The sequence below is a fragment of the Periophthalmus magnuspinnatus genome, chromosome 12 (genome assembly GCF_009829125.3).
Source record: "Periophthalmus magnuspinnatus isolate fPerMag1 chromosome 12, fPerMag1.2.pri, whole genome shotgun sequence".
Classification (NCBI taxonomy): Eukaryota; Metazoa; Chordata; class Actinopteri; order Gobiiformes; family Gobiidae; genus Periophthalmus; species Periophthalmus magnuspinnatus.
In genome coordinates, this window is record NC_047137.1 from 3,165,871 (window position 1) to 3,448,846 (window position 282,976).

Sequence of the window (282,976 nt, forward strand, 5' to 3'; positions counted from 1 at the left end):
AATGTAACTGGGGCAAGAAAAGTCATGTTATGGATAGAATTATTTAAACTTTTCACAATCTCAATAATCTCAATCATCACCAGAAAGGTTACCCACTGCGCACAGGAGTAGGCGGAGTGGAACAAGAGGGTTTTTGGAAAAAGGGAGTATTTCCAGTTGAAGTTGTATCACATTTTACAGAGTATAAAACTCAAAATATAAATCCAGTTATTTAGTAAATTATCTTTTCAGCTATTTTTCATTCCCTGGTTCTCCGTGTTAAGACGTGGCATTAATATGAGACAATAATATAAAATAACAGTAAAAATTTTAAAAAGCAATCTCCGCAGTGTTCTACCTAATATTATTAAGTACTGACAACTGTTCTCGCAACTGTAGGCCAATGGGAGTCAACAAAGACTGATCTTACTCCACTCACCACATGGCTGCTTAACAGAATAAGGCTCTCTCTAAGTCACAAGCCAAACATATTACATAAAAAAAGACCTCTTTTCTTTGCACATGACCAAAGTGTCAGGCAAAGTTATATTGTAATCTGCACATACCATACAGAAATGTTACAGGCCACATCTCTGGATCATCTTATACAACCAATCACAAGACAATCAAGTTTCCCCAAGTGGATGCATCATTACATCCATTACCACCCAGACCTTACTCTGGTACAACACCACAAATTGTCTTGCTTACATATACAAACAATTTGTATTTAAACTCATATGCAATGTGACCATATTTTTCAATGGAGCTCAGGATTGTGTCGTCACACCTCACAAAATAGTCCAATGTTAAACAAGTTGTGATTTTAAGATGCTAGATACTAAACTTAGTTTTCATTCAAAAGTCCTGTGATAGATGTATTTACCGGTAGCGAGCCAGCAATTTACTGGATTATTCCACTGCTGTTCTGTGTACATTGCTACTGTTTCACAATGGACATTATGGCACATCTTGCCACACACAGTTTGACTTTGGTGATCTATCCAGAATTCTATATTTGTTTTTAAAAGAAACATTTTCACAGGTTATGTACTATGATTCAATACTTCACAATCAGCTCTTGCAGACAGATTATAACAAAATATGGATTATCAAAGGGAGAGAACCCTCCTTTTTCACTAAAACTATTAAGGTGAAATATGGGTTGCAAAGTGGTTCAGGTACACTATACATGTTAGCAGATTAGTCCATAAGCATTTAGGTAAGGTGATAAAAATCAGAGTAGCTATGCACATACTATGGCAGATAATGTGTGAGTATATTAGTAGCAAAAGGGCTTACTGAAGCAGAAACATGCTGGACAGTAAAATCACCACAGATGTGAACAGCTGAGAGATGCACAGAAGACTACCTTTGTTTTGTATCTGCGGTTCTGCACGCTTTTGGAGAAACTGCTCAGAGTAGGCCATGTACATTTCAACACAGCGCCGTGCTTTCATCTGTTCTATTAGCAAGGGGTACCCAATTTCCTCAATGCTGACAGTGTCCTTGTCCTCGTCGTCTACCTCAGATTTGACCTGGTCTTTGAGAAGGTCCGTTCGGTTCATGCATTTGTCCATGAATTTATCATAGGACTCAGCTCGTGGGGGTGGCTTGTATTCGTAATCGCGGCCATAGTCTTTTTGATCCGTAGACTGGGTACCGTAGCGACGGTACATGTAGTTGTTGTAGTAGTTTTCTTCTTCATGACTTCGGAAGTTAAAATGCGGTCGTGGAAAACGCCCTAATCCATAACCAACAGCCATACCAGCCATAGCACCCACCCCAGCTGCCAACATTGCCTTTTTAGCAAAACCCTTAGACTCTACTTTAGGCATAAAGCCTTGGTTCATGGCTGAACGAGCAAAAGGAGATCCACCATTCCCATAACCGCCATAGCTTCCTACACCATAACGAGGACTGAGGATCTTATTATTGGGATTCCAGTTTGGGTAGCCTCCCATTCCACCACCAGGATAACCCCCAGGATATGAGCCCGGTGCACCCCAGCCCTGCCCTGTATTACCTCCTCGTACCGGATAGCCACCTCCCCACCCAGTGTTAGGATAACCCCCAGCAGCTGGATATCCACCTGCTGCCGGATAGCCACCTGGGTACTGGTTTGGATAGCCTCCTCTGCCTGGCTGGTTGGGGTATCCTCCCCCCGCTGGATACCCCCCAGCAGCAGGGTACCCCCCACCTGCAGGGTTTTGGTTTGGGTAATTGCCTCTTCCGGGTTGGTTGGGGTATCCTCCCGCAGCTGGATAGCCTCCCGCAGCTGGATAACCCCCTGCAGGGTTCTGGTTAGGGTAATTCCCTCTTCCAGGTTGGTTAGGGTATCCTCCGGCAGCTGGATATCCGCCAGCAGGATTCCCTCCTGGGTTTTGTCTGGGATATCCCCCAGGATTGGTGTTTCCAGCACCTGGTTGGGGATAACTTCCACCAGCAGGATATGGGTTAGGGTTTCGATTAGGGGGCTGTGGTTGCCTAGGATAGTTTCCTGGTTGAGAGTTGGAGGGCTTTGTGGACCCCAATCTGTTTGATGATGATGATGGTTTCTTGCCTCCTCCAAATCCACCTCCCTTTTTAGCCAAAGTCCCATCAAAGTATAGGAGTCCCATAGTAAGAAGAGAGATGAGGACAGTCCCACTTAGCCAGCCCATCATGGCCCTAAAAGATAAAATCATCTCAGTATAATGGCTCGATTAAAATCACAGAACAAGTTATGAAAATTAACAAACACATAATAGGCAGGCCTATCACACCTCTAATACAACAATCAACAAGGCAATTAGTCAGGCTATATTTGTAGGCCTATATGTGACGCTAACAACAATGATAGAAATGACTGACTTATTTTGCTATTATAGTTTGTTTCTATAGTTTGCTACATTAAGACAGCATTTTGTGGAGGCAGGTAGCTAGCCTATTTATTTTATTCTAAAGAGCTCAGCCTAGGGATAGCGGACATGATGCTGTTACGGGCCCGTCGGCTGGGTTGATGTTCCCATCACAAAATTACTCCATAAACAATCGACGTTAGTAGCTCAAAAACCTAGCGTGGACCGACCTTTATAATCAGGTGCCTCGACGGTAATAAGACGGCAGCTTTGTCGTGTCTTCTTTAATGTTATTATGGCTCTCCCAAGGTGTGACGTCGTGGTTTCGAGGATACGCTTGTTCAAATGCACTGGACACCGATGACGAAAGAAAAGGAGGCGGAGCAGCGAGTTCTGCGTTAAGCTAACGCCCATCCACAAAAACAATTGACGCTTTCTAATGGCAATAAATACGGACGTCTATTTAATACGTGCAGATATTAACATGCAATTTAAGCGGAATGTCACAGGTTAATATGACCGCTGTAACCCTTAGATGAAAAATTAATTATATCATGCTGATGAGCCACATGATGGCGCCACCGCACTTTTCTTGCAGATCATCGCCAAGCTAAATAATACATGCAATAATAATAATAATACGGAATTTTTATTTCGATTACTCGGATAATTATTACGTTTAACCTTGATTGTGTGCAATTAGTTCATTAAAAGATCGTGGCCATGGGGTCTGCAGATAGATTGTGGAGATGAACCTCAGCGGTGTAGCGCTTCGTGCCTATGTGGCAGGGATAACGCTAGAAGAATATTCGCCATGGTAACTTATAGTACCAGACATATTTTGATTACTTTTTGAAAATGTAGAGCTCAAGTTTCTATAAACTAACTGTGTTGATTTTACTTTTTTGTATTTAATGTTAGTTAATGTCCGTTATTATTATTATTATTATTATTATTATTATTATTATTATTGTTGTTGTTGTTGTTGTTGTTGTTGTTGTTGTTGTTGTTGTTGTTGTTGTTGTTGTTGTTGTTGTTGTTGGCCGCAACAATTTCCACGGCGAGAGTAGTATCCATTTTCTCTATCTTTATTGGTATCACATTAGTTTCTAATTGGCTGTGGCCGGTTACGTCATTTTGACGTCTATCGTAAACGTTGAGATACCCGTATGTACTCGCAGCTTTTCGACGGCAACATGTCGAAAAGGAGGGAGCCAAGCGGAGGAACTGCGTTTGTGAAAGGCACGGTCGAAACATAAAGCATTGTTAAACGAGGCGGTGTTGTTTTCACGTGCTTCAGATAAGGGTTGCATCAAAGTTACAGCTTATTTAGAGGGCAAGTGAAATCCGGATGGGTGGATAACGACGCTCTTTGCCACGGAGAGGTAGCCCTGTAGAAGCGGTGGAGTGACGGGTAGCAAGCTAATACAGGTTGGGGTTGCTGTTTGTTAGGGGATGTTATCCGTACTGTCCTATGGCAGACTTGTTGCGAGGGCTGTCCTTGGAGGACTCTCTCAAACCGATGGTCGGGACTACAAGCTAATCAGTGCCAGCTATGGCTTTGGTAAAGACTTTCGTAAGGGAATCCTGAAAAAGGGCATGTGCTATGGGGATGATGCGTGTTTCGTAGCACGACACAAGAGTGCCGACGTTTTGGGTAAGATTATTTCCTTTTTTAAAAAAATAATAATAATAATAAATAAACATTTCAAAAGCTACATATGTGCTTGAGTGACCTTCACACGTGTATCGACCCTCGGATGAAAACATGACACCCCACCCTCTAGGCTAAATGACAACTGGCATCACCCTTTTGATCTTATGACAACACTGCGTTAATCTCACAGGTCACCAATACGCAGCAGGCGAAATGATAAAATATATGATATTCTACTGAATGCATTTATGTAATATATCCAACATATGACGGGCAATCCTATAGGATACACCGAATGACCTTTCACCTAGATAGGCTCCTGTCGAGGATCTACTTTGACAGCGCTAGATAATATACATTTTAAATGAGGATTTGTATTTGGAGTCATTTTGAAGAGGCCATACTTGAATATATGGCGCTTTATACCCTTAGATTGATCAGGACAATGTCTTGCAAAGGTCAGAATGGTTGAGCATGGAGGCAGCCATATTGCTAACAGGCTGCTAACTTATTTAGCTTTATGGGCTTTGTCCTCACCAGCTGAGAGCATGGGAAAAAGAAGAGAGGAAAAAAACACCACCACCACGTGACTTTGTTGGTCGTTTTAACTGTGATGTACTCTGGTCATTGGTCAGTTGTGCTGATGTACTGAATCTTTGGGGTTATTATTTATTTATTACTAGAAAATAAATCTGGTTTTGTTAATGTTAATCATTGTTTTTTAACGGACACAGTTCTGAAACATCCTAATGGAAAATAATTTACATGAACTGCAAAAGGCAAAATCCGTATATTTTTAATCTATTGTAAAAGTGTTCTGTATGTCCTCACTTTTAATAATCTTTTTTAGGAGTAGCAGATGGTGTGGGAGGTTGGCGAGACTATGGTGTTGACCCATCTCAGTTCTCTGCTACCCTCATGAGAACCTGTGAGCGTTTGGTGAAGGAGGGACGCTTCACTCCGAGTAATCCAGTGGGCATTCTGACCTCAGGCTATTATGAACTCTTGCAGAACAAAGTGCCCCTACTTGGTACGAATGAAGCATACAAACCACAAACAATAGACTATATGGTGAGCTTGTAGTCATAATCCAGTTTTACCCTGAGTATTGGACAATCACCCATGTGTAATACACACACTTGGTTTGAGTGTTTTTCATACAATTTATTGTTTCAGTCATCAAAGTCTGGTTGTACAGATGAAAATACACCAGATGTGCCATAGAATTTGGACAATTGGAGTACCACTACCTAAATTTTTTTAGATAATGGTGAGAATATGGTAAAGTCCCCACTTCATGCATGAGAACAAGAAATGAAAATTGCATCTTTGTTATTGAAATTCCATTTCTGTGGTATACTTAGGGCGATCACTGCCAGCTCAGTCCTTTATTGTCTTAGACTGCATCATCAGATGTCTAATACTTGCTACAGCAGAAGCATAGTCAGACTGGATTGTACTAGACTGGAATGGATAACACTATCATAATGTCTTGAGGGTTCATGCCTCTGGGTGCTGAGTCCTGTATTGACAGTAAATTAACTTCTGCGGTAGAACTCCATCGCCATGCCTCTTCTCTTCAACTCTTGGACTACTACAATTTACTCTACAACAATCTTCTCCATTATTTCTAATTTAATGCTTATGAGGTAACTGCTTAAACATAAGCAGGTGGCTGTTCTTTCAGCTGCAACCTGAAATACAGACCTTGTGTGGCTTTGCATTTTTTTCCCTTGCACATGCTGAACATTTATATGTACACTTCAAGTTACAGAAGGTCAAGAACCTTACAGCAGTTGAAGTGAGATTTTAAAAGCTTGGAATTTGTAAACATGGGGAAAGAAAGAGTCAAATTTTTCAGACACTGCCCCTGATTGCCCCCTACTCGGCAAAGGCTACATGCATCTCTCGCAGTCTTGTTGTAATGTTTATCAAATGAGCTGCTTATATTTTGGGAAGCTTTTATTTGTGAAGGTACTTGCACACTTAAACGCTAGACAGTAATTTGGAAACTGGATCAACCATGGGACCATTTTGGTCAGTAACAATTATTTCAAATAATTTGTCTTCAGAACAGTTGAAGCATACTTACTGTTAGTTTATTCCAGGGGTTCACAAACTAAAATGTGTGTTTTGTTCTGTTTGCAGCTTTACTCGAAATAGTTAATGTGTTGTCTTTTGCAGGAAGCAGCACAGCTTGTATTGTGGTTCTGGATCGGCGGAGTCACCGGTTACACACTTGCAATCTTGGGGACTCAGGCTTCTTAGTTGTGCGAGGTGGAGAAGTGGTACATCGTTCTGATGAGCAGCAACATTATTTCAACACACCCTTCCAGCTGTCCATTGCTCCTCCAGGGGCTGAAGGAGTGGTGCTGAGTGACAGGTTAGTTTTTACATGACCCTTTCAGGAGTGACAAGAATTGCAGTGCCTGGTAACCCTGGTATCCTCTGCATTTTAATTAATGCATTTGTAGGTTGCACAGACAAAGGGTTGTTGCTTTTAAGTTCATTACATTTGCCCACATGTACTAAGAGCCAATATCTAATTTCCAGCTCAGTTCACCTACTTGTTAGATTTGAGGGGAGTCAAGAAATAAAATCTAAATGTTGTTGTGGCTTACTATATTTTTGTTGCAATATGTCCTTAATGTTTAAGAAATATTCAGAACGTTGTTGGTCGTTAGCTTTTAGGATAATTTTGTTTTTACTTACTACATCAATAAACTATGGTTAACACTTCTACACGTGGTAATGGTTTCCAACTAGGCTCCGTTATTGCACATGTGTGGTCAAGCGGATGTCCGTCGCCAAAACAGCCCTGATTTTTCATAGTTGGCGATTTGAGGTGGGTAATGGTAACTCCCACAAAAAATGCATGGGAGCCAAGTCATGGAATGGTGCCAGCTTTTATAAACTGAACGCCTGCATACTAGACACTGAAGGGTCTATTGTATAACCCACTGTGAAGGCCAGCTGTATAGTAAGAAGCTACATCATAATTACTGAAAACGTTTTAATCAAGCGGCTTACATAAAAGGGCAGCTTTTTTCTGAGGGTTATTAGAGTAGGATCAGAAATGGGCACTGTGATGACGTGCTGTTTCCGAGCACTGGAGGTTGGGTGCAACCTGACTCTTACTCCTGTGACTGATCGTGTTGTGTTCTGTTTTCTTTTTAGTCCTGAAGCAGCAGATAGCTCATCCTTTGACGTGCAGCTTGGTGACATAATCCTGACTGCCACAGATGGCCTCTTTGACAACATGCCAGACTACATGATTCTCCAAGAGCTTAAAAAACTGAAGGTGTTTTTTTTATTACTGTAATGGCATCAAATTGTTTTTTTGTTTTTGTTTTTTTACGAGTTTGATTAAGTGAATTATACTTTATTACTCTAGTGCAGTACTAGTGCTGCCTGGGGATAATTTTTTATTAGATAAAATTTGATAAATAATGGTAAGATTATATTCACCTTTGTACATTTTTTAAAAGGTTGTTGTATTTGTATTTTAGACAACCAACTATGAAAGTGTCCTGGAGACAGCACAGAGTATTGCCAAGCAAGCTCACGATCTTGCCTATGATCCCAACTACATGTCTCCCTTCGCACAGTTTGCCTGTGATAATGGTCTGAATGTTAGAGGTTTGTACAGCATCATTTATTTTTGAAATTTTCTCCTTTCAAATATATTTTGAAAATTGATTCAGTAAATTGACCAATAATGTCTTATCTCTTTTCATCCCGTACAGGAGGGAAACCGGATGACATCACAGTGCTGCTGTCTATTGTGGCTGAATATACAGACTAAAAGTTTTTCTTTGTTTTCCCATCTGCCTGAGTCTTCCAGTTCTTCCAAAGAGCACTGCATCCAATGGGCTGCCAAGGTCCACCTTCACAATATACACTCCTTGCTCTGGAAGCTCACAGTCACCAATATTTTTTCTTCCATTATTTTATTTTAAGGTGAATGGACTTCTAGGGGTGTTTCATGTTGATCATGATGCAGAATGGTAGGTGGCATGATACTGAGCTTTTGTGAGAACAATCAGCCAGTTGTTTTGGTTTTGAGACAAATGTGTCTAATTCACGTTTATGCACATGTCATTAGGGATAATTTTATGGGGTAAAACGATGGTTCCCCAAGGTGAGGTTGGGACCCCTTGGGAGGTCACAAGGCATTAGCTGCAGATTGTGAGATGACTTAATTGATGATTAAATTTAAAATTGTGCCACTTTATGTGACCTATTTTTTTAAACTGATAACTAAATACGTGTAAAATTGGACCAAATGACACAAACCACTACAGTAAATGCAATTAAACAATTTTTTTATGTTTTACAAATTGAAATGATCAGACAACAATTACATTTTGCAGTGGGAATCCCGGGCCAGTTGCATAGTTGTTTTGGAGGTCCCAGCCTGAAATGTTTGGAAACCCCTTGGGATAAAATATGGATATGAAGAGGCAAAAGTTGGGTCTTCATGTTTTTGGTGGGAAATGTGTGAATTGACAGAATAAGATTAGGATTTTACTCTTAAGAGTAGATCTTTTGAAACTGTAAGCCTTTATGTGAAGCTAATTCAGGTTTTGTCATTCAGCTGATGCATATGTCAGTGCACACATCCTGATAGGTTGTAAATATTTTGTTTGCTTACTAAGCAAATGTTACTATTTTGATAGGTGGACACAAGCGTTCATTCATGCAACATTTCCTTTGTAGTTTAGTGATCAATTCCAATCTTTCATTCACTGAAATGAAAACCTTATAAGATGTCTTGCTTGCATTGTGTGTGCGCGTGTGTGTGTGTGTGCGCATGTGTGTGCGTAAGATGTAAGGATTTTTCATTTGAATGTCTCATATTTAATGTTTATCCTTTCAGAGCTGTGGCTGGCATCTGTGAAAGCTTAGAATTGCAATGATAGGTCAGGCATAAATTTTACAGAAAAAGGATGTATTTTTGTAAAAAATATTGTTACCTTAAAAAAGCTTGATGTGTTAAATGGCATTATGGATGGATTACCTTAATCTGCGTTGTGTTGCGTGAGTATGCCGTTATATATATTTTTTCCATCCCTTTACATGGCGTGCTGCTTATTTTTGTACTTTATATCTGTTAAGGACTTGATTCAGATGGACATGGTCACATGATTGTAACAAGTGCTTGTAAATTTGGGTGCTGGATCCTGTCACGTTTGTTAACAATACTGTTCTTGGCATTTGAAAGCTAACTTAAAGTATTTACACTTGAGTGGAGCACCAAAGACATGGTTTTGCATATATCTGTAATTGTTTCAAACGGCATTACTGTAAATTTATGGCCATAATTCTGTTGAGATTTAGGACTGTACATATAGGAAAACAAATGTGATCAGAATACTACACTGCTCAAGCTGATTGTTTATGCAGTGTACAGGTTTATAACCAAAGAAGGAAAGCCATATTCACATTTTCTATTAGGGCATTGCTAGGTTTGCCCTGCTGTATAGATGACTCGGTGTTTTGTCATTTATACTGTCACAGTTTTGTTTGGTTTTTTCATTCATAAATCATTGACAACCTGTTAAGAGTTGAATTGCAAAATTATATGATGATTCTTTTTTTAACTAACCGCATAATGAGTTTGAAGCTTATGGCCAACACAATTTAAATTTACTGGACGTTCTCTATGGTACTATTCAGTTGTGTCCCTTTTGTTTTACATTACAAACTTGTGTTGTCCATTTCCCTGGCATCCTTTGTGGCACTGGTTAAATTTCTAACGAAGTGTAGTGAGAATAATATAACCAATATGCATAAAAAATTAAAGGGTATAATTGCTTGAACTTACTAAGAAGGTGCAATGAGCACAGTTTCAGCCTTAATAGCTAAACCTGTAATCTTTACTGTCATTGCAGTCTCTTTTTCTGTTGCTGATGTTGCCCAATGTTCACGTAAACACAGCCTGTTCATCTTGGATTTTAAAAATGGTGCTTCTATTGTCTGCTTGGTATGATTGTTCTCTCAGCTAACAATGTCTATGTGAGAAAGATACACATGTTTAGAGTGTAACAATGCAGGTCTAATTTATGTAAATGGTTTATAAAAATGTACAATATTTAAATAAAGAGTCTAGTATTTATAATAATTTTCATTTTTGTGGGGGCGGCTCCCTATTTATTCTACAAATCTGTTATGTTATATCTTAAAGATGGAGATTAATTGTTTTTATAGAATAAACCTTAACATGAGAGGAAAACATGAGCAAATATATTTTATATATTGTTGTAACATTTCGACAATGAAGTCATAATTTCATGAGAATCAAGTTGAAATCGAAAAGTCGTAATTTTACTGTTCAAATGACTGTTGAAAGATGTGCTCGCTGTGGCCTAATCTCTATGGCCATTGCGCTGTTCTATTAGTTTAACCTCCTAGGACCTGGTGTCCACATATGTGGACAACACATTTTGGGTTGTCTAGGTCACAATGCAAATTTTTAGAAGAAGAAAAAAAGCAACAATGCAAAATGTTCAATTTAGAGTTTAGAATGTTCAAAGTTTATTTATTTATTTTATTTTGTAAAGGCTCATGTCTTCCTGCTCCTGTCAGCAGCACTTCACATGAGACACATTGATCCAAGAGGCACAATTGTTGTTTCTCATTCTGTTTTTACATTCAGGACAAATGTTGCTGTGTTCAGGCACTTAGTAAATAGTTTTTGCAAATCATTATTCAAATGTTTTATCAAAATGATTAAAATGTCCACATATGAGGACATTTTACATCACTTTTCTGAGAAACTACATAATGTGCAAAGATATTTTTTTGTTTTTACAGTCATCAGGTCCCAGTCAGCCTAAATAACAAAGAGAAGTTCATAAAGCATGTCATGCAAGAGCTCGAGTCTTAGGAGGATAATACACAGCTGAAAATGATTTTAGTCCCTGATCCCGAATTCTTTATGAGGAATCGACCACAGAATGTGTTCCCCAGTACAGGGTCTAGAGCACTGCATACACCCCATGGATGTTCCAGGCAGACTGAGCCAGACATGAGCTGCCAATGCCTGGTTGCACATGGCTCCACAAACAAGTGTAAATAAGTGTCAAGGGAACAGATTTGGTGAAAATTGAGCAACGACTCCTACACCTGTATTTGGCTGAGAATCAGAGCACAGCCGGTGTCCTGCTCAGGAGCACTCAGCTCAGGCGCATGGAGGTCGCTCCTGGGGAAATGAGTCAACAGTTGTTAATGTTTAAAAGGCCAGCTATATGAAGTTGTATGTCCATCGTACATAGGTTTTTATTTAATTTAACTCAAATAAGGGCCATTCTTTCGCATTCTGTTGGTGGCTGCAAATTGTTCTTTTTCAATTTAACATGTCAGCCCCTAAATCTGGATAAAATAACTCCTTTATTTTGACTATGACTTTATTCTCGTAAAATTATAAAATTGCGGCTTTAATGTCAAAATGTCATGACTTCATTTTTGTAGCGTCTACATACACATGTGCACAAAATTGTTCGTAACCTTCGGTTAATGAAAGAAAAACTCACATTAGTCACAGAAATAACTTGAATCTAAATAAAAATTCTATGAAATTTAACCAATGAAAGTCAGACATTGCCCTTCAACAGAATTATATATATATATATATATATATATATATATATATATATATATATATATATATATAATCATGAAACAGGGCTGAACAGGCTGGAACATCAGTGTCAGATCGCACTATCCGTCGTTGTTTGAGCCAAAGTGGACTTAATGGAAGATGACCAAGGAGGACAACACTGTTGAAAACAAATCATAAAAAAGCCAGATTGGAATTTGCCAAATTGCATGTTGACAAGCCACAAAGCTTCTGGGAGAATGTCCTATGGACAGATGAGACAAAAATGGAACTTTTTGCCAAGGCACATCAGCTCTATGTTCACAGATGGAAAATGAAGCATATCAAGAAAAGAAAACTCCCTACTGTGAAACATGGAGGAGGCTCTGTTATGTTCTGGGGCTGCTTTGCTGCATCTGGCACAGAGTGTCTTGAATCTGTGCAGGATACAATGAAATCTATCTGGCTGGCCAGTGTCAGAAAGCTTGGTCTCAGTCACAGGTCATGGGTCTTGCAACAGGACAATGACCCAAAACACACAGCTAAAAACACCCAAGAATGGGAGGATAAGAGGAAAATATTGCACTATTCTAAAGTGGCCTTCTATGAGCCCTGACCTAAATCCTATTGAGCATCTTTGGAAGGAGCTGAAACATGCTGTCTGGAAAAGGCACCCTTCAAACCTGAGGCAACTGGAGCAGTTTGTTCATGAGGAGTGGGCCAAAATACCTGCTGAGAGGTGCAGAAGTCTCATTGACAGTTACAGGATGCAGTTGCAGTGATTGCCTCAAACGGTTGTGCAACAAAATATTAAGTTAAGGGTACCATCATTTTTGCCCAGGCCTGTTTCATGAGTTTATTTTTTATTTTTTTATAATTCTGTTGAAGCATGGTTGAAAAGCAATGTCTGACTTTCATTGGTTAAATTTCATAGATCTTTTATTTATTATTACTTTTGTCAGATTCAAGTTATTTCTGTGACCATTGTGAGTTTTTCTTTCATTAACCGGCAGGTACCAACAATTTTGTCCCTGTGTGTAATTTATTTTTTTTAAAGTGATGCTTTATTCGAATAAAGTCATAGCCACAAGAAAACATAATTTCACAAAAAATAAGGGTCACATTAACAAATTAATTATGCGGATGCTACAAGAATAAAATAAACGTTTCGACATTAAAGTGGTAATTTTACGTAAATAAAGTGGTAGTCAAAGTTAATTTTAATCAAGTTTTAGGGGCTATCACATAGGTCAAATGTAAAACAAAGGATGCAATTAAAGTCTTAGTAAATCCAAGTAAGTTAGTAAGTTCTGCTGAAGCAAAGTAGCAATGTGCTGTGCGGAGAAGAGTGGTCCGAGCCTGTCTCCGGGTTCTGTAGTAGAGCTTGATGAAGGCCTGAACAGAAGGACATGACCTTTCCCAACTGAAACAAGGGCAGCTGAAACACATAAGCATACTGAAATGGCAAAAAACAGTGGCAGAACATTTCAGAGTGTTGTGAGAGTACTTGACCCACAGTAGCTACTGGGAGCAGGAGGAAGGGCTCCTCAAGGCCATACAACACAACACTGTCTCCATCTGCTGATTGATTCTCTAAGTTTAGCCATTGGAATGAGGATGACGGCCTCTAGAAGAGAAAAAACTCCCGCCAGAAGATAGAGGTGAACTACGAACCTCAATCAGACACGATATCAGTGGGGAGTCCATGCAGTTGAAAAACACGATGTATCAGGGGCTCAGCTGTCTCTTTAGCAGAACGAAGTTTAGCCCGCGGAATGAAATGGGCGATTTTACTAAACTGATCAACAACAGACAGGATAGTGGTATGTCCATGGGAAGCAGGTAAGCCAGTCGAGTGATATATGAGACCCAGGCTGGTGAGGAACAGGAAGAGGAAGAAGATAGCCAGCAGGTGCTTGGTGAGTGGGTTTAGACTGGTACCAGATTCGACAGACATTGACAAAATCTCTAGTGTCTTCATCCAGGGTATCCCACTAGAATCTTTGTCACTCATGTAGTCTAAAAAGACTGAAAAGTTGTGAGATAAATCAAAAATGGCATAGTATCAGAACTATGGCCATTGGGTATCTTTAGTTAAGCATTTTGCATTTCCAAAATACATTCTCCTTTGATTTACCAGTCTTTGTAGATGATGAATTCCTTTTCAAATGGAAAGAAGTCTGTATTGGAAAAGCTCACCAAGTAGACCTTGTTTGAATCCAGCGGTGGTGATCCAGGACAGAAACCAATGTCCATCCATGTTCTTCTTTCAATGATTCATGCATCAGGACAGAAACCAAAAGGAAGACAAAATTCCATCTTCACTGTGTTCTGGACAACCACTTGTGGATCCCACTCTTCTGACGCCATTATTGTTGTGAAAAAATTACAATTCTAGATGAAAAGTAATCCATTTGCAAAGCTCGGTGAGTTTTGAAATACAGAAAAAAAGTTTTATTGTTTGTTACAGCAGATACAGGCAGGACAGGGCCCATACCTGCCCTGGCCACAGACTGGTAGCCTCCCGGCCTCTCCCCCAGTTCCCCTCTCAGTCCGAGTCCCAGTCTAAACAACCTCTGAGCATCTGAGCTCAGAGCTGAGCATCTGAGCTGATTTTATGCCAGAATGACAAAGCTACATACATTTCAAAGTAGAGTGAGTTTTGTTTCACACCCATGAGATAATGAACATGGACAGGTATTACTACAACGAGTTTCCTGTGGGATGGAGACAGAGCCTTCACACATGTTTAATGTGTAGTCTGGGTCTGACAGACTGATGTGATCTCACTCATGTGATCAAATGCATTTAAAGACACAACATAAATATACTTACATTTCCATCACAAGGGTCAAGATTTATCTTTAGCTGCAGGGCCAGGTTCTCATCAATAAGACTGATGTGACAGCCGAAGTCAGTAAGAGTGGTGACTGGGAGTACCACTCTCAAGCAATAGATGAAACTTGAAACTGAGGCCGTTTACAAGGGGAATATATAGAGGATAGACTTAGTATTCCCCTTTCTACTGATGAGCCCACCCTGGAGCAAAATTACTAGGCTTTCCACAGTAGAGACATAGATTACGCTGTTGGTGGTGTTCTCGTTCTTCAGGAGAGAGGCTGGTTCTGCCCACCAGCATGAGCTCTGAACCCCCATCATGAGGAGCTAGATGTGGCTGACCAGACCTAATGGGGAATGTGGACGAGGGATAAGTCGTTGTTCAGGAAGTTTTTGCCTTTTCTATTGAAGCCAAGCTTGGATATAGTGATCAAGTTTAGTTGCCAGCTTGATCAGGTTATCAAGGTCGGAGGAAAGATCATAAGAAACCAGCTCATCCTTAATGTAGTCATTCAGACCCAAGAGATAGGCATCAGTCTTTCAGAGCGGCGCAAATCTGGCATTGACATGGTGCGTCTTGAGCGTCCAGGCATGGGACGCTCAAGACGCTCGTCCAAAAGTTGAAAAAGCTGAACTTTTTGGCGTTCGACGCGCAGTGTCAACCAATCAGAGAGTACGCTCCAGTGACAAAGTGACATCATTAGTCGGAGACCGGTGAGCCACAAACACGAAGAATGTTGTGTTGTGATTGCCGTTTGCCAGCGCCCACTACTTTTTAATGTGATGTTGGCAGATTATAGAGACTGGGACAGAAAGGACCTTGTCTGGAGGATGATTAGTGAGGAGCTCGGTGTGTCTGGTAAGTTATCACAACTTTGGAGCTGCAAAATATTTGCCCGCCCTTAGGCTAGCATAATGAAGTTGCCATTGGCGCTTGTTTGTAGCTGATGAGTTTATGTATTTATTCAGTGGATATATGCAAGAAGCAATGGAAGAGTCTGAGGGACACTTATATGAAGGGGAGGAGAAAGGAGAAAGAAAAGAGGAGTGGGTCAGCAGCAGGGTCAGCGAAAAAATGGCGGTTCTCTGGTGTCCTGTCATTCCTCCACCCCTTCATTTTCCCTTGTGAGACAAGCGGGAACATGCCAAGGGTCAAGGAGATGCAGGCCACATGGGACTGTCGTGAAGAGCCTTAAGAAGCAGCAGCAGGAGCAGGAGGAGCAGGGCTATCAGATGCAGGAAGTATGTTGTTGACTACAGTCAAAGACATTGAAAAAATATGTACATACAACCTGTTTCGTTCACTATGCTATGTTGTAATAATAAGAGTAGGAACTGAGTAATGATAATTCAGTGTACAATAAAATATACAAAGCAAAACTACAATTGCTGTGGAATATTTTGTTATTAATATCATGACAGAACCAGTTGAGAATCACCAGCAAGAGGACTCCCACCTAGATCTGCTGCTTCTTCAGAGCAGGCTCAAATTTAGTATTCACAAATTATTATATGAAAAAGCTACAGTTTTTAAAATAAATGTAGAACCTTTGAAGCCTACTGTGTAGATTGAGGTGGTCCCTTCTACAGGGGAGGAAACAGACCCTCCTTTCTCCTCTCCTTCACATGTTCCCTCACTTAACCCGCCCCTTCTCCAGACAAGGTCCTTCTATAATAAATAAATATGTAAATAGTTAAAATATCTTTTTGTGGTTAATATCTGTTATAAATTTAGATTTTTTTATTTTGTATATTTTGTAAAAATAAAATATATAAATTTGATTATAAAACGTTTATACATCATGCACCATTTGTCTACTACTGTGTAGTTTGTAAGGGGTAATAACAGTAATTTATCAATTTCCCTGTGTAACCTGGAATTAGGGTCAATCTTGAATGGACATATTGTGATGAACGTGAAGCCACAGCTTTCCGGCTCAGCTCCTTCTTCACCACAACAGACCGATACAGCGACTGCATCACTGCAGACGCTGCACCGATCCGCCTGTCAATCTCACGCTCCATCCTTGCCTCACTCGTGAACAAGACCCCGAGATACTTGAACTCCTCCACTTGAGGCAGAGACTCACCACCCTCCCGGAGAGGGCAAACCACCTTTTTCTGGTCGAGAACCATGGCCTCAGATTTGGAGGAGCTGATTCTCATCCCAGCTACTTCACACTCAGCTGCAAACTGCCCCAGTGCCTGCTGCAGGTCCTGGCTCGAAGAAGCCATCAGGACAACATCATCTGGAAACAGCAGAGATGAGATCCTATGGTTCCCAAACCAGGCCCCCTCCGGCCCCTGGCTGCGCCTAGAAATTCTGTCCATACATATAATGAACAGAACCGGTGACAAAGGGCAGCCCTGGCGGAGTCCAACATGCACCGGGAACAGGTCTGACTTACTGCTGGCAATGCGAACACAGCTCCTGCTCCGGTCATACAGGGACCGGACAGCCCTTAGCAAAGAGCCCCGGACCCCATACTCCCAGAGCACCCCCCAAAGGACACCACAAGGGACACAGTCGAATGCCTTCTCCAGATCCACAAATCACATGTGGACTGGTAGGGCAAACTCCCATGAACCCTCAAGGACCCGATGGAGAGTATAGAGCTGGTCCCGGTTCCGCGACCAGGACGAAAACCACACTTCTCCTCCTGAATCTGAGGTTCGACTATCGGTTGGATTCTCCTCTCCAGTACCCTGGAATAGACCTTACCGAGAAGGCTGAGGAGTGTGATTCCCCTGTAATTGGAACACACCCTCCGGTCCCCCTTCTTATACAGAGGGACCACCACCCCGGTCTGCCATTCCACAGGTACTGTCCCTGACCGCCACGCGATGTTGCAGAGACGTGTCAGCCAAGACAGCCCAACAACATCCAGAGACTTGAGGTACTCAGGATGGATCTCGTCCACCCCCGGAGCCTTGCCACCGAGGAGCTTGCCAACCACCTCAGTGACTTCAGCCAGGGTGATGGACGAGTCCGCCTCCGGGTCCCCAGTTTCTGCTTCCTCCTCGGAAGACGTGACAGTGGGATTGAGGAGATCCTCAAAGTATTCCTTCCAACGCCCGACAACATCCCCAGTCGAGGTCAGCAGCTCTCCACCCGCACTGTAAACAGTGTTGGTGAAGCACTGCTTCCCCCTCCTGAGGTGTCAGACGGTTTGCCAGAATTTCTTTGAGGCCGTCCGATAGTCCTCCTCCATGGCCTTCCCGAACTCCTCCCAACCCCGAGTTTTTGCCTCTGTGACTGCCTGAGCTGTGGCACGCTTGGCCCAGCTCCTCCGGTGGGATCCCAAGGCATTCCCAGGCCAGCCGAGAGACATAGTCCCTCCAGTGTGTCCTGGGTCTTCCCTGGGGCCTCCTCCCGGTGGGACATGCCCAGAACACCTCCCTAGGGAGGCGTCCAGGAGGCATCCTGAACAGATGCCCGAGCCACCTCAGCTGGCTCCTCTCAACGTGTAGGAGCAGCGCCTCTACTCCGAGCCCCTCCCGTGTGACTGAGCTCGAAATGGGTTTCCTCCGTAGCAAGAATAGATAACTCAAAATGATTAACACATTTCTAAGCTACTTTTAATTGCTAATACCTGAATACAAAATGAGTTATTATGATTGCATTCAGAATTACGAGGGTCATTCAATAAATAAGGTGAATTTTTCGGTATAAAGACTTTTAATACAGTTAGAAGCTTACTTTTTTTTTTTTTTTTTTTTTTTTTTTTTTAATTTTTTTTAAAATGGATTTAATTTCTTTTGCAGATTAAAAAAAAAAAAAAACTTTGAGAGTTTTGGCGATTAACAAAGATGGCCAACCAAGAAGCATGCTCCAGGATTGAATAGCGGTCAGTCATCAAGTTTTTGATTGCTGAAGGGTGCAAACCCATTGAATTTCATAGGAGAATGTCAACTGTGTATGGTGCCACATGTTTCAGCCAAAAAAATGTCTGTTTAAAGAAGGACGGAGCAGTGTTGAGGATGAAGGCAGGCCTGGGAGGCCTACAGCAGTGAGGTCTCCTGAGGTGATCGAAGCATACACGTTTTCCTTAACTGTATGTAAAACATCACCAGTCACAGTAAGTATGTCCAAACATGGCGAAAAGGCGAGTGGAGATTAGGTCATATTTCTGTCTGCCAAAACACAGAGTAAGTTACTAAGCATCACGGTTTGCCAAATATAATATTTTAGACTTTGAAGAATTAATATATATAAATTTAATGTCGTAGGGATCCTGAAAAGGAAGGAGGGGCAGGCTGTTAAAAAATGTTAACCATACTTGTGTCAGGTAAGTTTATAAATTTAGGAAACAATACCAGAGGGAAACAATGAATATACGCTTGATAGGTACAATATCTGAACTCCTTAGATGCTACTGGAAAGTCAGTGTGACCGGGCGGTTCTGAGATAAAACATCAAATACTCCAACTGAATGAACAGCAGCACAGGTCACAACAAATATCACCACTGCGTCTGCGCCAACAAATGCACCACTCACGTTTTAGCCACGAGCGTTTAACATCTGTGCCAAGCACAGTGTATTTTCTTAACAGCAACAGAAGAGTTAAAGTGTCTCCAGTGCGGGACTTTTACAGTGTCACAGTCAAAGCACAACTTAATATGCACATTCAGTCACAGTCTGCAGCGTCCGTGCATAAAGTTGAAACCAAACACATAATATGAACCAAACTCCGCCAAAATATTCCTCTTCTGTCCTAGTAAAAGTGTAATTCCCAAGTAAATGTGGTGTAGCATATCCATGTGGAGCATGGGTGTGTAAAGATGCAGCCAAATGAGTACGTGAAAAGCGCCATAATCATCCTGCTTCACTCAGGAAACCACAGCGTGAAATCTTAGTTATCAAAACAAAAAGCAGGTACTCTGCAGTGCTGTCTTTGTTATTAATTGCCATAAGAAGAGAAAACAAAAGTGAAACTTTAGCACTTGTATGTCCACATGAGCCTCAGCTGTGCGGCTCTCCTTCTTTTGCACATTAGTTTTGAGTTATAACTGAACAGACATCACATAGTCTACGTATTTTTAATAAAGAAATTATAGTCATAACATGACTAGCTTGAATAATATTTTTGTAGCGCTTCTATTTAATCTTTAAATTGTTCTTTTTAACAATAGTTACTTTTATATGTTATTGTGAATGCTAAACAAGCATCTATTGTTCAACTTCAAAACTTTCAAATTTTAATTATGGAAGGGCTCCATAATCTCCTTTATTAATGGGACACATTTGTATTCTGTTAAAGTGTTTAAAATATTTACCACTTTGATATTTGATTTTTTTGTCTAAATCTGTCTGACTGACAGAGTTTATTTGCAGATACAGAAATGTGAATGAAGGTAGACAGAGCAGACAGTTGGGAGTGGTGCCATGTGCTGTAGTCTTGGAGCAGGCTGTGGGTTGCAGGGTCAGAGGCTGGGGTGCTCATATCGGTCGTGGAGAGCTGGGTTGGAGATGGAGGTGCAGAGTGGTTCCAGGGAGCAGGATCACGGTGGATACACGAACAAATAACCTGGAGCATGACATGAAGAAAAAACGGAAGATGACAAGACGATCTGGCCCTGAGTGTCGGATCCTCAGTCCTTTTGTACTAACAGGTGGAGGCTTGATTGCTTGATCAGAAGCAAGTGTGTGGAGCCGGTGCCAGAGTCTCCACCCAGCTCCAGGCTCAAACACAGAAAGGAGGGGGAAAAACAGCACATTACACACAAAAAATCCCAAATCCTGACAAAATCTAAAGAAAAAAAATAACTAAATAGAAAGTCTTACATGGAGTTGTTAGAACGCACATAGTTTATTTGTAAATAAACTAAACTGTTTACTGAATACTTTTTCATTGTTCAAATGGCAAATATTCGCTAGTATGCTAATAATAGCCTCATCATAATGCCATAGTTATTGAATTTATAATTATGTGTCGTTAAAACAACCTCGAAGGATAGTTTGAATTTCCATCGATTTATTGTCCCCCCCCCCCCCAGACTAAACTTTTCCAAAGTTTTGCCCCTGCAAACACCTTGTGGAGTTCTCTAGCAAATGCATCAAAAGAAGCTCAGGCAGCTGTCTGGTGACCCCACTTAGCAGTTCCCCACAACTGAGCCCTTTTGGTAAGATTATTGATGGCAAATGCCAATTTGGCGCTCTCTGTGGCAAATATGTGAGGTTGTAGGGCAAAGAGAATGGATTCCATCCTTTGGAGTCTCCCCCATAGCTTTTAGGTGTACCTACTTGAGGCTCTGACACAGATCCAGGAGCAATCACCTCAACAGAAGGTTATGGTGGAGGATTAGTTGGAGCAGGAGTGATAGCAGTGACTAGCTGGGTAACAGTGAGTGTTAGTTGCTAGATCTGAGCTGTCAAATTAGCTATATTTTCTTCACTAGCTGTAGTAGACTGACGAGCTGCAATAGCAGCAGATGCTAGATTAGCCTAGTGTTGCTGCATGCTAGCTTCAAGTCTGGCAGGATGCTCCATCAAACTCTCAGGATTCAGAATTGCAGAAATGCAAATGACAGAGCAGTTCAAATACAGAGCTTGAGTGTCCTTCTTGACTGAGCAAGGCAAGGCAAATTTATTTGTATAGCACAATTCGTACACAAAGTAATTCAAAGTGCTTTACAGAATAAGAAAACATTAAATCACACAAATCAAAACATAAATAATCATCATAAAACCATTAAAACCGAAGTGTGCAGAAAAAAAAAAAAAAAAAAAAAAAAATATATATATATATATATATATATATATATATATATATATATATATATATATATATATATATATATATATATATATATATGATGCAGAATCAAAAATAAATGCAGATTGCAAAAGACTGCCACTTGGATAAGTTAAAAGCTTACATATGAGAGCATTTGGGCTCTTTTTCATTGCCGTCCTATTTAATATACAATACAATCAGAAAAAACAAACAAGTATAAAAGTCTATATAAAACATTAAAAACAAGTGTAGGTGTGTGTAACTTTGTTACCAGATTATTAAATTGCAACTGTGTCACCAAAGAGTGTATTCCATTTTTTTTTCATTAAGTTAATTACTGTTAGTACTACTACTATTGACTATTTAATGTTTGCGAATGTAAATTGTAATGTCTTTTTATACTTATTGCCTTTTCTGATTTGTAGTGTTTTTGTATGTTTTTTTTCTGTGTCTGTAGCACTCTGAGATTTCTTTGAAATGTAAAGTGCAATACAAATAAAATGTATTATTATTATTATTATTATTATTATTAATAATAATAATAATTATTATTATTATTATTATTATTATTAGTATTATTATTATTAGTATTATTATTATTATTATTTCGGTTGCGGTACGACGGTGTTTCCGTGTTTGTCAAACTCCAATCGCCTTCTGGTCATGTCTTCTGCATCAGGGGGTGACAGGGATGGAGCTAATAGAAAACCTGGTAGATGTGATACTTCCCTGGAGAAGGAAGGTAGCAGAGACATAAAGATGGTGAATTCTGTGTCAGAATACAAGGTTGTCTTCAAATTAAAAGATCAAACAGGTGAAGGCTTTAAGGGTATGAATCCAGTGAAAAAATGTGCGTGACAATGTAAAAGTTGAGATAGTTCCGAATAGTGCTCTTTTGCTTTTTTTTTTTTTGCACTAGGGTAGGCAGCTAGCAAAAGCCCCATAAAGAGTGTTAATTGGCAGCCCCCGTCTCCCAGGACCTGTTTGCCATATGTGACCCTGCCAGGGGCATGATGCCCACGACAACATAGCTCCCAGGATCATTCGGGTGAAACTCCTCCACCACATTAAGGTGGCGGTTCAGGGAGGGGCCTTTGTGATTGTGCTAACCTAAAAACTGTTGGCCATGTATTGATTTCATGCAGCATTTACAGTAGAGAGAGGAAGCAGTTCTATAATCTGATCTCGGGAATTCTCACTTTCACAATTAAGTCTATGCTATCGTCCAACAAAAATGGAGTGGAAACAGTTTTACTACACTATCTCCGCTAATCTGGCCGCTATGTGAGATGTTATGTTCTTTAATGACGGTAGGGGGCAGCATTGCGCATCGTAGTGTATAGCCTGCCGGAATTTATTAGAAGAAGCTACAGTCGTACCAAACATCCTGGCTGACAGCGTCCTGTGTCAGCTGACAGCTTAAAGACAGGAAAATAGCTTCGGTATGATGTTTTGTTTTTTTAGTTTATAAAGACGCTATATTGTCTCTTATCTTAAATCGTAACGCGTTTTAAAACCCCCAGGTCACTTAAAATAATGTGATTCGGGATTAAAATGAAGCTATCTTCTACCGAGTTTTACTTTGTTTTAGCTCTACAACGCAAATCCTCCTAGCAACCGTGCTAACTGTGGTGATAATAGCTAATGATTGCTTCTTCAAAAGGAGCAACTTAGCGAGTTATCCCAATTTACTGGGGTAAGGTATATGAGCAGCCACACTAGACTCAGGGCTTCCTAAAAGGTAAATGTTGTTTAAATGGCCACAACTGAGCAAGGAAATGGACTGGATATCCGGGGAAGTAAAGAGCTTAAAGACAGAGGTAAAAGTAGTAAATATGGATCGGAACCAGAGGTGAATGGCAATGCCATCTTCGTGGAGAAACATGTGGACCGCTACGGCTTCACCGGGGGTGCCCAGCAGTATTCAGCCGAAACGTAAGTACACAGCACATAGATCTAGAATACGATCTTATCGTACTTATGACTAAACGCTCCAAGGCAACTTCCTTCTTTATTACACAAATAGATAAATTAACAGAAGTGGTAGTCGTGGAAACATAGGTTTATGACAAAGAAGTTTAGCTTTTATTACACGTTTTTGCAACTTTATGTCCACATTTATTGCTAGATGTGTGATCATGAAAGACGTTTTTGCCTATTCGCATATGCATAGTGTTCTTTAAGTGTTGACTTTTATGTTGAATTAAATCTGTGTAGCAGCAGAGTGAAGTGTGTTTTGTGTAGGAGGTTGTAAACTATTATTGGGAAATAGAATAAGTTCTCTTCTGCTCCACTTCCTGTTTTCCTTGAGTTTTACTGCTGATGGTGTTTCACGAAGTGTTTTACGATTATCTAGGATGATTACTTTCCAGGAGGGAAAAGAATGTCACCTCCAAGTTATAAGGGTGTAAATATTTGGAGTATGTTTTTTCAAAGAACACGTCATTCAGAATAGAAATACCATGTGACTTAAAGTGAAGTGGCTTAAATACATTTTAAGTCATTTATCTAAGTAAGTGTTTCTCTGTAGTGTTGAAGAGATTCCCATTGAAGTGCTCAGACAGCGTGAGGCAAAATGGCTTGAAATGCTCAACAATTGGGACAAGTGGATGGCCAAAAAGCACAAGAAGGTAGGTAATCATTGTAGGTAATCTCTTGCCTATAATATCATGCTTTTAATATAAATAATGTTGCACTTAAGATAAAGGAACGATGTCAAAAGGGAATTCCTCCATCACTTCGTGGTCGAGCTTGGCTTTACCTCACTGGGGGGAAAGTCAAAAGGGAACAAAACAAAGGCAAATTTCAGGTTAGTTTAAGATGGCTTGTGTGTAATATTGAGAACAACTCTTAATCTATCGAGAGCTCACAGACATGATCTTGCAGGAACTAGATGATCAGCCTGGCGATCCTAAATGGGTTGACATCATTGAGAGAGATCTCCATCGACAGTTTCCTTTCCATGAGATGTTTTCAGCTCGAGGTGGTCATGGGTATGATTCCTGTTCTAACAAAATGCTCTCCATTTCCTTTGTCCTTTTCCCATTTCTGTTGTACATGTTTGTAGGCAGCAGGACTTGTTTCGTGTGTTGAAGGCCTACACGCTGCATCGTCCTGAGGAAGGATACTGTCAGGCTCAGGCCCCTATTGCAGCTGTTCTTCTGATGCATATGCCAGCAGAGGTCATTTTAGTGGCTTTTTCAGCAATTTTTTGTTTTAGTTGCATCTCAACCATTTTTGTTTTCTTCTGTTTGTTTGTTTATCTATTTAGGATGCATTTTGGGTCCTTTTTCAAATTTGTGAGAAATACCTTCCTGGTTACTACAGCAAAGGCCTGGTAAGATTTCTATTTAAATGTTGCCATTAATTATATGCTTGTATGCACAGTGCGGAACCTTCTGGAGGTGGACATCACCTGCGCAATTTCATGTAAATAGAAAGTTCAAACCATACATCATAATGTGGAATATTAGAGCCGAAAGAACAACATTTACACAGAAACAAGCAGGAGAATGTCGAGTAAGAGTCAGGTTTGTAGAGATACAAGCTCAGACTAAGGACATCTGTTTGTGAGTGCAATAAAACAACCAAAACCAAATAAACAGTTGTTTGTTTTTTGGCTAAAAAGTTGCATATTATATGCTCTTCTAAAAATGGTTTTAATGTGCATTTCTATACTCATTTTACACATTCAGGGTTGAATTGGGTCCCTGATGAATACCACACTGCAATTGTAGATTTTATTTTTCTCAAATGCTTTTGCAATGAATTGTGATTTCTATCAAAAATGTATTTACTTTGTGGTGTTAGACATGCTCTGAGAAACACTTTAGCACTTGAACATGGTTGCCAGAATTCTCTAGCCACTGTGTTAGCAAAAGTGTTATTACATCAGGTGGTGATAATAAATCTTCTGACAGCTGCTTTGCTTTGACTTTTCAAGGAGGCCATCCAGCTGGATGGAGAAATCCTCCATGCTCTGCTGAAGAAGGTGTGTCCTTTAGCTTACCGCCACCTGGAGAATCAGAAACTGGGGCCTATTCTGTACATGACAGAGTGGTTCATGTGTGCCTTCTCCAGGACGCTGCCCTGGGCCTCTGTGCTCAGGGTCTGGGACATGTTTCTCTGTGAAGGTGAAGTTATTAGCAGTAACAAGTTAACAGCACAGGTTCTCAATACACTTTGAAGTGGAACTCTTCTATTTCCACAACAAATATTTGAAATCAAACAGCTGTTTTGTTTTCAGGAGTGAAAATCCTGTTCCGTGTTGGCTTGGTTCTTTTAAAGTGCACTTTGGGATCTCAAGAAAAACTGAAAAGCTGTCCGGGTCTGTATGAAACTATGGAGCTGCTCAAAGCGATGCCACCACAGTACATGCAAGAAGCTTTCCTTGTGCACGAGGTAAAGATGGACTTTACTTTTCTTGTTCTCACATGATGGAGAAGGGTGAAACATTAACTTAATCATCTGAATGGCTCTAAATGGCTTGTAAAACTTTATGAGGTCTGTAGTTCACTGATTCCACTCTTGTTCTGTAGATTTTAGAGCTGTCAGTGTCAGAGAAGGACATTGAGAAGGAGCACCGATCTCAACTGCGCCTGTGGAAGGAGTCTCATGGAGAGCTGCACTGTAAATCTCCTCCCAGAATGCATGGGGCCAGAGCGGTCATGGCTGCAGAGCCTCCCAGCAGACAGGACCTGAAGGAGAGGCCCACCATCATTGTGGAGTCTCCACTCGCCACTGTTCCTGTTGAGGAGAAAATGGGAGACAACCGTGCAAAAAGAAGATCCAAAAAGGATAAAGAAAAAGTAGAAGAAAAAAACAGATTAGGTAATGAGGAGGGCATTGACCCTCACATTTCTCAAAAAGAGCCCTCACCTCTGCTCAGTGCCCACACAGAGCAGGGCTCCAACGACAGTCTCAGCAGCGCAGAGCATGATACCTACCTGTAGCAGCAGAGCGTTATTTACACAATAAAGGCCACTTCTCAGTAACGTATATGAAGGCACTGTTCTTTGAAGTGGAACTACACTAACCAATGGACTATAGAAACATGACTATGCAGCACTGAGGACTGGGGTGTTACTTTCATATTGCTCTGTTTTTCATCTCTGTAATTATTATTTTTTTATATGGAGCATTTTATGAAAGTCAGAACAATCAAATAGATAATTTTTGAAAACAAATGTTAAAACTTGTTTTTCAGGGAGAAATTCCTCATAAGCTTTGTTTCAAATATGCTTTATTGAGACAGCACACAAGCACAAAGAATACAATTTTTGTTCATATGAAGTCTTACGTTATAAGGGAATTTACTTTGCCTTACACTAATTACTACATTGTCAATGCTGAGATTGATCCAGTTTTCTTGAAATCATTTGACAAATACTGTTCCCTATAGTATGAAAGGTGTGATGAAGTCTTTTATAGCAGTTGGGCACAAGAGGGCGCCATGGTATTATTTGCGCTCCACACTCCTCAATGTACTTTTGCGCTAATGGATTTCAGCGCCACCTCAGTTTCTTATATGATCGTGAGTAATGTTTTTTTATGAAGGACACTACCAATTGCTTGTATGCTGCTTTGCTGTCTGATTAAAGATCAGATATTTTCTTTGTTTTTTAATAAGCAATTTTAAGTTAAGATAGATATTATTATATTGCCAAAGTACCAATGCCTGTATTATTGACAGGACTTACTCATAAATCATTACTCCCCAAAGACAACATATGCAGTGTAGCCTCACACAGAATATAAGCAGCCATAAATACTGAAGGATTTGAAGTATATATTTGTTTTCTTTAGTGAGTGCTTAAACAATCGACTTGTCTTGATCTTTCTTGTAGTCTTTTTTTTTTTGTAATGAGGCATGCTTTAGGAGATGATACATTTTTTTTATGGGTTTATATTTTCCATATAGGAAGCACTTTTACTTTCATGTATCCTGCGAAGAGTTTCATATTTAAATTTGCATACATATTCCATTGTCATTTAATATTCCACTATTGTAAATCTGTTTGGACTCGAGATGGTAAAGCTCAAAGTGCCCAATTGTTGAATTATTCTATGTTTTAGAAAGACAATCACCAGCTCTTTTGTATTAAATTGTGTAAACAATAAATTTTAATCCAATCACACCATGGACTATTTTATTTTCACCAGACACATTCTGTTTGTGGAGAAGCCCCACAGACTGAAGGAGCAGCTCTGAATACAGCCTGTGTTATGGCCTCCCACTCTCAGAAGCAGCATACTTCCTCTGACACCTGTTCCTCCTGCTCTTTCAGCTCTGGGCTACATTTGCATCTCAAATGGGACAAATTCCCACAGCATCATTCACAGAGCCTCGCCTAGTCCTGCCTGCTTGCTTTTGGTTGCACTGCTATTAGAATGGCTTATGTGTTCAATCAGGGCTCTGTATTTTTAAACAAAAGGTATACAATTAAATGCAAAAATAATGTTATGTTTTTGGATTTTTGATCTGGTTGCCCTAAGAGCCAACTTCTTCATAAACCATTTTGACTTCCAATCAGATCGTGACATATATCCAAACAAGCAAAAATAACCTAATAACCTGATCTGCATGTTTTGTATATACACACAAAGACAGCCTTTCATTTTCAACTATTACTGACTCTTGCCCACTCATTACATGCATATTTTAAGTCAACTGGGAAATGGTTAAAGCTTCCTATTGTCAGGGTGTTGTAAAGACAATATAAACCCTTTCCAGTGGAGATGTCTTACATTATTGTCTCATTTGTAGCCTAGTATTTGGAGTCCTTCTCTGTCTGAAAACAATGCTGTCTCGCCCCCACACTGACCCCACCCTCCATGCCCGTCAAACCACACCCATCCCGCACACAGCCGTTCTGGCATGTCCAGAACCCCCCACCTGTCTGTCTCCCCATAAAAAGGGTGAAAAGGCTGACTTTAAGGATAATCTGTGGTAGAGAAGGAGGATAAGATCAGACCCAGACGTGCCCATGAACAAACTTCTTGACAGTTTAAAGCCATATGTACAACATAGATTAAGAGATAATATGCAAAATAATTTCAAGAAAAGGCAATGATTTTCTGGGCTATGTTGATGTGGGCAAAAAAATAAATGGTACAATTGGGGAATTTTTATACCCCAAAATAATGGGTGATTTTGCAAACTGGTCTCAATTGCACAAATTAGGCTTTTCCTGATAAGACAGATTCAACTGAAAGGGGTGCCATTAGATGTATTTTTGCTCCACTATGTGGAGTGCCTCAGTGCAACCAGTAATGTCAATCATAATGTTTAATTTCTTATTGTATATAATTTTAGTATGCAGTGAGCCTAAAATTATTCCATCATGTATGAAACTTTACTTGGCTCTACAGAGAATGGAGTGCCCTCTGTATAAAAAGAGCGTGCTAAATCCTCCACACCTCTTCTTATATCCCCCTCTCATATTTTGTGTATGTGAACTAACTTTGATCATTCAGTGTGGCCCATACAGAACAGTGGATGAGCTCATTCGACCATATGTGTCAGGACTCTAGAAGATTAGAGTCTATAAACCCCTTTTAAGCTTTTTTGGTACTAGCCAGAATGGTCTGCACCTTTATCCTCTGCCTTACACCCCTTACGACAAGCCTATTCAACTTGCGGCCCACGGACCAAATCAGACCCTCTAAACTATTTGATACAGCCCACAGCCCATCTCCCAAATGATAAACAATATTTTTCCCTCCTTTACTGATTTAGTTCTGGTTTAATTCTGATTTGGACCTCATTGGTAATAGTTTAATTCTCGTTCAGTTCTGGTCTGGCTATTTGACAGAGCAATGTTAATAAAGTTTTGCATTTTATTTTTCACAAAAATAAACATAGTTGTTCTTGCTATATTATTATCATTATTGAAACAGATAGCAAGATATTTTGTGCAAACCCAAAGTGTGTTGAAATTGATAGTGCACTGTGCACAGGGCCAAGAAAATGAAGTTACATAGCCCTGTCTTACACCCTCAACCGAAAGCATGGGAGTGAAGGGCCCCAGGTTAAGGGCATTTTTACTTCATACAGTCACGTGCATAAGCAATAATGAATACTGCTGCTGGGTACACCCTTCCTCTCTCATGAATGGACCTGGGCGTTCTCTTTTTGGGCCAGTCTTGTTTGATGAAACCTGGTATCTGTGTGTGCTGAAGCGTCTGATGGAGGCTGCATATGTGGAACAGGAAGTAGTGCTGGAGTGGACCATACAGGGGTCACACATGCTGAGTGAGTGCACAGTGGACAGGAAGTGTGTGGCTTTCTTCATCTCCACAACAGTAGCCGTATGAAGCACTGATGACATCATTGACCCGTTACACATGGACAACAGGCAATAGTTTGGGTTCACAGGCCCGGATATCCCTTATTATGGCCCAGTGATGGCAGTCTACAGGCAGTGTAATATCTGATTTACCCATATTACTGTTAAGGACATGATTGTGTTGGTTTGCCTGCTACAAGTTTTCTACTATTTTTACTTTTTTCTTCAATAAATATACTGGTGTTTGCTTGGGTATTTTGTTACTGCAGGTCTGCCTTTGCTTAATAAATACTTAGTTCATGCTCTCTTTCTGTCCTCTGTAAATATATTTATGTTTCAGTATTTTTGTTCTTGCCAAAATGTGTTATAATACATTTAAAACATTTTCCCTGAAATCTGATATCTATATGTTTGGTGTGCAGCTGTTCAGTTCTCTTAAGTTGTATTTTGTTCTCTTGAGTTGTATTCTGTTTGAAGTTGAAAGGTATTGCTGGTTATACGATATACTGGCACCAGATTTTAGAGACCTGACCTCCAAACCTTGTAATTGCCACACCAGTGACCCCTTAATTTCCTGCTTTCAGCATGCTAATGAAATATTGCCAGCTAAGACTAGTACTATAGATGATAAAATTCACTATTAGCAGCATTTTCAAGTAATATATTGTTTTGGTGCCACTTCCCTGTTGTTGTGAGTTCTAACTTTTCATGGTTTTGTTTAGAGTAGATATATTACGCTTTTGGAGGTATTTTGTATTAAACTATAACATGCATATAGACTACTATGCATGTGTTTGATCGGGAGTCTGAATTTCTTTTGAATAATAATAAGTGCAGAGCAGTAGGTGGTGATGGGGGTAGGTCAATACTCTATAACTCAAACATGCATGAATTAATTGAAATACAATTTTGAGTAAGTTAATGATGACAGAACACCACTGGGGTTAAATGTCCCCTTATATTTTGACAAGTTGTGAAAAGCTATGGCTGAGTTTACTAAGATTTGAGAGAAACTGCAAAAAATGAATAAAATGACAGTGAAATATTTTACATTTGTTTGATTTTTAATTAATCAACATAATATTTTGGCAGCTCCTACTAAGTTCCCTGTTTATCTCTTCAGTGGGATGTTTGTTGCATTTGTGTCTTATCTGTATTGATCTGAAGTCACTTCCTGCCATTGTTATGTCCCATTCTTGCTGTCTCCCATCTTCCAGTTCATCCAGGCCTCTCTCCCCCTCTCCCCCCTCTGAGGAAGCAGTGGAGGATACACAGGAGGGGCAGACATGCTGACGGTGGCATAAGGGGAGCGTGCAGGGGTCCTGATAATAAACCGGTTTGTAGGTCACTGGGAGGACCTGATACTGAAGCACGAGCCCCAGTCTGATAACACAAACACAAGCATCAGCTATTTGCTATTGTAGACATAGGAGAACATTATACATTTCATTTTCATTTCATTTATTTATTTAATAGGACAATGTACAATTACATTAAGCGTAAGGGCAGAGATGCTTGTACCAGATTCTAGCTTAATAGCTAATTTCCATCTGTTGTCCTCAGGGGGAGGGGTCACCATTAAAATTTACATATACACACATACATGCACACACACATACCCAATACAATTTAAAATGCACACCTGTACAACATTAAAATTTACATATCCACAATACGATTTAAAATGCAAACCTGTCCATGTAGCAACTTAATCCAAGTAACATCCAAACCCATATAATCTTATTCACACTCACACTCACCCTTCTGTGTCTGGTATACAATCAGACTGTAGAGTACTAACTGGAAATGGGTATGGGAAATGTATTTACAATTTGGAGTGCAAACACAGTCAGAAAACACCAGAGAAATTATGGGTTTACCACATCACCAGAAATGTTTAAAACTTGTGAAAAAATGTCTTTTACTGTTTTGTTTGTTGGTGTGTTTGTTGTTGTTTTTTTTTTTTTTTTTTTTTTTTTTTGACTGGTCATTTGGCTCCCTTTGAAGAATATAAATATTAAAGATTGAAATATAGATAAATTGTGATACAAAATTTGGTGATACAGTATCAATAATGTGGGCTGCTATTGAGATATTGTCATGTGCTAATGATTTTGTGACATTGGTTGTTGTTGCTTGTTCAGAAAATATGTTCCCACTGACCCATTTCATGTCAAGAAGAAATGGATAAACAAGCAAGTGGACAGCTGATCTAAAAAAACAAAAACAAAAACATAGACTACAGTTCTGTTCATTATATTTATGGACAGAATTTCTAGGCACAGCCAGGGGCCGGAGGGGGCCTGGTTTGGGAACCACAGGATTTCATCTCTGCTGTTTGCAGATGATGTTGTCCTGATGGCTTCTTCGAGCAGGCACTGGGGCGGTTTGCAGCCGAGTGTGAAGCGGCTGGGATGAGAATCAGCTCCTCCAAATCCGAGGCCATGGTTCTCTACCGGAAAAAGGTGGTTTGCTCTCTCCGGGTGGGTGGTGAGTCTCTGCCCCAAGTGGAGGAGTTCAAGTATCTCGGGGTCTTGTTCACGAGTGAGGGAAGGATGGAGCGGGAGATTGACAGGCGGATCGGTGCAGCGTCTGCAGTGATGTGGTTGCTGTATCGGTCCGTTGTGGTAAAGAAGGAGCTGAGCCGGAAGGCGAAGCTCTCGATTTACTGGTCAATCTACGTTCCTACCCTCACCTATGGTCATGAGCTCTGGGTAATGACCGAAAGGACAAGATCGCGGATACAAGCGGCTGAAATGGGCTTCCTCCGCAGAGTGGCTGGGCGCACCCTTAGGGATAGGGTGAGGAGCTCGGTCACACGGGAGGAGCTCGGAGTAGAGCCGCTGCTCCTACACGTTGAGAGGAACCAGTTGAGGTGGCTCGAGCATCTGCTCAGGATGCCTCCTGGACGCCTCCCTAGGGAGGTGTTCTGGGCATGTCCCACCGGGAGGAGGCCCCGGGGAAGACCCAGGACACGCTGGAGGGACTATGTCTCTCGGCTGGCCTGGGAACGCCTTGGGGTCCCACCGGAGGAGCTGGAGGACGTGTCCGGGGTGAGGGAAGTCTGGGAGTCCCTGCTTAGACTGCTGCCCCCGCGACCCGGCCCCGGATAAGCGGAAGAAAATGGATGGATGGATAGACTACAGTTACAATAGACTAATTCTACAGTAAAAACAAGATATCTTGGACCCAAGTGAGGACCCAAATGACCCATGGTATCCCGTGATGATGACTCTGCAAGCTACATGCTGACCAGGAATACCTCCTTATATAAAAATAGAATGAAATGTAGCTGAATATATGGAGACCTTGTATTTTGTATGTTCAAGATTCTGAGTTGTAAGTAATCTAAAAGTTATTTTTCGGTTTCTTATTTTTGAGTGTGTGTGTGTGTTTTTATGTAAAATAAAACCTTTATGCTTAAATAAAATTTGAGAGGGGCTGCAGAGAATACCACTTTCCTTGCTGTTAACTTGTGTGTTAGTAAATGGAATAGACATGGCTGACTTGTAGCCTGTTATTAGCCTAATGACTAAAGTATACGGGCACATAAGGTTACAAAAGTGTATTGTGTTGCCACCAGTGTAGTCATGGTTTGTTACATATGTGTGAGGAACTTTGAGGTGTGTATGTGTGCATTTATAGCCTTTTAATACTTGTGTTTCAAGGACTCTGTGAAGTCTGAGAGGCGTGAGGATCTATCAAACACTATAGTCCAAGAATGAAGGTCATAAATGGTGTTGAATTCCCCCTGTGTAGTATAGGAATACTGTCTGTCTGCAGCAGTGTTCTGGTTTCACATGCCTCTCTGAATAATATCACTGATGAGATGAGCTTTGGTTCAGTGCAGCAGGAAAAGGGAAACCACCTATCTTTAGGCCTAATCTTTGTTCTACACCAGAAGGTCCAAAAGACAGGTCTATTTAGATTATCATAATGCAAATACAGAGGACTGATGTATTATACTGACTATTTTCAAACGTGATTTGTTACTTTAAAAAAAAAAAAATTATTGCCGCTTTCAATTAAGGAGTATTGTACATCTTGGGTATTCCCAAATCATGTCCACTAGCCCAATTTGTTTTTTGCTTGAGCAATTAGACTACATATGCTAATCGTTATATTAGAACAGATGGACAACCACAATCTATCCTCTGACATTACATGTATAGGTCTACTTGTTGCATGATTAACCTTTGTTGGCTATAATCAAATAATTGGCTTGCACAAAACAGATATACGTCTAGGCATATGTGATCACAAAGGGATTCAAACTTGTTGGGACAAAAAAGCTCTAGATGACATTGCATATGTCCAAACAACTCAAAGATAGACATGGATTAGGCCTATTTTATCTCAAATGTTGGTTGAACTTAAAAGCTACAGTTTGCTTTAGGTTCTAGATAATCACTTTTTTATAATTCCAGCTTCTTCAAATGTAAGGCTTTCACTGATTTGGTAAAGCTCAAGATGAATAATGAATAATTACTGTATCTTATATTGCATTGTGTTATTCTTGTTGCATTTATAAACAGAAACCTAATAGCTACACAGCTATCTGTGGTGCCTGTTGCATGTGATGGTCCAGATACACCTCTAGTTCTTATCTAACTACCAACAGGATGTGACCAATGACACAGCTCCATGTCTGTGTAAACATTATTCTGCAGCCTTGATTTGGAAAAGGATTAATTGTCTCTATGTATGCAAATTAATTTTATGTTCTCTATTTGTGTTTTTTTTCTCTTTTTTCCTTCTCTGTGTTTTTGCAGTGGTGTCAGATAAATGTTCCCACTGAACCATTTCACGTCAGGAAGAAATATGTAAACAGGACAGCTGACCTAAAAATACAAAAAACTCTCCAATGTAATGTTGGCTGGCCTTTAGTGGTAGGAGGTGAGACAGAAGAAAGCAGCATGGGTGTGGTCCACAACCTTTAGTTCTTTTTCAGTTAATTACCAAAGTGCAAGTGCCTTGTGCAATGGAAGTTTGAGGAGAAATGTCTCCTCCAGCAGCAGAACATGGTGAGTTGGTTTCAGGCGCCTTTCCTTTTATATTGTCCCACTAACTAACTGGATGTATATATATATATATATATATATATATATATATATATATATATATATATATATATATATATATATATATATATACATATACACCCCCACACACACACACACACTCGCACACCCCCACACACATGGGTACACATACACACACAAACCCTAAAAACAAACACCAGATATACTTAAAACCCATAAACCCTTTAAAATGCCCGAGATGCCTCCCCTACATGTTTCCTGCCTCAGGGAACTCATTTCACCAGAAACCCCTTTGACACCTGGACACAAGGACACGGGAGGTAAGTTAAACATTCTTAAAGCACTCTTCACTAAAAACACTACAAATTACTCAACACACAAACACTTAAAAACATTATTAACAGGCATTATACTAATATTGCACGTATCCAATTTAATAAATTATTAGTTGTTAGCTTCTTTTCCCTCCAGGACATGCAGCTTCAATTAAAGTGCCACTGTGCCTCCAGATCTAAAACTGGGTAAAAGAACAGACAAGTTAAATAAACATTTTAAAATTGTTTTATTGTTTTAAATTTTTTTAAAGTGCAAATAATATTCAAAGTGCTGTGTGCTATTAAAATGTTAGTACAGTTTGAAGTGCATATAGTGAAGGGTGTAAAATACACAAATTTTACAGTAAAAAGAAGGCCTCTTGCACCCAAGCAACCAATAGTATGCTGTGACGATGACTCTGCAAGCTGCATGCTGCCCAGGAATACCTCCTGATATAAAAATAGAATGAAATGTAGTTGAATGTTAGTTAGCATTATGGTGCAATCACACCGGGGCATCAGGGGCGTTTTCATGCAAAGTCAATGGTGGAGGCAGGTCTTGTATGACTTTTTGCGGACTGTTTTCGAACAATATTGCAGTTTACAATGAACAAAATGTAAAATAATGATCTATGTATGTTATAATTTAATCAGAATCAGAATCAGAATCAGAAGACTTTTATTGCCATAGTCTGTGAACACAGTTCACAAACTAGGAACTTGATACGGTGAAAAAGTGCAACATAAACACACTGAATAAATACAAATACAAATAAGGGCATGCACAAAGTTAAAAAGATATGCTTAAAAAAATCAAATGAAATACTTAAAGGGAGAAAATATGTACAATAGCAGCATCAGAACAACAGTGCAAAGTGGCTTATTAAAGTGACCGGTGTTATAAAGTGTCCAGTATAGTGCAGATATTATAAAGTGTTCATGAGACAAACAGCAGAGGGGAAGAAACTGTTCTTATGGCAAGAGGTTCTGGTCCCAATGGACCGTAGCCTCCTGCCAGAGGGAAGTGGCTCAAATAGTCCATGTCCAGGGTAAGAGGTGTCAGCTGCTATACGGCCTGCTCGCCCCCGAGTCCTGGAGACGTACAGGTCCTGTATAGATGGAAGGCTGCAGCCAATCACCTTCTCAGCAGAGCACACAATGCGCTGCAGTCTCTGTTTGTCCCTGGCAGTGGCCCCAGCGAACCACACAGTGATGGAGGAGGTGAGGATGGACTCAATGATGGAAGTGTAAAACTGCACCATCATCTGGACTGGCAGCTTGCGTTTCCTCAGCTGCCGCAGGTGGAACATCCTCTGCTGGGCTTTCTTGATGAGGGAGCTGATGGTCGGCTCCCACTTGAGGTCCTGGGTGATGCAGGTGCCCAGGAAGCGGAAAGAGTCCACAGTGGTGATGGGGGAGTCCGTCAGGGTGAGGGGAAGCAGGGGGGCTGTGACTTTCCTGAAGTCCACGATCATCTCCACTGTCTTCTGGGCGTTGAGCTCCAGGTTGTTGCTGCTGCACCAGGACACCAGCCGGTCCACCTCCCTCCTGTAGGCAGACTCGTCGCTGTCCGAGATGAGTCCAATGAGGGTGGTGTCATCCGCAAACTTAACCAGTTTGACGGAGTCGTGGCTGGAGGTGCAGCAGTTGGTGTACAGGGAGAAGAGCAGGGGAGAAAGTACACAGCCCTGTGGAGATCCTGTGCTGATAGTCCGAGTGTCCGAGACATTCTTCCCCAGCCGCACGCGCTGTCTCCTGTCTGTCAGGAAGTCAGTGATCCACCTGCAGGTGGAGTCAGGCACGTTGAGCTGAGCGAGCTTGTCCTGGAGCAGAGCAGGGAGGATGGTGTTGAATGCAGAGCTGAAGTCCACAAACAGGATCCTGGCGTAGGTTCCCGGGGAGTCCAGATGCTGGAGGATGAAGTGAAGGGCCAGGTTAATGGCGTCGTCCACAGACCGATTGGCTCTGTAGGCAAACTGCAGAGGGTCCAGGAGGGGGGAGGTGAGGGACTTGAGGTGGTGCAGGACCAGGCGCTCAAATGACTTCATGACTACAGACGTCAGCGCCACAGGTCTGTAGTCATTAAGTCCAGTGATCCTGGGCTTCTTGGGGACGGGGACAATACTAATAATAATTATTATTAGTAATTAATTATTAATAATTAATAATACTAAATACATGAAAGATGACATAATCTCTTTTAAATACAATTTTATCTAAAAAATACAATCTTATTCTTATAATTTTCTCAATTGCAAGGCCTAAAATTTACCTAAAGTAATGTTTTGGAAACAGCCAAGACAAAACTAGTCTGCAAAGTGAGTATAACACAAGAGCAGCCATCCAGAACTGCCAATGACAATAACCCTGACATGTCCATTTTGGCGGCTGCTGCACTGAGTGTGCTGTTGTCTGGGTTGAGTAGATTTTGGTTTCTGTAGAGTTTCTTAGAAGATGATGGGTAGCATCTACATTCCCCAGGCAGAGACTAAATGTTTACGCCTATACAATGAGTTCTTATACACATACTATAGTGGGAGGCCACCATGATTTAGACTTAACACCTCTTGATTGGTGCACAGGCCAGCCAGGCCTCTTGCCACATAGCGCAGTCTTATCAGGCTGTGACAAGCATCCCTGTTGTCTCTTGGTCCGATTGCTGAAGCATATTTTGCTGTCTTAACCAGGGTGATGAGTCATGAGTCAGCACATGCCTATAAATAAGTCATTGCCCTACTTAGTTATTTGATTAGATATATAGATAGATGTAGAATATCTTGTACATGTCCTGAACATATATCTGCGTCACACAGCTGTAATCTAGTCCTCTTATTCATATGAGCACTGGTACAATAATGAACTATAAGCAATACAATAATAAACTATGACAATGGTTATGCAGAATAGCTAAGCATAGTTATTTAACCTAACAATTCCCTCCTTTGACACCTTTTTAGGTGTCAACCAAAGCTGTAATGAAGCACAATGATTAGCTATGTAATAAGAAAACTCTTACCTCACCCATTGAAGACCATAGCACCAAAACATTTTATCCACCACTACTGCCCTTTACATTTCACTAAACCCTACATCTGTCCAGCTGGGCTTGGAACCCATGAAGGGCTTGTCTTCCTCCTCTGATTTAGAATCAGAATAGTCGTCCTGTCCCTCCGCCTGAACAAACACAAGACTCTTACCATAACCTAACTCCCCTTTCTTGTCAGAGTCCTCTAGCGCTGCTCTCAAACATGTAATAGGACCAGGGACTCCATACCAGCAGGACATCCTACAGCTCTTTCTATCAGGTTCTCCATGAGTCTGCATAAACAAGGAACATGGATGTATCTGTGCCAGAATTTTCAACAATTTTATGCATCTACACTGTAAGTGGCACATGCCCAAGAAGGGAACCATGGAACCATATATGACAGTATGAGTGACTGATATGCTTACACACATACTTCTTGTCTATGCTCCATGCCTGCACTCGGTCATAACTACGTAAGGTTACCGAACACATACCAAATGACATGGTACATGTCTGCCCCAGAAAGCACACAAGTTCAAGACTCACTGTCAGGGAATGTTTTATCCTATGTGGGGAGCTCTTTGCTCTGCTGGTGAGCCACTTACTACCTTTTCTGGGTTGGTTTACCTGCTTTGTGGTGTTAGTGGTGTGGATTCCATCTGGGTGAAAAGTAGTGTTGTGATTAGAATTTGGTTCTGAAAGGAGAAAGCACTATGCATATATCATAAATCAAAGGGTGCATGAAAATATGATTAGCAAAATCAACCAGTGACTCTTAGGGAGTTCATAAGTCCTTTTTGAGAGCCCATTAGCCATGACTGGCCCTAACTAGTCCTGTGCTATGTCCAGTCAAAAAGTCGTCAAATCGGTTCTGAGTATTCTATCTCTGTGGTTTTGGCGGAAATTGGGGTCAGATTGGTTTGTTCAGAACCAGTCGCCAACTATGTTCTAGTCTTGCTTAAGGTACGAGATGGTGGACTTACAGGCTTCCTCCACGTAGTGGACATGCCTGGACAGAGCTTTAAAAAGAGAGGTTAGTTTATGTAAATATTCATCTCAATCTCAATCTACATAATATCGAGGGCTGGTAGACATCTCGCATCTCGTAGTGGACCAGGCATTGGCCTCCCAGATAACAGTTCATGTGAGGTCATATGAGTTTGTCCATTCTGTGTGTTTCTTATCTGACGTCAATGCAAGAGGCAATGCTCAACCCACGTTAGTATCTGTGGATTAACTTTCTTTACAGCCATTTGACAACATTTGCTATTGGCTCATTTCTTGTTGGAATAGCTTCTACCCATTTGGTGAATCTATCTACGATCACTAACATGTACTTTAACTCTCCAAACCTCAAATTCTGTCCCATGTCTATTGTAATGTCTTTGACATGTATCTGGGACTTGACATTTTCCAAGTGGCAGTTTGCATGTTGGTTTGGGATTGTGTGCTTGATGCGGGTCAGCCAAGTGTGGGATGCATCATAGGTTGGGGATCTTCTTCCATGTTGTCTTTTTGCGTCCATGTGCTGGGCCATGAGCTTGTTTCAATAACGGCTCTGCAATGCCATTGTCTGGTTCTGGATGGGGCCTATACTGGGGGTCCAACCTGGGATTGTGATTGTTTGATGACTGTCGCAGCCAACGTCACAGGAGTCCATTGTCCATAGCTGAGTAGACACTCGTGCCAAGGCCTTTGGGGTGTCAGGATGATTTGTTTAATCAGGCAAATGTAATGAGCTGCTGTTTCTTGTTGATGACATGCTGGTTGGAGTGACCCTTGCTGTGGTGGGCCTTGCCATTGCTGTTGTATCTGGGATTGTTGGTTTTCATATGGACAGTCATTTACCCAGTGGTCATTCCCTCCACAGCCAACGCAGGAATTGTTTCTTGTTCTACAGTTTCTAAATGATTGTCCATTGCCTCCATGTCTTTCACTGTCACGTCCTTCTCTTCTCTATCCTTGATATCCTACATTTGCTTGTGGTGTTGATCGGACAGTGATTTGAGGTGGGGGTTGGATTGGAATAGATGGAGTCTGCTGCTGTTTCACTGGTGGGATCATCTACACACGTGGACAAAAATGTTAGTACCCGTCAGTTAATAAAAGAAAAACTCACAATGGTCACAGAAATAACTTGAATCTCTTTCTCTTTCTCTTTCTATTATCACTCTTTAAATACACACTTTAGCGTGTGGCATTTATTTGCCACATTAGTGTGTTTGGTGCACACTGCCTGTGGTAGGCTAAAGTGGCATGTTATTCACCCATGTTTGTTACGCTTAATATTGAAGGTGTTTTGTAAAAAATAAATAAATAAATTAAAAAAATTCGAAAGTGGCATGTGGTTCGCTCGCGTTTGGTACGTGTTTGGTACACAGTGTCTGTGGCAGGCTAAAGTGGCATGTACACACATGGACAAAATTGTTGATACCCTTCAGTTAATGAGAGAAAAACTCACAATGGTCACAGAAATAACTTGAATCTGACAAAAGTAATAATAAATAAAAATTCTATGAAATTTAACGAATGGAAGTCAGACATTGCTTTTCAACCATGCTTCAACAGAATTATTTTAAAAAATAAAGTCATGAAACAGGCCTGGACAAAAATGATGGTACTCTTAACTTAATATTTTGTTGCACAACCTTTTGAGGCAATCACTGCGATCAAACGATTCCTGTAACTGTCAATGAGATTTCTGCACCTCTCAGCAGGTATTTTGGCCCACTCCTCATGAGCAAACTGCTCCAGTTGTCTCAGGTTTGAAGGGTGCCTTTTTCAGACGGCATGTTTCAGCTCCTTCCAAAGATCCTCAATAGGATTTAGGTCAGGGCTCATAGAAGGCCACTTTAAAATAGTCCAATGTTTTCCTCTTAGCCATTCTTGGGTGTTTTTAGCTGTGTGTTTTGGGTCATTGTCCTGTTGCAAGGCCCATGACCTGCGACTGAGACCAATCTTTCTGACACTGGCCAGCACATTTCTCTCTAGAATCTCTTGATAGTCTTGATTTCATTGTACCTGCACAGATTCAAGACGCCCTGTGCCAGATGCAGCAAAGCAGCCCCAGAACATAACAGAGCCTCCTCCATGTTTCACAGTAGGGACAATGTTCTTTTCTTGATATGCTTCATTTTTCCGTCTGTGAACATAGAGCCAACATAGAGCCTTGGCAAAAAGTTTCACTTTTGTCTCATCTGTCCATAGGACATTCTCCCAGGAGCTTTGTGGCTTGTCAATATGTAGTTTAGCAAATTCCTGGCTTTTTTATGATTTTTTTTTCACCAATGGTGTCCTCCTTGGTCATCTCCCATCAAGTCCACTTTGGCTCAAACAACGATGGATGGTGTGATCTGACACTGACGTTCCTTGAGCTTGAAGTTCACCTTTAATCTCTTGAGAATTTTTTCTGGACTCTTTTGTTACCATTCGTATTATCCGTCTCTTTGATTTGTCATCAATTTTCCTCCTGCGGCTGGAGGAATCAGAGAAGATGTTTGCGGCGTTCCTGTTAAGCAAATTTTGTTCTTTCTATTGTCCATGGTGAATTATTGGTCGTACTTGTCCTTTTTCAGATGTCTGAATTTTTTTTCTAGAGCCTGAATTTCTTGAATTTGTTTCTTGATAGCCATTGTGAGTTGGTCAATCGTTTCTGTTTCTTTTTACTGTTTTCCTCTAGAGCAGGAAAAGTTCTCAAGTCCAGTAGTCCACTCTTGATTTTCAGTGTTGGTGACTTTCTCAATGGCTGACCACTGGGTGGTGTTGTGGCTGCGGTGAGTAAAGGATTGATGACCACATGCATGATAGAGGTGAAGTCTGAAGTCCAGTGGTTCTTGGGTGGGATAAGGTGGTGTAGGCGCTGGGGTGAGAGAAACGTTTGTGGAGTTTGGCGGATTTTGTTCTGGAGATGGCAGTGGGAAGGTCGTCTGTGTGGTTACAGTAAATATTCCACTGGGCTTCTTCACAGACAATAGCATGTCCTTAATCCAGGTAACAATGGTACTTACTGTAAGAGCTTCCTCTTCAGCTTTCTTCACTCCCTCTTGAGAACCTTGGTTTGCATTTAGTCTCCCATTTTCAAATACACTTTAGCGTGTGGCATTTATTTGCCACATTAGTGTGTTTGGTGCACACTGCCTGTGGTAGGCTAAAGTGGCATGTTATTCACCCATGTTTGTTACGCTTAATATTGAAGGTGTTTTGTAAAAAATAAATAAATAAATCAAAAAAATTCGAAAGTGGCATGTGGTTCGCTCGCGTTTGGTACGTGTTTGGTACACAGTGTCTGTGGCAGGCTAAAGTGGCATGTACACACATGGACAAAATTGTTGATACCCTTCAGTTAATGAGAGAAAAACTCACAATGGTCACAGAAATAACTTGAATCTGACAAAAGTAATAATAAATAAAACTTCTATGAATTTTAACCAATGAAAGCCAGACATTGCTTTTCAACTATGCTTTAACACAATTATTTAAAAAAATAAACTCATGAAACAGGCCTGGACAAAAATGATGGTATCCCTAGAAAAGACTAAAAATAATGTGACCAAAGGGACATGTTAATCCAAGGTGTGGCCACTAATTAGCATCACAGGTGTCTACAATCTTGTAATGAGTCAGTGGGCCTATATATAGGGCTACAGGTCGTCACTGTGCTGTTTGGTGACATGGTGTGTACCACACTCAACATGGACCAGAGGAAGCAAAGGAAAGAGTTGTTTTAGGAGACTGGAAAGAAAATTATAGACAAGCATGTTAAAGGTAAAGGCTATATGACCATCTCCAAGTTCCTGTGACTACAGTTGCAACTATTATTCAGAAATGTAAGGTCCATGGGACTGTAGCCAACCTCCCTGGACGTGGCCACAGATGATAACAAATCAAAGAGACGGATTATACGAATGGTATCAAAAGAGCCCAGAAAAACGTACAAAGAGATTAAAGGTGAACTTCAAGCTCAAGGAACATCAGTGTCAGATCGCACCATCCGTTGTTGTTTGAGCCAAAGTGGAAATAATGGGAGATGACAAAGAAGGACACCATTGTTGAAAACAAATCATTAAAAAGCCAGATTGGAATTTGCCAAATTACATGTTGACAAGCCACAAAGCTTCTGGGAAAATGTCCTATGGACAGATGAGACAAAAGGCAAGGCACATCAGCTCTGTGTTCACAGATGGAAAAATGAAGCATATCAAGAAAAGAACATTGTCCCTACTGTGAAACATGGAGGAGGCTCTGTTATGTTCTGGAGCTGCTTTGCTGCATCTGACACAGGGTCTTGAATCTGTGCAGGGTACAATGAAATCTCAAGACTATCAAGGGATTCTAGAGAGAAATGTGCTGGTACAGCTGTAGTCAAGTCCTCATATTCACATGAGCACTGGTACAATAATGAACTATAGCAATACAATAATAAACTATGGCAGTGGTTATGCAGAACAGTTACGCATAGTTATTTAACCTAACACTACCCATCACATTGGTTTCGTCAGGAGGGGCAACAGTGGCTCAGTGGTTAGAATGTTGGTCCCCCAACCCGAAGGTCAGAGGATCGAGTCCTTGTTGTGTCCTTAGGCAAGACACTTCACCCACATTGCCTAGTATGAAAGTGTTGTGTGCGCGAATGATAGGTGTTGGTCAGAGGGGCCAGGGCAGCTATGGCTACAGTAGTAGCTTACCATCACCAAGTGTGGAAATGAATGAATAATGACTATAGTGTAGCGCTTTGAAAAGCGCATTTCAAGTGTAAGCCATTATTATTATTATAAACATCTTGTTTGTAATTTCTTGATAAAATTTGGTTAAGCTTTGTGGTAAAATACAAACAGACATTCTAGAATTTTTCATGTCAAGATTACAAGATTACAGCTTAGAGAAATTCAAACAGGTTCTTTACAAGTAACAAAACTTGAGTATTTAATGTGCAAACTATCTCTTATCTTACTCTGATAATATCCCAGTTAGGAACCTCATCACTTTCAAATAGTATTGTTTACTGTTATTTTTTACCAATTACCTTGGTCAGATAAATGTAACTGAAACTGAAACACTGCATTAGCGTTTAGAGTACAAAGGCCCCAGGCACTAAAATTCTCCTATAGGTGGCTTTGTGTCTTCCACGCAGGTGTCAATCACCTGAGTATGGCCTTTGAAGGGTGCAGGGCAGGCGATAATGACACCCAAATGTCCTGGGGTTTCCTGCAGAGATTCACGTGTGAGTCCTGACACTGGCACATCATTATCACGGCCCGTTAGATCTGTGGCGACTTTTGAGCAGAGTAAAGTGAATGCTGATGATAGTTCATTTGCCCTGAGCTGTATTTGTCATCCTCTCTGTCCCCCAAACATTTTAAAGTTAAATTATGTAGTATGTTTTTGGGTGGAGGTCCGCCACTTGCTTGTCTCAGAAGAAATGCTTTATATTAACATGAACAAATAAATAGATTTTTTTATTTTATTTATTTATTTTATTTTTTTTGAGTGAAGAAGACATGTCAGTCACAAATGGATCATTGAGGAGGAAGCAGCTGTTCCGTGCAAGACAGTCCCATGTATGTGGTCTGTGGCACTTCACACAAGTGTTAGCAGCACACACCTCCACCCGAGCTGACTCCTCTGACAGGGGCCGAGCTCCCCTGGGTCATAAACAAGTATGAGAGAGAGAGATCAAAAATGGAGGCAGACTCTGTCATTGATACAAGACACCTCTGAAACCACGACAAAGTCCAGGCTCCCACAGTATCACTCACATCGAGCAGAAAAGTACTCAGAATAGGTGCTCAAGAAAAAGTTATCAAAAAGGTAAAAAGTAAAATCACCATTACACATTTTGCCAGTGAACTTAAAAATCTAGTTTTTCACAGTGTCTGAAATATCCAGGTATGTAGTATGTATTTTTTTTTCAAAATCTGACCAAGTCATAAAAATTTCTTTTCCTTTTCAAATTGAAAAAGTGATTCCCAGAAAATAAAAAAAAATATGAGGGAACTTGATGACATTAGGAAACCTGATGCCAAAGGCTAAGAACCACAATAGACTTCATACAGTCAGTCATTTTTATTTTTTACTCATCTATTTGTGTTGGCTTTCAGCTTGTTGCACATTGTCAGCAACTTTAAACATAGAGTCTGGCGTAAGACTGGGGCACTTGGACACATTGGTGGTGTTTCACAGTGGAGGGTCTTTCACTGTGCAGAGAACAAATGTTCCTGATCCTGAGCAGTTGAATATAGAACAATTTATGGGTGTTAAACTGTTTCACACAAAACAAACTAATAGTAAACCAAAAACTCACCACATTTTACCAAAGACATTAGATGTACTGTATATATTTGAAGTGTATTTTAGTGCCTCATGTTATTGCTGTTCTGTAAATAAAATATGGTCTTTTGAGATCTAAAACATTTGATTATGTTTTCATACATTGCTACAGTGCTTTTGCAGGCTTGGGCCACCCTGTCCACTATTCCCCTGTCTTCTGTGTGGTATTGGTATGTGGTTTACAAGGCCACACAGACTACAACAACACTCCATCACACACAGGTGGCAGAAAAAAAGGGAAAAACAAACTCAATCTTTGCGAATACAACTTGTCAAAACAAGGAGTTAAAGAACTTTGTTCACTTGGAAGGTCGTCACTCACGCCTAAAATGTAAACAATTTAGCTGAAATACACAATTTTCCATCTCAACTTGAAGAGACTAATGAGGGGATTTTGGAAAAGTGAGTGGGCGGATGTTGTCCATTCTCCTGGCGTGATGTTTTATTTAGCAATATATTCATGTCCCTGTCAGCGGACACAGGGAAAGACAGGCCAGAGTGGTGCCAGCATGCAGATAGGAAGCTCGCACTGATTCACTGTGTTTTTTTCCTGTTTGGCCAATTGTTTGGCCAATTGTCACCCACAAGGTGGGTGGTGAAACATCATAGTCAATGGAAAGTACTTACGTGTGTTCAAATTTAAAGTAATAAGATATATCATATGCCTACTTTATAAACACAAACTATTGACAGATTGAGTCAGAATTGTATTACAGAATTGTCCATTTAAATAAGCAGCTTCAACAAGTACAGTGTGGAAAATGTATGACTGTACAGAAGTAAAAGTAATGCAAAAATGTACGTCTTGACATTAGAAAGCAAAGTGCATTTTGTCCCTTTGTTGAATGGAACCATGGGATATGAACAGTCACATATAGTTACACTCAATAATTGGATTCCCACATAACTATAGATTACATCAAAATAATTGGTTAACAGGCTGCTGCTGAGGGTAAATGACATTTGCTGGTGAAGAGGGGACAAGGGGAGTGAATTAGCCAGATAATGAGGGGGGAAGCGGAGATGGGCTGAGTTAAACAGAAAAGACTGGACGGAAGGACTGTTGAGTGATATACTAGTTGTGTCTAAAGCCCCATGTGCGGCGCCATTGCCCCATTACCACTCTGTTGTTGCCCCTCTCCTTCTGCCCCACTGCTGCTGCCCTGGTGAGCGATGGGGCCAGCCTGTGAGTGAGCTGTCCCACCTGGGCTGACAGATGCACCCATGGCACATATACTTGGGTTTAGAGCTTCATAAAGTGGTGCACATGCTTTCAGTGAAATGCAATGCAATGTGAAACAACAGCTATAAGGGCCTCCCTATATATTGTGTTACATGGTCTGGAATATAGGATTTGTGAAAACTTTCATTCTAAAAGTAAAAAAGAAATTATTGTTATTGAGTGTATGACTGTCTCATGGTGTTTACTGTGGCATAAGTGTAAATAACATTTATAAAGAGTAATGGCTGACTTATAATGACTGATGTACCATATTCCAGAAGTGTATTTGCTTTAGATACATAATTAATCACAAGATCCACTTTATTGCATGCAGTATCGTCAGAGTATATTTTCAATGAAATGGCTTTGGTCCATGCTGTGTTTGTGTCAGTGCTGAGCACTTAAGTCTGACATGTTTCAACATGTGTAGGTATGGGAGTCCAGAGAGCAGCTCCATCCACTGCTGAATTACAATGAACCACTGTCAATTGATATTATAATTGACCACTTAGTGAAGAGTGTCATGCCCAGGCCTGACTCAGAGCCCACTGTCTTAACAAGTCCAAACCATACATTCCGCAACTAATGATAAAACAGAGAATTAGTTTACACTTTGAGAAAACTTAAAATTATTGCTATCATTTTTGGTAATATATACTTAACATTTTAGTGTTGGTCATTTTTGGAGAACATTCATTGTAGACATATGAGCTTATGATACAATAGCATTTATATTATATTTGTTTAAAGTTTATTTGTAAACCCAAGACAAAGCCCTGATCCCAAGCATTAATTCATATTTTCACATTTTCTTGCCGCCATGCACTTCCATTTGGGTATTTAGAATATATTTGTTTACAAACTTTAGAACACATTTAAATAAGAACAGTAGTCTATATTTGTCATTTAAACCATATAAAGTCTGATTAAAGTCTTCCTACTGCCAACAAACCTCAATGAGGTTGGATAAATGGAAGGTTAAGGGGCTGTGTTGCAGTAGAGGCATGTTCCTGTCAGTGGGTGGGCCCAGGGAGGGGGCTATCAGGAGGCAAGGGGGTGTGAAGGGGAGGGCACAGCTCAGGGGGTATTTAAAGCTTCGGTGCATTTCTGATGCAGCAACAGTCCTCTCTCAGTCATCTCTCATTAACTTTGGATCTGTCTGCTGTAAACAAGTCTTAAAATGGATTTGGAAGCTACTGCTGACCCTTACATGTATTATGATTATGATGAGGAAGAGAATGCCACCATGTGTGACTACTCTGAATGGACCCCTTCCTACTCGGTTATTCCTGTGCTGTACATGCTCATCTTCATCCTGGGCCTCTCTGGGAATGGAATAGTCATCTTCACCGTGTGGCGGGCCCAGGGCAAACGGCGAGCTGCTGATGTCTATATTGGAAACCTAGCACTGGCCGACCTCACCTTTGTGGTCACCCTGCCACTATGGGCCGTCTACACCGCCATGGGCTACCACTGGCCATTTGGAGTGGCCCTGTGTAAGATCAGCAGCTACGTGGTGCTCCTAAACATGTATGCCAGTGTGTTTTGCCTCACCTGCATGAGCTTTGATCGCTACCTCGCCATCGTGCACTCACTATCCAGCACTCAGCTCCACACCCGTGGTCATGTGCGCTCCTCTCTCAAAGCTATCTGGCTCCTCTCTGGGCTCCTCGCTGCTCCCACCCTGGTGTTCCGCACTACCAAATTCGACCACACCAGTAACAGGACGTCCTGTGGCATGGACTTTAGCCTGGTGGTCTCATCTAAGGAGCAGGAAAACCTGTGGGTGGCTGGACTCAGCATCTCATCATCTGCCCTGGGTTTTCTGCTGCCATTCTTGGCTATGATGGTCTGCTACTGCTTCATAGGATGCACTGTTACACGCCACTTCAACACTCTCCGCAAGGAGGACCAGCGGAAACGTCGCCTTCTGAAGATCATCACAACTTTAGTGGTAGTTTTTGCTGCTTGCTGGATGCCCTTCCATGTCTTGAAGAGCGCAGATGCCCTGTCCTACCTGGATTTGGCCCCTGGTACGTGCTCCTTCCTGAGGTTCCTCCTCCTGGCTCACCCCTATGCCACCTGCTTGGCCTATGTCAACAGCTGCCTGAACCCATTTCTCTATGCTTTCTTCGACCTGCGGTTCAGATCCCAGTGCCTCTGCCTACTCAACCTAAAGAAGTCCTTACATGCTAGTCCAGCTGGCTCTCTGTCCTCTCAGAAGACCGAAGCCCAGTCTCTGGCAACTAAGGTGTGACCAATACTTAGCCACAGAGAGACACTACAGACATATGCAAAACAATGCAGAACTTACCCCTGAAGTCGTCTGGAACCAGTTTCAGGGTAACAAGCACCCAGACAGGCTTGTGGTTTCAGAATACAACCACAGATGCCTCTCTGTTATGTAGCAGGGATGGGTTTGGAACAGAAGGGACCAAGCACAAAGCAAACTTGAAAAGTGGACTAAGAACTGCTCATATATTGTGTTTGCCTTAACCTACAAACTTCATTTGTGCAAACCAAGTCACTGTGAGGAGAAGCTGTGCAATCATAGGTCTGATTTTCAGTAGTAAGCACTTGAGGTGTTAGATCTCTCGTCTGCTCTCTGGTTCTTGTGGCCACAGCCGGCAGCCTTTGACTTTGTGTTTGTGTGTGAGCATAGAAAGGGTGTGCCAGTTGACGAGAGGTGTTGGGGTCTGATAAAAAGTGTTGTAAGCAGGCAGACAGACAGATGGCAGGTGACAAATGGCTAGAGGCTGCTACTGTTCAAGACTCCAATTAAGAATGTGACTATTTTGACAGTTTGTGTGAGTGTGAAGGAATGAATGAGTCAGAGCAAGCAATGAATTGTTCTCAAGCATTTTGTGAATACACGACTATGTTTATGATCTTGTAATAAAACTGTGATTTAAAGAAGTGTTTTCTCCCTGTCTATTCTCTTATGTCTTGTTGGAATGTATTTTCTCCTGTGCAGTGAATGTCCCCTTTCCTGTCAGAGCATTGCTGAGAGGAGTCCGTCAGCCTCCCATTGTGTTGTGCAGAGCTGAAATCAAAGCACATGTCTGCAGGAAATGCACGCTGGACCTCTGTTTCCCTCAGTCAACAATGTTTATTTCGGCTTTCACAAAAAAGCACCCGTATTTGAAATGAAGAAAATCACAATAGACTAAAAGTAAAATAACCTTGTTGCAGGTTCTTGTATATTTGTATTTAGAATAGAAAAAAAAAATATTTCTCTGTAGGCTATTTCTAGTATATTTGTACAGTGAAAGCCCAGTATATTTTATTGACCACCTAAAACTTTCCTTGAACTTAGTTCAAACAAAGTTAACACACTGAACTTGTAATTAGCTGTTTATTAATTTTCCTTTCAGCCGGCTGATAACCTTCAGCAGATTGTGTTTTCAGACAATGCCCCCATCTTGAATCATGTGATTAACTAACTTCACTGTAATGAGCTTTTTAAAGCCCCCCAACAGCAGGAGACAGAGGGATTAGACTAATCCTAGACAATGATTTCTACTTGAAGCTGACTATGAGTGTTTGCGTGGAAGACCTGTGATAATGGCTGTTAGTTATTTGTAACTTATTAAGACTAAGCCTAACAGCTTATTTGCAGAAACAAGAAATAGGCCTTTTGAAAATCTTTCACAACAGGATATTTGAAAATGTCCCAGACACTGTAAAAAAGAAAACCAACAGCTGCAGCCACAGTCATTTGTGCTCCTTCATCGCTGTCTCAGCTCTTTAATCTCTGCTGACAATAGACACAAGGACATGCACTCAGGCCTTTGGTCAAAATAAATACAGAGAATAGATGGATTCTAAAAGCTTTTTAGATGAGAGGTACAAACTCAAAACTGTTCAAAATAGCCTGTTTCTAACCTTCATGCTACATTATTTGGCAAAAACTATACCTTGATACAGGAAAACATTCATTGTTTGTTTTGTTTTTTTGTTTTTTTCTTTTCTTCACAAGCAGCGTACAATTTAAGATTCCCAGAGTGGCTATTTTTTACAAGATGTCACAGTATAGTATATCCTCCACCTGTCAAACTGAAAGTAAATCCGGGCAGATTATTTTAGCGAGATTTTTATGGTTTATAAAGGCATTTTTATTTGTGTTTCAGTTGTCATGGATAGTTATGCTTTGAAGCAGTGTGTTTGTTGTTCAGAAGAGTTTCACTAACATGTTTCATTTTTTCATATTCACATAATGACTGTATATTACTCATATAGAAGCATTTTTGGGAGGCCTGGTTGAAAACGACAACAAGGAAAGTAACCATTTTTTAATTTTTTTTTTTACCTTCTTCACCTGTGTGTAACCCAACAAACCAATAACAAAGTTTAAAATTAAAACCGCAAGCAGTGATGAAGGGCCCTCGCAACCCTTGCAACCGTGGAAGGGCATGCTTCAGTGAGAGGGCTGCCTATCATCCCTGGCTTGAGATGTCATTCAATATTTTCATTTAGCTCATTTTCATTCAGCCATGCAATTTAAGCAATGTATATACAGCTAAATCAACACATGGGTGAATAGGAGCACAAAGAATACCATGTCTTTTTATTACATGCCCCTTTTAACAAACAGAAAATAACCAACTCGCTCATCACTCATAACAGAAGGTCACTACTCAAACAAAAGCAGTTACCCTTAATACCTATCCTTCTATATAACACATAATGTTTTCATCAATGGTCCTCTATATTTCTCAAATCCTGTGTTCAGCAAAATTTTTTCAACTGAACAATCGAGCTACAGGATTTTATGTCCTTGTGTAGACCATTCCATAACCTAACGCCAGCCACTGAAAAACGTCTTTGCCTAAGTGAGGTGCAGGAAAATGGCACACGGAAATCTTCCTTTCTTCTGCAGTCATTAGATTACAGATGTTTTCTGGTACCAATCTTTTTAGCAACCTTCCACATAGTTATGCTTATTTTAAAATCAAGGATTTAAAACTTTTAATAAAGAGAGCTTATTTGTGCTTTCTCTATTGCCTTCATGATTGATAATTCAAATCTCTTTCTTTTGAAGCAGATGCAAAACATTTGTTTGACTAATGCTGGTCACATGAAGGTTGTGCATGTGCATATTTCATTAGTCTACCACAAACTAAATGTATTTGTTTCCCATTATGACTTTGCAGAGGGCGCCAGGGAGTCATTTAAAAAAAATTTGAGGTTTAATCCACATCATTATGTCCAGATCAGCAAAATACATAATTGCTACCCTGGGCAGCAATTATGGCCCTTTTGTTAAGAACTCATTATGACCACACCCTCAGGCTTAAGTAAATGATTTTTAACAACTTTCGATCCCAAATATGTTCTGATGATGCTGCTTCAGTTTAGAGTCTGTCGGATAACAGTGTGGTCTGCTGGAACAGCAGCATCACAGAGAGGGAGAGGAAGAAGCTGGACAAGGTAATCAAGAAGTCCAGCTCCGTCCTGGGCTGTCCTCTGGACTCAGTGCAGGAGGTGGGGGACAGGAGGGTCCTGGCTAAGGTCATTTCTATGCTGGGCCATGAATCTCACCCCCTGCAGGACGCTCTGTCTGTCCTGGAGAGCAGCTTCAGTGACAGACTGATTCACCCTCGCTGTGTGAAGGAGGTTTCAGGTCTTTCCTTCCTGCTGCTGTCAGACTGTACAATGAACACTGTTAACACTGAACATGTGTCATTCATCCACACCTATGTGCAATACTCAAGCCACTTTACGAAGGTGTTACATTAGAGTCTATTTTTTTTTAATTATTTTAAGCTATTTATCTATTATCTTGTTTTATTGCATGTACCATTTTCCTTCTGTTCTTTAACTGTGCGGTGCAATACTGGAATTTCCCCACTGTGGGACTAATAAAGGCAGATCTTATCTTATCTTATAAAAATCCTAGGACAAGTTTGTTAAAGTACAATGTCTTGATTTTGGACATCTGCATTTTTGGTTTTTTTTGGGGTTTTTTCAGTCTACAGTCTGGTTAGTCTACGATAAGCAAACATTTTCCATCCCATTTTAACTTGGAGAGCCATCATCAAAACACACTAACGCTACAGTGGGCCCATCCGGATTTTTATGCGTTATGAACACACCATAAGACTTACACAAATTCTGTTAACAACTTTTGACCTCAGATATGTCCTGATGGACAAGTTTGTTAAAGTACAAAAGGTGCTGCTTAGTTTTATGTGTCCATGAAAAAATATGAAATATTGTCTACAATGACATTTTTGTGGGCCGAGTTCCCAGTGTAAATCGATTTTCAAGGTAGCGCTACTAAGCCGTCTTTCAACATTTTTCTTGGGGTGTTCACTCAAAATTAGACCTCACTAAACTTGATACCGCTTTGTTGTCTATACATTATTGTTTACTGCTTGATTTTTTGCATTTTTTCTCAAAATTGTACAAATACAATAGGGCTATTGCACGATGCGAATGCCCTTCTTGTACATTTGTGCTCCGGCCTTAAAAAGTGACAAAAGGGAGGTTCACATGATTTTCAAGTGAGGATAGCTGCAGTTTCGAGGTCTCCTTGCCAGTTTTATGAAGAAAAAAAAAATCATTATTCTCAGTTTAACTGTTTGTTACTTTATTTATTAGGTTGTTGCTAAACTTGCATGGACACTGGAAATGTCTCTTATAGCTTCTTTATTATGCCTGGAAAAACTAGAAGTTCACAAGAAGGGCAAGAAGATAGCAAGGCTGAACTGGAGCTGGATGCTGATGAAGAAGAGCCGGAGTCTAACACAGAATCAGAGAAAGACGATGCTGCTAACCTCACAAGAGATAACATATATTGGTTCAGCATGTAACTCAAAACCTTGAGATGATGTTTTGCTAAAAATTTGCTGAAATCCATAAGTCTGTTAACGAGGTATCTGAAAAGTTAGACAAGCTAAGGAGTGGAATGGACACGGTAGAGCAACCAACCTGGAGGATACAACAGCAGACACTGCACCTAGACTCAACTCGTTGGAGGTAACGCTTAGGAAGGCAATGAAAAAACTCAAGAATAGTGAAAATCAGATCCAATGGCAAAATGTTAGAATTCTCGGACTGAAAGAGGTGCCGAAGGCAAGGACCCACTTCTTCTCCTTGAAAACTGGATTCTAGAAGTTATGAACATGGACATGCAAAAGGGCATTGGCTCAGAATAGAATGGGCCTACCGCTTGGGACCTCCACCACTGCGACCCAGTGGAAGGTACACCCCTTATCTGGTTCTGGGGAGGCTGCATGACTACATGGAGTGACAGAGGAGTTTACGCACAGCCAGGATCAAGGAAAAACTAACGCTAGATAGTCAAGTGGTGTCTTTTTATCAGGACTATTAGTCTACATGACAAGTTATCTTGTGTTTATGTGATTAAGTGGAGTTAATATGATTAACTCTCTGCTTCTCTCCAGCGAACCACATCTCACCTCAACCATACCTCCAATTACCCAGAAGCCCTATTTATATAAGCTTATCCTGGCAACACTGTCTGTCTCCGCTCTCTCGACCCCTCCCTCCGATCTCATGTCTCTTGTTCAACTTTCAGCCCAAAGACCTTTGATTAACATTTGATTATAAATCAAATGTCTTCAATTGGCTGGGCTATTTTACTTATCAATAAATATCTTTATTGTATATCATGGTTGCGGCATGGTCCTTGGTAGTAAAAAGCTGGATGGGACAACCTGCCTTTTTTTTTCTTCTCCCTCCAAGCTGTGCTGATGTATAGCTGTAATGTCAAGATTTTGTGGTTGCGTATGTTTAGTAATAGGTCTAACCCTGGGATTGTTTTTGTTTCTTCAGTTTAAAATGTTCCACCCCAGTGCACACTATTACAATTATGACACAGAAAATGTTATAGCTTTTACAATGTTTGAGTATAAGTTTCATAATTGGAATATAAAGGGCTCTAACAATGTGGTTAAAAGGAAAGCTGTTCTGAATACTCTTAAAAACAACACAATTGCATACCTGCAAGAAACACATCTGAATGATGCTAAACACTAAAACTATCCAAGACAATGTGTTGGTGTCGTAATGCCAGTGTTGGGTGGACCAAAGAAGTGCAGAACTCGAGGCAGATTTGCAATGTTTATTTACAGATAGTGAATAATAATACAAGAGATCAATAATCCAACACGGTGCACGGGCGCGTCGAGGAGCGGGGGCAGGGGCCGGAAACTGCCAGAACCGGGACGGAGACAGGACCGGGAGTAGAGCCAGAGGAAGCCGAGCCAGAATGGACCAGGAAGCGGGAGCCAGGACAGGAGACGTGAAGCAGCCGGAACCCAGGACGAGACAAGGAGGTGAAGGTAAGGAGTAGACTGTAGACCAGAGACCCGGAGCTGGGAAGGTCAGGAGAACCGGAACCTGGGAGGCAGCAAACTCCAATTAGCGTCGAAAAGGTAAGCAACAAGAGTACAAAAACAGCGCTAGAATAGTCACGTTTGACACGCAGACGATCTGGCACCGAGTGTCTTCTCCCAGCTCCTCTTATCCACAGCAGGTGGTGATTATTGCCCTGATGGGAAGCAGGTGCGCGCGGGAGGAGCCAGGAGCTCCGCCCAGCTCCAGGTTCAGGCAGGTGAGGGAGGGGGAAGAGCACACAGGGAGGCAACACAGGAGCGGAGTTATATGTGCCTCATGACAGTTGGATAGATTTTCTCTTCATCTTACTCTACAAATAAAAGGAGAGTAATTATATTATTGCATAAATTATTACCATTTGCAGTCAAAGATAGCTGCTACAAGAATAAAATGGTAGGATGGTATTGATGAAGGGAGAGCTATATGGAGAATTGATATTATTAGCAAACATTTACACTCCTAATGTCCACGATGACAATTTTTCTGCCTCTATAATTAGTAAAATTACTGAAATGGACTGTTACAATATAATAATTGGAAGTGATTCTAATTGTACTCTTTCAGCCACCCCAGATATGCATCCTTTAACTTATTCGACAATTGGAGATATTTAAATCTAGATATTTAAATTTAATACTAAAAGCTATACATTTTATTTTCCACCTCACTTGTCACTATCACATATTGACTATAAATTCATTTTGAAATGTGGTTCATTTGATAGAAAGCTCTGACATTGATCCATTATTCTTTCAGATCATGCTCCTGTTATTTTGGTAATGTACCCTCTAAGGCCGTCAGAACGTTCATTTTCTTGGAAAATCAGACCATTATTTTACAATGATGATTTTATCAAATTCCTGAAAACTGAGATTTTATTAAATTTTTTTATAATAGTTCTGATTCAGATCCAAGAGTAGTGTGGGCTTTGAAAGCCTTCCACACGCATACAGGAACAACAAAGGTGAAAATTAGATTAAACAATTAGAGTTATTTGTTCCCTCAATCAGATAAAGTGTTAAAAGAGCTAAATATGTCCAGATTATTGCTGCCAAATGTATTAACAAAGGCCAAATCAGATACCTTGCTTGCCAACCAAAGACTTAGACAACCTAAATTCTTGGCACTCTTGACGAGAAATTTGCCTCAAAGAGCCTTCTGAGAAAACTGACAGGGGGACCAAAGATTCAGAACTCAGGTGAAAAGTTTAAGAGTTTATTTACAGAGAATATAATGCAAATGAAGGTAGATGGATCAGACAGTTATTTGCTGTAGCCTTTGAGCGGGTCGTGGGCAGCAGGGTCAGAGATGAGGTAGCCCGTACTGGTCGAGGTGAACTGGATCAGAAGGTGGGAGGTTTGCAGCGGTCGTGGAGAGCTGTGTTGGGGGCAGAGGAGCTGAGCACGTCCAGGGACCGGGATCTGGTGAGGAACAAAAAACATCTGAGTGCAGAGTAAAAAATCAAAACATGAGACTGAGCCAAGCAGAGCTGTACCACTGTGGTACACAATCTGGCACTGAGTGTCAGGTCCACGGTCCCTTTGTCCTCTCCAGGTGCAGCTTGATTATGGAATGAGTTGCAGGTGTGCCTGGGAGGAGCCAAAATCTGAGCTCCAGCTCCAGGCTCTGACACAGAAGGGAGGGGGAGAACAGCACAAGAAAGACAGGACAGACTGAGATCTTGACACCTTCATAAAGACCAAATTTGTCAAACAAATAATACAAATATTAATGGTAGTTTCAAACATTTTTTATAAAATGCTATATAGCTCAGAGATGGACATTAACAAACTCTCCAGTGGTTATTTTTTAGACAGTTTGATAATGCCACAGTTAACAGATGAACAAGCAAAATTACTGGACGGCCGGTCACTTCAGGCTTGACTATATGCTAGATGTGTTCAAAAGATTTGGCTTTCAACAACACTTTATTCAATGGATATAATGTTTATATAATAACATGGTAGCTTCAGTCTTAACAAACTCTCTTATATCAACTCAATTCCAACTTAGTAGAGGTACAGCTCAAGGAAGCCCCCTCTTTCCGCTATTGGCTGTAGAGCCGCTCGCAATAGCTGTGCAACAAGCTGTTAACATAAAGGAATTATAATATGAACACAAAATTCTTCCTTTACGGGGATGATATCCTTCTGACAATAACTAACCATCAGATTCACTACCTGCATTAATAAAAAGTGGTGAAGAGTTTGGCCAGATTTCTGGATACAAGGTTAACTAATTAATACAAAATGTGAGATCATGCCGTTAGAGGTGTCAAATGGAGCCTAATTTTGTTGGGCACCTGGTGGGCTCACATATTTGGGAGTCAAGATAACATTTACAAATAACCAACTATATGGTTCTTATAATGAAACACAGGAGGAAGAGATGCTGAGTTGGAAGAAATGTCCTTTATTGCCAACTCATTTGTTATATATGCTATTGTTACTTTTGAAGAGAAATAACATTAAGGATATAAAAAAGGCTCTTTCTGACTTGGTTTGGGCAGGTCAAAAGGCTGTAATGACCAAATGTTAACAATCATCCAACTTTACAATTGTGGAAATCATTAATATCTGATAGGCCTACTATAACTCTTTACTGCCAACTTTGGCAAAGTCTTGAGTTACCTGGGGATTTAGATAGATAGATAGATAGATAGATAGATAGATAGATAGATAGATAGATAGATAGATAGATAGATAGATAGATAGATAGATAGATAGATAGATAGATAGATAGATAGATAGATAGATAGATAGATAGATAATACTTTATTGTCAGATCAGAGATCTGAAATTTGTCTTGCACATAAAAACAGTGGCTCCGTTGCTACACATTAACATCACACATGCGACACAGACACTAAACAAACATTAATTCAAGTCACTTTCTAGCACTTTGATAGCTATGGATTAAGCTCCTTGTTTATTTTAAGGATTGACTGATAAACAAAAGAATGCTTCAGCCTAACCTTATTAAATCGTGGAACACTGAACCATCGCCCAGATGGAAGCATTGCATATTCACAGTTCAAAACATGGTTAGAGTCAGAAATGATGTTTCTTGCCAGTCATTATTGTGATAGGCAGCCTCATACTGACCTTCTAATGGCTGACCCACATCTAGGATAAGTGACTGAACATGAGAAAGACTGTGGAAGTCTGTAGTGACAATTGCTGCGTAGATTTTGGCACTGGTTCCTTTCTTTTCTGTCTTCAAGGATGTGCTTTGTTGTTTGATTTTTCAAGTTGGTGTGTGTGTACCTTACACTTTGCTGGATTGTTATATTATTAAAATATTCAATACAAAATTTTTATTTCCCATTTTTGCCTTTAAAAATACCACGTTTGTGCCATTATTTCAGTTTTTTTTATTGTATATAATATTAAATTCAAATTATAAATCAAATGTCAATCAAATGTTGTCTTACAATTTCAATAGTAGTTTCCCTTTTTGCCCTACTGCTTGCCATCTTAATACAAAAAGCAATTTCTGAATTCTGTAGCTAGACCGATAAATACCTATGCTTTGGTCAGTATATTAGGCCTATATTTACACTTTTTAGTGTTTAGGCCAATATTTTGTTTGGGCAATGCACAACTACACTGCTCACTATAAGTAACAAGGCAGTGTAACACATATATTACACTAACTGTATTTAGTGTAATTTCAATTATGTTTTGGAAGTGGCCTTAAAACATTAGAGGAGCAAATTGGCCATGTGCCACCCTGAATTAATAAAAAAAATAAATAAAATACCATGAAAAAACCCATATCGGTGAGTCTCAACTACTTTTTCTAGGTGTTTTACTGTTTAAGTCCAGCTACTTTTTAGGTCAGCTTACTCAACAGTGGAGATCAGAGGAGAAAGCAGGTATCAATGAGTGCTGACCGCCATTGTCATATAAATGGGTGACTGATGACACAACCGCTGTCATGTCTAGGCACATACATCCCATCCCTATAAACCAGGTCAGGAAGAAATTAGACAGAGGAAGTGTGCATGTATTTCTGTTTGGTGTTAACAATGGAGACTGAGTCAGAGAGTTAACCGACCGGACCTGGTCCTAATTGCTCTGTGGCAGCAGTAGGATGAGAAATTGACCTTTACTGTGTCTTGAAGGACCCTCAGTTTCCTGCAGCTCACTCTCCTCACACGTCCTGCAGGGTCCTGAGAGGACAGAGCCAGTGGGCCAAGCAGGAAAGACAGTGGCGAGTAAGGTAGTGGTTTCTGACTGAATATCCTGTCTTCAAGATTAATTTCTTAATTTAAGATCCTCCCAAAGAGATGTGTTCAATTTGGAAGATTTAGTTTTATCAGCAGCCAATGGTCATGTGAAATAAATAAGTAAAATTAGATGCTGCCTGTATTCAAAAATAGCAGATGTTTCAAAAGGTTTCACACAAGGCAGACATCATTATTGAGGACACGTAGTTTCCGAAAGCCAAAAGAGCGGAAGTGTCCAAGGTTTGGGCTACTCCGGATCTGGACTTGTTCGGGGTGCATCGTCCTTTTAGCACTACACAAAGTGTCTGTTCATTGCCTCTTCTATCAGGTCCATTGTAGGGACTAAACAGATGCCCTGTCATCCAGAGGGGCCCGGGCCAGTTCAGAGGCTCAGCTGCACTCATTTTAAGCAGCACAGGTAAATATTACATCCCTTGCATGCAAACGCACACACACAAAACAAATGTCCGCAGAAAACAATGAGCTAATAATCTCAGCTAATGGAGTTCAACAGTGACCGCCCACCCCCGGTTCCGGAACAAAATTTTTCATTAATTTTTTCGACCATTGACTTTCCAAATAATAATAATAATAATAATAATAATAATAATAATAATAAATAATAATAATAAAAAAGTTAGTTGGTCAGTGGAGGCTAACGAGCTACGAGGTAACTAATACCGCTCCAAAATCGACATTAAAAGGCCTACAGGTCTACATCTGGATATCTGAATAGGCATTTTACCATACTTTCTCCTTGCAGTGTGTATACATATAAACTGCTCATTTGCAATATTCAACTTGACAGAGATAAAGTTGTTTTGTTTTTTTCGTAACTAAAAATAGAAATCCTGAAATAAAGTCCGTTGGGTCAACATTTCATCTATGTAACGCATAGACTGTTTTAAGAAGATTCATATATACAGTCTATGATTCAACGACAGTCACTCAGTCATACTAAACTTTGTTGATTATAATGCTATAATTGTTTAACATACCAAAGTAGTATATATTTGAAGAGCCAATCAATGTCGTCCTCAAATTAAAATAGCCGATTTCGCAAGTCAACAGCGACGCTTAGTGACATGCCGGAACCATTTACCGCGGAACTATATACATGCGGTCTTTGCACTCGGGAGATTATTCATAGGTAGGACTGCGTTAGCAATGACGCTACTCTGCAGGCAAACACAACAACAATCTCCAGTTCTTTTTTATTTTCTGCTCAAGTTTGTAGATTTATGATTTCCCGCAAACAAAAGCGAGTATGGAAATACATAGAGGAGGGTAGCGTGCTGAAGCTGAAGTCGTACCTCAAGAAGCACCGCCACGTGGACCTAAATTTCTCCCAGGGCCGTAGGCAGAGGAGCCCGCTGCACCTGGCCTGCTGCCTGGGAGATGACGCTGTGCTGCGGCTGCTTCTCAAACACGGCGCTGGAGTTTTGCTCAAGGACCATAAAGGAGATACAGCATTACACATCGCTGCCAACAGAACACTGAAGCACGGGAAAACTGGTGAAAACAAATCAAATTTAATCTAAGTTAACTTTAATAGCCGAAACAGGATTCACGTTATTGTCCCAGAGAGAAAATTGTCTTGAAAACGCATTCACAAGCTTGTTTTTTTTATTTCAAACAAGACGGTCTTATATTCCTCTCACATTATTATTGTTTCCAGCCTATGACGATCTGGTCGTGCCTCTGCAGAAGAACTACCCCGAAGCCATGTATGTTCCCAATAGAGCAGGAGTCACTCCAGAGGATATTCTTAACTGGATGAAGCACTCAGAGGTGTGTGTTTAATGTTTGTGATGCATATTTGATTATTGGGATTAGGAGGCTAAATAACAAAATTTAAGACATACATTACTCAAATTCAAATAGCAAATTTACTTAATTCACACAAATCGGGCTACTCGTGTAATGTAATATTAATCATATTTGTGTAATAATTTTAAGCCAAATGCTGGGACCAGCCACCAATCGCAAAGGGATCCAGAGAGAGAATGGATGGAGAAGCTGTTTGATGAGTGTGAAGATGAATTCTTTGAAACCTTTGGTGTATATGATGGTGAATTATAATTTATTTAAAATTTCATTGAAATTATGAGTTCATAACCTTATGGCTATTTCTGAACAGCTGATGACTTTCTTCCTGTTGATGACGAAGATGAAGACTTTGGAGATTGGGCAGAACGTATCAGAAGAGAATATTTTGATAAAAAGCATGCTGAAGCTCAGAGACTTGCAGGACCATGTTCAAGATCAAAAAGAAGGAAAACTAAAGAGGAGAGACAGCAGGAAGAGAGAAGCCACAAAGAACACCTCAAGAGACTGCAGAGGGAGCATGAGGAGTACTTGTCCCAGGCCACTCGAAAACAGGATGAAGTGCGACAAGGCAAGAAACGACGCTATGAAGAACGCTGTGCAGCAACCTTTCAGGCCTCTTCCTCCACAGCTGACACTAGGCTGTGCTATAGTGACATCCCCTGGCCAGCCCCACAAGGCACTGTTCAAGAGATGGTTGATGTTATGCTACATGGTGTTGACAAGAAAGATACAGCAGCCTTCCGTAAAATTCTTAGGAAGCAACAGACCCTTTGGCATCCAGACAAGTTTGCTCAGAGATGTGGTACTAGACTGGCGGAGAAGGATAGGCAGCGCATCCTAGACACTGTCACGGCTTTGTCCCAGGAGCTCAACAGCCTGGCACAAAGTCTTAAAGCATAATAAAAGAGTTCCAGATGAGAAACAATTAAAATGTTTGGAACAAAGAAGTTGGCTGTCACAGTAAAATATACAAGCATAGACTCTAATTTGTTCACATTTTATGTAGAAAGGTTAAGGAACCCCCTGCACACTGTCTCACTCTTGATTCAATTTAATTCTTACAATGTTGCAGTCGCTTTCAAAACGACCTTTTAGACCAAGTGCTTCTCGTCCTATGCTGTTGTTCAGTCAGGTGTGGAGTCTACACAGAAACGTGCACTTTTTATGTATTAATATTTTTTATATGTGTAAATGACAAAAAACAAACAAACCATGCATCTAATGATATTCTTTGAGTGTATTTACATAAATTAGCATACATTGTGACCTTTTGAGTGAAGGTATTTATTTTTGTGTTTTTTGTTGTTGTTTTTAACTCAATGATTAAACAGTCTCAATATTGATGCTGATTTGTGGTTTATTTGGTTGGTAAAATATGAATAGGAAATCTGCATAAAACTACCTAAATTATTACAAGACAAAGGGAAACAGACCATTGGTCTGTTTTCGCTGATGAAATCGAAAATTCTCTGGTTGCCAGGTTGGGCGTATTTCTCGTACATCTCTAATAGCGTCTTATTACATCTAACGGTATTACTACTGTAATGAACGTATTTTACCATGTTATTCTTGCACGCATCATTTTATGAATGTTCTTACTTTAGAAGCTAAGTATGTGTAAAGGTCTTCAAATATTATTAATCTATCTTAGATTATTATTAATAATAATGGCTTCTTCTGTAATTAGAGCAGGAATGAAATAATTGTAGACCAGACAGAAATATATGGTGAAATTGGAGCCGTTGGCCCTATATTAACAAAATGAGGTGAATTAACAAACATAAGTGATTTTTTTTTTTTAATCTCTTCTCTCTGATGGTGATGAACACGAGGAATCCCAATACTTAGGACTAGAAATTCACGGATCTGGCAACCCTTAGACGCAATCTGTGTCAATTGCCGGGTGACGTTTGAGGGCTACAGGCCGTAGCCTAATTCCACCTCAGTAATATTTAACGTGGTGTAGGCTGCCTTTTAGCAGTTTGTTGAGATAGCGGATTGATGATTTATTTTTCCTCGTCCATGTTAGTTCTTCTCTAGCCGCATTTTGCCTTGTAATCACAGGTGTCTAGCTCCTGCAGGATGACGCCTATCACCGCTCGATGCAGGAGGTGCTACTATAGGGAGGTTCGTCTCTTTTGTTTTCATGTGGCTGAGCTATGAGAAAAAGGGTTTCCAGGGAATAATACGACGTGGCACCTACAGACAGAATGGAGATAGCTCCTCATAGGAAAATACTTAATCCTCAAGGGAATGCAATTGGTTTACATGAGTATAAAGATACCCCTCGCGACGTTAAATGTGATGTCCTGTTTTGACTGGTAGTGACGGCTGCTTGAGAGGTTGAGGTGGCTGCAGACTGAAACGAGGCAGTATTGGAGAACCGTCCGCTGATAAACATGGTGTTTCGGAGCGAGGAGATGTGCTTGGCGCAGTTGTTCCTGCAGTCTGGCTCTGAGTATGACTGCATCAGTGCGCTCGGAGAACTAGGATTGGTTGAGTTCAGAGATGTAAGTAACTAGTTATTACACAGTTCTCCTTAATGACGACAAAAAAACAAGCGAACTAACAAAAACAATAAAAATCAATAGTCTACATATTTTTTGCACATTACTTGCGCCTCTATTGATTTGGCTATAGGCCTAGTTGGTTTTGTTTCTTTGTGTTTATTTTTCCAATGTACAGGTTACATTATTTTGTCAAAAATGTTATTTTATTTTTTAAAACATTGTCGCAGCACTAGCTTTGATGGCACATGACACTGTCATAATGCGCAGCACCTAATTTACAGCATCGATTTATCAGACGACCTGTTTTTTTTATTTTTTTCTCATCTGCTGGGCTTTCAGCTGAACCCAAGTGTCAGCTCGTTCCAGCGACGCTTTGTCAGCGAAATCAAGAGATGTGAAGAGATGGAGAGGATTCTGGGTAAGATATAGCTCATGAATATGCTACTACAGCCTACGTTCATATTTATATATATTTATTTTACACATCTGACTGTAATAACTGTGATAACTCTGAACAAGGCTTTCTTCTGCGGGAGATCCAAAAGGCCAACATAGCAGTACCACGAGAAGATGACTGTCTAATAGCTCCACCTCCAAGACAAGTTCTGGAGATAATGGTAAGTTATTCTATCTCAAGAACTAGACTAAATTAACACACTTCAAATTAAATTGAATCATTTATTATTGCACACATTATCTAAAAGTGTGAGTAAGTATGCACCAAAACATACAAAGACATACACATGCACCTCCCCCTATGCAAGTGCAACATGTAATCATCATGTACACAATGATGTGTATTCAGCTAAAAGATTGAAAATAGAGTGCTTTATGTGTGATGCTTTCAGGAACAGCTTCAGAGGCTGGAGATGGAGCTAAGTGAAGTGGCCAGGAACAAAGAGAAGCTGCAGAGGAACCTGTTGGAGCTGACTGAATACACACACATGCTGAAGATCACACGTACCTTCATTCACAGCCGCTCCAGAGTAAGCCTAAATCTGAGCAGTAGAGTCTATGATAGCTGCCTAAAACAATCTGCTAAAGTAAAAGTTGTAAAACCTAGAAAAAATACTACACTCTTAGATTCTTGTGAAACTAATCTTCCAATATAATATTAGAGAATATTGAAACAAATGCCATATATGATTAATGGATATTTAATTTATCTGCTTTAGTAGATTATCACACAGAAAACAGTTTTCATGTCAGCTTTAATGCTTCCCTTTCTGAAGTAAGATGTTGTTTTCTTGTCACTGAGGATGAGGCAGGGTTTAACTATTGACACTTCCAGGGTCGATGCTGACATTACAAGCTGCTTCTGACAAGGGATGAGGGATATGGCAATCATGTCTAGATCACAATTTTTTATTTATTTTTTATTTTTTCATGGATCCTTTAACTGTATATTGCTTCAAGTTATAATAAAAAGCTGTGCTTCTTCTGAGAGTGGGGTATGTCTCCCCTGTCACTCATTCACAGCAAGTCAGAGTCTGACCAATTGGAGAAGTATATTTAAGCTGCATTATATAGAAATGCACCGAATCACGATATGACAATCTTATCAAAGAGCAGTTTAATTTTATAATGTCATTTTGACCAGTGGCCCAGTGGTTAGAGAACCTTGTTCACCAACCCAAAGGTCAGTCGAACTCAACCAGTGCATACTGCCATTGTGTCCTAGGGCAAGACGCCTTGCCTGTGTTTGAATATGGTGAGTTGTTGATGGGATACAGTTGTAGCTTACCACCTCTGAGCCAAAATTCTCATAGAATTATCACATATGCTGAAATTTGTGAAATAAAGTCTCTGTGTATGTTTTTTTTGTAGAGCCTTTTATGGAGTAAGTTCAAATAAGCTGTCATGAATGAAACATATTCCTTTTTATAATTAGCATGAGGCTCTTGGTCCCCAGTATGAAGAGTTCCCCACTATGGAGACAGACTCTGTGACAGGCTGCACTGGCATGCAGAGGCTAGGAGCCAAACTGGGGTGAGCTGTTTCATGTATTATTAGTATCTATTAGGACTATTATTATACTAATGACATGTGGAATGTTTGAAGGTTTGTTTCAGGTCTCATCCAACGAGTGAAGGTGGAGGCATTTGAGAGAATGCTCTGGAGAGTCTGCAAGGGTTATACTATCCTGAGCTATGCAGAAGTGGATGAAACTCTTACTGATCTTGACACAGTGAGCTGATTGGAGTACATTTCTTTAAACATCAACACAATATTTAGAGACTGAATAAATGACAAAAGTCCTGAACTTTTAAGAGACTTTAAATATCTTGCTTTTAAATGTTTTGGAGTAGCCTGATTAGCTTCGTAAACGGAGAGTCAGACTGGAGAATTTGCTTACCTGTTTTACATGTTACGACTACTCAGGTTCTATCAGTAGCTCAGCACCCATCAGTAGCATAAACTGTGAATGTTTTTTTACAGGGAGAAATAAGTGAAAGTGTCGTGTTCCTGATCTCTTTCTGGGGTGATCAGATTGGACAGAAAGTGCAAAAGATATGTGATTGGTAAGTAAACACACTAGGCAAGGCAAAGCAAGTTTATTTGTATAGCGCAATTCGTACACAAGGTAATTCAAAGTGCTTTACAGAATAAGAAAGACATTAAAATCACACAAATCAAAACATAAATAATCACAAATAATCATCATAAAATTAGCATTAAAAGAGAAGAGTGCAGAATAAAAACCTTTCAGTCATATGCACAGCTAAACAGAACCGTTTTGAGCCTGGATTTAAACATTGTCAATGTAGAGGCCTGTCTCACATCTTCAGGAAGACTGTTCCAGGTTTTAGCTGCATAAGACTTAAACGCTGATTCCCCATGTTTAGTCCTGACTCTGGGCACCAGCAGGAGGCCAGTCCCTGAAGTCCTCAGTGTGCGAGATGTTTCATATGGCACTAACATGTCGGATATGTATTTTGGACCTAGGCCATGGAGAGACTTATACACAAGCAGAGCTGCTTTAAAGTCTATTCTTTGAGCAACAGGAAGCCAGTGCAGAGACCTGAGTACAGGACTTATGTGCTCGTACTTCCTGGATCTAGTCAGGACCCGAGCAGCAGCGTTCTGGGTGTATTGCAGCTGTGTTAAGGCTCGTTTGGAGAGGCCAGTGAGCAGGCCGTTACAGTAGTCTAACCTACTGGAGACAAATGCATGGATAAGTCTCTCTAAGTCTGGCTTTGACAGTAAACCTTTGATTTTTGCAATGTTTTTAGGTGGTAAAAAGCTGCCGATGTTATTGATTTGATGTGGCTGTTAAAGTTCAAGTCTGAGTCCATTATTACCCCTAGATTTCTAGCCTAACACACTAACACATCATTGTGATTGAACTTTGAGTTAACAGAAAATAACTCTTTATCGCAGTTACCATTGCCATCTTTATCCACACCCGGAGAATGACGAGGAGAGGGCTGATGTGTTGGACAGCTTGAGGACACGAATGCAAGACCTTAATAATGTGTGTTAAGATGACATTGATTATTGCCCATACATGCCATGAGATGATTTGCTGACTTGTTTTGTTACAGGTTTTATACCGCACAGAGGACTATTTGAGACAGGTATTGCAGAAAGCCTCAGAGTCAGCCTTCTCCTGGGTTGTACAGGTCAAAAAGATGAAGGCAATTTACCACATCCTGAACCTCTGCAGCTTTGATGTCACCAACAAGTGTCTCATTGCTGAGGTTTGGTGTCCTGTTAGTGATCTCACCAACCTTCGGGTGGCACTAGAGGAAGGCTCGGTGAGTGTCCATAAAATGTGAATACTTTACATAAAGATGTTCTACATGATTTTCATTATGCACTTAGAGAAAAGGTGACGCTACAGTACCATCCTTTGTGAATCGCATTCCATGCACAGACACTCCCCCTACTCTTGTAAGAACAAACAAATTCACCTCCGCATTTCAAAGCATAGTGGAGGCTTATGGGGTTGGAAACTATCGCGAGGTAAGCCCAGGTAAGAAGTCTTGCTTTGTAAACTAATTTAGCCTACTGTTAATTCATTACTGTATTATTGAATTCAGTGTTTCGTTTGCAGCTCCATACACAATCATCACCTTCCCTTTTCTGTTTGCTGTGATGTTTGGTGACCTTGGGCATGGTGCTGTAATGAGTTTATTTGCTTTATGGATGGTGATCACAGAAAAATCTCACAAGAAAAAACATTCCAGTAATGAGGTTTGCTTCTCTTACTGCTTCTGCATTAAGCACAGTATAACATTTCTGAATATTCAATACCTGGAGATAATGGTGCCTCTGGCCTTTTCAGATATGGATGACATTTTTTAATGGTCGTTACATCATCCTAATGATGGGGCTTTTTTCAGTATATACTGGGATCATCTATAATGACTGCTTCTCTAAATCGCTCAACATTTTTGGGTCTTGTTGGAGTGTCAAGGCTATGTTCACAAATCAGCACTGGACGTGAGTAGTTAAAAGACACATTTTGCTTTGGTAGAGAATATAATTAAAGGTGCACCAGTTTTCTGGTGGAGGATCCACAACGTGCATGAGGTCTATAGAGACAATATCTGTGGAGGGCATACCCACTATCAGAAAGAAAGCATACTATTTCTAAAGCATATCTTTCATCGTAATGAGTAACGTTTGGGGGTAGAAAGATATTCTTCTTACCCTTATTTATGAAATGAAAACATCTGTCACGTCTGATATCCTCATATATGAATTTGATTTGCATATTTTGTCTGTCACAGGAACAAAACACTCCAAGCTAATGCCTTGCTTATGTTAGATCCAAATGTCAGTGGCGTTTTCACTGGACCGTATCCTTTGGGCATTGATCCTGTAAGTAGCAAAGTAAATACAACCTGAACCACCTGCATATCATTTGAAGTCACACTGTCTGCCTTATCCAACAGATATGGAATTTGGCTGTGAACCGTCTCTCCTTCTTAAACTCTTATAAAATGAAGATGTCTGTGATCATTGGGGTGATACACATGACATTTGGTGTAGTATTAAGTGTTTTCAACCACTTGTGAGTAAAGGAACAGTCACTTCAAACATTTCATTGCTCCTTATACATTAATGCACACGCATATTTTCTTTGTCTTCAGGCACTTTCGCGAGAAGTTTAATGTCTATCTACTCTTCCTCCCTGAGCTGCTCTTTTTGCTCTGTCTTTTTGGCTACCTGGTCTTCATGATTGTGTATAAGTGGATAGCATTTGGTGCACGTGATTCGAGTCAGGCCCCCAGCATTCTTATTCACTTTATTAATATGTTTGTCATGCAAGGAAAAGACATTACACCTCTGTACCGTGGGCAGGTGTGCGATAGGAAGAGCATCATTTTTAGGATCAATAGTTATTTCTTTTATCTATACATTGTTCTGTCTTTTCATAGACTGGATTACAAATCTTTCTCATAACTGTAGCCATGTTGTCCATCCCTGTATTACTTTTGGGAAAACCTATTTACTTGTATTGGCTGTATCGAGGAAGCAAAGGTCTGCGCCGACGAAGAGTAAGACCATATACCGTTTATTGCAGTTTTATTCAGGGAAAAATTGTGTATTTAATTAGAAATCTTAAGATAAAGTCTGTAACATCTAAAATGAACTGTTTTGTTTAAGGGATATGAGAGGGTAAGACGTGTGAGTGAAGATGACTCTTCTGCACCTACCTATGATGAAGAGGATGAAGAGGAAGGAACAGAGGAAATATTCAGCAGAGAACCCCTTCCAAAACAGGTCAGAAATCAAAGATCAATTAAATGCATTGTGATGTTGTTTACAGGACTGATCAAAAATATGAATTTGTTGCTGATATTGTAAAATTAGGACATACAGTGAGGCAAATAATTATATGAACACCCTGTGATTTTGCAAGTTCTCCCACTTAGAAATCATGGAGGGGTCTGAACTTTTCATCTTAGGTGCATGTCCCTGTGAGAGACATAAGCTAAAAAAATATTTGAACACCTGTCTATCAGCTAGAATTCTGACCCTCAAAGACCTGTTAGTCCACCTTTAAAAAGTCCACCTCCACTCCACTTATCATCCTAAATTAGAAGCACCTGTTTGAGGTCATTAGCTGCATAAAGACACCTGTCCACCCCACACAATCAGTAAGACTCCAACTACTAACATGGCCAAGACCAAAGAACTGTCAAAATGCACAAGAGACAAAATTGTAGACCTCCACAAAGCTGGAAACGGGGGCTACGGGGCACTTGCCAAGCAGCTTGGTGAAAAAAGATCCACAGTTGGAGCAATTATTAGAAAATGGAAGAAGCTAAACATGACTGTCAATCTCCCTCGGACTAGGGCTCCATGCAAGATCTCACCTTGTGGGGTCTCAATGATCCTAAGAAAGGTGAGGAATAAACCCTACTGTGAAGCATGGGGGTGGAAACATCATGCTTTGGGGGTGTTTTTCTGCACATGGGACAGGACGACTGCACTGGATTAAGGAGAGGATGACCGGGCCATGTATTGCGAGATTTTGGTCGTGGCTGGGTCTTCCAACATGACAATGACCCGAAGCACACAGCCAGGATAACCAAAGAGTGGCTCCGTAAGAAGCATATCAAGGTTCTAGAGTGGCCTAGCCAGTCTCCAGACTTAAACCCAATAGAAAATTTTTGGAGGGAGCTCAAACTCTGTGTTTCTCAGCGACAACCCTAGAAACCTGATTGATCTAGAGGAGATCTGTGTGGAGGAGTGGGCTAAAATCCCTCCTGCAGTGTGTGCAAACCAGGTGAAAAACTACAGGAAACGTTTGACCTCTGTAACTGCAAACAAAGGCTACTGTACCAAATATTAACATTGATTTTCTCAGGTGTTCAAATACTTATTTGCAGCAGTAACATACAAATAAATTATTTAAAAATCATGCAATGTGATTTCCATTTTTTTTTTTAGATTGTGTCTCTCACAGTGGACATGCACCTAAGATGAAAAATTTTAGGCCCCTCCATGATTTCTAAGTGGGAAAACTTGCAAAATCACAGGGTGTTCAAATACTTATTTGCCTCACTGTAGGTGCAGTTTATATAATAATAATAATAATAATAATATATATATATATATATATATATATATATATATATATATATATTTTTTTTTTTTTTTTTTTTTTTTTTTTTTTTTTTTCAAAAGTAAAACATTATTTGTGAATTTAACTTAAATTTGTGGGCTTTGTCATAGATTTCTTGATACTGGCAAATATTTCAAATATATTTGGAATAATCTATGAATTTATAAAACTGAATGTGTTTGAAGAAATGTGTTTATAGTGTATCAAATCATAAGGTTTTTCTCTGATATCTTTGTAAATTGGGTATTAATGTTTTTTTTTATATAATTCAGTGAAACCTGAAACATGACATAATAAACTATATTATCATTGTATGCTTTTGATAGTTTGACCTGGCCAACAGCCTCCTTCACCAGTCCATTCACACTATTGAATACTGCCTGGGTTGCATCTCCAACACGGCATCGTACCTGCGACTCTGGGCTCTTAGTTTAGCTCATGCGCGTAAGTTGCATACATAAGTGACAAAATAATAGTGGATCTTCTCCTACAACATACACGTGTGTGTTTTAGAGCTGTCTGAGGTGCTCTGGGAGATGGTGATGCGTCTGGGCTTTAGCATCACCACTCGAGTGGGTGTGGTGCTCCTTGTCCCTGTCTTTGGCGTCTTCGCTATGCTCACAGTCGCCATCCTGCTCATTATGGAAGGCCTGTCTGCTTTTCTACATGCACTACGTCTTCACTGGTTAGTCTGCATTATTCTTCTCTTCCTTTTTCCTATAAAATGAAAAGAATGCTGATGTTTGTCTTTCATATTATAATTTTTTTTTCTGTGTGTACACTAAAATGTAAATGCACTGGTTGTGGTTGTGTATCTTTTATAAATGACATTTGTGACTTGATTTATTGCTCACTTGTTTCATTTCCCAATCAGTACATTTAAAACATTTATCTCATAACTTTTCCCCGTTCAGTGTTTTGAAACTACTATTATTTTTTTCTTTCAGGGTGGAGTTCCAAAACAAATTTTATCATGGGGCAGGTGTCAAGTTTGTACCCTTCGACTTCTCTTTGCTGCCCTCTGTGTTTGAGCAGGATGGTTTGCTCTAAAATGTGAAATTGAGACAGGATGCTGACTTTAACAGTAAAATGCTGCAAGATGGATTTATTGACACTGTGATTATGCCAACTATTCAAGACAATGAGTTCAAAATTTCTCTTGTAGCAATCTTCACTGTATTATCGGCTGTGCTGACTGCCTTACTGCTGTACCCAGCAAACCTCTTGAAATGTTCTTAATTGGTTTCCTTAAGAATTTTGTAACTTGTAATCACAAAGTATTTAACTTGCATTGTGCTGTGAGAAGAGGTTTATGCTCATTATGTACAATTTACATCAAAACAATATTATCACTTTATTATATTGTGCCATAGAGATTCCTTTGTGGTAATTGTTGCATTTGAGTCTCTGCAGTTTTGTAAGAAACAAATCTTCGAAATAACATTAAATTATTTTTAGACTCACATGGTAATAAAGCACTTTGCAGAAATGATTGTACATTTTTCACATAACTGTGATGATGCCAAATGAAAAAGAATTTTGAGCTCTTACTAGCTTGCTTATTTAAGGAATTTACATAACCTCTCCTGTTGATGACACTGCGTTTTGCATTGATTTGTTATTTAATCATGGTATTTATTTAAATTATATGTATAGGAATATCATATTTGACCAATTTTGATGTTGAATAAAAGTTTCAGCTGCAAGCATTTATTTTGTGTGTACTGTAACTCATACCTTATAGTGCATACTGACCCATAAACATACTCGATAGTGTCATTGCCCCCTAGTGTCTTCACTGTGTCCAGCCTAAATCTTAGGTCTCAGACTGCATCAAAAATATGTGAAGGCCCAGGGTGACAGCAATTGGGACCATTTTCAGATTAGCCTACTAAATGTTGACGTTTTTCGGTAATCGCTTTTATTTCGGTATGCTAATCACATTCTTGCATATTTAAAGCTCTGTTCATTAAAATGCAATGTGTCCTGCGTTAAACAAAATTTGCTTACAGCTCCTTTTAATTTGTGTAGTTCATGCGGATAAAAATGTGAAGACGTGCTACAATCCAGTGGAAAGGACGTCACCGTAGTTCCCTGTCCCTGCATGATCCTCGGGCTTCGATAAACACGCAGCTATGCGCACAGTGGAGGTGATGTGTTATGTCATGCTTCTAGCTTGTCATTTTATGAACTGTCAGTTTTCAGGGACCGGGACAGTGCTTTAGCTCTATAGCAGCAGAAGCTAGCACTATCATCACCAGAGAGAGTGCATTACAGCTGGCTCTGGCTAACGGCACAGCTGTTGTCCGCAACTCGGACAAACTGCGCCCACTCCGGGGCTTTATCCCGTTTGAGGAGCAGCCAAGGTCTACGAGGAGAAATGAACGAGTTGGTTAAAAGTTTGCCTTCTCCTACTCTGCCGGGCATCCACATGCCGTGCGCGGACACATACAAAGGCTGGCTGTTCAAATGGACCAACTACCTGAAGGGCTACCAGCGGCGATGGTTTGTCCTCAGCAACGGCCTGCTGTCCTACTACAGGTAACCACGGCGACCGGGGACAGCGCGGGGGCCACACACCAGGAGCTCAAACTGTAGGGGGGATGCTCTACAATTAGGCATTGATATGAAATCTGTCACTTAGGTCCACTGGCAAGACAGTTTTAACCAAATGAAAACAAATGACCTTACATTTATGTAGATTTAAAAAGCCCATGTATGGATCAAAATTATTGTTTGCCCTTGATTTGGAATAAGCTTTTTTGTCCCCCGCAGAACTCAGGCCGAAATGGCACACACCTGTCGTGGGACAATTCCCTTGGCAACCGCTCACATTGAAGTGGGAGATACCTGCCACTTTGTTTTGACGAGTGGAGGCAGGAACTACCACCTTAAAGCCACCTCGGAAGGGGAGTGTCAGCGTTGGGTGTCTGCCCTGCAGCAGGCCAAAGCTAATGCAACCCTGATGATGCAGCACTCAGGTAATGCAGTGTAGCCAATCTGGTTGCTATTGAGGTATACAAGGTTGTTTTTGGCTGTAACCCCAATGCAGACTGATGAAGTTCAGGCCCACTTACGGGATGCACCACTGAGTTATTTTTATACTTAAAAAAAATCGAATCTAAATGTCTTAAAAGTAAATGACCGGAAGGGGGCAGTCTTGTCCAGAAAGTAGCCAAAATGAAACGAGTGATGATGCAACGTGTAGCAGAATACGTTAATCTGACTTGATCTACTTTTATGTCATATTAAATGTTATCACTGTGTCTCTATGCTGTAGGCCTATATCTGTCGTTTTTCTTTTAATAATATTATTATACTCTCCTCTCAAAATACTGCAAAAGATCCTTGTGGTGCCATTTTACTTGCATTGTCCATCCATGCACAAAGAGCCTTAGTTTCAGTACTACATAGGGAGAGAGACACATCCTCCCTTCCCACTGCACTAGGCCTTCCCCCCACTCTGTCTCCTGGTCCCTCTCAGTGACGATAGTGAGGAGTGAATGAAATGACCTTCGTGTAGACTCCTCCTCTGAGTCGGGCAGAAGGAGGGGTAAACAAAGACAGAGCAGGAGGGTGCGTGGATAACCATTGAAAACATTTTTCCACGTTCAACTTGGGAGAACAGGGAGAAAGAAGGGCAGTCTTTGTCATCATGGGGGTCACCTTGTGAGTATGCATTTGGCTGATGTTTTGAGGACTGGCTGGATAATCTCGTCATATAGCTTCTAATCCACTTATTGTGTGTGTATTGTGATTTCCCTCAAATTTGGCAGTGGAATTCATTCTGGGTTGGGAGTATTTTGTTCTGCTCTCATAACATTTCAAAGTAAAATTGTGTACTTAGCTCTGTTACATTAATCCCATTAATTAGGTAGGAGCCAGTAAAATGTTGTGCACTGACCAGTGGGCTAGTCTCACTCTCACCACTGATTTTAAGTGAATGAACCCCGACATAGGCAACTGCAGGTGATGGAGGTTTGGAAGCATGCTCTGCACAGATAATTTCATTTGACTATTGCAGCTCAAATAGAGTGTGCACTTAATGCAGCTCTTAATTGCAAGCCCCTCTTGGCCTCTTAAATGCTGTGAGCCCAGGGACTTGTAACTCTGACTGTACTAGGACAAATCAATGGGCACTATATGAATACCGAAATTGGATATCTACAGTTTGGTAACGTACATTTAATGAGTTTTGTATGTACAATATGTATACTGGGTCTGGTAGTTGTCACTTGTGGGTTTTTATATGATTCAGTGATGAGTCACCATTTTGTTTTGGACTGCCTTGTGTGAATATATCTCATTAGTGCCCCCAAAAGCTACCAGAAAAGTCCGCTAAACACCCAATTAAGTTCCTAGTGTTTTGCTGAAATGAATGGACATAAAATGCATTAAAAAGAAACTGCATAATGCACTGACTTGATATACTGTATCAAAGATACTGTATCAAGGATACAGTATATCATGTCAGTGCTTTATGTAAATTCTAGTTATCTGTGTAAATGGGTCATGGAGTTATTACTAAAGCTCCAAGGAGTTTTTAGTCTCTAATCTAATTCCTCGGGGACAGTGTTAATCTATTTTGCCCTAATAGTAGTTTCACCACCCATTTTTATAATCATGAAATACTATAGACACAGGCTTTCAGTATTTAAAGTAATTGTTAGTGATTAGCACAATACATTTTAGATACATTAATTTAAAATGTTTATTAATGAAGATGCATACATATGCATATGTCAGAATTAGTCCATTGGCTACTTTACATTTAAAGCCGGAATCATCTAAATTTGACTGTTTGTTGCCACACACTTGCTGGGTAGAGAATACTGTAATTAGTTCTTTGAACCTCAAAGCATAGACCATAAAGGCTATTATTATCATTTTGATTGGCCTTGCACCATTGAAACAAACAAACAAACATTTGAACTTTCATACCATAATTTTACATGATTAGTAACTTTTGTCTGACACAGTAACACAAAGTCTACTATATTAATAGTATTTATGTATAATTTAAGTTGTTGTGGTAAATTTGGTGTTCTTTTAAGTCTAATGGACTGAGAGCAAGAAGGAGGGAGAGGGTAGTGTGTCATGTTTTTTTCCTTCAGCTTCTAAAAATAGCCTTGCCTCCTGATTGCACAGCCACACGTTACCAAGGCAACAGTGTTCATTCACAGCTTTCCCACCTTGTAAAAGTATGGGCTCTGGGATATCAGACTCTGAAGTGTGATTTTCTACTTCTGTTAGACTATTTATTAGCTTAATTATATAAAAATACTGCAACAATAATTTCCCCAAATTTATAACATTTTCTTCCCATTTAAAGATGATTCAGGAGATGAAGGTCCCGGGCCACAGGAGGACCGCCCTATAAACCAGGGGGTGCTAAAGACATTGGCCACCAAACTGGATGACCTGAGCACCTGTAATGAGCTCATAGGGAAGCACGGTGCCGCCCTGCAACGCTCTCTCAGTGAACTTGAGGACCTGCGTGGGACAGCCGATAGCACGGACAGAGTCAAAACTGTTAATGAGCGGGCGACTCTCTTCCGCATAACCTCCAATGCTATGATTAATGTAAGTTTTACGATGTCTCCTCTATAGCCGTTTATGCATTGTCATCCTGAAGGGTAAAATATAGATTGTTTGCATAGGTGTATAAAGCAAGTGTTTCCTTCTCAGGCCTGTCAGGATTTTGTGGATGTAGCTGAATCGCACAATCGGAGGTGGCAAAAGGCTTTGCAGTATGAGAGGGAACAGCGCCACCATCTGGAGGAAACCATCGAGCAACTGGCCAAGCAGCACAACAGCTTAGAGAGAGCGTGGAGGGAGAACCCAGCTTCATACTCAGGTGAGACTCGACTTTTTTCTACACTTAAGGGCAACAGTTTTATTTAGGTTTATGTACATTTAGCAACTGTAAACATAATATCTGAATCTCATTAACTGACGTTATCAATATTATCAAATTACCTTAGGCTTTCATTCAAAATATTTTGTATGTTCTGAATTCGTATTTCCTTCCTGCAAGATTAATTCTCCTTTTGCTTTGCTGGTTTGCAATTGACAACAATGATGTCTTATCTTGAAAGGTGTGGAGAGGTCTCAGCACGGGGATGACAGTGATGAGAATGAGGAGGCAGAGTTTTTTGATGCCATGGAGGACTCCCCTGCATTCATAACTGTGGCTGCAACTGGCAGCATACAGCACAAGTAAGACAGTCCTTTCAATGAAAATATTGTAAAACTATACACATGCCAAATTTGCACTGTCCTTTTTCAGACGCTCAGGGAGCAACCAAAGTATGAGTGGAGGAATGCCCAATGACTGGATGCACAATGAAAATGTAAGCAGTAAATGTTGCATTACTTGTTTAATTATTGCTAATAAAACAAAACATAAATACACTGCCTGGCCAAAAAAAAAGTTGCCACTTGGATTTAACTAAGCAAATAGGTTGGGGTTACTGCAGTTGGTCAGGTTTAGGTTCAGCAACACTATGTGCTCAAAAAATGAGATCAGCTGACTACCTCCGAACATGACCAAATTATATTAAAATAGGTAAGGGTAAACCTTGTTCAAAGTTTTTCTGCTGTGTTTATTTAACTGAAATTTAATAAATGCATTATTAATTGTATTAATTCATTTGGAAAACAATTTGTACAATGAGCCTTGCATATTCATGCTTTGCTACATGTTATAGGCCAGATCTCTAATGTAATATATATACTATATATATCCTGGCCCGGCCCATCATTCAAATTTTAGAACCTATTGTGGCCCGTGTGTCAAAAAGTTTGCCCACCCCTGTTCCAAGATGACAATGCCAGGATTCATCGGGCTCAAATTGTGAAAGAGTGGTTCAGGGAGCATGAGACATCATTTTCACACATGGATTGTCCACCACAGAGTCCAGACCTTAACCCCATTGAGAATCTTTGGGATGTGCTGGAGAAGGCTTTGTGCAGCGGTCAGACTCTACCATCATCAATGCAAGATCTTGGTGAAATATTAATGCAACACTGGATGGAAATAAATCTTGTGACATTGCAGAAGCAAAATCGAAACAATGCCACAGCAAATGCGTGCCATAATCAAAGCTAAAGGTGGTCCAACGTAATATTAGAGTGTGTGACCTTTTTTGGTTGGAGACTTTTTTGACCAGGCTGTGTATGTGCTGTGTATATTTGTTTTTTTATTTACATCTGTTTGCCCTAGGATACCTCAGTCACCAATCATAGAAGAACAAGACGCTGTCATATCCCAGACAAACCAAATTACTCTCTGAACCTATGGTCCATTATGAAAAACTGCATTGGCAAAGACTTATCAAGGATACCCATGCCTGTAACTACAGCAGTAATACTACATATACATGGACTTGCTATCTCATTTGAATCATATGGTCATACCTACTTCTGATTTTAGGTAAATTTTAATGAACCACTGTCGATGCTGCAGCGACTAACAGAAGATTTGGAGTACAGTGAGCTGCTGGACCGGGCTGCGCGCTGTGACTCTTCTCTGGAGCAGATGTGTCTGGTTGCTGCCTTCTCAGTGTCGTCCTACTCCACCACAGTGCACCGGACAGCCAAGCCTTTCAACCCTCTGCTCGGCGAGACCTATGAGCTTGATCGTCTGGAAGAGTTTGGTTATCGCTCCATCTGCGAGCAGGTGGAGACTGAAATTTATTGCTATTATCAAACATACATTTTGTATCATATTATTGTGGTGTGATCAGATGTAGCAAAAATCTGCATTTTTACCATATTGAAGGCACTATTGAGACTATGCAGTGTATATGCAGGGAATAACTCAAAGGGCATCAGGTGTCTAAGGCAGGGAGTAAAAATGTTCAGCCACTTAGTTTCAAGTAATATTATTGCAGTTGTGTTTTGATTGACTAAACCAAGTCAACATTAGACTAAACTCGGGTCATAAACAAAAAAGAACAAGTGGATGCAATCGTAAATAAAAAAGGGTATAATACATGTGTGCACTGTGAGTGTGACCTAGCTTTTTATTAGCTATTGGCTTAATAACAATTTCTAGAGTGCTTACATCTCTGATGTCTGTGTGTTCATAGGTCAGTCATCACCCACCAGCTGCTGCTCTCCATGTGTCGTCTCAGCGAGGATGGTCCCTATGGCAACATATCACCATCGACAGCAAGTTTCGTGGAAAGTACATTTCTGTCATGCCTTTAGGTAGGCTCATGCACTGTATGAGGTATTGTATACAAATTAGGGAATTTCCTACCCATCAAAGCTGCTGTACCTTGTCAGGACTGTTCATGTTAATATGCATGTAAACCTTCAAGACTGAGAGGCCATGGGCAAATTTCCATTTGTTGTTTTGTATTTGCACTCATACACAAAAACAAAATGTCTTCATCAAGAAACAACAATGTGAGTGTGTCTCTAAAGAAGTACTGCCCCTCTATAGCATTTGTGTACTTGGAAGACTAACTAGGCCAATAACACATTGTGTTGGGTCCCTCTGTAACATACTGCACTGAAAATTACAGTCTACATTATTGTCTTTATCCCAAAGGAAATATTCACCTACATTTCCATGCAAGTGGCAATCACTATGTGTGGAGTAAAGTGACCTCAACAGTGCACAACATTATTGTAGGGAAGCTTTGGATTGATCAGGTAAGTACTGTGATATAATTGCAAAAGGTTTAGGACATCTTGCTGTTTTTTAATTTTTTTTTCTGTTACATTTATCAGTCTGGAGACATTGAAATAGTCAACACAACAAGTAAGGATACCTGCCGCCTTAAATTCTCTCCCTACAGCTATTTCTCCAGAGAAGTCCCCCGCAAAGTAAGTCTGTTGACTTGTTGGTCAAATTTAATAATTTAAATCAAAACTGCTACCACTAAGGCTTACACATGACAATAGTATTTCCAGTCTTTTGTATTACTGTACACAAAGGTGCATTTTTATACTTCGTTGTAAAACATACAGTAGTTGACCTTTAATGTATAATAATTCTCAGGTTACAGGTGTGGTTGAGGACAGAGAAGGCACAGGCCATTATATCCTGACTGGAACCTGGGATGACAAAATGGAATGTTCCAAAGTAGTGGATAGCAGTGAAGGATGTGGAGGATCAGAGGGCAAGCAGAAGACAGTTTATCAAACTCTTCAGCCCAAACTCTTGTGGAAGAAATATCCTCTCCCGTATGTTTCATTTCTCTAGCCCTATGCCTTGATAGAAATCTGTTTAACTTTTAACAACATATTTTTTCTTGTATGTGTATTTAGGAATAATGCAGAAAACATGTACTATTTCTCTTCCCTGGCTCTGACCCTGAATGAACCTGAGGAGGATGTGGCACCTACAGATAGTCGCCTGCGCCCGGACCAGCGACTCATGGAGGCAGGTCTGTGGGACGAAGCAAACACCCAGAAGCAGCGTCTAGAAGAACGGCAGCGACTGGAGAGGAAAAAACGAGAAGCACAAGCCAACCAGGCCTTGGATGATGGTAAAAATATGGACTTAAACATATCTCTCGACTGGAGGATATACAGTTGAAATCAGAAGTTTGCATACGCTATATAAAAAGACAAATATGCAATTTTTTCTCACTGTCTGACATGAAATCAGACTTTTCCTGTTTTAGGTCAATTAGGATTAGCATTTTTTATCTATTTGCCAAATGCCAGAATAAATGAGAGATGGATTTTTTAGACAAATTTTCATTACTTTCTGACTTTTTTATGTGCAATTTTGCATGCTTTTTTTACAGTATATGACACAGCATTGTGTCCTGATTGGCTAAGAGATGTGCCGTGTCTCCTGTACAGTACAAAATGCATTCAATGCTTGACAAATTTACATAAATGTTTGATGCTAGTAGTGTGACTCTGAAGTGCTGTATGTTTGCAAGTTTTCTCCCCGACAAAACCCACAATGTCAATGAAGCATTCTGCACCAACAAAGTCACCTGCGCCAGCAAACAAAAGGCTGAGGAAAATGATAAGATTAAAAAATAAAATACATTATTAAAATTGCAGAAAATTATCGCATATTCTATCCTTTTCTTATCTTTACCGACAGGCCAAGATGTGGAGGGTTACCACCCACTTTGGTTTGAGAAGAGAACGGATGAAACAACCGGGGAAATCACCTACACCTATAGAGGAGGTTACTGGGAAGCAAAAGAGAGACAGGATTGGAGCCAGTGCCCAGAAATCTTTTAGAGGATGTGCTACTCCATACGTAATTTCTAGACCTGTAAATAGACCTCTCTCAGCTCTTTCAGGAAGCCCAGGAGGAACATCTCAGATAAACCTCTTTTACAGCAGTTTTTGAGGAATGCATGGCTTTTAATGGTTATTTTGCAATGTAGCAGATTCATAGAACTATCAGGACATCAACAGGACAAAAAAAACATTTTTGAGAAACCTATACAACATTTTCGTAATTAACTTCCCTAAATTGTGCAGTCGAGATTTCTAGGAAACAAGGTACATGTCAAATAAGTTGAATAGGGTGTTGAGATTTCTAGGAAACAAGGTACATGTCAAATAAGTTGAATAGGGTGTTTTCCAATAGATTTCTGGTTGACTTTGGACACCCACACAATCCATTAATTTTGCAAAATGATCTGATTGAGATCGACACTGCCTTTCATTTTGTGACACGTCATTAAATGCAACACTAAAACTAAGAGAAACATTATGTCTACCTAATTTCTAAAACAAGTCTTATTGGTGCTAAACTAGCCTGATCGTGCAAATACAATATTTGAATCAAACCCCACTTTTTAAACAGAAGGTTTACAGGTTTTACTTATAGTTTTGGGCATTTAAATATTTTATTCACAATTCAGATATGTCTGAATTGGCATAATAGCACAGCAACTTTTCTGCACATGGTAGTTAGAGTACTCATGAATTCATATTAATGATGCAATGTGAAAAAAATAAGCATTCATCATTCAATAAAGTTGGAAATGTTATGTAATTAAAATAGTAGCTGTAAATTAGTTGAGAGTAGCCAAAGAATACTTAAGATAAGTTCAGTGATACTATTAGGTCATGATGTACAAATAGGGATTCTTAGAGGGAAATTCATGTCCTGTATATTGCAGAATTATTTACAAAATCACAAAAATATTGTTTTATATATCTTGAGTAATGATCTTCAGGTTATTTATGTGTAAAGAATAATCCTAAATGCAGCTGCATACTGTTAAGGGGAAGTGTATTTAATATCAAATCAATCCAAAGTTTACTTATGCAAAGTTATAGTAGAGCACATACTGCAGGCTTTGTTCCTTAAAGTTTCCATGAGAACATACAGGTCGTTGCATGAACTGTAGTGACTAGCCTCTTCACCTATATAATACTCTATAGGCACATACTGAAATCATATGAATTCACCTTTTGTGCCCTATGCCCACAGAAATGTGACAGTATAACTCAAATAAAGTTGTGAATGTGCTTGGACTGTTCTGTGATAATTATTAAAACCAGCATCTGCATACACTTGCCAGACAGTGGAAAATATAAGATTACTTGTACTTAATGGTACTTTGGCTGTGAATGAAAACAGTTTATGGATACTTGTTTACATTTGTTCCCAAATGACAACATAGGTTAAATAACCTCACCCAAGATTTTCTCAGTTTATAGTGTAAGAATTCTGATTTCCTTATTAATTCTGATTCCCTTATAGTATAATTTTGGCTACATGAGACCTTTTCCAAGTAAATGGTTAAATATTATTTCGCATATGCAGAATAAGAGAAAGCTGTTCTGTAATATAGTTTATTTATAGCTATTAGTTGTTGTTGTTGTTGTTGCTGTTGCTGCTGCTGCTGCTGCTGCTGCTGCTGCTGCTGCTGCTGCTACAGGAGTGCAGAAGGGTGCATTGCACTGGTAGGCTTGTTGAAGGCCCATCTCAGCATCACAAATCCTTTCCCACTGCTTGTGTGGGTAAAAGGGGCTTCTGGAACCGAGTTTATTCCCTCGTCCAGATAAAAAGAGTGTTATCCCTTTAAATGTACCGTGGTCCAATGACACTGGAGCGCGTACGCACAGATTGGCGCAGACGCGCTCTCAGTAAAAATGCAGACATGATGGTCATCAAGGCGCTAGTCATCATATATGGAGGTAACAAACACTTGTATAAGAAATTATGTTTATTTAAAGTGTAGTCCGTTTTCCGAAAGAAGTAGGCCTATGTATCTTTACGTCTTAAGGCAGCGCGTAGGGCTGTACCGCCGTTGCCATGGCCGGCAGACTGAACCATGGGCTGTTGCCCGTCTGGTGTTAAGTGACAGTTCCCTCAATGACAGAGGTCAGTTAACTTTTTCCATTCTATGCCCTCTTATTTTGTGAATGGTGTAGTTTAACGCGTGTAATAACAGGTAACTGCTTTTGAGTGGTGCTTGAGTTTAAGCCGTATGCAAAGCGATCTGTGTATTCTGTGGCATGTAGGACTAACATGGTCTCTTGGCAAAGTAATAATGCCATCTCAAGTGAATGTGGGTTAGGTTATATTTAAAACTACATCACATGAAACCGATAACTCGTGTGCCTCTACGGAACGTGATATTTATGCGGTTGGATTACAGTTCCAGACACGTATAGCTGATGTTTACCACAGCACTGTGTTTTGGTGCAGCAGAACGATGCGTCAGAGCCAGCCCCTGAGTTCATGACATAAAATCAACCAATCAACTCAAGGCTCGCTGCCGCCGGGGCGGGCCCAGCTCACAAGCCTCTAGTTCTGTACAGTGCCTGTCTTCCTGGTCAGCGTTGTCATTTTTTTCCAACGGTGTTACACAACCTGATCCTCATGCAAAATAGAAACACGTGCTCTTAGGCGGTGGCGCTAAACAAACTTACTTTCCAGTGTGTATAGTTCTGTGTGTATAGTTCTTAAAAGCAGACTGTGGACTGACTACACGCGGTATGATTATTTTCTGTGGATTTATGTTTGCCTTTCAGAGAAAACAATGAAGCGAACATGAGAAGGACTGATGGCTTCTCCAAAAGTGAGCACTCTCTTGAAGCCCAAAGCAGGCGCAGACCTCTGACTGAGATGCTCCATTTGTTGTCCGCTGTCATTGTGTGGCTGGTGACCGGGAGCACTATCTCCAGCCTCAACAAATGGATCTTTGCTGTGTACAACTTCAGGTACCCCCTGCTCCTCTCAGCGCTGCACATGCTAACAGCCATAGTGGTGGACTATGTACTGATCAAACTGAGAATAATCCACCACAGAAGAGCAGGGGAACAGGAACTGACTACAAACGCCAAATGCAAGGTATTCCTCTTGAGTTTAACTTTCTGTGCTAGCATCGCCTTTGGAAACATGGGTCTGACGTACGTCCAGCTCTCCTTTGCACAAATGATTTACACTACCACTCCTCTGTTCACCCTGGCTATATCCACCTTTATACTGGGGAAACAGCACCATATCATCAAGTACACTGCTATGATGCCCATCTGCCTGGGAGCTTCATTCAGCATTATGGGAGAGGTCCAGTTTGACCAGACTGGATGCATTTTTGTGTTTGCAGCGACCATGTTACGAGGTGTCAAGTCAATTCAGCAGAGTAAGTCCTAGCATTTTTTCTATTATTTAATATTTTTTGTCAAACATAATTTAACATTTGCGTAGGGACAAAGACGTAAAGTAAGGATAGATTTAACATCTGTGTATTACAGTATAAGGATTTAATCCTAATGATTTATTTGCTCCATCTTAAGTTTTTCCCAAGTAACTGGTGACTCATCACAGACAGACATGACACAAGCCTTAACTTTGCACAGTTTTCTGCTAGTCCTGAGGAACAGTCAGTGTGCATATAGTATATTTCAGTTTATATAAGAGGGCTACTTCAACTTTCAGACACATACAAAGAAGTACATTAGCTATATGAACTACTTAAAAACAACTGCTTACTTACTAATTTATATTTATATTTTTGCCACAGTTGATTGTTCTTGGGAAACACACACCTTAAATTGAAATCTTATGCTTGGATTAGTTTCAGCCTATTGAATTGTATACATTCATACATATTTGCCTATACAAATGCTCAAACAAAAATAGACTTAACTTCGTTGATAACTGAACCAAATGAATGAAATTTAGGTTCCTGTTACGTAACAGAAAGGAACATATCGTCTTTTTTCTCAGACAACTGTATAACTGAATGTTTTGTACAGGGGCTGGGGCAGGGTGGAGCTACATTAGTACTGCATGTTCAATCTAACTTTTTTGTATGAAGAGTCTTCAGGTGTTTGCTTAACAGGATTTTTACTGGCCACACTGTATTTGATCTTTTAGCTGGTAGTATTTTAATTTCAGGGTGTCAAGACTTCTGCCTCTTTTGTATAAACATTATTACTTCTTATTATTACTAAAATTCCTACGTAAAGTCATTATTTGAATCGTCTGATGCCACCTATGGGATTTGACTCAAAGCCCTAATTTACAATGACCATATAACTGTGAAGTAAGAGTAATTAAATAATGTAATTATATGTAGTTTATTTATTTATTGATTGATTGTATAACTATGTCATCTTTGTGTCAGGCATCTTGCTTCAAGAGGAGAAGATCAACTCCATGTTCTTGCTCTATCTTATGGCCATACCCAGCTTTTGCATTCTGGCAGTGGCTGCTCTGGCTCTGGAGAACTGGGCGCTGCTAGAGTCACCTTTGCACTATGACAAACACTTGTGGATGTTCATCCTCCTGAGCTGCATGGGCTCAGTGCTGTACAATCTGGCCAGTAACTGTGTCATCACTCTCACCTCTGCTGTCACTCTGCACGTTCTGGGGAACCTCAATGTGGTGGGGAACCTACTGCTGTCCCAGCTGCTGTTTGGCTGTGAGCTGTCTGCCCTGAGCTGTGTGGGCGCAGTGCTCACCCTGTCAGGCATGCTCATCTATCAGAACTCTGAATTTATCATAAGATACCTGGATGCTCGCGGTGCCAAAGAGAAAGCATCTGGACCCATTCTCTTCAACCCTCTCCACACTGAGGACAACACCAGTATTACAGAGTCCATGTATAACCAGCAGAGGATAGAGGGTAAACTGCAAGAGAAAGTAGACTGATGCTAAAAATAAAGAGAATAAATATGAACTATGAAGAAACAACTGCAAACAGTCCTGAGATAATATCCTTACTTGTGTTCAGTTCTTATATTCTAAAATTTTTGTTCTGCATTCATATGATTTTGGATTCAACAGTCATCATTTTAATACTTTGAGAAAAAAAAACTCAAGAGATTATAATTGCTTTTACAATTTGATGTCAATTGTAAAAGTGACATTGGCGAAAAAATATGGTGTTACAGTTAGTGTTAATGTGTTAAATATTTGACTCTTATTTGTGTGAAAGGTTTGCACAATCCAAGCAGCATGTGAATGCAGCTTTATCTGTCATTTCAGACTATCAGATTCAAATTATGTTTATAAAGAAACGGTTGCCTTGATTAGTTTCAAAATAATCTCTCCTTACTCATGATCAATACATTGTTAATACAATGCTATTTGCATACATTGGTACACTAAAACTGTCTGAAACCTTAAAGGTTATTCATCTTGACACTACCCCACTGTGAAAGTTTTCTGAGGGCTCTGATTTTTTTTACATGGATTATTAAAGCAGCAGATAGAGAGTGGGCACAGATAGCATTGAACTCATCATCATGGGCACAATATGAATCCGAGACTAATGAATATATCCTTTGTGTGTCAAAACACTGTTACCTGATGGAGAGAGGCTCTTCTCTAATCACCTCTTGGCAGCTTTTACTTTTAGTGTGAAGGGCAAATCTTGTTTCATATAGTTTCTGTTGTCATTTTATCCCTGTACCAGAACTTGAGGTAAGAAAGTGAAATTTGTTCAACTAAAGCACACATGACAGTATTCTGTGATCTGTAAATGGTCCTGAGCTAATAATCTAAGTTAGATTCCCCAAATTAGGCCTACATTCTGTTCAGCCAGTCTCCCATCAGGTCACTATGGAATAACTCCAATTACTTTTTACAGCTGCAACTGTGCCATCTTAATTTGATTCATGAATCTCTAAGGAGTAACACCCCCCTATGGAGGTGCTGCTACAGAAAAACATTTGCTATTTTAAGATATTGTTTTCGTCTCCTTTTTTAGTTAACTTGAGACTTCTGACATTTAAAATACATTTGTTTTACTTTACATCAAACCACTGTTTATTTTTGTACTAGACGTATGGACATTAAAACCCATCCAAGTGACCTACTTTCTCTCATGACATTTCTAAATTTAGAAAAGAAACACTAGTGTTGGTTTGTCAGTATTTCTGAATTGCATTGCTTTTCTTTACACTAATATTTATTTTGTATTATTTAGTTTTGACTGTGTGGCTTGCTACTGCTGTAGATGACGGGTATGAAAGGTTTTGCACATGATGTATGTTTTTTAATAGCACACATCTATTTCAGTGAGGTCAGGGTGGTGCAGACACTGACCCGAGTGTCCTCAATGTCCCTTATGTGTGAATGGTATGCCAAATATTTACCTAGAGAGCATCTTGGTCACAACACAAAGCCATACAGCACAGTTTTAAACATTTTTACTTGTTCAACAGTGCCAATCATATTTACAATTTAAGACATGTTTCATAAAGCTTGATGGCTAAATGTGAGGGCTTTGAATGTTTTTTGTTTTTTTAATTATTATTATTTTATTTTAATTTCCTGTGTAAGATCATGTTTATGTCATGAGAAAATAATACCTCATTTGTTTTGCCTTTTATTGAAAGACAGAGTTAGAAAAAGCAGCTTTGACCAACCAAAACAAAGAATTTGTTCTCAGTCAAAGCTGCTTGTTCTTTTCAGTTTGTAAATGCCAAGTTGGTTTGGAGTGACCGGTATAGCAGCTGTTGCACTAAAAATGTACAACAACAATGCCTCCAGAGCTGGTATTCCTTGTACTTGCTGGTTTGTTTTATTTGTTGTTTGATGTAATTAATTATTTTAAAATATTTATGTATTTTGAAGCTGAAGGGGGTCTAAACTGAGGCATTTGCCTCATGCCTTACTGTATGTGAACTTCCTGTATGAAGAAAGAGTTATGCTTTTTTCTGTTAAATTGTGGTTACAAGTTTGGATCAAAAAGTGTCGCTATGAATTGTAAGACTGACAGAAAAACTTAGGTTGGGTCAATTCAAAATATATATACAATTTAACAACACTACTGTCTCGTGAACATTTTTTGTATGCACAATTTACTGAAACTGTTCAGATTCAAAACTCTAGACCAATATATTGTGATCCATCATTTAAACTAGCGAACTAAAATGTCACTGGTCTAAGTTGATCTAACTTAAAAATGCGAACAATAAAATAAACAGAAGAGAACAAAATATGTAATTTGTTTCATTATCTTCTGTGAAAGGCTTTATAGCATTTACCAGTTGCTCACCACATGGCGGAGTCACACTTTCTATCTCTCTACTTTACAGCTGCTGTAACAGACCAAACTTAATCTAAGTTTGAATGTTTTTCTCATTTGCAGCTTCACCCTGATTATTTAAAATGATTGTGACACAGGTTTGTGATCTGCTTTTCATTCTGTGAATTCCTTAATTGTATAAACATACATATCCAGATCGGCTTTTGCCTCAATAAGGCAGTGCTTCTCACATTCTGCCCTTTTAACCCTTTCATGTCATTTCACATGACTCTACTGCCACAATCAGTAACACAGGGTGGACATGCAACAAATCATCAACACATCATACATTGGGGTGCAGATGCCTTGAAAAAGCTAAAACCCAGGATTTAGAGAATAGAGGATAGATGCACCCGTTTGTCCCTCCTCCAAGAATCTCCAGTTTTGGTTGGTTGTTGTAACCAACTTTGCCTCTGTGCAAACATGTGTCCTGTGCAGTATATACAGGAGATCCCTCTGCATTGAAGACCCAAGCAGGAGCAGAAGAACGAGACTGTTGACTATTTTCCAGAGCAGGTAAGTGACATGTCACATTTGTGTCATTAGGAAGTATCAGTGATCAATTTGAAATCTCTTAATTCTGGATTGTACTTATATTGTACTTGCTTCAGCACATTCTTCTATTAACTAAATAGTTACACATTGTTACGAAATGCAGTGCATATTGGCTTACTGAGTTCTGTGACATGACTATATTTGTCCATGCTGTGACCCCTCTGTGTTGCTGTGAAACAAAAGTATTTGCCTGTAATACAAACACATGTCTTTACAAGGATGAATGCCATAGTGATATTTTATTGTCAAAGTAGAATACAGTAAAATATAGCTTAGCGCTATCTAATACTCAATAATAAAATGATACAAACTGTTGTCTTATTAAAGTTCTTGAGTACAAATGCTGCGTACCTATTACATAACACTTTAGTTACATTTTCGGATTAATTATTGCAGTGTGTTGTCATGGAGAAATGTTAAATCTATTATTTTTCACCATCAACATGTTAATATTCCATAGATATGGCCACTGGAAACCCAAGTGATTCATCAGGTTCACTGACCAAAGAGGAACTTGCAGCAATCGAAGATGAAGATGTACTAAACAAAATGGTCAGCATAAAAAACATTCTCTCTAAACATTAAACATCTGCCTCTAACGCTTGAATTGGTCAGCTAAGAGCCACAGTATCTTCCTTTCATAGTTTAAATCAGTTACATTCATTGTACACTACAAAATGTCTACTGAAATTCCCACTCCTGTTCCCACTAATGTTTCAAATTCATTGTATATTTTCAGCTTGACAATGCAAAAAACTTTGAAGACCGGAGTATCATACGTGCTGCATTAAGGGATCTGCTAAGGAGAAAAATAGGTAAAAATTTGTTGATCCATACCATAAGTATATTTTTTTCCCCTTTGAGTTCCAGTGGTCTTTTTCCCCAGATAAACGTAAGGAGGAGAGAGGAGAGCGACAGGCTGACTTAAAACAACAGAATAAAGCTGCTGCAAGTGGAGGAGGAAGACCCACCTTTAACCAGCAAAGGTCTACAAGTAAGTCTGATTTGTTTTAATATTTAACTGTATGGCATATAAATGATGGCATTTGTTTTTGTTTTTTTACAGAGCAAGAAATAGCCCTCACTCTCTCCAACAAGACAACAAGGTGAGGGCAGCAAACAGAATGTGTACAAGTGTGTGTGTGTGGGGGTGTGTGTGTGTGTGTGTGTGTGTCAACAGAAGCATATTTACCTCTAACCTTTATTGTAAGCTACTTTATTGTGCTGTGACTGGTCCATGTCACCTATATGTTGACTTTGATGGATGGATATGAAAAATGTTAATATCTGAGGACAATGGCAAAAACAACTCTATATGTTTTTTCTATATTCTAGTCCCTCTGCAGACTTACCCCAGAAATCTCCCACCGCAGCTGCACCCAATGCCAAAAACGTTAAACAAATGCTTCTAGACTGGTGCCGGGCCAAAACAGAACCTTATGAGGTAATTGTTTCCTTACTCTCCTCTTGTGATTTACTACTGCGCTGCTAAACAAAACTATGTCCCCTACATTCTTGCCTTTACCACTCCAGCCCAGGCACTTGTACTGACTTTTTCCTACAGGGTGTGGACATCCAGAATTTCTCCTCCAGTTGGAAAGATGGGATTGCTTTCTGTGCACTGGTGCACCGTTTTTTCCCTGATGCGTTCGAGTATTCCATCCTCAACCCAAACAAACCCAGGGACAACTTCCAACTCGCCTTCAGCACTGCAGAGTGAGCTCACTGCCCTTATAAGTACAAGGAGATGTGAAGTTATCTGCAACCATGCTTTGACATTGTTTCTCACTGTATTTTCCTGCCTTCTCTCATACAGGAGGTTGGCTGGCTGCCCCTCTCTGTTGGACCCCGATGATCTGGTGAGGATGCATGAGCCGGATTGGAAGTGTGTGTATACGTACATACAGGAGTTCTACCGCTGCCTGGTGGAGAAGGGCCTGGTCAAAACCAAGAAAAGGCCATAAATCAACATTCACTTCATCCTTAGACCAAATATATTGAGCAATAAGATCAACCTCTGTTGCATTTCTGGTACATTTGACACGATAGACAATTCTTAAACTATCACTATTCTTGCTACAGCAAACCAGTTGCACAGTTACATTTAGGCTATCCTCCTGGCACAAAAATGATCCACATAATATGAGCCTGTGTTGCCCAAGCAGGGACACAAGGTTCAAACAAACTTCTCTCTTGAAGCCAGCCATCATAAAACTGTCTAATGATCATATATAGGTAAATGTAAAGATTATATAATAATATATGAAATATAGCTACAGTTTTACTGCTTTTTGCAAATAAATATGTACCAAACAACATGTGTAGGCCTAAATATACAAAACAATACTAGGTTACATAAAAGGTTGTGGTGATTTCATATTTCATAAATATACTCATTGTGTAGCATTGGTGTATGAGTGTGTTTGAGCAGAGACTTCTGGTGACAGCTGGCGAGCTAGGATCACTGCATTCCTCTGAGATTACACATCTGCATTAGAGCTGCAGGAAATCTGGCCATGTTAGTAGTGCCGTTATGTATGAGCAATTAAGTGCAGGATGGGTAGCAATATTTATGTAGCTGATGAATGCTATTTTCTGTCCAAGCTACATGTGGTTAAAGAATGGGAGTAAATAGCATGTTCTGCACATGCTCTTTTTAGCCTTTAGTTAAACAGAGAAACTTATCAGCCAATATACCGATTAGTGCTACACAGTCTATTACTTATGTCTATATTTTTGATCACATTATATTAACTTTGTTTTTGTTATTCATATTGTGATGCTGTTGTTTTGTTGTGCCCCTCTCTCCCCATCAGCTGGTGTGTTAGGCCTACATATAGCCTATCTCCCACTTACTCATCAGATTGATAACCAGCCAAATTCACATTTAATTATTGACTCTTTGATCAATGTTCCCATCTGTGACGCACTGGTGCCACTATAATGCGTCACTGACAGGCACAGTCACTTGTGCCACTCGCAGGTGCGCGTGTGTTTATCAGAGAGGAGACACGTTTGGAGGGGGCGGAGCGAACTGGTGGCAGGAGCCGGTGTAGAACTGCTGCAGGCGGGATGCTGCAGCTCGGGAACGGGCATAAGTCTATGACAATCGGGATAATGCCAAACCCTATGCAAACAACGGCATAATGCTAAACTCTGAACACACTCAAATACGACTAGCCCTGACCGCGTGTGGCAGCACGCACCGTGACGGAGACGCCCGCCTTGTCCTGAGCCACTCTTCCCTCTCCGTGTGGGGCCGTGGATTCTAGACCGACCAGGACACACCAAGAGATCCTCGTCTCGTGGGCGCTTGAATAAATCACTCTGAGGTTCACCTCTGAAGGAGAAAGACAGTCCGAGGTAAGGCAGGTGTTCAGAGATAGAAGCCTAAAATAAGCGTGCGCCTGCATCTGTGTGTATGTATGGTTAACCTGACAAAATTCCAGGTAATTACAAATGGCACGACAGTTAAAGGTCAATCAGCAAAACGAGAACTGAATATAACTATAATCATTATCAGTGCTTGTGGGTCCTATTTGACCTCTGTTAATCCAAGCGGATGTGGTCACATGACTCCTTTTACAGAGGTTTAATTTATTAAAGATGAATTATTTAAAGTGGTTTCGACTTTCCCTGTGACTTGAAATAAGCTGACAAAAATAAGATAAACTAATATCTTTGACTATGGAGGAAGTACTTTACATGTTAACAGGTGTTTTCGAAATTATTAGACTTTTTGCAAATAACCTGACTGATGGCTTGACTTCAGCACTGACCTTTATGGCTTAGCATGTAGTTCAGCATTAATACATTTTTTGTTATTGTTTCAGGGGATTCCAAACTTTTCAGGCTAGCACCCCCAAAATACCACACAACCAACCCAGGTCAGGTTTGATTATATTTCTGTACTTAACTGTGATATTTTACTATATTTCACACAAAATCACAGTGTTTTCAGTTAAAATAGCTTTTAAAATGTACAATTATATCTTTCAATTGTCTTGCATCTTGGGAAACACTGATCTACAGTAATTTGACCTTAGATATTAATGTTCTGTTTCCTACTCTGTCGTAAGCTGTTGTTTCTTATTTAGATATTCAATTAAGTCATATCTTTGCTTTGCAGTTTATGGAACAATTTCCATAGAAGCCAGTCTACGCAGACCCTTTCAAGTCCCCTGTGAACGCTGGACCTATCAAACGTGCAGACTTACCCTCACAGATCAAACCCCCAGAGCCCACAGCTGTGCTTCAAACCTGCAAATCAAATGGAGTCCCGGCACACAGAACGATCCACTGCCTCTTCAGAAGTGTCTAGCATTAGCAGACCAAGGCCCACTGCTCTTGGGAATAAAAAAGTAACACGGATCTCTGAGCCTTTGGTGGACATTGATTTGATCCCAGTGTGTATTCCAGGTCCTCAAAGCATCAATGTCCCCTCATGTTCTCCGAATGAATTTACTTTTCCTCTGCAAAGTCCTCATAGCCCTCAGTCATACTCGAGCCACTCTCGCCTGAGCCCCAGTTTGCCCATGCCCCCCGCTCAGGTAAACTCCAAACTCAACACCAGCCCCACTCAGAGCCAAGTACCACCAGAGACGTCAGGTAAAGCCAGTGATTTCAGGTATGTCACAAACGTTTTGTCATTTCCACTGTATGTCATGTAGTCAATGTTATTCAGTCATCAGTGAGTTGCACTGAGCTGATTAATTTTTTTCTATATGCAGAAATACAGCTGAGAGCTTTTTCCTTTGGGATTACAGCAGATTATGTCTTCTTTCACCTGTGCTGTAAACACTACAGTATGATGCAACTCCTCTTTCTTTTCAAAGGGTGTACATCGTCACATGGAACGTGGGATCTGCAGTGGCCCCAGATGATATCACATCTCTATTTGGATCAAATCTTTCAGATGGAAGCATTGACATGTTTGTCATTGGGTAAGTAGTTGTACTGCTCTTTCAAGTACCAGAGAGACAGCTGGAGTGCCTACTCAGTCATCTGCGTTCTTTTTGATTTGATTAACATTTATCCATCATTATTCAGATGATAACCAATTTGTACTGAGTGAAAACATTGCTTTATTTCCTGTCATGTTCCAGACTTCAGGAAGTCAACTCCATGATCAACAAGAGGCTGAAGGATGTTCTTTTCTCAGACCCCTGGAGTGAGCTGTGCATGGACACGCTGAGTCGATTTGGATATGTATTGGTGAGTTCATTCCCATTATTATGTAATTGTACACCCTGTTCATTAACGCATCACAAGGTCCATGCAGCTTCTTATGTATGTTTTAACATTAGATGGAATAGTGAGCTATAGGAGACAGGAGTTCTGTGTCTAAATAGGCTTGAAATAGATTCACACAATTATGTTTGTGGCCTCATTGGAGCTGCTTTTCTCCTTTGCAAAAGCAGAAGGTGAATACTTATACTCTCCTCTGGCAAACATGGAGATTGAAAGCTCAGGAGTGGGGGCCACATTACTTTTAGTTTTAGTGCATGTGCAATATTTGTAGCTGTTGGCCGTGAAAAATGTTAGACCAAGATCAAGGTTAAAGTTGAGGTACTGTATGCTTTATTGTCACCGCACAGAAATTCATCCTCTGCATTTGACCCATCCTTCAGTGCTGCTGAAGGGGCAAAGGGATCAATCTCCAGATCTTGAGCTAGGCTTCATCTGGACTATCTTAGCTGGAAGATTTTGTGTATGTCCTCTTCTTTCCTTTATTACCAGGTGGCATCCCAGAGAATGCAAGGTGTACTTCTGCTGGTCTTCTCTAAATTCTGCCATCTGCCCTTCCTGCGGGGCATACAGACCCAGAGCACACGGACAGGACTGGGAGGATACTGGGTACGTGTAGTGCATGCAGGAGCCTGCTCTGGGACGGTGCATGGGCCTGTGATGATAGGTGTGTGTGATTGTGTGTGTGTGTGTGTGTGTGTGTGTGTGGGGGGGGGTGTGTGTGTGTGTGTGTGTGTGTGTGCCGCTGGTGCAGTCTCCTTCTCTTTGAGGTCAGTGCAGCAGCAGGAAGCCTGTCTTTTTGATTCATCCACCACACACCTCCTCACCTCTCTGCAAAGCAGTCACTATTACTACCGTTGAATACCTCTGATGCAAAACCACAGCCCTGTTTATGTGGCTAAAACTTTACGTACAAAAGATGACAACATTTTATTAAAAGTATTACTATTAAACCTGCTACTGATTCTATGAAAAGCATGTATCCCATGCAAAAACAACTTCTTATTACAGTATGCACACTACTGTATAGGCCTCCTCTACATACACATCACTTAAGTAATAGTAAAGTAAATTGTAATTCATATTGCTCTATGAATGTCTATATGTATTTTGACATTTGAGCTGCTCTTATACTCAGGGAAACAAAGGAGGTGTGAGCGCGAGGATGACAGTGTTTGGCCACACAGTGTGCTTCCTAAACTGTCACCTGCCAGCGCACATGAGGAACTTGGAGCAAAGGATGGAAGACTTTGAAAGCATCCTCCAGCAGCAACAGTTTGAAGGAGGATCTGCCACTGGTGTCCTAGACCATGAGTATGAACTGTACTAATTTGTAACTGTATACAAGCTCTGTAATACGTTAAAGTTATCTATGTCATTGTATGTGCTTTGGTAATATCTATACCTGCTAATAACACATTGTCTCTGTTCGCAGTGTAATATTTTGGTTTGGAGATTTGAATTTCAGAATTGAGGATTATGACATCCATGTTGTAAAATGTGCAATCGACAGCAATAAACTGCCTCTTCTGTGGGAAAGAGACCAGGTAAGGCCCTTTGCTGTTGTGTCCTATTTTTGCCAAAAGGGGGAGCTATAATACAGTATTTAAGTCATTTGTATAATTGTATAAATGTTTTTGCTTGCTATCTGCTTCACAGTTGAACATGGCTAAAAACACAGAATCTATATTAGATGGCTTCATGGAGGGTCTGCTCAAATTTCCACCCACATATAAGTTTGATGTGGGGACCAATACATATGATACCAGGTTAGCTTGAGGGCTATAAACGATCTTTGATTGTTGATTGTTCAGAGCAGTCTATCTCAAACTTCCATAAATTTGCCAGTGCAAAGAAGAGGAAACCTGCCTGGACTGACCGTATCCTGTGGCGTCTTCGTCGTACTGGCTCTCCTGTTCCTACCCATAATGCAGCACTGCAACGAGGTCTAACATCTTGGTTTGGGGGCACAACCAAAGTGACACAGCACACTTACATCAGTCACATGGGTTACACAGTCAGTGACCACAAGCCAGTTTCTTCCCTGTTTTCATTGCAGGTAAGATCGAAAGCTAGCAACCATTCCACTGCTGTGTTACATTTGTGCAACATCCACTTAAATCTGTGTCCTCATCATAGTTTCCATTCAAAGTGGATAAACCTCTGGTGGAGCTACAAGTAAGCAAAGAGTGGAACAAAGTATCTGATGCTACAGTGAAAGTGAATGTAGCTTCGAGTTATCAGCGGAGCTCCTGGGACTGGGTGGCAATTTACAAGGCAAGATTTGATTATACTTGTGCCAGTGTTCTTTTGTTCTTTTTTATTCAATATACAGATACATCTGCTGCACTCATGAGTCTCATAAACTTTTATCTTGCGACTGTTTCTTTTCCCAGGTTGGGTTCAGACATTACAAAGACTACCATGTCTATGTGTGGGCTAAGGGAGAGCATGGCTCACAGGTCAAAATCATTTAAATCAACAAATTTACAGAAATATTAAAATGGGGCTGTAAATGAATATATCTATCTATAGGTGACATTTCCAGAAGAAGAATTACCAAAGGATGATTGTGAATACATCCTAGGTTACTATAGCAATACTATGAACAGTATTGTTGGGTTGTCAGTGCCCATTCAGGTACAAAACATATATTTAAGAAACAACTGGAGTCCAATAATGATATTCATCAACATTCAACCTTTCTGTCCTCCTCAACAGATAAAAATGCCTATCCACAGCCCAACCCTGCATAAATCTGACAGTTCAGACATCAGCTCAGAGGATGACAGTACTCTTGTATTGCTAGCTCCAAACTCCCGGAGTCCTAGTCCAAAAACAGGAAAACACCACCAACGTCTTCGACGTAGCCGCAGTCCAGCGGTCCCTGCTCTTACCTCTAACCCTCTCCCTACATTGCAAGGTCTGAGTCTCAGCCCATTGTCAAAGGACAGCCAGACACCCAGTCGCTCATCTTGTTCTGCAACTAAGAAGGAACGGTTGGTTTCTCCAGATGTGATCCCATCACCCGCAGTCAGCCCCCTGAGTCCTCGCAGCCCTGTGTCGCCAGGCAGTCGAGTTTCTGCTCCAGAAGCCTTGGTTGCAGCCATCTTAGGGGATAACAGACACACAGGTTTTAAACCAAACACATAGAAGTGATGCACAGCTTAGTGGGTTATATAATTATAACTTTTCAGTAGGCCCATATAGATTCTACCCTGGTCTCTTTGTGCCACTCTGCTAATAGAAGCAACATATTACTGATGAGTAGATTAAAACATTCCTGTAATTTCTCTATAGGCCTACATATTGTGAAAAACATGTTCTGGGCCAGCAAAGTGCTTTTATAGACTCTCAAGCTGTATCACACCATACATATTGAATGTGAAGCCAAAGTAAAAGGCCCAATAGACAGCTAAGGATTCATATGAACTGTGTTTGATCAGATGAGGACTCTGAACCCTCAGCATTGTGAACTCCATGGTTCCCAATTTAAAAAAAAAAGGAAATAAATTGTTGTCTTGGTTTCTTTGAAATACAATGTGGGATTGTACATGTATTTACAGTCTAAAACAAACACATGAATATTATTTATCAGAATCAGAATCCTTTTATTGCCATCGTTTGTGAACACAGTTCACAAACTAGGAACTTATTTTGGTGATAAAGTGCAACATAAAACATAAAACACACTGAATAAATACAAATACAAATAAGGGTATGCACGAAGTAAAAAAAAAAAGATATGCTTAAAAATCTAATAAAATACTTAAAGGTAGAAAATATATACAACAGCAGCATCAGAACAACAGTGCAAACATGACTTATAATAATTATTACTACTATTACTTATAATAATGCTATTAGACTATTAGGTCTATTTCAAACACAGAAAAGGCACACACTTTTATATTGGTTTTGGTTCTGCTTTTTGTCCCCACCTGTCATTGTTTTCTGTCATCTGGCAGTTTTGTGGCATTGGACATGACACCTGGTCTTGCTGAAGGTCCCTATGAATTGACCGTGTATGCATACTTTAGTGAGATACATATTTGCACACTTTGTTTAGCTCTAGAATACAAAACTGTCTGATTTTGTCCAAAAAAAAAACTCTGCTCTAGAATTAAGGTTTTATATTTAAACTTCAAAACATTGATATGATCCTGAATTACTCTACTGAAAGTCTCATCGTGGGTATATAATTATAGTGTATAACAGTGACTACAGTAGACTCATTTAAGGGTCCATTTTACGCCATTTTCTGATCTATGTCACAAAGTGCTTATTTAGGCTCTGTTCCTCTCTCAAACTGAAAATGCTCTGTTCCACCTTGTGGTCACATTTGGTTATACAGAAAGTGCTCCAATGTCTTTTTAAACTCCTTAGACCTTCACTAGAATCATTTGGATAGTTTTAGCACTACAATTGCCAATCTCTATTGAACAAAAGTTAAAAAGTAGCTGTTAACGTCACATCACAAGTTGGAACACATAATTTTGAGCTTTGGACATGTAAACAGTAATAAAGGGTTACACAAACGTGAATGAAACAAAGCACAACCCTCGGGTATGCTTATAACATGGCATTATAACGTGGCTAAACGCTTACAAGAGTCAACTTTGCGTAATACATTTAATACATTTATGGTAAACTCATGGAAGTACAATAAGATCTTATAATAGATCCACAGGTCTCACCCATGGACTGACTGCCACCATGACATGCTATGTTCAGAGAATCACTGATGAAAGTTGTTTTAAGAAATACCATGATGACGCCAAATGTAACAAACTCACAAAACAAATTAGACAAAAGGTATTATCGCGTTTATTGTTTAATGTTTCCTTTATTTTTGATGAACATCAACAATAACAGTCTGGATCAAAATATATTGCGTACCAGTTATAGCCTACTATCTGTGATCCGACATTTTATGTCCCATGCGCAGTAGAAGGCACCATTAGTTTGTCTGTCTTAAGAGCAGCTGCTGTCCACTGATCTCGGCAGATAACCAAAGCCACGTGGTCATTTTAATGCTGGTTAATATTATTATTTGAAGAACGGTGCTACACAACTGTATTTAAGGCAGTTTCCGTTGTGTGAGCGGCTAGCGTGTTAGCAGCTAAGAAACCTCTGTGACTATAAATGAAACGGCCAGCTAAACGGCTTCCACAACAGCTTTATGCGTGATGATGACTGGCTTTCTCTTCACGTCTGAATCTGTTTGGAGAAGGACACCCTGGTAAGTGTCATAAATTAAAGTTTGTGGTGTTTTGTTTAGCCCTCCCTGTGTTAGCTTCAGGTCGAAGGTCACGTTAATCAGATATCTGCCTATTCTGTCACATAAGAATATTGTCTATTGTTTAACAACCTATTTTAGAAAGTTAGCGCTTATTAAACCGTTTCGTTTTCAAATAAAGAGTCAACGCTTTTATTGAGGTACAAATCCACGTGGGTGAAGCAAACCACCACAGGCTAGCATTAAGTTAGCATTAAGATATCACTGTAAATGGTACAAGTTTATTTCTTAACCTTTTTATGGTAAAATGTGCCAAAATGTCTGGGCCTGTGAGCCTGGCCTATATTATCAGAAAGTAATAATGCTAGCTTCCACCTATAACATCATCAGTCATTTCTATGCACTGTTTTTTGCTTTTAACGTGCCTATTTGTGGCTAGGCTACACCAAATGCGCGTTTGTATTTTGCATGATATATTGGTTTGAAAAGCCTCGCATTGAGGATTTACCAGCTATTTAAGATGGCAGTTACTACTCTCCACTGAGACAACAGGGCAGCCTCAATACAACACATAATAGGCTTACCTTTACTCCTAATAATAGTTACAGCAGGGGCTCAACTGAGGGAGGAAAGCAGCTGATGGTATTAGCGCAATTTTGTCAGTTAACAAAAATCTTCAAGTTGTGAATCAAGCTTCATTGGACACTTGTTTGAATATCAGGGCCACCTCTAGCTTTCAGGGGCCCCTAAGCAGAATTTGTCTCAGGGGCCCTTGGCAGTGGATGTACCTGGTTCAGCTATTGGGATTCACATTTAACAAGTATCCAATGAAACTTGTGAACATGGTATGTATATGGCCAACAGACTGAAAAATCAGTAGACAAACATACAAGGGGATCTGGGGGCCTGGGGGCCCTCCCCCAAAAGACTTTCCAAATTATATAAATTTTTTCCTGGTTTCTGGTTGATTTTCTGGTGGACTCACTAACTTTTAATCTAACAGTCATTCAAATTTACCTCTGCTGCCTCAGGGCACTCCGAGTGCACTTCGAGGGAATGGGCGCTCACAACCAATATAGCTGCCAACATCTATTCCTAAAAATAAATGCATGGGCTCTTGGAGGCCCTCTGGTGGCCTTGGGGTCTTAAGCAGCTGCTTGGTCTGCTTGGTGGCTGGGCCGGTCCTGTCTGTGAAGCGTTTCTTCAACGGGTCTTGGTGATTTGTCAAAACCAGTAAACATTCCCATTCCCATTGATTTTATCTTCTTAAAATCAAAAGAAAATGGCTTTTGATATACATTTTCTGAACAAGACTTTTAACCAGTGCCTTTTATCTCAAAAATGCGTTAAATTTCTTCATTCTGTCTGAACTCCACTGCAAACTGCATGCTTTTTGTAACGTGGCATAAAATAAGCATATCTATAAAGAGAAATGCACAAATCTTAATTCAAATTTGATTAATTGCACAGACTTAAACATATTTACTTTTAGACTTTTGTAAACACTTGAGATGCATTCACGTTATTGTTAATATACTTAGGGATCTTAGAAAAATCATGGAACAATAATTCACGGCTTGGTTCCAACCAGTATCGTTGTGTCCTTGGACAGGACACTTGACTTAACCCACAGTGAATGTCCTGTAGCACTTGTAGAATCTAATCAAGGCAACTTGCATCAAATTGTAACTTTTTTTTTTTTTTTCAGACAAGATATGTGACCAAATTAGTGATGCTGTGTTAGATGCACATCTTATGGAAGATCCAGATGCCAAAGTAGCCTGTGGTAAGTGAGCCAATTATGGTAATGCACACAAATAAATTAAGGTAAAGTAAATCCTAATGGCTTTCTCTCTTGTCCTTTGTAAGGATTGATCACCTACAGGGTTTATAATTGTGTCTTTCAGAGACTGTGGCTAAGACCGGGATGATCCTGCTGGCAGGGGAGATCACCTCACGGGCCAGTGTTGATTATCAGAAAGTTGTGCGTGAGACCATCAAACATATTGGCTATGATGATTCCTCGAAAGGTACTGTAAATGGAATGGGACACCAATGTTTATCAATAAAGTGAGTCTGATAGATAATATAATATAATATAATATAATATATAATCTATTATGTTCAATGAAAAGTTAAATATATGGAGAGTCCTGTGCTAGCAGAAAGTTAATGTAGCTATGTCTAGTTTGTGATGAAATCTATAAATTGCCATAATAATACTTAAAAAAAAAATAAAAATAAAAAATGTATTTCTGAATGAAAGGTGTATAAAACTGGGGAATGTGTTTATCATTTATTTTGGGGTTAAAGTAATTACACATATTTTGACATAAATATGTTGTGACCTCAGGGTTTGATTATAAAACCTGTAATGTGCTGGTGGCACTGGAACAGCAGTCGCCTGACATTGCTCAGGGAGTTCATCTTGATCGCAGAGAAGAAGATGTTGGTGCTGGTGACCAGGTGAGAGAGGTGTGATTAACATTGAGTTCAAGAATGGTTTAACCAATTTTGACTTTTTTTGTGTAGGGCTTAATGTTTGGGTATGCCACAGATGAGACAGATGAGTGTATGCCACTAACTATTATCTTGGCTCATAAGCTCAATGCCAAAATGGCAGAGCTACGCAGAGATCAGACTCTTCCATGGCTCAGACCTGACTCCAAAACTCAGGTAAGGGGGAGGGGTTCAAAATTTCCAATGTGGGTTAAACAAAATTGAAACAAAGCATTGTTGCTGTGGAAGAAACGCCTTCAAATTTAATTATTTTGGTTTCAAACATTGGTAGTGTATACAAATGTTTGTATGTCTTCTTTGCCTCAGGTAACTGTTCAGTACCGACAAGATCGAGGAGCTATGGTGCCGTTACGGGTCCATACCATTGTGATTTCAGTGCAGCACGATGAGGCTGTGAGTTTGGAGGAGATGCGTCATTCTCTGAAGGAGCAGGTGGTAAAAGCTGTGGTCCCCAGCGGTTACCTGGACGACGAAACAGTTTATCACCTACAGCCCAGTGGACGTTTTGTCATTGGAGGACCTCAGGTAAAATGAGTGCCTATTCAAAGAGTACAATGTCACTCAGGTGCATTTAACAGGACTGAGAACAGTGCACATTTTTACAGGGTGATGCTGGACTGACTGGTCGTAAGATCATTGTTGATACATATGGAGGTTGGGGGGCCCATGGTGGTGGAGCTTTTTCTGGAAAGGACTATACAAAAGTGGACCGTTCTGCTGCCTATGCTGCTCGTTGGGTGGCTAAGTCCCTGGTTAAAGCTGGGCTCTGCAGGCGTGTCTTGGTCCAGGTCAGAAATACTACAAACTTCAATACTCCACACATAAAGTAGACATACATAGTTTTGCAACAGTGCTGCACAGACACTTTTATTATAAGGAAAGCTATTTTTTTTTTAAATTAAACTGAAAATCAAAAATGTTATGCTATTGAGGTTTGGTCTAACCTGACCACCAGTCTGTCCACTTGTCTGTTTCAATATGCAGTTGATGAAAAACTTTGGACACACCTGCTTTGAACTGTGAAAATCTCCACCAGAAACTTGCCAGATGTGTGTTTTTAGGTGTCCTATGCCATTGGAGTTGCCCATCCTTTGTCTGTGTCCATCTTTAACTATGGGACTTCTCAGAGGAGTGAACGCGAGCTCCTGGACATTGTGACGAACAACTTTGACCTGCGCCCTGGAGTTATTGTTAGGTGTGTTAGGGCATTTTGGATTGTTTTTTATGATGCACTGAGATGTCCATTGAGTATTATTTGGAAACTGTTATCTGTATTTCTATAGGGACCTTGACCTAAAGAAGCCAATCTACCAGGAGACTGCAGCATATGGCCACTTTGGACGGGACCTCTTTCCATGGGAGGTGCCCAAGAAGCTCAAATTCTAACTTGTCATTTAAGGGTGCATTATTCTCTTCTTCCTCTCCTTTTACGTTTACTCTTTTTTTTCCAAGCACAGACCAATCACAAGAGTCTCTAAATACAGGTAGTCATAGGTATAATTATTTACATCTTGTATGTTGTATCATGTAATATTGAAATTTAGCATTTAAAGATCAAGAACATGTTAAAAGCCTTTCATGTAATGAGCAATGTATTATGTCATATTTATAAATTATTAGCGACACTGTAACTTGCATTTGGCACAATATTTATATTGGTGATTTTCAGTTTACCACAACAAATGCAGCTCCTTCTGTAAGCAAAATGTTTGTGGCACAACTATTCAACCTGACCGTAACATTTGATAGTGTGTTCAATAAGATAATAAAACTTGACCATTCTGAGCTGTCTCTTCAGACCGTATCGTTCTGACGTTATACAGAGAAGTCAGAAGCTGCTAATAATATGGTTTTGTTGAGCTGCACTTTATGGGAGCTGGATTTTTATTTATTTATTTTAAATTGAAGTTTATTAACCCTGTGAATGTTTGATGTCAATGTCGTACTGACCACTTGAAGTTATGTATTTGACAATCCTTGGTGTGAATGTGTAGCTACAGAGAAACTTATCCATCTCTCGGTTTAAAGCTATCATCTGTAATTGGAATGGCCGACGTGGCCCTGTTGCATTTTCACATAACACCACTAGATTCTATCTACGTTACTGCAGTCTGATAGTGTGTCAGTTGTGGCCTGACAGAAGACCAAAGGGCATGTGAGGGGAGGGGGGGGGGCAGGTTTCAGACATCTACTGGTAACAAAAATCAAGTAACTATGGATGGGAGCTTTAAGGCTGTCATTTCTCCAGTGTTTGACTTGATTTGAGTTCATATAGTACTGTATAGAATAAACCCGCTAAACAAACTAGCAGCACCTACAAGATGATGTTCCGGTGCAATGGGGATAGGGTTACCTATGAGAGAGTGTAAAAAATGCCCACTCCTATTTCTTCATATGTAGCTTTTAACGTTATAGTGGTTGGTTTACAATTGGGTGATACTGCACTCTTTTTACAAATCTACATGTGTATTGAACCTAGGAATGTGTTGACCTTTTAAAAAGACCGTACATGATGCTGTAAATGTGGAATTTGCTCCAAAATATTGTTTTGCAGTTTGCTTATTTTCTTTGAACTATTTTGTCCTCCACAAACTTCTGAATCAATCAATTGTTCATTCAGTGAGTGTTTTGTGTTCTATGTTCAAATTGTCCTTGAAGTGGTCTTTCATGTTGTTGCTAGATGGCACTGTACTTGTTTTTATGCTACTATTGGTAAAACATGGGCCAATGCTTGCACCTCTGTCTCCCCGTTGTGGCTTCTGGTGTGTACTACAGAGAAGCTCCAGAACCACCTTGGTGTTGCGCAGTGCATTTTACATGGAACTATCAAGAGTTTGAATGAAGGTCAACTTTTTCAAATCTAGGTTTTTAAACAGTTGCCTGTCACACACCCACATAGGATCATTAACGTGCTGGTGTTGTACAGAGAAACCAGCTAGTTTACGCGAGCCTGTGTGGGGGTAGCTGCTGATTTTATTAGTTGAAGTTGACCCTCAAATGTTCAGAAGTGCCTTTTCTGTTTCTAAATGTTCTTGTCCACAAAGTATTTTTGCTCATGTAGTGGCTAAATTACCTTTGGAATAATCCTGTAAAGTGACTTTTCTGAAAACCTCTTGAATAAACTGCACTCTTGCATGTACTTAATAATATGCTGAATGTTGTAATAACTTAATATGTTGTCTTGTAGGTCTATAAAAATGCACCTCATTTGATTATCAAAGTCATTGAAGCAAGTTAGTTTAAATGTTTATTAAAGTTGTGTATTTTCACATTGATACAGCTAATTGTCTTCAAACATGTATCGTATAGATGCTGTGGCTTTCCAAAATTTCACTAGTGATAGTTTTGTCATTTAAGTGCATTTAACACATGAAACAATATAAGGATCAGACGAGAGACATTTGTTTGATTCCAAAGCGATAACATAATTGACAGAGTGATGAAAGGTCATACATCAGTTAAGATACCAAACATTGTAGTATCAATGTACATTTTTTAAATGGTGTTCACAGACTTCCAAGCAAACTTCTGGCAGTAGAACAAGGTCTGTAAGTAGTAGATTTACATTTAGAGCATACCTTTAACTTGGACAATATTGCAATTATGTCCATTATTGAGGTAATTTACTTACTCCACATCTGAGAGCATTGCTGAAGTCTCTGCACCTGTATTCCTCCATGATGCAGGGGTCTAATAGAAGAGAAATCGAAAATTACATCTAGCTAAATCTGTAGTATGATGCAAATGCAGAAGCTGACACACAATAACATTATATATATATATATATATATATATATATATATATATATATATATATATATATATATATATATATATATATATATATATATATATATATATATATATATATATATATCGAGAAGTATGGACAAACCCAGTAATGTTTCTTCTTGGCCTTTGCACAGGTGGAGCAGCTCACAAATGGAGCGTGGAGTGGCGTAGCTCAGGATAGCATCTATAATGGTTTTACTAAACTTGCCAACCACGTCCTGGCACTGTCGCTGATATAACGGGGGAAGGATGTGACAAATGTCCTCCAGCAGGTGGATCACAGCAGCCTAAAATGGTTCTAAGATGCAGTAAAACCAAACTATGTGCCCACCAAATATATATATATATATTTTTTTTTTGTGAGAACTTGCCTCCGTCCTTTGCTTTGGCAATAAATCTTCCAATGTCTTCATAAGAAAAAGGCAAAAAGAGCAGAGGTTCTTCTGTGGAACCAATAGCAAATGCCTGTTAATATGAGTCCCCTTGTCTAATATATTGATATCTTGCTGTTCTTACATTTTGACTTGCTGTTGCAGCCTTCAGTGCTTCATTGACAAAGTAGTTGAGCATTTTCAGTTGTTTGTCACAGGATTGGCAAAGACCCAGTAGTTTACACATCTCAGCTGGCTTCTAAAAGTAAACGTTTCCAATAATTTACTTTACATTTAATTTTTTACAGTCAGTATCATGTCTGCACTCACGGTTGCTCCAATGAAGCTAATAGCCGCAGAAAGCATCCTCTCCACTTCCTCTTTGCAGAGCTTCACAGTGATCTTAGGTCCGGGCAGGTGCTCACACAAACCATCCACACTATCCACAATCTTTTTCTGAGTGTAAAATAGTGCAAACAAGCAAGCTTTCTTTGGATTAACGATGAAAATATTTAAGTGTAAAATAGGGGTAAAGAGTGGGGAACATTCTGAATATTGCTAGAGCCTCTGCTCCTGGTTATAAGATGCATTGACACTTTCCAACCAGGACTAGAACAGGACCAAACTATATTCTGGGCCATAACCATAACCAAACTGTATGTTCTGTTGCAACACACGCTGTGGCCTTGAAATCTATAAGCCTACATTTAGCTTTTTTTTTTTGTAAAAGTGGTAATGAGTAGCCTGAGATTTAGTTAGTAGTAACATCTAAACCATCGACATGACATATTTTAGTATTTTCAAAAACTGTATTTTCATTTCACCTTTTCTAATTCAGAGAAATGGGAAGTGGATTTGAAACTATAAAAAGAAGTTCCTGTATTAACTGAAGCTCTCCGCATTTAAAACAAAAAGTGGCTTTTCAACCAAAAGAATGTTCAGATATAAGTGTTATTATTTGACAAATACACCCTAGTATTCTTGAGCCTAGACCTTGGTTTCAATAATGTTATCAGCAAGCCTCAGGAATGTGTTATGGTCCTCAATGCTCACCTGAAGCTCCGTACTGGAAAGCATGTCAGCCAAGAGTTCAAATATGTTTGTGCAGTCCTTACACACATTTCCATTCTACAAGGACATAAAACACTTTATATTACAGGAAACCAGATGACATCACTACAGTCTGTAGACCTGCTGTGTTCAGTTCAGAGGGAGACAGTGTGTATAAAGTATACATTTAACCTGCTGATTTTGTATAATGGCAGGTTATATAGGGTGTATGGACTTTGTCATTAATACAATGCAAATAATTAGGACTGTGGATTTTCCTACTGTGAAAATCCCGGGTTAGTATCCTGACTAAACCCATATTAGAATTTTAAAACTCCACACGTCTGATAAACGTTTATCTGTTTTTATTGTCACATTGTCAATGAAGGATATATAAAGGTTTGAACTGTGACTTCATGATTTTGAAGAACTTCAGAGTTATGGCCCTAAGGTTGTTCCCTTTTCTGAAATTAATCAAAACCTTATGGCATTCTCTACATGTTATTTAGTTTAGTTTGGGTATTATTTTATAAAAAACAAAACTTGAAAAAAAAGAAAAACAGAATAAAAAATGAGAGATTAATGTTGTTTTAAGTGACACTTTTCACCATTACAAATATCCCCACCAGGTTCAAAAAACAGTGTATTGGGTATTTGTATTGCAAATTCTTACTTACCTCAGTTGAACCATTGTCCAGTTGTAAACCATTAACAGCCACAATTGGATCTGTGGAAAATAATGTCATTCCAAATTTAATAATTACTAATGGACCCGTATACAAACATTATGACATTCATATTATCTGTCATTATTATCTGTCATCTGTGCTGTGTCTTACCAAAGGTCTGGAAGCTGGTTAGGAGGAGCAGAGCCAGTGGAAGGCAGGCCATGTTGATCTTTTTCGGGCATCAACGTAAAAATGAAGTTGACTGATGCAAAATGTTGAGTGCGCTCCTGAGAGGGTTTATATATGACCGGGTCCACTGCAAAAGCCCCCACCGACACACAGGCCAGTCTGATAACACCCCCTCCGTGTCAGCTAATAGTGTTAACCAGTTCCTCATAAAATGTAGCCCTCATTTGAATAAAGCACATAAGCAAAAGAACTGTGCTTTTGATAAATGCATACAAAATAAAGCTTTTCAACTGTGTTCAAATGATCAAACTCACGTCAAGGAAACTATTTCAAGTCAAGATAAAAGGAGAGTGGTATTAACTGTATTTTTTGTGTGTATGAGATTGACAGGTATGATTTTTTTCATGACTGATGCCGATATATAGGGCTGTATTTCTACCCAAATTTTATTATTTGAAATAGCAATAGCATTTAAGTGTTCAAATGAAACTAAACATCTCTCCTAGTCAGGTGGTGAACTGAAACAACACATCAGTCTATGTGCAGATTCAAGGCCGATAGCCGACACACTAAAAAGAGCAAATATCAGCCCAATATATTGACTTATCTCTAGTGTGTCCACCTGCACAGGAACTGCAGATGGAAAGAAGCAGTAGCTAAATCTGGTACAGGTCATCTTTCCTTTTGTTAATTAAGTCATTAATTCATTAGTTAGTTAATTAGTTAGTTTGTTAATTTTATTGGTATCCCATAAGAGAAAAGATCTTTGGAACAGGGGAAGCTGCTCAAAACATTGCCACATACAAGCACAAGATTAAAACACCAGACAATACAGCAATCACATAGTGAAACATAGAAAAAGCCCCTAAACACACTGTCATCTCCTCTTCTGATTGTTCTCCAGTTCATCATTTCACAGATACAGGAACAAAAACAAATCCCTGTGTTGTGGATAAAGACTCCTTCTTTAGCCACTGATGAATGTTGAAGCAAAGACAAAGAGTTTATTTCTTGCACGAAATAGGTCTAATTGAGCAACCAACAGCATCTCCCCCAAAGTCAGACCCTGAATGATACAAATCACAAAATTTATATAGTTTGAAATGACCAGAGGACATACATTTCAAAGTAAGAATGTGACACTCAGACACACTCAGAATGTGGTCAGACAAGCTCCTGGTGGCATTCGTGAGCAGGTTCACCTCAGGATGTAACATGTGGAGTTAAAACAATACAAGGTGTGATACACTTCAAAGGAGAGCAAACTTAAAGCCAGAAAATTAGAGTTCAGTGAGCTCTAATTTTGAGTGAAGACCCTGAAAAAAAATACTGAAAGACGGCTCAGTAATACCACCTCAATTTTTTTTTACATTGCACCAATGGGAGAATGGCCCAGAAAAATGTCATTGTAGACAAATAAAACTTAGCATCAAAAATAGGCCACGTCAGGACATGAAAAAATGATATCATGGCGCTGCCCTAAACCATACAGGGAGTCGGCCAAAAAAGAATTACATAATTACATAATTTCCAGGGTGTGGTCATGAGGAGCCCTTAACGAGGTGGCCATTTTGAAAGTAAAAAATTCCATGAAACTTTGCAGATGTTCTCAGATTCAAACTGCCTGATGTGTTGTTTGTGCATTTTAATGACCTGGATACAATGATATGCAACTTAAACTTCTATATTTAAAAATAGCGCCCCCTGCACAGTTGTAATGGAGCAGAAAATTTTTGTTTATTGTAGACTAATGAAATTTGGTACGCACACCCCAGGTGACCCTGAGCAAAAAAGTCTATTGAGACCACACCCTAACACTGATGTGAAGTTATTATACAGATGTCCAATATCGAGCACTTGTATTTTAACAAACTTGTCCAAGGGGTTTGATCCAATAAACTCCAAATTGAGGCAGCATCATCAGGGCTTATCTGAGGTCAAAAGTTCTTAAAAGAATTTACATAAACCTCAGGGTATGATCATAGTGAGCCCTTAACAAAGCAGGTGTTTACTTCTACAGTTAGTAAATACAGGTTTTATATCTGTGTTTTATATATATGTGTTCAGTGCATACTGCTTCATGTTTTCACTTCTGCTTTTCAAAACTTTATTACATTTCTTTATGGCATAACTTTGAAGGTTAGTAGATAAACACAATTTTTATTACCTCAACATATGTAAGGCATATAGTGTAGTACAAAGATTTGTATGTAAATCTGAATCTATTCAAAGAACTCTGTTGCTAATAAAAGGTAATAAAAAAAATTCTATTAGCTTGAAAAAAAAAGTCCCTAACATTGATTTTCGAAGATACAGCGCCATCTGCTGTTACTTAACTTGCCAACAGAAGAAAAACACATTTTGTTTTGAATGGATTCCTATATATACTATTAACCCTACGGAGTACTGAGAATTTTATCCTTCTCTCACCATTTCTATCAAGATTACCACTACTACTATTCAAACAATCAGAGAAGTCTCTTGAACCGATACTATTAGAAACATTTGTTTGCTTTTTCTAGTTACAAGAGAAATATTTAAAAGTCTCTTAGACTCTTTTAAAACATTCGTCCATATAAAAAAACAACAACAAAAAACTTCAAATTAAACTGCAAATCCATATACAACCCCAATTCCAATGAAGTTGGGACACTGTAAAACACAAAAAATACAGAATACAATGATTTGCAAATCCTTTTCAACTTATATTGAACTGAATAAACTACAGAGACGTGATATTTAATGTTCAAACTGATAAATCTTATTGTTTTTATGCAAATATTCACTCATTTTCAATTTGATGCCTGTAACACATTTCAATAAAGCTGGGACAGGGCCAACAAAAGAATGGAAAAGTTGAAGCGTTCTTAAAATACACCTGTTTGGAACATTCCACAGGTGAACATGTAGCGCATGTGACTCAGAAAGGGGTGAATTGCCATTTTGGATTTGGATGTTGAGTTGGACTAAATCGGAAGAATTAGGCATCAGCTCACTGGGAGGTGGGAGAGCAGTATAATAATACAAGAGGACACAGATTTACTTTTTAGTGGCTGGTGCCGTATATTGAAAGTGAAAGGACATACAAACAAAAATCCAATATTTACAAATCTGCAGAATAAATAGAATGTCAAGCTTGAAAAAGATTTTGTCTCAATATTTGATGTTTGAGTTAAGACAAATTAAGTGCACTTCTGGAGTTAGATCTTGGTTCACAACAACACAGTGCAACATACAAGTTTAAGTAATGTCTCCCCAAAACAGGAGGTACACAACGGAAAAGATAATAAGCGGAAATGGTTTGCCACTGATGTGGGCTTAAATGTCCATAGGATAATCCATGTCCATGGCCGTGTCCCAATTCGCCAAACTGGCCTTAGAATCACCATTTGAAGTGTGCGTCGAAGGGCAATTACGCAATTTCCGGCGCGACAAGGGCTGTCCCTTTTTTTTTTTTTTTTTTTATTTATTTATTTATTTATTTATTATAAAATTAAATTAAAAGTTAACAAAGTAGAGTACAGAACAGAATAAGAACACAGAATGCCAGGGGGGTATACAAAAAGAAAAGAAAGTTAGTTGGATCCACTGTGACATTTAACAAAAATGTTTAAAGACATGCAGCTTTCAAGTGTTAATATAGCTTTTTTGTTTAAGCTTTTGGAAATAGTGGATATGTAAGATTCTAATTGATTAATTAAAACAGGAAAAAACAAGGATACATAAGAAAATTTACATTTATGAAAATAAAATTTGCCAAATATAATAATTAAATTAATTGCTACTTTTTTATTTGAGTCTAAGTTTTTATCATGTACACCAAAAATGATATGTTCAAATTTTAGTAAAAATTTAGAGTCAATATGATCTTTTATAAATTTTAAGCAGTCTTTCCAAAAGGACTTTGTAATAGTGCATTCCCAAAAAAGATGACATAGTCTTTCAGGGTGTTCTTTACAAAAAGTGCAATTGGGGTCAATTGTTTTGATATATCTGAGCATAAATTGATTTGTCGGATAAATTCTATGCATTAGTTTAAAGGAGACATCTCTCATCTTATTATTTATCATAAATCTTTGGTTCAGAGTCCATCCTTTTTTCCAAATAGCATCAGGGACAAATTTTCTCCAATAAAAATAGCAGAGGGCACAGAGACAACATCTTGTTGTAGTAGGGTACGTATTTTTCGATTATTTTTACAAACAGTAGAAAAACAAATTTGTCCTACGGTGGTTTTAGTTACATTCAGTGAGCACATATTTTTATCAATGTTAGTATTTTTAAATAACTCACATATTTCTACACAATGGCATATTCCCGAGGAGTTACAGCAAGGTTGTATTTCAAATTTAACTCATTGTACCTCAGCAAGTGTCCATGTCCGTCAAATAACTGACCCACCAGTAGGATGTCTTGGTTAAACCAGTGAGGATAAAATGATGATTTGTTTTTGTATAGAATGTATTTATTATTCCAAATAAAAAAATATGAGAGAAATTATGTTTGTATGCAAGTGCCCATGCTAAGAGAGTCTGCTTGTGAAATGCTGAGAGTTTTATTGGAATTTTGTCTACATTATAATTGCAAAGAAGTAGAAAATTAAGGCCACCCAAGTTTGAAAAGATGTAGTGAGGAAATATATTCCTGATGGAGGTTGGGCTTTTCAGATATGATTTAATCCAATTAAGTTTAAAAGTATTATTTAGGGTTGTGAAGTCAAGGAAGTTCAGCCCTCCATTTTCATAGGAGTTCATTAAGACTGATTTTCTTAAGTAATGTATGCGATTTTTCCAAATAAAATGATATAGAATTTGGTCAATTGATTTAAGTGTCTGATTGTCCACATACAGAGAGAGTGCGGGATAAGTGAGTCGAGAAAGTCCCTCTGCCTTAGAGAGTAATACTCTGCCTTTTAAACTTAAGTCTCTTTGGAGCCATAAATTAAACTTTTAGTCTTATCAATTAATGGATTGAAGTTTAATAAAGTTCTGTCCATTTCATTTTTAGAAATAGTGCAACATACTTGGGTATTACTGTCTTTAACTGGAATTTCACAAATAAATCCTAAAGTAGTTTTTGACTGGAAGGAGTTCACATTTTTTAACGTTAAGGTGAAGTCCTGAAGCTTTAGAGAATGTTTGTATTAGGCTTAGTGCACAAGAAATTTGGTTACTGTTTTTCCAAGAAAAGAGTGGTGTCATCAGCTAACTGACTTATTAGAATGTCTTTGCCAAATACAGAAATACCTTTTAATTGACTCATGGATATGTAATCGGCGAGGGTTTGAGTGGCTAAAAGCAATAGGTATGGCGAAATCGGACAACCCTGCCATATTCCTCTGTTAATATAGAAACGCGGAGAAGTACCAGGTTTTAATTTAACTGAGCAATTAGCATTGTTGTATAATAATTTAATTGCATTGCAGAAGACAGGACCAAACCCAAATTTATGAAGGCAACTGAAGATAAAATTGTGATTAATTGAATCAAAAGCTTTGTAGAAATCTAAGAAGAGAATAAAACTCTCATCAGATATAAGATGTGAATAATCTAAAATATCAAGTACAAGCCGAATGTTATTTGAAATGTGTCTGTTTTGCATGAACCCAGATTGTGTTTCTCCAATGATAGATTCCAACACAGATTTTAATCGTTGTGCAAAAACTGAAGCAAAAATTTTGTAATCATGATTTAGTAGACAAATAGGCCACCAGTTATCAATATTAAGAATGTCTTTTTTAGGTTTTGGTATCAGGGTGATCACTCCTTGGTTTAATGTTGGAGGAAGTGTGCCTTGGCCAAGGCTTTCTGAAAATACTTTTATTAGAAAGGGAGCGATTTGGTCACTAAATAATTTATAAAACTCTCCTGTTAGTCCATCTGGGCCAGGCGATTTATTATTTTTTAGTTTACTAATAGAAATGAATATCTCATGAGCGGAAACAGGAATTTATATTATTTAAGAATGGCTCAGGAATTTCAGATGAATCATTTGGAGCATAGAGTTTGCTGTAAAAAGAACTAACAAATTTGGCAATTTTGGGGGGTTCAGAAGTTACTTGGCCATCGATGTTTAATTGATGTAGTGTATTTGATTTGGCACGATGCTTTTCCAATTGAAAGAAATAAGATGAGTTACTTTCACCCTCTTCTAACCACTTTAAACGAGATCTTACAAAGGCACCCTCAGCTCGTTTTTTATAAAGATCATCTAGTTTATTTTGCAAAGAGGCAAAGCTAATTTTGTCTTCTTCTGAGAGATCTTTTGGATTTATTGTGGATAAGGTCATAAAGTCCTGGATAATTTTATCCTCTTCTGCTCTCCTATATTTCTTTAACTCTGAACTGTGTTTTCTGAGGTATTTTGTCATTTCATATTTGAAAAGTTCCCAGTTTTTATTATAACAATTTTCAGAGTTAGCTTTATCAAAATAGTAAGAGATAGTTTCAGAAATCTTTTGTTGTACCGTCTCCAGTCTAAGTAAAGAATTATTTAGCATCCAGTAGGCTTTCTTGTTTTGGGATTTACTTTGAGGTAATTTGATGTTAATGTGGATAGCTTTATGATCAGTGAGTGGAGTAGGGAGAATATCAATGTTAACATCATCTGTATCTAGACAATCAGACACCAGCCAGTAGTCAATTCGTGACTGCCTGGAACCATTATTGTTACTCCATGTAAACAGTAAATCTGTTTGGAATTTTTCTCTCCAAAAGTCTTTTAGACTGAAACGTTGCATAAATGTAAGTAATTGATTATCAGTACTATTGGTCTGTGGTGGCCATCTATCTAATTGATTATTCAGTACCAAATTAAAATCTCCTCCTATAATTATTATTGCATTAGGGTACTGGTTTAGTAAGTCAATTAAATAATTTTCTATGGTGGATAGGAGTTCGGAATTTTTATGTTTTAAGTTGTAACCATAAATGTTAATAATAATGAAAGTCTTATTATAATAGTCCAACACCATGACTACAAAATGTCCCTCATTGTCACATTTGTGTGAGAGGATATCACCTTCACCATTTGTGCTTTACCGTGAGAGTGCCAGCCGAATGTTGACTTCCATGTGAAGGGAAAACATTATCACCCCACTGAGTCCTCCAAAAGTTAGTGTCATCACATGTAGAGTGGGAGTCTTGGAAAAAGAAAAAGTCTGTATTTAAGTTTTTAGCAAACAGAAATAACGCTTTACGTTTTATGGCATTTTTTAACCCCCTGGCATTCAAGGAACCTAAAGATAAAGACATAAAAACAAGAGTTCCAATCCAGCGCCATTATTAACAAATAGAGTGGAAGAAAAAATATATATATAAAAAATGTGAAGAAAATTAACACTACCTCATATTGCAAGTAATGAAAGATGCTAAGATAAAAAGTGCATCACAACCTTTTAGCTGCTAGTGAAATTTGGTAAAAGCTCAATCCGATAATATAGAACAAAATGTTTGCGTCTAGGACCACAAAAACCAAAAAAATTAAGAATATTGTAACAAGTGGTCAGTATTCTTCAAGTTGTAAACAGTTGAAAACAAATGTGAGCTTATACCGGGTGTAGATCAGACCCTCACAAAATCAAGTTCCTGGGAGGCCGACTTCTTTGCCGTTGATGTACGCGCGGGGACCAACGTAGTAAGCGAGCTTTCCCTCTCGTCGGACCGCCTGGACCACTGGCACTGGCACTGCTCTCCTTTCGCGATCCACTGGGCAAAGATCCTCCGTGAAGTAAAGATGGCGCTCTTTTAGGAAAGAATTATTTTTTGCAGCTTTCCATACAGCATCTCGGAAGGTTCTGGACAAGAATTGCAGGATGATCCCTCTTGGTCGGCTCTCGTTCTCCTTCAGTTTCCCTAAGCGGTGCACAGTGTCAATCATATCGGGGAGCTTTTGTTTACCTTCAGGGAGAACACTCTGGCAGATTCGAATGGTTTCTTTTTTTAACATCTTCTTTGTTCACAGTCTCTGGTACCCCGTAAAGTTTCTGATTCCAGCGTCTAGAGTAGCGTTCAGATTCAACAAGTCGTTCCTTTAGCTGGAGGATAGTGCTATTTTCAATCACATCAACTCTTTGTTTAACGTCTTTAATCTGATCATAGGCGAAGTCTACTGATTTCTTAAGACCCTCAATCTTCATTGTGTTCGCACTGATCAGTTTTTCTAAGTCGTCAAAACGGGTGTTAATCAGATTTGACAGAACTCCAATAACATCTTGGTCACAGCCACATTCTTTCTTCCCTTCTCCTCCAGGCATCGCAAACAGAGCTTTTTTGTGTGCTGGTTCTTTAGAAGGGGTTCCTTCGACTGAGAGAGGCAGGGAAGGGAATTCTTCTTCTCCCGTCATCATATCTTTGTCGTCGGGTATTTTGATGTAGTCGTGTTCCGAGCTGGCTGTAGTCTTGCTGTTGCTAGCCTTAGCCATGGACGTGGAAGTAGCTAGATTTTTATTCTCTTTGGAGGATCTTTTCCTGTCCCGAGAAAACATTGGGACTCCAGAAAGTGTTCCAGCAGTTTATCAGTAGCGAAAAGACTTGAAGTAGCGTTTAAAAGCAGTTTTCCATAGCAAAATACGAGTTTTGGCGCAGCCGATTGAAAAAAGAGCTACCGCTCAAGCCGCCATCTTGACCAGCCTCTCGGGCTGTCCCATTTCAACGCACCCTACTGAATGCGCCCGACAAACCTGGCCTTCACTTTGCACCGTTTCCATGGAGATCAGTAACTAAAGCGTGCATCCGCGCACACTCCATGCAGTTCTATATCCCATCATGCACCACGACTACGCAAGAAACAGAAGAAAATGGAGTCCACTGCACAATACACGTTCAAATGTTCGTACTGGTTTACCTCATCTACAACAGAGCGACATGAAACTGTTAAATCTGAATAAAGATCTGTACAGTGTGTTTGAGGATTAAAAAGGAGGGGAGTTATATGGAATAAAGGAATGTGCAGTGGCATTGCTAGACAATAAGAAAACATTATTATCATTAGAAATTATTACTGCAATAAAAATAATATAAGAATGTTTCTAATGTAAGCGTCAAAGTCCAAGAGAAGCATAAAGTCAGAAGAGTTTAATGATCCACACAGGTAATGTGAACAATGAAGCAACGGACTCTCGGGAAAGGAGAGAAGAGAGTCCTGAGACGTGCACAAAATCTTCATGAGTTCCGGTACATTCCATAGGTCTGCGCCCATCTGGTGAGCACGTGTCATTTACCTTCGTGTTAGTAAATCAAGATCCTAGTTTGATGTAGTGCTGCGCTGCTAGAAAATACCTCACAAAAATAAGATGGAAAGAACTGGCACGGCGCCCTCTACGAGAAATTGAATAATATTGAGAGTGGTAGTCTGGAAGGGCCAATTCAGCATATGACTGGAGATAAAGATTTATGAAGATAATAAATTATATCCCATAAAATCAAAATTAAAATGGATAGCATGTGACAGTGAATTTAAGCCAAATATGACCAAAATTATAATTACTGGACAACAAAAGGGCAAAGCAATATCAACTTGGCAAAAACGAGTTCTTCAGGTATCACAAAAGAGAAATACAGGGGAACCTCTCCATGGAAGAGACTGGTATAATTCTAATAATTAAAGCCAATAAAGATAGTACTTTTTAGAATAACATCAGTATTATATAAAACTCTAATACTGATGATAAAAAAACAAAAAACAAAACACATCTCTCAGGTGATGTCATTACCAGTGGGGGAAAAAAAATAAAATAAATAAATAAAAATAAAATTATATATATATATATATATATATATATATATATATATATATATATATATATATATATATATATATATATATATATATATATATATATATATATATATATATATATATATATATATAAAACCAGGATCTTCTGTGCCTTGAAAAAATATGTGGACATCAACAATACAGGACATGTATCTAATGAAAAAATAACATACAGAGTGGCATTGCAAGAACCACAAATGACGAAAAAAATTGAAAATATATATATTAATTAGCTTTTTTTTTTATGCTTGTAAAATTGACAAAATTCTATAAAAAACTAAGTGACAAAAATCATTGGGATACTTTACCAAATTAACAAGCAAGTCATATTTTTTAAAGGCTTACAGTAATAAAGAGAATATGGTGGCAAACTAATGATGAACAGCAGGAAAAGCTGTGAGCTAATAGTTCTGAAGAATTTTATATTAGTCATATCAGTGGAAACATTATCAAGTATTGGAATAAGTGTTAACATATAATGACTATAGCGTAGCGCTTTGAGAGGCTTTGAAAAAGCGCATTATAAGTGTAAGCCATTATTATTATTATTATATACAGTACATTTATGTGAGATAGCTCAGAACACCTGGATCTATGGTTACGCAGCTAAATGTCTCAATTCTCATATGTGTAAATCAGTAACAGAATGTATAGATAAGAGATGTCTATACTTCCTTTTGAATGTGGAAAACACCCTTAGAATGAAGGTGCTATGACGTGTGTTGACAATTGTGTTGACAATTTGCAATTTGTCCATTGTCTTCACACTGGGAGAGTGACAACGTTGGAGATAATAGAGGGAGAGGCTTTTCTACACTCTGTATTTTTTTTTTTTTATCAGAGTTGTCTTGTGAAATGGTTTTGATGTCTTGTGCACAACTCCTCATGCTAAAAGCAAAATATAAAATCTGTCAGCTGGACAAAAGGTTGTAGGAGTGAAAACATTCCCTTGCTTATCTAAGCCACTTCTATTTTGGTCAGATCACTGGTGGACGTTGCCTTGTATCTATCTGAAAGGAGGAGCTGACTACACTGAAACTAAAAACACCTATTGTTTGCAGTTTCTGTGTGTATGCTAGATCTATTCAGCTACATTAAGTGTGCACTGTGACTGAGTCATACTTAGCGTAATCATTCCATTGTACCAACACTGTTGCCAGAGCTCCTCTGGACCCCAGTCCACCATACATAGCCAGAGAAAATAAATGGTTTGAGAGGGGAGCTAAAGAAGCAATTTTTGTTAGGAAAGACAATCCTTCCTTGAACAGAAATGGGGGCCATAGACATCAGCCCCCATCTATAACTCCATCCTCAGACCCAAATCAAAATAAAGGAAACAGGATGCTAATATGTGTGAAAGCACCCATTAGGGGCCTGAACGTTTATGCTAAGTAGAACTCAGGTACAGTGCACACTTAGTGTAGCTCAACAGCCCTAGCCTACAAAAAGAAAACATAAACAAAAGGTGTTTTTAGTTTCAGTGTAGTCAGCTCCTCCCTGCAGATAGATATAAGGCAGTATCCACCACCAGTAATCTGACCAGAATTGAAGAAACTGTTTGGATGAGCAGCAAAATATCTTCATCCCAAGTCTGTTTTGTGTGTTTGTTCTAAGTGTGACCTTAATGATCCTGTTTGCTCAGATAAGAGACATTCATCAGACATTCAACAGGATCAGTTTGAGAATGTTTGTGGCCATGTAACATATGTGAAACAGGTCTGTTTCCTTAATTACCATTGTAGTGACAAAAAAGTGACAAATTTAAGACTAAATTTAAGACTAAACATAACTCATATTGTTTACGCTGTGCCAGTTTAACAAAACTAATGTCTATTACAGACATGCAGTTCACCAGGTTGGGCTAAACAAATGATCAAAACATAACAAATATTAATAGAGCAAAAATTATATAACAAATATGCAAAATAGCAAAAACTAAAATTGGTAAACTAATTTGACATAAACAAAAATAAAGTAATCTCAGAATAAACCGAAAATAGGCAAATAGTTTCTACAACCATTCTTGTTGACAGACACATCACAGTGTTGATTAACTCTGGTTCAAAACAAAAAACAAACAAAAAACCTCTGGGTCTAATAAAACAGCCATAATACCACCGGATTCTTGTGTAACCCCTAATTGTTGTATAAATGTGTTGGGATTCAACTTTAAGCCAGAGAATAAAACATATTGCGCAAAAGCAACTCAAATGCACGAGGATCCAAATTTGCATAAAATTATGCTTGCAGAGGTCGCAGTAAAACCACTGCGCAAACAGCGTGCAATGACTAGTCCCTTTGTTCTTTTTCTACTCAACACACCGCAGATTTTTGCTATCTTCTGATGATGCCAAAAGGGTCATCTTTATTTTTCTTTAGATCTAAAATATTGAATAGCTATACTTTCCTAAACCTCTAATTACTTTTCTATTATTTCTATTTGAGAGTTATCCTCAGAGTGGAGTAAATCCCTTCTTAAATGCACACAAACAGCCTTCCACAAGTAGATTTTGTTAACAATAGCGAGTTATATTACCCAGCTGGGTAAAATTGAATCGCCTCACTTGTTAAGCTTTCTACACTGGTGTTTGATAGATATAAGGCAGAGTCCACCGGCTATCCGACCAGAACTGAAGTGAAGAAGTGAATCATTATTTGTCATTATCTGTTCAGGAAGTTCATTGGAGGCGAATAGTCTTTTTAACCTGGTATGTTGTTCAGGAAAGAACCGGCAATGTGTTTTCCAGGAATCACCTGGGAACTCCCATGGGTGGAGTGGTACATGCTGTGGCATTTTTAGCTCAAGCTGAAATAATAATAACACATTCATTCCACCCTACAATGTAATTGCTGATCTTGAGACATACCACTGCATCCTCGCTGGACATCATGTGACTCATCCTCCCGTTGAGAAGCCATCTTCCAGCCTGAACATTGACTTCGGTGACTCTCCATTGTCACCAGAGTGGAACAAGAGAGTGGAAGAATACTCAATTTAATACTTAAATTGTAATTTTGAATGCACAACAACCATCAAACATTACATTCCACTCCATGCCAGTACACCTTTCAAACAACGTGCCCAACCCATCCATCCTCAGGATATCGAAGCAGTTAATTGTCATCTTCGGGAGCTTGTGGAAGCTAGCGTCATAAGGGAATCATCATTACCCTTCTCATCTCCTATTGTGGTGGTTCGGAAGAAGAATGGTGAAGTCAGATTGTGTATTGATTACTGCAAATTAAACCTCCAGACCACAAAGGATGCGTATGCCTTACCCAACATTGAAGAATCATTTTCAGCCCTATTTGGGCCCAAATGATTCTCAGTTCTTGATCTGAAATCTGGTTACTACTAAGACCGCCTTCGTTACCCCCCTCGGATTTTAGGAGATTAACAGGATGCCCCAAGGTGTCACCAATGCACCAAGCACAATCCAGTACTTGATGGAACGGTGCATGAGTGACCTTCATCTGAAGGAGGGGCTTGTATTCTTGGATGACCTCATAATCTTCTCTGACTCCTTAGAGGAGCATGAACACAGACTACTGAGAGTCCTAGACCGACTGCATCAATATGGGCTAAAGCTGTCGCCTGAGAAGTGTCTATTCTTCCAAACCTCCATGAGACATCATGTCAGAACAAGGCGTAGAAACAGACTCAGAAAAAACTGAAACAATAAAAACCTGGCCTATCCCCACAACACAGAAACAACTGCGTTCTTTTCTGGGCTTTGCAGGATATTACCGCCACTTCATCAAAGCCTACACCATCATAGCCAAGCCACTCAATAACCTAAGTCGAGGATATGCTCCAGCTCGAAAGATAAAGAAACCGGGACCCCACAAGACACCTATCTACAATCCAAATCAGCCACTTGGAGAGTGCTGGTGTCCCAGTTGTCAGCCTGCCTTCAAGACACTGATAAAGAAACTTACCACCGCTTCAGTCCTTGGGTTTGCAGACTCCTCTCGTCCGTGCATCCTCCACACCAATACGAGCATGACTGGTCTAGGAGCTGCACTCTACCAGGAACAAGAAGAGAAGCTGAGGGTACGCCAGCCATGGGTTATGGGTTATCCATAAACGTTTTGGCCCTTAAATGGAGTGTGACCGAGAAATTCCAGGACTATATGTACAGAGCAAAGTTCACCATGGTCACTGACAGCAAAGCTCTCACCTACATCCTGACCTCTGCAAAATTGGATGCCACAGGACATCATTGTTTGGCTGCCTTATCTACCTACACCTTCAAACTCCTGTACCGGACTGGCATGCAGAACTTCCACGCTGACGCTCTCTCACGATGCCCTCGTCTGTGCTCCAGTAGAAAAGCCCCGCATGACAATGAACTTATCCACCAGTTCATCTCCCAGCATACAGTGGCCTCTGATGCCAACTCGGTGGAAATCGTGAACGCCATCTGACAATGTCACCTGGTCCGAGCCTTACTGCCTGAGGACCAAGGGCAGATTGGTCTCTACCTGACAGTTATAGCTCTGAAGATGTCAACCAGCTGCCGCTCATCCCTACTCTCGACGTCAAAGAGAAACATCACTCGGATCCCTGCATTCGAGAACTCATCCACCAACTTGAGACCGGGGAGAAGATCCTGCCAATTGCAAGAGCTCCCAGAACGTCCTCTCATGCTCAGAGAGTGGTCAAAGTTGGAGCTTGTAAATGGGATACTGTACTGGATGAAGCAAGATAATGAGCACCTCTCATATAAACTTGTTGTCCCGGAAGATCTGCGTCCATTGGTCCTGAGAAGTCTTCATGACGACATGGGCCACATGGGGATCGATCATATCCTCGACCTCGTCTGCACTTCTTCTGGTCTAGCCCAACTCAACATCCAAATCCAAAATATCACTTCATCCCTTTCTGCGCTACATGTGTGCTACATACTGGCACACTACATGAATGCGCCCTCCATTATACGAGTTTCATTTTAGCTGGTTGTAAAGGCAAGTGTGAGAACTTTTTCCAGTATGTTCCTTGTGAAATGACACTCTTTCCTGCCCCAGTGTCTATTTGCATCTCAGTAATTCCATCTTCAATACAGAAGTTTTGTATTGAAGATCTCACTACTCACAGCCGTGATGTTGAACTCCTCTGGTTCTGAATCCTCTGTCTCAGTCATGTATTTTGTGTCTTTACCTGTATTTTGTGTCTTTACCTTGACATTTCTTGTAGAATGTTGGATGTGAATGGCTTTTCTGTGCTTCTGTACAACATGCCTTTTTCAGATGTCCTATTTTTACAGTTATGGCATTTGGTCTATTTGAAATGACACATGACACTCAGAGCACACATCAGGGTCCCAGTTGGCGTAGAGATAAGCAAAGTGCTGTGCTTAGTAGGAGTTTTGTAAAGAAGGCGCCTAAGCAATGAGTAATGCGTAAGCAAGGTTATAAACAGTGTTGGGAATAACGGAGTTACATTATAACGCCGTTACTAACTGCGTTACTTTTTCAGTAACGGAGTAATCTAACTAATTACTTTTCCCAGCGTCCCAACGCCGTTACCGTTACTGACTATAAAATGTGGCGCGTTACTTTTAATTCAGTTCACTCTTCTCTTCATCAGAGTCTCAGCCGAGGAGCTGCTGTTGTGTTTCTTTGGTGGAAGAGGAGGCTGGGGTGAGATAAAAGGCTCGTTTGAGATGAGGCGGGCGCAGATACGACGCCGTTGATCGGTGCGCGGTGCATGCCGGTTAGTTTTGTGTCCAAGATGCCGCCAACTTGCGCTGACATAACCTGTGCGCCGGTAACGGGAAGTTTTTGAGCAAGGCGAGCGCAGCAGCTCTCCACCGACTGCGGCCGCCTGCATGGACTACAAACGCTGAATACATGATGGGAAATGATGTCCTGTTCACACGTGCATCGATAGCTGATTGGATGGATAGATAGATAAATAAAGGAATAGATACGTGTTAGAGGGATTGTGTGAATCTTTTAATGAATGTTAAAGAGTTGGATAAAGTTCAGTTTATGTTGAAATGAGAGTGATTAATATTTGAATACTGGGCAGAGAATTACAGTGTGTGGCCAGAAAAGCTTAAAGGTTTTGTCTTATTTTACATGGTTTACATTTGAATGCCTTAGTTTTGCAATACATTGCAATGATTTTTTCAGTGTTATAATGAAGAAAATATTTGAAGTACAGTTGTCTGAAATTGCGTGACATGTTGATTTATTTGCACTTCAAATAACATTTTTTTTATATTTTTTAGTTTTGATACATTCTATAATTTACTTGTAAACAAATACAATATAGTGGCAATATGTTAAAGTGAAATAAATGTTAAAGGTTCACATCTGTTGTGTTTTTATTGTTTTAACATAATAAGTAACGGCATAGTTACTTTGCCTAGTAACTAGTTACTTCTCCCAAAAAGTAACTGAGTTACTAACTCAGTTACTTTTTGGGAGAAGTAACTTGTAACTATAACTAATTACATTTTTGAAGTAAGATGCCCAACACTGGTTATAAATGACGCCTTAATCAAGCCCTAGTAGTCACATCTGGCAATGACAATTCTTTAGAGAATGTTACTTTTTCAACTGACGGCAAGTGTAGATATCTAAGTTTATTCCCATAAATTTTTGTTAATTCCAATCAAAATGCTCCAACTTTGATAATTGAAAATTCTGCAACTCTACCAATGACACTCAAAGTATACAGCAATTGCCTTCAGGAAATAAGATTGGTTACTATGCACATGATAATATTGTAAATATAAACAAATTAGAAATTTAAGGAATGCATTTAAAATCAATCATTACTAATGGAAATTCCTTTTTGTAATTTCCCCGTGAATGTTCTTCCTTGTTTTATTCAGAGAAAAGGTTCCACCTAACTGACTCATCAATCATGGTTCGTTTCCTGCAATAAGATTAATTATATGTATTGTAATGTAACACAAAATACATTTATATAAGTCTCATCAAAAGAAGGTGCAATTTCTTAATTGCCAAACTCAAACTGACCAACTCCCTGGTGAAATCCTTTTTCTTACCTAACTTCCAGCTTGACTAACAATGTTTCATAAAATGCTGTTTATTTCTGCTTTTTCAAACTTCCTTCAAAAAGACCACTTACAACTGAAGTAAAAGTTGCCAAAACGGGAGCAAGAGTTCATTTCAGTCAAAGCCACATTTGAAATGAAGTGAAACCTTAAGGAAATGCTTTCCTGAACTATAGGTCTAACAATTGGCCATAACAGATGAATACCTTTAAGGTGCACTTTATGTAACTTTTCTAGCGGTGGAGGGCAGGTACTTGTTGTTCCTGTGTGTACATTTAGTGTACATCTTTATGTAAAACACAGTTACAGAAAGTGCTTTTCAGTGCTCAGTGTTATATTTATTGTTCATCTTTTCTTGAACTGTTGAACCTTATCTTATATGTAGTACATGATTCACGTCTTTGACTGTAAAGTTTCTCCTTTTCCTTATTGCATTTTATCGTAACTCCACATTAATTTCCATTTATACATAAACCTTGTGCAAATTTTCCATTTTACAAAGTGCAACTTTTTACATTTGTTTGCAGACAATAAAAGTATAGTATTAATAATATAAATCAAGGAAAAGCAAGGAATAATTATTGTGGAAAAAAACAAAACTAAAACACAAGACAGAAATGATCTGATGATGAAAACTTTAGGCCAATACAATAACCAATTAAAGATAATAGGATAATAGTATGTATAAATAAAAGTATTTATAAATAAGTATTGAGCTAATGAGTAGAAGAAGGAAGAAGGAAGTGTCCTTTACTGACAGAAGCACCATATAATCTAGGGTCAGGGCGGGAGCCTCAGCTCTGACTGTATTTAAACTCAGGGCCCACAGCATCCAGAAACCACTCCTCACTGCTGCGGCAGCTACCAACACAGGTATGTCTACCACATTCTCTCTCTATGTGCTCCATTATTTTATATGTGCTCCATTATTTTATATATACTCCATTTATCTTTTACAGAGATGCTCTTCTCTGTTCTATTTGCGTTGTGCCTATGCATTGTCCCTGTTCACCCCAAGCCCACTGGTAAATAATTACATTTCTCCAAGATTTGTAATTTAAATTATTTACATCTATTTTAACAAGTTGCTGTCTGTTTGCTATAGAATTCCTTGGCAGTCCTTTACTTAAGCAATGTTTTGAAGATGCAAAGAAACTTGTGGATGAGGCGTACAAATACTCAAGAGAAGAGTGAGTATGTCATTATTGATGGACTGATGTGCAATTTCACTTGAAAATTATCGTGGGGCTGAAATACACGGTATCATTTAACAAGTCAAAATATACAATTTGATTTGAATAAAATGTTACTTATTTTTATTCTGTATTATGGTACAGTCATCACTGAAGAGGATATGTCGGGCCTATATTTGCACTTTTTTTTATCAAATTGGCTATAAACCTTAAATCTCCAGTACAGGCTAATATTTTGTTTTGGCCAACCTTTTGTTTAAAAAGCACACCCAAAGCTTTATCTGAAAACTTAGGTGCAAACAGATAACTGCACTGTTCTCTTGAAGGTTTGTGATAAAAGGGACTGTAGGTGAGTTTGTCATAAATTATAATTACGTAATTTGGCAAAAAATAATCACAATTGCCCCTAGATATCAGCCTTAGACTATATCGGCCCAAAAATATCAACAGAGCTTATCGGCCATCATTTGCTCTGGATTCTAAACAATTATATTCATTATTTTTTGAGTAATGCAAGTATACCTCATAGGACCTGTCAGTGTATAGGGTGTCATCAAATTTAAATTCTGTTTTATCTCCTTGAACAGAAAGTTGTAGCCAACGGCTGAAAATGTGAAGTTACATAAAACCTGATTGTAAATGTACATATATTGTGATATTTATATATCACATTATTTAGACATATTTATTACATACTATATATTCTTCATTTCTTACACTACAACATCGGTAAAAGGCTTGTCATAATTTTACTTTGTTACTTATTATCTACTATATCCTTGTACTATCTTTATGACTTACTGTCATGTTGAAGGAGTCTGAGCAGAGTGCGGCGGGAAGTGGTTCAGCCCCATGATGCACTGCGTCTCCTCAAACAACCCCGTGGAGACACACGCTCAGCTGTACGATCTGCAGACTACCTGGACCAGACCCTCCGTCTTCTGCAGGAGAGGACACATCATGTTCACAAGCGCTCATTAAATGCAACAGGTCAGACACTCAAAAACATCATACAAGCTTTTGCCTGTTCTGGTCCAATTATGGCCTAATAATGTGACTACTGAGGAGTTCAGTGCTTAGTGAGGATTCTGTATTATTTTAGATCTGCTTACTAAGGAGGAGCTGACAAGTTTGGCTAAAATAGCTGGTTGTGCAGCAAGGATCCAGCTTCCCAACTGCCGAACCACACCAAATATCAACAAATACCGTACCACCACCAGCGTCTGCAACAACTTGTGAGTACACCTAAAAATGTGTACTAGTCAACAGTTTCTGCTGTTAAATAGCATACATGTGGGGGACAGAGATACAATGCTTGTGAAATAGTCTAGGCTCAAAGTGCCATGCACCACAGGATATGTGTTGACACCCTTTTGATGTCTCAAGTCACATTACTTAATGCTGTGTGTTTGTTCGCAGGAAAAACCCCCGTCTCGGTGCCTCTAACACTCCTTTCACTCGCTGGCTTCCCGCTGAGTACGATGACGGCATCTCTCAACCCAAAGGATGGAACAATCGGACAATTAACAACTTCCTGCTCCCACTGGTGTGACATATTAGCCCAATATCTCATTGTCATCTATGACAGTACACGTGCTTAAAGGTGTCTTTTGCAGGTCAGACAGGTGTCCAACAACATTTTGGCTACAACAGATGCAGGAGTTGTCAATGACACAGAGTATACTCATCTGGTCACCTTGTTTGGCCAATGGAACGATCATGACTTGACTTTCACCCCATTCTCTCCAAGCATTCGCTCTTTTAGCAATGGAGTCAACTGTGATGAGAGCTGTGAGCGCACTGAGCCCTGCATCCCTATTCCGGTTAGTGCTTTAAATGTACAACAGTGCAATAGTACTAAAATTAAAATTTTAATCCATCCAAATTTTGTAAACTATATTCCTGAAATTGTTGAAGAGTTGAAGGTCCTTACCTGAAGTGCATTTTTTCTCTAGATACCCCCGGGTGACCCTCGCCTGCCCACTGGAAAGGACAGCTGTATCCCAGCCTTCAGATCTGCTCCTGCATGTGGAACAGGGTTCTCAGCTTATAACTTTGGTGGGGAGTCCAACAAGAGAGAGCAGATTAACGCACTCACTGCCTTCCTGGATTTGGGCCAGGTGTACGGCTCTGAGGAGAAGCTGGCTCTCTTCCTACGAGACACAGAGAATGAAGGAGGCCTGATGCGCGTTAACACTGAATTCAGAGACAACGGTCGAGAGCTGCTGCCTTTCACCAACCTGGAGATGAACATGTGTGCCACACGCAAAAGAGTCACCAATGACACCAATGCCACTGAGGTGCCCTGCTTCATCGCTGGTCAGTTTGGTCTTACTCTGTTGTACTGTACTGGACTCAACATCTACTTACTGGTTATATTCTAACTTTGATTTATGAATGGGGTAATTAAATATTACTAACACTGTATATTGAGACTTGAATGTTATTATAACAAACATTGTTATGGCTGGCCACAAATTACTTACTCTAATTACATGAGGATTACAGTTCCTTTATGTTATTTGTAGGTGATGGGCGTGTGGACGAGAACATTGCTCTGACTTCTCTCCACACACTATTCGTGAGGGAGCACAACCGTGTGGCTCGAGCCCTGAAGAGAATAAACCCACAGTGGGACAGTGAGAGACTTTACCAGGAGTCCCGCAAGATCCTAGGAGCTTATACACAAGTAACAGCTTCAATTACTCAATAGTTCTCTCCTTTTGAGAATACACTGAAGTTTGTGTCCATTTTTATTGTATGTGAATAGCCTAGAAATTACAGAGATATTAACCATAAACGAGGTCAACAAATCTGTACCCTTTTGTAACAAATCTGTAAAGAGCAAATTCTATCATTGAAAAGCATAAAATTCTGAACTGTCCTCCAACTCAAGTTAAACTATGGCGTATGATGTACGTTTTTACTGTTATTATTTTTCTAAGTTCAATCTGTTTTTTTTCCTAGATATTTGTGTTCAGGGACTACCTTCCGCACATTGTCGGTCCAGACACTATGCAGAGGCTCCTTGGTCAGTACCCAGGCTACAATGCCAGAGTTGACCCCAGCATTTCCAACGTTTTTGCCACAGCTGCTTATCGCTTCGCACACTTAGCCATCCAACACACGTTAGCACGCCTGGATGCCAACTACAGAGAGCACCCTCAGTTTCCCAGTGTGCCCCTGTTCAAGGCTTTCTTCACCCCATGGAGGATCATCTTTGAGGGTAAGTAAAAAAGAATGCTTTGTTTGTTTTGCCTTTTTTCTGACTGTTTGTGTGGTCCAGGTGGTATTGACCCTCTGATCCGTGGTTTAATCAACCGTCCTGCCAAACTGAATACTCAGGATCACATGCTGGTGGACGCTTTGAGGGAGAGACTGTTTCAGTTTGTTCAGCATCTGGCTCTGGACCTGGGCTCTCTGAACATGCAACGAGGACGCGATCATGGCCTGCCAGGTATGTCTTAAAAGTTTAAACCTATGACTTCCAATTTTGCTAACAGAAACAGAAGTATAATATTTTTGATCTTAGGATACAATGCCTGGCGCCGGTTCTGTGGTCTCTCTGCTCCCAGAAACCAGGCTGAGTTGGCTCAAGTGATGAAGAACCCGGAGCTTGCGCGTAAGCTGCTGAGTCACTATGGCACACCTGAAAACATTGACGTGTGGCTGGGAGGAGTTGCTGAACCATTTGTCACTGGAGGCCGTGTGGGTCCTCTGTTTGCATGCCTTATTGCAAATCAGTTTAAGAATATTCGACAAGGAGACAGGTCTGTATCACTTTGTAATTTAGTACAAATGTAGGCTACATATTGCAAAATAAACAACAACAGTGCTTATTTCCATGTCTGTTTCAGGTTATGGTATGAAAACCCTGGGGTGTTCACAGTGAGACAGAGGACTGCTCTTTCCAGGATGACATTCTCACGAGTCATCTGTGAAAACACTGGGATCACATCCGTCCCAAAGGATGCATTTAGTATCCTGTCCCGCTCCAACAGACTGGTACAATGCTCCAGTCTGCCCTCTCTGGACCTGACAGCTTGGAGGAAGAGCTTCTCAGGTGAGACACCAAACACTCATTATGTGTCTCATTTTAACCCAGTGTGTTTAAATGCATTGTGTGTAATTACTAATAATCTATTTAACATTTTGTCTCTCTCTATATGGCGTGTGTTGGTGCAGTGTTGGGTGGTAACTATTTTGCTAAGGTCAGTTGAAAAGAGGTTTCAATATCACTTACCTAACAAATACAAGCCAGAGTCAACTAAATTCGATTTCTGAAGCCAAACTATGTCTTCTCTCAAACCCCTGATGAAGATAAAAAAACAAAACAAAAACAAAACATACATTTTCATTGTATTTATAACACCTTTTATAGTAATGTTTTTGATGTGTCCTACAACAGACACATTAACAATACTTTTTTCATAGAGGCTAAGTTAAACCTTTACAATTTTCATTTTGCAGAATGCAGTGTCAGAGGACCTCCCGGACCCCCAAACCCTCGAGGAATTTGTGGACAATGAGGTAGAGTCACAATTACTTTCAAAACATTTTTCAGAACTATTTAATGTTTAAAGATTTAATGATAAAATATATTAATTGAATGCGTCCAGGTCCTCCAGGCTTGAGTGGACCTCAATGGTTCTGCAGAGCCTCAAGTAATTTGTGGGACGATTAAACCTTTACAATTTTCATTTTGCAGAATGCAGTGTCAGAGGACCTCCCGGACCCTCAAACCCTCGAGGAATTTGTGGACAATGAGGTAGAGTCACAATTACTTTCAAAACATTTTTCAGAACTATTTAATGTTTAAAGATTTAATGATAAAATATATTAATTGAATGCGTCCAGGTCCTCCAGGCTTGAGTGGACCTCAATGGTTCTGCAGAGCCTCAAGTAATTTGTGGGACGATTAAACCTTTACAATTTTCATTTTGCAGAATGCAGTGTCAGAGGACCTCCCGGACCCTCAAACCCTCGAGGAATTTGTGGACAATGAGGTAGAGTCACAATTACTTTCAAAACATTTTTCAGAACTATTTAATGTTTAAAGATTTAATGATAAAATATATTAATTGAATGCGTCCAGGTCCCCCAGGCTTGAGTGGACCTCAATGGTTCTGCAGAGCCTCAAGTAATTTGTGGGATGATATCTTCTGTCCAAGTACATACTACTGCAGCTAGAGGCTGGGGATAATGTCAGGCTAGACTTCAGCACAAGCAATGTAGGCCTGAGCACCAAAAGCTTCTTCTCTGGGCACCTGCTATTCACCACATGATAAAGAAGTCACTGAGCCCATCTCTGCTGCACAGCCCTGTCTGCAAGTCTGCAAAAAATATTCACTTCAAATATAAAAGTAGATTGAAGACATAATAAAATGACACCTCATATGTAAAATGGTTTGGGTCTGTTACATCACCTGGCTTTTGCATCCAAACAAGAATGGTGATGAATCTGGTATTGTTTTTTGCACTATAAGTGAATGTGATTTGAGACTGTTTCTACTGCTTTCTCTGAATTGCTTGTTTACTGAAACTTTCATGCTGTATTTTCTTTCATTAAATATACTAATATACCCCAAATGGAAGTAATGTCTTGATGTGGGACAAATAGTAGTACTTTTAGTAAATATTATGAAAACTTTAGGATGAAAATATAGAGGTTTTTATATTGGGTTGATGAACACTTAAATGTGTGATATGTGTTCTGAGTGAATAAATACAGCAAATACATATGGACCACGAGTGTCTTGTCCAAGGAAAAAATAAAAAATAAAAAATAAAAAGCCAGCAGAAAGGTAAGCCACTGTTGGTTCAATTAAATTACATCACATAACTGTAGTCTCTGACAAACGTTGCTGGCTTTATGGTGATTCTATATCTAGTTTAATTATGATATGTGACAAGAACAACAATTTAATATATATGTAATCTAATATTCATACTGATAACTGCAATTACCATAAAGAAAAACAGATGATGATGTACAGCTGCCCCCCTGTAGATGGCGCCTTCACTACAAAAATATACAAAAATGTTTGAATGTGGAAGTTCACAATGGAACTGATTCTCTGCCAAATAACCCTGGCTTTAGCTTTAGGGCTGTCTAGATGAAAATAATTGTTATTCACCCACAGTATAAATGTGATAAACTTAACAGATAAACTAACAGGAAACATAGGCAAGTGTGAATGTGGATTATACTTTTGTGTGGATTATACTTTTGTAATTAGATCATTGTGGACAAAGCAGGAATGTTTATGAAATGTATGCATGGGAAATCTGGGCCAAAGTTCCTTGGAGACAAAAGACAAATAGCAAGTCTCTGGATCAGCATTTATTTACTCTGGCTTCACTGTAATCTCCCCATCTTTCCTGGGACAGTGGTATAAGAGTGAAAGTGTGAGTCTATTGGTGCTTCTGCTGCTTCTCCTCCCCTTCATTCACACACTACGTACAGCCCGTGTATGTGCAAAATGCCACGTAGTCCACTAGACTGCCTCTCTCTGTGTGTGGTGGGAGCCCCAGCTTTGTGCTTCAGGAGGAGGAATAACAGTATTTATGAAAACAGAGGAAATATTTGGTTTGTCTGCAAAATGTGTTTAGAGTTAGGCTTAACTACCAGCAGGAACTATCATTAATAAAACTGGATAAAGGGGTTAGTTTAACAGATATTACTAGTGATCAGTTTAACAATAATAATAATAATAATTTAAATTTATTTTAATCACCTTTAATTGTCTAGATTTAGTGGTTGCCCTATTCAAATGATATCAATAAATTTGTATTGTCAATTGATTTATTACCATTTGTCTGTCTACCCCAGGGCACCTATGGCTACAATTGTAGATTACTGCCACCAGGTGTGGAGTGCATGAATGATGCACTGTAAAGCACTTTGGGTGTCTTGAAAGGCACTATATAAATCCAATTAATAATAATAATAATAATAATAATAATAATAATAATAATAATAATTATTATTATTATTATTATTATTATTATTATTATTATTATTATTATTATTATTATTATTATTATTATTATTATTATTATTATTATTATGCAATCTTCCTGCCTGTTATCTCAATCAGTTATTAAAGTCCTATATAATGTAATCTCAAACATAGCTGATTAATTTGTGTTGGTGGATATATAAAGTGTGATAACCAGATTCAACAAATAGATTATATTTTTTATTATAAAATAAAAAGGATATAGCAATACTGGCTCCTGATCCCCATCTGAGTGTGACATTGCATTATAGAATCATATTTTTGGCTATAGGTCCATGATTATTTTGGCACAGGGTAAATATCCTGCAATCTCTAAGTGTTAATGGATGACATTTTTGTAGTTTAAAACCTAGCCCTTTTAATTCTCTTGGCCCAAATGGTTTTGATCCCAGTGTGTGGTCCTGGCAGTAGTGACCTCATCCTGTACAGGGAAAGGCAGAGTAATTATATGCAAATGCAGCAGATGATTTACAGTGTGAAACCTGATCTGTTTCCTTAGGATGCCACTGAAATGAGGACAGAATATCAATCACTTTAATGTTTATAAAATATATTATTGTCTGTTCTGCTCTGGCTGTACTCTCGTACTCGTCTGAAGTTTAGTGGCAAACCAGATGTTGAGCCAGTGATGCTACTGAACTGGTTTTATGGTCAATTTTGTCTCATATCCAAGCCTCTGTTGCAGCTACTATGTTTAACTATAGACTCATTCAAGTACTCTTCACCAAGTACCCAGAAATCCAGCAACGTGGACAAAATAAGTTGGCTAATTCCTTGCAGATGTATCCTTGCCTTTTGTGAGGGAACTGTGTATTGTCCTCGGTGAAAGGACTGTATGAATTATGAGTAAAAACCAGCAGTGACCCGGTACAGCTGGTTCTGACTGTCCGTCTGAGAGAAGAAAACACGTGCACATAGTTTGGCAATGGGAGGAACTGTCGGTATGCAGGACCACAAGAACCTTCATTTGTCATCCTCAGAGTCCCATCTCTGCCCTCTGTTCTTTATACTGAAATCAATAGCAAATTCAGGGTTAGGGTTAGGGTTCATGAAGGAAACTAAACACAGACTGCAGGTAGGTTTGCTGATCAAGAATCCATGGTAACCCCTTTATCAATCAGCAATCAAACTTTAATACTAACAAACTTCCAAGCCCTCAATGTCCTATTAGTAGTATTGAGACGGCAAACTCTAAAATTAAAGATAATAAAAAATTAAAAGTTCTGGTGCATAAGAATAAAAATTGGAACAATGAAAAGATAAATAAAATAAGTTTTTTTGTGGCAGGTCATAGTTTTTTGTGAAATTAAAGTTAAAAAGATATATTTTTAAAAGTCAGTTTAAGATTGTTTGAGATGGATTCCAAGCCCACCATGTCTCCTCAGTGGTCGGTGATGACCCCCTAGAACTAAAAAAGTCCATCGACTACTAAAACCTGTATTATAACCACTTTCAGTCTAATTTCTTTAACAGCACCCTGACATTGTTTTTCTGCTACTGTGGTACACTTGGATACATTCACAAGGGTCATAAATGACTTGTTATTCATAAATCACAAAGTGAATTCTTGAGAGCATTTAAGGTGAAGGGTTTGATAAGAGCAGCTGTTATTAGAATTATACTCACAACAATAAGGAACAGATTATTTGGGGGAAAAAAGAAAAAAAAAATTAACCTGTGTTGAGACTTTGTAAGTGTGTCTGGAACTGTACCATTTTTTTCTGACTTCTGCCTGGTTACTGTACACAAACTGCTGATGCAAAGCAGCTGTGACCTGATAATACAACTGCATGTACCTCATTATCAATACATATTTTCTGAATGAGAAACTTTGATATAAATGTTATGACTGTACAAACTGCAAGAACCCCCTGTGGTTGAACAGCCGTCATTATGTGGTCAGTGAGTGTATGCTATAGAAAGAATTACTTTTAAGAGAAAACTGAAAGGCTTGGATGGACTTTCCCAAGTAGTGCCATAGACAAACTCTTTTAAAACTTGACATCCACTTGCAAACAGCTGTCAACAGACACACAATAGAGACCTAAGACCACAGATCGACTAGAATAGACAAATTATGACCTGCATAACGTCCTCCACGTTTTCAGTCAAGCTTCAGTACTGAGGTGGAGCTTGTAATGTTTAGATTTTCCAAATCATTTTTTTTCTCTGGCAAAGGGTGTAACTTGGTTGGGAGTTCATCTAGCAGGCAGCAGTAAACCATTCATCATAACACACTGGGGATCAGTTTAAAAAAAACAAACAAAAAAACAGAAAAAGAAGAAGAAATGATAAGAGGTTTTGTAAGGGCTTCATCGGGCTTTCATAACACTTCAGTGCTACTTCTGTATTTCAACAACACAAAATACATTGGAATTCTTCTTGTTTTTATCAACCCCCAGTTTGAAAAGTAGGCCTAATCCAACAGCAGAGCATCACGTAACAGCAGTTATGAGACGCACTCCTCCACGGATACACTCCTCCTCCTCCTCCTCTCTCTCCCATATTTTTCATCTTCATCACTTCAGTGAGGCTGTGAGCTGGGGCACTGACTTTATTCACTTCGGTGATTGGACTTCATTTACCCGGAATGTGGTACATTTAGTACAAACTAGCTACGTGTATTACTAGCTAATATCAGTTGTAATACATTTTCGTTGTCAACTTTTTCTGTCAACATTCGCGATGGGATTACGCATCTTTGGAGCGCCACTTTGGGCATATGCGTGCGTCTGTTTGTTTGTTTCACTTCTGCACGCAGTTCAGTCCCAATCAGATGCATCTGGTGCGCAAACGAGCTCGCAGAGAGCACCTCTGAGACAGACACTGCAGTGGTCCCACAATGGCAAACTTTTTAGCATTTTGAGCCAGGGATCCGAGTACCACCCGGCGAGGAGGCGAGGCGCAGCACGGGGCCCAGTGGATTCACAAACTGTCACCATCATCCGGGACGAAGCGAGCGAACAGCATCATCGACAGCAGCAGCAGCGCTCCAGGCCAGCCTCCAGGCTGCCGGTCAATCTCGAGAGGCTCCTCATGGAAAATACGCACCAAGCCGAGCGCGCACACGCGCGCAGGAATAGCTCGGCCAATGAAACGGATTACAAGCCCACCGTGGCTCCCCGGGCACCTCGAAGGGACGACATGATGGTCGGTGATGACCCCTATGATCCATACAAGTCAATCGACTACGAAAACCCTCATTATAACCACTATGATGTTTATGACCGGCCCGGAAGGAGACAGAGACCAGGGTATGGCACCCGGTACCACCAATATGGTAAGAGCTCGTTGTTTTGTTATGACAGTTCTGAGTTAGTTTTCCAAGACCTATATGCGTACAGTAAAATAACTCAAATGTGTGATTAAGAGATTAAGATTAAGAGGGGTAGATTCAACCACAATTTGTGTAACTTTATTTAAGTACACCCTTCTTCACATTCACATTGAAACTTGATTGATTGAAGTTGATTGATTGAATGACGTTTTAACAAAATTCTCACACACAGATAATTTACACTTCATATGTGTGTACTAACACTGAATACTATGCTTTTGTAGGTCTCCCGGACCTGGTTCCTGACCCATACTACATGCAATCTTCTATCTATGTTCAGAGAGTGCCCATGTACAGCTTGCGGTGTGCGGCTGAAGAAAACTGTCTGTCCAGGTAAACTTTTTATGTACAAAAAACAAATGTCTTGGAGACAGGTCTGTTTAAGGGACAGTGTTCTGAGTCATGACCACCAGTGAGTCTGTGTGTGTGCCAGCTGCTCACAGGAACAGGTCAGTTATAGGTGAAATTAACCCAATCCTTCCATGATGAAGGGGGTTGCAGTGGAGGATCTGTGTAAGGTTTAATCATCTTTTGCCCAAGCAGTGAAAGCCTTACTGGTAAACACATTATTGAGAGCTTACCCAAACAAGCAGAGCCTAAAATGTTTTTTCCACCCAGCATTTAAAAGCAGACAGCCTCAGTCAGACAGATTTAGGCAAGGGGAAGCACATAGGAAAAACAATATTGCAAGCCATTCAATCCAATGCTTTTATGTGGTTGTGTTGTTGACCACAGCTCAGCATACAGGTCCAGTGTTCGGGATTATGACACACGGATGCTGCTGAGATTCCCACAGAGGGTCAAGAACCAGGGCACGGCTGACTTTCTCCCCAGCCGACCACGCTACTCCTGGGAGTGGCACAGCTGTCACCAGTGAGTACCAACAAGTCACCCTTTTTCAACCAAAAAACTATATGCTCTTTTTTTTTTTTTTTTTATTACACAGCCTCTTTAATAACTTAGTTGTGATATGTTTAGTTTTCATTACAGATAATGAAAGATGCCATGTAGTTAAACCAAGAAAATATAAACAACTCACCCTCTAACTGCTAAATAAAGTTAATAGGTTTTATATATTGACAAGATTGGATTTTTAGGACTATACTATAGACCATTTATTTTTATTCAATATATTTTTAATAGTGTCGGATACTCTTTTATTTGCAAATTCAAACCATACATTGAATTGTGCTCTAAAAATATATGTGGCTGGTTGTGGTGAGAATCTATTGACTTCAGAATAACCAGCACTTACTTCATAAGATACTATTATCTTTGCAGTTTGTCCTTTCCTGCCTCCGGTTTGGCTCCCTCTGTTAAGTCACATAAGTTTTTATCATCATTGTGACTTACAAAGGTTGATTTAGGAGGCATTTCTACATAAACACAGAACAAGCACAAGCATTTCTATAAATCAATAGAAAGGGATGAAACTGAATTTACATAAGCTTTGCTTTGGAGTAATTGACAGAGACCAAGTATTACGTGTACATATGATGTATGTTTAGAGCTCTGCGACAGAGGAAACATGGCTGCTATTTGTCCTACCCTGAGCAGAGGAAAAGAAAAAGAAAAAGCCCTGTTTTCTGAAGTAACTGAATTTGTGGCGCCTTATCTCAGCCCAAAGTTATGTTGTGAAAGAAGTGGGCACTTGGCCCCTCATGAGCACATCTGGAAAAGGCTCCAGGAGACTTAGATGTAGATAAGACAGATTCTGAAGTGTTGTGAAAGTAAACTTCTCTGAAACCTCAAATAGATTGTGAATCATAAAATAAATGTTGTACTTTAAATAAATGATACAGGGGAGGACCTCATAAATCACAACTGATTTTAATAATTTCGACTATAAAATGATGCTATAATTACTCTCTCCTTTTTCCAAGATTCTTCTGTTTGATATATATTGTAAAACATCTAAGGATTGTCCTGGTACTGGATCAGTTTAACTGTAATGATTAACTGCTTATTCTCAAATCAAACAATTTGGACTGACCTAGACTGATTCTTACCATTGTCTGTGTATATTGACAGACATTACCACAGCATGGATGAGTTCAGTCACTATGAGCTACTGGATGCCAGCACTCACCATTCAGTGGCAGAGGGTCACAAGGTCAGCTTCTGTCTGGAGGACACTTCCTGTGACTATGGTTACTACCGCCGCTACGCGTGCACCGCCCACAAGCAGGTCTGTCCTTAGCTGCACAAAACATAAACACAACGTGTCATATTCATAATTTTTGTCTGTTATCCTACAACAGTCAATGATTATTTGTCAGTGAATGACCTGTGCCTGCATGTCCAAATTAAGAATTAAGAAAATTAAGAACTCAACAAATATTATTCTCTTAAAATTATTTTAGATAAAATGATAATAACGGTTGTATTGTCTTTAAATTAATTGTACTTGCAGGGTCTGAGCCCAGGATGCTATGACACTTACAATGCGGATATTGACTGCCAGTGGATTGACATCACAGATGTGAAACCTGGAAACTATATCCTCAAGGTTTGTAGCCAGATGACAAAAAGCCAATGCTGACTATTGCTTTGGAATATTCTTTGACGATTACTAGGAACTTTTTAATACTGTCAGATTTGTTCTGGTAAGTCTTATTTTCTTTAACAGGTCAGTGTGAACCCCCAGTATTTAGTCCCAGAAATTGACTACAGCAATAACATTATACGCTGTGATGTCCGCTACACTGGTAATCATGCCTCTGTGTCAGGATGTCACATGTCACCGTACGTATCCATGTCACCAGCTACTTTTCAGGTGAACATACTTGGTTTATTACTCACCTTCTTTCACTGTACCTCTTCCAGGTATTAGAAGATGGCCCTGGTCCTGGAGAAGAAAAGTCAAGAGGAAAACAAATTGTATTTAGGATGTTTGCAACTGGAGAAAATAAATAAATTATAACAGACTATGGCTATAGTTGTTGGAAATTTGTACTATGTAAAATCTATTACCTTGTATACTCAGCTTCATGTACACTATCAACATACACTCATGTAAAACAACTGTAAATTGTGATAGGCCTTTATTTACACATATTAAAATATAACTAGTTTGACTTGAATAAAACCTACTTGAACTTGTAACCTTTTGGTTTCTTCTCTGCAGCAGCATGAATTTTGGCATGGTAAAAGTAAAGTTATCTTTGTGTTACATGTGTGAGAGATATGCAAATCTTAAACACACCCGTCCTCCCCGCCACTGGAGGCGCTACAGAGCGGCTCACCGCTCGCTTCAAAATTCCCTGAATTTTGACTTGAGCCACAGACCAAACAGCGGAGTACACGCCTTTTTACTAGTAAAACGTAAAATCAAATAATATTCTGTTATTTCTTCACATTTATTTTTTTTACCAACATGCACCCAGTTTCGGTGTTTATCCCGTCATTTCGATCAGAAAACAACACTATCGAAAGAGGATACACGGTAAGATGTCATTGAGTGAAAACAAACCTATTTTCACTGACTCCAGTCGCCTCACTTTTTATCCTGCCCTAATCCTAGGCCATTAATGTGTTTTGTCTTGCACAGTAACATGTGCCTTTATTCTGCGTCGTTGATATGTTTTATGAATTTTTTTCACTTTAAGGTCAGCTCAAGATCAAAATAATATTGTGACACAATGCATCTTTTTTTATTTTAAAACGGCTACCACTCATATGTGCAGTGTATTGTAATTATAGGTCAACTTGCTTCATCAAAAGTCTTAATATTTTACGTGAATGCTATTAATCGTTGTTTTGTTGTTTTTTGTTGTTTTTTTTTACTTTTAATTGATATCTTATCATTATCCTTAGATTATCTAAGGATAATGACAATAGATAATAAATATAATAATAGATATCCAATAGATTATCTCCTCTCATCACTGAGCTTTTAATCAGTATCTAGCGACATCTTAAGACATTTCTGTATTTTAAGTTTATTATTTTATTGTCTACAGAGCTGCAGTGCTGCCATTTAACAACAGATTTCCTCATTTGCATAGCATGACCTCTAACATGATGTAAAGGAATGATGAGTTGAGTGAAACAGAATAGATAAGGGAAGTTAAGGCCTGTGTAAAGAAACTGCACTCTTGTCAAGTAGCTGACAAAGTGACAGCTCAGCATATTGTAATAAGGTTATGAGTTAATGACATTGTCTATGTTGCAGGTCTTTAAAATAGAAGTGATAATAAATGGAAGACAGCACACCATTGAGAAACGCTACAGTGAATTCCACACGTTGCATAAGTTGGTGAGTGTTGTAGTGTTTCAGCCTTTTAACGTTGACCTTTGAGAGAGAAACATTTCATTCTACAACACCATTTGTAGATTTGCTTGTGTGTTTAATTAATAATATGAAAATATGTTCTCACCTATAGTTGAAGAAAAGCATAAAACCACCAGATATCCCTTCTAAACATGTCAGAAACTGGGTTCCCAAAGTCCTGGAGCAGAGGAGGCAAGGTTTGGAGCACTACTTACAGGTATATTTCCCACCTTTTCTGCTGTATTACTGTATCTGTAGTATATGTCAAGATGTGGGTGCTGTATACCTTTTAATAGAGGTTTGATGTTGTTTACACTGAAGTAAAGACCACACTGAACCCTCTGGGTCTTGCCCTTTTGCTCATACAGCCACATAGTAATTTGCATTGTTTTCTGTTTTCTACAGACCATAATTATAAAAAATGAGATTCTTCCAAAGATATTCTTGGATTTCCTGAACATACGCCATTTTCCCTCTGTGCCAAAAACGGAAAGCTATGGGTAAATTGAAACCATCAATTCAAAGAAATTAAAATTAAAAAAAAAAAAAAGTGTTATCTTTATACTTTCTTTTAGGTCGTTTGATACAGAATCTGAGGGATCGAGGTAAATGTTTGTGTTTGGGCAGATAGTCATCACATTGTGAAGATTAAAATCTATACACGTGGACAAAATTGTCGGTACGTGTCAGTTAATGAAAGAAAAACTCACAATGGTGGCAGAAATAACTTGAATCTGACAAAAGTAATAATAAATAAAAATTCTATGAAATTTGACCAATTAAAGTCAAACATTGCTTTTCAACCATGCTTCAACAGAATTATTTAAAAAAAATGATGGTACCCTTAACTTAATATTTTATTGCACAACATTTTGAGGCAATCACTGCAATCAAACGATTCCTGCAACAGTCAATGAGATTTCTGCACCTCTCAGCAGGTATTTTGGCCCACTCCTCATGAGCAAACTGCTCCAGTTGTCTCAGGTTTGAAGGGTGCCTTTTTCAGACGGCATGTTTCAGCTCCTTCCAAAGATGCTCAATAGGATTTAGGTCAGGGCTCATAGAAGTCCAATGTTTTCCTCTTATCCATTCTTGGGTGTTTTTAGCTGTGTGTCATTGGGGGTCATTGTCCTGTTGCAAGACCCATGACCTGCGACTGAGACCAAGCTTTCTGACACTGGCTGGCACATTTCTCTCTAGAATCCCTTGATAGTCTTGATTTCATTGTACCCTGCACAGATTCATGAAACCCTGTACCAGATGCAGCAAAGCAGCCCCAGAACATAACAGAGCCTCCTCCATGTTTCACAGTAGGGCCAGTGTTCTTTTCTTGATATGCTTCATTTTTTCCTCTGTGAACATCAAGCAGCTTGGAGATGGTCTTATAGCTTTTACGTTTAACATGCTTGTCTATAATTTTCTTTCTAATCTCCTGAGACAACTCTTTCCTTTGCTTCCTCTGGTCCATGTTGAGTGTGGTACACACCATGTCACCAAACTGCACAGTGATGACCTGTAGCCCTATATATAGGCCCACTGACTGATTACAAGATTGTAAACACCTGTGCTAATTAATGGACACACCTTGGATTAACATGTCCCTTTGGTCACATTATTTCCAGTCTTTTCTAGGGGTACCATCATTTTTGTCCAGGCCTGTTTCATGAGTCAATTTTTTTAAATAATTCTGTTGAAGCGTGGTTGAAAAGCAATGTCTAATTTTCATTGGTTAAATTTCATAGAATTTGTATTTATTATTACTTCTGTCAGATTCAAGTTATTTCTGTGACCATTGTGAGTTTTTCTTTCATTAACCGAAGGATACCAACAATTTTGTGCACGTGTGTATATATACTCACATCATGGGGACAAAAATCTGACCCCCTAGGACATAAAACCATTATTAGATTGAGAACATGATTTCAAATTCAGATATGGGTTAAAACAGGTTAAGGATAGGCAAATAGTATGGCCTTTGAACCATGAAGATTAGGATCAGTCTCCAGGAAATGAATGCAACTCAAAGTAATGTCCCCAGAAAGCATGGAAACCCAACGTTTGTGTTTTATTTTGCTCTCTTTTTAAACTGGTCTTTTTTGTTCACAGTAAACTCTCACACCAGCCAGTCATGTTGTTTGTGAGAGACCCCTACCTTCTTCCTCCTACCCATGGTTTGTCTAAACCGTTTTAATGGCTATACACCAATGCTTTTTTTGCTACTTTATTGTCCACATAATAATGCAATATTTAATTTTTCCAGATATATATTCCAACGTTGTGATTGAAGGTGTGATACATGGGATTTTCTACCCAGATCTTCTGCCAAGGTAGAATAATCACAGGCACTGAAATATGACACTGTTACAGGATGTATGCTCAAAAATAACCAGAAAGATACTGACATGTCATGTGGATGTAAGTTTTTTCTTGACTTGAATTATATGATTAATTATTTAACCTCAAGGGTCATATATGGATATGACTATGCTTCTTAAAAAAAAAAAAAAAAAATTGACGATGGTCATAAATCAAATTTGTTGCTTATGTTCTTGTTCTTTGAGGGAAGATAGATTTTTGCCTAAGTCTTTAAAGAAATGTTTATGAACTTGACAAACATTGCTTAATTGAGGCTGGAGGAGCCAGACGTTGTTTGTCTACGAGGTAGGCAGAGAAGCCGGACCCTGTCCTGTAAACAGGAGTTGTGGACCTTTGAAACACCAGCACTGTGCAGCCACGCATTATGGACAAAACCAGAAATGGGGTTACATATTTAAATAATGTGACATTACAAGTACAAAAGTTATTGACATATGTTACTTAGAGGATTGAGCTGTTATAATTTCAGTGATGGAGTTTTCTTTAGAGGATCTTTAGACACCTGGATCTTTGTTAAAAAGTGTGATAGATCAGTACTAATGTAGTAAACAAATATCTGGTGACATGAAGACTTGACAAACTATAGTGTTTAACTTCTGCAAAACAAAATGTATGTAATTTATTAATTTAATGTTTTTTCTTTTCCTATAAAGTCGCTATTGAAATCATAATATGGTAAAATTGAGTTCTGCTGCATTTCTTTGCTAGCAAAGTGTGGCATTATTGCACACATATATTTGTCTTGTAGCCATAGTTTTTCACTTTGAATGTAAGGCTAGTAACACTATACAAAACAGAATTGTGCTGCTTCTCATTTCACAACCACTGTGAACTTGAGATGAGTGAAGGGGAACATTGACAATTCTTAAAGTTAAAAATGACCATTTATACTGTGCAATAAGTACAAGAATAAGTACAAATGTATCATTTTTTTTACTGTTGAGGGGGGGTGGGGGGTGGGCATCTGTTCTTATATGGGATTGTAAGTGTGTGTGTGCATATGGTTAGGCAAGTAACAAAACAAAGAGAAAAATAATTTACTGAGGTTCCAATTTTTCCTTTTCATTTCCCCATCTTTTTTTTGGTTAAATACTCCTATTTTTTCCTTCCCTCTCCTTCAGTTATCCTTTTATTTCTTGTTAATTGTTTTTTTGCTAATAACAGTCAGACCTTTATCATTAAATTGTTTGAATTGTAGCCGATTATGATCTTAACCTTTGTTACTGAATCTTACAGATCAGAGTTCTGAGTAAAAATGTCTTTTTTTGAAAACATTGTTGTTCTCTTGTTCTTGAGGCTGTAAAAGTGCCATAATGTCTACTCATATTATGTACTGGCAAAATAATGGAAAATGGGTGACATATAATGTGCTGTCATTAAATTGATATATTCAAAGCTTCCTGTGTCATGTATTGAATTAACTCATTTATTCATATTTATTTTGTTTGTACCATAGATAAAAATGCATAAAACATTTACATCAGAATGTATGGCAAATAATTATACAAAGAACAGGCTAATTTCTTTAAAGCATGTGGGTAAACACATCACTAATTAAACCTTCAGCATCTGTCGTAATATAAACACTAAATGGCCCAATCTACACATTCTCACAGCCAAAATATTTAGAATTCTGAATATAAAAATCAAGCTTAAAAAAATAGAAATGTCATAAAATTAGTTCTTTAAAAGTCCCAGAGCAGTAACAGTCCAACAGTAGTTGAAATTGATATGTGAGGCAGCTCCTGTGCAACCTGTACAACTATGGCCCACTTTTAGAGTTCACTATGACCAACTTCATCTTTAAGAGCTTCATCCTGGTGACCCTCATTTTGGGGCCCCCTCATGTTGGCATAGGCAACTTCTCTGGTAAGCTGTTCCACTGGGGGAAGACCCACAGCCAGATTTCGCATAGCAATTGCCGTCATTAAAAATCTGAAATAAATCATTGTAATACATTAGTTTGTTACACAGTACAGGACCCTGTGTATGAACAGACAAAGAGTACAAACCCTCTTCTAATTGTGTAGTATTTTTTGGTCACAAATCGGTCAAATCTCTCTAATATACCCGCCTCTCTTCGCTTCTTCACTTCTTTCATACGCCGCTGTCTCTTCAGAAAGAGTCGTACTACTGGGTCTGTGGCATTGACCTCTGATCCTTCATCTACAGCAAGGAGAGGCTGCAGCTCAGGGGAAAGTGGTTCTGTTTCTGTGTGGAGAGTCATGTTTGTGTTATAAATGTACAGTATTTTATAATAAGGTAAAAGTAAGTAGGCATCAATGACAATCTAAACCTGTCCCATTGCGAACTCGTTCCTGAATTTCTAGAAGCTTGGTGAAGTTTTTCTGAAGTGCAGCCTCTGTGGTGTTGACGTAAATGTACATATAGCATGAGGGGCCATCAGAAATGGTGTACACTTTATGGTAGGCTCCTGCAGGTACCTATGCACAGAGACAATGTTAGTTCAGCCCAAACGACAACGACATATCATCATAATGTAAAGAACTGCAATACTTGTGTCTGCTCCCCCTTTTTTAGAGTGTAGTTCTTTTTCTCCTCGACTATCTCAATATTGACTTGACCCTGCAAAATCTGGATGCTCGTGTTTCCAAGATCCTCACTCACAAAGTTTTCTAAGTGAAGACCTACACAAAGATCATACAGTATTCATCAACTAATACATGTACTTGAAAAGAACATTTCAAATATAAAGATCAACTTGAGACTAATAGGTATCATTGTATCCCTAAGATGTAACAGAATGTACAAGAAGGTAAAAATGTCAAACCTGGAAAATCAGCGATAAAGACGATTTCAGTTTGGTTATCCAAAGTCCCCTCTATCTCCTGAAATTTGGTCCTCCAAGGTGAAAGATCAACAAGGAGAGGCATCAGCCATGGGTTTTGCCGGAAAGGTGACCAGTCTGCTTTCACAATATCCACACGGGGGTCAAAGATCCTTAAAAAAAAAAAATAATAATAAATGGGGAAAAAAAAAAAATATATATATATATATATATATATATACATACATATACATATACATATATACATACATACACACACATTTTAAATATTAATAACAACTACTTAATAACTACATTTATTAAAATGTTTGTTTTACTGAAGTGTTACCTTTGTTGAAAACGATCATTGATTGACACCCAGATGTCGAAATAAATTTCAGGATCAGTGATGTTATAACGTGGAAGCAGTTGATTTAGGCAGGTAGCATACTGCTTTAACATGTCTCCGTGATCTTTCCAGCGGCGGCTTTGGGTGAACACCTTCACACAACACAAACAATTATTATTTCTTACATTTATCGTAAAATAAACTTTTGTTTGCAATTGTTCAATCAAACTATGTTTATCAATTTGGCTTAAATTAGCAGTATTGCTCTTGGTCTTTAGTTCTTTGACTCACCCCTGGGTTTAAATATCCAATTTCTCCTGTTTTTCCATCTTTGTAGGTGATCTTCACATGTTGATGGGTGCGGGCATGAACCATCATATCCCAGGAGTAGCCATACAAGCCATTTGTCCAGTTATTATAACCCTAAAAACACAGCTCAGCATATTCATTTTTTTCATTCATATTTTATGGAAAGTCTATTTGTTTAGTTCCATTATCCATTTAAGGAAAAATCAACAAGACATTGTTGGCCATAGGTTTACTATATAACTTACACTGATCAACCAAAGAATGCATTTGCAGAGTACAAGATAATACCCTCTACCCATTTAACACAATACAGGGTTATTGTTTCAGTGATTGTGCTCGTTTACCTGTGTTATAAAATGGGAATATGGCATGAAAAGTTGCTCCATGATGTAAGCGATGGTGAAAATTGCTCCCAGCTTGTGTCTTAGTTTGAAGGATTTTTTAACAGGTGCAGTCCCCTGACCTTCAGTGCTGCTCTGTACCTCATCATACACACATGAAGCGCTGGACTTAATGTCTAGTGAGCTAAATGGCAGGACAGGCTTGAGAAAGTCTGGGAAATGTGTAAACAATCTCCTTGGCCAATCGGTGTAGCAGAAAAGTGGACTAGTGGCCAGCATTGTGTACGGGAACATTCCTGTAAGAATAAATTCAGTTTATTCAGATAGTCTGGGACTTCTAATGTTCTATAAATGAAAACAATCCAAAGACCTACCAATACTAAAAAGTTGAGAGTTCATACAGTGAAAATAGGAGACAAAGAAAAAAGCATAAGGTCTTGTTACGTCAAAGAAAAGTAGGTAGCCTGCTGTCAAATCCAAAATGAGGCCGCCTCCATGCACCACAAGCAGGCTCACTAACTCGACTGGAAGAATAAGTCTAAGAAGTGCAAACAACAGGATTAGATACATAGAAGGCAATACTGATTGAAAGTAACAATGGAGATGCATACTTAAAAGGGTCAAAAAGCCAGTGGTGAGCCAGATATGACATGGAGTATCCCTCCACCCAATCAGCATCCAACTTTTTGATTCCAGCAATGAAATAAACAATAAAAATCTTTAACAGAAAAGAAATGTTAGAATAATTTTATAATAAAAATATGTGGTGAAAGTTGAACAACAATGACCTGCGTCCTGAGCACAGTGTAGTTCCACAGTGGCACATGAGCATTTCTTATGTGAGGTTTCCTTAGTCCATCTAAAGACCTGATATAAAATGTGTAGGGAAAATAATTATTATTAAGTTACTTTTTCAAGCAACTACAGATGAATAATTAAATGATTGTTACATTACCAGTAACGATTGCCATCCATTAGAGTGAGCTGAAATCCAATCAGGCCATAAAGGTAGGAGTGATTGTTCCAAGCAGTTTTATCCAGAAAAAAGATATACCAGTATGTTGATAAGAACATAATGCAGGACAGCCGGTAAAAACAACCAAGCATGATCCCCACAGCCCCTGTTATAGAATTAACAAATACAAAAAATATATTTATGTTAAGAATGTAGGCCCATTCCCATATTCATAGTTGTTTGAATACAAAACCAAATGTTGCATTAATAGTAATAACCTCCACAATCTGCATTTAGGGGGAAACAAACATTTAAACTCACCAAAAAACATGACCAGGTATACAAAGTACATCCAGTCTAGAGGAAGTGGCTGCAAAAAATTAAAGAGTGGGAAGCGGCACACGGGAGCTCCATCCAGGTACTTCCAGTCCAGGTGACTGAGGCCACGCTCTTGTGTGATGTCAATGGCCATGAGCATACCTTGCAAATTTCAAACAAAAACATCCACATTATAACCAACTTAAAGGTCTGTTCGATTAATGTGAGAATGCACTTACCAAACAAGAACCGAAAGATACCCAGTGATGCAGGATCCATGGGGCGGTTCAGGAGGGTCACAAAACTCTGCCAGGACTGTAAGTCCTTTGTTGTAAAGCCAAAAATTTGCTCCATTCTGTTTTTGCATAGGGGTTGTTCCTTCTGTGAAGCTTTTTTGTCTGTTTTTGCAGCAGGTTTTCCTTCATGACTGCCCATAAGAGCACCTAGATGAAGTCAGCATGGACCCACAGTGACAAAGCAGTTACAATGTGAATTATTTTGATGCAGTTCCCCATGTTATAGGCTATTTTGTGCAAACCTCTTAAATTTTGGTATTTTTGGATCCATAAATCCGCTTTAAAACAACTTTTAACTGAATTAAACTGCTTGGCCTGACTCTAACCTGTAATTACAGTGTAAACCGCATCTAAAGCCACACACTGCTAACCATGAAACCACGCTTACCTGCCACCGCCTCCTGCGTCTCCATATTACAAATGATCAACAATAAACTGGGTACTGCTTGGCGACATTGGATTTGTGAACTCTCCTCTTTTTGCAGGGTTCAATGAGACAAGTTCGCTCTGTCACAGCAATGAAACGGACAGAATTACGTGTCACAGTCCGCACACCGCAGGCAGACACGCAGAGGCGGAGGAGCAGACCCTGGAATGTTGTGAAAGTGGAACACGACGCTCATTGGTTGGACTTGCGTGACGATACGCCCCTCATCCCAAACGTCATTTCCGACCATCGGTGCGTCGAGTTCTGGTGATTCTGCTGAATGAAACACATGAAAAGACAACCCATGCAATCATAGTGGCCCGATGGTAATAACTTTTTAGAAAATGCATAAAAGCATTTTTACAATGGTTATTTTTTTGATTGTGGATAATTCTCATGGATGTTCTTCTCTGGCGACAGGAGGCAGTCGTGCACAAACTGGACTTCTTTGACTCTTTTTGCAACTACGCGAAGAAGAGTTCCTGCACCACCTCTTCTGATCTCCACTGCACAGGACTTACATTTGTGATAAACTTCTCCACATTTCCCTGAAAGTTGTTTGTTTTTAAATGTTCAAAATGTGATCGGGACCGACACTTCTTTGGCAACCTGGGAGATTTTTTGAGTCTTTACGAGGACCTTAGTCTGAGAGGCTCTGCTTTGTTTTGATATGTGCTGGCGAGGCTAGCTTCATGTTTAGCCTTTCTTGAACCCGTCACATCTTCAGATTTTCAGCTGCCATCTGTTCCACCTATTTTTTATTTTTTTTATTTTTTTTTACCTGTTTAGTCTTATAGGCGAGGTATGTACGTTGAACATTTGCCTAAATGTAATTTTGTGAAATAAACTGCCCGTGTTTTTACAGTGGGATGCGGGATATGCTTCTATACATATTAATCATTTAATTTTGATATGAGGTTTTACATCTTGAGTTAGAATTTAGGTAGTTAGGCTATGCAAATAACACATTATATAACATAATTTCAGGCAAAGATTTTTTGTCCCAAAAATATTGAGCTATTGGTTGTTCATTAAATTGCACTATTGTTTTTTCTGTGTTGTTGTAAAGAAAGAATAAAGATGGGAAGTTTTGGGAGCAAGTTCCAGTCCCCTTCTCCAGGACCAGAGGAGATTTTGGAGGGCATCAGCAGCAGCATCCACAAACACAGCTGTGAGTGTAAGAAGAGGAAACGCAATGCACAGTGTGACTGTGAAAGTGAGCAGGATGATGATGATGCTGTGTTGGATACACCGCGCAGGTCTGTTCTCAAAAGATGTAGCATTTATTTATATTTTGTATTTACCATTTATTTATATTTTGTATTTTTCACCTTGCACCTTAATTCTTACAGAAAGAAATTGAAAAGCACTTCCAGATACATATATCAAACTCTATTTTTAAATGGGGAAAATAGCGACATTCGCATCTGTGCATTAGGACAAGAGTGGAACCTTCACAAAGTATATCTTTGTCAGGTAAGGCAAAATATACTTGTATGTTGTTGTGAATCCCATTTCATTGATTTCATGTGGCTTTTTTGTTCCAGTCTGGATATTTTTCCAGCATGTTTAGCGGCTCTTGGAAGGAATCAAACATGATGGAGATCAACCTGGAAATTCCAGACCAAAACATTGACACTGAGGGTAAAGCAAAACTTGCATTTACAACTAATGTCTTTGATTCCTTTAAATATGTAAAATTTGAATTACATTTTTACCTTTTGTTTAAAGCTCTTCAGGTTGTGTTTGGTTCACTATATCGAGATGATGTTCTGATTAAACCCAGCAGAGTTGTCAGTATATTGGCTGCTGCTTGTATGCTTCAACTGGTTAGTGAATCGTACACATGGTTTTATAATATAAGTATTTTGCCTCATGATTGATGTTTATGTTCTAACTGGGTCATGATTGGTTGACAGGATGGCTTGATCCAGCAGTGTGGAGAGACCATGAAAGAAAACATCAGTGCAAAGACTGTGTGTAGCTACTATGCTTGTGCTAGTATATATGGCTTAGATTCAGTTATGAAAAAGTAAGACAAGTTTCTGGGTGATTTAGTTTACAAAGACGGATCATATCGACAAAGGAACACGCTCTAGATGTGTGCTTTTGTTTGGTTTTACAGATGCCTTGAATGGCTTCTCAACAATCTAATGACCCACCAGAATGTCGAGTTGATGAAGGAACTTGGGTATGTGTTGAACTCACATTTTCTTTGTAATGTGCACAAACTGATTATACGGTTGTAACAAAAGCCATTATGTTCTTCTATTGAATTATATGAAAAATAAACATTTTTAAAATTAACAGCACAGAGATAATGGAACTGCTCATTCAGTCATCAGACCTGTTTGTTATGCAAGTTGAAATGGATGTATACACTGCCCTTAAAAAGGTAAATAAAACATTTTATTTGTATCCATAGTTATTATGTTCAAGTAGCCCTATTGTATAATATTTTTCTTTTGTAGTGGATGTTTCTGCAGCTTAATTCATCATGGGATGGGCCTATCAAACAACTACTTTCTGATGCTGATGCATGGCTTTGTAAAAGGCGAACAGGTAAGCCCATAGTTTTTAACACACACAGTTGTTCACTTGTATTAAGGTGTTACTGTTTTTATAACAGACCTTGGTGAACAAACACCCTTTTTAAACACGGAGGATGGCACACCTTTTAGTTCAGTATTTAAACATGTTCGTCTTCAATACATTATCAATGACCTGGCATCTGCACGCATTCTGGAGAGAGACAATATTCTCCCACCAGGTACAGTCTCGATTTGCTCTGGAAGAAATATAATATATGGTGCTGTTTATGGTATTCTGACTTTCCTCCTATATTTTCTTGCTCAGACTGGCTCACAACAGTTTACAAAAATCAGTGGTTTGCCATGCTTAGGACTGAATTTGACAATGACAATGGGTAAGGAAAAAAGTTAAATATACCTCCTTTCAATTCTATATTTCTGACCAAGGTGCTTAATGTAATTAGTCCTCAGGAAGCAAACAAGGAGGAATTTGAACTGAGCAGTATGCGGTGTGGCAGAAAGTTGACTAAAGAAGGAGATGTGAGCCAAATTTCTACCTCAGATGTTGTCTATTCTAAATATTGTTTTAATAGTTGGTTTAATAACTTTTGTGTGTATTTTTTTCAGTACTGCTGGCGTTGGACAGGGTTTAACTTTGGGTTTGATTTGCTTGTAACCTACACAAATCGCTTTATTGTCTTTAAAAGAAATACTCTTAGTCAGCCATGTGGGGGTGCTGTCAGTCTCCAGCCAAGACGGCATCTGGCATACAGGTGGGATAATTACACTATGCACTATTACCTAATAGGTACTGCCATTGTTGCACTTGAAGATGAATTTTATATAAAATGAGTAGAAGTCAGTGTTGGTTTACTAACTTTGTCATGGTCCAGGTTACGCCTTGCCTCATTCGATAGCCGTGGAAAGCTGGTGTGCAGTCGCTCAACGGGTTACCAACTTCTTACATTAGAAAAAGACCAGGTTGGTCCTGTTTGAGTTGTCTAAACTATAAATGGAGGTTTATACTATATTAACACAATGGTCTGTTGTAATCTCTTCAGGAGTATGTGGTGATGAACCTGGACAGTCGTTTGTTGTCATTCCCACTTTATGTCTGCTGTAATTTCCTGTATACCTCATCTCACTCAGACCAGAGATCAGATTCCCCTGAACAAGACAGCAGCACTCGCAGTGTGTCATGATCAAACACAAGACTACCATTCCTCTGGTGGAGCTGATGAACTGACATAGATTTGTATGTAAATATACGACCACATTTAATACTCATGTTGTCTGCATGCTCTGTTCATACTGTGTATGTGATGCTTTGGTAAATTTGGTTCTGCAGTAACTGAAAGTTCATGTAAAAATCCCTTTTGCCTTCGGTGTACACTGTTTACACTGATGTCTGGACCATTAATACTCTTAAAGTGTATTCCTCTCAATGATAGATTATACTAAACCATTATCAAATATTTTTAGGGGAATAGAATTATTGTTAAAAGGAGCTGGCTAGATATTAACCAATTTAGCAAACACTGACACATAAAATACTTAAGACTGCTCATTTCTAAGAAAAACAGGGCATAGGGTGTCCAAATAAAGGCAGTATTTAATTTTGCTATATATATATGCTTTTCTTTGACCAATGCAGTAGGAACGTGTATTGCACTTTAATGCAACTAAGAACTAGAGTTTTGTCATAACAGCCTCCACTCTTCTCAGATACCTTGTAGATTGTACATAGAATGTCTTTAATCAGCAAAATATTAAGTTATATGGTAAGAATATGTTAACATACCATAGTCGAATAATAATGTGTATTTTTTTTGTCTGCTAAAGGAACACATCATTTAGGAGGTTGTAAACTACATGCAGTTATGTAATTTATGTACAGTTAATGTGGATTATCTGTTGGATTACTGACAGCCTTGAGCCTTACTAGCCTGTGATTTTTATTTTGCACTGTCACAGAATATTTTGGTTATTGGTTGTGCTGTTTTTCTAATATTTCATAAAATCAGGAATATTTATATTGTTCTTGTAGATTTAGATTTGGCCACATTTGTAGGAGATCTGCTGTTACCTCATTTTGCAGATGTAAATAACATACTGCTATATCATGCATGTTGATCGACAATTCTAAAAAGCACTCCAATTATATCTCAAAATTGGCTTATTCATTTTTAAAAAAATATAATGGAATGGATATTTTTTGACGTACAAGTTATGACTTAAAAATAAACTTCCCATTTACTTGGGCTGTGGTGCTAATATGACCCATCTCTTCATTGAAGCTGCATGTTATTACTTGGTTATGTTTTGGCTTAGGTTTTACTTTTATGTCATTTATTGTGTAACTGACAACATTCAATATAATGAAATTGTAAAATGGCAATCACAGAGCTACATACTCAATCTTTAATTTTGGTAGGTAAACATGGTGCATTTAAGAGATCACATTTCTCTCTGGGCTAGCTAAGAATCATGTCATGATTCCTAGCCATTGCACTGACAAATCAGTCGCAGAAGTCAAATACGTACGCTTTCAGTCTACCTGAGGCTGTTCACACTATACAGATTATGACAACTGTCACAAGACTACACTTGAGTATGATATCTACAGCCTAAATATCTCATGAGAAGTTTGTTTATTACCAACTAACTCAATGAGTTGACTATGCTTCGGTCACTTTAGTTTCTCTACAAGGCAGCCCATGGCCTTCCTCATTGACAAATAGAGTCCAAATTCTCCTTCAGTCTCCGGGTCATGCTGGGAATGAGGTTAATGTGGTCATCGACACAGGTGCCCACACAACGCTCCATCATGGACCTTACAGCAGGCTCCTTAGCACCAGAGTCAAAAAGATCTTTTGCTTTGTCATTGCAGTGCATGGTACACCTGGATAATCGGTCCTGCATGTAGACAGAAAGGAATACAGATTATTTTATGATACATGTTCAACTGTCATGTTGATACCTAAAATCAACTTGAGAGTTGACTGTTTTTTTGGGGTTTTTTTTACAATATGAGCAAGCCTATTTCAGAAGACGGCATGTTTTTATTTTATTTTTAACAACATATTATAAACTAATATTTACGGTCTTGCTCAGTCCGTACCTGAAATTTCTCCATCTCAGAGGTGACCAGTGCTTGAGCCTGACCCAGTGGAGTGTGGCACCTTTCGATGCACTGATGTACCTGGGTCATAGAGTCTGTAGAGCGATCACAACACTCCGCGCTGCACTTGAACATACGACTCTATAATAAACCAGGCCGTTTAGGGTGAAATCTGAACTGCACAGGATATTTGTAAGGCACGCGTGGACTTACTTGCATTTTGCGAATATGGTCCCTCTCCAGACTCTGGACCATTTCTTCCACTACAGCTTGGACACGTGCTTGGTGAGCCTCTGCCATTTTGTGTTTGTGTTATTTCACTATTTAGGCTGAATTGGGTCTGTGATAAAGAGTTATAAAACGTGCAATTTAAAAATGTGTAGGTCACCTCCATTCAGGCATGGTTCAAATGAGCTGATATAGTCAGCTTCCGGTTTTCTTCCGCAAGATGGTCAAACCATCATCATCCAATTTCCGGTCTGTTTCTTCGCAAATTTAAATATGCTTTTTAACTTTTCCTATTCAATAATCAGTGCTAAACTTTGAAATATCTGGTACCGTTTTGTTTTGTTTTGGGGTTTTTTTGTTTTTACTTTTTTTTTTAATTTATTAAACATTTCAAGAATTCAATATTTAAATTCCTGTATACTTTAAAGAGATGTTTGTTTGTTTTTTTATCCAGTAAAGCTCTGCATATTCGTGTATATTAATGCTGGAATTTTAAGTGATTACATAAAATTTACCTTGTCCACTTATTTTTATAGTATCCACAGCGTGGTGCTGGTCTCTGAAACAATGCCATCCACTCAAAACAAACACGAAGAAGACGTCAACAATCAAAATCCCGGAAGTGTATCCCATGGATTTATTTCTAACACTTATGAGAACGTTATTAAACTTTTAACACTTTCTGACACTTCGCATTGGTCACAGGTAGTCTTTGTAATTCTGGGTAAGTGGCCAAAGTGGCTTACTTTATATACTTTGTAATTTCTTTAATGATTTTCAACTTTTGTCTGTCGCTAAACTACACCATGCTCTACACCCAAATCATATGGCTGGGCACAAACCCGGTCTATATGCATCTGGACACATTTCTAACGATAGTCACACAGCAGGAAACCTTAGCCTATTACTTGGCACTAAGTTTTGAAAGAAATTTAGAGTCAGAGCACAATTGAGACTTTGCCAGCAGCAGCCAAATGCAATGATAAAAACTTGATCCCCTTTAAAAGTTTATGGCCACAGCATGTACAATATAATCCACATGCCAACAGCAAGTTTTTTCTGCCCAACAAAAGCAACACTGCCCAATTGTCCAAATAAAACAAAGGTACCACACAACAGAATTAGACTTGACAAATCAGTTATTACAAATCAGTTATTGGGCATGGGCTGGGCATGCATGGACACGCAGAAGTATGTGGACTGGAATAGCGGATTGTTAGCATCCCTGTTGTTTTTATTTAATGTTGACAGGTTTAACAATTGCGGAGTAATGTACCTTTTGAAGTTTACAGACCAGTGAACAGAGCCACATGAGTAGACCAGGGAGAGAGAAGGCTGCTCCGGAAGACAGCAACAGTAAAAGGGCCACTTAAAAAATAAAATAAAAATTCGGGCGCTACTAGAATAAAGTCGTGATTTTACGAGATTTAAGTCATAATTTTATGACAATAAAGTAATATTTTTGTACAATAAAGTCATAATTTTATAAGAATAAAGTTGTAGCTAAAAAGGTCAACATTTAATGATTTACGCCTCGACCCCAAATCAAAATGAATGCGGACTGCAAAAGACTGCTGCCTGGATGAGTTAAAAGCTTACAAAAATACCCATTAATGATCAAACTTTCAAATACTGACATTTTACACGTCCCATAAGTTTGAAAATTATTCCACACATCTGCACCACAGTTGAGCTGCCACCTCTCCACTCATATCTCACTTATTCAATCACAAACTGTTGAATGAAGGAGGCAACATTTCCTTCCAGTGGAGTGACTGGAAACAGCCTGCAGAGCGTGGCGCTCACTGCTTCACTGATGTTACTGTGTTCTTTATTCATCACAGTTCACACGGTAGAACTGGCAAGATAATTATACAACATGACACATGTATATATGTTACAGATATACACAAAATTAATCATTTACAAGACCAGAACGGTGATAATGTTTCATTTGCAGGAATATTGTAAATATTTAGTTTAATCGCAAGTCTAGTTTAAGGGCGTGAAACTACGTCCTGCTGGTGCAAAGTCCAACGCGATAGTGCTATTTAGGGCATGTAAGAAATAAAAGAAAGTTTTCAGTTCACAGATTTATTCGCTAGCAGGCCAAAGTGGTATATTTCTTATGCGTTTATATGTAAAGGAAAATTAAACATGAGATGAGTAAAAGAAAACGAGCCAAGCAAATGCTCTGTAGGTATTTCAAAACGCAACAGCACCATCTACTGGCCAAAAAAAAGTGAGCTGCAACAGGTATAATCAACACAGGCTGTGCTCCGAGCCGCAAACAGGTGGATGAGTGTCGGCGTGATCTTTACCCGTACTCCGCTCCGCTCAGCTTCGTTTCTCTACTATTCTAAACATTAGTACTTTGCACACAATCACCGTTCAAAGAACGCGCTGTCCTATTTCTGTCTCCAAATGGTTACAGTTTAGCCTAGTACACAGCTGAAGCTGGATTCAGTCCCTGATCGTGACTTTTGCGCAATCGACACAGCATACTATCCTCGCTATTCCCCAGTACAGGGTCTGGAGCACTGTGTACACCCATCCATGGATATTCCAGGTACACTGTAAAAGCCAAAAGTAAAATTTGTCAACTGGACAAAAAGTTGTAGAACTGAAGACGTTTCGCTGGTCATCCAAGCCGCTTCTTCAGTTCTGATACACTGGTACACTGTGTAGACATGAGCTGCCACTGCCTGAGTGCACAGCTCCACAAGACTACAAACAAGTGTAAACATGTAGAAAGCTCAAAATTAAGGGAAAAGATTTGGTGAAATTCGTGCAGCTGTCGGAGTCCTGCCCAGGAACACTCAGCTTCTTGCAGACGCGCATGGGGGTCATTACTTGGGAAATGGGTAAACAGTTGGTAATGTTTAAAAAGGCCAGCAATATAAAGTTCTTCTATCGGACGTAGATTTCAGTTTAATCTAATAACTCAAATAAGGGCCATTCTCTTGTGCTCTGGTCGTGGTGGCGAATTGCTCTTGCCCCTTAATCTGGATCAAATTACATCTTTACCTTGACTACGACTTTATTCTTGTAAAATTACAACTTTATTCTCATGAAATTGTGAATTTATTCTCGTAAAATTACGACCTCTTCTCGTAGCGCCCATATACACACACGTGTGTATATATATATATATATATATATATATATATATATATATATATATATATATATATATATATATATATATAATCTGCTATTGACTTTAGTCAATAATACTAAATGTGTTATTATAGTTGGCCCTGTTTACTCCTTCTTGCAGATGTGTACAAGCTAGAAACCCATAATGTATCTGCACACTCTTTCTCTGAGAACTTTCCTCTTTCTGGGACTATGGCAATCTGGTAGAAGGAGCTTTGCAACTGCCCCATATCTTGGAGATCAGCCCAAGAAAATTGGTATGTATGTATGTATTGGTATGTCAGTGTCACTGTTACTTGTTACTAAGTGTTATATATATGTATATATATATATATATATATATATATATATATATATATATATATATATTTAAAATGTATTTTCTTTGTGAAAGCTGTTGTTGGAGCAGGAATCGGTGGTACAGCTACAGCATATTATCTGAGACAGGAGTTTGGTCCAGGGGTCAAGATTGATGTTTTTGAGTCTGGTGCGGTTGGTGGGCGTCTAGAAACGGTTAAGGTTGGTGATTACGAATATGAAGTGGGCGGATCCATTATACATCCTCTCAACCTCCATATGAAACACTTTGTGGACAGATTAGGTACATTTCATACATTCTCAATGTATTCTGTCTGAGCATATATGTTGTCACCTTGAAACCTGTATTAACTTATTCCAGGCATTTCTCCAAGGAAAGACGTTGCATCCAAAATGGCTATTTTTAATGGAAAGGAACTAATCTTTGAGGAGAGTGACTGGTTCATCATAAATTTTCTGCGCTTTCTATGGAGATATGGATTCAACCTTATACGAATGCAGATGTGGGTGGAAAGTATTTTGGATAAATTTATGCGGTGAGTTATCCTTAGTATTCTCATTATAGTAGTATTCAAGTGTGAATAGCACCTTAGGGGTATATTGAAACATTTGCAATATATATAATATCAAAGAGAATTGCAGTGTAATTTTTTGACAGTATACAGTATATTCACTCTTTGAGCAGTATTTGAAGTATTTGAAGCTCAACCAAGATATCTGCACATTTTAGATGATTTACAAAAACATAATCTGATTTATACTTTTTGTCACTTGTTCACTTATTCACTTATCAGAATTGTAAACAAGTATTGAGATGATAAAGATTTATATGAACAATGGGAGATTAATCAATGTCCTTAGTCAACCAACAATTTCTTAAATTGATTATAGCCTTCATCTGATTTTTTTTCTTTTCTTTTCATTTTTTTTTTTATTTTTATTTTTTTTATTGCCCACATTAATTTACAGACTTTGTAATATTCTTATATCTACAGGATCTATCAGTACCAGCAATATGGGTACTCCTTCTCTAGTGTGGAGAAACTCTTGCATGCCATGGGTGGTGATGGATTTCTGACTCTTATGAACCAAACACTGGAGGAAACGATGATTGGTGAAGGATTTTCACAAGTTTTCATCAATGACCTAGTTGAACCCATCACTCGAGTAAATTACGGTCAAAGTGTACGCATCAATGGGTTTGTAGGTATGTTTAACATGTGATGACGAATAAGCTTTAATGTATCATACTATAACCTTAAACCTTTTTTGTCATTTGAATAGGAGCAGTGTCTTTAGCTGGTGCAGATTCAGGCCTTTGGGCTGTAGATGGCGGCAATAAAAGAGTTTGCTCAGGATTGTTGTATAACAGCAAAAGTGACCTGATCCCAGCCAAAGTAACCTCAATAGCAGTAAAAGTTCGACCATCTAAGTCAGGTACAATAGACCTATTTGTGTTGAAGTTGTCCGTATAGATGATCTATCCCAAAGAGTGCTATAGGTCAAATTTCCTAAAATATGTCTAATTGAAAACTTGTCATTTCAAATACTCTTGGAGGAAAATTTTTACATTATACAATTTAAGTTAAGATGACATTTAAGTGCATGTTTTTCTTTTTCTAAATAAAAATGAATGTAAATGTAATAATTTAAAGCTTCTTCTGGCCTTGTTTTTGCTTGAAAGGGGCTGCAGCCAGCTTCTATGAGGTCAACTATATTGGGGAAGATGGTGCTGCTCATTCTTTGTATGACATTGTAATAATTGCTACTCCACTTCACTCGGGTAAATCGGACATCACCTTTTCTGGTTTCTCCCCACCCATCCCCTCGCACTACCCTGGGCAATTCCATCAGACTGTTGCAACACTGGTTGATGGCCTTCTGAATGTGTCTTTTCTGGGGACCACAGCAGCCGCCTCAGATTTTATGGTTTCTGATGTCCGCACCACAGCTTCAGAGGGCTCCATCATCAACAGTCTGAGCTCACTGGACCCTGTGCACATTCCTCCTGGGTACAAACCAACACCTGCAAGCCACAAGAAAGTCTGGAAGGTCTTCTCCTCAGACCCACTGACACAGGAGCAGCTGAAGAATATGTTCCTTTCATGGAATTCTGTGTCTGAAACACGCTGGTTGGCCTATCCAGCTTACTCTCCACCACAACGAAAAACCCCACCATTCATTCTACACAGCCGTCTGTACTATCTAAATGCCGTGGAGTGGGCTGCCAGTGCGATGGAGATGAGTGCCATTTCAGCAAGAAACTTGGCTTTATTGGCTCACCATCGCTGGAATGAACAGGATGGCAAAATTGACCAGGAAGATTTACACACAAGGCTCCGAGGAGAACTCTGAGAAAAAAAGTCAAAGTCAAAAATACTGCACTGAAATGGTCAGGGCTAAGCTCTTCAGGTATCTGTGTGGATGTGTTTTTTAATTTCAAGCAAATTCTGTGTAATAATTTTAATTATACAGTTTAGGTAGAGTAAACAGCTAAAGTTTGTTCAGTGACATTTTGGGTGTATGGTGGTCATTTAGATCACTTTGTCTGGGAATGTCACATGGGTATTCATTTATTGATTCATATACTTCTGTATATTTACATTAAGCAACAGGATTGCCTATTGCCTATTTTAGTAAATCCAGTTGTAAAGGCCACAACACTGTGAGCTACACACTGCAGGGCAGAGCACTAAATATTGCTCCATTGGTGTAGAAATATTTAATTTTTGAATGTCTTAATTGTTTGCATTAATGGATTTCACTCGAGGGAAAAAAAAAGAAACTCATACACAGTTGCTGACCTTCATTTAATATGTCGAGGCACAGTTAACTAACTACTACAACTAAGTTGGGTTGTAACATTATTTCCTCTATGTCATTGATAGGATTATCAAATTCTGCTTCATGTGGCCATATCCAATTTCTTATATAATTGTTGTGTGTTAACTGCTGAGAAATGCTTAGTTTTGCAACTTGTCTGAATATTCAGCAATAATATTCTTAATATTTGCACTTTTAATAAATTAACCTGTTGCAAAAACAAAAATTAAGCCGTGAGCTCATTTAAATCCAAATGGTTACAATAAATGTGATATAAATGGGCATGGTCTTTTCTTTCTTTTGTAAAAGATTACAAATATACTTGCATTAGATCACTTTGCACCAAAAAGAGACAGAGACACATCCTAAATGCAGGCCCATGTGACTGACTATCCAACAATGGGTACTATTTTGTGGCTGAATAAGGATTGTTCTGTGCTGTGCCACTCGCCCAGATGTCTCTCAGGTAGGAGGGAGGGGGACACTGGTACCATTGCTGCCTTTCCAGACATGTGATGCGGCTGAAAATATAAGAGGCTGCTCACTCACCAAAACAAACAAACCAGTCTTCAAGTCCAAGAACCAAGATGAGAGCCCTGGTAGTTGTAGTGGTCCTTTCTGTGGCAGCATTTCACAGTGGTAAGAGCAATCAAATGTTATTAGTGTTTATTTATAGAGACTGGAATCAGAGAAAGGATGCTGTGGAAGAAACTGATAATGATGGATTCTTTTGTCTGTGTTTTAGGCCTGGCTGCATTTCTAGCCATTTCAGAAAAAGAGGGGAAAGCTGTTGAGTATGGTAAGAATAATCTGTACTTCATTTAGTGCACACATAACTAGTGATTAAATCTATGTATTTTACAATGAAGTAGAACAATAAACTGACTAGCGGGGGCTTGTAAAATAATATTGCTGCCATTTTACAAATTAAATCTTTTTTATAACTCGAAGCTTGTATGCAGAGGTTGGAGACTGTTACTTCAAAATAATATTACTTGAAGTAGAGGCACAAAGTAATAGTCCAAGAAATTACTCAAGTAAGAGTTAAAAAAAATATTTGTGGGAAGTGGCCTGCTCCTCGATTAAGTGTAAACATAAGACTACCCCTCTGGACATAACATCTGGGAGCTGAAAATTCAAATACGAGGCTGAGGCGATCCAGGACGGTAAGACACAAGGTGGCAGTAATGTCCTATTTGGACTTGTGTGTTGTCTTGTACAGAAATTGAATCCAAGTCACCAGAGGAGATAGAAGGTCAGTGTCTGCTCTAACTCTAAAAAATCCTAGTCCTTCTTTCCAAGCTCTGGCAAATGACGTGAGGTACTGTAATAAAATCTGACTAATGAAAAAAAAATGAGCCCCAGGACAAAATTACCTTAGCTCCAAAAGTTGCTTTATGCAAATATATGGAAGCCTGTAGAAGCTGCTGGTGTCTGACTAGATACTTTGATGCATTTTGGTGTAGTTTACATAAATATGAAGTACAAGCTGATGTGGTGACTCATGGCCTGTTATTGTTTTCCTAGAACGCAGTGCTGGAAAATCAAAACATGAAAGCGCAAAATCTGGTATTTTAAGGGGTAGGCCACAAAAATGAGAAACTATATTATATCTAAAGCGACGGTGCAGTGCAAAAACACAAATATTCTAATAATTTAATTTTAACATTGGGCTTTTGTTGCTTGTAGACTTAATTTTTGTTTTGTCCTTTTTGCAGATAGCCTTACTGAGCTCCAGAAAATAGATAGGTCTACATTACTCCAGCTGAACACTAGATGTTTAGTCTTTATCTCTTAAGAGAAATTTAATACAGTTTATGAAATAAAAGAAACATGCGCTTTGTTCAAAAGACTTTGTCATAATGATTAATACAGACCTAAACTATTTTTCAGAATTACAAATGTTATTTTTTAATTGCATAGTTCTCTGATGATGTAAAATATTGAGGGATGATAGCAACACCACTGTCTGATGACGTTATAAAACTTCCCATGGTGTCTGTGACTAATAATATAAAATACTATCACCAGTCGGACAAACATATAACATATAATGGCTCTCATATGCTAAGGAACCAGTTACAGTAAAGTGCAGCTCTACCGTCACAGTCCTCATCTGCTCTATTTAGATCAGAGTCTGAAGCTGCACAAAAGGAAGAGGCAGAACAAAAGGACAGTATGTACCTTTTGAAGCTGTTCGAGTGCTTAAACAACACTGACAGTTTCATAGTGCACTTGTAATACTTGGGTGAAGTTTTAAAGGTGTTTATACAGTGGCCTTCATATCCAGTGACCAGTACCAGGCCCTATAACTGCAAAGGTGCTGTAACTATGATGACCATTATAAAGATGGACTGCTCACCATTTTCTATATTTCTCCCAAGTCCCACAAAGCAGTTTATGGAGTTTGTAATTTCAGTAGAGCATAACTATCACTTAAAGAGGCTATGCAGATGACGTCACAACCTTTGGAGCTTTATTAGTGAGTAAAACACATCTAAAATGTCTAATAACACATTTAAACGTCTACAACTCTGCTAAAGCTTGTACCTGACATTTAAAATAAGAAAATCAAGTAAGCATTAGTAGAAATTAGACAGTTGAACTGAATCTTTCACTCCATAAATAAAATGTTTCTGAGTCTATGTGTTAAGGTAATCATTATTCTGAGGCGAAAACAATAGCTCCATGGACAAAAATTAGGCAGAAAAAAGGGTTAAACTAGCTCTAGAGTAGAACTACAATCAAAGCAGATCTAAACCAGGACCAAAACTGTCAAAGGGGTGTTTTGTTTGCATACATTTGGCAAATAGTGAACTGTTTAACATCACTTTAATACAATTGTTTAACTCTTTATTTTCTGTAATGTTTTTGTTCATTTGCTTTAGAGCCAATGCGGTTTGAAGCAGCACAAAAAGAAGATGTAATTATTGTCAATGGTATGTTTTGATAAGTTTAAGTCTCCTGTCAAATAGTAACTTATAGGAGGCATTTGTCATCTTTTCATTTGAAGTGACAGTGGACGACAGTGAAGATGATCGCTACTTGGGTAAGTTTTCTATATTATTTACGTTTAAACCAATCCAGTCTTGCCTGCCAAGTTATAAAGACATTTCTCGTGGTCTTTTTTAGAGGCCGTTAAACATGGCTGTTGTAAGTTTCCAGTGACATGTGGGCTCGGGTTTAATGTGGCGCTAACTGTCGTGTTTGTGTAAAATGTAACAGTAGAGGAGCACCAGGGACCGGCTGATGTCGACACAGGTGTGTAACATACAGCATGTGATCTGTTAAGCTCAAACTGTTCGTTACATAACTCCTGAAATCCTGAAATCCTCCTCCCACTGCAGGGGGAGATGAGAACTACGAGGCTGAGGCGATCCAGGACGGTAAGACACAAGTGTTGCTGTTTAACGGGTCGACACAAGGTGGCAGTAATGTCCTATTTGGAGTTGTTGTTGTCTTATACAGAAGTTGAATCCAAGTCATCAGAGGAGATAGAAGGTCAGTGTCTGTTCTAACTTTAAAAATCCTAGTCCTTCTTTCCCAGCTTTGGCAAACGACGTGAGGCATTGTACTAAAATCTGACTAATGAAAAAAGTAAAAAATTAAATGAGCCCCGGGACAAAATTACCTTGGCTCCAAAAGTTGCTTTATGCAAATATATGGAAGCCTGTAGAATCTGCTGGTGTCTGACTAGATACTTTGATGCATTTTGGTGTAGTTTACATAAATATGAAGTATAAGCTGATGTGATGACAAAGGTTTTCTGTAAAGTTTACACTCATGGCCTGTTATTGTTTTCCTAGAACGCAGTACTGCAGTGACAGAGTCTGCAAGTAGTTCAGGTAGGATCCACAAATGTAATCAAATACATTGTTGAATTCTTTTCGCTACGTATCTATTTGAAGTTTTTTGTTGTTTTTTTTATTACAGAAGAGTTGACTCAAGATTCATCCAAGGAGCAAGGTAACGGCTTGGACTGGTTTACACAGGATGTCAGAATAAGGTTGAATTGGCTCACTATGTGTGTACAATCTTTGAATCCAGACAGTAGTGGTCTGGGTTGGGGACATTTTTGTGGCCCACTCAAACACGGTACCTGCCCAGGCGAGATGTGGTGGGAAACTATTTTGAGAGGTGCAATGAAAGTCAAATTGCTGGTTTTGCAATGGTCTGGATTGAGACAAACAAAACCAATCACAGCCAGTCTGTGTTAGATAAGCTATAACCGATAACCAGAAGAGAGGAAACTATGAATCTGACTTTATATAGCTATTGCAAATTTACTAAGGCATGTATTTTAGTCTAAGCAGGTTTATTTTTCTGTGTTGTTCAAAGCCACAGTCATAACAGTTGCTGCCCAAATTGGACTGAAAATATGTTTTAAACAATCCAGTGTTTGACCTAAAAAAAAATATGGTACGCTTGTTTATGCACACCACAGAGAATGGGTTCAAATACAGATCTAGGACAAAAATCCAGGCCACTCTGAAACATGTGTCCCCAGGTGCTTATTGAGCTTGATTAATACTGTATCATCTGCTATTGGTTATTTTCGGAAAAAGGATGCACTGCCCTGTCCCCAAGGGAGCCCTGATCAATTTATTGAATATAATTACAAAAGGTCATGTACCAAGAACTCATATCCAGTATGTAAGCAGCATACTGATTTTTCTCCCAGGTTTAGTGTTTGAATTCACAAAAGGGATTGCTTCTGTAGTAAAAGTGAATCTAATGATATGGTGCTGCCATTCATTACCTGCATACTGTGACTCACATGAGTGGGCTATAAACCAGATGTGATTCATAGATTATAGTAATCCTGAAAGTAAAATACAGAATTAGACTATTTGTCATACAAAGCTAGCATAAAGGAATCCTGTTTTTTTTGCATCATAGATGAACAGGAGTGAAAGAACGCCCTCCCGCCCACTGCACTGGGCCTTACTGAGCTCATCGTCAATAAAGAGGAACTATTCCACCTATTTATACCATGTGGTCTCTTTTGTTTTTGTCTGTGGTATAACAAAGCCTACGTTACATCAACCACTCCCACTGGAAAAAACAAGGATGGTTCAACTCATTTTGACTTCTGTTGGAACAAACAACTTGATTTAAGGTCAACATTTGCCTGAGTCTATAAATATTATATTTAGTTAGCTGTCACAACTGCCCATTATTCATACTTTGAGTTAGTAATGAAAGCACAAGCAAGAACTTGTCCTAAACAGGTTAAGTTTGACCAAGACTTTTCTCTTTAAATTTAAGGTTTTTGGCCAACTGAAACCTAGTTTTAAAAGCTGTGCCTTTTGTTTATTAATACAATAGACATATGGATGTTTTACTTTTATTTATAGCTTTTTCCACCTTTTTTCCATCATACACTTTCTTTCCATGTCATGTTGATGTGCATAAAAAAAGAAAAAAGTGTCTTTGGTACCTAAGAGAAAATAAAACAATTAAGGCCTCTACAGCATCTATAGGTCAAAATGCATTTAGTACTGCTGCCAAATAAGTTTCTTAAATATATAGTTCAATCCAACCGCTTGGAACCCCTTCCAATGAAATTATTTTACACGCAGTGGTTTTCAAAAAGGTAAGCAAGAGCAACCAAAAACTGTTCAGTGCCGTCTTCTAGAAAAATGCCTATGCAGTACAAGCTGAAATGAACAAGGCTTGGGCAGGCCCAAAGCATTTAACCATCAATGATGCAATCAAGTTTTAGCAGGTTTTTTTGTTTTGTCTTTACATTTCTTCTGTCTCAGTAACTGAAGTTGTTTACAGCATTAGTACATCAGAAACAAAGATGATGTGGATAGATCACATACAGGGGTGGATACATCACATACTGACAGGTAAGGTCTTAGCTTTGCCAGTTTTTTAGGATTCAGTGCTTCAAACTGATATATTTATTGTTATGAGTTTTAACAGTTAAGGGCATCATTTTACACACACAAGCCTAAAAATACTGCTTGACAATTACAGTACTGTCAGTATGTTAACAAGAGTGACTTCTCTGGCAAAAGACTAACACTGAATGTTTTTCAAAGTTGGAAAAAAAAGACAACACATTTTAAACAAAGCACATGTGTATATACACAAAAGTTTCAAAGTAAAAACTGCAAATGAAAATGAGATGTGAGATATGGAAATGTTTAGGGGAAAATGACCTCAATCCTCCCTGTAGATAAACGTTCCAAACAAAAGCAGTGGATTTAGATTAGGTCAAAAATGGAGTAGCCAAAAACTATGGGCTAATGCATGTAATTTTTCTTGACTCTTTAGTTATTGACTAAAAGGTAAGCGATACATTGTGGCCTCCTGACTTGGCTCGAACACTGGTACTCATTGGAGCAGTCTCCAATGTCTCTGTTGCGGTTTGTTGGATCTTCAAAAGATATTCTGTTCTGCATACGTTAGTGATTTGCACTAAATTATCTGGTATAGATCGTCAAGTCTAAGTCAGAATGGGGCTATAGATGAACATTGCCATGATGGCAGCACTAATGAAGCCAGAAATGGGCACCGTGACAAACCACGCCATGAAGATGTTCCTGAACAAGCGCCAATCCACAGCTTTTCGTGAGCGGAGCCATCCAACAGCGACCACAGAACCCACCTGAAACAGTCAAGTTTTCTCATTAGATTAGGAAGCAGCAGGTGAGCACTTGCATAGGAGAACAGTAGCTCGATAAAACCAATAACTGATTATCATTTACTGAATTATTCTGCACTGACTCGAACTTTTGACCACCTCAGTGTTAAGAGTATAATATTGTTTAAAAAGGCAAAATGCTTTCTGTTCTCACTTTAGGGAAATGACAAATGAAAAGGGCCAAGTTTCAAATGTACAGACTCACTATGGCCATACCAGTGAACTTACCTTGCAGTGTGTTGTGGAAACAGGCAAACCAATATTTGATGCAATCACAACAGTCAGAGCTGAAGCCAATTCGATGCTGAAACCACTGCAAAGAAAACATTATTCAAAATGAAGTCTTAATGCTTAAGTGAAAGCTTAACAGGGGTATACCTTGAGGGAGTGATTGGGGTCAAGTCCTTCCCCATCGTCTGTATGACTCTGCGTCCCCAAACCCAAAGACCAGCACAGATGCCTACTCCACCATACAACAACAGCCAGATGGGGGTGGGGTTACTTGAACTCACACTGCTTGTTGTGTAGACCAGCCACAAAGCCACTAAGGGGCCAATAGCATTACTGCCAAATAAAAACACTTATTGAGAATAAAGAACTTTAAAATAGCACTTTAAGTATAGTTTTTCCCTCTCAAAGGGATGACTTTTCTTACCTCACATCATTACCACCATGAGCAAAGGAACCAAAGCAAGCAGTGAGGATTTGAAGAAACTGGAAAAGTACAGAGACTTCTGGCTTGTCTGCCTCTGGCCCATCATCGTCCAGAGAGCTCCGAGTGCTGTCCGCGTCCTCCTTTCCTACATCCAGCACCACCTCTCCCTCTCCAAGGCCCTCTGGGGTTGTGTGCTCAGCTACAGCATTGCAGTAACTGGTGTAACTATCCATACGAATGCGTTTCCTATCTTGACCAGCTGACCCTGCGCCCTTATCTCCGTTCTCACTAGCACGGAATTCCCCGTCCTTGTGCTTAAAGTCACCATGCATCCCAATAATGGCCATGGTGTAGGAGGTGTAGCTGTTGTTGCGTCTGATTGGTCTCTCACCACCTTCACCCATGCAGTCTCCAACTTTGGCCAAATGAAGTTTGTGGAGCAGGTCTTTGTAAAGGCCAGAGTCTTTGTGAACCGTGTGGTACTGTGTGTAGCCGTTGCTGGGGATCTGTCCTGGTCTGTTATTGAATTGCACTTGGTTGGTAGCATTTGTGGAACCATTACTGAATGTTTGTTGGTTGATCTGGTTGTTTGATTGGACCGGTTTTGGAACTAGAGAAATAGAACATTTTAATTATAATTTTACAAATAACTATTGCAACAATTACAAGGCAAGCGTAGCTGGTCATGACTGATAATGGAGACTTTCACAGTTGAGTAAAAAACAAAGTTATACACTTAATTGGTAATGAGATTTATCAAGTTGTTTGCCAACCCTATTAAACTGTCATCACACCTATTTGAAATGTTATTACAACTTTACTTACCATTGCTTTCATTGCTGTATTCAGTTTCATCGGACGCTCCAATATCAAATGCCACTCTGCGTTCTTTATTATTGTCAACATCATCAGAATCTCCAATGTCAAATGCAACCCTGTGCTCCTCAGAGGCAGCTGAGGGCTGACCTGCAGGATCTTGATTTGTAGCCGAGGAGGCAGGCGGTGACAACTCCTTGGAGGACTGCTTCAGTATTGGACAGTGGGCTTCTCTGAGCTCCTTTTTCTCCATCAGGGGACTCTCAGAAGGACTAGATGATTTGACATCTCCTGGTGGGGAAGGGATTGTGGTGACAAGTTAGATCATGTGAAAACACAAATATTGTTAAAAACAGTATATTATTATATTACGTTTAGCAGCAGAGAAGATAAGGTATTTTGACATAATTATACTAAACATATAAAGTATTCAAGGTTAAACTTTGTCAAAAATTGAAGTCATTAAAAAAAAAAAAAAAAAAAAAAATCTGCTTTTGTTATGAGACACAATAAGACTTCAGGCTCACATGACATTTGTTTATTGTTTTACAATAGTGAGTATCAATATTTACTGTTAAGAAAACCAGGCTGTTCTTGTTTCTAGTAATTATAGAGCTTAGCTGGAAAAGACATTCATGGGTTTACTGTAAACCACTCTCAAATCTCAATGATACAATAAGTTTTACAGCTAGAAGACCCTCGTCATGAGCATTTTATATATATATATATATATATATATATATATATTGTAACTGTGAGCCGGTTTACACTGCTGACTGCTCTGTAGTTCCCCATAACCCAGGATTATGACACAAGTTAAAAGCTTCAGTTATTTGTATCCGATTGCTCAAATCCATTTTACAGGTCAATTTGAGCCTTGGATGTGGAAGCTAGCCAGAGTGGTAATTTGCATGTATCAAGTCAATGTGATCGAATGTTGCTAAAGCATGTGACTTACTTTCAATCTTCTTCTTGAGGCAAGGGCATACAATAAACCACACAATAAGGGCAGTTAGCAATGAACAGCCCAAAGAGATGAGAAGAATGCCCCACCAAGGAACCTTGTCAAATCCAAGCACTGAAAACAAGATATAAAACAGGGAATTTAAAATAATAAAGTGCTAACCTTTATATTTGTATTGCATACATTCTGTCTATAGTTTGACATGAGAACAGCAGTCTTCACTATGGAAATACATGTATATATTTTTTGATTCAGAGAACAGAAAGTAGGCAGAAATACTAGAGTTCCTAAGAGTCCCAAAAAAGTCAGAATAAAGAAGGGAGGAGTTTTAGCAGAGGCATATTGTAGTAGCAATGGGGTCTAGTGTGTGCCAAGACTGCAGTAAGGTTGGTGCAGCAGATCTAGATGTAATGCAGCACGCTTCAAGAATATTTGCATTTCCCTGCGGAGGCAGTCATCTTTGTCACAAAGGCTGCAAGTCAGCAGTGCAATTGCAACAGAAAAACCCCCAGCACCAATCCCCTACAACACCTCTGATGCAATGACCTTCAACAAAAACACTGCCACCATTTTTCATCTCAAAAGATAGACAATGAACGGCCAAGGTTGAAAGTTAAGAGTCTTAGTGGAGGTGGTAATTTTTGCTTCAGGGAAGAGTCCATATTGCACTTTCCAGTTACACTGCAACATGAGACTGCAAAGCTCCCAACTCCTGTTTGTTTTGTTATGCAATGGAATCTCATTCCCTTCAGGGTGGGCAACAGGAAGGTGTTTCAAACAGTTGGGCCTATCAACGATATGTAAAACACAAATTACTAAGCAATAAACTAAGAGGCAATTTTGGGCTGATGCTCACATTTAAGAAGTATACAAGACAAACCACATTATGCTGCCCAATGAATGACTGGTAAGGCCACAGATTCCCACAATATTACAAGGTACTGTATACAAATACATTTTTAATGTATGAGTAACAGAGGATGTGACACCTTATAGCATGTGGTGAAGTGAAGTACTGGAATGTGCTGTGAAATGCCTAGTGTCCAATCGCATTACGGTGTAAGGGTTTACTAGACAAGAACATCAAGTACTTTAAGAGTACATGAGGCAGCAACAGGGTTGTTTCTTGGGAGTTGTGGTCTTCCCCTTAGCTGCTGAGGATTGTGTAATACAAGGGGTTGTACAGTCTGTCTGAAGGAATCATCTTGGAATCAGCTTAAAATCAACTGAGCTGGTCAGCAAGATGGCACCTCACCCATTTGTAAACTTGTGTACATTTTGAAAAAGTGAGAGAAATCACAGCTCAATGATTTCTGATTATGCAGGACTATGGTGAAATTTCACAAAATCTTCACCCTGATGATGACACAAGAGTGCACATACACATCAATGGTCATACTCTGGCCTGTAGCCACCATTTATAGGCCCAGGCCAGTTAAGATCTTGGAACTGTTAGGCCCTGTAGAGAGAAGAGAACAAAAGGAGCAAAAGTTGCTTGTTTAATATATGGATTGCGTAAAAGCCGCAAGTATACTATAATTACACTGTGCAGCAAATCTATGACAAACACCCTCTTTACTCGTCTTTTTCTTCTGCAAGCTCAGTGATGCCAAGAGAAAAAGTGAAATCATATTTCCATTTGCCTGATGTGCACCGTGCTAAACTCTCATTCCAGCTATGACCCAAATACAACCACAAGCCAGTCCTAAAAACATCTTTAAAAAAAAACAGGCACTGAAAATGGTAAACATCGTCTGGTGCAGTCTGTGGGTATATCCAGCTGTCTGAGGGAGCGGCTTATTCAGAGCTGTGGCTGTGGGCAGGCATGCAGAGCTAAGGGATGAACAATGATACTCACTCGGAGCTCCACTGAACATGATGGAGAACAGATTGATTCCCATCGTTATAGCATAGAAAACAGGCAAGGCCTTTAATCCATTTGGAACAGGATTTTTCTACAGAAAAAGAGACAAGATCATTAATATGTTTGAACAAGGCACCAATTGGTGTTGAGTCTTCAAATACAACTTACCTTTTGAAGTATGAACATGCGCACAAAGTAAAAAACTATTCCAGATGCAATACCAGAAAGAAGAGGGCTCAGGAACCAAGAAGCCACTGTAAATCAATTATTATTGCTGATAAAATTTCAATACAAATACAAGGTATAGAGCAGAAACCTAATGCAGTGCAATACAGGTCACCCCAGAAATTGTAGTACATTATACAGTTTTGATAAGGCATTGTAGACCTAAAGAGTAAACAGAATACTGCTTCTGCAATTACTTACCAATTCGTAGAAGTTCAAACCATTTGACACCCTGCTGGCCTCTGGCGACAAGTGAGAAGCCAATAGTAGCACCAACAATGCAGTGTGTTCCAGAAATGGGGAGCTTAAGGAAGGAAGCGGCTAGCTGCCAGACAGCAGAACCTGAACAAAGTTATGTTTGTATTAATATGCAGGTACTTGCATTTTAAATGTGTCCTGTTGTGTTATTTTGAAAAAGCTTGATCAGATTCATAAATTATCAATACTCACCAACCATGGCACTGACGGATCCAGCCATCAACACTTGTTCAGAGCCATTGTACATGCCCACGTCGATAATACCCTTGCGTATAGTTTCACTCACTTTGGCTCCGAGAAGTACTGAGCCCAAAGTTTCAAACACTGTAGCCAAAATGCATGCCTGCCGTAATGTAACCACTCCAGAGCCTACTGCTGTACCAAAAGAATTTGCTACATCATTGGCCCCAACAGAAAAAGCTAAGATAAAGGCAATGATAAAGCCAACAATCAGCAGCCACATGTAATCTGTCAGTGGTGTGTCTGTTACTACTCCAGCAGTGGCTGCTAGGATTATTGCAGTTGCAGTTGCAGTTGCAGTATCCATAATTATTTTCTTCACAATGTAAGGGTTAAATCACTAAGAGGTAAAGATAAATAATCCTAGGGCTACCTGTCCAACAGGCAATTTTTTCTTACAGTGCAAATTTCTAACAGATCTGGACTTACCCAGAAAATAATTAGGTATTGTATTGTAATAATATACGGCTAATGCTATCCTGTAATTATAATTATTCTGTTGTAATTTCTTTGGAGCCCAGTAGTCAGGCCGAATGAGGAGACTGCCATTGTGTAACTATTACTGCAGTGGGGCAGGAGTACATCCTGGAACAAAAGAAACAGAAACCCGTTAAAAGCGTTTCGTTTTTATATTATGCAACGCAAAGAAAATGCTTTAACAAAGAAATGTTAAAGCATCGGTGATGTATACAGTGAAGGGGCATACGTCACAATTCACAACCACAACACACGTAAACTCGAGACCGGAAGCAAGACGTCGTTCCTGAAAAATCTATCAGAGGAGCCATATTTGCTAGTTGTCGCACGAAGATACAGAGTTTAAGAAAAGATCTGTAATCTTTCGCCTTTTATACACACACACTGTATGGGGATTTGGCCATATCATAAACTAGACAAAGACAATATCAAGCTTTTTTCCCCCAAAGAAAACTGAATCGCACTGCACGTGTCGTCATTCATTCATACTGCGAGCACAGCGACTCACGCGGTTGTCAATGACGCACCTACCTTCTTGTTGTAAATACGACCTGTAATTTGTTTTATAGCAGTACATTACATGGGATTTATAGAGTTGACCTATATTTGAAAAGGAATACCCCTGGACTTGACTCAAGTTTCGGAGAATCACATGTATCAGAGATTAACGTTGTGGGGTCAGAGTGTCCGAGTCGACTAGCAGATGCTGGCGTGAGACCTACAAACACTACCAATAGTAAATACGCCAAACCAATCCGATAGAAGATGGACAGACCAGGCTATAATACTGTAAATAAAGCTAAGTCAGAAACGACACCATAACATACGTCAGCTGTGCACACATAAAAACAGTGTCTTTCTTGACTTTGTGCCGACTATAATAACGACTGAATTATATAGTTAATAATTACCACACAACGTTAACTTACACTAACGAGGTTTTATACTTACCAATCGTGATTGTAGCCGTTTCTGAAGAATGCTCTGAGGAGCTAACCTAAGCTAATTAGCGCGCGCACCAAATGTATAGAGGGCGGGCGCGGGACAGTCAATTGGTAATTCAAAAGTTCCTCCGATCACGGTATATTCTAGTTATTTAATAGCATGTCTATTTAAAATAACGTCTATTTTATCGTCGCTAGTTCGATTATTTTTCTCGGATACTCCAAAAAAATGAATGGATACTATCTGTCGAATGCGAGAAGGAAGTGCTGAAAAACCCGGCGCAGACCGGCTGAGTAGCGCACCGCCCGCAGTTTTATTGGATACACTCCAGAAGAAACTCCGCCTCTGACGCTCTGTCCAACGCCCAGCCCAAAGCCCAGCCCAACGCCCAGCTGTCATGAGGCGCTCCTGCCATGGATCTATTAAAATAACGGGCTCCACCGCTTCTCAAACACTTCACACTTTTCAAAGATTATAGAAGACCGGCCCCAAGTTTGAAATGAGGCGAGATCACTGTAAAGTAACACACACATACACAACACACTAGCATATTTGATCTTTCGCTAAAGACCCCGTTCTGTAAAAATCTTGGCTGGAGCACACTCAAATTACAAAGGGGTTTTTAAAACAAGCCGTGAAACCTTTCATAAAATTAATCAATGTTAGCCCTAAGATATCAGGTCATGACCATAGACTGTATGATACAATTATAGGCCTATACGAAATGAGAGAATTCCAAATATGAAAACTGGGTAAGGCTACTGAAATGCACAAAGTATTAGGGGTCGTAATGTAAAAAAAAAAAAAGTTCACATACAGTTTCGTGCCCATAGGCTGCTACAGTACGTATGGGCTATGTATGTGAGTCTACTGAACTGTCTCCATCACCTATAATCAAACTTAGCACTCAAAAGAAGAATTTCACAGAGGGGGGAGTACATTGCAAAATTGCCTAGGAATGATTTTTACACTAGGCCCATTCAAAGTAAAGCCCTGTTAGACACTATATTAAACTGGAATCCTATCGGAAATTACCAGAAAAACAACCAATTTGGTTTAGGAGGATACATCGTTCAAAGTACCCATAGTCTAAAATTGAGGTGGAGGGCAGGTCTGAATTCTAGGTGTGTGCCTCTTAATCTAGCATGAATATTATTGCTGTAATAATTTGATTATTATATGTAATCCAGATACCTAAAGTGAAATTCACCTCGGTCTTTAAAAAGGCTTTATTCATTTCACAAAGTACCCTAGTTGGAAGGTCTGCTAGTTAGTGATAATGCTGCCCTTAATGGCACAGCATATGAGAATAAAACTTACACTTACATAAAAAAAAAAGAAAAAAGAAAAAAAAAGAAACTTAATTTTTTACTTTTAGTTGTTTAGGCTTGCTCTGTATAGTACCCTAATGGCGCCACCTAGTGTCAATATATAGCCCCTACTCTGTGACGACCAAAAATCCTCCCGAATCCAGATTGTCCCATGCAATATCACACCTGTTACTACTATTAGGCCTAGTATGTTGTTATATCCTAGCCTATAGTCGACTACGTCAGCAGAACAGCATTGTATATCTGTGACCATTTACTCTGTTTCATATCAGTCGACACTGGCCTGTACGCGTCTTTTGTATGTAGCGCACGTGGACATGTAACACTGCAGTGCACACTGGAGGGCGCTACTGTGTTTCTGATGGTTTCCGATCACGTCTACCATTGATGAGGGTTTATGATTTTTTTGTTTCTACCATGGCCTGCTCGAAACAACACAAGGGGGCGACACTGTACCGTCTGAATAACGTTCTACAATCCTACATTTGACAGCAGCGTTTGGAAATTATCTTGTGACAGACCTGCACTTTGACCAATCACATACGCTGTAAAAATTAGCTGAACCAATCAGTGCGTCAGTTGTAGATTGGGGCGTAACTTCCGTGTGGGCGTGCGTTACCCTGTCGGAAGTGTGGAGGTCAAACGTATTTAGAAAGTGTTTCAAAAACGGGAGGCAATCAGAACGATCTATTCACAGGTACACTTTTCTCATATATATTTTTACTGAGAATGTTTTAACGCCTAAATGCGTGTGTGGGCATAACTTCATGCTTTGTATGATGGGAATTATTTTGAAAAGTAGCTGCTAGTCGCGTGTTTCTGCTAGCTCGTTAGCTAACAAACAAATTTAATGCTAAAGTAGCAATATGGAGTCTATGAATTCTTCTTACTATTAATATTTATGACGTGTTCGTGATATATGTGTTCACAGAGTCGTTAGCCATAGCCACAATTTCGGTGTAGCTCTGCACCTTGCTTTCCACATTTCTGTCTTTGGGAGCTGGAGTCACGGTCATAGTGGTCATAGTGGTCATGTTTCAGTCCGTGCCCCGACGTCCACTCTGCGAGATGAGTGTGAACACGGTCAGAGCTCAGAGCGCCAGGAGTTTTAGGAAATCTGTGGAATGCACGACGGCGCAACTAAAGAAGGTGCCATGGCTGAACAAGAGCATGGGTTTTTTCCTGTCGTTGCTTCAGAGAACAGGAGTAGGTACTAACGAGGCCTCTAGGTCCAGCCAATGCAGGAAAGGATTTCTATCCATCTTCGCGGACCATTGTGGTTTTGTGACTGGCCAGAGGCTGCGGCGTGCATGTCAGATAGGAGAACTCTATTCCAACATATATTCTGAACGGACAAAGTGGACTCTAGTTGGGAACATATGGCGCAGATTTCAGAGTAAGCACGCCCAAAGTGGGAAACTCATTGCCGCCCTTGCTGGTGTCTTCATGTGGGATAATGAGAAGATTCAAGATGAAGAGATGCACAGGTATGAAATTTCTTGGGTGATTATTTCATTGTCATTATAACTTTATTCAGTGTCTTATTTACAAATCTGTTAAGGTGTGGACTAGAGCTTCAGACCCTGGACACCGCAACTCATCTCAGTCCATCTTCTGGGACAGTGGCTGGTCATTCAGAACCTGGCTGGGAGATTGTTATGGACAAGAAAGACTTCAAAGTGTGGAGGCGACCAATCCCCAACAGTCACCTGTATGAATACAGAGGTTAGCAAACAAATTTTCCCCCCAAATTTCTATCTGTGAGTAAACAAACATATTTTTTCAACAGTGTTGGGCTCTTATAAGGACGTTACCCCAAGGCAGTTCTTCAATGTTCAGGTACAGAAGATACTAGGCACAGTTCCATCTTTTAAACAAGTGTTAAATAGGCTGTTTACACATTTGTGTAGCAATCTGCTCTTGCACAACATGGTGGCATATGCCTACCACAAAAGGGCAGTGTTAGTCTCGTTCTAATTTCGGCACCTTGACCTTCACCTTTTTTTCTCCCAGTTGGATACGGAATACAGAAAGAAGTGGGATGCACTAGTTATCAAACTGGAAGTAGTAGACAGAGATGTCAACACAGGGTCAGAAGTTGTACACTGGGCAACACATTTTCCTGTGAGTTTATTCTTTATGTAATATTTACAATGGGAATATTTATGAGCAGTTTCTTATTTAAGGCTTCAATTTGTAGATTTAACATTATTTTTTCATTACCACAGTATCCTATGTACTCAAGGGATTACGTTTATGTGCGTCGCTATGATGTTGATATTGAGAACAACTTGATGATTCTAGTATCCAGGTAAGAATTTACACTTATAAATTTGCCATGTAGTGAGACTTCTGGTTTTACATATTTGTGTGTTTTTGTCCGTTTTCAGGGCTGTTGAACATCCTAGAGTTCCAGAGTCGCAGGAGTTCGTGAGGGTCCACTCATATCAATCAAAGATGGTAATTCGTCCACACAAGTCATTTGATGAGGTTTGTCCACAAGGCTTTGTTTTACATTTTATTAATTTAGGAATATAGTTTTTCATAATAATAATAAGAAGAAGAAGAATACAAATCACCATTATTATTGTTATTATTATTTATTAATAATGTTGATAATAATGATCATAATCATAATAATGGTCATGAAGGTAAGAGTAATAATAATAATGGTAATAATAATCTTTTTTTGTATAACACTTTTCATACATGTTCAAAGTGCTTTCCCTGATCAAGAAACAGACAAACAAATGCAGTATACATTAAAATGGGGCATACTGTAGGAACAATAGACAGTACAATGGTAAATACAGTAGTGATGGTATAAAACAGTTCATGTTGATATATGGGTAGGCCTATACTAATTAAAAGCTAATTTATGTGTTATTTGTTTTAAGCTTGGACTTCAATGTACTAAGATCTAGAAGATGTTGGTGCACAGATTACAAAAGCAGCATCTCCAATTTTCTTTCCTCTGTTTTGAGGAATTTCCAAAAGGCCCATGTTAGATTCATTGTGTGTTAACTAATAAACTTTATTGTTTTTATGCAAATATTCACTCATTTTCAATTTGATGTCTGCAACACATTCCAATAAAGAGGGGACAGGGGCATGTTTACCACTATGGTACATCACCTTTCCTTTTAACAACAATCAGTAAGCATTTGGGAACTGAGGACACTAATTGTTGAAACTTTACAGGAGGAATCATTTCCCGTTCTTGCTGAATGTACAACTTCAGTTGATCAGCTGTCTGGGGTTTCAATTGTCATATTTTGCGATCAATGTGCCACACATTTTCAATGGGAGTCAGGTCTGGACTGCAGGCAGACCAGTCTAGTACCTGCACTCTTTTACTACAAAGCCACGCTGTTGTAACATGTGCAGAATGTGGCTTCGTATTGTCTTAATGAAATATGCAGGGATGTCCCTGAAAAAGTGGATTTGGAGCAACATATGCTGCCATCCAAGAAATGTCTATGTACCTTTCAGCATTAATGGTGTCTTCTCAGAAGTTACTCATGCCATGGGCGCTAACACCCCCCCCCCCATACCATCACAGATGCTGGTTTTTGAACTTTGTGCTGATAACAATCCAGATGGTCCTTTTCTTCTTTGACACGCAGGACATGACGTCCATCATTTCCAAAAACAATTTGAAATGTGGACTCATCAGACCACAGCACACTTTTCTACTTTGGTCAGTCCATCTCAGGTGAGCTCGGGCCCAGAAAAGCCGGCGGTGAGATGTAGCGACGAACTGTGTTAACTGATAATGGTTTCCTGAAGGGTTCCTGAGTGGTAATATCCTTTTCACATTCATGTCGGTTTTTAATACAGTACCGCCTGAAGGTCAGGGGCATTCGGTGTTGGTTTTCGGCCTTGCCACTTACGTGCAGAGATTTCTCCAGATTCTCTGAATCTTTTGATGATATTATGGACCGTAGATGATGAAATCCCTAAATTCCTTGCAGTTGTATGTTGAGAAACATCATTCTTAGACTGTTGGACTGTTTGCTCATGCAGTTGTTCATAAAGTGGTGAACCTCACCCCATCCTTGCTTGTGAATGATTGAGCTTGACCTTTTTCCAATTAATCTGTTTACCTGTGGATGTTCCAAACAGGTGTATTTTAAGCATTCCTCAACTTTCCCATTCTTTTGTTGGCCCTGTCCCAGCTTTTATTGGAACGTGTTGCAGGCATCAAATTGAAAATGAGTGAATATTTGTCCCTCGTGGTGTCCTTTGGGGGGTGCTCTGGGAGTATGGGGTCCGGGGCTCTTTGCTAAGGGCTGTCCGGTCCCTGTATGACCGGAGCAGGAGCTGTGTTCGCATTGCCGGCAGTAAGTCAGACCTGTTCCCAGTGCATGTTGGACTCCGCCAGGGCTGCCCTTTGTCACCGGTTCTGTTCATTATATTTATGGACAGAATTTCTAGGCGCAGTCAGGGGCCGGAGGGGGCCTGGTTTGGGAACCACAGGATTTCATCTCTGCTGTTTGCAGATGATGTTGTCCTGATGGCTTCTTCGAGCCAGGACCTGCAGCAGGCACTGGGGCGGTTTGCAGCCGAGTGTGAAGCGGCTGGGATGAGAATCGGCTCCTCCAAATCCGAGGCCATGGTTCTCGACCGGAAAAAGGTGGTTTGCTCCCTCCGGGTGGGTGGTGAGTCTCTGCCCCAAGTGGAGGAGTTCAAGTATCTCGGGGTCTTGTTCACGAGTGAGGGAAGGATGGAGCGTGAGATTGACAGGCGGATCGGTGCAGCGTCTGCAGTGATGCGGTCGCTGTATCGGTCCGTTGTGGTAAAGAAGGAGCTGAGCCGGAAGGCGAAGCTCTCGATTTACCGGTCAATCTACGTTCCTACCCTCACCTATGGTCATGAGCTTTGGGTAATGACCGAAAGGACAAGATCGCGGATACAAGCGGCTGAAATGGGCTTCCTCCGCAGAGTGGCCGGGCGCACCCTTAGGGATAGGGTGAGGAGCTCGGTCACACGGGAGGAGCTCGGAGTAGAGCCGCTGCTCCTACACGTTGAGAGGAACCAGCTGAGGTGGCTCGGGCATCTGCTCAGGATGCCTCCTGGACGCCTCCCTAGGGAGGTGTTCTGGGCATGTCCCACCGGGAGGAGGCCCCGGGGAAGACCCAGGACACGCTGGAGGGACTATGTCTCTCGGCTGGCCTGGGAACGCCTTGGGGTCCCACCGGAGGAGCTGGAGGACGCGTCCGGGGTGAGGGAAGTCTGGGAGTCCCTGCTTAGACTGCTGCCCCCGCGACCCGGCCCCGGATAAGCGGAAGAAAATGGATGGATGGATGGATGAATATTTGCATAAAAACAATAAAGTTTCTCAGTTTGAACATTAAATATCATGCCTTTGTAATTTATTCAGTTCAATGTAGGTTGAAAAGGATCTGCAAATCATTGTTGTTTTTATTTATTTTACACAGCAGCTCCATTTGAACTGGGTTAGTCAAGCTCAAACCCTGAATTTTGTGTATTACGAAGGCGGCTCACTTTTAAGCGTGGTTGGATCACTGTAGTTACAGAGTAGCAGAGCTAACCCGATCAGCAGCACGAGTTAAGTCTTTCTGAACATATCATTGATCAGTGCTATAGTTTGAGTGTGTGGTTATACGCTGTGACAAACCTTCTCAATCACATGTAATGACTTCGAAATACGAGCGTGCACACAGAGGTTTATTTCGCCGGGTCTCAAAGGCGCAGTATTCACCAGAGTATTCTTCAGATCGCTTCCTTTGGTCCTCAGAGAAAAAAGGGCGTTTTGTATTTCATTGTATGCGCAAATCGGATCATACTCCCGGAGCCAAAACCTCACTTTTGCTCCTCGTTTGCGCAACTGCGTGTAAAATATCATACACAGGGCGCATTTATTAGGCTCCTGGTTGAGACCTACATAACGATCTGTTCATGGAGCAGTGAACAAAAATGTCTTCTTTTTTCCAGAGCATTTGTTAAAATGTGCAAATATGTAGAGTGAAATGAAATCAAATAAAATCTTTTACATACGGCTCAGTTGACAGAAATCAATGTTATATTTTATAATCGGCTGTACAGCAGACGGCGCATTCTATGCCTAAAACTGGTGAAATGACGCGGCACACGGCCCTTTCCCCGTGAGCGCGCAGATACTGAAGCTGTTGACTTTACAAATTCTGTCTCTAACCGACTTTGACATTTTTTATCACTGAGCTGAATTTTAGCGAGGTTTTGAGAAGTCATCGCACTGAATTAAAGCTCGGGTATGTCCAACCACCTTAGTACACGGTTCTTTTTCGTGTAGTGATTCTTAGATGGTAATGGACGGTTTTTGATCGCCTTATTTATATGTGCGCTAAAGTTAAGGCCTTCCTGGGCACTACACTCAGGCTGGTGACATTAGTTTTAATTCACTGGTTTAAGATACCATCGTTCTCTGCAATTATATCTTTATTTGTTTTTGGCCCTACTAGTAGAATTTCAGTTTTGTTTTCATTCAATTTGATAACATTTGTATTCATCCATTGGTTTATGGCTAGCAGACAGCTTGTGATGGTTGAAACGGCTTCTTGTTTATGCTCATTAGAAAAATACAATTTCTTATCGACATAACTATGGAAGCACACATTGTACTCTTATTATAATGTGGCCAAGTGGCAGGATATTTAGTGGAAAAAAAATGGGATCTTGGGAACTATCCCAAGATCTCCTAAGAATCTTTCCTTCTGATCAGAGATGATGACCGAGAGAGAGAGAGAGACAATATCTTCTATCCTTGATGTATGATGTGAGCCATTTTAGAATGGCACCTAAGAGTCTGGACATTTTGTTTTTTCTCCCATTGGTCAATAACTATCATATTCATATTAACTGTGTTGAATGTCGCACTTAAATCCAGAAGGATGCAAATTGATATTCATAATTTTGTTTTTATTTCACAGAATGGATTTGATTACCTGCTAACATATAGTGATGACCCACAAACTGTGTTTCCTCGTTATTGTGTGAGTTGGATGGTATCAAGTGGTAAGCATTTTTGTAAATCTCAAATTCTCAAAATAACCTTATGAAAAGAGAATATTTCTAACATACATACTGTACCATATATTTAGGCATGCCTGATTTCCTGGACAAGTTGCATGTTGCCACTCTCCATGCCAAGAACCTGGAAGTGGGGATCCATGACTATGCAGGAGTCATAAAATCCAGCGACAAAAACCGACAGCCTTCTCAGGAGCGCCTTACTGGAGAAAACCCACACACAGGTGGCTCTGGGCAAATCTATGCTTAAAATTAGCCTTTTTCTATCTCAAGGGCAGTGTTTATACATCATCAAACTCTTCCATCTTTAATACTGTGCAAGTCGTTTACCTGAACACAAGAGTATTTCTTCAATTTTGAGGAGAAAGTTGTTTCCATCCTTTAGAATTAAGTTGAACATGTGGAGGTACACACTGTCCATTATGTTGCCATGAAAAATCTGGTTTACGACTTCTGATTTTGGCAGTGTTTTATTTACTCAGCCATTTAATGCCAACAGTGCCAACAAGGTATTGGTGTTATGTTGGTTGAGAAAATGATGCCTGCACTGCAACCTTTTGTAAGATTGCGCAGAAATTCCTACTTGTAGAAATGCTAATGCCAAAACACTGTGTGTGTTTAAATGTTCCAATCTTTTTTTGTTTGAGAGGTTGTGACTTAAGATAGGCAGGCAACTCTGTATATCTAATGTGATTTCAGCCATAGCAGTGGCTACTGTTTTGAATTAAGCATAAAGCAACTAATGTATTGCACTGTAGGTTTTTGGTGAGTAGGGCTGGACAGTTTCTTGAAAGGCAATGGTAAAGTTCTAAAGGTCAGTATCATAAAGGTCATGAATTCAGATAACAAATTCAGTTGTTCAGACTTGATATATTGTCTTGCAAAAATAACCATGTCTTGTACACCCAAAAATACTTTTCTCAAATGCCATCATGAATGTTTAACAAAGTAGGGAATTCAAAAGTACAATCAAAATGGCATAGTAAAAATCATATCTCATTTATGCTTGACACAAAAATAAAACAACTTGTGCATGGAGGCCTCTTCAGTAAAAAGCACTTATCTCCTTTGTGCCATTTGCTGAAATGTAAAAGAAAAAAATGCATGTATTTTATTTCCCATTTAAATTCTTTAGTTACCAAAGTGATCACAGATGTATCCGGTAAAACTGATCTTTGCACTATTTGACTTCTGGCGAGCACTTTTACAGTGCATTTATACATCAAGCTTCACGTTTAAGGGTGTCAAGTGAATGTACAGAATGCACCATGTTGTGAAAGTAGATGTTGCCTAATTAAATAACATTGTTTACAGCTAGTCACCATTATCAGGTATTAATAGTGGGAAATAGTTTTAATTTTACCTTCTTTTTTTTTTTTCAAACAAGCAAAGAAGCATTTATTATTGACATGTTGTATGAATACTTGGATGAAGTGAAGGTTGGAAAGTAATTAATACATACATTCTGTGCACATCTGTCAGTTTCAACACAAGTGGATACAGTATATGTAGGTAATTAAAAACGAGAGAGATTTGACTGAAAAAAAATTTGGACTCATGCAGTGGTTATGAATGTATTTTGATTCTGCCTGGCATCAACAAGACATCAGAAATCTTTCCAGAAATAGGTTGAGTCATACTGTGTTTTTGTTGAGCTTCAGCAGTTATTTGTTGTGATGCGTGTATTCTTGATTTCTTTTTGAAGAAACTGTTAATAATTTTCCATCTTATGTGATTAAACCGATATTGAACAAGGATGAAAACTAGAAAATAAATAAAATCCAATCAGTACTTGAGCAATGGACTTTGTCTGTCATTGATGTATTTGTGTAGATATTGCTCGGGGGTGCGACAGCATAGTTTAGTTTAATAGGGTGATCTGTAAACCTTATATTAGCTGTCTGTTGAAGTGGTGTATGCCCTCTCAATAAGCGTGGAACAAAACACTGCTCGCATGGGACAGAAAAAATGTATGTTGCGATAAATACAAAAGTGGCACAAATTTGGGAGCAGAGGCAATATTGGAAATGGAAGCTTTTAGCCCAGATGCTGTTTTTGTCATTTCAGGTGAAACGTGCTTAGTTTCAAGAGGTATAATGAAACTTAAATGGAATGTAGATTTGATTAGGTTTGTGACCTTATGGATGCCATATTGAGATGAAAAGTTTATTTGATTTTTGTTTGCAGTGCTGGATTAAAAGCATAACTTTTTCATCACTAAAGATTTTGTTTATAAATGACCTCTGATACTTTATGTAATGGTAGCAATAATTATGATTGGATGCTAAATATTCTGGAAAGGTTTATTAACATGGACAGCTGATGAGATCGTCAGTAAAGATTGTTCCTTTCTTACGACTCAACATAATCAGCCTTATATTTATTTTTACAACGTACCTCCATAAGGTGCAAAACCTTAGAAAGAGTAGGCATACAATATTATTTTATCATTTCATGAACATGGAGCTTTGCTTTGTGTGTCTGAGACATTGCGCAATGTCTCATAGTTTGATTTATTCATCTGTGATGCATCTGCAGTCCTTACACACAGAACATTGTTTTAAAATATGGCCCTTCAGCTGGGATTATTAGCTTAGTTAAAAGCTATTGGGCACTTAATGTAATTGATCATATGTGCAGATGTGACACATTGAAACAGAGCAGCTTGTAGATAATCATAAAATGCTTAAATTGGTAAGGAGTGATCTTGGAGTGTTCTTTTTTCAGACGGCTGTCTTTACTTGATTTTATGAAAACAAATGTTTTAATAATTTGATTAAAAAGGCTATGTTAACAAGTTTTCTACATATTTATTATTGCAAAAAAGTAACCAGTCCAAATCTACAAAAACACAGGAAAACAAAAAGAAATTTGCTCAACACTTTATTTTGTCATGAAGAAATATACATATTTTTATAACAAATGTTCTGATGTTCCTGTTCCTTCATTTTCAATGGCAGATGGTGCTCACAAGGCTCCAAGGTGCTTGGCACAACCATGGACAGAAGACGCACTGCATGGTTAGATCAAGCACAATGAGGACTTGGGCAAATTCTGAAACCTTGTTCCTGGGGTCAAGTTCAGGATCATCAAGAAAAAAAATCAGAGCTAAAATGTACTCCAGAAGGCTTTGTCCATCTACGCTGAGGTTGAAAATGACCTGAAAACACTGAAGGTTATTTCCATCCACTGTATTAAAGGGTATCATACAACTTCAACAAGTCTATTTTAAAGTTACTCAGATTCGGTAAGTGTTGTCGTTACATCTAATAATGATTTGAAAATAGCAATTCAATCGGTTAAAACATCTGCAGAATCAAACAAAATTCTCTTGGGTCACACGCACTGCGGAAAATAGGACTACACCCTTTGCGTACAAACTGCGACAAACCCCACCCTCCCAATGTTGGCGCCCTTCTCACCGACCAAATTTGAAGTGTACATTTTTACATTGAGCATTTTTAGTTTAACATCTGACGTAAAATTTCAATTAAAAAGACTTTCACTTATGTGACAGAAGTTTAGTATATTTTGATCGAAAGAGTACAGCGACAAGTCCTACAGTATGGAGAAACAGATTTTGATACTTTTTTCACCTGTAAAGTCGCAGGACAAAAGCACTAAGAAATTATACTAGTTTTATCCTGGTTTGTCTAAGAGAGATCAAACTTCAAACCAGACTTGACGTTTTTCAGTTAACCATATTAACGGTCACTGAGAACAATGTCAGGAGTTGCGATACCATCAAGCAAAGAGTCCTGCTTCTCCAAATAGAATTGACAATCTTGTTACCTACTCCACTGTCGACATACTAAAATGAGAGCACTTGGTGCCGTAATCAACTTACTTTTGATAACTGAACCACTTTGTGTGATGAAATGACACATGGTGATGGACCAAACTGAGCATTTGTAATGACCATATAAAAATGAACAAATGACAAATATTTTGGAGCTGGTGGTGAAGGGAAGACTGCGATGGTGAAGCAATGGTTTGGGGAATTATTAAAAAACAGAAATTATAGTCATGGTATGTCATGGTTTGATGAAACATGTATTTTTCTTACCTTTTTATAGGTTTAATTCAAGAAATGACTTGATACAATACCAGTAAAGGTTCTAAAATATGTACGCTAAGATTTTTAAGGTTGTCAATGGTTGTCCCTGACCTTAAGTAAAAAAAAAAAGAAAAAGAAAGAAAAAGAAAATAAAAATTACCAGTTGCTGTCTACACACCTGACCTTCATGGAACCTGCTTTTCCATCCTCTGGCCCCATAGATGTTGTGAGGGACCCGGCTCTTTGCGGCAGGTTTTGGTGGGACGAAGGCATCAGGACGCTCTGGAGTGAAGTCTTGGGGTCTTCCAGCCTGCTCAACTGGAGACAGACTGTCCTGACTGCGTCCTCAGCACCCTTCAAGTCCCCATCTCCTGCCCCTCCTTCTAGCTAGGAGGGGTTGGTGATGTTCTCTTGGGATAGGTGCACTGGCAAGGAGGACTTGGTCAGCCCGGGATTGGACATGGGTAGGAGAGTTTGGGGGGGCCTGGTTCCGCATTTCATAAATATTAATACAGAGTCCTCCCTCTCCAAATGGGTAGATTCTTTAATTTTGTTAGAGAGGGAAGTGCTTTATTCACTTAATGGCTTTTATTAGTGCCCGGTCTTCAACTCTTTCATTAGCTAAAGTGCTGCTATAATTTACAGGGAGAAAGGGGGTGGGGTAGAGGCGGTGTCTGACAAGGGTTGATCCTGCTGTTCCTTCTGCAGACCAGTCAGTCAGGCAATGCTCTCAACCCAACAACAGCTTTTCCTTAAATCTTTCTTTAAAGAAACCATTCAAATGCTACTCTATTCTTATTCCGAATAGCACGTCACTTTTTACATCTTCATTTTCTGCTTTTTTTTTTTAGAATCATCTGAAGTATTTTGAGAAATTAGCTTCTTTTAATATTTGAACTCCTACTAAACTATAGACTACACTGCATATTTTTTTACCCAACAGTTTGTTGAATTTTACATCCGTTTAATAGTATTGTTTAAATTCTTTAATTTAATCTAAATAATAATTATAACAGTCCAAGCCAAAGTATTTGTCATATCTGTAGTAGACTTCCATCTATGGCCAATTTTTCTCACAACCTATATTACTTTTCGCATAAAAGCTTTTGAATTCTCCTTCCCTGTATTCCTTAATCCTTGTCTGGCGCCAGCCTGTGATCAAGTGGTTAAGCACAAAATGGCCACACAGACTGCAGAGATTGCAACATACAGACACTAGATAATGCAGTTGTCCAGTTGTGTTGCACTGATGAAATGCTCTTTATCTTGCTCTGTGGAGGCTTGTTAGTTGTGAACAGCTGGCATATTTTGTCCCCAGACTGCGTCTGAGTGAATGAACTGATTAACCTGAGTGGCCATCCCCACAAGAGGGAGGGGGTAGGCAGTCAGCCTTTATAAGTGCCGTCATCATCAATGTCACATAAATCACTTAGCTGGACAAGGCTTTCAAACGAGAATCCTTCTGAGCCAGACTCTAATGTTGCTGGTATCACAAATGTTCAACCAGTAGCTTTTTATGAGGAACAGTGGGCTAAGTCTGATTCAGTGATGCAACATTTCTATGCACTTCTGTAATCATAATCATTGTAACCAATGAAAGATGATATACTGTACAGACTTAGCTTGCTGAGCTTAGCCAGATGCAAGTCACACAACTGAAGAGAATAGTACAGAATTCATTTGAAGACTTTTTATTTTACAGATTTGTGCAAGACTTAACCAATATTCAATATGAACTATTCATGATGTTAAGTATGGTGGGCTTATGCAACATTGAAAGTCATGTTGTCCATTGTCTTTAATGAGATCAAAAACAGTGACACAAATGCTTTAGTACCCATGCATGGTATATTTACTGGGAAACTCTACAAAGTGTAATTATGTGTACATGTAGAAATCGTTTCCAGTTATTTCTTCACGAGCTGGATAACATCTTCATCCTCCAAGATGTGGTCTTTTCCTACCTTTTGGGGGTTGTGTTTTACTGATGAACCCCACACAAGTGCACTGAAAAAGTAAAAGGTTTAAGTCATTAGTAATATTTTCAAGGCTAATGAATGAACAACTACAAAATACAAAATTCACATATACTAAAGGGTTATTTTTAATCTGATTGGTTCATACATTCCCTATTCCCTTGAGGGCCAGTGTTGCTCAGTAGCACTTACACATTGATGGATGCTTTTGTCTTTTGGGAGACATTAGAAGAGGGCCTAATCAACGTTTAAAATGTATCTTTTTATGGTGCACTTTACCAAAAGAGAGTGACAGCTGTGATTAAAGTGCTTGTTTTACCTTAAAGCATTTAATCATTATGTGTCATTTTGTAATATTTTATTGAAACAACATGCTGGTCATTTTTATTGTTTTTGGTTTATAGATATTGTGAAAACAGTAAGAAATCTACACAGAATAGCAAATTGTTCATTGAAAGTATCAGTACTCACTATTTAAATTCTTTGATGAGGTTTTTGTGAATTTTTAAGCAGAAATCCTCCACTGACGTGCGTCCATTTGGAAGCACAACTGGGGATGTGTAATCAGGCAGCTGGCCTTTGGGTTTGGTGTAGCTGTTAACACAAACACAACCACATTTTAGAAACATTTCCAAACATGTTCAGTTGTAAACGTTTCATATGTTGCCTACATTCGAACAAGCTGCAAGTAGTCCCACATTTTTTCCAGCAAGTCATCAAAGTTCCAGCGGTGGTGAGCAGAGATTGGGACACAGTGAGGTACCTTGTAAATAATATCAAGCTCCTCAATTGAGATCTGGTCAATTTTGTTGAGTACATATATACATGGGATGTACACCCTGTGGAGATATGAAAGTCATGAATTAGCATGTTCTATGCTTCAAATTCAAAATATGAAGAAGCCTGTGAGTTTTTAAAATCACATTTTGATACCAATTTCAAAACAACAAAAAGTAACAGGTAATAGAATGGCCCTAAATCTGTATAATTACAGACCTGAGGCTTTCCATTTCAGTTTAATCATATAATAAATTCTGTCAAATTCACTTTTTATATAGGAAAGGATAGTCAAAATGAAATCCAACAGCCCTAGCCCTAACAGCTCACCGGTTTCCTTCCACTACATCGATGAGGTCATCAGCCGTGACATCACTGCGCAGAGTTATGTCAGCATTGTGGATCTTGTACTCGGCCAGAATGGTCTTCACTGTGTCCACATCTAGCTCACTTTGTGCACACTACAGAAAAAAGGGAGACTATAGGACTTAGGCAAGAATAAACATTTTCTTAATTATTAGCTATTGTGATCCTGTTGGCTATAATAAACACTAAAACATTTAAAAAGTTTTCCCAATATGAAATGGTATAAAACAATAACATACAAAAAATAATATTCTAATGTCATCATTATCCACAAGTGGCGCAGCGATACTTAGTGGTCTGTGATCAGATTATGAGAATTTGTTTATGAATCAAGACTCCTGCTTAACAATTTGCTTTTCTGCCCACACAAATAAAAGTAAAGTTCTTAGCCACCATAGGCCTGTCCAAAATGCTATGCCTACAGTGACCGTATTTACAATTAGTGTGATTTAATTAATACATACTGTTGCAGTAAAATTTATGCCTCCTTTGTCTTTCTTCTTGAAGCCAATGTTAGGGGGTTGCTTGTTGAGTCGAATACCAAAGCCTTCCAACTCATGTTCAATAAGCTTTTTATGACCCAGAGGCTTCAGCACATCCAAAACGATCAGGATTAAGTTGCATGTTCGAGCCACTAACAAAGAGGGAATGTAACAAACATTTAGTGACAGCTTAAGAAAAAGAACCTGAACACAACACTTCTTTTTAATGTAAAATGATTGTAAACTGCATGACTGCTTTACCTGCAATGACTTGTCTCCCTCTACCTTTGCCATCCTTGGCCCCTTCAATAATTCCAGGAAGGTCCAGAAGCTTAATGTATCCAGGCAGAGTAGAGCAGTTATCAGAACAACTTTCCAAAGTAAATGAAACCACAAAATATAACAGCTTCCAATTACCTGGATTTTGGCACCTTTGTATCGAATGACACCAGGTACTGTAGTCAGAGTGGTGAACTCGTAGGCAGCAACTTCAGAATACACCCCAGCAAGGTTGCTCAACAGTGTAGATTTCCCCACTGAAGGAAATCCAACAAAACCTATTCGGGCATCTCCTGTTTTTGCAACATCAAAACCTGAAAAACACAGAAATAAAATGTCTTACAATGTGAATATATCAAAACACACAGAGGATACTATTACTAAAATTAGACTGTAAATAACCTGCAGTAAAGACACAAATGCCTTACCCTCTCCTGTCCCTCCACCGCTACCTCCTTTGGGCGTAATAAGTTCTCTTCTCAGTTTGGCAAGACGTGCTTTGAGTAGACCCAAGTGGTGAGCTGTGGCCTTGTTCTTTTGGGTCCTGTTCATCTGTATGAATAATGTCTTGGTTATTGCATACATTTGTACAAAATTGATTAAAAACAATGCAACAAAGCAAAATGTATGTCACAATGCTTTAGTTCTGACAAAATAAAATGCAGCAAACATATGATGTAATATTTCAAACAAGGGTATAAAGTACGATTTTAGCATTTTGGAGGGTAATTTTAGTCCTTTCACGGTTGTCTTACAACTACAACACTACAACTTACAACTTTAACACTACAACTAATATATACAAGACACATTTTGGCACATTAGTTATTGGTATATTTGTCAATTTTGCCCAGCCCAGCCACCCTAGTTGAATGTTGTGGATAATGTGTAAAGTAAAGTATTTAGGTCACCATCAGCAACTATGGGCATTTTTGAGAAGGTATAGTTTCATATGAAAGAAAGTGAGTAAAGGCAGTGACAATAAATCAAATTAACTATGCATTCCGACGGGGCAAGTTAAGAACAGTGAAGATTGCATGGGAAGCCTTTATATGTAGACAGAAGGGAGGTCACTTGTTATTGCATCACAAAGAGGTTATCCTATTCAAGTTTCCTGTCTGACACCCCTGATGACAGAAGAATCCTTTTACAATGCCACTGGTATTGTAAAAGTACTGTACTGTTAATATCTGCGCTATGCCATGTATGATGTATACCATATGTCAGTTAGCAAGATAGCGTAAATTCTTTCAAAAGCACAATGACACACGTAATGAAAATCTGAATAGCACTTGCTTAAAAACAATACTTTACAGCTGGATACATTAACAGTCAGCTTAATAACTAGTCAAGCATGTATTTGCTTGACTTCGCTAGATAGCATTTTAGCGGCTACCTAGCTAAAACGTGACATTTTCATTGGTTTTGCCTGTTGTTCAATCCACACTTACCTCATTTTCAATCTCTGCTATTTTAGCAAGTATACTCATGGTGGCAAATGGTTACTTGTTTGGCCAATCTCGGGGAAAAAAATATTGAAAAGAAGTAACACTTAACTAAATTGTGAAATTAAAGCATGCATTTGCTAACCCACGCAGGACTGCCGAATTCACGTAACTACTCGCGAGAGTTGAGGCTGCAAGACGAGGGTAACCTTTGAGACCGCTTCTGTGGCAAATGTGACGGCCATCTTTTGACTGGAAAGAGACAAGTATGACAAAAAATAATATCATATGGCCTAATATGACCTTATTATCCTCGTTCCATGCTCTCTGGTTGTAATAATACAAAGAAGGCCATTTGTTTTCTCAGTCAGTGCGTATGCAATTGGACACTTTAACTAGTAACTGAATATTTAGATTTTAAACTTGATAAACCTACCCTATCTGTGTCCCAAGAATATGTTCAAATCAAATAGTCAGTACCGGTTACTGATAACAGTTGTAATGCTGATGTATTCTTAATTACAAAAAACATTGGACATGATGTCACATTTATTTATGTTATAATTTGGTGTTTTGGTTCTCAAGACGATTATCGATCGTATCTATCTCTTATCAATCCTTACTTCCTAAACCCCAATACCCGCTGCAGCCAATCATTAATCAGTGGTAGTGCATCCTTTTCTGGAGGATCTGAGCTTTCACGTGTGCCATTACATGTCCATATGATGAGGAAAAAAAAACAACAAAAAAAACTTGTGTAGGTTCAGGCTCTGGCAACCCAGATGAAGTTGTGACTGTAATATATTTTTAAATCAGTATGAGCGCAGACTACAGTTCCTTTTAACCCACAAGAATGCACATTATGTTACTGTGTGCTATTATTGCACTGGTCTATTTTAAGCTATTTTTTAGGATACACATCTGCATATAGTCTATGATACCGCATGACATAAAAATATCAATTGATAATGGATCCTTTTACTTTACTCCAATATTTCATGATTATTTTTTACTATTCAAATAAAAGTATTTCTTTGTCTAAAAGAAAATTGTAATGGTGAGATGGACTTGGTTGTAGTAATGCATTTATGTCTATATCAATGTTTGTTTAGATTTATAGACTTCTGCACAATTATCACTTGTATGTTTAGGCCTATAGCCGGTGCTGTTGGCTTTATTTGTTTGCCACCCAGCCCGTTTCTTATTTTTTGTCATGTATAGGCCGATCAAATTTTTACTCGTAATAAGTAAATTGGCCTCAAGAGGGCGTGTGAGACAACACAAATGCAGTAACCAAAACGTATAACAGACGTCTAATAGCAGACAATTGAAGCATATTCAGTTAAATGTTGTTGTGCATGTTAACATTCAGCAAGTAGGCTGCTATATGAAACGTATACATTTATGAACCACATACCTTTATAACGCATATAAAACAGAACAAAGTATTCCATCAATACCAATAACAATGAAAATAGTGAACTCATGCCCCAATGTTTTCAAATTTTGTTTTAATGAGCAACACATTTATATCAGTCAGCATTGAAGTGCATTGATTAAAAAGTAAGTGCAAGTACAGGTTTCGATGCATTCATCTTGACTAAAGGATTAATTTATTTGCAGTATTGCCCCCAAAATAGTCATTCTTCAGGGCACTCTGTAACAGAAAACTCCTTTATTTGATGCTGTTCCTAACCTAAAAGATATATACTTTTCCTCAGTTTAGTGTGAGTGACAGTGTGAAAGGACTGCCTTAAACTCCTGTCACTTCAGTCCAACATCTGACCTCAAAATTTGTCATGCCATCTGACTCCAATCTTTAGGTTTTTCCATTTCTTCAAAGGAACACTGCAACTGAATCAAGCCAGTGGAAGCACAAATGTCTGAGAAGCACTAGTTTAGTGCAATAGTTTCACATGTGGTAACCTTGCCACTTAAAACTGGCTACTGCTGCATAGAAGTGGGTAGAGTTCTTCTCACAGCCTCATCGATAAGAGTTAACTGAGGGAAGCGCTTTGTGGTCATGTCACCAGAGCAAGGATATTAAGAATTTTGAGGTAATAAAAACAAATAACAGCATGGAGTTATCTGTTGAAACATATTGTAGCAGTATCTTGGATTCTGTCATCAGAATTTGGATAATACTTATTGAAACCATACGGCTTTACAATAAATGCAACTTGGCCATATGATGGCAAAAGTCTGGAGCGGAAGACCCTTGGACTCTAGCTGCTCTCAGAGGATGTGGGTGGTGCTGTGGAGGAGGAGCGCCGCCGGGACACAGACTGTGAACGCTCAGGGCTGTGTTTGTCGTACGGCTGCAGCTGCACCTCCAGAAAGTCTCTGTGCTGCTGGCTGATCACCTGGCTGATGAGTGCAGGTAGGGCCTGCAGGTTACTCAGAAGAGTCTCCAGTTTGGTCTCCAGCAACCCAATCCTCTTGTCCATGTCCTCTCCTCGCTCATTCAAGTCCGAAATCATGTCATACATGATGTTCTGAGTCTGCAACAGGGCACAGGTACAACATTACTCAGAAATACAAGGTATTGCATTGAACCCAGTACAGTATGATGATAATACGCTTTCAGTATTGTAAGGTTTATTACCAATAGAGACATGCACAAGAGGTTTTCTGTTCAGAAATAGTATTTAAAAAAAACAAGCAATACAATAAATGTACTGTTCAATCCAGTATTAACAAGCTTTTTGCTTAGACAAAAGCAATTGGGGCTTAGCTTTCCAGATACTTTTCATTGAGAAGATAAACTAGTAAGAAAAACAAGGACACAAGAAAGAAAGGTTATGACATGTTTGACACCATCATGACAACCTTGAAAAATAGTACATTTCTATAAAAACAAATGAGAGACTGACCCCACATAAACAGTTAAGGTGTTTGTCTTTGTATTGTGTGTGTCCCGTAGGAGCTGCTGAGATAGTGTGTCACTTTTCCTAGTCCCCAAAAACTACTGTAGCTGCTGATTTGTAATTTCATAGATTCAATCTTGAAACTCGGTCAACATACTGCAGCCCATGTCAGATTGGGACTAAGGGGTGCAAGTGATGCTGCCGGAGGGAGGTTTGTGAGGTATTACTCAGCTCAGGACTAATAATCTCTGGCAGCTGGGAGGCACAGTCATCCATCACTTACCTTGTCCTGCTCTGAAGTGAGGCGGGGAGATGAGAAGGGCTGTTTATATGAATCAGCCTGGGCTAAAGAGGCAACTGCTACACTCCCTGCATCTCTGTCTGGCACCACATTATACTCTAATAGAGCAACTGCTTTGAAAAGAACCCATGAGGCTTGGAAACATACTATAATCAATACTATGAGCAGGTTCGAGGCAGGTCCCGATTTACCCGGGTGTAAAAGGGTACACTGCACCTTCATTTGATGCACATTAAATAATTACACTGTTGTCTTTGCATCCTTGTGAAAACGCAGATGCAATCACAGGTGGTTTGTCCTAAGATGTATGGTTTATATAGTTTATGTATAGTTTATTTGGTAAATGTCAATGCATCTGTTAAATAAATACAAATAACAAGACATTGACCTTTTTGTGCAAAATGTTTTTTTTTTTTAACATTGCAATTACATTACATTATATGAACCAAAAAAAAAACTGAATAGACCTACAAAGTATCTATACATCTTGTGTGTTAATGGAAAACAGCAAGTGCACAACCTGTATTAATGTCTATTGGGTGGGTGACATTTTTAACTGAAATCAGAAACACTTCCTATGCCTAGGATAAAAATGTCATGGACCTATAGTGATGTGAATAAAAACTCAACTGTGTAAAATCTATACTACCCTTAAAATACACTTCTATTAAATAAAACAGTCATTGAATACTGAGAAAAGGAACTATTTCTTTCATGGTAAACTGAAAAAGTATTAGAGTGGAGGAAGGAGAAAAGAAGTGAAAGGAGAATGCTTAGGTGCAATTGTGCAATTTGGAGATGAATAATTCAAGCAGGACTGCAGCCATGGAGAAGCCCTGTGGGAGAAATACTTCTGTTGTCAGCACCTTTTGTGTCAAACACCTGTGTTAATGTTACTGGTCATGGTGACACACAGTGATCTAAGCACATTCACAAAGCACTGCAGCAGTAATACAGTTGCCAACTTGCAGGCAGCTCTATTTAGGGCCATTATCGGCTGCAAGAGTGAGAAGAGGTGAAACAATACTGCCCTCTTCTGGCAATAAGCTTATATAACTGCAATATAGTTGCTTGCTTCAAATTGCCACACTATCACACTATCCTACAATTCTAGCCATCCTTCATCAACTGCTGTTGTCCAGATCAAGAGAACTGAACAATATTAATAACATATTAACTAATACAATGGCATGCTGGCCTGAATCGCATTCTGCTGCGTGTGCCTCTGGCTGAATCATCAGATCACTGTGTCCCCCTTCCCAGGTTACTCTTTCTGCTGTGTCAGGCTGGCATAATGCCTGGTCTTTCCCTAAGGTTTGTCAACTTCTGTTTAGAGCATCTGGAAACACACATCTGAGAATACACAAAGTGAAAGTTACTATTGGATTTGCACATGTATACACATTCTTACTTTTGTCTCATTCATGTCCTGGTAAATCACACTGACAAGCTGCATTATCACAAGTTTTTATGTCATCAGCACACACAAAGCCTGTCTGTTTATTTGACACCTGTAGACTTTGATTGTATTAGAGAACACAGGGAAGCAGCATGCAAGCAGTTGAGTCACACTGAGAAGAATGCCCCATGGTACAGTGAAGCAGTGAGCTGTTAGTCCAGCTTACCTTTGCAAGGTCCACTAGTGAGTTTGCCTGGTCATTCAGCTTGCGTTGCTCCATTTTAACACTTCTCAATCTGAACAAAAGACCATTCAGAACCCAATAAATTATCTCTATCAGTTGGTGATTGAAGTTGTGCACACAAGCGGCATACACGCAGAGCACTCCTAGGACATGCATTGGATGTGTTGTTAATGCAGGGGTCGCAGGGTCAGTCTGTTTGGTTGAGCTGCATGCAAGTGACAGGAGTCACAGAGGAGAGCTGCCACGAAGAAGAATGAACTGCTCCGGGAGCGACTCATGTAATTCATTACCGAATCTAGGGGCTTCTGGTAAATGAGAGAATTTTAAAAGTCAAAGTGTAAAGGATGTAAAACAAACATGGCAGTTGATTACTATTGCCTGAGCTGTCCTTCTGTATACCCCAGGTTATTGTTTTACAGCTCATAAATTATTAAGTTGCAGTTCAAACCACAGATGTTACTTCTTGCTTTATGCACGCAAGGATCTATATATGTTAAACATTTTTACATAGGATTATTGGACTTCAACACTTTGCTGCTGTAGCTTATCCACAGTATGCAAGCCTAAGGCTGCACAATTAATCAAAATTTCATCAAGATCAAGATTGTTTTTAATTGTCAATTATATGCTTGAATCTTTTCAATCGAGAGGTCCACAACAAATTCTCTCTCAATAAAATCATTATTTGACTTTTTGTTGTGTTAAATAGCAATAATGTAATGTCTTGCTTGGTTGTTTTGTTTTTTTTTTTGCCAAGATGCCCAGCCTTTCTTGGCACTGTCCCAGATCAGACAGTCTGCAGAATGTTTCTCCTTTCAAACCATTTCCTGTTGTATAATAATAAATAATAATAACTTCTCCTTTTTTAAAAATGGAATCCCAGTTTTTTTAAACATTACACTGAAAAAACAGCCTTAATAATTCACATCTTCTGTTTAATTAGATTTCCAAAGCCAGTTTCCCTGTCCCTTCGGGGCTTTGAAAAGAACAGCGGTGCAGTATTGTTGAGTGTGTGGACCACATGCAGTGTACAATATTAAGGAGTGTTATTTTTTCCTGAAATCACCCACATGGGCTAAATTACTTTGAGCACAATAAGCAGGACTGGTTTGTGGTATCAAGTCAGTAAGCATCGCAGATTTAGAGCCAACATCTCCTGTAAAACCAACTGTGCATTGTGAATTAAATACAAACAGTCGCGAAGGTCGAAAGGGGATATAAAAGGGCCATTAGGGAGATCTGCTAATTAGCCATGAATCAACCATTTTTATGCAATGCAGCATTGTATTTCTGCTTCCCAAAGATGGCCAGATGTGGAAAAAAGATGGCAACTTACATCAATGAAAGGTGTTGTAGGAATTACTAAAGAAAGACCTATTAATAGATACACTAAAGCCATCAATTTAACAAAAAAACAAACTAAAGTCATCTTAAAAAATGAAATAATAAATGTAACCAATAACCAATGTTAAATGAGTCCTGTTAGATTGATGTGTTTCACAGTTGGATGACCAGTTGCTCCAGAGAGCACCGTGAGGTCGCCCTGAGGAAGCTGACAGCGCTGGCCTGAATATCCAATGCATCCTATTGCCTCGATTCAGTCAATCACTCATCAGAGGCACTTCTCCTTTCCAACGGGGCACTCTATTTCTGCTTGTTATTCATCAGGGAAAACGGCTACGCTAAGCTTTTCATTAGACCTCACTAAATCTGTTGAGGCAATCTCAGTTAGTGCAGTGTCACGTTTTGTCATGCTCCTGACATCTTGCTGTAGTGACCTCTGCTGACCTGGTGGGAGAAGCTTTTACTGTTAAAGTTGAGGGACAGGACCACAACTGCACCGAGGATTCATTTTGACCTTACAATGCCTGGCCACTGGAACAACTTTACACAACCTTCAACTAACAAAGATACACTGCCTCCCTATGGTGCCCCTTTATGTGGAGGAGACAGCAATACCCATGGTGAAAAACTGAACATCAACTTTTAGCAACTTCAAACTGTTTATAGTACAAATACAGTTACTTTTTATTTAGAACTGCTTTATATATATATATATATATATATATATATATATATATATATATATATATTTTTTTTTTTTTTTTTTTTTCTCTCTATTTTACAGCATGTATATTATGCCTCAGAACATAATCCCCCTAGATACGAAACACCCCACCAAGACAACCTTTTGGGACATTTCAACTTATAGCTTATCTGCCAATTCCTCTTGACGCACAGAAGCATGACAGCTGGGTATTATGCTGTTAATGCCAGCCATGATAACACCAAATCATTGCTACGGAGTCATCCAGGAGGGAAATGAAGGAAATGTAGCTGCAAATGTAATACCAGGCGTAACAATGGTTCCACATGCCGAAGAGATGACCCTGAGCCTGATTAGCGCAAAAGCGTGACTGCTAAGTGCTACAACATGACTGGGGGGATAGAGTGAATGAGATAGTTTGCTGCTTGAGTTGTCATCTTTCGGTACGTGAAAGCACAGTCGGCTAAAGTTTAATCAGTGTCTTCCTGATTAAAGTTGATATTCTCATCACATCCATGCAGAAATGGGAAGACCGGAACCCTCCATCAATGATAATTGAAATTCACTTGAGGTGAGTGTAATGTGTTTACATATAGTGCAGTCACTAGAACAAAATAAAACAATGTTTGGTGACATTTAAAGTGTGGAGAGAGGCATAAACCAACAAATGTCAGATTAAAGTGCACGTAATTCAAATTACATGCTTAGCAGAAAGAAAAAAAATCATTTCAAAGCTTGTTTGCTAAAGGAAACATATCAATGTAAGGTTGTAATACTATTTTCATATTCTCAGTGGCATGAATTTCACTTATCAAATGAGGGAGTGTAAAGTTTAGTCACATTATTGGGTTCAAGCTCTCATTTAGGCATGCACACAACAAGTCTGTATCTACATATGAGGGGTAGACTTACTTCCGCGCTCTATCGCATTGTGTTGACACAAACAGGAAAAAAGGAAACATGAAGTAGACAAATGAGATATTGCAACATTATAAAAACATACTCAGGTGGTGAATGCCTGGCGTTGTGTGTGGCTGCTGTTGCCCTTGTCCCTACAGTGGCTCTAGCAGCTTTGTTGCACTAACCTCCTTCTTAATGTCAGTCTAGAACCTTGTACGCAACAACAACTGCTACAAGCTCATGTCTGTATGTCTAAACATCAGTTTTCACATTCCCGTGTTGCTTACGTTACAGTTTTGTGTTGTCTACCACCTCATTGAGGTCAAGGGTGACTTTAGCTTTAATATAAGCAGTTTGGACATCATGGCCGGCATAGAGATAGCTGCTGGCCACACTTAAGCTCTCTGCGATAAGGTGCACAATCACACCACCCACAAACAAATGCTGAGTTTGAAGATAAAAACGCTACAGAAGGAGGATGCCATGCTGAGTAAACGTCCTTGCACACTGGGCCAGAAATGACTTTTACTACAAGAATATATGTATTTATAAAGCTTCAGCTCAGAGGGGTTTCCATGACTGTCCCATGGAGCAAAAGGACATTATGAGACATAACATTTTTGCAACTGAAAAATCCCCTATTTACATTTTCAACTTTTAAGTCTATAAATACAACTTGTATGTATGTGAGTGGCCACATCTACACACAATTGACCTTCTTACGCTTCGTAGTGTGCATCTTAAAAAAAACAATGCATACTGGAGAGAACAGGAGCACAGAGAACCAAAAAATACATAAACTACAAAGCAAACAAACATACTAACAGACAAAACACTTACAGAGCCTATAAACACATGGACATTAAACATTCAGGAATTATTCCTTGTAACAACTCTTTATCTTGTTTTAACAGACTGTGGGTTGAAAACTGCATGGTTTGTGGGCATGCAGGCACTGTAGGGTGTAAAACACAAGAGGGAGGTGAAGCTACAATCAATATTGTTTAGCAGGTAGACAGCACTTTGAGGTTCCTCTGGGAGCCACTAAAAGACTAGCTGACAGGTAAATGTCCAAACAGCCACGAGCAGAGGACAAAGCAACACGTGTGAGCTTGAGGGCCAGCCTGACACCAGCTAAAGGTGCACAGAGGAGCGCAGTTCACCAAAGCAAGATTAGATTAGAAAAACAAAATGTCACCACTATTGCATACTGTTGCTACAGGTGTCAAACAATTCAGATTTCAGCTTCAGTTAGGTTAGAGATTGCCTGCTGGCAGAGTCGATTGGTTATGCCTGTATGGTACCTACTGGTGAATGGCTTGGAGAAACTTCCTCTGGTGCTTCCTGACTTTGGCGTGGTCCATCTTCCTCACTAGTTTGGTGTTTTTGTAGATGAGCCACGTCTCCCTGAGAACATTCGCAGCTGTGTTTTTCACCTGAAGCACCCAAAAGCATATGAGTCATTCAGTATACAAGAAAATTACCTAAAATGAAGGGACTTACTCTTTTTGTTAGCTGGGTGTCCATCATAAAATTGTGGACATGTTTTTCAGCTTTGGTTAGTTCCAGTTTTTTTGCTACAACAGCCACCACAAGAGCAGTGCAGCCAGCCCCCTGAAAAAGACAAACATGCATTTTCATAAGGTTGAGAGACATTTCTAAAGCTGTTTTTGTTCAGTTTTAGTATCATGTCATAATGTATTATCCTTCTTCAGCGCAGTTTGTGTTGTTGTGTAATGCAGTCTTATTCACTTGGGGATAATATGCTAGATTATATGTACAGTATGTATCCTCCTGAGTCTGTGGGGGATTGCATCTCCCTTTCTACACTTGAATTTGCTTTTACTGGTTATTTGTGCTAGTATGGATTTATAAGGAATAATTAGGTGCTATAAACCATATGTGTACTCTGGGGGGTATATACTGCACATCCCAATTTCCCCATATATAGTAAAGAAATTATAGTTCTCACCATAATGCCTGTTATGAGGCAGACTCCTTTCCCACAGTAAGTGTTTGGGACCATGTCTCCATATCCAATGGTAAGAAATGTGATTGAGATCAACCACATGGCTCCTAGAAAGTTGCTGGTTATGTCCTGGTTGTCATGGTACCTGCAATAAATAATAAATGAAATAGATCCTCTAGCTTCATGCACAAAAGGATATATCTTCTACCTCCTAGGACTTAGAGATCAGGCTTCTCTGTAAATTTGATGGAAAATGAAAAATTTTGCACATTTCAACTGTGTGTTTGTATATGTGTATATGTGTATATATATATATATATATATATATATATATATATATATATATATATATATATATATATATATATATATATATATATATATATATATATATATATATAAATTATGTCTTTCTGTTGTGTGTTATGCATAATCCTACCTGACTGCATGACATTTCCCTGGCATAAGTCATGTACATAACTTTTTTATGCATCATACATGTTTGATTTCATAGAATGAGAAAGCCATCCAGCACCTCTCGCAGGCTCGGACAGTCCAGGCAGCAATGATCCAGAGTGAAATGGTGAAGACTAGCAGCACCGTCCCAGGACAGATGGTCATGAGGGTCTTCATCACAAAGCGTGTGTTAAAGTTGATCTTGTTGAGGGCACCAATGCTTCGTGAAGAGGCGTCTGTGAAGAGCTTACTGTGCAACAACATAACACGGGCGATGAGGTACAGGCGGAGGAACATGGGTATAGATAGGATAATGTCCACATCAGCATCAGTCTTGGATGGCACATAAGAGTAGGCCAGGCGTGCAGTCCAGGTGAAGGTGTAATTCCCTGGGATGGGGTGGATGGCGCACACCAGGATCTCCAGACAGATGAAGAAAATGCGCTCATAGGTCATGGCTATTCTCCAGTCATCCGCTGCATTGTCCACCATGAATAACTGCAAAACAAAGAGCACCTTTTTCAAACTATCTTCTTGAGTATTTTCAAATGTATGTTGTACTGTATATACAAAAACAAACAAAGCAGAAACAAACTTAAATATAGACAACATCCTATTACTAAGAAATAGAAAAAAAAAGTATAATCAAGAACTCAATTTCTTAATATAGCAAACCCATTTCTCCCAATATCTTTTACATTTGTCTGCAGAAAGTCTCAATGAAATGTCAGAATCTCCAGATCATAGATTTCGTTGACAACCTGAATCCAGTTTGAGAGTACAGGTGCAGCGTTACACAACCACTCCAGGTTAGGTTTTTTTTGCCATTGCTAATATTGGCAGGAGATATTAGTCAGATCTCAGCACCCATGTGAAAGGTTACCCAAATAAGTTTTAGTAAAGGCCAATAGCATGGTTCATACTTTGAATTGCTTCTTTCACTGCTGACTAGTAGGGTGGGATCTTGACACAGTCACAAAAGATACGAAAATGTCCTGCCTTGACATTGCTACATTGCCTCCAACATTGATATTTATTCAGGGTCATTGCACTGTTTGCTCCTGACATAAGGTGGGACAAATAAACTTACCATATTTTTCCCCATTAATTCCCTCCAAAGACCTGAACAGGTGGTAGTCATGGCAATTTTGTGTATATTCAACCAGTCATCATCAGATACTTTAACATTAGCTTCTTATATATATAGTAGAAATATTCTTTGCTGCTTGTAAACATTCATAAATAATGGACATTTGCCTCTTGGGAGCATTACCTTTACAAGATTCCACAAGAATTGTCTTCAAAATATCAAAATAATGCCCTAACTGAACATATCTAAAGAGGTATCGTAAAAAAGACTTATGGGAGGACCAAAGATTCAAATTCGGGAAACTGTTTGAACAAAGTTTATTTACAGGCAAGGAATTTGAGTGAGCGTAGACAGAGCAGACAGTTCGGAGCAGTGTCATATGCAGTAGTCTTGGAGCAGGTCGTGGGTCGCAGAGTCAGGGACTGGGTGTTCATACCGGTCATGAAGAGCTGGGTCGGAGGCTGAGGTGCAGAATGGTTCCAGTGAGCGGGATCATGGTGGATACACGTACAAATAAACTGGAGCATGACATGAGGAACAACTAGTGGAAATACTGGAAAATGACAAGGAACTGAGGAGTCTGGCCCTGAGTGTCAGACCCTTAGTCCTTTTGTACTAACAGGTGAAGGCTTGAAGCAGAAGCAAGTGTGTGGAGGTGGTGCCAGAGTCTCCGCCCAACTCAGGCTCAAACACAGAAGGGGGGGGGGGCAGCACAGAACACACAAAAAAACCCAAACCCTGACAAGAGGTCATGTTTGCCCAAATTATGTGCTTTCGAAAGTTCCATGTAACTTTTCAAAGCACTAATATTTGATATAGCCCAATAATCTTACACCTTCTTGTGACCAATGTTGAAACCCATTATCTGTCTTTACTAGTAAAATTCTGAATCCAAAGCTGGCCAATGCATAAATTGGGCACTTCCTTCAGTGTTTGTATTTTATTCCATATATCTATTAGTACAGTTATCTAAGCAGGCAACAGAGGTGAGTCAATGCTTTTTGAGAAGATGAGGATGACCATGCATGGATTGAAGAGGTACAGCAAAATATGACAATGGTCAATCTCTTCTCACAAGGATCACACCAAACTCAGAACTCACAGCTGGGCTGCTTCACAATAACTTTCTGGAAATGACAGTGCCAATCCACCTTCCTCCTTTTGTAATTGTAATGTTGTAAATTTTGTTCTTTTTTGACTCCCCAAATGAAATATGAGATAATTCTGTTCCATTGAATTGTTTAGAGAATATTTAAACTGACAGAGCCTGAAAAAGATAAAGAAACCTTGGTAATAGATTCATTTTTGTTATACATATTCATTGGCAACAACAACCATTGCTGTAGATCCGCTTTAATACTGGAGGTTAGTATAGCATAATTTTCTTCAAAGTCTACGGATAAATCCTTTTGCATATGTACTCCTAAGTATTTGTATATACTTGTATTTTTCCAATTAAAATTTGTCATCTTACAATTCTGAAGAAATGGTTGCCATCATCTGCCTATAAACAAGCTTTGTGTGTCTCCTGTTAATACCTGAAATATCCCTACATTCTCTAATGGGCTGAGTCACACCCTGAATAAAAAGTGCAGGGTTGCACTGAGGGGTCATCCCTGATGACAGCCTCTCTCTAGAGCAGGGGTGTCCAAACTTTTTGCAAAGAGGGCCAGATTTGGTGATGTGAAAATGTTTGGGGGCCAACCATTCGGCGTGATCATTCTTTGAACCATTAATATTAAATGCAAAATAACTATTTAATTATTTTTTACCTTTTATTGCAAATGGCTTTCACCTTTCAAAAACAAAATGAAAAAATTAATGTAAAAGAGTAAACATTTAAACTGTGGTTTTGATAATCACAATAAAATAAGTTCACTGAGATTTTAGAATTTATTCACCTCAGAAGGCAAACAAATAACTTGCACTAATGTGAAGGGTGAAACTGAGGTCTGGACTGTAGTAAATAAACCAGGTCTGGCTAAAAGACAGTGGTTTTGATGTGCAAAATGTCACACAGGTGAGAGTCAGTTAGACTTGTCCTCTCACAGTTTTTGTTAAAGTTCATAACCAAGAATGTCTTCTCACACAAATATGTCGAACCAAACTCTGCATTTTCTTAGCAAAGGTTTGAATTTCTTTAAACCTGTCTCTATTTAGTTGGTGATAAAACTCAGCAAGTTTGAACATATGTATTTTACACTGATCAGCAGTGCTGATGGGCCACACATAATTATTTTTATTCCAGAGGCTGTGGGCCAGTGGAAATTTGTACACGGGCCGCCATTGGCCCCCGGGCCGGACGCTGGGTATGCCTGCTCTAGAGGCTGCATCAGAAAGGTCCCTGTTGATTTTGATGCTGGCAGATAGGGAATCATACAAAGATCTTATACACCCAATTATTTGGTAACTATTAAAACGAAATCTGCTCATAACTACCGTTAAATAAAGATATTTACAATTAACTGAATCAAATGCTTTCCTGCATCAAGACTAACTGCTATGGATTCAATGTTTTTCGTTTTATTAATAAGATGAAGAGCACGTCGGATATTATCATGAGTCTGTCTATTGCGGATGAATCCAGATTGATTGGTGTCGGTCAATTCTGGAACTATTACCTCGACCCTCTTAGTTAGTATTGTGGCAAATATATGATTATCAATATTTAAAACTAATAAGAGCTGCATTGAGTTCTATCTTTATCCGATTTAGAAATCACTGAGTTCACTGCTCACTTCAAAGATGGTGGTATCCCTTCACCATAACATGAAACAAAGAGCAGCTTAAGACTAACTGGGAGCTGACTAGCTTTTCTATCAAGGCTGACAAAAACCTACAAGAAATCATTAAACTACTCTTTTATTAAGGCCTCAGGTTATGTTTCTCTTGCTGACAATATTTCAGAAACCAGATCCTGCAAATGACTTTTTTTGATAAATACTGTGCTAATTGTATTGATTTAATTTGAGTAATCATACATAAAAGGACCATAGCAGTAGACTATAAAATAGCAAGAAATACTTTGTAAAACAAAGAGTGCACTTTTTTAAGCATTTCATTTGACTGTAAAAATGAGAATGAATAATGTACAGGCACTTTAGATTGTCAGAGCTCATATATTCTCTCAATTTAAGGCATTGCAGAAAAGGACTTCTTCACTTTGCTGAGATTGCTCTTGAAGCTCTTAAATTAAGTTCTCCTTGATCTTTTACTGCAAAAAGAAACTCATTCCTTTTTACTTTTGTTATGTAAAATTTAGTTCCTGTGAAAATCCGGCTCTGAAACAAGGGCAGGCAATGTTTCTAATGCTGCAATGTAGTAGCTGAGACATAAGCCTAACACAAACAAACCTATAAGTAACAAAAGAATAAAGCATACATAAGATACACAGATCCCATGCCGGCCAGTATACCACCATAGTTCTGATCACAGTTGTTTGGATGTGATTGTTGTGTGTGTGTGTGTAAGTGGTCCTGTGTAATTGTTCAGTGCAGTGACACACTGGACTGGAGTTGATGAGAACAGCTGTGCCTCCACATTAGCGTGGCTTGTGTTGGCCTGGTGCTCTGTCCAGAAGGCATTTGGCGTTCACAGGGGAGCTCCGTGTGGGCGGATCAGTGTGCCCCTCATCAGTCACACACTTCCACTGTCACACAGGGCCCCGTCTTCATCACATCAATCCTCTGTGCGCTTATCTCCAGTCAGGACTCTCTGGCAACTTGACCACGCCCCCTGCAGGAGACCACACACCACCTGCCCACTAGTACATATTATCTCCATCTCAGAGCGGGATGTTACTGGTGTGTGCTGCAGATTAAACACCATCAAACTGTATTAGACTCTCCTGCATTTGTCAAAGCACTGCTCTTGCTGACATGCCTTACTGCTCTTCCTCCACACCAGCTCTTTCCACTCAATCACCCCAAGGTCCTGCACTGTGCACGCGCCATCACAACCGCCAGTAGATATTTCACAAAATGTTGCTGTCAGCAAATGCAGTGGAGGTTTCCTATCGGCTTGTTGTATTTTTTTTCTTTTTTTTTCTCTGAGAGCCTTTCTGAACAGTGAGAAAAACGCACATGATTGCATTCTGCCAAGACAGCCTTAATGTGCTTGAATTACAGCAGTGGATCTAAATATCTCATACAGGGCTTGTGCTTAGCATTTTTCGCAATGAGTTTTCACTGGTCAGGCCATCTTTAGCTTATCTTTAAGCATGAGGATTTTGCTGAGTGCTTCTCTATTACCCATAAGCGAGTCTGTGTTTAGCCATGAATAAAAGGCTTAAAAGCTCTGTATGGTTTTAGCTGTGCAAGTATGAAATACTAAATGTTAATTTATAAGTCAAAACTGTAGTTTTCAGAGGAGAGTAAAATAGTCATACAGTGTCATGTGTAACATTATAACTCGGCTGCCTGCCAGCTAGCCCCCATTCTGTTTAATTTGGTAATTCTTCGAACAGAAATAAAAAAAAAAAAAGTGTGCTGTTCTGGGAGGGCTAATGGGATCAGTGACCTAGATTGTAAATTTAGCAGTGATTTGTTACATAAAATTGAATTGCTTCTCTCATTGATAGAGGCCCTCAACATGTTCAATTCAAGGACAAAGGAAGCGTGGATCGATAGTGGACATACTCGAGTGCTCCACATAGTTCAGCCTGAAAGCTCTAACTCCACAATAACAGCATTCCCACACAGACTCATTATACTGCAGCTTGTTGTGAGTCAGAACAAGAAATATCAACTATCAACATGCCACCACATTACAGTGAACAACCGACACTGCCAACACATGTCCCCTCACAAACTCTGTTCTTTCAAATGTATTTAAAAGCCATAATCAAAGCCCTTAGAGCACACAGAGAAAATAAAGGGATTAAAGTTTCAGAGGCAGTTGTTCATATCAGATGAGCGACACTGAGCTTTTTCAACAAACGGACATCTGTCAATTCAAGTGTGTAACTCTAACCACACATGTCCTGAGTGTAATGTAGACTCGGAAACACAAGCTGTGACTCCTGTTCGCCACGCTTACTAATTTACGCCATTCCACCATGAAAAACGCCTGGAACTATTGTTTGCACATGACGCCCACGCTACAGTTTTTGTTTACAGCCTGCCCAAGCCATACTGTTAAATGCGCTTACAAAGTTTGTTACCTCAAAACAATGTGATGAAACATTTAAAGGCAGTTGCATAAGGAAAGCCTACTTGTGGCTAAAAGCAATTATGGTAATGGATGACCTGAAACACAATACACAAGGGCCCTTTAACTCCCAGCATCACATATTCCACGCAGGCAGCACAACACATGGAGGTGAAACATATAATGGATACTGTGGAGATCCTTTGACTGGCTATGTGAAAGCTATTAAAATGGGAAACCCCTTAAATATTAACACGTGCATTTATCCTGAACCATCAGTGACTGAACTAAATTTAATATCAACCTGACCATTTGGCTTTTAATTGTACTACACTTTAAAGTTATTTATTTATTTATTATTAATTAGCCCTACATAATTAAACAAAAATAAATACGCAACGGTGTCTACAGATTTGTGGTCAGTCTTTCAGTCTTACCATACTTTTAAACTATCAAATGCTCATTAAATATGTAAGCAGAAGATTGCTAAATTCATCCAAGTTTACAACCTATTCTCTTATAGTGTTGTTTGTTCATTGGCCAACTACTGACCCCTGATGAAAAGTAAATTCCAAATGCCCATTATGCATTTAGAGAGAGAAGAAGGGGCACCTGTCCTGCAATATTTGACCCACCAATGCACACACCTTTTACAAAGTTTGCCCACTATTGCATTTTTTATTTTAATTAAAGCACTTGACAAAGAAACGTAAGACAATGTAATGATTATAGCAGTGGCATGTGGCTCAGGGAAAATCCGTTAGAGAACTGTTTTGTTTTTTTGAAAGACAAGAGGTTCATTGAGTACCTCATACTCTTTGCCTCACATGTGGACTGGTTGGGCAAACTCCCATGTACCCTCAAGCATTTGACAGGTTTTCAATCTTTTGTGATTCACTCATGAGTCACTCACAACCTGCCACAATGGCATTTTTTCAAAGCAGTGCAGTGTGCCAAGGGAGGTTTATGGCTTCATGTAGTGGACATGTACGAGAGGGGGCAGTGTTTTGATCTTTGGAGAGGGAGTTGGACCACACCTGTAGTATTATTGAAATATGTGTCAATGACACAAAATATAAAAATGTCAAATAGAACTTATTATCTTTCAGGATTCCTCCAACTTTCTTTTTACAAAGCATGAGCACTCCATTATGATGCAACTCTCTAGCACAGTTTGCGTTACGCAGGCAGGTGAGTGAACTGAATCTGAAAAATGTTTAGCAAAGTTTATTGGCATAGGTTTGTTTGCAAAAATCTGATATTCATTCATTTTTGTGTTTAAAATAAACATCTATGCAATCCAGAAGATGAACGATGGTTGTTGGGCCCTGGTGTGGCCATTGCACTAATTAGATTAATCATGAATAACTGACAATACAAATAATCAACAAGTAATTTAGTAAGGATGATACAGACCAATTTTGTCCTGTGGGTCAAAAGACAAGATACATGGTTTTGACATAATTTAAAATAAATCATGTGTGCAGTTCAGTTCACATACTTGGCCTCAAAATGTATTGTTTATTTGATATTTTAGCTGACATTGTTTTCTGGCTTCTGTGGTACCCCTTTTAGTCTAAGGTAAAAATCAATGTAATGATACATCGGGACACTCAAAAAACATTGAGATATTAATTTTAGTCAATATCGCCCATCCTATACCACAACCGTCTTTATATTCAGAACAAATATAGTATGTGCCAGTAGGGGCTGACAGATCAAACATGTGGAGTCCATAATGTGAAGGGATTATTAAAGGCACTTGCCCAAAGTTTTCTCTGTTGTGTCCTGAGACAGTGGAGCTAAAAATCCTTGTGTTCTTAGAGCATCCCAAGCCCCTCACTCCGAGGACGGAGTTGGAACCAAGTGCAAGCAAACATCAATAGTTAAAAAGATAGCAACAGAAATGGTCTTAAGAAATAAAATAATTACTCACATTAAGTAAACTCCTTTGTAAAAACAGACTGTGAGCCTAAGAACATCTGTGTCAAAGCAACATGATCCAATAAAATCATCATTCTTGAAGCACTAAGCTCAGTTAACTAGCACAGTAGTTTAATCCCACTTTAAAACTAGCGTTTTAATGTGGGCAGAGGAAGTGATGGGCAGTTATAAGCAAAGACACTCCAACATCTCTGACATGCTCTGACTCTGACCTGCTGCCTTTTGTTTTGTGATGGAGACAAAATAAAATATAATCTCAGAGAGTGTGTGGCCTTCGCTCTCAGAGAGAAAGTTCACTTCACATCAGGGCAGAGGCCTCCTCGGAGGACATAATAGCCCGTGCTGTGTACAGACAGTAACATGTCTTAATAAAATGAAACACCATTTTATTAAGACATGTTACTGTCTGTACACAGCACGGGCGCTCACCTGTGACTCAGACTGGGTTGGTTACTAGTTTCACTATGCTCAATACAACTAATGGAGTCCAGCTCAATATTTAATCTGTGTAATGCAGGGATGGGAACATATATCTTGTCACTGAGGATGAAATCGCTCAATCTCATTAGTGAATTAGGTTGAGAGGCCAATTAGACTTTAATGTAATGCTTTATTTATGATATCAAAGTGAGCCACTAAGAGGCCACTTTGTTGAGTAAATCTGAGGCTGCAGACCATTCACCAGTTTGCTTTTGTATGAGAAATTAAGTCTCACATTTGTATATTTCCTTTTCTGTATGAGCAAAGTCAAGGCTATGAGAGCCTTGAAAACATAAAAGCCTGTATACATTTCTTAAAAGGTTCACACTGTCAATGTGCTCACATTCATAAATCTGAACCAGTCTGGATGTTAAACCAACCTGATATAACATCAAAGAATATGTCAAAGAAATATTGACAAAACATGCTTGAGGTTAGGCCAGGCAGAACCTAACCTCAGAATTTGTGACCTGACAAAGGGGCCAAATAGCCACAGCGCAGACAGACAGAGTATAATGTGGTCTTTAGGAGACAGCGCAGCTGCCCTTGTAGACTGTACGCTCAGTGAAAACTGTGAGCTCACCGCCCAGTGCTGTTATCTGACTCTAGTCTGGAGTCTCAGGTACGGGCCCATTTCACCGTACCATATCTTTGACCAAACACACCACCTGCCAAGTCTGCCCCATGCACTGGCACATAGTCTCCCCATTTTATCTGTTCTGCAGATTATAGGATTTAATTTTGTGTGACTGTGAAACATCAGCACTCTCTTTTATCACCACAAGTACACATCAAAGGCAGAACAGGCCCAAAGCAGTGGGGTTTTAAAGAACTCAGCAGATCTGTCATCACAAGGTACAGCAAGGGTAGCATCAGAAATGGTTAATGAATTTCATAAGCTTCAGCCCAAAATACAAGAAAAATTTTCCTAGAAGGAATGCAAAACATTTCCAATATAAAATATCACACTTTAACAATACCACATCAGTGTCAGTACAAATGACTGATAAAAGGCTGTCTTCATGGAATCTTAGACTCCATTATATAATTTAATAGTAGTATATGTCTAGTGTATTGAAGAATCACTTGTGCAATAAAAAAATAAGTAAAAAGTGCAATAGAGTACTGTAGTTATTGGAGGGTGTGGCATTGAAAATATTATAGGTAAACTTTGACGGGTGGTACAAGTCAAATCAGATACTTTTGACATACATCAATACAACTAAGGGATTGTGACAGTTTCTGTCCAAAAACATATTTTTTTTCTACTCACACTGAAGTACAAGTCGCTGTCTGCCAACACAGCACACCTTTGGCAAAATCCTTTTGGGATATTGGCCAGCTGTCGACAACAAAAGTCATCACCAGGACTGAATAAGGATAGTAACATTTCAAGGAGAAAAAGACAACACTCCAGCAGCCAAGGCTACATCAGTATGTACAGAAGGGGATTGGAGCGTTTATCCTAATTGTAGATGCTGGAACAAATCTAAGGACATACTTGGTTTCCCTGTTAATGTGCTTTGCTCTGCAGGTCACCCACAGATGTCACCCCAAACAATTGGAATGACAGCTGGGCTACTCTGTTTCTACTGGGTGACCCCCTCCCCCCACACACACACTTTTAAAAGACTGAAGTGAGAAGAAACATTTCATCAGGGTGACTTCTGCTACTGCATCTGACAGGCATCTGTGAGTACACATGGAAGCACATGCATAATCTATTACCCCACAGGAGCCACATTCCCACTTGGAAAACTGCAGTTTGAGGAGAAAGCTTGTTACAAGCTTCTGCAGAGAATATAGAAAACATTCATTGGTGTATTTGAGCAAAACATACATTGTCAGTAATAACATATATAATAATAACTTAACAATAAAGCCATGTTTGCCAGAATTACTGGAGGAAAATACTCTGCCATTACTGAAGTAACCCACTTCAAAGGTTAATGGTTTAAAAAAAGCTTGCATTCAAATATATATTCGCGGCTATGAATGCTGTTGTTGTGTAGAAAGATCACATATTTCTTTCATGTTATTTGAAAGTTCAATCTAAATATGAACACCGACCTACAAGCATTTTGCTTGTACATAAGAAACATAGCTACATGCACCTTAGACAATATTCAAAGGCACAGGAATATATGAGATTTTATCAGGACACACTAACTCAAATTCATTCAAACATGTAAAATACAAAAAGGCAGTATTCACAGTTTGCGCGTAAACACATCCACGCTGGGTAAACATTTTCAGGTTAATCAGGCAGTCTGCTATCTAAACACTGCTTTTTGAACACTAATTACAGTGGGAGATGTTTTACTTCACTCTGACCTCTGTTGAATTCACAGTCACATTCTTATCTTTTTATTTGGCTCTGAATGCATGCTACAGCTTTAAACTGCACACTCTCACACAGATTTTTATTCATTTGTCTGTGAGAGCACATCTCTGTGCATGCCATCTATGGAACACCTTTTATAGACGAGCAACAGCACACAGCCAGGGCCTATAGGGTGCCACACCAGCTACTCTAGGCTAACTAAACAGCCTGCAAGGGATCAACAATTTGAGAAAAATATGTAATTGCAAAGCAATGTGAGTAGATTTGCAATATATGTTTTAATAATCAGATTCTGTTCAAAGTTCACATTTTAAATATGTATAATAAATGACAACTAATAGAAGAACATACTTGTACAGATCTACACCATAGGGTTAGCAGTTTTTATGCAGAAAAAGACAGCATATTTTGTCATTTGTGAAAAAAAAAATGATGGTGCTTCAAAAAACTGCAGCCTTTGCAATTTGCTAATTGCATCCATTGAAATTGCAATTTCAATTTGAATGGGATTCGTTTGGCAGCCCTACAGCTTGCTGTACAATTAATAGTACAAACTTTTACCACTACTAATGTTGTATAATTGCCAGATTAAAGTAGCAACTAGAAGAGACCAGCTCATCTAGTGAATCAGGCTTGAACAAGAAAACTGTGCATTCACATAAATTAACTGCAGTAAATGGTTTACACAGCACTTTTCTAGATCTCAAAGCATCAAGGAATCACTCGCCCATTCACACATGTAGACTTGCCACAATCACTCATTTTCAAGTGTTAAAGAAAATATCACGACAAATAAAATAAAAAAAAAAAATACAGAATACAATGATTTGCAAATCCTTTTCAACCTATATTGAACTGAATAAATTACAAAGACATGATATTTAATGTTCAAACTGATAAACTTTATTGTTTTTATGCAAATATTCACTCATTTTCAATTTGATGTCTGCAACACGTTTCAATAAAGATAGGATAGGAGCAGGTTTACCACTGTGTTCACCTTTCCGTTTAACAACACTCAATAAGTGTTTAATAACTGAGGACACTAATTGTTGTGTCCAGGAGGAATCCTTTCCCATTCTTCCCATTCTCAGTAGTCCGGGGTCTCCGTTGTCGTATTTTGCTCTTCATAATGCACCACACATTTTCAGTGGGAGTCAGGTCTGGACTGCAGGCAGGCCAGTCTAGTACCCGCACACTTTTACTACGAAGCCACGCTGTTGTAACATGTGCAGAATGTGGCTTGCTGAAATAAGCAGGGACGTCCCTGAAAAAGACATTGCTTGGATGGCAGCATATGTTGCTCCAAAACCTGTATGTACCTTTCAGCATTAATGGTGCCTTTACAGATGTACTCTGTTAACTGTGTGTGGTTTCCTTGAGTGTTCCTGAGCCCATGTGGTAATATCCTTTAGACATTCATGTCTGTTTTTAATACAGTACCGCCTGAGGGATTGAAGGTCACGGACATTCAGTGTTGGTTTTCGGCCTTGCCGCTTACGTGCAGAGATTTCTCTGGATTCTCTGAATCTTATGATGACATTATGGACCGTAGATGATGAAATCCCTAAATTCCTTGCAACTGTACATTGAGAAACGTTGTTCTTAGACTGTTGGACTATTTGCTCAGGCAGTTGTTCACAAAGTGGTGAACCACTCCCCATCCTTCCTTGTGAATGACTGATCCCTTTGGGGATGCTTCTTTTATACCCAATCATGACTCTCACCCATTTCCAATTAACCTGTTCACCTGTGGATGTTCCAAACAGGTGGATTTTAAGCATTCCTCAACTTTCCCATTCTTTTGTTGGCCCTGTCCCACCTTTTATTGGAACGTGTTGCAGGCATCAAATTGAAAATGAGTGAATATTTGCATAAAAACAATAAAGTTTATCAGTTTGAACATTATATATCATGTCTTTGTAGTTTTTTCAGTTCAATATAGGTTGAAAAGGATTTGCAAATCATTGTATTCTGTATTTTATTTTATTTATTTTTTGTTTAAGCATCTCAGTGTTCCAACATCCACAAACGGCAAATGCTATCACAATTTGAGGTTGACGAGATACCACACAAATGCTACGGCAATGGGAAGCCAGCATGCCAGGTCAGAGGGGAGTTATCATCAGCTCCCTAACCAGAGATTGGGTACGAAGCGTCTGACCTGAAAGATAAGATCATGGCCTGAATGAACACAAGGCAACTCCGACGCCAGTTACAGAGACTAAGTGAAGTAGTGAAGTGAAGTCTCCTAGAATATGTGAATGCAGCATTGAGGACGATCCCTACCTCAACCATCACAGAAACCACTGAGCTGATATATACTAAGAGTAACCATGGAAATGATGATTTGAGGCTAAAATCTAGGCAGTTCGGGGAGTAGTGAGCCAACTGTCAGAGGCCCAGAGAGGTGCGATGAAAAAATAAGTATGCAAGAGGTACACTCAGATGCCCATACCTGAAGCATTGGAAACTGCCAAATAAAGGCCTGACCAGTCGCCTAAAGAGGTAACACATGAGATAATGAAGCTAGACAAATAAACCATCTGTTCATAACACAACCGGCGAAAGTGTAAGCTCAATGGCGTGGTAATAACACCAGTAGAGCACACCCACCACACCCACACCCCCCAACAGTACTGGAAAGGTGTATGGGAGAAGGAGACATCACATAACAGCGATGCACAGTGGCTGGTGGCTCTAAAAGAAGACCACAGCAACCTCCCTGAACAGAATCCAGTTACCATCACAGTGGCAGACATCCAGGAAAGAGTCTCAGGTATGAAAAAATGGAAAGCACCAGGCCCTGACATGATCCACACCTACTGGCTAAAGAACCTCACTGCTCTCTGTGAGCGTCTGCCAGTCCAATGGAAGCACATGTCAGGCATCATCGCAGCTAAGATAAGTGGACAAATGGATCAATAAGTGAGCACAGCACAGAAGAGCATTGGCAAAGATACTAGGGGAGCCAAACACCAGCTCCTGGTAGACCGAACACTCGCCCGAGACTGCAGAACCCATAAGACCAACCTGTGCACTGCATGGATTGATTACAAGAAAGCTTACGACTCAATGTGACACACAGATCGCTGAATGACTGGAGCTGTACAACATCAACAGGACTCTAAGAGCCTTCATTGCAAACTCGATGAGGGAACAAGGAAAGCAGCCACAGCCAAATACCTCAGACGAGTAAGGCAAATCCTAAGGAGTCAGCTCAATGTCAAGAACAAGGCCCAGGCAATAAACCGGTACGCCCTGCCAGTATTCAGATATCCAGCAGGAATCATAAACTGGCCAAAGGGGGAGATACAGGCCACAAATGTTAAGACCCAAAAGTGCGTGACCATGCATGGGGGGCTCCTTTCCAAATCCAGCACCCTGAGACTCTAAGGAAGGAGGCCGAGGACTAGTGAGAGTCACAGTCCAGGATGAAACATCCAAGATCCATAAGTACATCAAGGACAAGGCCCCAACAGATTACATCCTCAGCAAATGTCTCAGACAGTAGGGTGCAGAGGAAGAGGTATTGGGGGAACCATCATGGGAGGACCAGCCTCTGCATGGGATGTACCACCAGAACATAACTGAAGTGGCTGATTTCAATAAATCTTACCAATGGCTTTAGAAAGCTGGACTGAAGAACAACCAGAGGCACTCGTCTTGGCTGCACAGGAGCAGGCCTTGAGTACCAGAGCAATAGAGACCCAGATCTACCACACCAGACAAGACTCAAGGTGTAGGCTGTGCAAAGAGAGGCCCCTGAGACAATCTGGCACATAACTGCAGGGCGTAAGATGCCGGCAAGGAAAGCATACATGGAGTGGCATAACCATGTGGCGCGCATACTGTACAGAAACATCTGAGCAGAGTACAGACTGGAAACCCCAAGGTCAAGGTGGGAAACACCTCCAAAGGTAGTGGAGAATGATCGAGCCAAGATCCTGTGGGCCTTCCAGATACAGACTGACAGAATGGTGATGGCAAACCAACCAGACACTGTGGTGGATAAACAACATAGCAAAGCCACTAGGGTGGACATTACAGTAACAAGTGATGGGAAGATCAGGAAAAAGGAACATGAGAAACTGGGGAAATACCAGGGCTCAAAGAAGAGCTGGAGAAGGCCTGGAAGTTGGAAGTTGAAGGCATCAGTGGTGCCTGTGGTCATCGGAGCCCTCGGTGCAGTGACCCCCAAACTGTGGCTACAGCAGATCCCAGGAAAAACATCAGACATCTCAGTCCAGAAAAGTGCAGTACTAGGAACAGCAAAGATACTGCGCAGAACCCTCAAGCTCCCAGGTCCCAAGCGATGAAAAGGGAATGAAACTACCCGTGGAGAGTGTGGAGGATATATATATATATATATATATACATACACACACATACGGGCCATTGTATATCAGTGGGCAAACACTCTATTAACTGAGCCATTGCTGCCAGTAAGTAATTTTGACAATAAACATATGTCGGTGAACTACTTGTATACTGTGTTTAAGTGGCAGTAACAATCAATGTAGAAAACGCACAATGGAATGTACTATGCTTGCTATAGGGTAAAATAACAAGGGTGATTTCTAGATTACTTCATAAATTCAGTGAAGAGCCTCAGTTTGCAAGTGTAAAGTGAAGTGGCAATGTTTGAGATTCATGTCTATATTCGCTTTGGCATGTGCTGTGCAAATCCCATCAAAAGGAGGCTACATGGTGAAAAGGGCATTAGTCAACTCTGAGGCAAACGGCAGCCTTAATAAAGTTTTCTAGGTCAGCAAAAGGAAAGGAAATGTCTTGGCCATGGAGACAAAAGTAGAGTACTTGAAAAATGCTGAGGTATATTGATATGACTGTCATTGGATCAAACGGCAGCCTTCCCGAGGGCTGAATGTGCAGCTATTCGCAATTAAAGAAACAAGTGGAGAATATCTTACATTTGAGCTCAAATTAGCATTCCGCTTTCTGCAAGAGGAAAGAGGCTGATGCTTTCGCTTGTTTTGTAAAACTAGCAAAATGTAACAAAAAAATAACTGATGCTGCTATGTGTAGTGATATTGACCAAAACTTCATGGGTGGAACAAAATACTCACGTTATTGGAACTGAGTAGATTTTTTGGGTAATAGTACTTTTTTGAGCAGATTTTTAAGAAGGTACTTTTTACTTTTACTTATGTACAAGTAGCAGCAGTACTTGTAATTTACAAGTACTGCTGCACATTAATTTTACAAGTAATTTAATCTATGTCTATCCATATTATTGTACTTTTACTTGAGTACAAATTGTAATATTCTTTCCACCACAGCAGAGTTAAGTAACACAATTACACAAAGGACGGATATGCCACAGACCACAGGTTTGTTTTTTGGTTTTTTTTCATATAAGAATCATGCACAAAAGAAAGAACATATTATGTTCCAAACCTTTAAGGCTCAAAGTGAGATTCTGTAAAGAGCACAGCATAGAGCACAGCAGACTAGATCAGAAAACTTGATTTTGAAGGCATACCAGATTATTTCAAGATTCACTGGCATACATTTCAAAAATATAATCTGACCAACTTCAGATCAAATCATATATATATATATATATATATATATATATATATATATATATATATATATATATATATATATATATATATATATATATATATATATATATATATATATATATATATATATATATACAGGGTCCGGCAATAGGTTAAAAATATATATAATAATGTTCCTGAAGCTTGATCACAATTTTGATTTTATCACAATTCATGTACACAGTATTTTCATATTACCTTGAAAAGGTAACTAAAGTCATAATCTTCTTTTGCGAGTTCACACTTGGACTTAGAGCATCACTGAGACTAAATGAAAAATGACATTTGACATCATCACCCACCTCTAATTGTTACCAGAATACAATATTAAACCACCCTAAGATATATCTTTATTTGTTTATTGATGGAATCCCTATTAACGCAGACAAGATGTTGCTATACATGGAAAGATGGCAATTTTCTTTCTCTGCAAATTTTGAAAAAAACAACACGCTTAAAAAACACTTCTATATCAGGAAAGAATCTAGGTGCCTTTTCAAACAAATACCAGTAATGTTCATCAGCATAAAACAAGAAATAAGTAGTGCTTTATGAACTGGATGATTGGGATACAGTTTTGGTAAGAAAAAAGTGTTAAGACTAAGGAAAGTTAGAATAAATATGATTCTGAGCAAAATTGGAGTATGCTCTGTAATTTATCCAAGCAGTTGAAAGTGTCTGCAGGGGACTGAAATGCCTCCTATTTTGTGTTGAAATATGGTAATGGAGTGGGTATTTCGATCATCAGTCATTAAGAAGGGTTTACAATGTGATATCTGAACGGGCCTGCAGGTTCGTACTGTTGGGCTGTTTAAATGACTGATCCTCTCTTGGGACGGAATGCACCAATGAACCACTGCTACATTAAGGCTAACAGCTGAAATCAACTGTATTATGTATTAAGAGGAAATAAGATTCTTACTAACTTAATTACTTATTTACTTACTTACTTATTTGTATTTGTATTTATTCAGTGTGTTTATGTTGCACTTTTTCACCATATCAAGTTCCTAGTTTGTGAACTGTGTTCACAGACTATGGCAATAAAAGTCTTCTGATTCTGATTCTGATTCTACTACAAGAATTAAAAACGAGGCTAACCCTATTTAAAAGAAGAATAAACCAAGAAAAAAAATACCACTGGCCAATAGTTCCTAAATAGATATAGCCTGAAACACAACGCATAATACATTTAGGCTAGGCACACATGGTTGCACAAGCACACATAAGCCATTCACAGTCATGTCCACAGCTGGCATCAGTATTAGAGTTAAGATTCATACTATTTGTAAAGCAAACGGCTTCATATGTGTCAGTGATCCACCAAATCACATAAAATCTGCCAGTACGTCCTTTTTCTACTGTTTATGAGACTCTCCCCATTACTTTACTAAATTAAAAGAACCAGACTTTGTTGGTATGTGGAAACAACAATCTAAGCTGGTTGTTTCCGTCATAGGTCAACACAACAGATCACCAGGGCCAGCCCAACTTGTAAACCCAATACCCTTGTAATACCCAAAGTCCGGCCCAGGGGCCAATTGTGGCTCGGTACAAATTTCTACTGGCCTGCAGCCTCTGGAATAAAAATAATTATGTGTAAAATACACATGTTCAAGCTTGCTGACTTTTATCGCCAACTGGATAAAGACAGGTTTAAAGAAATTTGAACCTTCGCTAAGAAAATGCTGAGTTTGTTTGGTTTGACATATTTGTGTAAGAAGACGTTCTTGGTTAAGAACTGTGCGAGGACAAGTCTAACTGACTCTCACCTGTGTGACATTTTTCAGAAACACTGTCTTTGAGCCAGACCTGGTTTATTTACTACAGTTCAGATCTCAGTTTCACCCTTCACATTAGTGCAGGCAAGTTATTTGTTTGCCTTCTGTGGTGAATAAATTCTAAAATCTCAGTGAATTAATTAATTAATATTGTGATTATCAAAACCACAGTTTAAATGTTTACTTTTTTTACATTCACTTTTCTTTTTGAAAGGTGAAAGCCATTTGCAATAAAAAGTAAAAAAATAATTAAATTGTTAATTTGCATTTAATATTTATGGTTCAAAGAATGATCAGGCCGAATGGTCCGCCCCCAAACATTTTCACCTCACCAAATCTGGCCCTCTTTGCAAAAAGTTTGGACCCCCTGCTCCCTGATGTAAGCTGACCAAGCAGCTGCTTAGGGCCCTAAGGCCACCAGAGGGCCACCAAGAGCCCATACATTTATATTGAAAATAATATAATATGTAAAGTTTTATTGGAAACAGGGCTGGTGTGTTTACAGCAGCCTAAATCTCTCTCTCAAACAATTACATTTTTTTTTTTTTTTTTTATCAATAGTAGTAAAATATCTGTTAATGCCTACATTTGTTTTTGAGCTGGGCATAGGTGTGGGCAGATATGTGTTTACAAGGACCCCTTCCCCGAGGTGCACTGAGGCAATTGAGGTACATTTGAATGGCTGTTTTACAAGTTAGATTGAAAGTTAGCTTAAGTTAGTTAGCTTTAAGTCTTGGGCAATGCATCAAAAACACAAGAAGATGGTTGTTTTGAGAAAGATGGCGAGAGGACTCAAAATAACCTGTTAAAGCCAAAATTAAATCTGTCAACTGGACAAAAAGTTGACGTTTCGCTGCTCATCCAACAAGCCACTTCTTCAATTCTGGTCAGATTGCTGGTGGACTCTCCCTTATATCTATCTGAAGGTGTGCACTGTGCCTAAGACCTAATTAGCATAATTATTCAGCCTTAATGTGCCTACTGGCTAGCGCTATTGTTCACCTTGTTTCTTTAGTTTACTTTGGGTCTGAGGGTGGAGTTGGAGTATCAGGGAAAGGGTGGTAAAGTCCCAATTGCTATTCAAGGAAGGACTGTCTTTCCAAAAATTGCTTTTTTTAATTGCTTCTTTTTTACTATGGATCAGACCTGGATGACTGAGGGATTACAGACTGTTAGTTATTATTCTAATGGACATGACATGTCAGGATAAAACAGTGAAGCGGGACGGTTATATAGTACATAAAGAGACATGGTCAGTCAGCTTATTAAATTGAGTGCTTTTGATTGTTGGCTTTTTTTTTTCACAATAAGCCATCAGGTGTCTGTGAACATTTAGGCTACTGCAGGCTTCTCCTGTTATCATATTAGTAACGTTGATAAACCACTGTCACATTTGATGGACAACTGAATGGCCTGTGAACGAGTCGTGACTCGAGAATGGGGATTGTATAGGTGAATTAATATGCAAATTTACACAAATTAACCTCTAATTATGTATCCAAATTTATGTTGCATTACTCAGCTACTGACTGTGGTCATAATATAGTGACCACAATTAGTCATTTTTTGTCAGATATGGACTAGTACTAAGTTAGTCCAGTAGGCTACATTTACTTGAGTCAGTAGGCTTTACGTGAGGTAGAAGCATTACTTTGTACTTCTGCATCAGTAGCCAATATTATTATGAAGTGTAGTTTTACTTGAGTACAACTTTTGGCTTTTGCCCTACCCACCTCTGCATTTTATAATGTAAATGTAAGCCCACTGTAGCCAAATGTCAAAGGTGAATCGCCAATAGCTGAGCCAGGGTACATCCAGTGCCGGAGGTTCCAGAAACAAATTGTCACTGTCAAACATGTTCTTCACCATGGTTAAAATTTTGGTACAAGTCCTTTAATCTAGTGAACATGATTCAAGGGAGTTTAATAAAACAGGACTAAATCTGGAACATCTGTAATAACAAAAATTACACTAAACAGCTTAAATCTGTTACAAGACACTTCACAACCTATAACAAGTGTTGACTTTAAGGCCATTAGTTAAAAGCATTTTCTATGGTTTCATGTACAAGGACGTACCTGCTGACTAAACAGCTGCCTCAGCACTTTTTGGTCTAATATGGTCTTACGTTTATAAAATTAATTCTGGGAAGCATAAGCATGATTAAACATGGAATCTGACACTGACTGAAAACTACTAAAGTTGTGCTTCTCTCCCAAATGAATTTAATCAAGAAATACTTCTTGCAGCATACCAACCTAATACAATTAATCATTATTATGGATAAATATAAAAGAGAGGTTTGCATGGAAACTGTAAGTACTGCAACAATGCTTCAGGTCCAAACTGTCTGAGTGTATGGGCACATCTCATGGGAAATGGACGATCTATATTCAACCCCTGGGTAGCTATGCATATTCTGAATAAAATAAATCTGCATTATAAATAAGATGTATATAAGCCAAAGGGAGCTCCCAGAGTCAGAACAAAAATGGCATTTTGTTTTTAAAAACAGAAACAGTTTTCCACCAAGAGGACAGATGGCATAATTAGTGACCCGCTGTTCCCTCTGTTCTATCACATTATAATATGTGGGACTGCTTTATGGGGCCATTTCAAAAATATTTGAAGAAGAAAAAACAAAACATGCTAAATCAAAACCAGAAAAATGCAAAAGCACTACTTCATATATTGTACTTTGTACCACTAGATGGAGTTATGAGCTATTGCATGTTTTGCATTGCTAAACAGTTGTTGATTATTTACAATTTGGTCAAATTGTAAGAGAACACACAACAATATGGTTACTCTTTTTGTAGCCATAACCATAGCTAGCTAAACTGAATAATCAAATATTTCTCAACAAGCAGCCTGTGGTACGCTAAGAAAAGCACAGGATATATATGCATTAAATGTTTACTTGATATAATCTCTTGTATTTCACAAAATCCCTTATTGTTAACACACAGCTGGAAAAAACACATAATAATAATGTGAGTGTTGCTTTGGGTTACCTTTTGGTAAATACGTTAACTTTTCTTTGCAATGTTTTATTATTTATATTAATTAATAATAAAAGCTATAATATAAAATAGAGACGCACCAATCCAGCTTTTTTAGTTCCAATGCCAATATCAATACTTGGGCTGAAAGTATCTGCAGATACTAAAAAATACATACATAAGATATAACAAGACTAATAAAATTGTGTTATGTAACTGTTATTTATTCTTTAAGTTAATACTGTTCAGACATTATGAGATGTACTGGATCAACATTGGCCAGACAAGCAAAATACCTGATACCAGTAATGATATTGGCACATCCCTAATATAAAACTACTATGTCCCAGTGGTACACACAGTAGTAGTAAATTTACCATTCATTTTTCTCATAAAATGAAACGTATTGCTCAGTGTCTATCAGCTACATGGTAACTCCTGACCACAAGTCAGTAAATTAAATGTATTATTAATTTGTATCTGAAACTTTATAAACCACAAAGTTATTAAAACATTTTGTTGAATCTTGTGCTTTAAATGTGCTTTTTCGACTCAAAATAACCGCTATGGATATTAGGCATCACATAGCTAGTTAATTTCCACAATGTCTTTGAATGCTTAATACTTGAATTTTTCAAAATGTGTATGGGAAAAATAAATGGAAAATTTACTTCCAGAATTGGAGCAGACTTCAAAGTGGGTGGGACTGTTGAGCTCCATAGTAGTGGCTTACCATCTAATGTGTTCATGTGTATAGCTCACACAGATAAATATGAAAAGAACAGGTTGAGTGTAGAGCATTACCTGTATCTCCCTGGCGTGGTATATGATAATCAACCCCAGGAGAATGATTGTAGAAAGGCTTATCAGGCATTTTAGAGCTAACGAATACAGGGACTCCTGGAAAAGAACAAAAACACTAAAGCAAGCACCACAAGAACAAAACACAATGCACCTTTAACATTAGAACAGTGACAAAGACATGCCCTATCAATGAAGTTATAATAACTCGTGGTGGCTTAAAAAATAACAAATATCCTTGTTAGATGTAAAGTCTAGGCCTGTAGACATTAAGACCATGTGTGTTTATAATGCAGTACAAGGCCAATTAAGTTTTCTTTAACTATTAGAGAACGTGCTAGTATAATTACACACATGCAGTGGTTCTGCACGTAATGAGGGCGAGGTACGTGTAGTGGTCTGTGTAATGTAGTAGTTCTGCTCTGGTCCTGTACAGGGACTGGGAGCTTTCATGTAGGACACTGGCCTGTGTGGGGCTGCTGTGTGGAGCTGCTGTGTGGAGCTGTGGGGCACGCAGCTGCGCCCTGTCTGACTCATTGTTCTTGACACTCGCGCATGAAGTTTCCCATTTAACATGCTCACTGAGACAAGTCCCTACATTCACTCTGACACTGGAGCTTAGAGTCGATACGCACCTTTCCATAGGCTCCCCACGAGAGTTCAGTCTCTATTACCATAACTACGATTCCAAACATTCCAAAGATTAAAGCATAATCGCTGAGTCGTTTTCTTTTTTCAAACAAGGCCCTCCTATGTCCAAGCTTTTCTCCAATGTTTTGGTTCTTCTTTTTGCCCGATTTGCCACTGCTGTGGCCGCAGCCTCCCCCACCGTCCCCCGCTCCGTACGGCATCAGAGTGCTCGAATTGTTCTCCGGCTTAGATCCCAAAGTGTCCGACGCATCTGCAGCTGAGATGGGCTGCAGAGGCTGCGACTCGGAATCAAACTCGTGTATGTTTCTACGGGACGAGCTCAAGTTGCTCAGCGGCCGCATCACGCCGCCGTTATATCTGCAGCTGCTCATAGCGATGTCATTGTAGGAGTTGGTGTCTTTGTGGCTACTGCCCAGGCTGCCCCGCTGCTGCTGCTGCTGCTGCTGGAGGAGATGCTGGTGCTGGGGATGGTGGTGTCTGAATGAACTACCATGACTGGAAGGGGTGAACTCACACGCGCTATACTGGCCGCCTTGTCTCGAGGACGTCTCTGAAGGCGTCCTCAGTAAAGTTCCAACAGTGGTCGGCGATGTCCCGCGAAAAACGAGGCTTTTTCTGGCGTCACAGGTGCAGCTATTGCAGGTGCAGTGCTCGTGCGGCTTGCCGTAGTGCTGCTGGTACTTACAATGCTGCTGGAAGTGGCGCTCTGCTGGAAACAAGTCGTTCTGCAGCTGCAATGGGGTTTCCATGTCAGGGGTGCCTTGAGCAAAAGCAGTCGGGTAGCGCACAGCACCCGACCAAGGGCGTCCTGCTTCTCACCGCAGGACGACACGCTGGCTGCATGAAGAGAGCCATGTCGGCTCCGATAGAATGACAGCTAGCCTCCGATTGGGCAGCCCGGACCACAACAACTGGGCGTACGTCATGGTAAGGGTGCAACAACGGGACAAGCTCAACCCTACCGTGTCAGCACCTTCTGAGGCCATTAAAGGACATTTTTATTCAAACTTGAATGCTGTGTTTTAGGCCCACTCATTTGGTTTATCTTAGTTCGGGTAAACAATTTAGCATGTATTTCTGTGTATTTTAACACTGTATGACCTGATAAACATTTTAAAGTATATAGACTACGAAGTCATAGTTGAAACAAGTCAGAAACCACTAGGCCTATATGGACATACCATGTTCTTCATGGTCTGAGAAAGTCAAAGCTTCTCTTGCTGCAGTAGTCTGTATACATCAGATGGGGGTTGATATATCCCATTACACACATGTAATTATGTCCAGTGCACCAGCACACATCACTGACTGGGACAACCTACACTGTAATGAGCTGCATATTGTTGTATAGCACACTTTTTGATTTCATGTCCCTAGTGTAATTAGTGGCCATTCATTCAAAAGGGGTAAATGTGCTGACTACAGAAATAATACTATCTGCTATGGGAGTTTCATTACGCATGAAATCCATAGGTACTTTTCATGCAAATTCGGATACAAATTGTTAGTGCTATTGATACTGAGGGGCAGAACAGCAAAAAATATGTGAGACAGACAGCAGTACTACTCTTTCTCTCAACAGTCTTTGCAACATAATAACAACAATTAAACTATTAATACAAATAATACAAATAATAATAATAATAATAATAATAAATACACATGTTATGACATGCACACAATTGCCAAATAAAAGCCCTTTATACAAATATCAATCAATCGATTGATTGATATTTGAAAATGAATATGCTCACAAAGCAAAACAGGAACACACTGCCAAAACTCAAAAATAATCATTTTTCATGTATTGACTTAACTGGAAAGATGCATATTTTTCTGTCAAAGCTTTATTTACTGTGGCCTGGTTGCACTGACCCTAATGGCCACTATGTTGTGCAGCTGAGGCCTATAATGCACCTATATAGAGGGGTTTTTCCTGTCTGCTGGCTGCCACCAAATGAACTGCCGTTGGTGGCTGTCTTCTTAATGGACCTGAAGAGTTATGGCACTCTGAGGAGATGGTACAGCTTAAGATTGAGTCGGCATATGGACAGACATAAACCAAAGCCCAGAACCAATCATTCCACCTCTACTGGACATGCTCCACACTGTTATGTTCTGGGGGAGAAAACAAATTAATTTGCTGAGCTTTTGAAAATATTGTTTACTCTCAGGATCCCTGTGGGTATTTGATAAGTTTTCATTATATCATATTGGAAAATATTGTGCATTGTAACTATACATCTGAGAAGTAAAAGTGTCCATAGAGAGGCTATTCTGCAGAGCAGGCACAGGTTTTTGGCAGATTTGGTAGGCTATAACAAAGTAGGCTTCTCAAGAATATTGAAACATTTCAGCAATAAACCATTTGATGGCCCCATATAATTTCTTATACATTACTGAACTAAAACACAAACATATTTGTGTATGTGCTTTGTTTTTGTTTTGTTTTTTTTAATGTGTGTCACAACAGTCCTGGGGTTGATGGAAGCGTTGCAACAAGATGAAGCTGGAACCTTTGGATTTTGGTAAATGTTCTACCACCACTGGCCTACTGATGCTAGTGCTTGATTCAATGATGACAACTAGGTCATTGGATAACTCCTGTGTTGGAGAAATAAGACATATAGCTTACAAAACTTTAAATAAATCACAGATCATGTTTCTGGGTGCTAAAGTAGCCTAAATTAGAGACACTGTACCCATCTTCTATAGGCTACATGAAGAGAAATAACCTGAGGCTGGGATCCCACCCTCACTCTAATCACTACAACAGTCACTGCACAGGATCGCAATGCACACTACCTCCTGATTGGCTGTCTTTGTTCACCACGTGGCTTCTCCCGCTGTCTAGTGTCGAAAGTACTCTCTTTCTCCATATCATTGTATGGATTGACTGCATAATTTTACAGACTGTGAAGCATAATCTGGAAACAGCATAAGCTTTAGCTCTATCTGTATTACTCTGAAGGCCTATGAAATTGACCTAACCCATTTTGTTGTAAATTATCATTGTGTGCAGAATTTAGTTTATTCTGTTAATGTAAAATGGTTTGGTTATGTAAATTACAATGGGCTTACAAATATTTGAAAATTAGCCTTCATTTGTGCATGCAATGTATCATGTTTGATATTTAATATTATCCTTCTACGGAAAAAAAAAAAAAAAGATACAGTGGTTTGTTTTGGTTAACAACGTAAATTATATTGATAAACAGTGGGACAAAGAGAAGTTCTGTCAGTCAGATGTGCCTTCATGTCAATGGTTTCAGTGGTGCCTTGTTCCTGGGGGTCATCTGTCCCATTAAGATGGATTTATTACAAGTAGGCCTAGCCTATGTGAACAGCCAGAGGGTATACACAAATCTTATGATGGTAATGTGCTCCATGTTTAATAATGTGCTCTGCAGATGTCTGAAATTCTGGACAAAAGGGGGTGCGCGCACATACCCACATATGCCTATGATAGACGTGCATACACACACACATTTTGCATGTTAAAAAGTCCTATTCGATTTTACAAATCCTATTATAATCCAATAAGAATCCAATAAGACAAATAAAAAAAGATCACTAGTACTGCTACTACTACGAGTGGGAAAAGTCATGACGACATCAATAGCATAGCCTATGTCTCGCTATACAAACTTGCAAAAGTAGCTAGATCTTCCATTGTCGCCATAGTTCCTCATTTTACAGACATTATTTCATCATTTCTTATCACGTATATTTCATGATTATTTGGAATGACATTATAACATTAAACTATCACATGGGCTCATTTTGAGGTTGTGTAATGTAATTTTGTGAAACGTAATTTCATGACAGTATCTAAAACGACTTAGAAAAAGAAACTGAGCTGAGCTGATTCTCGTCTCATCCTTTACATCATCACAATCTTAATGATAGTTGCAGATCACACTAGTTGATTTGTGCCAATAAAAATAAAATTCTAGAACAAATTAAGTAGATAGCAGTGGGCGTGTATCTGTGGGATAGAGCAATAACATCTTGATCGCAGGAGGATAAAGATTACTCAAACATGCATGAATCACTCTAAATACAACTTCAAGTGGGTAGATGAGAAGGGCGACATTTAGCCTCTAAGATGGTTGAAAGATGATTTTGCATAACACCTGCTTTAATGGGTGAGGGGTTTATTTTTGGCACATTTGAGAAAACAAAAAGATACAAATAAAATCAGCTAGAAACATTTGGAAATAGATTGAACTGTTTCCGTTGAATTAAAGTCAACTCAAATAAATAATAGATTTAAAAATCTGTACTTTTGCTTAAGTTTTTCATGTGATACTTTTATTTAATATTTTTTGCTACTATATCTGTACCTTAAATTACTTAGCAAATGTAAAACTTCTTCAACCACTGCTTAAATGCATCAACCCCACAGACAGTGTAGCCTATATAAATGGACATTTCTAACCTGCTGACCGTTGCATTCCAAATAGATAGTGATCATCATTGTGCTTCCGGCTCCATCAACTCTGGATTCAATTCAATTGACATTGTAATCTCTTCATTTTTCTTCAATGGGATCCTGGTGTTTTTATTTTGCTATTTTATTCGTGATTCAGGATATGAACATTAATAACAGATGAGCAGGCACCATCTTTCCCCAAGGTTGCTCCTGCTAGCGTTTGCAGCAGGTTTGATTGACAGCATTGCTAAGTTTGTGCTCCTTGCTAAACCAGCAGTGTGGGCGGGAAGGGGCATTACTTTCAACAGCCTTGCTCCAGATTGGCTCTGTGGTTGCTATGATACTCACTGTCAGAATTCCAAATATAGAACTGGGCTCCAAATTCGCCGCTACCTAGCCTTAATGAGCTTCATTTGAGTGGAGCTGAATGCTTCTTGATATTCATAAATCATGTAACATGATTAATGATTATGGTAAATGACCGAAGAAAATAAACTAACTAACTATGGGTGACAACTTAGTCCACTTCTTTATACAGTTTATGATCAACCTACATGTGCACTGTGGATATGTTTTCAGATACTTTGCTTTTTTACTCAGCAAAGTGCTGAGAATTGGTTAAGTTGAGCTGAGTTTTGTTTCTCGAGTATGGTTCTACTGCTCATGTTGTAAGTGTGATTAACAGGAGACATACGGCTGCCGCTGAGCCAACAGGACTCTTTTGTATTCACTGGCCTGTGTTTTGATCACAGTGACATTAGGTGGGAGATGTGGAAGACACATGCAAAAGTGTGCTATTTGCTTAGTAGACAGAAACAGTAACTCCACTTGTTTTCCAGGTTTGTCCCAGGACATAACAGTTTTACAAACTTTGGGGGGATTCATCCATTTTGCCAATTTTTGTACTGTGTTTTTGTAAGGATGTAAGTTTGGTGAATCTTGAAGCTGAACCAGTCTTAAATAAAAGACTGGGGTTAAATTCTGAGCTCTCTCACACAATTTGCATTCCGACTAGACCTGATCCTAGAAATTGAAATAAGGGCATACTCATTGATATAATCTTAATAAACTAGCCCTATAATTATAAGGCAAATGCCCACTGGATTTTAGCAGCCACTGTCCAATTGGGGGAATTCGAAAATTTAAAAAAAGTTAAAAAGACACATCCTTGTGTAAAGGTGAGAAGATCTTATTGATATATAAATATGTCAATAAGCAAGTCTTCATCTCTGACCTTTATCACAATGATCAGCATTCCCTGAAATGTGTTATGGACTTAAATTGTTTTTATCAATACATTTAATGAAATTGCAGACTGATATGAACCTAAAAAAAAAAATTAGAACGGTCCTAGGTTCAACACAGAAATTGTAAGTTTAATTACAGAAAGAAATGCTTTCCTGAAAACTGCACAGATAACTAGGTCAGATCTGGATTGGGCATTTTTTTCTCAAAAAAAAAGAGGATCTTTTTCAAGAATTAGAAAAGCAAATACCTAATGTCTGCGCTGATAAAAAGTCATGGAAATCAGGCAAAGTTCTATTGTAAATTCTAAAGAGGAAATTTGTGACGTTTTAATAGGCATTTTTTCTCTGCATGTGATGTTTTGATGGTGGTCCTTCTGATCTTGATTATGTTGAATAGGAACCTCTGGCAGATAGCAGTCACATTTTCACTTACATGGAAGTACATGGAAGTCTTAATTGCTCTCCTCTCTGTAAGAATATTCGTTTCCGGTGTAAGCGTCAAAGAGGACCAAGAGACTGAAACATAAAGTTAGAAGGGTTTAATGAGTTCCACACAGGTAAAGTGTCATAACCACTGATGCAGGAACCGAAGATTCAGACTCGGGTAAAAGTTTTAACCAAGTTTATTTACAGATACGGAAATGTGAATGAAGGTAGACAGAGCAGACAGTTGAGAGCGGTGTCGTATGCAGTAGTCTTGGAGCAGGTCATGGGTTGCAGGGTCAGAGGCTGTGGTGTTCATACCGGTCGAGGTGAACTGGATCTGAGTCGGAGGTGTTTGTACTGGTCGTGGAGAGCTGGGTCGGAGGTAGAGGTGCAGAGTGGGTCCAAGAAGCGGGATCTGGCAAAGAATGAGATCTTAAATGCAAAACTAGACAGAGCCAAGCAGAACAGTACCATGGTGGATGCACGGATGAATAAACTGGAGCATGACATGAAGAATAACTTTTGGAAAAAAGACAAGACAATATGGCCCTGAATGTTGGATCCTCAGTCCTTTTGTAGTCACAGGTGCAGCTTGATTGAAGGTGAGTTGCAGGTAAGTGTGGAAGGAACCAGAATCTCCGCCCTCTTCTGGTGTGCATGGTGTTACACATTAAGAAACTTTAGGCAAGTTTGAAGAAGGTGAGTGTTTCAGAACCCTCTGAAAGTGAGGGTCACACATTCCTGAGATGTGGCTTTAACCAAAATGACCAGAACATAACTTGTTATCTTGTCGTCCACAATCCTTGTAATCTCACACGCTGGTCTCCACAGCGTCCTGGTGATCCCTCACGCAATCCATCTACTGGTGGGCACGTGTTATTTACCTTAGCATTAGCAAATCAAGATACCAGTTTGGTGTAGTGCTGTACTGCTAGAAAATACCTTACTGCTCCATAGACTCAAAGAAGTCCATGGGAGCTGATGACCTTGATCCAAAATTTTGATTTGCTGCCCGATATTTAATTCAACCTCTTTTACATATTTTTAATTTGTCTATTTAAATAACATTTATCTCAGAATTATGGAAAACAACACACGGTTTGCCTTTACATAAAGGTGGGACAACCGAAAATGTTAGTAATTTCCGGACAATATCTAAATTACCTTGTCTTGCAAAAGTTTTAGAAAACTTAGTTGCAAATCAAGTTACAGTTTATTTAAATAAATGCTCCATTTTGAAGTCTTATCAGTCACAAAATGGCATAGTACTGTCTCTACAACCACAAGTTTTAAACAACACTTTCACAGCCCTTGATAGCAAATTGTGTAGCACTGTTTATTGATTTAATTAAAGCTTTTGATACAGTAGATCATAAAATCTACCCAGAAATGCCTGAAACATATTGGATTTGACAATGCTACATGTAATTGTTTCCAAAATGATCCAGGACCGAGGCAAAAGATACCGATTTTTTTTCACTTTACGCAAGGCTCAATTTTAGGCTCGTTATTTTTTACTATGTTTATTTATTCCATCGATTACAATTTAAGAGAAAGCCTCATACATTTATATGCAGATGACTTGTTTTGTATGCAAGTACTTCCTCCCTCCTCCCTGATCAGGTGATTAAGTGCAGCAAGATGAAATAAAAAATTCCCTCAAAATATACAATTTAAGATATTTTAAGTGATCTGCAAGTTACAGATCTTTATACACTAAATGGTACACTGATGGAAAAAGTCATCACCTATAAATATTTTGGGTTTTGGGTTGACAAAAACTTATCCTTTAAAATACATATCTCGGAACAATGTAACAGTTTAAAAATCATTTTATTATAGAAACAAATCTTCTATTCCACTGAATTACAGAAAAGAATTTGTTCATGCAACCTTCCTTTCTGTATTAGATCATGTAATATAAATGCAGACTTCAGCCTATACTTTGAAATCTTTAGATACACTCTTTCACTTACCCCTTCATTTCTTAACAGGTGATGAACTGAAACCCTATCACTCTGTGCTCTATGAAAAAGTAGGTTGGCCATTGCTATCTGTCAGAATATCTGGTGATAAACATTTATACTCACACCTGCGCCTCTTTTTAATGTTTTAAATGGACCTCTGTAGTTATTTGTTTTGTTTGTATTGTCCTATATTTTCACAGGGTGCTCATGAAAAATAACTAATTTGGCTGTGTAAATAACGATAAATTAAATAAATGAAAATTTCCCCTCACGCCTTAATCTATGACAGGGCCATGCAATTTGGCTTGTCTATATGGTTAGTTTTTTCACACATTGGCCTATAGAAAATGGACAGGTTGCTCTAAATCCCTTGTTCATAACAGTCAGGATGGTATTTGACTGCCGTGGCTATAGGCACATTTGGATTGGCTTTGATCCCCTACTTTGTTTAGGAGCTCTTCGGCTCGGTTATGTTAATGTTAATTTTTATTTGACAAGAGGGACATTGCACAGTAAATGTAGGACTTCAGGGCCAGTGCAAGCTCTGGGCTTCAAACATGTCCACCATTTTGAGTCAATGGGCAGACATCAGTGGCATGGGTGCCAGTTTAGCCTAGCTTTTTCTGCATGTATTTATATTTTAAAAAGAGATGTGCTTTTTAACATCTCTATTTAATTAATATGGATTTTTGTTACTTGGATTTTAATTCCAAATTGATATCACAGAGCTAACCTTATTGTTTTGAAATATTTGTCTAGCTAACAACTAGCCTACATTAAACGTTCCAAAAAAAAAAACAAAAAAAAAAAAAAACAATTGTACAAAAAAATTAACAATCACTCATGCCTGAGGTGAAGAAGGCCGTTCCTTTAGAAATGGTCTCTGTGGTTTTGAGAAAATGTCAAACTTATGTGAGCCTATTACAGAGAAGCCTCAAATTGATTGTTTAAAACAAAAAATCTGATGGCAATAAAGCAAATGTAGTGAAAAAATACCTGTGTATTGTTATGCACATATAATTTGTTTGGTTGCGGGAATGTTTCAGACCATGTTTGCAGGAGTGCCATTGCAAATGGACAAGAAGTGGTTGAGTTAAAAATATCCCCCTTTGTCAAGTTATTTTTACTCGATGTACGATTCATCTCTCTTTTAGGATGTTTTATCTTGAACCGTGTAACCCCCTTTGAGTGTAGTACATCATGTATTTAATATGATAAATTAAAAAGCATATAAAAGCGTATATTCTGTTTAGTGTGTTTTAAGAAACCTTCTTACCTGTTCTGTTTCCAGACAGGCTTTTGACACCTCCATCACTTTTGAGGTTTAATCATTTCACTGTTACATTGTGTATCCTGATTTCTCCTCTTGTCCCCACTGTCCTGTCAAACATTTGGTCTTGTCGTCGTTGTCACAGAGCTCTGAAAAATAAAGTTTCATTGATTGATATAGGAGAGTGATTATATTTATTACTTTTTAAAATGTAATGGCTTGGATTTGATTAAATGTTTATGTTTTGGGTGATGGATTCACTAGTTAAGTGAAAAACTTTGAGAAAATATTCATAAAATGTACTTCCATTGTAATTTATTAAAAACACAAAACCACTAATATTGCTGAATGCTGACTCTTAACTTTTTCTAAAAGCTTAAAAAAATAAAATAAATTTCTTAATCCATCAAACACCAAGAATATAAAATATGACAGCATTGGAGAATATTGGAGCGTAACTACTGGTATGCTGTTTATTTCATTGTGATTTAGTTCATTTAGTTTCATATGAGATTGTCCAGGTTAGATTAAAAATTATAATGCATAAACTCAGCATCTATAAAATGTCATATTTCATGTGACACAATTTTGAACACATAAAAATAAATAATAAGAAGGGATAAGAGCAATCTTTTGCATAAATTCTCAATTCAAAGCAAAACAGTGACTAACTTTACAGGTGGCAGTATGCAGACACAATTTTGTAGTTTGTGGGTCATTTGTTTTAGTATGATAGTAAGATTTTTTTTTTAATTCTTATTATTATTATTATTATTTTATTTATTTTTTTCAAAATAAATATTGGAGCATGTTGTTATTGTGGAAAATGTACAATTATAGGTAAAAAGTTTTCCATTTGCAAAGCCCGGTGAGTTTTAAAATACAAAAAAGGTTAATTCTTTGTTACAGCAGACACAGACAGGACAGGGCCCAGGCCTGCCCTGGTCACCTTCTACCACAGACTGATAGCCTTTCGGTGTCCCGAGTCTCTTCTACTCCGTTATACCAGAATGACAAAGCTACATACATTTCAAAGCAGTGACTTTTGTTTCACACCCGTAACATCATGAACTTTTACACCTGAGAACAGGAAAAGACAGCAAAGGCTTTCCTGGAGGATGGAGAAGGAGCCTTCACACATGTTAATATTTGACCTGGGTCTGACACACTCACACAGATCAAATGCATTTAAAGACATATGATAAGAATATTTTCTTCACAGCATTAATATACTTAAATTTCTGTTACACTTTCTCAATTTTGATTATTCATTGATCATACATCATAAACAATCATTGCCACAAACAAAACATGTACAGAAACGTTAATTGTTGTGGATCAATTTTTTTTTTAATATTCAGGAAGATGAAATCGGTTCCATTATTGTTGACTGAGGCAAATTCAGCAGTTCATCATTATGTTCAGTTCAGTTTGTTTACCATTTGTAGTCAGAAAATAAATGCTGTTTTAGCATGATGGTTGTGCTTTTCAGTTAAATCTTTCCCATCACCTGTCCTCTGTCCCTTTGTCCTCCCTCTGACCACACATGGCTGTAACCTCCGTCTGCACAGAGCTTGGCGTCTCTCTGGCCATAGCTCATCTCTGGAGTTGTCCATCAGTCCCTGTGTCATCTTCAGGACTGTGGTTGGGAACACGAGGAACAGGTTGAGTTCTTTTGAGTCACATGAAAAGAAGTGAATGGCTGAACTTTTCTGAAGTTTTACTCTAATGACATTGAAACAGAGGGATGGTTTTCATTATGTAGGTCTGCTTCTGTCCAGGAGAAGACCATGTGTCTTTCTGCTCAAGAAAAGACCATGTGTCCTCTTGCTCAGGAGGTGCTTTTGGTTCAGGTCCAGGTGTAAAATTATCTCCTGGCTTCAGACCATTCAGCTGTGGTGATTGGTTCACTGCGGTTGTCTTTGTCTTGAAGGGCGTTGTCAAGTTACAGGTCTTAAAGTTAATGGAAAACAACCTCTAAATGATAACACCTGTTTTCTTGCAATTCAATTTTGAAAAACTAAAACTATACATAAAAATTAATCAAAACATAATATAACTATACATAATATAACTATACATAACATAATGTAACATAACTATGTAACAATTAAATCTAGAAATTAAGTGGATCTGTTGAAACTGCATACAGTCATTTTCTTATTGATTGTTTACAAAGACTCAAAACACACATTTTCTGATAATGCACAATTTACACCATGCAGTTTGACTGATCAGGTCTAAGGACACACAAACATACAGTTGACATCTGGTGTCACACTCTGTACTTAACCATTTTCTTTCTTTCTTTTTTTTCTTTTCTTTTTTCCTGTTTTTTCTTCACATTTATTGTGAGTGAATTAGAGCATAGTGTGGACATTATGTAAATTTACATTTGTCTGCATTTTGCACTTACATAATATCTCCATTCTTAGACCTATGCACTGCTGAATTTACTCTCCCCCATGAAAAAAGTTCAGCCGTCCTTATCTCACATTTTTGCCTTTTACCAATAAGTAACCCTAGATAGGAGTTTCACCCAGTGACTGCTAGATAGCAGGGACTTCCACCCGTTTGACTGTTTACTAACTAGTTACAACTAGAGGGGAATTTCACCCATGACTGCTTGGTAGTTAGCTACAATGACTCCTAAACCTTACTCTGGAAAATAAATTCAAGTAGGTCCCAGTACTAGATATTATATAAAGCAAAAAGTAGCACAAATAAACCCGTGTTCACCTTTAAAACGCAGAGGGTCTGTGGCTTAGAGGGCATTCCCATCTCCAATGTCCAGCTTGACAACAGATGAAGTAAGGTTCATTGGAAAATCTTCTTTCGATTTGCTCTCCTCCCACATGTGCTCTGCTTACGTGTTGGCTGATGAGTCTGTAGTTGTCTATGAAACTGCAGTTGGTGATTTTCATTTTCTTGTTGTTAGGTCTTAAAAGGATGAGCAGGATGAAAAGGATGAAAAAGTCCAATCAAGTAACAGAAGTATGGGAATTGTGAGAAGAATCAAAAATGGTATAGGATCAGAACAATGGCCATTGGGTATTTTTAGAGATTTCCAAGTAAAGCATTTTGCATTTCCAAAATACATTGTCCTCTGATTTACCAGTCTTTGTAGATGAAGATTTCCTTTTCAAATGAAATCAAATGTGTATTGCAAAAGCTCACCAAGTAAAACTTGTTTGAATCCAGTGGTGATGATCCAGAATAGAAACCTGGACAACCACTCGTGGATCCCACTCTTTTGACACCATTATTGTTGTGGAAAAATCACAATTCTTGATGAAAAGCAATCCATTTGCAAAGTCCAGTGAGTTTTGAAATACAAAAAAGGTTTATTCTTCGTTACAGCAGATACAGACAGGACAGGGCCCAGGTCTGCCCAGGCCACAGACAGCCTTTCAGCAAGTCTCTCCTACTCCATTCCCTGAGTATCTCTGAATATTTATACCAGAATGACAAAGCTACATACATTTCAAAGCAATTACTTTTGTTTCACACCCACAAGATAATGAACTTTTACACCTGAGGACAGGACAAGACAGCAAAAGCTTCCCTGGAGGATGGAGAAAGAGCTGGGTCTGGGTCTGACAGACGGACGCAAATGCATTTAAAGACATACGATAAGAATATTTTCTTCACAACATTAATATACGTAAATTTCCATCACATTGTTTAACAGAAAAACAAGCATGATTAATTTATCTCCGTCTCCTATGGACACTGGATACCAGAGTAGTGACAAACCTGCTCCTCAGCCACATCTGCCTCTTATTTTCATTCCCATTACTGCTGTACAGAGACCTCTGAATCCTGACATTCCTGATGGCAAACTAGTTGCCATAATTACTGGCAGCAATCCGGAGAAAGTGCCATGCTCAAGGGCACAGTGGCTCTAATGTGGTGATTTTGCCTTTTGGGATTCAATATGATTTCATGACTGTGCTGAATTGCTGTTGCAGTGATTGTTCATTTGTAAATTTGTCATCTGTAATGGGGTGAATTATCAGTCATCTTGAACCCATGACAGGCATAATAGCTTTATCTGTCTGACAAAAATGGGCATGAGCAACAGTGATGCGCATGTAGAGTGGTATGTTTCTTTTACTTTGACACTTTGAGACAACATCTGTCAAATTATTAAACATATTTTAATAAAGCTTTTGTAAGGTTCTGTGTTAGACTATAGTTTTGCAGTCTGATGTTACATACAGCTGGCCTTAGTGGTGCCACCCTTACCATTATCCTAGCACTGGATCTTTTTTTACTTCACATGAATCATATACTTAATTATTTTATAGGGCATATACATTTGCAACTCATGAGCAATTAAAAGTTGTTTACTACTGAAATTATTTATTGACATTTTTGGCTATGTACTTCAAAGAGGGGGTATTTTACTTCAGTGGTGTATTAACCACTTACACAGAAGATATTTAGACCACATGTTACCTTTTATTTGAAAATAGTATATTTGCCAAAAACAATGTATGAACATGTTTTATAAGTTTCACTTTCATTTTTGAAGTGAAGTCACTGCAAGGACGGTTCAAACAGGGCTCAGGAGAGATGGCAAAAATACACAAATATGCATGGATGACATATAAATCTTCTTCAGGCATGTTTTTGATGTAGGAGCAAAATAATAACAAAGCTAAAAAGAAATTGATTTCGCATAATAACCCATTTTTAATATAAGCTAGCCTACACCTCTTGCTACTGGGCCATGTCAGTAAAAGTCTGTTGTTTGGTTGCAGTTGTCACATGATGTGAATATGTGTCTTGTCTGTTGAAGGCTGAACAGCTCCTTGTAAAGTGAACCTGTGATCTATGTATAATTGATGATGATCGAGCGTTGCCATGACTGCCCTTTGACTTGGGTGGATCTCAGTGCTTTGGCAAAACTCCTTCAGTGTGCTTATACTTAGCCTCTTCTTCACCACTCATCCTGATATCTTCTGAGCTCCTGCCACCTCAGAGCCCATAGTCAAGTTAAGATATGTTTGTGGGGGTTCGTCCAAATGCGAAAGGTCACAACACTGTGTGATGAATCTAATTCCACTGTTGTATTCCTGGAGTCAGAAGAGTGGAAGGTCTGGGGTTTAATTAAGTAAAAAAATGCTATTAATGTAATTGCACTGCATTTGTAAATGATCTAAGGCTTTCATTAAGATAAGTCATTAATGTACGGATAAAGGTTATTTTGTCCTTATTTGTTTTCCAAAGGGCTGTGAAAGTCAGACAACTTTAGGACATTAATGGTTGATATTTTCCATTGGAATCGTTACAAACATCTTGTACTATAAACAACTAATAATAATAATAATAATGCCTTACACTTGTAATGCGCTTTACAGGCTTGTCAAAGCCTCTCAAAGCACTACACTATAGTCATTATTCATTCATTTCCACACTTGGTGATGGTAAGCTACTATTGTAGCCATAGCTGCCCTGGGGAGACTGACGGAAGCGAGGCTGCCAATCTGCGCCATCGGCCCCTCCGACCACCACCTATCTGGTCTCTATAACTAGAGAGCATGTCTATTGATGGTTGGAGAATTGGCCTTTCTTTTGGTTGTTTTCCTCATCCAATTAAGAAATGTTATTGTGAAATATATGTAGAGTATGACAGAAAGAGGTGAAACCCTGGCTGATCTTCACTCCATGTGCTGATGGACAGATGACAGGAGCATTACAGTCATCTTTAAAGACTGGACAATATCCTCAGCTGTGCATATGACTGAAAGGTTTTTATTCTGCACACTTCTGTTTTAATGGTAATTTTATGATCATTATTTGTGATTATTTATGTTTTGATTTGTGTGATTTTAATATCTTTCTTATTCTATAAAGCACTTTGAATTACCTTATGTACGAATTGTGCTATACAAATAAACTTGACTTGCCTTGCCTATTCTCAGTAAATTGAAATACACACTGCAATCTGCTCTGAACAACAATGTAAAAGTCTGAACACAGAGCTGATGATGTGCACATGAGCAGCTGGGATTACATCAGTCAATGCATGACTTTTTAAACAGTGGGTTTAAACGCTATCAGACAGCTAAATAAAAGCAGTAGTTAAAAAGACATTAAGTGAACAAAACATGTAGTTGTGTTCTAAACAATGTATTAATACCTTTGCAGTGACCTCATAGATATGTGAGTCTTAAAACTCATCAAAACAGTCAGTTCTTTCTGGCCAGTTTATATATAAAAAAACAAACAAACAAACAAAAAAAACAAACCCTCAAATTAAAGTTTAACTTGAGTAACAGGGTTACATCACATTGACATCACAAGCTGACATCACTTGAAAGGTTAAAGTGCATATGACTTTTTTTTTTTTTTTTTCATGTTTTCCCAACTATTGGTTTGGGTGGATAGTACCTTAGTTTTATAAATATTAAGTTTATAAAACTAAGGTACTAAGGTACAAATGTTGTGGAAAGAAAGTTGAGAAGAACTGTACAAACGAGTTTATAGAGATTATAAACTTTACTAAAATATATTTAAAAGCTTGCAAAACTTATTATTATTATATTTTTGGTAAAATCTTAAATACATTTATATTAACCCATGTGTTAAACTGGACACTATTCTCAATTTGAAACTGCAATGTGCTCTGAACAATGTAAAAGTCTGAACACAGAACTGATGATCTGCACATGAGCAGCTGGGATTACACAATAATTTGGCACAAGCAAGATTGTGATGGCAGCCCGGTGTTAATAGAAAGACACAATTAATTTAATAAAAATCTCACTCATCAGTTGTCCAGGAAATATTCTTCGCAAAGATGCCTCCCATTACCTGTAACAACTTTGAACGTAAGTAGCGGGACACCTCTAGTCTTTTATCCAAAGTGTAAAGAGATGCTTGTCAGATGTTTTGCTATTTTGTGATCCATTTTCCAATTTCAGGGTTTTCCATTTGCTCTCTTTGCTCGAAGTGGTTATAAAACCAGTCACCCTTCTCCTGTGTATTTGTCAAGTGTAGCGTTTTCCCTGATCCTATTTATAATCAGTGCAATCCTCACTCTCCCCCAAATACACTCAAGCACATCTCTATCTTTTTCTCTCTGTTCCATGCACCAGTTAATGAAAGAAAAACTCACAATGGTCACAGAAATAACTTGAATCTGACAAAAGTAATAATAAATAAACATTCTATGAAGTTTAACCAGTGAAAGTCAGACATTGCTTTTCAACCATGCTTCAACAGAATTATTTAAAAAATAAAATAAACTCATGAAACAGGCCTGGACAAAAATAATGGTACCCTTAACTTAATATTTTGTTGCACAACCTTTTGAGGCAATCACTGCAATTAAACGATTCCTGCAACTGTCAATGAGACTTCTGCACCTCTCAGCAGGTATTTTGGCCCACTCCTCATGAGCAAACTGCTTCAGCTCCTTTCAAAGATTTATTAAGATTTATTAAGATTATAGATTTATTAAGATTTTTATATATATATATGTATATGTGTGTGTGTGTGTATATATATATATATATATATATATATATATATATATATATATATATATATATATATATATATATATATATATATATATATATATATATATATATATATATATATATATATATATATATATATATATATATATATACACACCCCCCCCCACACACACACACACACCCACACACACACACACACACACACACACATATCCTCATTCAGTTTTCAGTTTTCTTTGTCTCTGGTTTTTAAAAGTTAATCATTTGACGTTGGGCAACCCTTTAACATGGAAAATCTGAAACTAGAGTGAGGGCAGACACAAAGACAACTTCAGCTATGTCCCAGAATGATCCACTTTTGGTAAGTTTTTCTCTTTCCTTTAGATATATAATTTGTGTGTGTTGTTTTTCTTAACTAAAACCAAAAGCTATTTTGCTCTCTGAAGGAAATATGTTTACAGTTGTAACCGAGCATTTTATAATAATACGTAAAGTTTAACACAGTTTTGCATGTTTAGCTTGAGTGTCCTCTGGTCATCGCTGCCATTTTCATCTGTGGCATTGGAGGGCCCTATCAATATGGATTCAGTATATCCTCAATGACCTCTCCCTCTGTAGTGAGTCGAATTTATGGATTAAATACAATAAACTATACCAAATCACACAAAAATGTCAAATAATAATATTGGAACTTCGTTGCAGTTCATCCAGGAGCTGGTGAACATTACCTGTGTGGAGAGATACGGTGTTAACCTGGAGAAATGGCAGATTTCTCTGATCTGGTCTTTCATTGTGTCCATTTTCTGTATGGGAGGGTTATCATTGTCTGCCCTGTTGGCTAATTCTCTCATATCAAAATTTGGCAGGTCAACAAACATGTAAACATATTTAAATCGCTGTTATTGAATGCTTAAAAACTCTCTTTCTTGTCCAACAGAAAAAAATTGCTTTTACTAAACAATATTCCAGCTCTAATTGGAGCTGTGTTGATGCTCCTAAGTAAGACTGCCATGTCTTTTGAGATGATAATGGCGGCACGCTTTCTCCAAGGCATGAATGCTGGTAAAATGTATTTTCTTAATCTTATTAACTCTAGCCAAATAGATTTTGATTGATGTATGCACTATTTAGATGCCTGACTAGGTAATGTACTGATACTGAGCTGTATTGACTATTTATAATGCATCTTGTTTAGGACTCGGGCTCATAACTAATACCATATACTTGGTTGAGTGTGCCCCCAAAAGGCTGCGTGGGGCAGTGGGGGTCACAGTGGCCTTGTTTATATCTTTTGGGAAATTCAGTGGTCAGCTTCTGGGGATCAGGTGAGAGCAACACGGCAACAGACACTGAAGACAAAACAGAAGTGGGTCAGAGGGCTGGCTTCAAATAACAATGGACACTTTTCAGGCAACATTATAGGCAGCCTACTGGGAACACAACAAAAATAAATCTGCCACAATCTCAGAATTTTTAGTGAGATAAATTTTCTCCTAATTAGGTTGCATAGGTTTTCTTATGCCATGGCCATGTCAGAAGAATCCACCTATGTGTAAATGATTGTGTCCTCACCTACCTTTCTTTCAAAATATTAATGTGGCAATATATCATGAGGCACTTATTGGCAATACAAATACTGATACAGGCATGTGTATGGTGATGTGATTATAAATAGTCAAGTTATGGCTTGACTTATCCATAAGTCAATTGTGTTTAGATATTAATACCCTTATGGACATAAGGACAGTTGCCATAGCTATTCATATTCTAACTCAAAATATAATGATTACATTACTATGTTGAAATAACCTGTTATTGTTCCTATGTTGAAATAACCTATGGAACCAAGCTGAACAAATGAGGAATTACACAGATGTCATCACTAAGGGAAAGTTACTATGTCTTCACTATGTTTAAGTCCACTGTATCTCCACAGTGAGTTGTTTGGCACCAGAGAGAGGTGGCCCTGGCTACTTGGTTTCACTGGTTTGACATCGCTTCTTCAGCTGGTTACTCTGCCACTGTTGCCAGAGTCTCCCAGCTTCCTGCTGCTGGCCGCAGGAGACCAACAGGCCTGTGAACAAGGTGGGATCATTAGGAACCCTCAACATTGCAAAGCTGGGTAGAGAGGACTATTGAAGTATCTAAAATTCACACTTAGTCTGAGAGTTGAGTTTCAGTTTCTTTAACATAGAAGCTAACTGAACTTTTATTTTCAATATACCATGACTATACTGCTTGGATAGTTTAAGTCAAATCAAAGATTCTTCAAATTTGTCAATGGTCTAACACCAGCATGATCTAAAGATGACACTGAACCAAAATAATTACTTGACTTTACTTGTTCCCTCTGGTTAGCTCTAAAGAGGCTGTGGGGGGACAGGAACTACCAACTGGAGATGGAGGAGATGCTGAAGGAGAAGGTGATGCAGAAGAATGCAGGGACGCAGACAGTACTGCAGCTGTTAAGAAACCATGACATCCGCTGGCAGCTCCTTTCTGTCATAGTCATATTCTCCTCCCTGCAGCTGTGTGGCATCAATGCTGTGAGTCACAATGTGCTCCTCAAACATGGCATTTATAAAGTACACTCAGCTTTTAAAGCTGCTTACTCTCTGCATTTAAGTTAAGGATAAGGTTGTGTTAGGGCCATCAATCAATGCATGACTTTTTAAACAGTGGGTTTAAATGCTATAAGACAACTTAATAAAAGCAGTAATTAAAAAGACATTAAGTGAACAAAACATGTAGTTGTGTTGTACCCAATGTATTAATACCTTGGCAGTGACCTCACATAGTCAGATATGTTTTCAGACTCTGAAAACTCACCAAAACAAAAAATACAAAACTGATCTAAACAACAAAATTTCGGGAGCCAACTAATTCCAAGTCAGTTCTTTCTGGCCAGTCTAACTTGAGTAACAGGTTTCACATTGACATCACTTGAAAGATTAGAGTGCATATGACTTTTTTCTTCTTTTTTTTTCTAACTATTACTTAGTTTGGTGGGAGAAATGTACAAAAATCCTTCATCTATGTCATCAACACAGAAAATTCCATCCAAAAGTACAATGCACACACAAGAAAGTAACTTCTCAGCCTGTTTAAACATTCCTTTCACAAAATAAAGATGCTTTTTATTTTTATTAGTCTAATCATAACTACTGTGTAAATTAGAAGAGTTTTGGCCCTGTTTGCAGTATGGTTACTGCCAGGTAACATGGAATTAACATGGAATTACCTCTCTAATCTACAGTAACCTATGTCTTATCTGCTACCCGTTTCCAAAAAAAATATAAACTTCACTAAAATATATTTAAAACCTTGCAAAAACTGGGTATTTTTTGTTAAATCTATTTATATTAACCCATGTTTTAACCATTTTTTATGTGAAAAATGAATCTTCTTACTTGACATCCATGCTTTAACTGAAGGGGGATAACTGAATTAAACAATAATCTCATTCATCCAAAAAATACATTTTCCACATTTTCAAGACTTTTATAAAATGCAGAAATAGGCTGCAGAATAAATCACATAATAGATCACAATAGATTCCCTTATCATTGCTGGGGGAAAAAATAATGATTTGCTGAAATGATTAATTATTGAAAGCAGGAAAATAATTGCAAAATGCCGATTACTTGATATTGATGGCCCCAAGCAATGCGTGTCTGGCAACGATACTCAGCAAGATTCAAATGAGGCTGACACTGTGCAGGCCTAGTGTAAAAGGAGGCTATACTAATGGTTCATATGATCGCCACACATTTATAGAATACATTGCTCACTTTGAACAGCGAGCTAATACTGTGTCCATTCTCTATTGTGCAGGTTTACTTTTATTCTTATGAAGTCTTCCGTCAAGTGGGAATCGGGGAGGAGAACCTCCGTTACGCTGCGCTGGGAACCGGTTTGTGCGAGCTGTCCGCCTCTTCATCCCTGGTGAGTCGTACACGCTCGCCTCAGTGCTGCTGGGTATGGAACTCAACGACTGTGACCTTTGAAAACCATTACATGTGCTCTTAAGATGCTGGATGTGTCCAATTGCCTCACCACTGTCACTGCAGCGCCCCCCTGTGGTACATTTGCATGCCTGGATGTTTAATGGGCTTTTCACTATTGTTTTGTTAGTTTTTCATAGTCCAGTATTCAAGCAAAAAGATGATCCTGTTCAGAGGATACGCCTTGATGTCGGTGATGCTGGTTCTCCTCACCATCACCATGTATCTGCAGGTGACCACCTATACAACATCAGACTGTTATTCACATCTTAAACAGAGAGCTGCAGAGCTGCACAGTAAATTGCAAATAAACTAGTCTTTTTTTGCAATGGCAGGACTGTAATTGCATGTTATCAAAACATAAAATAAAAATGTCATCACTCTACTCTCTGTTACTTAACAACAGTTCTTTCATTGTGGGTTCTGTCACAGCATTTCACTTTTAGCACTCCTGAAGTAATGTATTCACGTGTATTATTTTTCCCTTTAGAAACATCTATCATGGATGCCCTACTGCAGCATGGTCCTGATTTTTCTTTTTATATTATCTTTCGCAAGTGGACCGTGTAAGTCTCTCATTTAGAATTCTCTAATTGTAATGATTATAAAAGCATATTTTATTGGTTTCATGATGATATATTAGGAATAAGGATAATAATGCACCATTCACCACTACGTTGCATCGTTACAATCAAATTTATCTCATCAGTGGTAATTATTAAGGTAAGATGGGTTGAATCTGGATTCTTTTGCAGCTGGTGTCTCTACTCCTGTTCCTGGAGAGCTTTTCACACAGGCGTACAAGTCTGCAGCCTTCACTGTCGGGACCACTGTCAACTGGATTGGACTGTTTTGCGTGGGAATGCTCTTTCCCATCTTAGTTGTAAGCACTATTTTATATTTTATTGACATGCAATATTTTACATTAATTTTTTTTTCTTTTGCAGGAAAAAATTGATTACTTTTGTTTCCTAATATTTTTTATTTTCTGTGTCTCCACTTGTTTGTATATGAGGTTTTGCTTTCCTGAGATAAATAATCTTTCACCTTTGGAGATTGCTGCAGAGTTTAAAAAAATGCACACTAAATCTGAAAAAACACCTTCCAGTCTGCTAACCAAATACAATGGCACAATACAGGAGACAAAGTTCTGACAGTATTTGCTTCAAAAAGTACAAATTAAGCTATGTCTTCTATGGATTAACAATAAAAAATTGTACAGTTTTGACCTTAAACTCAAATCGAGTTTAAGGTAACCAATGCTTACCTTAAAAATACACTTTGGGATTGGAAAAATGGGTCAATACATTTTCAAAAGGATTAGCAGAATTGAGACTACCATCATGTTACTCATTTTCTTGTAATAACATTTTAAGATTTCTTTGAAATGTGCAATACAAATTAAATGTATTATTATATACCTTGACATCTCCCCCCACAGTGAACACAGCAAATATATTGTTAAACCTTAATTAAAATCAGCATCACCCTAAATAAAAATCCATGACAACATTTCAGTGGTCTTTTATGTCAGGAATATAATAAATTAATGATGAGAAATTTACAAAGTGATGTCCTCTTGAGGTCAGTTGTTCAAAGGCCAAGAGGTGTAGCTGAAATGCAGTGTTATGTTTGTCCTTGTGTCTTGTCTCCATGGTTATCAGTCTATGTATGTACACTCAGGCTCCACAGATAGTTATCAGTAGAGCTGCATCTTGCATTCAGTGTCAAAATACATCATCATAGATGCACTTACAAACAGAGCCCAGCCACTAATTAAAAGCAATTACAAGAAAATTCTGTATTGGAAAGAAAAAAGTGTAAAATGTGTTAGTGTGGCAATTAAATAGATATTATTAATAATAGATGTTTGTCAATGAACAAACATCCAGTGATTTCAGGGTTTCTTCGTGAGTACAGCAAGGTTTCCAAAGTGAGACCGGAGGTGAACTCCTAATACTTACGTAAACGTGCAGCCTTGTCACATGTGTGTGTCTCTGATAACACAATCTTCTCACATTTAAAACCCCTTGAACAGCTATGACGGGCTATGACTTACCATGAGGATTTAAGGAGGAGCCTGAAACAGCAACCAAAACAGGAAAAAACACATTTTTGGAGATACAAGCACCAGTAATGACCAACAGCACTCTTTAGAACAAAGCTAACAGGCTGCTTGCAATGGCTACAACAGACACTGATGTCAGCCTGTCTCCTGAGGAGCCCAGGACCAAGAGAGACTACCAGCAAAAGTGAGTCTTTTTCATGCAGCCAAATGGATATAGAGGAACAGCTTTGATAAACAATATGGCTGTTGTTAGAGAGATTCTTTTTTGTTGTTTTATATCTGTTGTGGCAGGTTTTAACCTATCAATAAGATGGCCCCTTAAAAGTTCCTGTTTATAGCGCAGCAAAACAAGAGCACATAGATGAATTATTTACAGTAATTGTGGTTGTTAATATATGTGTGACACTGATACTGTATAGTAACAACAGTGCAGTCAACCAGCACATGCTGCAGCTTTTAAAAAAGACTTAACAGTCTACAAAGTGGAAGGGCTGAAAGTGCGGTCATGATAACATCTCAGCCTCCACCCAGACTCACTCCCACAGACAGCTGAGAAACTATGGCTAAATGTTGCTAAAAGAAAATCTGAAAATTCAATTTACAATTTTAAGACCAAATGTCTTTAAAAGTCAAAAGAAGTTGCAAGATTTTCTTCATTCTATAAGTGTGTTTCCAAAGGATTGGGGGGAATGATGCTTCATTTTTTTTCATTCCCTTATGATCAATCACCAAGTATATTCAATTTGATTTAGGTCAGTTAACAGTAGCCTAGTTCCCAAAAGAAGTTCCTGGTCAATTGAGGAATGTAAGCTGTAGCGTTTCCCTGTTGAACAACCCAGCCAACAGGGAAGGTTCAAGAGGGATTCTCTAAACATATCTCCTCGGTCAGCTGCTGTTTGACCCCTACACAACCTGAATATCCATCGTTCCATAGACGAAAAAAGCCCTTCATATGAAGATAGTGTCTGCTGCACTGTATCAAGTAGAAACCATCTGCTTTTGGGGACTCCTCATCATGTCACCTCTCAAACATAGACATCCAGGATAAACTGGAATTCTTTCTCATCAGAGACTCAACACTTTTTAATGGCGCATACAAATTTTGTTCCTCAACATCAAGGGCAAATGGGGTGGGGCTCTGGTCTTTATATTATGAATCCCTCTAACAGGTGAAATTTTATGGACATGGACTGCACTTACATCATCAGTGAGAGCCTTAATGTCAGCAAAGAAAATAAACTAAAATACACAGTCTTGCTGTACCCAGTCTCAGCAGCAATGGCTCGTTGGATTAAGATCTGCTATGCAACTCTGCCACACTCAAAAACTGATAGTTTGGATATTTCTGTGAATGCCTCAAAGAAAATACCATGGCAGACACGTCTTAGCACAAACTGTGACTTTTAGAGTCTATGGTCTTGATTACAAACTATTGCTACAAAGCTAGCTGCAATTTCATAATGTGTCTTGTGTTGTGGGATCGCTCACAGGATCTTTGTGAACAGAAGTCTGACACTAGAAAACATCAAATGCTATGGTTTTGATATGGACTACACATTGGCAAGTATGTAAATAAAGCAAAAGTATACTATTGTATTTTAGTAGCGCTTGTATTGCACATGGATTGTAATAAATATTTTTGCTTCAACAGTTTACAAGTCACCTGACTTTGAGAGCATGGGCTTTGAGATGATCAGAGATAGACTGGTTTGTATGGGTTATCCTCATGATCTACTGCGCTACACCTATGACCCCAGCTTTCCCACACGGTACTCTGTACTTTCACAAATACCAATACTAGAGTACTTTTTTTTTTTTTTTTGCACAACTGCTAATTACTCAAGTGTCATAATTATTGTTTTTTCCACCAGAGGTTTGGTGATTGACACAACATATGGAAATCTCCTCAAGGTGGATTCAAATGGGAATATTCTAGTCTGTTCTCACGGCTTCTACTTTCTCAAAGGGTAAATGAGCACATCACATTTTAAAACATTTGCATTGTATTTTTATATATGTGTTGTTTTAATTAATTTAATGTCAATGTAACTCAATGTTTGTTGACATACCTTTTTAAAATGCCCGATCTTGTCAGATCTCAGAAGCTGGGTCTGCTTAGTACTTGAATGGGAGACCACTAAAAAAAACGGGTGCAACAGTGGGCCAGCAGTGTCTTTAGTGAAAAATGTTGTTGTGTCTTTTGGCAAAACACTGGAATGAATGCGGAGTGTTGTTGGTAGCATCACTTTGCCTCAGTTTACCCCAGGCCAGCTTTGCACCACAAGTGCAAAGAGTGAATGAATAATGCACTGTTAAGGCTCTTTTGTATACAAAAGCACTATATAAACCAAATGCATTATTATTATTAAATAGTGTTGTTTTCAAATGTTTTCCAGGTATGACATTAAAAAATATTATCCAAACAAGTTTATTCAGAGGCATGACACTGATCGCTTCTACAATCTCAGCACGCTCTTCAATCTGTCTGGTAAAGCTCCAAAATATTTCACAATTTTAATTTTCTTTGCAAATCTGACCTACACTGGCAAAAGTCTGATATTTATAATTTTATAAGTTATAAGAAACATCTAACTTGAACCATTATGACAGTGATGGTTGACTGCCAGTCTATATTTAATTGGTACAAAAACCTTTTTACCTCTCAACCTGAAGAAACTTTCATTTGGAAAAAATGAAAAAAAAAAAAGTGCTGGCAGTTGCTCTTACAATATAATGGTTATTGTAGTGTATCTAAAATGTTAAGTATTAGCAGTGTAAAAAATTAGGATTATGTCAACGACCTGTTTTTAACTCTCCAGAGGCTTACATCTACTCCTGCCTTGTGGACTTCTTCACAAGATGCACCCGATACGAAAAGTCAGTGAGCTGATTTGATCTTTGACCCTTTACACATTTTATGAAGATAAACTGTAAATAATGGACCAAACATCTGTTTTTGGACTGGTGTGAACTGCAGCCTCACCACAGGTTTCCAACATGGCGATCTGATGATGACCTTCAGAAGTATGTATCAGGATGTCCGAGATGCCATGGACTACATTCATGACAAAGTGATTTTATAATCTTTATTTTAGAAAGAATGTTAGGGTAAAATATTTCAGCCCAAAACTTATATGATGATGTGATCAACTGAATTTCAGGGTATGCTTAAGGACACAACTATTAGGAATTTGGAGAAGTATGTAGAAAAAGATGTGAGTAAACTGTCATTAGTCTTTGGATATATTTTTCAAAGTTGTTTACTTATTTTATATATTTTTTTCAGCCTAATCTTCCGTACTTGTTAACAAGAATTAAAGAGGTGGCCAAAGTGTTTTTGGCAACAAACAGTGACTACAGTTACACAGAAGTGAGTTTTCTTTATAACAGCTGAAATCCAATCTAATTCAAAGTTCTATCTAACCTCCAGTGTTTATTCAGGTTATTATGAAATACCTATTAGAGTCCACAGTTAAGGTAAGAAAAGTACAATTACAATAACATGTACTAGTGTTTGATGATAAGTCAACTGCATAGCTTTATATTTCTCTTAGCCTGGCAGTCCCAAAAAACCTTGGCGCTCCTACTTTGATCTCATTGTTGTGGACACAAGGAAGCCACAGTTCTTTGGAGATGGGACAGTTCTGAGACAAGTGGACACGGTGTGAATAGAGTTAAATCTATATTATATGTCTATACAGAATGCATAAATCTGATGTGTAATGTGTTCACACAGGACACAGGAAAACTGCGTATTGGGACCTACACAGGGGACCTCCACCATGGGACTGTGTATTCAGGAGGTACTAACAGCCATAATTGGATGCATAAAGTAACTTTATGCTACTTCAATTTATTTCACTCTGCAAACCAAGTACAGCTGAACTTCTGGCTTCTTAAATTCCTATTTATATTACATGTGCGCCTTTAGGTTCCTCCGACATAATCTGTGATCTGCTAAATGTCCAGGGGAAGGACATCTTGTATGTTGGAGACCATATCTTTGGAGATATCCTCAAATCCAAGAAGCGACAGGGTTGGAAAACTTTTCTGGTGGTACCTGAGCTCAGTAAAGAGCTGGAGGTGTGGGACAAGAAGAGAGGTAAGAGCAAACTAAAATTAAAGGATAGAATATATCTACATTTAATCTGTGTGTGTGTGTGTGTGTGTGCGTTAGGTCTGTTTGAGGAGCTCAAGCGTCTGGACATCTTCTTAGCAGAGCTTCACAAGTAAGAACACTCTTGATTATTTATTCAGCCATTGTCTTTTTGAATTGTTACCACTACATAAAATATTCCATTGGTTTCAGAGTATTTGCCACAGGATAATGCAACAAGGGGACATAATCTAATGTGCTCTTTTTTCTTCATTTAAAGAAACGTGGACAGCACAGATCCAGAGATTCTTGCCATTCAGTATAGAATGAAGGTCAGTTTTTTTTCCATCCATGACAGAAAAAAAAATGTATTTGAATGATAATTGAAACGATAATACAACTGAAAGCTTTCAAAACCTTTGTTTTGATGCCTTAACATTGCATAGTTGAATTCTGTATTTATTGTGTGGTTTGCTTGGTGCTGTCAGGTGCTGACCTACAGAATGGACATAGCCTACAGTCAGATGGGCAGCCTTCTGCGGAGTGGAGCCAGACAGACCCTCTTTGCCAGTCAGCTAATAAGATATGCTGATCTATACTCTACCAGCTGTATCAACCTACTTTTCTATCCACTCAACTACCTTTTCCTGGCCCCTCCTGTCCTGGTGAGTGCCCTGCTAAAGCACATACAGCTCAATTAAAGTACTTCATTCTTCATCACCCTTCATCTTCTCTTAGATGGCTCATGAACTGACCTCTGCAGATAACCCTCCTGACTCTTCAGAGCTCTAACTTGTATCTTCTCTCTGAGGCATCTTGACTCACAGCAGCCTACAACATAAACAGAACAGTCTATTTTACATTACATTTTCTAACCCCAACCCCCCGCAAACAGCTTAAAGATACAATTGCCTCTCTTTCACCAGTGGCATATAGGTTAGCAATGTCTTTAATACTATTATCCCATTAGTTTATCTGCAAGTAGTTTGAAAGCAAATAGCTCCCTCTGCTGGGCATGGGCTCCCACCCAAAACGACAATTCCAAGTTACAAAATTATGTTTTAAAATTTAGCCTACTATAATAATGTTAAATGTGCTTGCTTGTTTTAGATTGATCTACAGATAGACTGAAAGATTAATAAAGTAATACAGAGGACTGACAAGCAAAGAATTGTATTGCGAATGGCTTTTTATATTTGTGTTTATTTGTGTGTTTAACAGTCTCCCATATTAGCCCTTGTACTGCAGTCTGCGTCTTGTCCACCAGGTGGCAATGTATCCCACTCGGGACAGTATTCTGCGTTCTAATGCGAAATGAATGTAAATGATACCTAACATTAAATTTCTATAAAACTCGTACCGCATCATGCATCTGAATCATTGTTGTTTTCTCTTTTTGGGCTGTGGGAAGACAGACATCTGTGCTATCTCCTGTGCCTCCGAGAGCCCTGCTCCTTGAGACTAAACTTTATCAGGACACAGTGCACAGGAATTTTCTGTTTCTAAATCTCTGCACTCTTCTCCGTAAGCAATGGGAACATACAAAATAAGCATCGCCAGACCAGCAGGGCAACGTAAGATTAACTATATCATTTTATTCTCACAATCAATGGAAAGAAAAACACGATTTCTTTAAAAAAGTGTAAAATTTGGATTGCCTCCGTGCTGGCACTGCATCACTTGTTAAAGTTATATTTTGGTAAAATATTAGAGGAAGTTAACTACTGTGTGTGTGTGTTTGTGTGTATAAATCTGACGGGTGGACGCTGCTCTGGATGAATGCAGGTCAGGTTGAGAGGATATACCCCTTGCACACACTGCCACCTTCTCCTGTTTCCAGGGTGATTTAATTTCCTCAATTAGGACTATTTTAGCTCTTCCCTCACTATATTGTTCTCGTGGATAATTGTTGTTACTAGCTTGTCTAATTTTTGAGAGTGGCTCCACCTTATGAACCAAGTGATGGACCAATGTTGGAATGCTGGAGCGTACTTGCTACATTTTACCAGTTGCTTTGATTATTTCAATTACACTGAAAGGTCTTTATTTCTCTGACCTTGTACCAAAAGCCTCCTGCACCTGGAACAATCCTTTAAAAAAGGAAAGCCTGTTGTTTTAAAATCAGAAGCCATATTATTTTGTAGTTATATATTAATGTACAACTTGTACGCATATTTTAAAGCTCTGCCTCAGATCTACACAACCAGATTAGTGGAAATACCAGCATTGACAAATCAAATCTTCTTTTGAAAACTAAATTTTAAGTTAGTTGGTTGCACAGGTCTAGGATTAACTGTTCAAGTTAACAGTCATGAATCATTCAGTAATTTGATTTTTTTGGGGAGGGATATTCAAATGCATATTTACACAATCTGATCCAAAGTACCAATACTTGCAGTTTAAAAGTGAAACAAGTGTACAAAGAAGTGATTTTCTCCAATGTGTGTGTGTGTGTGTGTATATATATATATATATATATATATATATATATATATATATATATATATAAAGAAAAAACTCAGACAGCATGTTTTTACAGCAACACCTATAGGCCTTGTGGTAGTTAGTGTTCCTATCTTTACTATGTTTGCCTGAGGTGTGCTCCTGAAGACACAGTGCAGGCCTGGGCCATAGTACAGTGGAGTTGTGGTTGTAATGTGCTGCAGATGTCACTGTGCATCGCTCACATGAAACACTGGTGTGAGGCACCGCTGACATGTTGGCTCTGCACTGCTCTCTGTGCTCAGATAACCGGCCCCCATTCCACACATTCCACCATTTCCCAGCAAGCATTGCAAGCAAGCCTAAACAAGTCACGTTCTTTAGCTGGGCTGAATTTCACACAAGTCAAGTGACTGCGCTACTTACAAAACCTCAGCTTTTACATACTTAGAAAGGTCTTTATTAGAGCTAGGCAGGAGTCAGATCACCTGAACAGCTGCAACTAGTCCGCTTCACTTCCTGTCATGTTTTTAATAATTACTTAAGTGTAACTGCAACCGGACTTTGGTTGAACATTTGCAGCAACAATGCTTCACTGGTCTCCATGAAGACAAACAGGAGTTTGTTGAAGGTTGACACTTAATGGAACAGAGGGAAAAGATGGAAAGAAAGCAGAGAGGCCTGCTCCTACATTCTTTCCTGAGGTCCCCTCCCCCCTCGACCTACTGCAGCCATAAGGATGCTCTCAGCCCCCCCACAGCCCCCGCCCAGTGGTCAGTTTGATGACAAAACACACACAGGTGAGGACACAGGAGAATGCACTGACACTGTCCTCACAAAAGACTGTCAGACAGAACTATTATCTGACTTATTAAGTAAGATATCTATAGACTTTGATTATTCTGCTAAAAATACATGACCAATTGTACAGCTATATATATATATATATATATATATATATATATATATACACACACACACACACACATTTATATACCCTTCACAAGTTTAATTCATAAATTTCCTCCAAATCAATAACGCTAATGTGGCTTTCATTTTTATTTAATTGAAAAGCAAAAGGACACCCACCCCTGTACCTATACAGCTAAAATTGTAACTTGAGACACACTGGATATGGTCCTGTTTTGACTTTTTCTATTCTTGGTGTGTGCTGGAGGACTACTAGCAATGTAGGTTGAAAAATGTCAGCAATGTGGTATGTAGCTCATAAAGGTGCATCACTTTAAATTTGAGTGAGCAAAGTGGACAAAGTGTCTTCTGTAAATACAGGCCTAAGTAAACAGTGCAGGAGGCTCTGCTGTGTGCCACCAGCTGCTATCACTCATCAGTCACTAGTAGTGGCTCATTAGAAAACTTTCACTCTTTTGATAAAATAAGATCAGAGAAAGCTCAGGCCAAATGCTATGACAATACTATTGCACTGCTAGAATGGATGGTACAGTAGTGCAACATTGTCAAAGCAGCTGACCTCAGCATGTGTCAGCACGTGGACGCAGGGACGGCCATTCCTCACTGACAAAGTCAAATTACCCTTAAATAAGCCACAAAGCTGTTTGTTGAAATCCAAAATTAGGGAATACTAAATGCATTTTATTTACAGTTGTTTTCATTAAAAACTAAAAGTAAAATTTACATAAAAAGCCCTAACAGGTATGATGAGATGGGGATGGGTTAAAGGCAGTCATTTAGTCTCAGTTTGATCAGCCAATGCCCTTTTAATATTGCACTGCTCACCCCAATGTTCAGTAGTGCAACAGAAAAAGGGCGCTGGACAACAACACTCCATCTCCACTGCCTCTGTACCCAATGGAAGTGGTCGTCTTTTTCCACAAGAGTACTTTTCTAAGAAGTCCTTTAGCTGGAAGTCAGAGAACCGATTTTACAAAGACTTGACAAATGCCACTGTCCTGCCTACTGGAGTTAAATAAACTTCCTAAATTAAACAGCGTTGGTTACTCTCACCCTGGGAGAATGGGAATTTCCCAGCATGTGGGCCCATACCATTCTCTACAGTGAATGACATGCATTCTAATTTGGGGGGAAATGGGAGGCTGGGCGTAGGGAGGGGGGTTGAGAGAGAGCTAAAGGCTGTCCACACCTAAAGCAGCAAAACCAGTAAAGACAAAAACGCATAATTGTCGTTATACAAGTGTTTTCTTGCATCAAACTTTGGTAAAGTTACTTTGGTGCTGATAAGTCACAGTTAAATATCAGAAAATACGTTTGAAGCATAGTGTTCGTTTGCAAGTTTGCACAGTTACTGCGCTGTTACACAACCTACACAATCTATACCATTAGAGCGAAGAAAAAACGCAGCAGACTAAGGTTTCTGGAGCACTCTTAGGGTGTTTTTTCTGAACCAATTCTACGTAGTAGACCCTTAAAATAGCACCAATGCAATGTATAATGTACACAATGTACCTGTTCTCCACATTTTATCTACCCTATACGTTATTGACAGGCCTCTAGGCCTTTTACGCTCTGCTCTACCAGTTCACACTACTATACTGACGACTTGTTAGATTGCACAACAGCTTAGGAACAACATGTAGTTGTTCAAATGAAGATACAGAAACGCAATGCACGGTAGGAACGAGAACATAGAAAATATACGATGCAATGGGGTGCGTAGGGTGTCCACAATGCATGCACCGTGGCCCCGTCAAGTTTTGTAGCGAGCTTCCAACCTCAACTCTCATCGGTGTGGTAATAAGCACTCGATCCTTGTGCAACTTCCAAGTTTGCTTCTGGCAGCGGAGCCCGAGCAGGCTACAAGTGGAGCGGGCAGACCCCCTCTCTCTCCACCAGCACGAATAGTATGTGGCCAAGGGAGGGACGATCCGTTACAAGCACAAGAGCAAAGGAAAAAGTTGTCCATAAAACAAAGAAAAGCTGCGTTACGCACAAACCGCACCAATCGCAGCGCTGGTTCATGGCTTCTCTGCGCTACAGCTCCAGGAGAGCTTGCCAATCGGAGCTGAAAGACATCGCCGCCTGAATAGCTAGGAGAAGGCTTGCAGTGCTCCACACGGCCTCCAGATCCGGACTCCATCTTTGACTACTTGACATTCTGCCGGAGCGGATTCCTCGTTTGCATGCCTCCCGCTGATTGGCCTCTCCCTGCGCTAGTCTTTGCTATTTGACCATCCATTGGTTTGTGAGCGGCGTGTTGGACGTTCACTGCAGCGCACAGATTGGCTGGATGCGAGCGACACGTCACGGCGCGCAGCGAATACTTGATTAACTGTGTCCCATTCACAAATTTCTCTGAACTCAGACCCTGTAACAAACTAATTATTACACTGGACAGTGCCGGGGAGAAACCATGCTGCTAAAACAGGTCTCAATTCAGGATAAAGTAAATACAAGCTACTGTCAGCTGGTCCATTTAAAATAAGCTTTCAGTTAAGGCTAAGGCCACAAAGTTGCTTCAAACTGTTTTAATAGTAGAGGAATTGTGTGTGCATTTTCTTTAGTTCCTCATTAGGGTCTTATTTATATACCTGTTTAATTTAATTTAGCCTATTTTGTTTTATCAGATACAATTGGAAGATTGCTATGGGACATTCATCCCAATCTGTGTTTCCCTACTATTAAACATGTAGACTACAAATGAGGTAAAAAAATAAAATAAATAAAAATTAAAGGGCATTTAGGAATTAAATCTACTAAACTTACTTACTAATTTTTTTATTATTAGGCTAAATTATGCGTGCCAAACACTGATTATGATTTGATCATATGTATAATTTTGAAAGCCTTCAGTTTCCCTTTCCTCTTAACCCTTTCCTCGGCTGTTCTACTTTTTCTTTAGGTTGGAGATGTGGTTGCACCCTCGGGTGGTAGCCCTGGGTCCAGAGTACACCTCGGAGCTTTGATTGACACCCGAGCAGAATGTAGCGGCCTGTGAAATCTGGCATTCCTGGCCAGAGGAGCTGAAGTAATGGCATTATCCAGTGGGACAGAGCCCACCACTCCCCACTCTGGAGGATCTGATTGTGCAGCCAGTCGCAAAGAAAGCTGTTTGATGTGGGGGCGGGGTCTGCTGGTCCCGTTTGGGACACGCCAGAGTTTCACACACAGTTTAGCTCAGAGATCTGAGACATTTACTCATCTAATTATACAGCGTCATCAGCCGACCTAAACACTATTGCACACCTCTCCTGCTGTCATGCTCCTATCCCAGCCCGGTAAGGAGTAATAAGAGGGAGGCTACACTTTACTTAATAAGCCTTTTCATCGAGGGACACTGAAACAGTCAGAGATTTGTGTTTCACTGTCTTACTCTAGGTAGAAATGTTTTGACTTTATTTAATTTTTTTTAAAGACAAATGTAATTGTGTCAACTAAATAATACATAATTAGCATAAAGATATTATGACTGAATGTAAACATTTAAAACAAATCTAAAGCATTAGAAATAGTTACTACTTAAAACATTTTATTCAATTAAAATTAATAAATGCCTTATATGCTATTATTGAACTAGTTTCCGTTATTATGTATGTGGGCATTATAAACTTACTACTTTGTAGAATATTATGCAGGAAAATTTAACAATTTAAATAAATAAAAATATTTTGGAGTTAAAAAGGAACTATTGTATCATTTATTTATGTGAAATTTGTTGTTTGCTATAACTTCATCAGTTAATTTCCAGCAGTTATGAACTATGAAAAAAGCTTTATTGAATTTTCATGTTGCAGATGTTTGGAATTAAAAATATATATTTATTTTTACATAATTCTATATAATCATTTCAATAATTTGTTTTGGAAGTGTGAGAATAAAACAATTGGTAAATGGTAAGGATACACATAAAATACATGAAAAGTGAAAAAATATAGTTATAAAAACTTATTACAAAAAGGTTTGAAAGTTTAAATGTCTATATGAAAACAATTGAGCTAAAATCAATGACTGCTGATAATTTTGCATTATCAGTAGGGGAGAGCTGAGGTGTTGGGCAGGAGTCAAACTCTTGATACTATTTGGGGTTGGTGAGGGGTCCCATACGGCCCCCGCTCTGATTGCAGGGGCCCTTTGCTGCCGCTGCCTGTGGGACGTCCCGGGGACTGTTCCAAAAAGCCTTTTAAACATGGGCCGTATTGTTCCCTCTCCTCTCTATTTTTTTCTACAAACCTCCCAGCGTCCGAAAACGTACCTCCTTTCTTCCTGTAGCCTTTAACCTCTCCCCCAACCCCCATCACTTCATCTCGCATCTATATGTGCACACTGCCCCCCCCCACTCTTTACCCTTTTGAACAGTTACACACAGGACAGCCCGGACAGATATGGCTGCGTGCTATAAGCAACAATTTCAACGTGTACTTTGTCATTTTGCTCTTGTGTTTATGTGAAAGATACAACCATGGTTTGAGCAAAGGACCCCATGGGGAGCAAGGAGAGAGCCCTAGTCTTCTGTCTCCTGCCCCTCCCCCTACGCCCCCCTCTTGAAACAGACTCTATGGATTGCATGCATGACATTCCAGCTGTGTGGGTGGCACAGCTCTTTTTTTTAACAGCTCTGTCTCCAAAAGCACACTCAACTCTCCTATAGCAACAGCACAGGACCCTCACCTTTGTGGTCTCCATCCCCTCCGTGCTCAGGTACAGGGTCCAGGCCAGTCCTCTGCTCTGATCCATCCTAACTGCAGAATCTGTTACAGAAAACTATGGAAGTTAATAGGGCAACAGAAACATCTCACACCACTGTTGGATCACTGTAACTACTTTCCTAATTTTGTTAGAGAGCAGTCCCTAATAATCAACTCAAAAAGTGATGATACGATCCAGATGTGAGGGTCCAGGTCTGAAAGCTCCTGAATAAGATTGTGTAAAACAAAACATGGGCAGTTTTTTGGCTATATATATATATATATATATATATATATATATATATATATATATATATATATATATATATATATATATATATATAAAAAAGCTTTAGTTTTTCTGCATAAAACATTTCTTGCCACACATTTTAATACAATAATTGTAAAAAGTAATTTGTAACTATAAGGTTTTTGCTAAAGAAAGCATCGACTAAGGCTAAAGAAAGCAATGACCATCTTTTGTTTTCATAAAAAATTCTACAATAGGTAAGATTTAACTACAAGGTAAAATGTCTTGCATTTTTGAAAATCTTTTGATAAAGGCAAAAGATTATGCATTCTGTACTTTGCCTATCTGATATGCTCTTTTTTTATCATATCACTTTTATTAATTTATGCATTTTTGGTTTTATGCATTTTAGACTTAAGTATAATTTTAAAACACATATAGTCGGGTCAAGTGCCTATATTGTGTCCAACAATGACATGGTCATTTAGCCAACTACAGCACTTGGTATCCATGGTATCAATATAATGGAAGAAATAGAGTATTTGGCCTTATTGTTAGGCATACTGTAATTATGGGTGTGTAATTGTCATTTGTCTCATGATGGATAGTCTATTTTGCTCATATCTCCTCACTGAAGGGAAGACTAGTAGTGACATGGCAAGCCATTTGATTATATATATATATATATATATATATATATATATATATATATATATATATATATATATATATATATACCATTTCATACATGACGTGTCTTAAAATCATTGGCTGTATTTAAAAAATACAGGTATCACCGTGGCTCTTTGATTCTCTTTGAAAGGCTCCCCACTCCCTGCCTGTTTAAAAAGGCGGGATGGACCCCATGATGCGCTGCAAAAGAAGCCTATATAACATATTTTGCATAGCTTATCAGAAATATTAACATAATTTTCGACCTTCCACTCCCCATGCCCTTTCGTTACTTGTGCGTCTGGGTTTCATTACGCATCGCTGTGGCGGCGGTTCAAGAAGTGTAGGCTACTTCCTCCACCTCTCCACACATCCACTGCTTCACATCCGCCATTAAATCAATTAGTCATGATCCCAGAGGATTCATTGAAGGAGGCAATTGAAGCTGCGCACACTGATCCTCTCCAGCGAGACATTGATTTTTAACCAACCAGTGCTAAACAACAAACCTCATCACACAGGAGCAACGCATATAGTCACTTTTCTGTTGATCATTCAGCAGCTCCTGAGAGCAAGAGTCCAAAAGCATGAAAAACTTACCGCCATTAAGTGAAGTTCAGAAGAATTCCTCACTTTACATACGGAATGCACTAGGGTCGAAGGGCAAAGGGCCAGAGGGGATCCACCCGCGCCCAGGCAGTACAGGGCCTTACTTAAACAAGCCCGGGACGCCTGGTTGGCTGCAGCACAGAGAGGAGGGCAGGGAAAGAAGGAACCGCTCTCCTGCTATTAACATGAGAAGGGGCCACCGCCAATAAATACCAGCACCGTGCAAATGACCCGCGCCGTGCATCGTACCGCTCCCTGCCCGCTCCCAACACCGCGACGCTAAATCCAATGCTGCTGGGCGAACAGTGCAGGTAAAAAACAGGCCATTACATAAATTTAACACCAGCAAGGTCTCAGGAAAAATCTGAGGTCAATACATGATTAAAGAAGAGAGGAAGACAATCAATCATGGCCAGTCCCTCACACATCCTTTTAATTTAAAGACTGAACGACCCCCAAACATTTAGACAGCAGGGCACGCTTTATTATGCACTTCAAACGGTTTAATTCTATTCAATTCAAGTTTATTTATATAACACATTTAAAACAGCTACAAAACTTCAATACAGATAGCACCATACCGAGGAACAGTACAATAAAACACTAATATATCTTGCTAGTGTTAAATGCCAGGGAGAAGAGGTGGGCTTTCAGTCTAGCCTGTGTCTAACCTGTGTTAAAGACTGAGAGGATCTGACAGAGGATGCCAGATGTTATTGATATCAAATTAAAAAAAAAAAACATATTTAGGAGAAAAAAATAACCTTTTTATTTTAGAAATTAGCTAAATTAGCTGTAGCAGATGTTTATGCAGTTTTGAATAACAGAAGTGCCAAATAGATATTTGGGCCTATGCTCAAGAACACAAGTTAAGTTTGTGGTGTCAACATTTCTTGCTAGACATAACCAAAAATGCCTGAAAAATTATTAACCCAACTGATCAGATTAATTAAATACAAATTGGACAGAACTCTGTCTATGTTGGTTCAAGAAAAGAATACAGTGATTACAGCAGAACAAAAATCAGTATACAAATATCAGTGCTATTCAGAACTTTCCAAAGGTTTTGAATACCCTTTTCACATAATGCAGCCATCACTTATCCCAAAACACCATCCTCTGGTTTCATCCTTACTACCAATTAACTATAGTTTTCTATTGCTGCTATTGCTAGGCCTATAATGACTACGACATAGCACTTAGCACTCTTGTGTGGGGTATTTCATCTTGAAAAAGACAAAGTCCATAAAAAATAAAAGTTCATTAAAAAATACAGCAGGAATTGGTGGACAAGGCTGTGTGTGAAAAATGCTGGGACTGTGGGGTGGTTAGCTGCCTTGCATATGCAATGCAGCTCAACCACTGAGCCACACAAAAGCAAGCAAGCTTTAGGATATATATAGGATAGCATGAAAAATCACTGCCACTTTGTCATTATTTTAAAAGGATTTTTTATATTTTATGTGCTGTTATTATGTCCCCTTTTTGTGTTTTTGTTTGTTAGTGACACTATTGTAGTTGTATAGCCTACTGTTCTATTGTTTATTAAAGTGCAGAAATATTTTAAGTGTTTTGGTAACTGATTTGATAACAGAAGTATACGTCATATAAATGTAACTTTATTTCTGCATTCTCTATTGTCACTGTTTATCTCTATTTAATGTTAAAGATGATACATGCTTTTAACTGTGTAAGTACTCAAATATATTTTTCCCTCTCCACAGTAAGTCCTAACATGGCTCCTTGCTGTCCTGAGGGTCACTGGAGGCTGCCCTGTCACCTGCCTGTCTGTAATCTCACTATCAGCCCACGCTGGACATCTACACAAAAGCTTGCATTCCCAGTACCAGTCAGCCTCTCCATTTTTAGGACCATCTTGCCAAAAATGTCTTCCAAACGATGTGCTAAAATCCCCATGTCCGTGGTGGAATCTGTGCACCTCTGGGCTTCAAAGCAGAGAGCGGCTCATCAGCGGCACCGACCAATAGGTGATGAGGGGCGGGCCCTGCTTGCCTTGACCCCCGCGACCTGTCACAACCCCCCACCACCCACTCTACCAGCAGCAGACCACCAAGTCAACGTCCAGCCCCCCTCCCCATGCAGTCAGTAAGTTAGGTTATCCGTTCCTTTGGACTTCAAACAAAGCTTCAACACACATGCAGAAAATGAAAACCCAACATCACAAGTACTATGGCACTCTGCAAATAAAATCTTGAATGGTTTGCAAATATTGGATCTCAATATTCAACTTGAATATTAACAATGCAAAAATAATGAAAAATAAGAAATGTCATTGTATCTTCTTCTCCAACTAAAACTTGTCTTTTTATTTATTTAGTCAGATTATAACAAAGGAGTATGTTATCTTAGTTAATGCATTTTTTTAATAACTTTGAGAGGTAGTTGAAATGGCAAAGAATTCCTCAAAAAAGGTTACAATGTGTACAATATTTGTACCAGTGTTTAACTAGTAGGCAATAGAAAAACCCAAAAGACACCATGTTAAAAGAGACATCTTGTTACCAAACCCTTAGGCCCCAACTCTGTGTTTGGTAAACAGTGCTTTTCTTCAGTTAATCCTGTCTCATGAATATATTTAGTCAAACGCTGTTGCGACCCAGCAATATTGTCTGTCCATTGATCTGTTATCACTAAGGATCTACAGAGGCTCAGGCAGACAAAAGATTTCACAGTGAAGCGTTAAACTCTGCATTTCTCCCATAGACTATGATTTCTCTATAGTTTTCTCTAAACTCTTGACTCAGCGTCTTTGCTCTGTCATTGAGGCAGCCATTTTCCCATGAAGCTTTTCTCTCTGGTGCCCTGCAGGAACCAATTACCTTCCACTTTGATGAGAGCACGCCTTTCCTTTCAGTGAACTGCCTCATCAAACAACACCCATTTTTCTTTTTATTGATGCAATTGTGAAATGGCTCACTTCCTAGTCACCAAATTTAAAATTCACAAATCCTGGGTATTCTGTGTTTTTGAGTTTAATTTAACTCATGCAGATGTATTCTAATGACGGCTTCATATTGTTTCTGCTTTTTTATCCATGAAGATAGAAACACATAAAGCAGCAGTTTGTCATTAAAAACAGAAACCACATCAGGGGCCCCACATCAGACTTCCCATGTGGTGCTCCAAACGTGTCATCTGTCGCCACCTGCTGGTATGAGCTAAAATCACATCCAAACAAATTAAAACGATGCCTCTACGGACAAAACTTGAAGTGAGCTTTTTGTTATGTACATTTCTTTCAGTGGATTTCGTATTGGTGACGATTTTCATGGTGTATGCTCAATGTCAAGCAATGCCAGAATCGTTTTGTATGTAAACGTTTTATGAACACCATTGACTGTAGACTGAGGAAATATATAAAGCAATCCAAAATTTTAAGAAATATATGTAAATAATTTACTGTTAATGGTCAGATGTGTTCTTCCAACCATCAAAATTTTTAAACTTTAATTTGTGTATTTTCAGCATTGTGTACACAGAAGAGGCTTGCACAAATGCAGCCATCCAAGACATTAAAGTAGGCTGACCCAGAAGCCATGGTACAGTTAAGAGTCATGTTTATTTACATCAGAATCCTGAACAAGGATAAAGAGGACAGGGCACAGGGAGACGGTGTCCGAGATCAAGCGCTTCAGGATTCATGTTTCACTACACAGTTCTTAATTTATTTATTCATCATTTGTCTATACAGAATCCATTCAGCCTTAATATCAATGCATCAACAGAGTAAGGTCCTCAGCTGGATGGGAAAAAATAAAAATAAAGCACTAATGCAAAAGAAAATGTTTACAAACAATGGGGTAAAAACAAATCAACTTTCTAGTAAAAAAATGAACTCAATTTATTTTTCTTGCCATATCATATACCATAAATGTATTTATGCACATATATACTTGCTTTTTAACAGCAAATATGTGTATACATACATGTATATAAAATCAGTGTAATTTCAATCCATAAAGAAGTGAGAGTGTTGTGGTTCCATGATGAGTTTAGACTGCATGGGCTGGATGTCCCAATCGGATTCAGTTATCATTGTCATTACACTGGGAATTTGAGATCAGTGCTGGCCAGTGGCAGTCCTTCTGACCTCAAGTCATGTGGTACCAGCCTGCTGTAGCCCTGTAGGTGCAGTCTGAGAAATCATACACTGTACACTTATCATGCACGGTCAGATAGCATAAAAAAGTTTAAAAAAAGAAAGAATTATTGTCATCCTCACATTGACTTCCTGCCCAGCATTTTTTCCAGTATGTATTAGGTATCGCTTTGCAAGCACCACAAAAAAACAGTGGAGGGACAGAGACAGACTTTGGAAACAATTGATGAACTACATCCAACTGCTTATCACAGAATAGAACAATGTCATGATTTAGATGACCAAATAACTGTCTCCCATTTTCTAAACAGACTTTGTGAACGTCATTTGATCAGACACACCAAACACACACACGCTCAGTGAACACAATTTGTAACTTTGAACCTAACCACAGTAAACTGTATGTGAATCCAAAAACTCACAATAGTCAGGCCTTCATCAGCTGAGGTGAAACACTGACATTTTCAAAGTTCAGATAAGATGCACTGAGCTGTCCATCATGGAACAATGAGTTTGATCTCATCACAGACGATTTGTAATAAGCCTCTAAAATGAGAGGCTTTTAGTGTTTTCATTATAGTTTGTGCAGTAAAACAGTACAAAACTTGCAATGATGAAACATGACATATAAAACCTTAAAATGAACATTCATTTATTTCCAAAAAACACTGTTTATAAGTCCATCTACCCGGAAAAAGACTGGTATAAAACTGGCCATTGAAAGTGTAATCATTAGGTTTTGACATTTGGCATGTCTCATGTTCAACTACATACTCAGGTGTATGGAAACCTGACTATTGTCACTGTTTCAAGCAAGCTCACGTTTTCAAATTAAAACCATTAAAAGAACCACCTTCGCCCCTGCATCACTCACTCACACTCAAGCACTCAACACAAGAGCAGGAAACGCTATCAACCAGTGTAGTTTTTCTCCATAAAAGGGCAGGGACCAATTTAGGAAAAAACATCCTCTAATTGCAGAATTTCAGTCAAAATGGAGCAGGATTGATCTGCTGGCTGGCATTAGTTTCCTGTCCTAATCGTCATGCACCCAAACACAAAACTCAAAAAAAAGTATTGCAAATACATGTGTACAGATATATACAAATAGAGGCGGCCCCTTCAACACTGGGGGCAGCTTAACAATTTAATCATTTCTTTATATGCCAAGAATAAAACTTTTCTAAATAAAATACATAGTTATTTGTGAGGGCTGGGAAAGGGGCAGCAGATGAAAGGTGTTGTCTGATGAAAGGCAGGGGCAAAGAAGGACACACTGGAGGGCCACTCCACCTTTGCACTGTCCTGTACAACAGCAACACTCCATTCGGCTGTGTGTATCACTTTAAATTGTTCCATAATATTAATCATTATAATAATAAGGACAATGACAATGCAAAAAAAAATACAGAAACCCCAGACTGGTCTCACAACTCGAAGTCCACAAAAAGGGGGCAGGACCGTAGAGGTTGTCCGAGTGGTTAACTGATGCAGCAAATATTTAAAAAATTGAGAACGAGGTCTTTTAAATGAGATGAGATGTGATAGAAATCCCGTACAACTAAATGCTTTTGACCATAGTGAGGGCTACAAACAAAATGAGAAAGAAGCAACAATGAGGAAAGTGGGCAAAGTCTGGGTCCGAGGATGAGTTGTGGTCCGCACTGGTGTTCAGAGGGTTTCACAGAAGACTGGCAGAAAGCATGAGTGATGACCATGGCCTCACTGTGTGTGCCGTCTCCCTCTACACCAAATAGAAGGGTCCGCACGTCGCACTTGTCCGCTTGTCTCCACTCCCAAAGAGCATCATACCTCCAGGAAACGCGAGCTGGTCTTTGGGTGGAAGGGTTCCGACCACATGCGCCGCAGGTCTCCCTGTAAAAGGGGAAAAAAATAACAACTTTCTGATACATAGCTCAAGAAAATATGTGGGGAAAAGATCATAGAATGGAAGTATATTGAACATGATATACAGACAATGGATTGTTCACATAAGAGTGATGACCAAAACTCAGTGGTCACACTCGTTCTTCAGTTTTTTACTAATGGTGGATTCACCCCTCATATGAATTAGATGTTTAACACGGACAACAGAAGACGCTTGCCTGCCTTTACTTCCCTTTACATGTTTTGCCATCAATCTGTCAAAGCTAAATGAAAATAATTTAAAATTGTATTAAAACATTTTAAAAAGGACAATGTTTCCTAAACATTGGAGAAATAGTTCAATTGTAACTTGTCCTTCAGCTCTCAACTGTAAAAATTCAATTTTTCAATATTCTTAAATTTCCATGGAGCATACCTTCAGGTAGGCCATGGTAAGCAGAGGCAGCAGGGTGAAGGGCACCAGGTAGAGCAGAGCGGGCTGAGCAGCACGGTGAATCCTAGAGGCCACAGTGGCTGTCAGCAGACCTACAATCAACACATAGCAATTCAATATAACAGTTATGTCTTTTAATCAACACATTGTTCTAATGCCAGCAGAGAGAATCATTCACTACTTACCCACAAAGTAACCAATGAGAGTGCAGTGGAAATAAGAAACCCGCTGCATCCTCCCTGACATGTTGGCAGGCCCTGGCACCTCTCCATTTGCTTGTTTCTTGTAGTTGTCGTATCGCAGGACGAAACATAGTAGCAGTCCTGGCATCACAATGTCACCAATCCCCAGCATTGAGAAGTGACTTCCTGTGGAACTGTACAACACGATATATTCAGGTTGTCATGCTCAAAAAATATTATAATTTTTTTATTATAGTACTTTTAAAAAAGTTTCACATTTTTGCAGCTTATTTATGAGTAATTCTTTTGTCCTTTCAGTACTCACTTTATTTATTAGCAATGATTTTGGTTAATAAATAAGGACCTGGGATTGGTCACTTTGCCTTATCCCTAGCCTAGGAGTATAACAGTACATGTGAGTGTGGTGAACTGTTTTGGCACAGCACTTTCCGTTCAGTCCACGTTTCAATTGTATTTTTCATAATAACTGGGGCATACATTTTTGTGAAATCTAAGGATTTTTATTTAACCTCAATGAACCTTATTTATAGTGATGAAACATATTTTAAGCATATATGTTTAAGGGGGTAAATACTTTTTGCAAGTTATATACTAAACTAACCTCCCAAACCCAAACCCAAAACTAATCCCAATTATGGCTTTAGTGTACCGTTACACCCCTACGTAGCCCAAGCCTTTCATTTTGTACTTTCAGGAGAGGGGGTACCCCAGTTCTCTTCAGCAGTGATGGGTAGGGCTGAGACGAAAGTCTGCACATCCCTTCAAATGGAGCCAATTCAGATGTACACTTCAAACCAAAGGGTAGGAGGAGTTACAATGAAACGCAGAAATATACTGGCAAAATAAATGGAAAAATGTATTGAAAGTTAAATAAAACCTCTCTCTTAAATTGTATAATAGAGTGATGCCTGTTAAACCATTTTCTCACTGCTTGATGGAGCTAATTGAACAGTTGATTACAAGATTGAGTGTGCTGCCTGTACAGTGCCACAGGCTGCTAAGTGGAGCAGCTAAAGTATTCCTGATCCTCTGGGACGTGATTCGCAAATCAAAATGGATATAATGGACATGTGAGTTTGTAGTGGACTTTTCAAAGTACAGGGCTAAAGTTCAACTCATAAGAGCTGTGCGAGTGGCCCATGCAAATCTGCCACTGGGGTAATTTGGTTAAATCCTGTAAAAATGTATCTCAATGTACAAAAAAATTGTTGGGCTAGAAGAATTCTAAAATAACCACTGCACTAGTTCCACAAGGACTGAATAGGCTCTACAGAAACAATACACTACACCAATGTGTACCATTAAAGTGCTAATTTACAAGTGGTGCTAACATATGAAAACAGATTTAATAAATCCCCTGTGTCCTTTATAATCAGTCAGCGTTGCGGTTTCAAACTTCAGATTTCATTATATATTTCTACAAGTGTGCCATAATTAGTTCTTTATATCCCACAGGCTGACACACTACTCCATACAGGATGCACCCTCCAGGTGAGTGGTGATACTGCGCCCTCAGTCAGTTGAGCTTGTTTGACAGAACTCACATATGAACATGAACTAGACTGATGACATCATGGGCACTGGTGTTACAGAGGCCCGTTGCTAGAATCCGGTTGAGCTTACTAAGAAAAATAAGTAGAACATGTATTGTGCATTTCAAATGTTTTATTAAAATTTTCAATAAATCATTTTATTAATAAGTGAGGACCTGACCCAAAAGTGTGTCACAGGTCTCATTAGTCTCTGTTGGTTTTTCTCTAAACCAGATCTTATCCTGGTCCAGAGCAAGAGAGCTGTGTGGAATCTGTTCTCATGGTCACACTGAACTAAACCAAACCTTCTTTTCAGCAACAGAAAACACTTACTTACAAAAACTTGAAACTAAACCGGCTTCTAGCAAGCGGCCTCTCAAGTGCACAGAGTCCTTTGGACCAATAAGCATACACAAACAAAGTCCTCTGAGAATGAACAACTTCATGGGTCTTACCTGGGAAAGACCAATTTTCCTGGTAAAGAGAGACGAGGGACATCTCGGCCCATCCCTGGCCCCAAATGAAGCTTCCGGGACAATACGTCTATGGGATTTTCAGCAGGCTGGGTGGCCACTTTAACCATCACATTACTATTGAAGATATAGGCTGAAAAAAACACCTAGAGCACAAATAATAAGAGTAATTAGTCTCAATACTGTCACTACAAAAAATATATATACACAAAATCAGCAGCCATTAAATCTGTACAGGGGTAAAGGGTAAGAGTGTAGGTGTGTGATATGACTATAGCCAAAATATAGAACATTTCACAACACCCTCCATTTTAGCTCAAGACAAAAGAAAGTTTGACATGTTTCTATTTACTATATTTGCACTAAAACATTCCTATGTATTATTGAAGCATTTTACAATATCTTCACATCACAACCATCTTGTTAAACATGTTGCTGTATTAATATGTGGCTAACAAACACGGTTATGTTTGTAAAAGAAAACGATCATTAGTACAGTATATACATCTGTTGCTGAGGTTTGAGAAAGTGTCATACCCAAAACACATCATAGATGAGCAGCCCCGACAGCAGCAGACAGGATACCTTCAGACTGGGCAGTCGCACAAAGGCAATCATCGCAACACACAACCCCATGGCTAAAGCTGATGGGAACACATATGGAACTCAGTTATTCTCATTTAAAATACAGTATTTAGATCTTTGCTGGACCTACATTATAAAACAAGAAAAAATAAAATTCAAGTTTGTAATAGAGTTGTGTGCTGCTTCATTTGTGCATGTTTCAGTAATCGTGTATGTTTTCTAACTAATGACTATTGTATGTATTGACTCATAACATATAGGTCCCAGAAATTAATGCTGATTAATTAATTAAAATGTTTCCTTGGGAGCACTGGTGCACCTGACAGATCCTCATTACATTCTGTATCCTCTTCTCATTATAAACATGGATTATAGAACATGGAACACACTTAGGTCGCACTTACACTAGGCCTTTTGAACCGTGCCGTGCTCAAACACAATTGTGGAATGTTCTATGGCTTACACTCTCACCTGCACAACCAAAGCGAGCCATGGCCCGGTGACATCATCACATGGCACTGTTTGTTTACATGCTGTGCAACAGTGCTATCACTTTAGCAGAGAAAATAAAATCAGCAGCATGAAATATCTATTAAATAGAGAGGCAGATATGAGTCCTGTTGTGATATGCTCCTCTGCATGACTCTGTCCAGAGTCCTTATTGAAGGTAAGTGCAGATTTGCCGTATGTTTTCGAGCGGAGTTTATTCACTGTTTTCCTTGTATGAGTAACATCAGCGCACCTGACAGGGTTCATATACTAAAGTGGTGTGTGTGCAACATGAGCAACTGTGCCATGCTTTGGTTCACCTCTTCCAACCGGGCCAAAGTCCCAACTGTGCCATGCCTGGGGAAGGTTCTTTTGCACTCACACTGGACAAACGTACCACACTTTAAGGACTATCTGCTTGGACAGGTTTGATTGGGCTAATGTGAACGCACCGTTAAATGATTGTTTTAATTGACAACAAAAAAAAAAGAGAGAGATAATTCTCTTGCCCTCCTGTCTTCCCTGACATCTGTACAGCACGCTAAATCCAGCACAAGATGCTGAGGCCAATGTGCTCAGGTCATGTTTTGATGCACAGAGCAGCATCAAAAAGGAAAAAAAAAATTAGATGCCAAAAAATATACAAAGATTAACTATTAGGTGTCACTCTGCACTATTATTAAACTGCAAAGATCCTTAAAAGCACAGACCTTGCAGACTAGTTTTATAAGTCATTATTTATTTAATAGCTTTTCATGAAGTAAACTCATGGGCTCCTAACTCATTCTGTTTTAACTTAAAGAAAAAGTAAATTCTATAAATAGTATATATGTGTATATATATATATATATATATATATATATATGCGCTATACACTTATAGAATTCTATATTTGTTTTCTTAAACATATATTTGTTTGTCATAAAAATAACTAAAAAAGTTATTTATTTAGCCCTTATTGTTACTTCAATAAGGGTCGGGTTTTGGTGAACCCAAATCACGTTCTAGTGCACTCAAATAAAAATCTTAGGCGCACCGGTGCACCCAACTCTAATTGTTAATCTGGAGCCCTGACTTATGTCTAAACCTTGTGTTACTGGTGCCTTCTGCTGGCTCCCTGTGCTCTGCCCCTGCACACAGTCCTGACCTTCTATGTTGCTTCAATCAGGATTTAATAGAAATGTGCATGGGTAAAGCTGCAGGGATTCTCTACAAATAATTATAAAATGCACCAAACAAAATGCCAAGGTAATGGTGTAGAATATAATAAGGCCAAAATGCATAATATAGCCCCTTTAATACCATACCATCCATGAGCAGCCAGTGTCCAGTCAGCACCCAGATGAGCACCAACATCACAGACAGGGAGAAGGACAGCAGCTCTGCCAGTGTGAAGCGCCCACAGCACCCAAAGGAAATCCTGGAGGAAACACAGGGATGTGATGTCAAAAGCTGTGTTATAGAGTGACATGAAAAAAACAAACAAAAACAAACTACTAAAGAAAAGTGGAACAAAATTAAGGAAAGCATTTTTACACAAAACTGCTTTGTATAATTTGGCTGAAAAATAGAACACTTGGCCTACAATATAAGACTACAATTTAGTGTGGATATTTTGTTTTTAACTATGAGGCACTGTGAAGCTTAAACATAGCCTAATAATATGATCTGGCGCTTCGCAACACAAGGTTCACCTTCAACAGTAAATGAAAATTGGTGTCATTTATAACTGAAATTTGACTAGCTTCAACTGGCAAATTGCAAACACTGCAGATATTTAGGTAGTATCATGTCTATGAAAGTACCCAGTCTCGGTGCAAATTGCAAATCTAATACTTGTGGGAAAATGGCAATTAGATATTTTTCCAAATGTTTCAGCCCTGGTGTCTTTACCACAGCAGACAATGTTTGTGGAGTGTCTTGCTCAAGGGTACTCCATATACAATGAAGTAATGGGATTCAAACTGTACACCTTCCAGTAGATGGGCAACCAGCTACAACCGCCCTACATTATTGGTCTTTGTTAAGAAGACAAAGGTTGTGAAAAGTGATAGGCTTGTAACAAAAGATGTTTGTCACAACCAATAGATGATGGGTGGGTTACTTTAGTGTCAATTTCAAAATTCTTCAATACTACTTAAGACCAAAAAAATGTTTGGACTGAAATGCAATGTAGTATTGGGAAAAATGTGTTGTCAGTTGTAAAAAGTTGCACCCCGACTTTTGAACATAAGCTTTTAAAACCATAAATAGGGAGGAATTGGGAGCATGTTAAAATACTTCCATCAGTGTCATCACAACTCAACTCAAAGAGAGTTGAAAATTCAAAATATTGCGCTACAAAAAGTGGGAAAAATAAAGGATACTATGAAACCTGAAGTACAGTAAGGATGATTACAATGCAAATGAGTCAATTGTGTATTTATGTCATTGTGTATGAATGACTTTGTCAAAACAGCGTCTTATTGAGGCATGTAGGTTTGAGCCCAAAGCAGCAACAGAGGAAGTGCACACCAATTATAAGTTACAAACATTTCCTGGTAAGACTTACTTGTTTTGTGGGGCACAGGGTCGAGTCAGATACTGGCACATTGGCAACAGGAGGAATGCAAATGCAATTGTTGCAAGAACTGTGGATAAGCACAAAGCACACCAACAACAAATACTTGTGTCAGTTACCGTGATCGAGCTTATGGCCTTTACAACATAGGAATATGTGAAAGCACCAAAAAGGCTTGTCCCTGTGTGTAGCCACTAAACAGAAATGAGCAGGCTCATAACACTTAATTGGTACTTAGTGCTCTTCTGTAATGGTTGACATCAGTAGTTACCTGCAGTGCAGATGGTGAACACCACCTGTACAGAGTCAAAGAAGAAGAACATGACTAGCAGAGACACAGACGCTCCGATTGGTAGGAACAGGGCCTGTGTTGAATCTATGGTCTGAATACCTGTGAACAGATGCAAAGATGCACAAGGGTTAATACCAAACTCCACATCAAGTTTCAAACTGCCCTCGACCATTCAATTTCATAATAAAACATACATTTCCATGAAATCGTTTTGGTATATCTAGACACATTCTTATATTACATAATGTCATATTCTTATATTATATAATGTCATATTGAAAGCCATTTTATTTATCTATTTTTTTTTTCTTGAATAGTGGTTGATCAGTGAGGAAAGAATTTTTGTTTACCCATATCACTCAGCCATACCACACTGCAGCAATACTAGTATTGATCTTTTTGTTTTTATTGTTTGTCAGGATTAATCAATTCTACCAGTAATCATGATGCAATTGTATACTCAACTAAAAGATTATTTATGTCACAGAGTTGTGGTTGAACAGTATATCGCAGAATAAAGGTATGGTATTCTACAAGGCATTTTTTTCAGTATCAGTAATCCTGAAGTAAATTGCAATGTACAGTTTCATATTAATTCTAACGCCAAAATCTGACATTGTGTCATCCCTTTTTGTCTTTGTCCCAACCAAATAAATGCATTTGGGAGGCAGTAGACTGTGGCTAGATCCAAAGCAGAGCCTAATTGGTGATAAGTGGCTTTGTTTAGCATGAAACTCACTGTTGTTTGTGTTGCTGTTGTTGAAAGACCCTGTTGTGGTGGGATTCCCATCTTTATCCTTCTCCTGGTTCTCACAGTCCATGTTTAATGATCTGATAAGAGAAAGGAGAGAGAGACACTTCAGTAATCAAGATCAAAATCACAAGACCAGAGTTTGTTATCAAAGAACCTTGTATTCATAAGCACTACATTTTATGAATCAAACAGCAGACTATACATTCATTGTTAGTGTCTAGAATTATTTTAATATAATACAAATACTATCAAGAATCACTTCAACTTAACTTTACTATTTAACCATTTCCCCTTCAAGTCATTCTGATACATTTTGAGGCGCAAGAAAAATAATACAATTCTGCTAATGAGCCAAATATAAACATCACATTTTAATAAATTACAGCACAACTAGTGTAAAGTGTTTTAGTTCATTTGCTTTAATGGTTTACAGCTCAGAATTTTTATTCTGTGAAAATAAGAATTGTGGCTTGTAAGGAGAACAGTCTTAGTCTTAATACAAGCTGCTAGAGGAAATCCACTATCATAATTTTCCTTTTTGGATGAGGATTTGATTATTCATTTGGATTATTTCTTTTCCTCCTGAGTCTGACTCTCCTCTATCTATGTTACATGTCTGTGTCCGGGTTGATCTCCCTCATCTCCAGCAGCAGTAGCGACAGACAGTAGCTCCTCCTCACACTCCCCTGTTCTTACAGACACACAGCGAGTGTGTATCAAATCATGACACCTGTATCTAATGATTCCATATTATATCAAATATCTTTGCAACCTTAATGTTTACCTATATCTAACCAAATTATAACAACGTATCTGTATTCTTCAATTTAAAGTGATAATATGTAACCTTCTGGAGGTGGCACATTCACCTGCATGGTTTCATAGAAAAAGAACGTTAAAACTGTACTTCGGAACATTCTCCATGTAGACAGACGAGTTTTATGCCATAATTTAGTACATACATTTTATGACAAAGACTATTGAGCATGATTATGACATTATTTTTGCAGGTAAAGTCACTAGTAAATATGAAATCTAAAAACATACCTGAAGCTGCCATAGACGATGAGGAGGATGGAGATGAGGAAGGTAGACACCTGGCTGGAGTCCACCAGGGAGTACGCCCTGAGAGACACAAAACACAAAGATGTTCATTCATCCAATCCTCCTGATACAATATAACACAACACCAACAACAATGGACATACGTGCACAGTTACTTTATCCTACAATAGATAACTAAACATTGCTACCAATGACATTTGCTAACTACTAATGACTTTAATTTTAAATAGTGTCATTTATAGCTACACTCAGAGTAAGATGGGAGTGTGTTTGTGAATGTTGTTTAATATTCTCAGGTTATTTAGAATGTAGGATTAAAAGGTCCTATAACTGATGCAAAATTGACTCTTGTGAGCTTTGGGCCAAGTTAGAATGTTGTTACCTCCTCAAAAACATAACTGTTGTGTTTTGTTTCATTCACAAAACAAAACACAAAAAGCAATTCCAGGGCTGAAATTATCCAAATGTTTCTAGTGAAGGTGTATGAAATAGAAATAGACAGACATATCGGTTGGCAGATATATCGGTGGCCAATATTTGCCCTTTTTGGCTGATATTTCGTTTTGGTCAATCTGCTGCCTAAAAATACACACAAAGCTTTACATTAACACTATAGTGTTACTAAATTACATAATTTGGGGAAAATAATTAAAATAGGCACAAAATATCAGCAGAGCTTATCAGCCATCAGTTGCTCTACATTTTAAACAATCTGTATCGGCATCAGCCATGAAAAAAAAGTATGGAGTTTACAAGGTAACTTCCTGTATTATCACATGACATCACCAGGTGGAAGAGTGCTTTCTGTTTGAGAGAAGAACTCAGCCTAAATATGCAGGGTTTGTGTGTTAAAACTGTGTGAATGAAACCAAAAACATTTTCGGGCATGTTTTTGATGAGGAAACAACATTATCACATAGATCAGAAAATAGCATAATATGGACCCTTTAAAACAAGAAAATCCACATTTTTGGATTTTCTTTCTATGTGTTTTGTGGATTTGGAGAAGGCATTCGACCGTGTCCCTCGTGGTGTTCTTTGGGGGGTGCTCCGGGAGTATGGGGTCCGGGGCCCTTTGCTAAGGGCTGTCCGGTCCCTGTATGACCGGAGCAGGAGCTGTGTTCGCATTGCTGGCAGTACGTCAGACCTGTTCCCGGTGCATGTTGGACTCCGCCAGGGCTGCCCTTTGTCACCGGTTCTGTTCATTATATTTATGGACAGAATTTCTAGGTGCAGCCAGGGGCCAGAGGGGGTCTGGTTCGGGAACCACAGGATTTCATCTCTGCTGTTTGCGGATGATGTTGTCCTGATGGCTTCTTCGAGCCAGGACCTGCAGCAGGCACTGGGGCCGAGTGTGAAGTGGCTGGGATGAGAATCAGCTCCTCCAAATCTGAGGCCATGGTTCTCGACCAGAAAAAGGTGGTTTGCCCTCTCCGGGTGAGTGGTGAGTCTCTGCCTCAAGTGGAGGAGTTCAAGTCGAGTGGGAAGGATGGAGCGGGAGATTGACAGGCGGATCGGTGCAGCGTCTGCAGTGATGCGGTCGCTGTATCGGTCCGTTGTGGTGAAGAAGGAGCTGAGCCGGAAGGCGAAGCTCTCGATTTACTGGTCAATCTACGTTCCTACCCTCACCTATGGTCATGAGCTCTGGGTAATGACCGAAAGGACAAGATCGCGGATACAAGCGGACGAAATGGGCTTCCTCCGCAGAGTGGCTGGGCGCACCCTTAGAGATAGGGTGAGGAGCTCAGTCACACGGGAGGAGCTCGGAGTAGAGCCGCTGCTCCTACACATTGAGAGGAGCCAGCTGAGGTGGCTCGGGCATCTGCTCAGGGTGCCTCCTGGACGCCTCCCTAGGGAGGTGTTCTGGGCATGTCCCACCGGGAGGAGGCCCCTGGGAAGACCCAGGACACGCTGGAGGGACTATGTCTCTCGGCTGGCCTGGGAACGCCTTGGGATCCCACCGGAGGAGCTGGAGGACGTGTCTGGGGTGAGGGAAGTTTGGGAGTCCCTGCTAGGTCTGCTGCCCCCGCGACCTGGCTCCGGATAAGAAAATGGATGGATGGATGGAAAACAAGAAAATGGGAAGGAACGAAACTTGTAGACATGGACTAACATAAACAAACTGTACTGAATTACTTAAATTGTTCATATAATGCAGAGAAAAAACATGTTTATTAGTAATGGTCTTTTATGTACGCCTTGCTAATTTGGTAATTTGCAACAACAGCTTAACAGACTCCAAGGTAATGTACTGTACCAAAATGCATGAAGGAAAAGGTTACTACAAAAATTTTGATAAATAAGCATGTGATTCTCCAACAAGCATTTATCTAGTTTTGTTTGGCAGAATTTCACATATGATACATTTGACTAGACTTTCAAAATTCTAGGATCATACCAGTCTAGATGTTTTTGTACTGTACACTGTATTGGTTTACAATCTGCAGTAAATTATGACAGGTTTCTAGTGCCAGGATACAGTAATAGACAGATACAGAGAGTCTTCCTCTTGGCATCACTGACAGAACATAGTAGGAGCTCACAAAAATGTCTCTGCCTTACGCTGGTCAAGCAACTTCATTTCCAAACTCCCACCAGATGTACTAAAAAAGTACAACTGGAAATCACAAAGGCTTTGGTGACATCACAGACATGCCCCTCTCTGAATAGGCAATTGATAGAAGCTCCAAGAAATGACATGAATATGAAGGAAAAGGTCTTTGATGGTCAGCCTGAAATCAATACCTTAGTAGTTTGCAGTATTGAGACCTGTTCTAATGCAATATTGGTTTTCTTAGCAGAATATGGTTAGTGAGCTGATTTCTGATCAATTAAAACAATGTCCTATTCATATTTCATGTTTTGATATAGAAATAAAGTCTCCCATCTTGACAATTACTAACAGACTTTCTAGGATAGGAGGGATGACATGTGGCTTGCTGCCGAAACTAGACACAAACACTTTAGCTTCAGTCTCGATCTTGTTTTTTTTTTAATACACCTATGTATCAGGTGCACACAGCCTTTAAACTTTTCTACACATTCTAAATATACCTTTTGGGATTTCAACCTGTAAAGTTGAATAGCCTACCCAATATCCCCAGCCTATATAAAACAACAACAACCTTGTTCTCAATACACACAGTTGCTAATGATGTCAGAGCTACTGTCAACTGCACAGGGCGAGAGATAGACGGCTGCTTCAACTCGCCGCCCGCCACACAGCTAATTCATATTCTAGAACCGAACGGGTTAGTCAGAATTCTCTGCACAGAAGCCTGGAGAACATGGGTGCTATAGATGAATGGAACATTTAAAAACAAAATACAATCCCGGACTGTTGAGGCCTGGATGGCAGCCCAAATTGCCATAAGACGCCCTTGTTCGCTAAGAGACTAGGTTTTCAATAACATAATTCCAATAACCACCTCCATCAACCAATTGAAAGCATGACCTGACCACTAAGACCCAGGTCACCAGGCAACAATAAGGACTTCTCTTTTCTGCTATGGAAGAGTGCATGTCAAAAATAACATCTCACTCGTCTTTCCTAACACACTTTGAGTGAGATGGTGACTCACAGGCTTTGATCACTGTTGCTTGTATTTACAGCAGCTTACAGTAGGCACTGGGTGGGCACCTCCGCCTGGGAATTAACTTTTATCTGCCTCCACTTTCTGATCCAATTATGGCCATAGTACCATGGACTGCTTCATGACCAAGGACATCGTTTCCAATGAGACCTTGTGGTGTATATGAATACAGCCAAAGAATCTCAAGATCTAATTTGTAACTCTATACTTTAGAAGGATTTCCGTACAGTAAAAAAACAAAACAAAAGATACTCTCCCAAAATGGGAACTCTGCCAACTCTGTTGTTCTGTGTTTCAAAAATATTTAGGAGAAATACTGAAATTACTTATGCATATACATCAGACTTTGTACAGAAATATTAACAGCTATGCTTCAAAGTGTTATCCCTGCAAAAGTACTACACAAAATCAACTCTGCCTTATAAGATCACAGGCTTATGTTAAGTGATGGCTTTGCTCTGGGCAAGAGCAACAGGTGCTTCAGTAATCCATCAGATTCGAGCGACTCAATGTGGTGCTCTAAAGCAGCTGAATCGTGATCATTGAATACATATATGCGTAAATGACCTGTATGAAATCGTTATCAAGCCTTTCATTTGTATAGAAAATAGTCCAGTTTAAAATACAAATATTAATGGAAGAAAAAGTAAATGTATTAAAATGAAGATGTAATTTTCTGTCAATTACAGTCAGTTATTGTGATTAGCTTCAGAATAATGATTTTTTCTTGTAGTCATTGCATTTTTCCTGCTAGGAAAAGTTAGCATAGCATAATCTTCCTATAACTTCTGCATCCTGTAAATTATCTACAAAAGTTGGCAAATTTGCATTAATGACCTAATAATGAAATGCTTTGGATTGAATATGTCAAAATGACTACATTTTTAAAGCCCCATGGAAAATCCTCCATTCAAACAGCAAACTTACACAATATGAGCTTTTACAAGCAGCTAGTAAAGTTTAAGAAAGGAAGAGAAACTAAGGGAAAACAACTCCCTTGACACGACTAGCAGATGGTGACATACAGACACCTACCACAGCACAGAAACCAGAGACACTCAAACTGTATATTCAGAACTTATACATCACGCTCCCTCTAGTGAAGTACTCTCTGGTATCAAAAGTTAGCTTCAAACCACCATATACAAGCCTAAATTGTGTTTGCATTAAAAAAAAATCCATCAACTGATCAAGCAAGTGTGACCACATACCAAAGGAACACATCTAATAATAATAATGATATGACAGTTCGAACTAGGACAAACCCACACCCTTGCCAACTGAGGTTGAACTTGAATCCTAATCATGGTAACAGGTTGTTTGTTATCAAATGGCACATGAAGTGTCAATAAGCTGCAGTTTTACTAAAGATGTAGGATCTTTTGTGGCATGCTAATTAAAATAGCTGTGTTCGGAATTGTTTTCTTCATTGTCCTTTGGCCTTTTAAAACACATCGTCTCAAACTAATATGGAATGTAAGCAAGAGAATGCTGTCCTGGGTTTGCAAATATGCCCTGGTACTGTGTGGCCCTCTGATTGACTTGAGGCATTGCTTAAATGGTTCTTCAGTTCTGTTTGTTACCCAAGAGACAGATCACGTTTCGTTTAATTATTATTAATAATAATAATATGCCTCATAACTTTTCATTCACGGGCACATCAGTGCAGTTGTGCGTTTTTGTCGCATTTCCAGCTGATAACCCGCTGCCATCTATAGGAATGAGCCATAAAAGTCAACCGTCATGATGCAGACACAGAGACTAACATTTCCATTCTCTATAGTCCGTTTCATTCAAACATATTACAGCGATTGTACATCTGGAGCTTTGTTTTGTATGCCGTGGGTTAACGAGAATTGCCATCTTTAGCTATGTCATACAGGAAAATGTGCTACTTTGTCTGCCCAAACCTTAAGTGCAACCTAGATGTATGGCCATTTTTCCCTTACTAAACATCTTTTGCGTGTTTGGGCCATTTCCAAAGTGACCATACATATTACCTTTTCCATCCCGTTAGCATGTTAACTAGCTCAATAGCATTTTACCACAAAAGCACCATTTCAGTAGACCAGACGGTAGCTGGATAACGTTAGCATCAGCTGTTGCGTCTGATTAGCCTCCGTTAGCCTAAGCTGTTAGCATTACAAACGCTGCAGGAAATCTTATTTAACTCGGTTGTCATTTCTTTTTTATTTTAAATGAAACTATAAAGTAAGCGTTCTATGCATTGTTTTTGTAAAGCAGCATATCACACAATGTAATAAGCGAGCTCTGTCAACTAGGTTCACCAGTAGCCGCTGCTAGCGCTGTGCAGCTACTCCACAGCAGCACCAGCCCCGTGCGCACTCACCAAGATGAGTAGCCCTGCTCCGCCATATCGCCGAAAACAGAGGCTCCGCGACTGTGGCTAACACAGATTCGGGTCCCAGTGACAACCGGCTGGGATCAAGGAAAGGGTTTTGCTTTTCCTACACACTCCGTCTTCCTACCAGGCAGTTTTAGGTAGTAACATGATTATACATCCCGGCTGCAGCTAGTAGTAATCACTAGCTGTGTTGCGATTGAAACGGGAACGGTGGTTTGCTGTCGGTAGGTGGACAAGACAAAGCACCCCGAGAAAAAAAACACTGGTGTTATTTTCGTCGGTTCGCTAATGTCCTGTCGTCACCCCAGCCGAGAAGGCCTGGTTTCCAACTATGCTACGCCCGTTGTAAATCCATATTCAGCCTTTAATGGCCTGGATAAATGTCGTGTAGTCCTCAGTCTGCACCCCTCGCTATTATGGAAGACGTTCAGCTTTGTTTTCTATGGCGAGAGCGTCACGGGAGCGCGCACAGTCACCCTGCTGTAGGTTTACAAGTAGAACGTGCACTGAAACGCCTGAATTTGTTTTTTTCTAGCTGGCAGTGTAGCGCATTCAAAACACTGAGCATATTGTTAGTGGTGTGAAAGAAGACTAGCTGCACGCGAGATTATATATAATATGAAATCTATCATACTCAAACGCATGCTTTAGCATCCAGCATTTGGAAATTGTGATGCTTTACTTTCACATAATCTGTTTAAAATATAACAATGAGTTTTCAAATTAGCTATAGACCTTCAGCTACATTTTCTTTCAACTTGAGCTGCTGACTTCTGCAAAGGTGCACTACAACTTTTCTGGTGTAGGATACCAGTTCAGCTGTTATTGTTGTACAAGGAATATTCTACAGTATGGCAGTATAGAGATTTATCATCTTCAGTGAGAAAAGCAGGTGGCCCTACCAGGCCACTTTTCCATGCATAGTAATCTCTGTAGACAAGCAGGTTGCGGGCCTTCCACCAAAAATGACCAACATAAATCGGACATGCTTCTGCATAATATAAGAATAGCATAATCTAATCTCTGCATTTATATAAAAATGTTGATCTAGTCATTTAAATTGACGTCATTAAAGAAACCTGGACAAAGAAATTTGTTATTTAAGCCTACAGTACAGACAGAACCATGCTCCTTTTTAGGGTGGCGATGGGGTTTAAAAGGCTGGCGGGATTTCCACTACTAGTATTATGAGAGT

The 282,976-nt window shown here is 39.0% G+C and overlaps 26 protein-coding genes across 33 annotated transcripts in view; 18 read left to right on the plus strand and 8 right to left on the minus strand.

The window, feature by feature from the left end:
* prnpb (prion protein b) overlaps nt 1-3,184 on the minus strand; it is a 4,941-nt gene extending 1,757 nt beyond the window's left edge. Inside the window, exons 1-2 of the mRNA XM_033976151.2 lie at nt 3,050-3,184; nt 1-2,649 (exon numbers count right to left, since the gene is read on the minus strand). The exon at nt 1-2,649 is cut by the window's left edge and continues 1,757 nt beyond it. Coding sequence (XP_033832042.1) covers nt 1,278-2,645 — 1,368 coding nt within the window. The 5' untranslated portion in view covers nt 2,646-2,649; nt 3,050-3,184 and the 3' untranslated portion in view covers nt 1-1,277. The remainder of the gene's footprint in view (nt 2,650-3,049) is intronic.
* A 783-nt stretch (nt 3,185-3,967) lies between these two features.
* Nucleotides 3,968-10,600, plus strand: LOC117379449 (protein phosphatase PTC7 homolog). The gene is made up of 6 exons (XM_033976168.2): nt 3,968-4,476; nt 5,327-5,506; nt 6,661-6,859; nt 7,654-7,777; nt 7,986-8,115; nt 8,223-10,600. The coding sequence occupies exons 1-6, from the start codon at nt 4,275-4,277 to the stop codon at nt 8,279-8,281; spliced, it is 894 nt and encodes a 297-aa protein (XP_033832059.1). The 5' UTR covers nt 3,968-4,274; the 3' UTR covers nt 8,282-10,600.
* A 12,417-nt stretch (nt 10,601-23,017) lies between these two features.
* Nucleotides 23,018-27,788, plus strand: tbc1d10ab (TBC1 domain family, member 10Ab). The gene is made up of 9 exons (XM_033976150.2): nt 23,018-23,587; nt 24,183-24,282; nt 24,354-24,461; nt 24,539-24,645; nt 24,720-24,834; nt 24,924-24,989; nt 25,596-25,785; nt 25,899-26,053; nt 26,191-27,788. The coding sequence occupies exons 1-9, from the start codon at nt 23,409-23,411 to the stop codon at nt 26,602-26,604; spliced, it is 1,434 nt and encodes a 477-aa protein (XP_033832041.1). The 5' UTR covers nt 23,018-23,408; the 3' UTR covers nt 26,605-27,788.
* Nucleotides 27,789-48,008: 20,220 nt separating this feature from the next.
* Nucleotides 48,009-49,767, plus strand: aplnrb (apelin receptor b). Its single transcript, XM_033976163.2, has one exon. The coding sequence runs from the start codon at nt 48,053-48,055 to the stop codon at nt 49,127-49,129; it is 1,077 nt and encodes a 358-aa protein (XP_033832054.1). The 5' UTR covers nt 48,009-48,052; the 3' UTR covers nt 49,130-49,767.
* A 10,828-nt stretch (nt 49,768-60,595) lies between these two features.
* On the plus strand, nt 60,596-62,976 carry nfkbil1 (nuclear factor of kappa light polypeptide gene enhancer in B-cells inhibitor-like 1). Its single transcript, XM_033976162.2, has 4 exons — nt 60,596-60,982; nt 61,146-61,258; nt 61,427-61,538; nt 61,608-62,976. Exons 1-4 carry the CDS (start codon nt 60,709-60,711, stop codon nt 62,195-62,197), a joined length of 1,089 nt encoding a protein of 362 aa, XP_033832053.1. The 5' UTR covers nt 60,596-60,708; the 3' UTR covers nt 62,198-62,976.
* A 199-nt stretch (nt 62,977-63,175) lies between these two features.
* Nucleotides 63,176-72,600, plus strand: atp6v0a2a (ATPase H+ transporting V0 subunit a2a). 2 transcript variants are annotated; one of them, XM_033976122.2, is made up of 21 exons: nt 63,176-63,424; nt 63,623-63,807; nt 64,147-64,225; nt 64,327-64,424; nt 64,656-64,793; nt 65,699-65,796; nt 65,869-65,995; nt 66,247-66,329; nt 67,189-67,282; nt 67,353-67,565; nt 67,633-67,783; nt 67,865-68,004; nt 68,096-68,253; nt 68,544-68,634; nt 68,709-68,827; nt 68,907-69,117; nt 69,195-69,314; nt 69,424-69,540; nt 71,215-71,332; nt 71,402-71,573; nt 71,836-72,600. In XM_033976122.2, exons 2-21 carry the CDS (start codon nt 63,697-63,699, stop codon nt 71,936-71,938), a joined length of 2,541 nt encoding a protein of 846 aa, XP_033832013.1. In that variant the 5' UTR covers nt 63,176-63,424; nt 63,623-63,696; the 3' UTR covers nt 71,939-72,600. The 2 variants fall into 2 exon arrangements, with proteins under 2 accessions (XP_033832013.1, XP_033832015.1); XM_033976124.2 differs by having other exon boundaries at nt 65,720-65,796.
* Nucleotides 72,601-72,913: 313 nt separating this feature from the next.
* On the plus strand, nt 72,914-82,359 carry osbp2a (oxysterol binding protein 2a). Its single transcript, XM_033976134.2, has 14 exons — nt 72,914-73,429; nt 73,664-73,869; nt 76,221-76,471; nt 76,577-76,745; nt 76,987-77,107; nt 77,178-77,241; nt 78,114-78,242; nt 78,324-78,569; nt 78,982-79,102; nt 79,449-79,552; nt 79,631-79,726; nt 79,902-80,086; nt 80,171-80,391; nt 80,967-82,359. The coding sequence occupies exons 1-14, from the start codon at nt 73,269-73,271 to the stop codon at nt 81,107-81,109; spliced, it is 2,217 nt and encodes a 738-aa protein (XP_033832025.1). The 5' UTR covers nt 72,914-73,268; the 3' UTR covers nt 81,110-82,359.
* A 574-nt stretch (nt 82,360-82,933) lies between these two features.
* slc35e4 (solute carrier family 35 member E4) lies at nt 82,934-88,256 on the plus strand. The gene is made up of 3 exons (XM_033976160.2): nt 82,934-83,026; nt 83,867-84,477; nt 85,465-88,256. The coding sequence occupies exons 2-3, from the start codon at nt 83,886-83,888 to the stop codon at nt 85,989-85,991; spliced, it is 1,119 nt and encodes a 372-aa protein (XP_033832051.1). The 5' UTR covers nt 82,934-83,026; nt 83,867-83,885; the 3' UTR covers nt 85,992-88,256.
* A 395-nt stretch (nt 88,257-88,651) lies between these two features.
* Nucleotides 88,652-91,237, plus strand: smtna (smoothelin a). Its single transcript, XM_033976173.2, has 8 exons — nt 88,652-88,890; nt 89,390-89,481; nt 89,669-89,744; nt 89,816-89,923; nt 89,996-90,035; nt 90,265-90,373; nt 90,494-90,645; nt 90,746-91,237. Exons 2-8 carry the CDS (start codon nt 89,392-89,394, stop codon nt 90,891-90,893), a joined length of 723 nt encoding a protein of 240 aa, XP_033832064.1. The 5' UTR covers nt 88,652-88,890; nt 89,390-89,391; the 3' UTR covers nt 90,894-91,237.
* Nucleotides 91,238-91,899: 662 nt separating this feature from the next.
* Nucleotides 91,900-97,709, plus strand: LOC117379472 (phosphatidylinositol 4,5-bisphosphate 5-phosphatase A). 2 transcript variants are annotated; one of them, XM_055225730.1, is made up of 14 exons: nt 91,900-92,292; nt 92,763-92,816; nt 93,059-93,556; nt 93,765-93,872; nt 94,035-94,143; nt 94,669-94,785; nt 95,315-95,490; nt 95,612-95,723; nt 95,836-95,945; nt 96,025-96,235; nt 96,316-96,453; nt 96,573-96,638; nt 96,712-96,816; nt 96,898-97,709. In XM_055225730.1, exons 3-14 carry the CDS (start codon nt 93,201-93,203, stop codon nt 97,327-97,329), a joined length of 2,040 nt encoding a protein of 679 aa, XP_055081705.1. In that variant the 5' UTR covers nt 91,900-92,292; nt 92,763-92,816; nt 93,059-93,200; the 3' UTR covers nt 97,330-97,709. The 2 variants fall into 2 exon arrangements, with proteins under 2 accessions (XP_055081705.1, XP_033832085.1); XM_033976194.2 differs by lacking the exon at nt 92,763-92,816.
* A 1,432-nt stretch (nt 97,710-99,141) lies between these two features.
* Nucleotides 99,142-105,074, plus strand: mat2aa (methionine adenosyltransferase II, alpha a). The gene is given in 10 exon segments (XM_033976387.2): nt 99,142-99,401; nt 99,403-99,418; nt 101,124-101,201; nt 101,323-101,445; nt 101,769-101,881; nt 101,948-102,091; nt 102,242-102,460; nt 102,541-102,723; nt 102,997-103,130; nt 103,219-105,074. Coding segments are annotated over 10 exon segments (1,149 nt in total). The 5' UTR covers nt 99,142-99,365; the 3' UTR covers nt 103,322-105,074.
* Nucleotides 105,075-105,198: 124 nt separating this feature from the next.
* On the minus strand, nt 105,199-108,117 carry LOC117379450 (prosaposin-like). Its single transcript, XM_033976169.2, has 9 exons — nt 107,988-108,117; nt 107,826-107,875; nt 107,152-107,226; nt 106,429-106,554; nt 106,244-106,357; nt 106,099-106,170; nt 105,831-106,014; nt 105,567-105,625; nt 105,199-105,481 (listed from the first exon to the last, which is right to left on the minus strand). The coding sequence occupies exons 1-9, from the start codon at nt 108,037-108,039 to the stop codon at nt 105,431-105,433; spliced, it is 783 nt and encodes a 260-aa protein (XP_033832060.1). The 5' UTR covers nt 108,040-108,117; the 3' UTR covers nt 105,199-105,430.
* A 17,428-nt stretch (nt 108,118-125,545) lies between these two features.
* On the plus strand, nt 125,546-131,614 carry mpx (myeloid-specific peroxidase). 3 transcript variants are annotated; one of them, XM_033976125.2, is made up of 18 exons: nt 125,546-125,686; nt 125,773-125,838; nt 125,919-126,003; nt 126,821-126,996; nt 127,109-127,241; nt 127,426-127,552; nt 127,623-127,829; nt 127,962-128,325; nt 128,535-128,695; nt 128,974-129,232; nt 129,293-129,463; nt 129,539-129,776; nt 129,864-130,069; nt 130,192-130,217; nt 130,477-130,536; nt 130,715-130,774; nt 130,953-131,012; nt 131,102-131,614. In XM_033976125.2, exons 2-18 carry the CDS (start codon nt 125,775-125,777, stop codon nt 131,114-131,116), a joined length of 2,412 nt encoding a protein of 803 aa, XP_033832016.1. In that variant the 5' UTR covers nt 125,546-125,686; nt 125,773-125,774; the 3' UTR covers nt 131,117-131,614. The 3 variants fall into 3 exon arrangements, with proteins under 3 accessions (XP_033832016.1, XP_033832017.1, XP_033832018.1); XM_033976126.2 differs by lacking the exons at nt 130,953-131,012; nt 131,102-131,614 and adding an exon at nt 130,864-130,920 and having other exon boundaries at nt 125,607-125,686; XM_033976127.2 differs by lacking the exons at nt 130,715-130,774; nt 130,953-131,012; nt 131,102-131,614 and adding an exon at nt 130,626-130,685 and having other exon boundaries at nt 125,607-125,686.
* Nucleotides 131,615-135,528: 3,914 nt separating this feature from the next.
* Nucleotides 135,529-139,470, plus strand: loxa (lysyl oxidase a). The gene is made up of 7 exons (XM_033976153.2): nt 135,529-136,308; nt 136,590-136,698; nt 137,101-137,238; nt 138,397-138,553; nt 138,779-138,874; nt 138,995-139,110; nt 139,192-139,470. The coding sequence occupies exons 1-7, from the start codon at nt 135,714-135,716 to the stop codon at nt 139,196-139,198; spliced, it is 1,218 nt and encodes a 405-aa protein (XP_033832044.1). The 5' UTR covers nt 135,529-135,713; the 3' UTR covers nt 139,199-139,470.
* A 161-nt stretch (nt 139,471-139,631) lies between these two features.
* On the plus strand, nt 139,632-143,126 carry snx24 (sorting nexin 24). 2 transcript variants are annotated; one of them, XM_033976182.2, is made up of 7 exons: nt 139,632-139,810; nt 140,540-140,623; nt 140,751-140,855; nt 141,044-141,138; nt 141,214-141,243; nt 142,745-142,809; nt 142,899-143,126. In XM_033976182.2, exons 1-7 carry the CDS (start codon nt 139,742-139,744, stop codon nt 142,967-142,969), a joined length of 519 nt encoding a protein of 172 aa, XP_033832073.1. In that variant the 5' UTR covers nt 139,632-139,741; the 3' UTR covers nt 142,970-143,126. The 2 variants fall into 2 exon arrangements, with proteins under 2 accessions (XP_033832073.1, XP_055081727.1); XM_055225752.1 differs by lacking the exon at nt 141,214-141,243 and having other exon boundaries at nt 139,646-139,810.
* Nucleotides 143,127-144,420: 1,294 nt separating this feature from the next.
* ggcx (gamma-glutamyl carboxylase) lies at nt 144,421-148,966 on the minus strand. The gene is made up of 15 exons (XM_033976129.2): nt 148,759-148,966; nt 148,314-148,517; nt 148,078-148,236; nt 147,757-147,922; nt 147,590-147,668; nt 147,413-147,519; nt 147,176-147,339; nt 146,805-147,097; nt 146,443-146,574; nt 146,152-146,303; nt 145,806-145,975; nt 145,532-145,662; nt 145,311-145,458; nt 145,027-145,225; nt 144,421-144,949 (listed from the first exon to the last, which is right to left on the minus strand). The coding sequence occupies exons 1-15, from the start codon at nt 148,781-148,783 to the stop codon at nt 144,790-144,792; spliced, it is 2,289 nt and encodes a 762-aa protein (XP_033832020.1). The 5' UTR covers nt 148,784-148,966; the 3' UTR covers nt 144,421-144,789.
* A 97-nt stretch (nt 148,967-149,063) lies between these two features.
* Nucleotides 149,064-153,606, plus strand: gmcl1 (germ cell-less, spermatogenesis associated). The gene is made up of 16 exons (XM_033976146.2): nt 149,064-149,123; nt 149,218-149,599; nt 149,867-150,056; nt 150,150-150,273; nt 150,345-150,441; nt 150,529-150,626; nt 150,717-150,829; nt 150,923-150,988; nt 151,108-151,192; nt 151,269-151,359; nt 151,427-151,567; nt 151,654-151,723; nt 151,793-151,868; nt 151,956-152,101; nt 152,222-152,309; nt 152,390-153,606. Exons 3-16 carry the CDS (start codon nt 149,878-149,880, stop codon nt 152,528-152,530), a joined length of 1,515 nt encoding a protein of 504 aa, XP_033832037.1. The 5' UTR covers nt 149,064-149,123; nt 149,218-149,599; nt 149,867-149,877; the 3' UTR covers nt 152,531-153,606.
* A 128-nt stretch (nt 153,607-153,734) lies between these two features.
* Nucleotides 153,735-154,903, minus strand: fam136a (family with sequence similarity 136 member A). Its single transcript, XM_033976186.2, has 3 exons — nt 154,663-154,903; nt 154,450-154,590; nt 153,735-154,244 (listed from the first exon to the last, which is right to left on the minus strand). Exons 1-3 carry the CDS (start codon nt 154,747-154,749, stop codon nt 154,056-154,058), a joined length of 417 nt encoding a protein of 138 aa, XP_033832077.1. The 5' UTR covers nt 154,750-154,903; the 3' UTR covers nt 153,735-154,055.
* A 340-nt stretch (nt 154,904-155,243) lies between these two features.
* On the plus strand, nt 155,244-161,259 carry pcyox1 (prenylcysteine oxidase 1). 2 transcript variants are annotated; one of them, XM_033976145.2, is made up of 7 exons: nt 155,244-155,401; nt 157,958-158,093; nt 158,231-158,437; nt 158,516-158,690; nt 159,150-159,361; nt 159,439-159,591; nt 159,839-161,259. In XM_033976145.2, exons 2-7 carry the CDS (start codon nt 157,982-157,984, stop codon nt 160,507-160,509), a joined length of 1,530 nt encoding a protein of 509 aa, XP_033832036.1. In that variant the 5' UTR covers nt 155,244-155,401; nt 157,958-157,981; the 3' UTR covers nt 160,510-161,259. The 2 variants fall into 2 exon arrangements, with proteins under 2 accessions (XP_033832036.1, XP_055081709.1); XM_055225734.1 differs by lacking the exon at nt 155,244-155,401 and adding an exon at nt 156,943-157,246.
* Nucleotides 161,260-165,279: 4,020 nt separating this feature from the next.
* slc20a1b (solute carrier family 20 member 1b) lies at nt 165,280-174,359 on the minus strand. Its single transcript, XM_033976135.2, has 11 exons — nt 174,083-174,359; nt 172,607-173,239; nt 172,358-172,498; nt 172,100-172,185; nt 171,926-172,022; nt 170,062-170,181; nt 169,113-169,394; nt 168,288-168,897; nt 168,011-168,196; nt 167,861-167,945; nt 165,280-167,596 (listed from the first exon to the last, which is right to left on the minus strand). The coding sequence occupies exons 2-11, from the start codon at nt 172,959-172,961 to the stop codon at nt 167,435-167,437; spliced, it is 2,124 nt and encodes a 707-aa protein (XP_033832026.2). The 5' UTR covers nt 172,962-173,239; nt 174,083-174,359; the 3' UTR covers nt 165,280-167,434.
* Nucleotides 174,360-175,981: 1,622 nt separating this feature from the next.
* Nucleotides 175,982-183,182, plus strand: stard7 (StAR-related lipid transfer (START) domain containing 7). Its single transcript, XM_033976152.2, has 9 exons — nt 175,982-176,104; nt 176,339-176,894; nt 176,969-177,132; nt 177,197-177,246; nt 177,421-177,531; nt 177,636-177,718; nt 177,798-177,897; nt 182,340-182,424; nt 182,511-183,182. Exons 2-9 carry the CDS (start codon nt 176,440-176,442, stop codon nt 182,687-182,689), a joined length of 1,227 nt encoding a protein of 408 aa, XP_033832043.1. The 5' UTR covers nt 175,982-176,104; nt 176,339-176,439; the 3' UTR covers nt 182,690-183,182.
* Nucleotides 183,183-188,173: 4,991 nt separating this feature from the next.
* Nucleotides 188,174-192,043, minus strand: drg1 (developmentally regulated GTP binding protein 1). The gene is made up of 9 exons (XM_033976161.2): nt 191,828-192,043; nt 190,805-190,928; nt 190,515-190,690; nt 190,359-190,428; nt 190,080-190,249; nt 189,580-189,710; nt 189,144-189,311; nt 188,944-189,066; nt 188,174-188,503 (listed from the first exon to the last, which is right to left on the minus strand). The coding sequence occupies exons 1-9, from the start codon at nt 191,864-191,866 to the stop codon at nt 188,404-188,406; spliced, it is 1,101 nt and encodes a 366-aa protein (XP_033832052.1). The 5' UTR covers nt 191,867-192,043; the 3' UTR covers nt 188,174-188,403.
* Nucleotides 192,044-193,320: 1,277 nt separating this feature from the next.
* On the minus strand, nt 193,321-225,697 carry kcnn2 (potassium calcium-activated channel subfamily N member 2). Of its 2 annotated transcripts, XM_033976139.2 has the most exons (9): nt 224,818-225,666; nt 224,186-224,281; nt 202,084-202,502; nt 201,552-201,693; nt 201,083-201,193; nt 200,888-201,015; nt 199,592-199,600; nt 196,615-196,684; nt 193,321-194,322 (listed from the first exon to the last, which is right to left on the minus strand). In XM_033976139.2, exons 1-9 carry the CDS (start codon nt 225,580-225,582, stop codon nt 194,047-194,049), a joined length of 2,016 nt encoding a protein of 671 aa, XP_033832030.1. In that variant the 5' UTR covers nt 225,583-225,666; the 3' UTR covers nt 193,321-194,046. The 2 variants fall into 2 exon arrangements, with proteins under 2 accessions (XP_033832030.1, XP_033832031.1); XM_033976140.2 differs by lacking the exons at nt 196,615-196,684; nt 199,592-199,600 and having other exon boundaries at nt 224,818-225,697.
* Nucleotides 225,698-241,993: 16,296 nt separating this feature from the next.
* On the plus strand, nt 241,994-246,258 carry slc2a11l (solute carrier family 2 member 11, like). Its single transcript, XM_033976388.2, has 10 exons — nt 241,994-242,032; nt 242,190-242,288; nt 242,374-242,537; nt 242,609-242,733; nt 242,867-242,996; nt 243,608-243,756; nt 244,030-244,217; nt 245,506-245,616; nt 245,806-245,907; nt 246,166-246,258. Exons 1-10 carry the CDS (start codon nt 242,009-242,011, stop codon nt 246,256-246,258), a joined length of 1,185 nt encoding a protein of 394 aa, XP_033832279.2. The 5' UTR covers nt 241,994-242,008.
* Nucleotides 246,259-247,707: 1,449 nt separating this feature from the next.
* nt5c2l1 (5'-nucleotidase, cytosolic II, like 1) lies at nt 247,708-253,205 on the plus strand. The gene is made up of 17 exons (XM_033976148.2): nt 247,708-247,927; nt 249,234-249,307; nt 249,395-249,512; nt 249,615-249,710; nt 250,140-250,231; nt 250,563-250,620; nt 250,721-250,814; nt 250,905-250,958; nt 251,030-251,113; nt 251,185-251,220; nt 251,298-251,405; nt 251,480-251,546; nt 251,675-251,845; nt 251,921-251,972; nt 252,120-252,171; nt 252,328-252,504; nt 252,578-253,205. Exons 1-17 carry the CDS (start codon nt 247,857-247,859, stop codon nt 252,629-252,631), a joined length of 1,458 nt encoding a protein of 485 aa, XP_033832039.1. The 5' UTR covers nt 247,708-247,856; the 3' UTR covers nt 252,632-253,205.
* Nucleotides 253,206-264,991: 11,786 nt separating this feature from the next.
* On the minus strand, nt 264,992-282,289 carry sppl3 (signal peptide peptidase 3). Its single transcript, XM_033976155.2, has 11 exons — nt 281,767-282,289; nt 275,806-275,883; nt 274,744-274,835; nt 273,984-274,103; nt 273,704-273,782; nt 272,460-272,572; nt 270,616-270,722; nt 270,061-270,224; nt 268,056-268,246; nt 267,853-267,962; nt 264,992-267,425 (listed from the first exon to the last, which is right to left on the minus strand). The coding sequence occupies exons 1-11, from the start codon at nt 281,790-281,792 to the stop codon at nt 267,357-267,359; spliced, it is 1,149 nt and encodes a 382-aa protein (XP_033832046.1). The 5' UTR covers nt 281,793-282,289; the 3' UTR covers nt 264,992-267,356.
* Nucleotides 282,290-282,976: the final 687 nt, after the last annotated feature.

What these genes read in the sequence shown, in the direction of transcription:
- LOC117379449 (XM_033976168.2), top strand. Translation starts at nt 4,275, where the DNA reads ATGTTATCCGTACTGTCCTATGGCAGACTTGTTGCGAGGGCTGTCCTT. An exon ending in GAACAAAGTGCCCCTACTTG is followed by an intron (nt 5,507 to 6,660) that starts GTACGAATGAAG and finishes TGTCTTTTGCAG; the next exon opens with GAAGCAGCACAGCTTGTATT. An exon ending in TAATGGTCTGAATGTTAGAG is followed by an intron (nt 8,116 to 8,222) that starts GTTTGTACAGCA and finishes CATCCCGTACAG; the next exon opens with GAGGGAAACCGGATGACATC.
- tbc1d10ab (XM_033976150.2), top strand. Translation starts at nt 23,409, where the DNA reads ATGGCCACAACTGAGCAAGGAAATGGACTGGATATCCGGGGAAGTAAA. An exon ending in TGATGCATATGCCAGCAGAG is followed by an intron (nt 24,835 to 24,923) that starts GTCATTTTAGTG and finishes TTATCTATTTAG; the next exon opens with GATGCATTTTGGGTCCTTTT. An exon ending in GGACATGTTTCTCTGTGAAG is followed by an intron (nt 25,786 to 25,898) that starts GTGAAGTTATTA and finishes TTTTGTTTTCAG; the next exon opens with GAGTGAAAATCCTGTTCCGT.
- aplnrb (XM_033976163.2), top strand. Translation starts at nt 48,053, where the DNA reads ATGGATTTGGAAGCTACTGCTGACCCTTACATGTATTATGATTATGAT.
- nfkbil1 (XM_033976162.2), top strand. Translation starts at nt 60,709, where the DNA reads ATGATTTCCCGCAAACAAAAGCGAGTATGGAAATACATAGAGGAGGGT. An exon ending in ACTGGATGAAGCACTCAGAG is followed by an intron (nt 61,259 to 61,426) that starts GTGTGTGTTTAA and finishes AATAATTTTAAG; the next exon opens with CCAAATGCTGGGACCAGCCA. An exon ending in AACCTTTGGTGTATATGATG is followed by an intron (nt 61,539 to 61,607) that starts GTGAATTATAAT and finishes ATTTCTGAACAG; the next exon opens with CTGATGACTTTCTTCCTGTT.
- atp6v0a2a (XM_033976122.2), top strand. Translation starts at nt 63,697, where the DNA reads ATGGTGTTTCGGAGCGAGGAGATGTGCTTGGCGCAGTTGTTCCTGCAG. An exon ending in ATCCTTTGGGCATTGATCCT is followed by an intron (nt 68,635 to 68,708) that starts GTAAGTAGCAAA and finishes CTTATCCAACAG; the next exon opens with ATATGGAATTTGGCTGTGAA. An exon ending in GAGAACCCCTTCCAAAACAG is followed by an intron (nt 69,541 to 71,214) that starts GTCAGAAATCAA and finishes TGCTTTTGATAG; the next exon opens with TTTGACCTGGCCAACAGCCT.
- osbp2a (XM_033976134.2), top strand. Translation starts at nt 73,269, where the DNA reads ATGAACGAGTTGGTTAAAAGTTTGCCTTCTCCTACTCTGCCGGGCATC. An exon ending in CCTCCAATGCTATGATTAAT is followed by an intron (nt 76,472 to 76,576) that starts GTAAGTTTTACG and finishes TTTCCTTCTCAG; the next exon opens with GCCTGTCAGGATTTTGTGGA. An exon ending in GAACCCAGCTTCATACTCAG is followed by an intron (nt 76,746 to 76,986) that starts GTGAGACTCGAC and finishes TTATCTTGAAAG; the next exon opens with GTGTGGAGAGGTCTCAGCAC.
- slc35e4 (XM_033976160.2), top strand. Translation starts at nt 83,886, where the DNA reads ATGAGAAGGACTGATGGCTTCTCCAAAAGTGAGCACTCTCTTGAAGCC. An exon ending in TGTCAAGTCAATTCAGCAGA is followed by an intron (nt 84,478 to 85,464) that starts GTAAGTCCTAGC and finishes TCTTTGTGTCAG; the next exon opens with GCATCTTGCTTCAAGAGGAG.
- smtna (XM_033976173.2), top strand. Translation starts at nt 89,392, where the DNA reads ATGGCCACTGGAAACCCAAGTGATTCATCAGGTTCACTGACCAAAGAG. An exon ending in CTCTCCAACAAGACAACAAG is followed by an intron (nt 90,036 to 90,264) that starts GTGAGGGCAGCA and finishes TCTATATTCTAG; the next exon opens with TCCCTCTGCAGACTTACCCC. An exon ending in CCAAAACAGAACCTTATGAG is followed by an intron (nt 90,374 to 90,493) that starts GTAATTGTTTCC and finishes TTTTTCCTACAG; the next exon opens with GGTGTGGACATCCAGAATTT.
- LOC117379472 (XM_055225730.1), top strand. Translation starts at nt 93,201, where the DNA reads ATGGAGTCCCGGCACACAGAACGATCCACTGCCTCTTCAGAAGTGTCT. An exon ending in TTCTGTGGGAAAGAGACCAG is followed by an intron (nt 95,724 to 95,835) that starts GTAAGGCCCTTT and finishes TCTGCTTCACAG; the next exon opens with TTGAACATGGCTAAAAACAC. An exon ending in AGGGAGAGCATGGCTCACAG is followed by an intron (nt 96,639 to 96,711) that starts GTCAAAATCATT and finishes ATCTATCTATAG; the next exon opens with GTGACATTTCCAGAAGAAGA.
- LOC117379450 (XM_033976169.2), bottom strand. Translation starts at nt 108,039, where the DNA reads ATGGCCTGCCTTCCACTGGCTCTGCTCCTCCTAACCAGCTTCCAGACC. An exon ending in CCAAGAAGAAACATTACTGG is followed by an intron (nt 105,626 to 105,830) that starts GTTTGTCCATAC and finishes CTCTTCTATTAG; the next exon opens with ACCCCTGCATCATGGAGGAA. An exon ending in GCAATGCTCTCAGATGTGGA is followed by an intron (nt 105,482 to 105,566) that starts GTAAGTAAATTA and finishes TACTACTTACAG; the next exon opens with ACCTTGTTCTACTGCCAGAA.
- mpx (XM_033976125.2), top strand. Translation starts at nt 125,775, where the DNA reads ATGCTCTTCTCTGTTCTATTTGCGTTGTGCCTATGCATTGTCCCTGTT. An exon ending in TGTTCACCCCAAGCCCACTG is followed by an intron (nt 125,839 to 125,918) that starts GTAAATAATTAC and finishes TGTTTGCTATAG; the next exon opens with AATTCCTTGGCAGTCCTTTA. An exon ending in TTGGAGGAAGAGCTTCTCAG is followed by an intron (nt 130,070 to 130,191) that starts GTGAGACACCAA and finishes GTGTTGGTGCAG; the next exon opens with TGTTGGGTGGTAACTATTTT.
- loxa (XM_033976153.2), top strand. Translation starts at nt 135,714, where the DNA reads ATGGGATTACGCATCTTTGGAGCGCCACTTTGGGCATATGCGTGCGTC. An exon ending in CACCCGGTACCACCAATATG is followed by an intron (nt 136,309 to 136,589) that starts GTAAGAGCTCGT and finishes ATGCTTTTGTAG; the next exon opens with GTCTCCCGGACCTGGTTCCT. An exon ending in CGTGCACCGCCCACAAGCAG is followed by an intron (nt 138,554 to 138,778) that starts GTCTGTCCTTAG and finishes TTGTACTTGCAG; the next exon opens with GGTCTGAGCCCAGGATGCTA.
- snx24 (XM_033976182.2), top strand. Translation starts at nt 139,742, where the DNA reads ATGCACCCAGTTTCGGTGTTTATCCCGTCATTTCGATCAGAAAACAAC. An exon ending in CTATCGAAAGAGGATACACG is followed by an intron (nt 139,811 to 140,539) that starts GTAAGATGTCAT and finishes TCTATGTTGCAG; the next exon opens with GTCTTTAAAATAGAAGTGAT. An exon ending in GTTTGGAGCACTACTTACAG is followed by an intron (nt 140,856 to 141,043) that starts GTATATTTCCCA and finishes TGTTTTCTACAG; the next exon opens with ACCATAATTATAAAAAATGA.
- ggcx (XM_033976129.2), bottom strand. Translation starts at nt 148,783, where the DNA reads ATGGAGACGCAGGAGGCGGTGGCAG. An exon ending in TATCTTTCGGTTCTTGTTTG is followed by an intron (nt 148,237 to 148,313) that starts GTAAGTGCATTC and finishes GAAATTTGCAAG; the next exon opens with GTATGCTCATGGCCATTGAC. An exon ending in ATACCTGGTCATGTTTTTTG is followed by an intron (nt 147,923 to 148,077) that starts GTGAGTTTAAAT and finishes ATTCTATAACAG; the next exon opens with GGGCTGTGGGGATCATGCTT.
- gmcl1 (XM_033976146.2), top strand. Translation starts at nt 149,878, where the DNA reads ATGGGAAGTTTTGGGAGCAAGTTCCAGTCCCCTTCTCCAGGACCAGAG. An exon ending in GCTTTGTAAAAGGCGAACAG is followed by an intron (nt 151,360 to 151,426) that starts GTAAGCCCATAG and finishes TTTTTATAACAG; the next exon opens with ACCTTGGTGAACAAACACCC. An exon ending in AGACGGCATCTGGCATACAG is followed by an intron (nt 152,102 to 152,221) that starts GTGGGATAATTA and finishes GTCATGGTCCAG; the next exon opens with GTTACGCCTTGCCTCATTCG.
- fam136a (XM_033976186.2), bottom strand. Translation starts at nt 154,749, where the DNA reads ATGGCAGAGGCTCACCAAGCACGTGTCCAAGCTGTAGTGGAAGAAATG. An exon ending in ACCATATTCGCAAAATGCAA is followed by an intron (nt 154,591 to 154,662) that starts GTAAGTCCACGC and finishes GGTTTATTATAG; the next exon opens with AGTCGTATGTTCAAGTGCAG. An exon ending in CTGAGATGGAGAAATTTCAG is followed by an intron (nt 154,245 to 154,449) that starts GTACGGACTGAG and finishes GTCTACATGCAG; the next exon opens with GACCGATTATCCAGGTGTAC.
- pcyox1 (XM_033976145.2), top strand. Translation starts at nt 157,982, where the DNA reads ATGTATCTGCACACTCTTTCTCTGAGAACTTTCCTCTTTCTGGGACTA. An exon ending in AGATCAGCCCAAGAAAATTG is followed by an intron (nt 158,094 to 158,230) that starts GTATGTATGTAT and finishes TCTTTGTGAAAG; the next exon opens with CTGTTGTTGGAGCAGGAATC. An exon ending in ATTTTGGATAAATTTATGCG is followed by an intron (nt 158,691 to 159,149) that starts GTGAGTTATCCT and finishes TTATATCTACAG; the next exon opens with GATCTATCAGTACCAGCAAT.
- slc20a1b (XM_033976135.2), bottom strand. Translation starts at nt 172,961, where the DNA reads ATGGATACTGCAACTGCAACTGCAACTGCAATAATCCTAGCAGCCACT. An exon ending in ATCCGTCAGTGCCATGGTTG is followed by an intron (nt 172,499 to 172,606) that starts GTGAGTATTGAT and finishes AACTTTGTTCAG; the next exon opens with GTTCTGCTGTCTGGCAGCTA. An exon ending in CATGGTGGTAATGATGTGAG is followed by an intron (nt 168,197 to 168,287) that starts GTAAGAAAAGTC and finishes TTTATTTGGCAG; the next exon opens with TAATGCTATTGGCCCCTTAG.
- stard7 (XM_033976152.2), top strand. Translation starts at nt 176,440, where the DNA reads ATGTTTCAGTCCGTGCCCCGACGTCCACTCTGCGAGATGAGTGTGAAC. An exon ending in GGCAGTTCTTCAATGTTCAG is followed by an intron (nt 177,247 to 177,420) that starts GTACAGAAGATA and finishes TTTTTCTCCCAG; the next exon opens with TTGGATACGGAATACAGAAA. An exon ending in GAGTTGGATGGTATCAAGTG is followed by an intron (nt 182,425 to 182,510) that starts GTAAGCATTTTT and finishes CCATATATTTAG; the next exon opens with GCATGCCTGATTTCCTGGAC.
- drg1 (XM_033976161.2), bottom strand. Translation starts at nt 191,866, where the DNA reads ATGAGTATACTTGCTAAAATAGCAGAGATTGAAAATGAG. An exon ending in TAGCAGAGATTGAAAATGAG is followed by an intron (nt 190,929 to 191,827) that starts GTAAGTGTGGAT and finishes TTATTCATACAG; the next exon opens with ATGAACAGGACCCAAAAGAA. An exon ending in ACAAAGGTGCCAAAATCCAG is followed by an intron (nt 190,429 to 190,514) that starts GTAATTGGAAGC and finishes GGATACATTAAG; the next exon opens with CTTCTGGACCTTCCTGGAAT.
- kcnn2 (XM_033976139.2), bottom strand. Translation starts at nt 225,582, where the DNA reads ATGGAAACCCCATTGCAGCTGCAGAACGACTTGTTTCCAGCAGAGCGC. An exon ending in ACTGTCCGAGCCTGCGAGAG is followed by an intron (nt 201,694 to 202,083) that starts GTGCTGGATGGC and finishes TATTTATTGCAG; the next exon opens with GTACCATGACAACCAGGACA. An exon ending in ACACCCAGCTAACAAAAAGA is followed by an intron (nt 201,016 to 201,082) that starts GTAAGTCCCTTC and finishes TGGGTGCTTCAG; the next exon opens with GTGAAAAACACAGCTGCGAA.
- slc2a11l (XM_033976388.2), top strand. Translation starts at nt 242,009, where the DNA reads ATGTCCCAGAATGATCCACTTTTG. An exon ending in TCTCCAAGGCATGAATGCTG is followed by an intron (nt 242,734 to 242,866) that starts GTAAAATGTATT and finishes CATCTTGTTTAG; the next exon opens with GACTCGGGCTCATAACTAAT. An exon ending in GGTCAGCTTCTGGGGATCAG is followed by an intron (nt 242,997 to 243,607) that starts GTGAGAGCAACA and finishes GTATCTCCACAG; the next exon opens with TGAGTTGTTTGGCACCAGAG.
- nt5c2l1 (XM_033976148.2), top strand. Translation starts at nt 247,857, where the DNA reads ATGGCTACAACAGACACTGATGTCAGCCTGTCTCCTGAGGAGCCCAGG. An exon ending in AAGAGAGACTACCAGCAAAA is followed by an intron (nt 247,928 to 249,233) that starts GTGAGTCTTTTT and finishes GATCGCTCACAG; the next exon opens with GATCTTTGTGAACAGAAGTC. An exon ending in TTCTGAGACAAGTGGACACG is followed by an intron (nt 251,406 to 251,479) that starts GTGTGAATAGAG and finishes GTGTTCACACAG; the next exon opens with GACACAGGAAAACTGCGTAT.
- sppl3 (XM_033976155.2), bottom strand. Translation starts at nt 281,792, where the DNA reads ATGGCGGAGCAGGGCTACTCATCTTG. An exon ending in GTTCACCATCTGCACTGCAG is followed by an intron (nt 273,783 to 273,983) that starts GTAACTACTGAT and finishes GCTTATCCACAG; the next exon opens with TTCTTGCAACAATTGCATTT. An exon ending in GGAAAATTGGTCTTTCCCAG is followed by an intron (nt 268,247 to 270,060) that starts GTAAGACCCATG and finishes CGTGTTGTACAG; the next exon opens with TTCCACAGGAAGTCACTTCT.